Source organism: Oncorhynchus nerka, linkage group LG21, assembly GCF_034236695.1.
Source record: "Oncorhynchus nerka isolate Pitt River linkage group LG21, Oner_Uvic_2.0, whole genome shotgun sequence".
Classification (NCBI taxonomy): Eukaryota; Metazoa; Chordata; class Actinopteri; order Salmoniformes; family Salmonidae; genus Oncorhynchus; species Oncorhynchus nerka.
The window spans coordinates 24,607,317-24,846,810 of record NC_088416.1 but is presented as its reverse complement, the minus strand read 5'-3'; the positions used below and the strand labels follow the sequence as shown (position 1 = coordinate 24,846,810).

The following is a 239,494-nucleotide window of genomic DNA, read 5'->3' as shown; positions in this document are numbered from 1 at the left end:
TGTTAGTATGCACATTGGAACAAGCTGCTGCTGTGTGTGCATTTTAACGATACATACGATTTTGTGATCTTGCATGTGTGCACTGAACACTCCCTCGTTATCATACGCTGCTGGCACCTTCATCCTCTATCTCACCCCTCTCTCTCTCCCAGCCTGGGGTGTGTGTGTGTGTGTGTGTGTGTGTGTGTGTGTGTGTGTGTGTGTGTGTGTGTGTGTGTGCGTGCGTGCTCAGCATCAGCCCCCTTGATGCAGGAGATGCATCTCCTTTGAACAAGTGGCTCGACGGCTGCACGGGGTCCGTCTCTCTCAATACATCCATTTAAATTCCCCTCCACATAATGATGCAGTATTACATATATATATATATACCAATCTCTCATACAGTGTTACAGCACTAACCCAGTATTCCTTTTTCTGTGATGAACTGTGATGAACAGTATTCCATGAGATATAATCAGGTGCAGGTACCTAGTGCCCGTGTCTTATTTGAAGTCAACGGCAGTAGTAGTGGCTGTGGTGGATGGCCTGGCTGTGGTGGATGGCCTGGCTGTGGTGGATGGCCTGGCCGGTAGGAACCTATTAAGGGGACCTCACTCCCTGTCTCTACTGCTGCTGTTATGGTGCCGCCTGTTGTTAATGTGATGACGTGATGAGAGACATCTCTCTCTCTCTCTCCCTCCCTCCCTCCCTCTCTCGAACACACACACTCCCGCCTCAGTTGGATACACACTAACTGATTGTAGTTACAGCAGACGCTGTGAGACACACCCAGGGAGCCTGTAGCTCTCTCTAATTGTCTCTGTTCAGGCCGTTGTGTATTAACCGGCGCTCTGTCGGATCCGCACTACTGCAGCCATTCTCCACCCCCCTGCCGTCGGGGCAGCTGAGTGAATTTGATGGGCGGGACGGGGGAGAGAGGAGGATGATAGAGGAGAGGAAGGCGTTCACTGTGCTCTAGATAAATTAAAGAGGCGAAGTGTTGCCATCACCTGTGGGGACCAGCAGATTGGGCCTGTCCGTCTGTGTGAGTTGGGCTTCACTCGCTTTAAATCACTCCCATCTTATTATCATGTCCAGATCTGAGTCTGTCTGACACACCCGGGCCTGACTTAGACTGCTCTTCTGTTGACCTTCTACTGAGGCATGTCACTTTCTCTCTCTCTCTGTCTCTCTCTCTCTGTCTGTCTCTGTCTCTCTCTCTCTCTCTGTCTGTCTATCTCTCTCTCTCTCTCTCTCTCTGTCTCTCTCTCTCTCTGTCTCTCTGTCTCTCTCTCTTTCTCTCTCTCTCTGTCTCTATCATTTTCTTTCACATATCAGAGCTCAGAGGAGCCTCACCTCTCAGACTCACTGCTTATCTTAATGGAGAGAGAACAAGTTGAATCAGCTATTACCCATTCACATAATTAGAGAGCGTGTGTGTGTATGTGTGTGTGTGTTTGTGTGTGTGTGTGTGTGTGTGTGTGTGTGTGTGTGTGTGAGAGAGAGAGAGAGTGAGTGAGAGTATAAAAGAGATATTGCGTGTATGTAACTAATGAGTATCTTAATTTTATGTACATGTATGTATTTATAAGTGTGTGTGCGCGTGTGTGCGTGTGTGTGTACGTGTGTGTGTGTGTGTGTGTGTGCGTGCGTGCGTGCGTGCGTATGAGTGTGTGCATGTGTCTGTGTGTGTGTATGAATGTGTGTTTGCGCGCCTCAATCACAGTTAATGTCCTCTACAGAGCAATAGAGTGTTCTTGTTACCCAGTCAGTTGATGGCTCCCTGTGGATGTATAGTAATTATACAGCGGGGAAGGTACTTGTGGCAGTGGTATAACAGTGAGGCTACACACACACACACACACGCACGCACGCACGCACACACACACACGCGCACTCACTCACTCACTCACTCAAACACACACACAGACAAACACACTCACACATACATATTATCTGCCCAATAGATGTTGCCCATAGCTGTCAACTTCTGTCCCTGATTGGCTGTCTGTTGTGACCAGCGGTCAGTGACAGGGCCTGATTAGTACATTTGTTCTTACTTGATTCTGTTTCCCATCTTCTCTCCTCCTTCCTGGTGGTATTCTGTCTTGTGTAAACTGCTCCCTGAGGAGTGGACCTGTGAGTAATGGCAGCCAACAGCTGTGGGCCTGATTGGATTTCTGCAGCCTGCAGTCAAACGGATGTGCCAGATTTGCAGTGTGCTGTTTTCCTTTCCTTTTCACTGAACAGGGATTGTGCCCGTCATCTTTTTCCTCCTCTCTGGTTCAGTGGTTGTTACTCGCCCTGTGTTGCCATGGTGATGTTGAAACTCCCGGTGGAGCATTGACAGACCCACAGTAAATTAGCCTGTCCACTGGGACCCGCTGGGGTCAGACTGGGTCTGGCTTCCCGCTCCTCATCTCCCCCTCTCCATCTCCTCATCTCCATCTCCTCATCTCCATCTCCTCATCTCCCCCTCTCCATCTCCTCATCTCCTCAGTGGCATGTATTCATGAATGCCAAGGGAAGCCAGGCTTCCCCCCCAAAAATGTACTAACAAACAAAAGCATCAAATGAAAGCATAAAAGCATAAAATTAGTCTCTCTGTGTTTCATAATTTTCCTTCAATTCACAAGAGGCTGAATGTATCTCACCGGAGGAAGCATCCGAGTGAAAGAAACAGCGCCCCTCTGTCTCTGTATGTGTAGCCCATCTATCTGATGCTGTCTGGTAAAAAAAATAGAAAATTACCTTGTTGCCGCCCATAGCATTGAATGCAAGGGAAGCCAGCGCGCATTTGGCTTTAAAAAAACACAGATAGAGCAGTGAACTTTGCCAATCACAAAGCAAAATGTCATTGACAGAAAAAAAATTGAATTTTGCATCTTGTTGTTTTGTTGCCCTCTGGTGGCTCGCTGGCTAAAACTGGCCCTTTCCTACATGAGCTATGGGTGGAGATAGGGATCTGGACGTGGTTTTACTTCATTCTCCGTACTGGAAAATGATTATAACAGTAATTCATACATGGGCCTCTTGCCTGAGAGGATGGAAGTTCAATATGTATCTAGATGTAGTACGCTAATGTTAACTAGATAACTTTGCCCATGAAAGGAAGTTAGGCTAGCGAGCAAGCATTTTAGCCAGGTAGCCTAGGACAACAACAACTAAAAGCCTGTACTGTGTGACAGAGGCGTAGAACGTTTCGTCACCATGAAAGAGAGGAGGATGGCGTTGGCGTTTCTCTAAAAGCAGGGTGAGTCAAAATGTTTTTTCTACATATGCACACACACACACACACACACACACACACACACACACACACACACACACACACACACACACACACACACACACACACACACACACACACACACACACACACACACACACACAGCAATCAGTACCATGAACAGCCACATCATGTTTAGCTTACTTTGACTGGACTAAATTGGTTTTGGTATCTTTTAGTTGTCACTGTATTAAACTAAGCAGAGGCGATTAGATGATGTTGAAGTTGACATGGTGCTGGAATAATGGAGGCAGCTCATGTTTTCTACGTGACTTGCGGAAAACTCTCCGGTGTTATAAATCAATAGTTGTTTAGTAGTATGGTTATTTTACCTTCTCACTATCTCTCTCGCTCTCCTCAGTGGCCATACCATATGCTCATTATGAGCTCACTTGATGCGCCATCCCTGGTGCAGTGGTGCCTGGCGGTTCAGAGGGAAGGCTGGGGAGAGATGCCCCCTTAAGGTGTGTGCCGCTGGGGCAGGCAGCTGTGGTGTAAGAAGAGGCATGGTGGTGGTGGTGCAGGGGTTGGATGGGTGCCTCTGTATGAGTAGCACATCCCAGGGCTCTCTGAGCAACACTGAGGCTCTGCCAGATTTCGTATTACTGCATACAGCTCCAGAAAAAAATCCCTGTTGCCTGTCAGAAAAGATAGTTCATCCAATACATGAACAATTATGTTTGAGTATTGCTCTGTGTGATCTTACATTCCTTTCTTTCCAGTTCCCCATCTCCTCCTCTCCATCCCCCCTCTCAATCTCCCCCTCTCCATCTATCCCTCTCATCTCCCCCTCTCCATCTATCCCTCTCATCTCCCCCTCTCCATCTATCCCTCTCATCTCCCCTCTCCATCTATCCCTCTCATCTCCCCTCTCCATCTATCCCTCTCATCTCCCCCTCTCCATCTATCTCTCTCTATCTCCCACTCTCCATCTATCCCTCTCATCTCCCCCTCTCCATCTATCTCTCTCAATCTCCCCCTCTCCATCTATCCCTCTCATCTCCCCCTCTCCATCTATCTCTCTCTATCTCCCACTCTCCATCTCCCCCTCTCCATCTATCCCTCTCCATCCCCCTCTCCATCTATCCCTCTCCATCTCCCCTCTCCATCTATCCCCTCTCCATCTCCCCTCCTCATCTTCTCCTCTCTATCTCCCCCTCTCCATCTCTCCCTCCTCATTTCCCCATCTTCTCCTCTCCATCTCCCCCTCCTCATCTCCCCCTCTCCATCTCCCCCTTCTCACCTTATCCTCTCTATCTCCCTCTCTCCATCTTCCCCTCTCCCCCCCCCTCCCTCTCCCCCTCCTCCATCTCCCTTTCTGAATCTTCTCATCTCCATCTCCCCTCTCCATCTTCCCCTCTCCATATTCTCCTCTCCATCTCCCCCTCTCCATCTCCCCTTCTCATCTTTTCCTCTCTAGCTCCCCCTCTCCATCTCCCTTTCTGAATCTTCTCATCTCCATCTCCCCTCTCCATCTATCCCTCTCCATCTCCCCCTCTCCATCTTCCCCTTCTCATCTTTTCCTCTCTAGCTCCCCCTCTCCCCTCCCCTGTCCATCTTCTCCTCTCCAACTCCCCTCCTCCTCCCCATCTCCCCTCTCCATCTTCTCCTCTCCATCTCCCCCTCTCCATCTCCCACTCTCCATCTTCCCTCTCCATCTCCATCTTCTCCTCTCCATCTCCCCTTCTCCATCTCCCCCTCTCCATCTCCCTCTCTCCATCTTCCCCTCTCCATCTCCATCTTCTCCTCTCCATCTCCCCTTCTCCATCTCCCACTCTCCATCTTCCCCTCTCCATCTCCATCTTCTCTCCTCCCCATCTCCCCCTTCTCCATCCCCCTCTCCATCTCCCTCTCTCCATCTTCCCCTCTCCATCTTCCCCTCTCCATCTCCCCTCCCCTCTCCATCTCTCCATCTTCCCTCTCCATCTCCATCTATCCCCCTCCATCTCCCCCTCTCCGTCTCCCCCTTCTCATTTTCCCCTCTCCATCTCCCCTCTCCATCTTCCCCTCTCCCCCTCTCCATCTCCATCTATCCCTCTCCATCTATCCCCTCCATCTCCCCCTCTCCGTCTCCCCCTTCTCATATTCCCCTCTCCATATTCTCCTCTCCATCTCCCTCTCTCTATCTTCTCCTCTCCATCTATCCCCCTCCATCTCCCCTCTCCGTCAGTCTCCCCCTTCTCATTTCCCCCTCTCCATCTCCCCGTCTCCATCTTCTTCTCTCCATCTCCCCTTTCTCATATTTTCCTCTCTAGCTCCCCCTCTCCATCTCTCCATCTTCCCCTCTCCATCTCCCTCTCTCCATCTCCCCCTTCTCATCTTTTCCTCTCCAGCTCCCCTCTCCATCTCTCCATCTTCCCGCCTCCATCTCCCCCTCTCCGTCTCCCCCTCTCCATCTCCCCCTCTCCATCTTCCCCTCTCCATCTCTCCATCTTCTCCTCTCCATCTCCCCCTCTCCATATTCTCCTCTCCATCTCTCCTTCCTCATTTCCACCTCCTCATCCCCCCCTCTCCATCTCCACCTTCTCATCTTCTCCTCTCCATCTCCCTTCTCCATCTCCCCCTCCTCACCTTCTCCTCTCCATCTTCCCCTCTCCATCTCCCCCTCTCCATCTTCTCCTCTCCATCTCCCCCTTTTCATTTCCCCCTCTCCATCTTCCCCTCTCCCCTCTCCATCTTCTCCTCTCCATCTCTCCCTTCCATCTGTAGGCCAGCCCATTGTTCTGCAGAACACGATGCCTTCTGTTGTGAGACTAGCCAGGTCCCCTCCTCCTCCTCCCCCCTCCTCCCTATCTCCGCTTGTTAAATATCCTCAAATACAGGCTTCCTTCCTCCTCGACATCCATCTGCAATCCTCCCCCTTCTCTTCATTACTCTCTCTCTCTTTGTCTCTCGCTATTACTCTCTCTCACACTATCTCTCTCGCTCTCCTCAGTGGCCATACCATATGCTCATTATGAGCTCCCTGGATGCTCTATCCCTGGTGCAGTGGTGCCTGGCGGTTCAGAGGGAAGGCTGGGGAGAGATGCCCCCTTAAGGTGTGTGCCGCTGGGGCAGGCAGCTGTGGTGTAAGAAGAGGCATGGTGGTGGTGGTGCAGGGGTTGGATGGATGCCTCTGTATGAGTAGCACATCCCAGGGCTCTCTGAGCAACACTGAGGCTCTGCCAGATTTCGTATTACTGCATACAGCTCCAGAAAAAATCCCTGTTGCCTGTCAGAAAAGATAGTTCATCCAATACATGAACAATTATGTTTGAATATTGCTCTGTGTGATCTTACATTCCTTTCTTTTTGGGGGTGAAGGGAGGGTTCAGCGTTATATCGCTGAGCCTCAGGCATCTCTACTTGCCTACCACAGCTGAATCGTTGTTTGTTTTGCCAGTTGAATGCTCTTGAACGTACCATCTCTCTTCTGAGGAGAAGCAGGCGCCTCATTGGCTGAGTTCAGAGGTCAGTTCCTATGGTATCTATGCGACCAATCCACCGTCGCGCTCTCTCTAGGAGCGTTACATATGTGACTTTGCAGTAGACTCACATCAATCCATTACGTCTGACAAGCCGCGCTCAAGATGAAGTACTGTTCTGCAGCCAGAATCTCTGCATCCAGCCTCTCCATGATGCCTATTTTATGGGGCTTTTAAAGGGTGATGCCCCTGCGTGGTCATTGTTTGCAAGCTTATGTAGAAATATATTGGCTGTGACAAATAAAGAGGAATAACCTGTCTTCCTGTTTCTAGTATTGTCCTCCTCCTTCCCACTGAACTTTTAACAGGGCTGTATTCAAGACGGGCACTGACTGTGTGAACTGGTTACCAACCACATAGCAATGGAGCTGAATGACTAGTTAGTAGATCTCTAGTAGATAGCCATGTAAACTGAATGACTAGTTAGTAGTTCTCTAGTAGATAGCCATGTAACTGAATGACTAGTTTGTAGATAGCCGTGTCACTGAATGACTAGTTAGCAGATCTCTAGTAGATAGCCATGTAAACTGAATGACTAGTTAGTAGTTCTCTAGTAGATAGCCATGTCACTGAATGACTAGTTAGTAGATCTCTAGTAGATAGCCATGTAAACTGAATGACTAGTTAGTAGTTCTCTAGTAGATAGCCATGTCACTGAATGACTAGTTAGTAGATCTCTAGTAGATAGCCATGTAAACTGAATGACTAGTTAGTAGGTCTCTAGTAGATAGCCATGTCACTGAATGACTAGTTAGTAGATCTCTAGTAGATAGCCATGTAAACTGAATGACTAGTTAGTAGATCTCTAGTAGATAGCCATGTAAACTGAATGACTAGTTAGTAGATAGCCGTGTCACTTAATGACTAGTTAGTAGATCTCTAGTAGATAGCCATGTCACTGAATGACTAGTTAGTAGACCTCTAGTAGATAGCCATGTCACTGAATGACTAGTTAGTAGATGTCTAGTAGATAGCCGTGTCACTTAATGACTAGTTAGTAGATCTCTAGTAGATAGCCATGTCACTGAATGACTAGTTAGTAGATCTCTAGTAGATAGCCATGTCACTGAATGACTAGTTAGTAGATCTCTAGTAGATAGCCATGTCACTGAATGACTAGTTAGTAGATCTCTAGTAGATAGCCATGTCACTGAATGACTAGTTAGTAGATCTCTAGTAGATAGCCATGTCACTGAATGACTAGTTAGTAGATCTCTAGTAGATAGCCATGTCACTGAATGACTAGTTAGTAGATCTCTAGTAGATAGCCATGTCACTGAATGACTAGTTAGTAGATCTCTAGTAGATAGCCATGTCACTGAATGACTAGTTAGTAGATCTCTAGTAGATAGCCATGTCACTGAATGACTAGTTAGTAGATCTCTAGTAGATAGCCATGTCACTGAATGACTAGTTAGTAGATCTCTAGTAGATAGCCATGTCACTGAATGACTAGTTAGTAGATCTCTAGTAGATAGCCATGTCACTGAATGACTAGTTAGTAGATCTCTAGTAGATAGCCATGTCACTGAATGACTAGTTAGTAGATCTCTAGTAGATAGCCATGTCACTGAATGACTAGTTAGTAGATCTCTAGTAGATAGCCATGTCACTGAATGACTAGTTAGTAGATCTCTAGTAGATAACCATGTCACTGAATGACTAGTTAGTAGATCTCTAGTAGATAGCCATGTCACTGAATGACTAGTTAGTAGATCTCTAGTAGATAGCCGTGTCACTGAATGACTAGTTAGTAGATCTCTAGTAGATAGCCATGTCACTGAATGACTAGTTAGTAGATCTCCAGTAGATAGCCATGTCACTGAATGACTAGTTAGTAGATCTCTAGTATGGTTTGTGTTGAATGTCTTGTAGATCTTCATCTGGATTAGAAACCAAGCTATTTCATCCTTGACTATTTCACAAACTATAACAGTTACAGAGATGTGTTGTGTCTCTCCCAAAATAATAGATTCCTAAGCTCTAGTGGATGTGTGATGAGTGAGTGAACGACTGAGTGACAGTGATTATATTGATGTACTACTGTATATTCAGCTCATTTGGTTGTTCAGGGCCCTGGCTAATCAGCCTGTTAATGTGGCTGATGCTCAGGCACATCATTATGTTTCCCTAGGGGGCCCCGCCTGACCAGCCATTATAATGCATATGGGGCCCCTTAGTCAGGGCTAGGGCACAATAAGCCTCCATCTAATGAAGTGTACACCACAGATCTGGGGGGCTAAATGGACACATCCAGCAGTATGTACTGTAGTAACTATCTCCGCCAGAGTGCTCAATACTAATGTTATTACCCAAGAGGTCAGTCCATTTACCCTCACCCCAGTCTATCAGTACTCCCTAACACAGTGTTATGGAAGGGTACCAGTATTTAAAGAGAACCCTATAATCAGTGTGCTGTGGTACCGTGGTACCCATCGCTCTGAAGAGAGAGGGTGTGGTTACGGTTGTGTTGTGTTTAGGTTGATTACAGGAGAGGAGAGGTTGTACAGTATGTCTGCTTGTTGACATGTGTCACGTGGGTATGAAGAATTTTGGAGACAGATAAATAACACACGGGCACGATCATTAACACACAGACCCGTAATCATCTGCACAATCCACAAGGGCACGAAAGCCAAAACACACTGCACAGGTACTCACACGCACCAACGGACACTGGGACAATAATCGACAAGACCATGGTGAACAAAGGGCACATATATACATATATACAAATACAATCAGCGGGAATAAGGGCCAGGTGTGCACAATGAAAGTTGGGATCTGTGACAGAACCCCCCCCCCCCCCTCTCTCTTGTCTCTTCTATCCAAGTGGTTGTCTATACATGACAGCCTGTGTGGCCTCTGGTCCTCAGAATCCTACCTGTTGTGTCCAGCCTTGGCGGCCCCCTCCCTTCCTCCCTCTCTCTCTCTCCCTCCCGCCCTCCAAGCTCTGTGTGGTGATTACCAGTTCATTTGATGCCTCTAACCTTAGGAGCTCGACGCCGCTCTGCTCCCTTCATCGCTCCCTCAGCTCAGCTCCATCAAAAAGGATCCTGATGAGGCTTTAATGTGCATATGCTCCACTTCATTCAGCCCAACGAAGCCTCACTGCTTTTCACCGGTTTATTTTTCTTCTTCTGTGCCTTTAGTTTAATTTAACCCCACCCCCCCAAAAAAAATCCCTACCTGCTTTTGAATTCATTATTTTTGTACCTGCTTTGAGTTGAGAGATTCTAATTAGATCCTGCCAACTGTTGTATTTAAAAGTGTTTGGGTATCTGAACCTTTTGGGTAATGATGGATGGTGTATTATGCCATCTATTAGTGTAACAGTATAACTTTAGACCGTCCCCTTGCCCATACCCGGGCGCAAACCAGGGACCCTCTGCACACATCAACAACAGTCACCCACGAAGCATCGTTACCCATCGCTCCACAAAAGCCGCGGCCCTTGCAGAGCAAGGGGAACTACTACTTCAAGGTCTCAGAGCCTTGAAGTAGTAACGCTATTTAGTGCGCACCACCGCTAACTAAGCTAGCCGTTACACTAGCCTGCTGCTAGTGGAATATAAACAGTAATATCAAGCCACAACTAATTATAACAGCCTTTATAAATACACACACGTACATATTCCATTCATAATCCATTACACAGGTGGTACATAGAGAGTGGGACTGTGTCATAGATGTGCGTGTGTTTGTGTGGTTGCGTGTGTGTGTGTGTGTGTGTGTATGCGCACACACAGATTAACCTTGGGCATGTTTCTTCTTTTAGCCAACGCTGGGGCCTGCTATCCAAAACAAGGTAACTGAGTGGGCGAATGGCACCCCTGTTGTTCTCATGCTTAAAGCTCATTGATGTCCACTGTCAACCATTTCGTGTTTCACCGACCCCCCCCCCTCACCCCGGTGTTGTCTGTGTTGATTAGGGAGGTGATAAAGGACCACCCTGGCTGTCGGGGAGACATGCGTCCTCAGAGCCCTGCTCTCTCCATTACATCTGTCTGCTATCTCCTCTGGAAGGATGGGAGAGAGACCTGGATATTGAGGGAGGAGGAGGGGAGGAAGAGGAGGGGCGTGTTTATATGAATGGAGAAAGATTAGTTAGGAAGTGGGGGACTTGGAGGGGGTGGGGGGCGGCGGGTTTGAGGTTGGGGAGTTTCTTCTTTTTGCAGCTGCCTCCCCGATTTTGTAGAGGTCATTTTTCTCTCTCTGTGTCTTCAGAAAACAATGAAAGGCACTTCAGATGACAAATAGGAGCAGAGAAATGAAATATCCTACAGAGAAAATTCTGCTCCATTATTTTCTTTGATCTATTGCAGGAGCATTTTTCCCCCCCTCTAAAGTTGAGATCAATAATCCTGCAGGGAGGCGCTTTCTCTCTTCTGTTTGGTTTTGTTCCGTCTTGGTGGCAATGAGTCTAACATCCCATCCCTCTCTCTCTCTCTCTTTCTCTCTCGTTCCCTCTCTCTCTCTCTCTCTCTCTTTCTCCCCCCTCTCTCTCTCTCTCTCTCTCTCTCTCTCCTTTATCACTTTCCTCTCTTCCTCTGTGTTCATCTGTGTGTCTGACTGCCTCTGTCTATGTGTCTGGATGTTTGTGTGCATGTATCTGCCTGCCTATCCTGTGTGTGGCGATCCACTTTCCACCTGACCTGCTACCCCCTCCCTCCCTCCCTCCCTCCCTCACTCCCTCCCTCCCTCACTCCCTCCCTCCCTCACTCCCTCCTTCTGTCCATCTCAGATCCCTCAGAGCGTGGTGGCGGTCACATGATCTCGACGGATGACCTTGAGTACCCGCGGGAGTACCGGACGCTGGGGAACGGGACGCGGCGTTTCTCCAACGTGGGTCTGGTGCACACCTCGGAGCACCGCCACACGGTCATCGCAGCCCAGAGCCTGGAGGCCCTTACCAACCTGCACAAGGTGGACATGGAGCGCAAGAGGGACGCCTTCATGGACCACCTGAAGAACAAGTACCCGCCCCAGCTGCAGCACCCCGGGCATCAGCACCACAACCCCCCCTCGCCCTCACCCTCCCACGGCAGCATGAGGCAGCCTGACAGAGAGCGAGCCGCTCGCGAACAGGTAACACACACACACACACCTACCTTTATTTTCCACTGCATGGTTAGGGTGGAGCTGGTTACAGTGCAGTAGTTTCAGATTGGTCTCTGGGTCTGTAGGTCTGTGGGGGATAACTGGGGCTGCTCTGTGTGAAGGATGATCAGTGTTCTCAGTCGGATGGTCGAGAGAGAGAGGGGGGAGAAAGAGAGGGAGAGAGAGAGAGAGACACTGTTAGCAGTGTTTATCAGGCTGTCACAGCCCAGTGAGTATGTTTGTCTGGACTGACAGTTTAGTCACCCAGCCTGTAGACCTCCTCATATAGGGGCAGGGTGGCCTCACTGGGGCATGAAGTTGACACACAATACACTCTCGCCTATGCAGCACTCCATCTATCTCTCTCTCTCCATCTCTCCCCCTCTCTCCCTCTGGTGTTCCTTCCATCAAGTAACATAATACAGTATATTCATATTTTTCTATTTTACTCTCCCTTTTCTGCAAATCACCTATTTCATATACACTCTCTCTCTCCCTCTCTCTCTCTTTCTCACTCTGTCTCCCCCTCTCTCTCCTCTCTCTCTCTCTCTCTCTCTCTCTCTCTCTCTCTCTCTCTCTCTCTCTGTGTGTGTGTCAAGAGGCAAAGACAAAGTAATCACAAGAAATTTGGAAGAATGGGAGGGAGAGAGCGAGAAAACGGGAGGGTGGGTGAGAGAAAGGTGGAGTCCATAGTTGCCACAGAAACCTCTCCCTAATATGGAAAGCGGTGATATCACATTGCAAAGGTCAGGCTGGAGAGAGAGAGAGAGAGAGAGAGAGAGAGAGAGAGAGAGAGAGAGAGAGAGAGAGAGAGAGATAGACAGATAGAGAGAGAGAGAGAGAGAGAGAGAGAGAGAGAGAGATAGACAGAGAGAGAGAGAGAGAGAGAGAGACAGATAGAGAGAGAGAGAGAGAGAGAGAGAGAGAGAGAGAGAGAGAATTACAAATCCTAATTCGCCAGGATATCGTCATCAGGGCACGAGGGAGAGAGCAGCAAAGTCTTGAATTCCTTGTCATCTACTGGTTGTGCATGCAATCGTCTGGGTGAAACATGGACAGGGGGGAGGAGGGGGACAGAGAGAGAGAGAAAAAGAGGGGAGGGAAAGAGGCAGCAGCAGAGGAACCAGTCAACCAGCCTGCTAGTCAATTAGCCAGTGCCAGCAGGAGGGAGACAGCCACCCACCCATATGCGAAGGAGTTAATCGCCTGGTGTTGTAATGAATTAAATAAAAGAGTTTCCGCCGCATGTGCCGGAGAGAGGGAGGGGAGAAAGAGAGAGCCAGAGGGAGGGGAGGGGAGAAAGAGAGAGCCAGAGGGAGGGAGAGACTGACAAAGCGGTATGAGGATCCTCTGCACCTGACGGAGGGAAGGGACAGCCTGGTGTGACTGGAGAGGAGAGAGGACAAGAGAGGAGAACAGGTGCTCTGCAGGTGAGAGCAGGGGGAGGACGGGGGGTGTTTAGTGAGGGAGGAGTGCGTTTAGGTCTGGGGGGGGGGGTCTCGTATGTCAAGGCAGGGCTGATCTATGTTGTGGTTGTTGTGGGGACAGGCTCCATGCGTTTGGCAGCTGTAAGGCAGGCATTCTGGTAGAGTGTATGTACAGTATGTGTATGTGTACAGGTGTGTGGGTACATGTGAATAATAGTGAGAGATTGAGGAATAGAGCGAGAGAGACTGACTGAGTGAGAGAATGACGGAATGAGAGGGGCGGGGGGTGGAGGAGGGGTGTAGGAAGGAGAGGAAAGGGGAGAGCGCAGTCTGCTTTGCATGCAGGTCAGGCAGTGCGGCGCTCCTGCCTGTCTACGGCCCTCTCCCGCACGTGTGAGTGTGTGTGTGTGTGTGTGTGTGTATGTGTGTGTATGTGTATGTTTACGTTAGACAGTGAGGCAGGGATGCGGTGGGGGTTGCGGTGTATGTCAGTGTTTGTGTGTGTTTTGCTGTGGGGGTTGTGTCAGTATGTGTGTGTGTGTGTGTGTGTGTGTGTGTGTGTGTGTGTGTGTGTGTGTGTGTGTGTGTGTGTGTGTGTGTGTGTGTGTGTGTGTTTGTGTTTGTGTTTGTGTGTGTACGCCGTGGCAGGGGAGAGATAGGAGGGTAGAGGGAGGAGGGATACAGCATACATTTAACCCCTGGTCCTCACCTCTAATTCCGCATGGAGGTGCAGGCAGATATGTGACCTGAAACACATTGGGTAGTAAATATGTAACGCAGCAGGAGTATGTATTACCTGGGGGGTTAAAGATGTTTCAGCTTAGTACTAGGGATGCTGGTGGAGTCATACTGTATGTATTAGCTAGTATGGTAGACTGGTGTGTGGTGGCTATGATAAATCTGGGGCTGAGGAGGTGGATGCAGAGTGTTGACTCGCCTGGGTATGCTGAGAGGGGTTTGGCACAGAGTAGGATTTTTGAGGGGGGTTCATTTATTTTCAATTAGTATACTGTATGTAAAGGTTATGATTGGTCAGAAACTATACTTCAAGGTAAACAAAACGGCTTTGTATTACTGAACGCATAGTGTTGTCGTTAGAATCCTCTGACCTGTGCTATCTACCACATGGCAGCAGTATTTGCGACTCAAAGTCCAATCTGTAGGATGGCCAATCAAGGTGCAGTTCAAACAACAACAGGAGCTGAAGTGGTGGAGGAAGAGAGGCTGTTTACTCTGACCTTAGATCTGTAAACAAGACTCATTACACCACAGTCCACAGAACAGGCACATGCCCAATAAACATTCTCACATTACTAGTCTGCGAGGGAAAAAAACATAATTCACGAGTTATTCACTTGCAGAAATGTCTGTCTGTCTGTCTGTCTGTCTGTCTGTCTGTCTGTCTGTCTGTCTGTCTGTCTGTCTGTCTGTCTGTCTGTCTGTCTGTCTGTCTGTCTGTCTGTCTGTCTGTCTGTGTCTGTCTGCGTCTGTCTGTGTCTGTCTGTCTGTTCCCGGGTTGTCAGGGGCAACCCTAGAGCCCAGGCAGACTAGACTGAATGACTGACTGACACATGAGCAGGTAGAATCTAACCCAGCCCATCCCACAGGCAATAGAGCCTACCTCCTAGTACAGTCATGACCTACTTTCCACATGGACACACACACACATTTCCGTCCTGCTGACACACACAAAGGCACAAAGCTTTGGTTCACCTGACCGCCACCACAAAACCAGTAGAATGGAATAGAAGTGACTTATAGAACAGAGAAATGAGAGAGGCCAAGAGTGTGAACTGAATGTGTTCTCTAGTAGACTTTAGTGACATCACAACATTCTCCTATAGAGATAAGTGTTTTTACGTTAGTAACATTCAGCTCCCCAGTAAAGGAAGCTCAGGGTTTGGGCCGATTCCCATTTATTTTGCGTCAGTGTAAGCAAAACTCGGTCTCCAGTTCTGACACTGCTAGACATTACAATGAACTCAATCCCAACCTTTGATTTCAACTCATGCCCCATCCATCCTGTAATGTCGAGAAAAGGTGAACTGATCAGGGAGGCTCATCTGCATATATAATCAGCAGCCACCTATGTGGTTCAGGGAACCAGAGGAAGTTCCAGACTGTCGCTGTAGTTGTTTAGCCTGGTTCCAAGCATGTGTGTGTTGTATAGCTGATTCCTGTCACAAACAGGTCTGGTAACAGGCTAGTTGTTGTTGCCATGGCAAGGCGTATTGCCGCTGTCCTGTGGGCGTACACTGTCCCTCTCTCCGGGTTATACAGGGGAAACAGAGAACGGTATACAGTGGACAGAGCGCAGAGATCCAGGGTCAGTTTGAAGCTGTGGGTATAGGTGTTGCCATGGCAGGGAGTCATGGCGGTGCCACCCGGTGCCCTGTGGTTGTATATTGTCACTCTCTCCAGGTCATCACTTAGTCTGGACTGGATCATTAAAAATTCAGCTCCATTGATCAGCATGGGGTGTAGAGGTAGCTACTATTGTATCAGTGTGCCTGCCTGCCCTGTACACCAGGCTGCCTCCTTAGTCCATAGCCAGGCCCTGCAGGACTGTTTAACACGGTGTCAATGAGAGAGATAGAGGGAGGAACACCTTAGGCTTAGAGAGATTGGCATCAGGTAGGTCAGGGGGGGATTCCCACCAGCCATAACCAGCTCTCCAACTAGCTAGCTGACACGTTTTTCATAGTTAAATGAATGTCGCTCATCTATTATAAATGACTACGCTGGGTGAGAGACAGACGTGGGAGAGGATAAAGTAACAGTCAGTTGCAAATGAACTCTTTCTGGTGTCCATAATAAAAAATATGATGAGGCGATATCGAAAGGAAACATTGAGAAAGAAAAACTAGCCGACGATGATAAATGAAATAAAGAAAACCTAGGCTACCTGTCATTTTGTCCTATCCTCACGCCGGTGGATATATGGCAGCAGGGAAAACGGTCACTCCGGTAAATGAACTGGAAATTGCCTGCTGACAAGGATAAGGAACTATAATAAGAGTTTAGATTTGGAATCAAAATTCATAAACTGTCGCCATCTTTTTAATTTACATATAATTGTGAGGTGTTTCCAGGCCGTTGGAAGCCTGGCCTGCTTTATAGCACACGGTGGTTAATATATTTTAATGGAAAGAACTTCCTCGGGCCTAGACTAGCATGTGTCACAGTAGAGAGGGGCAAAGGGAGGGTGAGGAGGACAAAAAGAAAGAGGAGGGAGAGGCAGTGAGGTAGTGGGTTAGGTAGAGAATATCAGATGGATAGAGAGAGAGAGGCAGGTGCAGCGAGGGAGCAAAAAGGAAGAGAAAAGAAGAGAGAGAGGGGGCCTGTCTGCCGATTGATGATGGTGAAGTCTGGGAGACAGGCCAACATCTGAACGACTGACAGAGTGGCCTGTTTAATTCAATTTCACTTCTTTCACTTAATCCTGTCAAACGGCACAGCCTGTAGCTGGGTCCTACTTGGTTTGAGTTGCAACATTACATTCACAAACAGATCCCCCCCCCTTCTCTCCTGCCCACATCCACAACACCTAATGTTAATGACTTACTAAGAACATTGTAACCTTCTTGTTGTATTAACGATTCCCTTAATGGGCTGTCAATATGCCCTGTGTTGGCTCTGATGCAGGATAATGACATGATGCTTGGGATAGTGTGTGTGTGTGTGTGTGTGTGTGTCTGTGCTCTGTATGTGTTTGTGTGGGGGGAGTGGGCTAGTAGGGTGTGTGCAGCATATTTTGGTCTGGGAATGGTCCCACTTCTAAGAGCATTCGATGCTGGTGTGTCACTGTCAAGGGCTTTTGGGTTACCTATTTCAGCCACTCTCTCTACCTCTCCTCTTCCCTCCATCTCGTTATACATCACTCCCTCTGTCTCTTGTCCTCTCTCTCCCTCACCCATCATGCAATTTCCCAGAGCGTTGATTTCATTGTTGTCAGATACCTGAGAGTAAATGTCTAACACTTCTCTCCCCCCTTTTTCTCCCTCTTTCTATCACGCTCTCTTTTCTTTCCTTTCCTCTCTCCCCCAGCAACAACCCAACTACTGGAGCTTTAAGGTCAGTGCTGTAAGTGACAGTGTTTACTGTGTCAGTTTGGGTTTCTCCATCCACTGTGGTATGTTCTTTTGTGTGTGTGTGTGTGTGTTGTGTGTGTGGCACGGTGGCACATCTCCTATGGCACGGTGGCACATCTCTCTCTCTGCCTGGTTTCTGCAGCAGCCCTGTGCCCGTCGTACCGCTGGCACGCAGACTTTCAGTTGGCATCTCTCGAGTCTCAGGCGGCAGCAGCAGCTTAAAGCCTTCAAGCTCCGTTTACTCTGCAGGAAACGATTCTCCCAGGATTAATGCCACCTCAGTCAGTCAGCTAGCGCCTAGCGCTAATGGCTAACATCCATGTGACCTTGCTAGAGTATTACTCAGGCTAACTGAGACGTTAAGAAGAAATTACAGTGCCTTGTTGCATTGTGGAAATGTTACTTTGACATTTCTTAGACGTCCTTCTATATTACTGACAGGCTTTGAGGTTAGATATGCTGTATTTAGGAGAAATGTACAGTTATATGGCATGTATTATTTCTGTTCTGGCTTGCCTGCGGATACATCAGTGAGGGTATATCTGGCTTGCCTGCGGATACATCAGTGAGGGTATATCTGGCTTGCCTGCGGATACATCAGTGAGGGTATATCTGGCTTGCCTGCGGATACATCAGTGAGGGTATATCTGGCTTGCCTGCGGATACATCAGTGAGGGTATATCTGTCTTGCCTGCGGATACATCAGTGAGGGTATATCTGGCTTGCCTGCGGATACATCAGTGAGGGTATATCTGGCTTGCCTGCGGATACATCCGTGAGGGTATATCTGGCTTGCCTGCGGATACATCAATGAGGGTATATCTGTCTTGCGTGCGGATACATCCGTGAGGGTATATCTGACTTGCCTGCGGATACATCCGTGAGGGTATATCTGTCTTGCGTGCGACACTGAGGTAGATGGAGTTTATGTGTAAGTGTCATGCTGTGGATCTATGTGAGCTGGCATGGTTTACGGTGTGTTGAGGGTTATGTTTCATAGATGTTGTCTGGAGGCGGCTGAGGCACAGCATGGATCTACACAGAGAGGCTTTCAGGAAGTATTGTCATCTGTGTGGGTAGAGGCCTCGTCTGAGGTTTACGCTTCCCTGAAATATCATCCGGACAGGGTGGAAATGTTACCAGATATCAATATCCAGATCCCTGACCCATCTACCCCAGAGCTGTGTAATTATTACAATATCCAGATCATTGACCCATCTACCCCAGAGCTATGTAATTATTACAATATCCAGATCCCTGACCCATCTACCCCAGAGCTATGTAATTATTACAATATCCAGATCCCTGACCCCAGAGCTATGTAATTATTACAATATCTGACCCATCTACCCCAGAGCTATGTAATTATTACAATATCCAGATCCCTGACCCATCTACCCCAGAGCTATGTAATTATTACAATATCCAGATCCCTGACCCATCTACCCCAGAGCTATGTAATTATTACAATATCCAGATCCCTGACCCATCTACCCCAGAGCAATTATTACAATATCCAGATCCCTGACCCATCTACCCCAGAGCTATGTAATTATTACAATATCCAGATCCCTGACCCATCTACCCCAGAGCTATGTAATTATTACAATATCCAGATCCCTGACCCATCTACCCCAGAGCTATGTAATTATTACAATATCCAGATCCCTGACCCATCTACCCCAGAGCTATGTAATTATTACAATATCCAGATCCCTGACCCATCTACCCCAGAGCTATGTAATTATTACAATATCCAGATCATTGACCCATCTACCCCAGAGCTATGTAATTATTAGAGCAATATCCAGTAATTATTACAATATCCCTGACCCATCTACCCCAGAGCTATGTAATTATTACAATATCCAGATCCCTGACCCATCTACCCCAGAGCTATGTAATTATTACAATATCCAGATCCCTGACCCATCTACCCCAGAGCTATGTAATTATTACAATATCCAGATCCCTGACCCATCTACCCCAGAGCTATGTAATTATTACAATATCCAGATCCCCTGACCCATCTACCCCAGAGCTCCATGTACCCCAGAGCTATTATTACAATATCCAGATCCCTGACCCATCTATCCCCCCAGAGCTATGTAATTATTACAATATCCAGATCCCTGACCCATCTACCCCAGAGCTATGTAATTATTACAATATCCAGATCCCTGACCCATCTACCCCAGAGCTATGTAATTATTACAATATCCAGATCCCTGACCCATCTACCCCCCAGAGCTATGTAATTATTACAATATCCAGATCCCTGACCCATCTACCCCAGAGCTATGTAATTATTACAATATCCAGATCCCTGACCCATCTACCCCAGAGCTATGTAATTATTACAATATCCAGATCCCTGACCCATCTACCCCAGAGCTATGTAATTATTACAATATCCAGATCCCTGACCCATCTACCCCAGAGCTATGTAATTATTACAATATCCAGATCCCTGACCCATCTACCCCAGAGCTATGTAATTATTACAATATCCAGATACCCCAGAGCTATGTAATTGACCCAGATCTACCCCAGAGCTATGTAATTATTACAATATCCAGATCCCTGACCCATCTACCCCAGAGCTATGCAATATCCAGTGACCCAACCCCAGAGCTATTAACAATATCCAGATACCCCCTGACCCATCTACCCCAGAGCTATGTAATTATTACAATATCCAGATCCCTGACCCATCTACCCCAGAGCTATGTAATTATTACAATATCCAGATCCCTGACCCATCTACCCCAGAGCTATGTAATTATTACAATATCCAGATCCCTGACCCATCTACCCCAGAGCTATGTAATTATTACAATATCCAGATCCCTGACCCATCTACCCCAGAGCTATGTAATTATTACAATATCCAGATCCCTGACCCATCTACCCCAGAGCTATGTCATTATTATCCAGATCCCAATATCCAGATCAGAGCCTGACCCATCTACCCCAGAGCTATGTAATTATTACAATATCCAGATCCCTGACCCATCTACCCCAGAGCTATGTAATTATTACAATATCCAGATCCCTGACCCATCTACCCCAGAGCTATGTAATTATTACAATATCCAGATCCCTGACCCATCTACCCCAGAGCTATGTAATTATTACAATATCCAGATCCCTGACCCATCTACCCCAGAGCTATGTAATTATTACAATATCCAGATCCCTGACCCATCTACCCCAGAGCTATGTAATTATTACAATATCCAGATCCCTGACCCATCTACCCCAGAGCTATGTAATTATTACAATATCCAGATCCCTGACCCATCTACCCCAGAGCTATGTAATTATTACAATATCCAGATCCCTGACCCATCTACCCCAGAGCTATGTAATTATTACAATATCCAGATCCCTGACCCATCTACCCCAGAGCTATGTAATTATTACAATATCCAGATCCCTGACCCATCTACCCCAGAGCTATGTAATTATTTACAATGACCCATCTACCCCAGAGCCAGATCCAGATCCCTGACCCATCTACCCCAGAGCTATGTAATTATTACAATATCCAGATCCCTGACCCATCTACCCCAGAGCTATGTAATTATTACAATATCCAGATCCCTGACCCATCTACCCCAGAGCCAGATCCCAGATGACCCATCTACCCCAGAGCTATGTAATTATTACAATATCCAGATCCCTGACCCATCTACCCCAGAGACCCATCTACCCCAGAGCTATGTAATTATTACAATATCCAGATCCCTGACCCATCTACCCCAGAGCTATGTAATTATTACAATATCCAGATCCCTGACCCATCTACCCCAGAGCTATGTAATTATTACAATATCCAGATCCCTGACCCATCTACCCCAGAGCTATGTAATTATTACAATATCCAGATCCCTGACCCATCTACCCCAGAGCTATGTAATTATTACAATATCCAGATCCCTGACCCATCTACCCCAGAGCTATGTAATTATTACAATATCCAGATCCCTGACCCATCTACCCCAGAGCTATGTAATTATTACAATATCCAGATCCCTGACCCATCTACCCCAGAGCTATGTAATTATTACAATATCCAGATCCCTGACCCATCTACCCCAGAGCTATGTAATTATTACAATATCCAGATCCCTGACCCATCTACCCCAGAGCTATGTAATTATTACAATATCCAGATCCCTGACCCATCTACCCCAGAGCTATGTAATTATTACAATATCCAGATCCCTGACCCATCTACCCCAGAGCTATGTAATTATTACAATATCCAGATCCCTGACCCATCTACCCCAGAGCTATGTAATTATTACAATATCCAGATCCCTGACCCATCTACCCCAGAGCTATGTAATTACAATTCCAGATCCCTGACCCATCTACCCCACAATATCCAGATCCCTGACCCATCTACCCCAGAGCATTATTACAATATCCCTGACCCATCTACCCCAGAGCTATGTAATTATTACAATATCCAGATCCCTGACCCATCTACCCCAGAGCTATGTAATTATTACAATATCCAGATCCATCTGACCCATCTGACCCATCTACCAGAGCTATGTAATTATTACAATATCCAGATCCCTGACCCATCTACCCCAGAGCTATGTAATTATTACAATATCCAGATCCCTGACCCATCTACCCCAGAGCTATGTAATTATTACAATATCCAGATCCCTGACCCATCTACCCCAGAGCTATGTAATTATTACAATATCCAGATCCCTGACCCATCTACCCCAGAGCTATGTAATTATTACAATATCCAGATCCCTGACCCATCTACCCCAGAGCTATGTAATTATTACAATATCCAGATCCCTGACCCATCTACCCCAGAGCTATGTAATTATTACAATATCCAGATTATCTACCCCAATATCCAGATCCCTGACCCATCTACCCCAGAGCTATGTAATTATTACAATATCCAGATCCCTGACCCATCTACCCCAGAGCTATGTAATTATTACAATATCCAGATCCCTGACCCATCTACCCCAGAGCTATGTAATTATTACAATATCCAGATCCCTGACCCATCTACCCCAGAGCTATGTAATTATTACAATATCCAGATCCCTGACCCATCTACCCCAGAGCTATGTAATTATTATATACAATATCCAGATCCCTGACCCATCTACCCCAGAGCTATGTAATTATTACAATATCCCAGACCCATCTACCCCAGAGCTATGTAATTATTACAATATCCAGATCCCTGACCCATCTACCCCAGAGCTATGTAATTATTACAATATCCAGATCCCTGACCCATCTACCCCAGAGCTATGTAATTATTACAATATCCAGATCCCTGACCCATCTACCCCAGAGCTATGTAATTATTACAATATCCAGATCCCTGACCCATCTACCCCAGAGCTATGTAATTATTACAATATCCAGATCCCTGACCCATCTACCCCAGAGCTATGTAATTATTACAATATCCAGATCCCTGACCCATCTACCCCAGAGCTATGTAATTATTACCAGATCCCTGACCCATCTACCCCAGAGCTATGTAATTATTACAATATCCAGATCCCTGACCCATCTACCCCAGAGCTATGTAATTATTACAATATCCAGATCCCTGACCCATCTACCCCAGAGCTATGTAATTATTACAATATCCAGATCCCTGACCCATCTACCCCAGAGCTATGTAATTATTACAATATCCAGATCCCTGACCCATCTACCCCAGAGCTATGTAATTATTACAATATCCAGATCCCTGACCCATCTACCCCAGAGCTATGTAATTATTACAATATCCAGATCCCTGACCCATCTACCCCAGAGCTATGTAATTATTACAATATCCAGATCCCTGACCCATCTACCCCAGAGCTATGTAATTATTACAATATCCAGATGACCCATCTACCCCAGAGCCCAGATCTACCCCAGAGCAATATCCAGATCCCTGACCCATCTACCCCAGAATTAATTACAATATCCAGATCCCTGACCCATCTACCCCAGAGCTATGTAATTATTACAATATCCAGATCCCTGACCCATCTACCCCAGAGCTATGTAATTATTACAATATCCAGATCCCTGACCCATCTACCCCAGAGCTATGTAATTATTACAATATCCAGATCCCTGACCCATCTACCCCAGAGCTATGTAATTATTACAATATCCAGATCCCTGACCCATCTACCCCAGAGCTATGTAATTATTACAATATCCAGATCCCTGACCCATCTACCCCAGAGCTATGTAATTATTACAATATCCAGATCCCTGACCCATCTACCCCAGAGCTATGTAATTATTACAATCCCTGACCCATCTACCCCAGAGCTATGTAATTATTACAATATCCAGATCCCTGACCCATCTACCCCAGAGCTATGTAATTATTACAATATCCAGATGACCCATCTACCCCAGAGCTATGACCCATATCCAGATCCCTGACCCATCTACCCCAGAGCTATGTAATTATTACAATCCAGATCCCTGACCCAGATACCCCTGACCCATCTGACCCATCCCCAGAGCTATGTAATTATTACAATATCCAGATCCCTGACCCATCTACCCCAGAGCTATGTAATTATTACAATATCCAGATCCCTGACCCATCTACCCCAGAGCTATGTAATTATTACAATATCCAGATCCCTGACCCATCTACCCATCACCCCACAACTATGTAATTATTACAATATCCAGATCCCTGACCCATCTACCCCAGAGCTATGTAATTATTACAATATCCAGATCCCTGACCCATCTACCCCAGAGCTATGTAATTATTACAATATCCAGATCCCTGACCCATCTACCCCAGAGCTATGTAATTATTACAATATCCAGATCCCTGACCCATCTACCCCAGAGCTATGTAATTATTACAATATCCAGATCCCTGACCCATCTACCCCAGAGCTATGTAATTATTACAATATCCAGATCCCTGACCCATCTACCCCAGAGCTATGTAATTATTACAATATCCAGATCCCTGACCCATCTACCCCAGAGCTATGTAATTATTACAATATCCAGATCCCTGACCCATCTACCCCAGAGCTATGTAATTATTACAATATCCAGATCCCTGACCCATCTACCCCAGAGCTATGTAATTATTACAATATCCAGATCCCTGACCCATCTACCCCAGAGCTATGTAATTATTACAATATCCAGATCCCTGACCCATCTACCCCAGAGCTATGTAATTACAATTCCAGATCCCTGACCCATCATTACAATATCCAGATATCTACCCCAGCTATGTAATTATTCCAGATCCCTGACCCATCTACCCCAGAGCTGACCAGATCTGACCCATCTACCCCAGAGCTATGTAATTATTACAATATCCAGATCCCTGACCCATCTACCCCAGAGAGCTATGTAATTATTACAATATCCAGATCCCTGACCCATCTACCCCAGAGCTATGTAATTATTACAATATCCAGATCCCTGACCCATCTACCCCAGAGCTATGTAATTATTACAATATCCAGATCCCTGACCCATCTACCCCAGAGCTATGTAATTATTACAATATCCAGATCCCTGACCCATCTACCCCAGAGCTATGTAATTATTACAATATCCAGATCCCTGACCCATCTACCCCAGAGCTATGTAATTATTACAATATCCAGATCCCTGACCCATCTACCCCAGAGCTATGTAATTATTACAATATCCAGATCCCTGACCCATCTACCCCAGAGCTATGTAATTATTACAATATCCAGATCCCTGACCCATCTACCCCAGAGCTATGTAATTATTACAATATCCAGATCCCTGACCCATCTACCCCAGAGCTATGTAATTATTACAGATGACCCATCCATGATCCCTGACCCATCTACCCCAGAGCTATGTAATTATTACAATATCCAGATCCCTGACCCATCTATCCCTGACCCATCTACCCCAGAGCTATGTAATTATTACAATATCCAGATCCCTGACCCATCTACCCCAGAGCTATGTAATTATTACAATATCCAGATCCCTGACCCATCTACCCCAGAGCTATGTAATTATTACAATATCCAGATCCCTGACCCATCTACCCCAGAGCTATGTAATTATTACAATATCCAGATCCCTGACCCATCTACCCCAGAGCTATGTAATTATTACAATATCCAGATCCCTGACCCATCTACCCCAGAGCTATGTAATTATTACAATATCCAGATCCCTGACCCATCTACCCCAGAGCTATGTAATTATTACAATATCCAGATCCCTGACCCATCTACCCCAGAGCTATGTAATTATTACAATATCCAGATCCCTGACCCATCTACCCCAGAGCTATGTAATTATTACAATATCCAGATCCCTCCCTGACCCATCTATCCCCAGAGCTATGTAATTATTACAATATCCAGATCCCTGACCCATCTACCCCAGAGCTATGTAATTATTACAGATCCCTGACCCATCTACCCCAGAGCTATGTAATTATCCAGATCCTGACCCATCTACCCCAGAGCTATGTAATTATTACAATATCCAGATCCCTGACCCATCTACCCCAAAGCTATGTAATTATTACAATATCCAATATCCAGATCCAGATCCCTGACCCATCTACCCCAGAGCTATGTAATTATTACAATATCCAGATCCCTGACCCATCTACCCCAGAGCTATGTAATTATTACAATATCCAGATCCCTGACCCATCTACCCCAGAGCTATGTAATTATTACCCCAGAGCAATATCCAGATCCCTGACCCATCTACCCCAAAGCTATCCAGTACCCATTATTACAATATCCAGATCCCTGACCCATCTACCCCAGAGCTATGTAATTATTACAATATCCAATATCTCCAGATCCCTGACCCATCTACCCCAGAGCTATGTAATTATTACAATATCCAGATCCCTGACCCATCTACCCCAGAGCTATGTAATTATTACAATATCCAGATCCCTGACCCATCTACCCCAGAGCTATGTAATTATTACAATATCCAGATCCCTGACCCATCTACCCCAGAGCTATGTAATTATTACAATATCCAGATCCCTGACCCATCTACCCCAGAGCTATACCCCAGAGTAATTATTACAATATCCAGATACCCCAGAGCCTGACCCATCTACCCCAGAGCTATGTAATTATTACAATATCCAGATCCCTGACCCATCTACCCCAGAGCTATGTAATTATTACAATATCCAGATCCCTGACCCATCTACCCCAGAGCTATGTAATTATTACAATATCCAGATCCCTGACCCATCTACCCCAGAGCTATGTAATTATTACAATATCCAGGTCCCTGACCCATCTACCCCACAACTATGTAATTATTACAATATCCAGATCCCTGACCCATCTACCCCAGAGCTATGTAATTATTACAATATCCAGATCCCTGACCCATCTACCCCAGAGCTATGTAATTATTACAATATCCAGATCCCTGACCCATCTATCCCACAACTATGTCATTATTACAGTGTCCAAAAAGAGCTTAAAAAACCCCTCTCACGTCGAGACATTTTTCTTTGCGCTTCCAACAAACTCTAATCAGAGGCTGTCAGGCAAGCGGTTTTCTTGGAATGACTTCCTGCAGCTATTGGACAGTCATCCAATCGCTGTCACAATATTCGATTTTCTCTTCATTTTTCTACTTCCTTGACTTTGTGGAAATATTCTTTTCACACCCTTGATCAAGTGCTCGCCTAATAATGCTTGCCCACTTTTCCAGTGCTCTTCCACATAAATGACATCACAGTGTCTAAATATGTAGATTAATATAATTAAAAGCCTACTGATTGAGTCACATTCTCAACAGGCTGAATTAGACAGAATTAAAGTGAAAGAGGAGAACAGGTGATAAGATGAAGAGGTAGAAGAAGAGGTAGAATCCCGATGGAGATTATTCTGCTGTATGTATCAGACCTGGGTTCAAATACACTTTCAAAATAAACATTCAGATAACCTTTTTATTTTTAAACAAGCAGTTGAATATTGGAATGCATTTCGAAATACACTTGGAAAGTATCTGAAAATGCTCAAATACACTGACTCAAATTGTCACGCCTTGACCTTAGAGATCCTTTTTTATTCTCTATTTTGGTTAGGTCAGGGTGTGACTAGGGTGGGTAATCTAGTTTTTGTATTTCTATGTTGGCCTGGTTCCCAATCAGAGGCAGCTGTCTATCATTGTCTCTGATTGAGGATCATATTTAGGCAGCCTTTTTTCCACCTGTTGTGTGTGGGATCTTGAATTTGTATTGTAGCCCTACAAAGCTGAATGTTTCGTTTGTTACGTTCTTGTTTTATGCCGGTTATCATTAATAAAAAATGATTAACCTACCCCACGCTGCATCTTGGTCCGACCATCCTTCCAACAATGATCGTTACACAAATACACTCCCATGCATTTAACCCAGGTATTTGAACATATTATTTGAACTTAAGTAAAAGTACTTGTCTGAGCTGTGTATTTGAAAATACTCAAACACACCGGTACGGTTTTCTTCCTGGGAAGGAGAGGAGGACCAAAATGCAGCGTGGTTATGGTTGAACATCTTTAATAAAGATGATAACGTGAACAACATACATATACAAAATAAGAAACCGTGGAAAAACCGAAACAGTGTGACACACACAGAAAAAAAAGTATTTAAGAGGTTAAATAGCAAATACTCAAACACACATGTATTTGAACCCAGATCTGGTATGTATGTATTCTACTGGCCTGGCCAATTTTCTATTTTTCCTAGGTAAAGAAGACTACCAGCCATCTCAGGCGTCATCACCCCTCCCTAGAGTACACCATTTTCTTCACTCTCCTGCCTAGCGAGCAGATCGCATCAGCGAACAATCCAGTGCAATTTGGCAGAGCAATTTCTTCCATGCATTGATGACTCCCCGTATTATAAAGAGACTGAGCTCGGCCAAGGGGGGGGGGGGCTGAGAGATAGACGGTGCGAGTGAAAGCCAGAGATAGAGGGAAAGAGTAAGTGAGGAGTAAGAAGGAGGTAGATTGATTTATTATGGGGGGTAATTTCTGTTTCCAAATTTTGCGGAACGGCCGTAGGCTTGCTTGTTTTCTAGGCTCTTCTCTCCCTGTTTGGTGAAATAGCACAAAGTGTGGGGAGAGAGCGAGTGTGTGTGAGAGCAGGGCTGTACAAACATACATAGACTGCAACAGGAGGAGGAGTAGAGGGTTGCTCGGCTGCTTTGAGAGCTGTCCAGAAACAGAGGTGTTGACATAGAGAGACACAGACAGCCGGAATGAGAAGCTACTTCTGAGACAGATGAAAAACTGATGACGCTCTGAAGGGTGTGAGCGACAGAGCGGGAAAGGAACGGGAAAGATGGCACAGAGAGCGAGATTGTAGAGAGAGAGATGGGGAGGGAAAGGAGAAATACGTGCACTGATTATACAAAACATTAACAACGCCTGCTCTTTCCATGACAGACTGACCAGGTGAATCCAGGTGAAGGCTATGATCCCTTATTGATGTCACCTGTTAAATCCACTTCAATCAGTGTAGATGAAGGGGAGGAAACAGGTTAAAGAAGGGTTTTTAATAAGCCTTGAGACAATTGAGACATGGAGTGTGTATGTGTGCCACTCAGAGGGGGAATGTGCAAGACAAAAAATCTAAGTGCCTTTGAACAGGGTCTGGTAGAAGGTGCCAGGCGCACCGGTTTGTGTCAAGAACTGCACCGCTGCTGGGTTTTTCACGCTCAACAGTTTCCCGTGAGTATCAAGAATGGTCCACCACCCAAAGCACATACAGTCAACTTAACACACCTGCGGGAGCATTGAATTCAACATGGACCAGCATCCCTGTGGATCCCTTTTGACAGTCCATGCCCCGATGAATTGAGGCTGTTCTGAGGGCAACTCAATATTAGTAAGGAGTTCCTAATGTTTGGTACAATCAGTGTACGAACAAGGAAAGGTGGCTGAAAAGGCCAGAGAATGGAAGGGGGATAGAATAAGAAGAGAGAGAGGTGTGAGGAGTGTGATGTAAGTCAGTTAAAACCACTTGAGGTCGATGTCCGTGCCCACGCGGAAATCCAATTAGCATGATACAAAAACATTGCCATAAAAATCCATCAGTTTAAACTAGAGATATCTGTTTTTTTTTTGCATTGGATGTGTCTCAATCCACTGCATCCGCCTCTGTCGCACTTCTGCATCTGGGGTGAAGGAGCTAGAGCGGTGTTTGTCAGACCATGAGGCATCCCGAAAATCGGTCTTCTTACAAAATCATTCGTTTTGCTCTACAACCCCCGTAAGCGTATTGGGGTTCGTCTAAAGTCGGTTCAGCCCATCTGACAACTTCTGTCTAGCATCCGGACAGTAATGACCCCTCTGTGGAAAGGTGAGACACACAAACACGTACATGTTGGTTATTTTCCTCTAAGCCTCACAAGACTTGTCTGAAAGTCCCCTGGTACCAGTTTAAAAAAGGTATGGAAGTATACATGAAGAGAGATTAGTGCCAAAAATAAGGTGTTAAATACATGTAAAAAATAATCATCATGTTTCCTGGACTTTCTTATATCTCTTATATACTTCCTTTAGTTTTTTTGGGAGGGACTATATATTGTTCTATGTAGTGAATCTGTAATGTAATGTACAGTATGGGCTAATAGCAGTAATGCAATGTACAGCATGGGCTAATAGCAGTAATGAAATGTACAGCATGGGCTAATAGCAGTAATGAAATGTACAGCATGGGCTAATAGCAGTAATGAAATGTACAGTATGGGCTAATAGCAGTAATGTAATGTACAGTATGGGCTAATAGCAGTAATGCAATGTACATCATGGGCTAATAGCAGTAATGAAATGTACAGCATGGGCTAATAGCAGTAATGAAATGTACAGTATGGGCTAATAGCAGTAATGTAATGTACAGTATGGGCTAATAGCAGTAATGCAATGTACAGCATGGGCTAATAGCAGTAATGTAATGTACAGTATGGGCTAATAGCAGTAATGCAATGTACAGCATGGGCTAATAGCAGTAATTAAATGTACAGTATGGGCTAATAGAAGTAATGCAATGAACAGTATGGGCTAATAGCAGTAATGAAATGTACAGTATGGGCTAATAGCAGTAATGTAATGTACAGTATGGGCTAATAGCAGTAATGCAATGTACAGCATGGGCTAATAGCAGTAATGAAATGTACAGCATGGGCTAATAGCAGTAATGAAATGTACAGTATGGGCTAATAGCAGTAATGCAATGTACAGCATGGGCTAATAGCAGTAATGTAATGTACAGTATGGGCTAATAGCAGTAATGCAATGTACAGCATTGGCTAATAGCAGTAATGAAATGTACAGCATGGGCTAATAGCAGTAATGAAATGTACAGTATGGGCTAATAGCAGTAATGTAATGTACAGTATGGGCTAATAGCAGTAATGCAATGTACAGCATGGGCTAATAGCAGTAATGTAATGTACAGTATGGGCTAATAGCAGTAATGCAATGTACAGCATGGGCTAATAGCAGTAATTAAATGTACAGTATGGGCTAATAGAAGTAATGCAATGAACAGTATGGGCTAATAGCAGTAATGTAATGTACAGTATGAGCTAATAGCAGTAATGCAATGTACATCATGGGCTAATAGCAGTAATTAAATGTACAGTATGGGCTAATAGAAGTAATGCAATGAACAGTATGGGCTAATAGCAGTAATGAAATGTACAGTATGGGCTAATAGCAGTAATACAATGTACAGTATGGGCTAATAGCAGTAATACAATGTACAGTATGGGCTAATAGCAGTATTGAAATGTACAGTATGGGCTAATAGCAGTAATGAAATGTACAGCATGGGCTAATAGCAGTAATGCAATGTAAAATATGGGCTAATAGCAGTAATGAAATGTACAGTACGGGCTAATAGCAGTAATGAAATGTACAGTACGGGCTAATAGCAGTAATGAAATGTACAGTATGGGCTAATAGCAGTAATGAAATGTACAGTATGGGCTAATAGCAGTAATGTAATGTACAGTATGGGATAATAGCAGTAATGAAATGTACAGTATGGGCTAATAGCAGTAATGCAATGTACAGTATGGGCTAATAGCAGTAATGCAATGTACAGTATGGGTTAATAGCAGTAATGAAATGTACAGTATGGGCTAATAGCAGTAATTTAATGTACAGTATGGGCTAATAGCAGGAATGAAATGTACAGTATGGGCTAATAGCAGTAATGAAATGTACAGTATGGGCTAATAGTAGTAATGAAATGTACAGTATGGGCTAATAGCAGTAATGAAATGTACAGTATGGGCTAATAGCAGTAATGCAATGTACAGTATGGGCTAATAGCAGTAATGTAATGTACAGTATGGGCTAATAGCAGTAATGCAATGTACAGTATGGGCTAATAGCAGTAATGCAATGTACAGTATGGGCTAATAGCAGTAATGAAATGTACAGTATGGGCTAATAGCAGTAATGAAATGTACAGTATGGGCTAATAGCAGTAATGAAATGTACAGTATGGGCTAATAGCAGTAATGAAATGTACAGTATGGGCTAATAGCAGTAATGAAATGTACAGTATGGGCTAATAGCAGTAATGAAATGTACAGTATGGGCTAATAGCAGTAATGCAATGTACAGTATGGGCTAATAGCAGTAATGAAATGTACAGTATGGGCTAATAGCAGTAATGAAATGTACAGTATGGGCTAATAGCAGTAATGAAATGTACAGTATGGGCTAATAGCAGTAATGAAATGTACAGTATGGGCTAATAGCAGTAATGTAATGTACAGTATGGGATAATAGCAGTAATGAAATGTACAGTATGGGCTAATAGCAGTAATGCAATGTACAGTATGGGCTAATAGAGGTAATAAAATGTACAGTATGGGCTAATAGCAGTAATGAAATGTACAGTATGGGCTAATAGCAGTAATGAAATGTACAGTATGGGCTAATAGCAGTAATGTAATGTACAGTATGGGCTAATAGCAGTAATGCAATGTACAGCATGGGCTAATAGCAGTAATGTAATGTACAGTATGGGCTAATAGCAGTAATGCAATGTACAGTATGGGCTAATAGCAGTATGGGCTAATAGCAGTAATGAAATGTACAGTATGGGCTAATAGCAGTAATGCAATGTACAGTATGGGCTAATAGCAGTAATGCAATGTACAGTATGGGCTAATAGCAGTAATGCAATGTACAGTATGGGCTAATAGCAGTAATGAAATGTACAGTATGGGCTAATAGCAGTAATTTAATGTACAGTATGGGCTAATAGCAGTAATGAAATGTACAGTATGGGCTAATAGCAGTAATGAAATGTACAGTATGGGCTAATAGCAGTAATGAAATGTAAAGTATGGGCTAATAGCAGTAATGAAATGTACAGTATGGGCTAATAGCAGTAATGTAATGTACAGTATGGGATAATAGCAGTAATGAAATGTACAGTATGGGCTAATAGCAGTAATGCAATGTACAGTATGGGCTAATAGCAGTAATACAATGTACAGTATGGGCTAATAGCAGTAATGCAATGTACAGTATGGGCTAATAGCAGTAATGCAATGTACAGTATGGGCTAAAAGCAGTAATGCAATGAACAGTATGGGCTAATATCAGTAATGAAAAATGTAATACAATGTACAGTATGGGCTAATAGCAGTAATGCAATGTACAGTATGGGCTAATAGCAGTAATGTAATGTACAGTATGGGCTAATAGCAGTAATGCAATGTACAGTATGGGCTAATAGCAGTAATGCAATGTACAGTATGGGCTAATAGCAGTAATGCAATGTACAGTATGGGCTAATAGAAGTAATGCAATGTACAGTATGGGCTAATAGCAGTAATGCAATGTACAGTATGGGTTAATAGCAGTAATGAAATGTACAGTATGGGCTAATAGCAGTAATTTAATGTACAGTATGGGCTAATAGCAGTAATGAAATGTACAGTATGGGCTAATAGCAGTAATGAAATGTACAGTACGGGCTAATAGTAGTAATGAAATGTACAGTACGGGCTAATAGCAGTAATGAAATGTATAGTATGGGGTAATAGCAGTAATGAAATGTACAGTATGGGCTAATAGCAGTAATGAAATGTACAGTATGGGCTAATAGCAGTAATGAAATGTACAGTATGGGCTAATAGCAGTAATGAAATGTACAGTATGGGCTAATGCAATGTACAGTAATGGGCTAATAGCAGAAATGTACAGTATGGGCTAATAGCAGTAATGAAATGTACAGTATGGGCTAATAGCAGTAATGAAATGTACAGTATGGGCTAATAGCAGTAATGCAATGTACAGTATGGGCTAATAGCAGTAATGCAATGTACAGTATGGGCTAATAGCAGTAATGCAATGTACAGTATGGGCTAATAGCAGTAATGTAAATGTACAGTATGGGCTAATAGCAGTAATGCAATGTACAGTATGGGCTAATATCAGTAATGAAATGTACAGTATGGGCTAATATCAGTAATGAAATGTACAGTATGGGCTAATAGCAGTAATGAAATGTACAGTATGGGCTAATAGCAGTAATGAAATGTACAGTATGGGCAAATAGCAGTAATGAAATGTACAGTATGGGCTAATAGCAGTAATGCAATGTACAGGATGGGCTAATATCAGTAATGAAATGTACAGTATGGGCTAATAGCAGTAATGAAATGTACAGGATGGGCTAATAGCAGTAATGAAATGTACAGTATGGGCTAATAGCAGTAATGAAATGTACAGTATGGGCTAATAGCAGTAATGCAATGTACAGTATGGGCTAATAGCAGTAATGAAATGTACAGCAATGAACATATGGGATTATAGCAGTATTGAAATGTACAGTATGGGCAAATAGCAGTAATGAAATGTACAGTATGGGCTAATAGCAGTAATGCAATGTACAGCATGGGCTAATAGCAGTAATTAAATGTACAGTATGGGCTAATAGAAGTAATGCAATGAACAGTATGGGCTAATAGCAGTAATGCAATGTACAGTATGGGCTAATAGCAGTAATGAAATGTACAGTATGGGCTAATAGCAGTAATACAATGTACAGTATGGGCTAATAGCAGTAATGAAATGTACAGCATGGGCTAATAGCAGTAATGCAATGTACAGTATATGGGCTAATAGCAGTAATGCAATGTACAGTATGGGCTAATAGCAGTAATGAAATGTACAGTATGGGCTAATAGCAGTAATGAAATGTACAGTATGGGCTAATAGCAGTAATGAAATGTACAGTATGGGCTAATAGCAGTAATGAAATGTACAGTATGGGCTAATAGCAGTAATAAAATGTACAGTATGGGCTAATAGCAGTAATGAAATGTACAGCATGGGGTAATAGCAGTAATGAAATGTACAGTATGGGCTAATAGCAGTAATGCAATGTACAGTATGGGCTAATAGCAGTAATAAAATGTACAGTATGGGCTAATAGCAGTAATGAAATGTACAGCATGGGGTAATAGCAGTAATGAAATGTACAGTATGGGTTAATAGCAGTAATGCAATGTACAGTATGGGCTAATAGCAGTAATGCAATGTACAGTATGGGCTAATAGCAGTAATGCAATGTACAGTATGGGCTAATAGCAGTAATGCAATGTACAGTATGGGCTAATAGCAGTAATGCAATGTACAGTATGGGTTAATAGCAGTAATGAAATGTACAGTATGGGCTAATAGTAGCAATGCAATGTACAGTATGGGCTAATAGCAGTAATGAAATGTACAGTATGGGCTAATAGCAGTAATGAAATGTACAGTATGGGCTAATAGCAGTAATGAAATGTACAGTATGGGCTAATAGCAGTAATGAAATGTACAGTATGGGCTAATAGCAGTAATGAAATGTACAGTATGGGCTAATAGCAGTAATGAAATGTACAGTACGGGCTAATAGCAGTAATGAAATGTACAGTATGGGCTAATAGCAGTAATGCAATGTACAGTATGGGCTAATAGCAGTAATACAATGTACAGTATGGGCTAATAGCAGTAATGCAATGTACAGTATGGGCTAATAGCAGTAATGCAATGTACAGTATGGGCTAATAGCAGTAATGCAATGAACAGTATGGGCTAATATCAGTAATGAAATGTACAGTATGGGCTTACAATGTACAGTATCAGTAATGAAATGTACAGTATGGGCTAATAGCAGTAATGTAATGTACAGTATGGGCTAATAGCAGTAATGCAATGTACAGTATGGGCTAATAGCAGTAATGCAATGTACAGTATGGGCTAATAGCAGTAATGCAATGTACAGTATGGGCTAATAGAAGTAATGCAATGTACAGTATGGGCTAATAGCAGTAATGCAATGTACAGTATGGGTTAATAGCAGTAATGAAATGTACAGTATGGGCTAATAGCAGTAATTTAATGTACAGTATGGGCTAATAGCAGTAATGAAATGTACAGTATGGGCTAATAGCAGTAATGAAATGTACAAGTACGGGCTAATAGTAGTAATGAAATGTACAGTACGGGCTAATAGCAGTAATGAAATGTATAGTACGGGGTAATAGCAGTAATGAAATGTACAGTATGGGCTAATAGTACAGTATGGGTAATGTAATGTACAGTATGGGCTAATAGCAGTAATGAAATGTACAGTATGGGCTAATAGCAGTAATGAAATGTACAGTACGGGCTAATAGCAGTAATGAAATGTACAGTATGGGCTAATAGCAGTAATGAAATGTACAGTATGGGCTAATAGCAGTAATGAAATGTACAGTATGGGCTAATAGCAGTAATGCAATGTACAGTATGGGCTAATAGCAGTAATACAATGTACAGTATGGGCTAATAGCAGTAATGCAATGTACAGTATGGGCTAATAGCAGTAATGCAATGTACAGTATGGGCTAATAGCAGTAATGCAATGTACAGTATGGGCTAATATCAGTAATGAAATGTACAGTATGGGCTAATAGCAGTAATGAAATGTACAGTATGGGCTAATAGCAGTAATGCAAGTACAGTATGAAATGTAATGAAACAGTATGGGCTAATAGCAGTAATGAAATGTACAGTATGGGCTAATAGCAGTAATGAAATGTACAGTATGGGCTAATAGCAGTAATGCAATGTACAGTATGGGCTAATAGCAGTAATGAAATGTACAGTATGGGCTAATAGCAGTAATGCAATGTACAGTATGGGCTAATAGCAGTAATGAAATGTACAGTATGGGCTAATAGCAGTAATGAAATGTACAGTATGGGCTAATAGCAGTAATGCAATGTACAGTATGGGCTAATAGCAGTAATGAAATGTACAGTATGGGATTATAGCAGTATTGAAATGTACAGTATAGGCAAATAGCAGTAATGAAATGTACAGTATGGGCTAATAGCAGTAATGCAATGTACAGTATGGGCTAATAGCAGTAATGAAATGTACAGTATGGGCTAATAGCAGTAATGCAATGTACAGTATGGGCTAATAGAAGTAATGCAATGGACAGTATGGGCTAATAGCAGTAATGAAATGTACAGTATGGGCTAATAGCAGTAATACAATGTACAGTATGGGCTAATAGCAGTAATGAAATGTACAGCATGGGCTAATAGCAGTAATGCAATGTACAGTATGGGCTAATAGCAGTAATGCAATGTACAGTATGGGCTAATAGCAGTAATGAAATGTACAGTATGGGCTAATAGCAGTAATGAAATGTACAGTATGGGCTAATAGCAGTAATGAAATGTACAGTATGGGCTAATAGCAGTAATGCAATGTACAGTATGGGCTAATAGCAGTAATGAAATGTACAGTATGGGCTAATAGCAGTAATGAAATGTACAGTATGGGCTAATAGCAGTAATGAAATGTACAGTATGGGCTAATAGCAGTAATGCAATGTACAGTATGGGCTAATAGCAGTAATAAAATGTACAGTATGGGCTAATAGCAGTAATGAAATGTACAGCATGGGGTAATAGCAGTAATGAAATGTACAGTATGGGCTAATAGCAGTAATGCAATGTACAGTATGGGCTAATAGCAGTAATGCAATGTACAGTATGGGCTAATAGCAGTAATGCAATGTACAGTATGGGCTAATAGCAGTAATGAAATGTACAGTATGGGCTAATAGCAGTAATGAAATGTACAGTATGGGCTAATAGCAGTAATGAAATGTACAGTATGGGCTAATAGCAGTAATGAAATGTACAGTATGGGCTAATAGCAGTAATGAAATGTACAGTATGGGCTAATAGCAGTAATAATGAAATGGGCTAATAGCAGTAATGAAATGTACAGCTAATAGCAGTAATGAAATGTACAGTATGGGCTAATAGCAGTAATAATGTACAGTATGGGCTAATAGCAGTAATGAAATGTACAGTATGGGCTAATAGCAGTAATGAAATGTACAGTATGGGCTAATAGCAGTAATGAAATGTACAGTATGGGCTAATAGCAGTAATGAAATGTACAGTATGGGCTAATAGCAGTAATGCAATGTACAGTATGGGCTAATAGCAGTAATGAAATGTACAGTATGGGCTAATAGCAGTAATGAAATGTACAGTATGGGCTAATAGCAGTAATGAAATGTACAGTATGGGCTAATAGCAGTAATGAAATGTACAGTATGGGCTAATAGCAGTAATGAAATGTACAGTACGGGCTAATAGCAGTAATGAAATGTACAGTACGGGCTAATAGCAGTAATGAAATGTACAGTATGGGCTAATAGCAGTAATGCAATGTACAGTATGGGCTAATAGCAGTAATACAATGTACAGTATGGGCTAATAGCAGTAATGCAATGTACAGTATGGGCTAATTGCAGTAATGCAATGTACAGTATGGGCTAAAAGCAGTAATGCAATGAACAGTATGGGCTAATATCAGTAATGAAATGTACAGTATGGGCTAATATCAGTAATGAAATGTACAGTATGGGCTAATAGCAGTAATGTAATGTACAGTATGGGCTAATAGCAGTAATGCAATGTACAGTATGGGCTAATAGCAGTAATGCAATGTACAGTATGGGCTAATAGCAGTAATGCAATGTACAGTATGGGCTAATAGAAGTAATGCAATGTACAGTATGGGCTAATAGCAGTAATGCAATGTACAGTATGGGTTAATAGCAGTAATGAAATGTACAGTATGGGCTAATAGCAGTAATTTAATGTACAGTATGGGCTAATAGCAGTAATGAAATGTACAGTATGGGCTAATAGCAGTAATGAAATGTACAGTACGGGCTAATAGTAGTAATGAAATGTACAGTACGGGCTAATAGCAGTAATGAAATGTATAGTACGGGGTAATAGCAGTAATGAAATGTACAGTATGGGCTAATAGCAGTAATGTAATGTACAGTATGGGCTAATAGCAGTAATGAAATGTACAGTATGGGCTAATAGCAGTAATGAAATGTACAGTACGGGCTAATAGCAGTAATGAAATGTACAGTACGGGCTAATAGCAGTAATGAAATGTACAGTACGGGCTAATAGCAGTAATGAAATGTACAGTATGGGCTAATAGCAGTAATGCAATGTACAGTATGGGCTAATAGCAGTAATACAATGTACAGTATGGGCTAATAGCAGTAATGCAATGTACAGTATGGGCTAATTGCAGTAATGCAATGTACAGTATGGGCTAAAAGCAGTAATGCAATGAACAGTATGGGCTAATATCAGTAATGAAATGTACAGTATGGGCTAATATCAGTAATGAAATGTACAGTATGGGCTAATAGCAGTAATGAAATGTACAGTATGGGCTAATAGCAGTAATGAAATGTACAGTATGGGCAAATAGCAGTAATGAAATGTACAGTATGGGCTAATAGCAGTAATGCAATGTACAGGATGGGCTAATATCAGTAATGAAATGTACAGTACGGGCTAATAGCAGTAATGCAATGTACAGGATGGGCTAATAGCAGTAATGAAATGTACAGTATGGGCTAATAGCAGTAATGAAATGTACAGTACGGGCTAATAGCAGTAATGCAATGTACAGGATGGGCTAATAGCAGTAATGAAATGTACAGCATAGGATTATAGCAGTATTGAAATGTACAGTATAGGCAAATAGCAGTAATGAAATGTACAGCATGGGCTAATAGCAGTAATGCAATGTACAGCATGGGCTAATAGCAGTAATTAAATGTACAGTATGGGCTAATAGAAGTAATGCAATGAACAGTATGGGCTAATAGAAGTAATGCAATGGACAGTATGGGCTAATAGCAGTAATGAAATGTACAGTATGGGCTAATAGCAGTAATACAATGTACAGTATGGGCTAATAGCAGTAATGAAATGTACAGCATGGGCTAATAGCAGTAATGCAATGTACAGTATTGGCTAATAGCAGTAATGCAATGTACAGTATGGGCTAATAGCAGTAATAAAAAGTACAGTATGGGCTAATAGCAGTAATGAAAAGTACAGTACGGGCTAATAGCAGTAATGAAATGTACAGTATGGGCTAATAGCAGTAATGCAATGTACAGTATGGGCTAATAGCAGTAATGAAATGTACAGCATGGGGTAATAGCAGTAATGAAATGTACAGTATGGGTTAATAGCAGTAATGCAAGTACAGTATGGGCTAATAGCAGTAATGCAATGTACAGTATGGGCTAATAGCAGTAATGCAATGTACAGTATGGGCTAATAGAAGTAATGCAATGTACAGTATGGGCTAATAGCAGTAATACAATGTACAGTATGGGCTAATAGCAGTATTGAAATGTACAGTATGGGCTAATAGCAGTAATGAAATGTACAGCATGGGCTAATAGCAGTAATGCAATGTACAGTATGGGCTAATAGCAGTAATAAAAAGTACAGTATGGGCTAATAGCAGTAATGAAAAGTACAGTACGGGCTAATAGCAGTAATGAAATGTACAGTATGGGCTAATAGCAGTAATGCAATGTACAGTATGGGCTAATAGCAGTAATAAAATGTACAGTATGGGCTAATAGCAGTAATGAAATGTACAGCATGGGGTAATAGCAGTAATGAAATGTACAGTATGGGTTAATAGCAGTAATGCAATGTACAGTATGGGCTAATAGCAGTAATGCAATGTACAGTATGGGCTAATAGCAGTAATGCAATGTACAGTATGGGCTAATAGCAGTAATGCAATGTACAGTATGGGCTAATAGTAGTAATGTACATGCAATGTACAGTATGGGCTAATAGCAGTAATGAAATGTACAGTATGGGCTAATAGCAGTAATGAAATGTACAGTATGGGCTAATAGCAGTAATTTAATGTACAGTATGGGCTAATAGCAGTAATGAAATGTACAGTATGGGCTAATAGCAGTAATTTAATGTACAGTATGGGCTAATAGCAGTAATGAAATGTACAGTATGGGCTAATAGCAGTAATGAAATGTACAGTATGGGCTAATAGCAGTAATGAAATGTACAGTATGGGCTAATAGCAGTAATGAAATGTACAGTATGGGCTAATAGCAGTAATGAAATGTACAGTATGGGCTAATAGCAGTAATGAAATGGACAGTACGGGCTAATAGCAGTAATGAAATGTACAGTACGGGCTAATAGCAGTAATGAAATGTACAGTACGGGCTAATAGCAGTAATGAAATGTACAGTATGGGCTAATAGCAGTAATGAAATGTACAGTATGGGCTAATAGCAGTAATGAAATGTACAGTATGGGCTAATAGCAGTAATGAAATGTACAGTATGGGCTAATAGCAGTAATGAAATGTACAGTATGGGCTAATAGCAGTAATGAAATGTACAGTATGGGCTAATAGCAGTAATGAAATGTACAGTATGGGCTAATAGCAGTAATGAAATGTACAGTATGGGCTAATAGCAGTAATTTAATGTACAGTATGGGCTAATAGCAGTAATGAAATGTACAGTATGGGCTAATATCAGTAATGAAATGTACAGTATGGGCTAATAGCAGTAATGAAATGTACAGTATGGGCTAATAGCAGTAATTTAATGTACAGTATGGGCTAATAGCAGTAATGCAATGTACAGTATGGGCTAATATCAGTAATGAAATGTACAGTACGGGCTAATAGCAGTAATAAAAAGGTACAGGATGGGCTAATAGCAGTAATGAAATATACAGCATAGGCTAATAGCAGTAATGCAATGTACAGCATGGGCTAATAGCAGTAATGAAATGTACAGCATGGGCTAATAGCAGTAATGAAATGTACAGGATGGGCTAATAGCAGTAATGAAATGTAAAGCATGGGCTAATAGCAGTAATGAAATGTACAGCATAGGCTAATAGCAGTAATGCAATGTACAGGATGGGCTAATAGCAGTAATGAAATGTACAGCATAGGATTATAGCAGCATTGAAATGTACAGTATAGGCAAATAGCAGTAATGACATGTACAGTATGGGCTAATAGAAGTAATGCAATGAACAGTATGGGCTAATAGAAGTAATGCAATGGACAGTATGGGCTAATAGCAGTAATGAAATGTACAGTATGGGCTAATAGCAGTAATACAATGTACAGCATGGGCTAATAGCAGTAATACAATGTACAGTATGGGCTAATAGCAGTATTGAAATGTACAGTATGGGCTAATAGCAGTAATGAAATGTACAGCATGGGCTAATAGCAGTAATGCAATGTACAATATGGGCTAATAGCAGTAATGAAATGTACAGTATGAGCTAATAGCAGTAATGAAATGTACAGTATGGGCTAATAGCAGTAATGAAATGTACAGTATGGGCTAATAGCAGTAATGAAATGTACAGTATGGGCTAATAGCAGTAATGAAATGTACAGTATGGGCTAATAGCAGTAATGAAATGTACAGTATGGGCTAATAGCAGTAATGAAATGTACAGTATGGGCTAATAGCAGTAATGAAATGTACAGTATGGGCTAATAGCAGTAATGAAATGTACAGTATGGGCTAATAGCAGTAATTTAATGTACAGTATGGGCTAATAGCAGTAATGAAATGTACAGTATGGGCTAATAGCAGTAATGCAATGTACAGTATGGGCTAATAGCAGTGAAATGTAGGCACGGGCTAATGTACAGTATGGGCTAATAGCAGTAATGAAATGTACAGTATGGGTTAATAGCAGTAATGAAATGTACAGTATGGGCTAATAGTAGCAATGCAATGTACAGTATGGGCTAATAGCAGTAATGAAATGTACAGTATGGGCTAATAGCAGTAATGAAATGTACAGTATGGGCTAATAGCAGTAATGAAATGTACAGTATGGGCTAATAGCAGTAATGAAATGTACAGTATGGGCTAATAGCAGTAATTTAATGTACAGTATGGGCTAATAGCAGTAATGAAATGTACAGTATGGGCTAATAGCAGTAATGAAATGTACAGTATGGGCTAATAGCAGTAATGAAATGTACAGTATGGGCTAATAGCAGTAATGAAATGTACAGTATGGGCTAATAGCAGTAATGAAATGTACAGTATGGGCTAATAGCAGTAATGAAATGTACAGTATGGGCTAATAGCAGTAATGAAATGTACAGTATGGGCTAATAGCAGTAATGAAATGTACAGTACGGGCTAATAGCAGTAATGAAATGTACAGTATGGGCTAATAGCAGTAATGAAATGTACAGTATGGGCTAATAGCAGTAATGAAATGTACAGTATGGGCTAATAGCAGTAATGAAATGTACAGTATGGGCTAATAGCAGTAATGAAATGTACAGTATGGGCTAATAGCAGTAATGAAATGTACAGTATGGGCTAATAGCAGTAATGAAATGTACAGTATGGGCTAATAGCAGTAATGAAATGTACAGTATGGGCTAATAGCAGTAATTTAATGTACAGTATGGGCTAATAGCAGTAATGAAATGTACAGTATGGGCTAATATCAGTAATGAAATGTACAGTATGGGCTAATAGCAGTAATGAAATGTACAGTATGGGCTAATAGCAGTAATTTAATGTACAGTATGGGCTAATAGCAGTAATGCAATGTACAGTATGGGCTAATATCAGTAATGAAATGTACAGTACGGGCTAATAGCAGTAATAAAAAGGTACAGGATGGGCTAATAGCAGTAATGAAATGTACAGCATGGGCTAAGAGCAGTAATGAAATATACAGCATAGGCTAATAGCAGTAATGCAATGTACAGCATGGGCTAATAGCAGTAATGAAATGTACAGCATGGGCTAATAGCAGTAATGAAATGTACAGCATAGGCTAATAGCAGTAATGCAATGTACAGGATGGGCTAATAGCAGTAATGAAATGTACAGCATAGGATTATAGCAGCATTGAAATGTACAGTATAGGCAAATAGCAGTAATGAAATGTACAGTATGGGCTAATAGAAGTAATGCAATGAACAGTATGGGCTAATAGAAGTAATGCAATGGACAGTATGGGCTAATAGCAGTAATGAAATGTACAGTATGGGCTAATAGCAGTAATACAATGTACAGTATGGGCTAATAGCAGTAATACAATGTACAGTATGGGCTAATAGCAGTATTGAAATGTACAGTATGGGCTAATAGCAGTAATGAAATGTACAGCATGGGCTAATAGCAGTAATGCAATGTACAATATGGGCTAATAGCAGTAATGAAATGTACAGTATGGCTAATAGCAGTAATACAGTATAGGCAAATGTACAGTATGGGCTAATAGCAGTAATGAAATGTACAGTATGGGCTAATAGCAGTAATGAAATGTACAGTATGGGCTAATAGCAGTAATGAAATGTACAGTATGGGCTAATAGCAGTAATGAAATGTACAGTATGGGCTAATACAGTATGGGTAATGAAAGCAGTAATGAAATGTACAGTATGGGCTAATAGCAGTAATGAAATGTACAGTATGGGCTAATAGCAGTAATGAAATGTACAGTATGGGCTAATAGCAGTAATGAAATGTACAGTATGGGCTAATAGCAGTAATGAAATGTACAGTATGGGCTAATAGCAGTAATGAAATGTACAGTATGGGCTAATAGCAGTAATGCAATGTACAGTATGGGCTAATATCAGTAATGAAATGTACAGTACGGGCTAATAGCAGTAATAAAAAGGTACAGGATGGGCTAATAGCAGTAATGAAATGTACAGCATGGGCTAAGAGCAGTAATGAAATATACAGCATAGGCTAATAGCAGTAATGCAATGTACAGCATGGGCTAATAGCAGTAATGAAATGTACAGCATGGGCTAATAGCAGTAATGAAATGTACAGCATAGGCTAATAGCAGTAATGCAATGTACAGGATGGGCTAATAGCAGTAATGAAATGTACAGCATGGATTAATAGCAGCATTGAAATGTACAGTATAGGCAAATAGCAGTAATGAAATGTACAGTATGGGCTAATAGAAGTAATGCAATGAACAGTATGGGCTAATAGAAGTAATGCAATGGACAGTATGGGCTAATAGCAGTAATGAAATGTACAGTATGGGCTAATAGCAGTAATACAATGTACAGTATGGGCTAATAGCAGTAATACAATGTACAGTATGGGCTAATAATATTGAAATGTACAGTATGGGCTAATAGCAGTAATGAAATGTACAGCATGGGCTAATAGCAGTAATGCAATGTACAATATGGGCTAATAGCAGTAATGAAATGTACAGCATAGGATTATAGCAGCATTGAAATGTACAGTATAGGCAAATAGCAGTAATGAAATGTACAGTATGGGCTAATAGAAGTAATGCAATGAACAGTATGGGCTAATAGAAGTAATATGGGCTAATAGCAGGAAAGTATGGGCTAATAGCAGTAATGAAATGTACAGTATGGGCTAATAGCAGTAATGAAATGTACAGTATGGGCTAATAGCAGTAATGAAATGTACAGTATGGGCTAAGAGCAGTAATGAAATATACAGCATAGGCTAATAGCAGTAATGCAATGTACAGCATGGGCTAATAGCAGTAATGAAATGTACAGCATGGGCTAATAGCAGTAATGAAATGTACAGCATAGGCTAATAGCAGTAATGCAATGTACAGGATGGGCTAATAGCAGTAATGAAATGTACAGCATAGGATTATAGCAGCATTGAAATGTACAGTATAGGCAAATAGCAGTAATGAAATGTACAGTATGGGCTAATAGAAGTAATGCAATGAACAGTATGGGCTAATAGAAGTAATGCAATGGACAGTATGGGCTAATAGCAGTAATGAAATGTACAGTATGGGCTAATAGCAGTAATACAATGTACAGTATGGGCTAATAGCAGTAATACAATGTACAGTATGGGCTAATAGCAGTATTGAAATGTACAGTATGGGCTAATAGCAGTAATGAAATGTACAGCATGGGCTAATAGCAGTAATGCAATGTACAATATGGGCTAATAGCAGTAATGAAATGTACAGCATAGGATTATAGCAGCATTGAAATGTACAGTATAGGCAAATAGCAGTAATGAAATGTACAGTATGGGCTAATAGAAGTAATGCAATGAACAGTATGGGCTAATAGAAGTAATGCAATGGACAGTATGGGCTAATAGCAGTAATGAAATGTACAGTATGGGCTAATAGCAGTAATACAATGTACAGTATGGGCTAATAGCAGTAATACAATGTACAGTATGGGCTAATAGCAGTATTGAAATGTACAGTATGGGCTAATAGCAGTAATGAAATGTACAGCATGGGCTAATAGCAGTAATGCAATGTACAATATGGGCTAATAGCAGTAATGAAATGTACAGTATGGGCTAATAGCAGTAATGAAATGTACAGTACGGGCTAATAGCAGTAATGAAATGTACAGTATGGGCTAATAGCAGTAATGAAATGTACAGTATGGGCTAATAGCAGTAATGTAATGTACAGTATGGGCTAATAGCAGTAATGAAATGTACAGTATGGGCTAATAGCAGTAATGCAATGTACAGTATGGGCTAATAGCAGTAATGAAATGTACAGTATGGGCTAATAGCAGTAATGAAATGTACAGTATATGCTAATAGCAGTAATGCAATGTACAGCATGGGCTAATAGCAGTAATTAAATGTACAGTATGGGCTAATAGCAGTAATACAATGTACAGTATGGGCTAATAGCAGTATTGAAATGTACAGTATGGGCTAATAGCAGTAATGAAATGTACAGCATGGGCTAATAGCAGTAATGCAATGTACAGTATGGGCTAATAACAGTAATGAAATGTACAGTATGGGTTAATAGCAGTAATGAAATGTACAGTATGGGTTAATAGCAGTAATGAAATATACAGTACGGGCTAATAGCAGTAATGAAATGTACAGTACGGGCTAATAGCAGTAATGAAATGTACAGTACGGGCTAATAGCAGTAATGAAATGTACAGTATGGGCTAATAGCAGTAATGAAATGTACAGTATGGGCTAATAGCAGTAATGAAATGTACAGTATGGGCTAATAGCAGTAATGAAATGTACAGTATGGGCTAATAGCAGTAATGAAATGTACAGTATGGGCTAATAGAGGTAATAAAATGTACAGTATGGGCTAATAGCAGTAATGAAATGTACAGCATGGGGTAATAGCAGTAATGAAATGTACAGTATGGGCTAATAGCAGTAATTTAATGTACAGTATGGGCTAATAGCAGTAATGAAATGTACAGTATGGGCTAATAGCAGTAATGAAATGTACAGTACGGGCTAATAGTAGTAATGAAATGTACAGTACGGGCTAATAGCAGTAATGAAATGTATAGTATGGGGTAATAGCAGTAATGAAATGTACAGTATGGGCTAATAGCAGTAATGAAATGTACAGTATGGGCTAATAGCAGTAATGTAATGTACAGTATGGGCTAATAGCAGTAATGAAATGTACAGTATGGGCTAATAGCAGTAATGCAATGTACAGTATGGGCTAATAGCAGTAATGAAATGTACAGTATGGGCTAATAGCAGTAATGAAATGTACAGTATAGGCTAATAGCAGTAATGCAATGTACAGCATGGGCTAATAGCAGTAATTAAATGTACAGTATGGGCTAATAGCAGTAATACAATGTACAGTATGGGCTAATAGCAGTATTGAAATGTACAGTATGGGCTAATAGCAGTAATGAAATGTACAGCATGGGCTAATAGCAGTAATGCAATGTACAGTATGGGCTAATAGCAGTAATGAAATGTACAGTATGGGTTAATAGCAGTAATGAAATGTACAGTATGGGTTAATAGCAGTAATGAAATATACAGTACGGGCTAATAGCTTTAATGAAATGTACAGTACGGGCTAATAGCAGTAATGAAATGTACAGTACGGGCTAATAGCAGTAATGAAATGTACAGTATGGGCTAATAGCAGTAATGAAATGTACAGTATGGGCTAATAGCAGTAATGAAATGTACAGTATGGGCTAATAGCAGTAATGAAATGTACAGTATGGGCTAATAGCAGTAATGAAATGTACAGTATGGGCTAATAGCAGTAATGAAATGTACAGTATGGGCTAATAGCAGTAATGAAATGTACAGTACGGGCTAATAGCAGTAATGAAATGTACAGTATGGGCTAATAGCAGTAAAGAAATGTACAGTATGGGCTAATAGCAGTAATGAAATGTACAGTATGGGCTAATAGCAGTAATGAAATGTACAGTATGGGCTAATAGCAGTAATGAAATGTACAGTATGGGCTAATAGCAGTAATGAAATGTACAGTATGGGCTAATAGCAGTAATGAAATGTACAGTATGGGCTAATAGCAGTAATTTAATGTACAGTATGGGCTAATAGCAGTAATGAAATGTACAGTATGGGCTAATAGCAGTAATGAAATGTACAGTATGGGCTAATAGCAGTAATGAAATGTACAGTATGGGCTAATAGCAGTAATGAAATGTACAGTATGGGCTAATAGCAGTAATGAAATGTACAGTATGGGCTAATAGCAGTAATGAAATGTACAGTATGGGCTAATAGCAGTAATGAAATGTACAGGATGGGCTAATAGCAGTAATGAAATGTACAGTATGGGCTAATAGCAGTAATGAAATGTACAGCATAGGCTAATAGCAGTAATGCAATGTACAGTATGGGCTAATAGCAGTAATGAAATGTACAGTATGGGCTAATAGCAGTAATGAAATGTACAGTATGGGCTAATAGCAGTAATGCAATGTACAGTATGGGCTAATAGCAGTAATGAAATGTACAGTATGGGCTAATAGCAGTAATACAATGTACAGTATGGGCTAATAGCAGTAATGAAATGTACAGTATGGGCTAATAGCAGTAATGAAATGTACAGTATGGGCTAATAGCAGTAATGAAATGTACAGTATGGGCTAATAGCAGTAATGAAATGTACAGTATGGGCTAATAGCAGTAATGAAATGTACAGCATATTATAGCAGTAATGAAATGTACAGTATGGGCAAATAGCAGTAATGAAATGTACAGTATGGGCTAATAGAAGTAATGCAATGAACAGTATGGGCTAATAGAAGTAATGCAATGGACAGTATGGGCTAATAGCAGTAATGAAATGTACAGTATGGGCTAATAGCAGTAATACAATGTACAGTATGGGCTAATAGCAGTAATAAATGTACAGTATGGGCTAATAGCAGTATTGAAATGTACAGTATGGGCTAATAGCAGTAATGAAATGTACAGCATGGGCTAATAGCAGTGCAATGTACAGTATGGGCTAATAGCAGTAATGAAATGTACAGTATGGGGCAGTAATAATAGTATGGGTTAATAGCAAATGTACAGTACGGGCTAATAGCAGTAATGAAATGTACAGTATGGGCTAATAGCAGTAATGAAATGTACAGTACGGGCTAATAGCAGTAATGAAATGTACAGTATGGGCTAATAGCAGTAATGAAATGTACAGTATGGGCTAATAGCAGTAATGAAATGTACAGTATGGGCTAATAGCAGTAATGAAATGTACAGTATGGGTTAATAGCAGTAATGTAAGTATGGGTATAGCAGTATGAAATGTACAGTATGGGCTAATAGCAGTAATGAAATGTACAGCATGGGCTAATAGCAGTAATGAAATGTACAGTATGGGCTAATACAGTAATGAAATGTACAGTATGGGTTAATAGCAGTAATGAAATGTACAGTATGGGTTAATAGCAGTAATGAAATGTACAGTATGGGCTAATAGCAGTAATGAAATGTACAGTATGGGCTAATAGCAGTAATGAAATGTACAGCATGGGCTAATAGCAGTAATGAAATGTACAGTATGGGCTAATAGCAGTAATGAAATGTACAGTATGGGCTAATAGCAGTAATGAAATGTACAGTATGGGCTAATAGCAGTAATGAAATGTACAGTATGGGCTAATAGCAGTAATGAAATGTACAGTATGGGCTAATAGCAGTAATGAAATGTACAGTATGGGCTAATAGCAGTAATGAAATGTACAGTATGGGCTAATAGCAGTAATGAAATGTACAGTATGGGCTAATAGCAGTAATGAAATGTACAGTATGGGCTAATAGCAGTAATGAAATGTACAGTATGGGCTAATAGCAGTAATGAAATGTACAGTATGGGCTAATAGCAGTAATGAAATGTACAGTATGGGCTAATAGCAGTAATGAAATGTACAGTATGGGCTAATAGCAGTAATTTAATGTACAGTATGGGCTAATAGCAGTAATGAAATGTACAGTATGGGCTAATAGCAGTAATGAAATGTACAGTATGGGCTAATAGCAGTAATGAAATGTACAGTATGGGCTAATAGCAGTAATGAAATGTACAGTATGGGCTAATAGCAGTAATGAAATGTACAGTATGGGCTAATAGCAGTAATGAAATGTACAGTATGGGCTAATAGCAGTAATGAAATGTACAGTATGGGCTAATAGCAGTAATGAAATGTACAGTATGGGCTAATAGCAGTAATGAAATGTACAGTATGGGCTAATAGCAGTAATGAAATGTACAGTATGGGCTAATAGCAGTAATGAAATGTACAGTATGGGCTAATAGCAGTAATGAAATGTACAGTATGGGCTAATAGCAGTAATGAAATGTACAGTATGGGCTAATAGCAGTAATGAAATGTACAGTATGGGCTAATAGCAGTAATGAAATGTACAGTACGGGCTAATAGCAGTAATGAAATGTACAGTATGGGCTAATAGCAGTAATGAAATGTACAGTATGGGCTAATAGCAGTAATGAAATGTACAGTATGGGCTAATAGCAGTAATGAAATGTACAGTATGGGCTAATAGCAGTAATGAAATGTACAGTATGGGCTAATAGCAGTAATGAAATGTACAGTATGGGCTAATAGCAGTAATGAAATGTACAGTATGGGCTAATAGCAGTAATTTAATGTACAGTATGGGCTAATAGCAGTAATGAAATGTACAGTATGGGCTAATAGCAGTAATGAAATGTACAGTATGGGCTAATAGCAGTAATGAAATGTACAGTATGGGCTAATAGCAGTAATGAAATGTACAGTATGGGTTAATAGCAGTAATGAAATATACAGTACGGGCTAATAGCTTTAATGAAATGTACAGTACGGGCTAATAGCAGTAATGAAATGTACAGTACGGGCTAATAGCAGTAATGAAATGTACAGTATGGGCTAATAGTAGTAATGAAATGTACAGTACGGGCTAATAGCAGTAATGAAATGTATAGTATGGGCTAATAGCAGTAATGAAATGTACAGTATGGGCTAATAGCAGTAATGTAATGTACAGTATGGGCTAATAGCAGTAATTAAATGTACAGTATGGGCTAATAGCAGTAATTAAATGTACAGCATAGGCTAATAGCAGTAATGCAATGTACAGCATGGGCTAATAGCAGTAATGAAATGTACAGTATGGGCTAATAGCAGTAATGAAATGTACAGTATAGGCTAATAGCAGTAATGCAATGTACAGCATGGGCTAATAGCAGTAATTAAATGTACAGTATGGGCTAATAGCAGTAATACAATGTACAGTATGGGCTAATAGCAGTATTGAAATGTACAGTATGGGCTAATAGCAGTAATGAAATGTACAGCATGGGCTAATAGCAGTAATGCAATGTACAGTATGGGCTAATAGCAGTAATGAAATGTACAGTACGGGCTAATAGCAGTAATGAAATGTACAGCATGGGCTAATAGCAGTAATGCAATGTACAGTATGGGCTAATAGCAGTAATGAAATGTACAGTATGGGTTAATAGCAGTAATGAAATGTACAGTATGGGCTAATAGTAGTAATGCAATATAGAGTACGGGCTAATAGCAGTAATGAAATGTACAGTACGGGCTAATAGCAGTAATGAAATGTACAGTATGGGTTAATAGCAGTAATGAAATGTACAGTATGGGTTAATAGCAGTAATGAAATGTACAGTATGGGCTAATATTAGTAATGAAATGTACAGTATGGGCTAATAGTAGTAATGCAATATACAGTACGGGCTAATAGCAGTAATGAAATGTACAGTACGGGCTAATAGCAGTAATGAAATGTACAGTATGGGTTAATAGCAGTAATGAAATGTACAGTATGGGTTAATAGCAGTAATGAAATGTACGGTATGGGCTAATAGCAGTAATGAAATGTACAGTATGGGCTAATAGCAGTAAAGAAATGTACAGTATGGGCTAATAGCAGTAAAGAAATGTACAGTATGGGCTAATAGCAGTAAAGAAATGTACAGTATGGGCTAATAGCAGTAATGAAATGTACAGTATGGGCTAATAGCAGTAATTTAATGTACAGTATGGGCTAATAGCAGTAATGAAATGTACAGTATGGGCTTATAGCAGTAATGAAATGTACAGTATGGGCTAATAGTAGTAATGAAATGTACAGTATGGGCTAATAGCAGTAATGAAATGTACAGTATGGGCTAATAGCAGTAATGAAATGTACAGTATGGGCTAATAGCAGTAATGAAATGTACAGTATGGGCTAATAGCAGTAATGAAATGTACAGTATGGGCTAATAGCAGTAATGAAATGTACAGTAATGGCAGTAATTTAATGTACAGTATGGGCTAATAGCAGTAATGAAATGTACAGTATGGGCTAATAGCAGTAATGAAATGTACAGTATGGGCTAATAGCAGTAATGAAATGTACAGTATGGGCTAATAGCAGTAATTTAATGTACAGTATGGGCTAATAGCAGTAATGAAATGTACAGTATGGGCTAATAGCAGTAATGAAATGTACAGTATGGGCTAATAGCAGTAATTTAATGTACAGTATGGGCTAATAGCAGTAATGAAATGTACAGTATGGGCTAATAGCAGTAATGAAATGTACAGTATGGGCTAATAGCAGTAATGCAATGTACAGTATGGGCTAATAGAGGTAATAAAATGTACAGTATGGGCTAATAGCAGTAATGAAATGTACAGCATGGGGTAATAGCAGTAATGAAATGTACAGTATGGGCTAATAGCAGTAATTTAATGTACAGTATGGGCTAATAGCAGTAATGAAATGTACAGTACGGGCTAATAGCAGTAATGAAATGTACAGTACGGGCTAATAGTAGTAATGAAATGTACAGTACGGGCTAATAGCAGTAATGAAATGTATAGTATGGGGTAATAGCAGTAATGAAATGTACAGTATGGGCTAATAGCAGTAATGTAATGTACAGTATGGGCTAATAGCAGTAATTAAATGTACAGTATGGGCTAATAGCAGTAATTAAATGTACAGCATAGGCTAATAGCAGTAATGCAATGTACAGCATGGGCTAATAGCAGTAATGAAATGTACAGTATGGGCTAATAGCAGTAATGAAATGTACAGTATAGGCTAATAGCAGTAATGCAATGTACAGCATGGGCTAATAGCAGTAATTAAATGTACAGTATGGGCTAATAGCAGTAATACAATGTACAGTATGGGCTAATAGCAGTATTGAAATGTACAGTATGGGCTAATAGCAGTAATGAAATGTACAGCATGGGCTAATAGCAGTAATGCAATGTACAGTATGGGCTAATAGCAGTAATGAAATGTACAGTATGGGTTAATAGCAGTAATGAAATGTACAGTATGGGCTAATAGTAGTAATGCAATATACAGTACGGGCTAATAGCAGTAATGAAATGTACAGTACGGGCTAATAGCAGTAATGAAATGTACAGCATGGGCTAATAGCAGTAATGCAATGTACAGTATGGGCTAATAGCAGTAATGAAATGTACAGTATGGGTTAATAGCAGTAATGAAATGTACAGTATGGGCTAATAGTAGTAATGCAATATACAGTACGGGCTAATAGCAGTAATGAAATGTACAGTACGGGCTAATAGCAGTAATGAAATGTACAGTATGGGTTAATAGCAGTAATGAAATGTACAGTATGGGTTAATAGCAGTAATGAAATGTACAGTATGGGCTAATAGTAGTAATGAAATGTACAGTATGGGCTAATAGTAGTAATGCAATATACAGTACGGGCTAATAGCAGTAATGAAGTGTACAGTACGGGCTAATAGCAGTAATGAAATGTACAGTATGGGTTAATAGCAGTAATGAAATGTACAGTATGGGTTAATAGCAGTAATGAAATGTACAGTATGGGCTAATAGCAGTAATGAAATGTACAGTATGGGCTAATAGCAGTAAAGAAATGTACAGTATGGGCTAATAGCAGTAAAGAAATGTACAGTATGGGCTAATAGCAGTAAAGAAATGTACAGTATGGGCTAATAGCAGTAATGAAATGTACAGTATGGGCTAATAGCAGTAATTTAATGTACAGTATGGGCTAATAGCAGTAATGAAATGTACAGTATGGGCTAATAGCAGTAATGAAATGTACAGTATGGGCTAATAGTAGTAATGAAATGTACAGTATGGGCTAATAGCAGTAATGAAATGTACAGTATGGGCTAATAGCAGTAATGAAATGTACAGTATGGGCTAATAGCAGTAATGAAATGTACAGTATGGGCTAATAGCAGTAATGAAATGTACAGTATGGGCTAATGGCAGTAATTTAATGTACAGTATGGGCTAATAGCAGTAATGAAATGTACAGTATGGGCTAATAGCAGTAATGAAATGTACAGTATGGGCTAATAGCAGTAATCTAATGTACAGTATGGGCTAATAGCAGTAATGAAATGTACAGTATGGGCTAATAGCAGTAATGTAATGTACAGTATGGGCTAATAGCAGTAATGCAATGTACAGTATGGGCTAATAGCAGTAATGCAATGTACAGTATGGGCTAATAGCAGTAATGTAATGTACAGTATGGGCTAATAGCAGTAATGTAATGTACAGTATGGGCTAATAGTAGTAATGCAATGTACAGTATGGGCTAATAGCAGGAATACAATGTACAGTATGGGCTAATAGTAGCAATGCAATGTACAGTATTGGCTAATAACAGGAATACAATGTACAGCATGGGCTAATAGCAGTAATGCAATGTACAGTATGGGCTAATAGCAGTAATGAAATGTACAGTATGGGCTAATAGCAGTAATGAAATGTACAAGTATGGGCTAATAGCAGTAATTCCAAATAAACTTTTTCATCAAATAAAACGTATATTTTATTTTGATACATCAAATTAAATCTGTGACCTTCTTACAACAATTCCATTTGGCTTAGTAGAACCCCCCAGCCCATCTTAGACAAGGCTTAGACTCTTAGGGGTTAATAGATGTCTCTCTAGCAACTATCCCTGGTGAGACAGATTCTTCTCAGATCTGAGAATAGTGAGAATGTCTCTTTCTGACTAATAAACTCTCAGTGGAATGCCTTATCACTTATCGCCATGGTAATTAACAGCTCAAGAGAAACCAGAGACCATCACCCCCTGTCATGTGATCCTGGTGGACTGGACTCCAACAGCGTTTTTTTCTGTGTGGCCTTGCTCCCAACCGTTAACTTCAGCCTCTCAACCTATAACAAGCACTTAACCACAACCACGACACTGACCTTCAACCTGACCCACTCTGGGTATGCACAAGAGACAAAATAAACTCAACAAAAAAAGATATGTCCCTTTTTCAGGACCCTGTCTTTCATAGATAACTCATAAGAATTCAAATAACTTTACAGATCTTCATTGTAAAGGGTTTTAACACTGTTTCCCATGCTTGTTCAGTGAACCATAAACAATTAATGAACATGCACCTGTGGAACGGTCGTTAAGACACTAACAGCTTACAGACGGTAGGCAATTAAAAGGTCACAGTTATGAAAACTTAGGACACTAAAAGAGGCTTTTCTACTGACTCTGAAAAACACCAAAAGAAAGATGCACAGGGTCCCTGCTCACCTGTGTGAATGTGCCTTAGGCATGCTGCAAGGAGGCATGAGGACTGCAGATGTGGCCAGGGCAATAAATTGCATACTGTGAGACGCCTAAGACAGTGCTACAGGGAGACAGGAGGGACAGATGATCGTCCTCGCAGTGGCAGACCACGTGTAACAACACCTGCACAGGATCGGTACATCTGAACAGCACACCTGTGGGACAGGTACAGGATGGCAACAACAACTGCCCGAGTTACACCAGGAATTCACAATCCTTCCATCAGTGCTCAGACTGTCCACAATAGGCTGAGAGAGGCTGGACTGAGGGCTCGTAGGCCAGACATCACCGGCAACAGCGACGCCTATGGGCACAAACCCACCGTCGCTGGACCAGATTGGACTGGCAAAAAGTGCTCTTCACTGACGAGTCGTGGTTTTGTCTCACCAGGGGTGATGGTCGGATTCGCGTTTATCGTTGAAGGAATGATCGTTACACCGAGGCCTGTACTCTAGAGCGGGATTTGGAGGTGGAGGGTCCGTCATGGTCTGGGGCGGTGGGTCACAGCATTATTGGACTGAGCTTATTGTCATTGCAGGCAATCTCAACACTGTGCGTTACAGGGAAGACATCCTCCTCCCTCATGTGGTACCCTTCCTGCAGGCTCATCCTGACATGACCCTCCAGCATGACCCACCAGCCATTCTGCTTGTTCTGTGCGTGATTTCCTGCAAGACAGGAATGTCAGTGTTCTGCCATGGCCAGCGAAGAGCCCGGATCTCAATCCCATTGAGCACATCTGGGACCTGTTGGATCAGAGGGTGAGGGCTAGGGCCATTCCCCCCAGAAATATTATGACCTTCCTTCTGGAAGAGTAGGGTAACATCTCACAGCAAGAACTGGCAAATCTGGTGCTGTCCATGAGGAGGAGATGCACTGCAGTACTTAATGCAGCTGGTGGCCACACCAGATACTGACAGTTACTTTTGATTTGGACCCCCCTTTGTTCAGGGACACATTATTCCATTTCTGTTAGTGACATGTCTGTGGAACTTGTTCAGTTTATGTCTCAGTTGTTGAATCTTGTTATGTTCATACAAATATTTACACATGTTAAGTTTGCTGAAGATAAACACAGTTGACAGTGAGAGGACGTTTCTTTTTTTGCCGCGTTTAGAGAGAAACGGAGAGGGGAGGGAGAGCGAGAGAAAAGAGGGAGAGATTGGGTTTGTTGTTGGATATAAAGCAGTTCATAGTCCTAGGTATGTTGGAGCCCGCTGTGTCCTCCTTTCCATTCAGTTATATTTCCTGTGGGATCATCTTGTTTTCTTCCTCTGTGGTATTATAAGAGCGTGGGCTCCTCACAGTAACTGAGTGCTATTGAAAAAGCATGTATTGACACCATAGGATGATAGGGAGAGGTAGAGGAGAAGAAGAAAAGGTGCAGAGAAAAGTGGAAGAGGTGCAATCACAGTTTTCCTCTGAAGAGAGAGAGCGTGTCTAGCATTACAGATCTCCTAGCAGACGGTGAGTTTACCTGCCCATGATGATGCACAGGAGGAAATGGTTCTTGGAACACTCCCCGTCTTCTATCCCACTGGGCACCCACTGGTTGAATCAACGTTGATTCCACTCCATTTCAATGGAATTACATTGAACCAAAGTGGAAAAGACGTTGAATTGACGTTTGTGCCCAGTGGGACATCACTTTGATACCTTTACATAAAGTATCTACAGCAACAACACCAAGTCGATTTGGTTTCTTTCCTCCAACACATGGAGCGAACATATTTTGTTCCGCTGGGGAAAATCTACCTTTTTTTCTTAAGTGTTTAGTAGAATTTTGTTTAGTAGAATGACTATACAATGACTCACACCTGTTTTTCCAACAACAGTCAAAGTGAAAGCTTCTCATTCGGTGAGTTGCTGGAGTTTGTTGACAGATCTTCTCTCCTGTGTGTGTGAGAGAGACGGAGCTAGTTTCCCTCTCTCCACTTCCTCCTGAGCTCTGTTTGATATTTTGCACGGTCTCCCCAGTTCGGTGTGATTTGTTGAAAAGATCCTATGTAGGAACAAACACCAGGGAGTAGCGCTTTGAATATTGGTGTGATTAAAGATGTGACTCACTCCTCTATAGGATATGTGTCTTTTAGCTCTGCTATGGCTGAGGACAGCTGATGGCTGTGTTTTATCCATCTGCGCTCTGGCTTTGTTTAGCCCTGGAGCTCTGCTTGGCTCACTGGAGCTGGTGTTTGTGTCTGTTGTGTGTGCAGTGTGTTCTGTGTGTACAATATATGCACTGCTGTGTGGTACTATGGACTGGGTGCTCCCTGCTCAGTGTGGTCTTGCTTAGATAAATGACCCCATTAGAAAGCACAGTGGGGGCGATCCGTCAGAGCCACCCTCTCCCTGCGTGCCCAGACACTGTCTGCCTGCCCACCAAATCTAATCAAATCAAATATGATTTGTCGCGCACACATATTTAGCAGATGTTATCGCGGGTGTAGTGAAACGCTTATCTTCCTAGCTCCAACGGTGCAGTCATTTACAAGTGCCACCACTCTGTTGTGGGGCTGTGTGTGTGACTGCTCTGTGTAAATGTTTGTGGTTGCAGTATGAACAGTGCGTGTGTTTGTGTGAGTGCATGTGTGCGTCTGTGAGTTTGTATGTGTGTCACAGGAGGTTGGTGGCAGCTTAATTGGGGAGGACAGGCTCATGGTAAAGGCTGGAGCGGACTGGTTTCATGGTTTCCATGTGTTTGATGCCATTCCATTTGCCCCATTCCAGACATTATTATGAGCCGTCCTCCCCTCAACAGCCTCCTGTGGTGTGTGTGAATGCATGTTGTGTGTATTTGTGAATGACCTCAAAGCGAGCACTGCTGGGAGTCAATGAGCACAGCACTCTGTGAGGCTGCGTCTCGCCTTACTAAATACAATATTAATGAGAACCTCGTAGAAAAACATGCTGAAGTCTTATTGAACCAGGACGAGGGATGAAAACGACAGAAAGAGCAGAGGAGAAGTTGTGTTCTACTTGGTGCGGTGGGCTAGCGAGGGGCGCTGGCACTGTACTGTAATGTAATGTGGGCTCGATGTGTCTGGCTGGCTCTGCAATACTAACAGTCGTCAGCGAGCATTCTGGGAGCTCATTAACGGAGTCTGGGAGCTGGAGGAAACCCGGCGGTGGGGATAGGGGAGCCAGCTCACTGAACAGAACACAGCAGCCTACCAGAACACAGTCTAGTAGTAGCAGAGCAGCTGAGGGAGAAGAGATGCTGCCTGGGCCCAGGCCAGGTCTAGGCCAGTAGAATAAACCCAGAGTGACAGCCCTGATCTAGATCTACATGGCCTTGTCTAATCCAGACAGCCCTGGCCTGCACTCATTTAAGGTTGGCCAGAGGCCAGCAGGTCCCCAACCAATAGGGAGAGGATGCAGGTATAGGGGGAGAGGGAACTTTACAAAGGCGTTAAAGCATTAAAACAGGTCTCAGTGCCCACCAGGTTATTTTGTATCTTCCCCATTCCTACCTACTGGTCCTCAGTGGATCCCTAATTCTGAAGGTGTTGTGTTCTGGACTTCTGCCTTGCTGTATCCCTCTGCTGTCAGCACTGGTGAACCAACAGGCACCGTCACATGATTCCATCCCACCCTATCAGAAAGAGGAAAGATGGCACCAGTGTGAATGTTGGACCTGACATGCTGATACATTATGTTTATCTTAATTGTGTTTGATTGTCTTATAGTCTGTTTATTGTTTGTTACCTCTTTCACGTTTCTCTGTACTCCTCTCTGTCAAATCCATTCTTTCTACCTCTTTCTCGCTCTCCTCTCCCCAAACAAACTCCCTCTCACTTTCTCTCCTCCAGAGTCGTAGCCCGCGTCACTCCCAGTCCACCCAGTCTGGGCTAGCTGAGCAGGCTGCTAAACTGTCCTTTGCCTCGGCTGAGTCTCTGGCTGAGACCATGTCTGAGGCTGACATCCCCCTGGGGTTCAGCCGAACCAACCGCTTCCGCCAGAGTCTGCCCCTGTCCCGCTCAGCCAGCCAGAACAAGCTGCGCTCCCCAGGTGAGACCCAACACCCACACTGGAGCTGGACATGACCCAGACAGTGCAGAAACTATACATGACGTGTACATGATCACGTCTTAACCTTTACCAACTACTGCTACAGTAAGACAGTGCTCCCCAGGCGAGACCCACCACACACTGTACAGATAATATACATGACATCAGTGGAGGAAGGGGAGGACCATCCTCCTCAGTGAATTCCACAAAAATAAAAAAGAGTGAAACTTTAAAACAGTTCCTTTTTAGATAAACCTATAGTAAATATATTCACATGTCACCAAATAATTGATTAAAACACACTGTTTTGCAATGAAGGTCTACAGTAATCTCAACAGCACTCTGTTGGGTATCACCATGGTGTAGCCGGAGGACAGCAAGCTTCCGTCCTCCTCTGGGTACATTGACTTCCATACAAAACCTAGGAGGCTCATGGTTCTCACCCCCTTCTATTGACTTACACAGTAATTATGGCAACTTCCGGAGGACGTCCTACAACCTATCAGAGCTCTTGCAGCATGAACTGGCATCTTGTCCACCCAATCAAAGGATCAGAGAATTAATCTAGTACTGAAAGTATAAGCTACACCTAGCTAGCACTGCAGTGCATAACATGTGGTGAGTAATTGACTCAAAGAGAGAGAAAGAAAATAGTTGAACAGTTTTGAACAAATTCATTTCTAAAAAATATTAAGGAGATGCAAGAGAAAGAAAGAGAGATGTTGAATGTTTGCCTGCTCACAGACACCACAAGCAAAGGGAAAATATAAGAGGACAGTGCGTAGATGCAAGATGGATTTAACAAGCAAAGTGATCAAGCTGTTTATTTGTGGCTGCTATGAAAGTGAACTGTTTTTGTGTGTGATCAGGGGTGTATTCATTCCACCGATTCCGTTGAAAAAAAAATCTTAAAAGGAATCAATATCAAATCAAATTAAAGTTTATTTGTCACGTGCGCCGAATACAACAGGTGTAGACTTTACAGTGAAATGCTTACTTACAGGCTCTAACCAACAGTGCAAAAAAAGGTATTAGGTGAACAATAGGTAAGTAAAGAAATCAAAACAACAGTAAAAAGACAGTGAAAAATAACATTAGCGAGTCTATATACAGTAGCGAGGCTATAACAGTAGCGAGGCTACATACAGGCACCGGTTAGTCAGGCTGATTGAGGTAGCATGTATATGTAGATATGGTTAAAGTGACTATGCATATATGATAAACAGAGAGTAGCAGTAGTGTAAAAGAGGGGTTGGCGGGTCGTGGGTGGCGGGACACAATGCACCATTTCAGCCAATGTGCCGGGGCACTGGTTGGTCAGGCCAATTTAGGTAGTATGTGCATGAATGTATAGTTCTATGCAACTATGCAGTTATGATAAACAGAGGGGCACACAATGCAAATAGTCTGGGTAGCCATTTGATTACCTGTTCAGGAGTCTTATGGCTTGGGGGTAAAAACTGTTGAGAAGCATTTTTGTCCGAGACTTGGCACTCTGGTACCACTTGCCATGCGGTAGTAGAGAGAACAGTCTATGACTGGGGTGGCTGGGGTCTTTGACAATTTTTAGGGCCTTCCTCTGACACCACCTGGTGTAGAGATCCTGGATGGCAGACAGCTTAGCCCCAGTGATGTCCTGGGCTGTACGCACTACCCTCTGTAGTGCCTTGAGGTCAGAGGCCGAGCAATTGCCGTACTAGGCAGTGATGCAACCAGTCATACTCTCGATGTTGCAGCTGTAGAACCTTTTGAGGATCTGATGACCCATGCCAAATTTAGTCCCAGGATCCTTAGCTTAGTGATGAGCTTTGAAGGTACTATGGTGTTGAACGCTGAGCTGTGGTCAATGAATAGCATTTTCACATAGGTGTTCCTGTTGTCCAGGTGGGAAAGGGCAGTGTGGAGTGCAATATAGATTGCATCATCTGTGGATCTGTTTGGGCAGTATGTACATTTCAGTGGGTCTAGGATTTCTGGGATAATGGTGTTGATGTGAGCCATTACCAGCCTTTCAAAGCACTTCATGGCTACGGACGTGAGTGCTACGGGTCTGTAGTTATTTAGGCAGGTTGCCTTCGTGTTCTTGGGCACAGGGACTATGGTGGTCTGCTTGAAACATGTTGGTATTACAGACTCAAGCAGGGACATGTTGAAAATGTCAGTGAAGACACCTGCCAGTTGGTCAGCACATACTCGGAGCACACATCCTGGTATCCGTCTTTCCCCACAGCCTTGTGAATGTTGACTTGTTTAAAGGTCTTACACACGTCGAGCGTGATCACACAGTCATCTAGAACAGCTGATGCTCTCATGCATGCCTCAGTGTTGCTTGCCTCGAAGCGAGCATAGAAGTGACTTAGCTCGTCTGGTAAGCTCCTGTCACTGGGCAGCTCACGACTGTGCTTCCCTTTGTAGTCTGTAATAGTTTGCAAGCCCTGCCACATAAGACAAGCGTCGGAGCTGGTGTAGTATAATTCAATCTTAGCCCTGTATGGACGCTTTGCCTGTTTGATGGTTCTTCGGAGGGCATAGCAGGATTTCTTATAAGCATCCTGGTTAGAGTCCCGCACCTTGAAAGCTGCAGCTCTACCCTTTAGCTCAGTGCATATGTTGCCTGTAATCCATGGCTTCTGGTTGGGGTATGTACGCACAGTCACTATGGGGACGAGGTCCTCAATTCACTTATTGATAAAGCCAGTGACTGATTTGGTGTACTCCTCAATGCCATCGGAAGAATCCCGGAACATGTTTCAGTCAGTGATAGCAAAACAGTCCTGTAGTTTAGCATCTGCTTCATCTGATCACTTTTTTTATAGACCGAGTCACTGGTGCTTCCTGCTTTAATTTTTGCTTGTAAGCAGGAATCAGGAGAATGGAACTGTGGTCAGATTTACCAAATGGAGGAGAGCTTTGTCCGCGTCTCTGTGTGTGGAGTACAGGTGATCTAGAATTTGTTTTCCTCTGGTTGCACATTTAACATGTTGATGGAAATTAGGTAGAACTGATTGAAGTTTTCCTGCATTAAAGTCTTCGGCCACTAGGAGCGCCGCCTCTAGGTGAGTGGTTTCCTGTTTGCTTATTTCCTTATACACCTGAGCGAGTGCGGTCTTAGTGCCAGCATCTGTCTGTGGTGGTAAATGAACAGCCACAAAATGTATAGCTGAAAACTCTCTAGGCAAGTAGTGCGGTCTGCATTTTATCACAAGATACTCTACCTCAGGCGAGCAAAATCTAGAGGTGTCCTTAGATTTCGTGCACCAGCTGTTATTTATCAATATGCACAGACCGACCCCCCGTCTTACCGGAGTGTGCTGTTCTATCTTACCGGTGCACGCCGGTATCTTACTCGCCTTCTGTGGATCCTTACGAGGCATTCCGCTCTGTGTCCTCTGTACCTGCATCTCTTCCTCTTGCAAATAACTGGGATGTTGGCCTTGTCGGGTGCTTGGAGAATGTCCTGTGTGTCCTGCTTGTTGAAGAAAAAGTCTTTGTCTAATCCGAGGTGAGTGATCGCTGTCCTGATATCCCGAAGCTCTTTTTTTTGCCGTAAGATACTGTTGCAGAAACATTATGTACAAAATAAGTTACAAATAACGTGAGAAAAAAACACATAATAGCACAATTGGTTGGGCTGCTGCCATTTCTTCCGGCGCCATTTTAGAAGAAGGCACCGGAACGAAACGGGGATATGGAACGAAACGGGGATAAACATACCTGAATTTGTCCAATAGAAACTCATGATGGGTATAGGTCAAATTAAAGTATCATGTAGGAGCCTAAACCTATCGCTGTTACATTGAACTGGGTGATTGGAATATACAGTATATGACAGTCATCCAATATGCTGTAATAGAAATAAGGCCATGTCCATTAAAAAAAGAATCATCCTCCCTCCTCTTAAACGTCACCGACTGCCACTGCATGACATAAACATGACCATGTAACAGCCTTTACCAGCTACATAGCTGAGGCAACATTTTCCTCATCCCAAAGCTTTTGTGGACTTCAACTTACTCATCTAATCAGAATGGCTTCATGCCATTTTCATATTAACATTTACCTAGTTTATCTGCTATCTTATCAAACCTTATCCGCTTGCATAGTAAATCATTATTCCTAATTCCTTTTGCGTTTTGTGGTTATGCTTTATTTGAATCCACTATTCAAATTATTGCGAAATGATTGAATCGTGATTACATTTGCATATTTTGTAGCCATTTCAGAAGCGTAAATGATGCACTCCCGGCTGGGTGTTTTTATCAGGGACCAATCACACAGCTCCTGGGTTAGTCATGTAACCTACAGCCTGGTGTCTCTTCGCACCCTCAGATGAGTGTGATGATTCTCTGCCTGCCTGCCCTGTGGTGCGTTACTGCTTACACAACACTGGATCATCCACACCTCACTTTACATATCTGGGACACAACAACCATACACAGCCATACACTGCATTTCATTATTAGCACAGGGATCATATGTTCATAGACATTAAGTCATGATTCAAATCCTGACCTATTATTCATTTATTTCTGCTACAGAGTCATATTGAGTGAACTCGTCTTTGGGACAGCTTTACACTGTGGACTACAGTATTATAAGAGTGAACTCATCATTGGGACAGCTTTACAGTGTGGACTACAGTATTATAAGTGTGAACTCATCATTGGGACAGCTTTACAGTGTGGACTACAGTAAAATAAGTGTGAACTCATCGTTGGGACAGCTTTACAATGTGGACTACAGTATTATAAGAGTGAACTCATCGTTGGGACAGCTTTACAATGTGGACTACAGTATTATAAGAGTGAACTCATCGTTGGGACAGCTTTACAGTGTGGACTACAGTAAAATAAGTGTGAACTCATCGTTGGGACAGCTTTACAGTGTGGACTACAGTAAAATAAGTGTGAACTCATCGTTGGGACAGCTTTACAATGTGGACTACAGTATTATAAGAGTGAACTCATCGTTGGGACAGCTTTACAGTGTGGACTACAGTATTATAAGAGTGAACTCATCATTGGGACAGCTTTACAGTGTGGACTACAGTATTATAAGAGTGAACTCGTCGTTGGGACAGCTTTACACTGTGAACTACAGTATTATAAGAGTGAACTCATTGTTGGGACAGCTTTACAGTGTGGACTACAGTATAATACGTGTGAACTCATTGTTGGGACAGCTTTACACTGTGTACTACAGTATTATAAGAGTGAACTCATTGTTGGGACAGCTTTACCGTGTGGACTACAGTATTATAAGAGTGAATTCAGCATTGGGACAGCTTTACAGTGTGGACTACAGTATAATAAGTGTGAACTCATCATTGGGACAGCTTTACAGTGTGGACTACAGTAAAATAAGTGTGAACTCATCGTTGGGACAGCTTTACACTGTGTAATACAGTATTATAAGAGTGAACTCATCGTTGGGACAGCTTTACACTGTGTAATACAGTATTATAAGAGTGAACTCATTGTTGGGACAGCTTTACCGTGTGGACTACAGTATTATAAGAGTGAATTCAGCATTGGGACAGCTTTACAGTGTGGACTACAGTATAATAAGTGTGAACTCATCATTGGGACAGCTTTACAGTGTGGACTACAGGAAAATAAGTGTCAACTCATCGTTGGGACAGCTTTACACTGTGTACTACAGTATTATAAGAGTGAACTCATCGTTGGGACAGCTTTACACTGTGAACTACAGTATTAGAAGAGTGAACTCATTGTTGGGACAGCTTTACAATGTGGACTACAGTATAATAAGTGTGAACTCATCATTGGGACAGCTTTACAGTGTGGACTACAGTAAAATAAGTGTGAACTCGTCGTTGGGATAGCTTTACAATGTGTACTACAGTATTATAAGAGTGAACTCATTGTTGGGACAGCTTTACATTTACATTTACATTTAAGTCATTTAGCAGACGCTCTTATCCAGAGCGACTTACAAATTGGTGCATTCACCTTATGACATCCAGTGGAACAGCCACTTTACAATAGTGCATCTAAATCTTTTAAGGGGGGTGAGAAGGATTACTTTATCCTATCCGAGGTATTCCTTAAAGAGGTGGGGTTTCAGGTGTCTCCGGAAGGTGGTGATTGACTCCGCTGTCCTGGCGTCGTGAGGGAGTTTGTTCCACCATTGGGGGGCCAGAGCAGCGAACAGTTTTGACTGGGCTGAGCGGGAACTGTACTTCCTCAGTGGTAGGGAGGCGAGCAGGCCAGAGGTGGATGAACGCAGTGCCCTTGTTTGGGTGTAGGGCCTGATCAGAGCCTGGAGGTACTGAGGTGCCGTTCCCCTCACAGCTCCGTAGGCAAGCACCATGGTCTTGTAGCGGATGCGAGCTTCAACTGGAAGCCAGTGGAGAGAGCGGAGGAGCGGGGTGCGTGAGAGAACTTGGGAAGGTTGAACACCAGACGGGCTGCGGCGTTCTGGATGAGTTGTAGGGGTTTAATGGCACAGGCAGGGAGCCCAGCCAACAGCGAGTTACAGTAATCCAGACGGGAGATGACAAGTGCCTGGATTAGGACCTGCGCCGCTTCCTGTGTGAGGCAGGGTCGTACTCTGCGGATGTTGTAGAGCATGAACCTACAGGAACGGGCCACCGCCTTGATGTTAGTTGAGAACGACAGGGTGTTGTCCAGGATCACGCAAAGGTTCTTAGCGCTCTGGGAGGAGGACACAATGGAGTTGTCAACCGTGATGGCGAGATCATGGAACGGGCAGTCCTTCCCCGGGAGGAAGAGCAGCTCCCGTCTTGCCGAGGTTCAGCTTGAGGTGGTGATCCGTCATCCACACTGATATGTCTGCCAGACATGCAGAGATGCGATTCGCCACCTGGTCATCAGAAGGGGGAAAGGAGAAGATTAATTGTGTGTCGTCTGCATAGCAATGATAGGAGAGACCATGTGAGGTTATGACAGAGCCAAGTGACTTGGTGTATAGCGAGAATAGGAGAGGGCCTAGAACAGAGCCCTGGGGGACACCAGTGGTGAGAGCACATGGTGAGGAGACAGATTCTCGCCACGCCACCTGGTAGGAGCGACCTGTCAGGTAGGACGCAATCCAAGCGTGGGCCGCGCCGGGAGATGCCCAACTCGGAGAGGGTGGAGAGGAGGATCTGATGGTTCACAGTATCGAAGGCAGCCGATAGGTCTAGAAGGATGAGAGCAGAGGAGAGAGAGTTAGCTTTCGCAGTGCGGAGCGCCTCCGTGATACAGAGAAGAGCAGTCTCAGTTGAATGACTAGTCTTGAAACCTGACTGATTTGGATCAAGAAGGTCATTCTGAGAGAGATAGCGGGAGAGCTGGCCAAGGACGGCACGTTCAAGAGTTTTGGAGAGAAAAGAAAGAAGGGATACTGGTCTGTAGTTGTTGACATCGGAGGGATCGAGTGTAGGTTTTTTTCAGAAGGGGTGCAACTCTCGCTCTCTTGAAGACGGAAGGGACGTAGCCAGCGGTCAGGGATGAGTTGATGAGCGAGGTGAGGTAAGGGAGAAGGTCTCCGGAAATGGTCTGGAGAAGAGAGGAGGGGATAGGGTCAAGCGGGCAGGTTGTTGGGCGGCCGGCCGTCACAAGACGCGAGATTTCATCTGGAGAGAGAGGGAGAAAGAGGTCAGAGCACAGGGTAGGGCAGTGTGAGCAGAACCAGCGGTGTCGTTTGACTTAGCAAACGAGGATCGGATATCGTCGACCTTCTTTTCAAAATGGTTGACGAAGTCATCTGCAGAGAGGGAGGGGGGGGAGGAGGATTCAGGAGGGAGGAGAAGGTGGCAAAGAGCTTCCTAGGGTTAGAGGCAGATGCTTGGAATTTAGAGTGGTAGAAAGTGGCTTTAGCAGCAGAGACAGAAGAGGAAAATGTAGAGAGGAGGGAGTGAAAGGATGCCAGGTCCGCAGGGAGGCGAGTTTTCCTCCATTTCCGCTCGGCTGCCCGGAGCCCTGTTCTGTGAGCTCGCAATGAGTCGTCGAGCCACGGAGCGGGGAGGGGAGGACCGAGCCGGCCTGGAGGATAGGGGACATAGAGAGTCAAAGGATGCAGAAAGGGAGGAGAGGAGGGTTGAGGAGGCAGAATCAGGAGATAGGTTGGAGAAGGTTTGAGCAGAGGAAGAGATGATAGGATGGAAGAGGAGAGAGTAGCGGGGGAGAGAGAGCGAAGGTTGGGACGGCGCGATACCATCCAGTAGGGGCAGTGTGGGAAGTGTTGGATGAGAGCGAGAGGGAAAAGGATACAAGGTAGTGGTCGGAGACTTGGAGGGAGTTGCAATGAGGTTAGTGGAAGAACAGCATCTAGTAAAGATGAGGTCGAGCGTATTGCCTGCCTTGTGAGTAGGGGGAAGGTGAGAGGGTGAGGTCAAAAGAGGAGAGGAGTGGAAAGAAGGAGGCAGAGAGGAATGAGTCAAAGGTAGACGTGGGGAGGTTAAAGTCGCCCAGAACTGTGAGAGGTGAGCCGTCCTCAGGAAAGGAGCTTATCAAGGCATCAAGCTCATTGATGAACTCTCCGAGGGAACCTGGAGGGCGATAAATGATAAGGATGTTAAGCTTACATTTACATTTACATTTAAGTCATTTAGCAGACGCTCTTATCCAGAGCGACTTACAAATTGGTGCGTTCACCTTATGACATCCAGTGGAACAGCCACTTTACAATAGTGCATCTAAATCTTTTAAGGGGGGGGGGTGAGAAGGATTACTTTATCCTATCCTAAGTTGGTTGTAATATTTGTCATTCTGATGAACATGTAAAGTGTTGATTTTATTCTTTGCATTTTTCGAGACTGGCTTTGGCACAAGTCTTTGCTATACCCCAGATCTCAAATGACAGATGCAACCCCCCAAAAATAAAACAATTGAATAAGACTTGGAAAACTTACTGGTTGTGCTCGTTTGGTTGAAGGAATTACAGGACACTGATAGTAGAGACGAAATGGTAAACCCTGGCTTTGGAGTAACAATGGTGTCTACCACCAAATGGTGTCTACCACCAAAAACGTAGGCGAGTTTGATCATCAAATTTGCAAACAGCTTCACAAAAAACAACATTGGCTTCTGAAAGGGGAAACACAAGGTAATAGCAGTGATGGTCTGTGTGACCATAAAAACATACCTCAGACTAAAAGCACCAACACTGGGTCTGGTGGTTCCTACAGTAGAAATGAACCTCATTGGCCAACAGATTATTTTTGTTTGGAAATTAGGTTTGACGCCAAGGCTTTCTGAAGAACATTAGGCGACTTAACTCGTTAAAGTCAACGATAGCGCAAAAGGTCAGCCGAGCATTCAGACAATGAGTAGCCCTTAGGTGCCACTGGTCCTGGAGAGAGAATAACAAAGGCAGCACTGAAGATCTGGTGGCACCTTCCACTGAGGTCACAGGATGTCCATTCCCAGGACTTATCTAGTGTTACACCACTCTATTGTGACACAAAACACTCCTCTGGCCTCCCCTCTCAGTCAGGTTACCACCTCTCTTGGCCTAAGAGGTTTCCAACTCTTTACAGCAGTGCACACAGTCCTACTGCACCTTTCCCATTCTCTGTGTAGTTCATCTTTCACTGATTTCTGAGGGCAGCGGGAGAGAAGCCACAAACACCAGCGCAATGATCCCTTTGTTTAGAGGAAATAAGATGTACGCATGTGTAACAAGAATACTGCCAGTACTTTCAGTGAACTGTAATTACTATCCGCCCCAACCCTATTTGATATTATCTGATTTCCAAAGCATTTTACTGCTGGTGAAAATGATTTAATCCCTCCTCCATGCACCACGGACTCTCGTATGTTAGCCAAAACAACAAAAAGGAAATACTGTGTATAGCCACACAGGTTGAGAAACGCAATGGAATTAGCGGCAAAACATTAAAAACCAGCAATGTTAACCGAAAATACATTTGACAGGTCAAGCTCGGTCTATAGGTTCATTTTCATAATTTAGTGGAATTAAATTGGCACCGCATATAAAGTATAGTTAGAGAGGAATATTACCTAGCAGCTCCCCAGACAGCTGGTTGCCACTTGAAGCAAAATTCAGACCTTTGCATTTAGAAAAGGTGACCTTTGCATTTAGAGTGAAAAGAGAGTTGAGTCACTTAAACAGCATCGTATTTTCTGTTGGTCACATCAATTCTACTGTTTGGAACGAATTAACCGGGGTTAGTTAGTAGGCAAAAAAAATGTACATCCCTAATTCAAACAAGATAGGCCTAAATGAGTGGACTTTGTAGATGTATAGCCTAACTGGCAGGCCAGTTCTTTGTTTAGTAAACCTGTTCTCTCAGTCAGTTGATTATTTTTGAGTGTGCCTATTGTATGTAGGCATGTACACACTTTTTCAAAGCCCACCAGAACATGTTATGTAACTCATAAGCCCGACAAGGAGTTCTGGCTATCAGAGTTATCAAATCAATAAGTCGTCCACTGCAGCCCGCCCAGCGAGAGGACTAAAGAAAGATTATGAAGTCTGCTGCTGAACACTTGGCACAGTTAAAAAAATTAAAAATCCTACCCTTGTCCTTGAACGTCAACTCATCCTAATACTGAAGACGTGTGGAGAATTGAATGAGGAATGACGGCAGCTTTTCACATGCAATTAACTGAGGGTGTTCACTTCCACCTGCTAGCCCTTTGAAAAATTAAAGAACCTGGCCAAACAACCGAGCAGTGAAGTAGGAAATTCAATTTTTTTCATAACACGAGTCGAGCCAAAAAAGTATACATCAACGGAAACATTGTGTAATTCCAAAAATGCAATGTTAAGTGGATGTATACTGCTCATAATTTATGGCGTTTGACACGGTCCACTGCCGGGGGAAAAAATAAAAATCACACGAACAAGTGATTAATGCACAAAATGGGAGTCGTTCCTGAGAAACTAATACTTCTTAATGAAGCTTCAATCATCGTCTATTTGCCCTTAAAGAGCTTGCTAATATATAGCACTGCCCAATAGTGTCCATTTGTCAGTGGTCCAGTTATTATTCCAAAAACTACAGATGAAGTTTCAAGGGTACAAATCTGTAATATATAAAAAAAAAAATGTCTCTAGATCACAGATCACAGTTCGCTTGCTGTGAACATCTAGTACCCAAGGTCGCCAGTTTGATATTTCATAAGAGTACGCTGAAATAAGGGGTACTAGACTTACCAGGACACGGAAGAAGTAGAGGTACTCGGCAGCCCCAGAGTAGTTTCCACACTCGTACTGGAACTTGGCATATCTGTACAGAGTGTCCAGGTACTCCTGACGGAAGCTGGTAACTGTGACAGCATGGAATTCAAAGGAGGCGATAGACAGATGGGTAAGGGGAGAAAGAGAGAATGACCACTTGGGAGAGATGAGGATCCCGGTGCCACCACCCCGCTGACCAGAAGCTCTCGGGGTGTGCGAGAACACGTGGGCGGACGAAGAGAGAGCAGTAGGAGTAGCAGTGTTATCTGTGGTGATCCATGTTTCCGTCAGTGCCAAGAAGTCGAGGGACTGGAGGGAGGCATAGGCTGAGATGAACTCTGCCTTGTTGGCCGCAGATCGGCAGTTCCAGAGGCTACCGGAGACCTGGAACTCCACGTGGGTCGTGCGCGCTGGGACCACCAGATTAGGGTGGCGCTGGCCACGCGGTGTGGAGCGTTTGTATGGTCTGTGCAGAGAGGAGAGAACAAGGATAGACAGACACATAGTTGACAGGCTACAGAAGAGGCTACGCTAATGCAAAGGAGATTGGAATGACAAGTGGACTACACGTCTCGAATGTTCAGAAAGTTAAGCTTACGTAGCAAGAATCTTATTGACTAGAATGATTAAAATGATACAGTACTGCTGAAGTAGGCTAGCTGGCAGTGGCTGCGTTGTTGACTTTGTAGGCTAGCTGGCAGTGGCTGCGTTGTTGACACTACATTAATCAAGTCGTTCCGTTGAGTGTAATAGTGTCTACAGTGCTGCTATTCGGGGGCTAGCTGGCTAGCTAGCAGTGTTGATTACGTTACGTTGCGTTAAAAGAACGACAATAGCTGGCTAGCTAACCTAGAATATCGCTCTAGACTACACAATTATCTTTGATACAAAGACGGCTATGTAGCTAGCTATGTAGCTAGCTACGATCAAACAAATCAAACCGTTGTACTGTAATGAAATGAAATGAAAATGTGATACTACCTGTGGAGCTGAGTGCGGAAGTTCTGTGGACTACAGTAAAATAAGTGAACTCATCGTTGGGACAGCTTTACAGTGTGGACTACAGTCAAATAAGTGTGAACTCATCGTTGGGGACAGTTTTACAGTGTGGACTACAGTAAAATAATTGTGAACTCATCGTTGGGACAGCTTTACAGTGTGGATGGATCAGACTTATAAACATTGGTTATATAAACACAGAGCATGCGCAGACCAGCTGGCCGGTGTGTTTACAGACATATTCAATCAATCCCTATACCAGTCTGCTGTTCCCACATGCTTCAAGAGGGCCACTATTGTTCCTGTTCCCAAGAAAGCTAAAGTAACTGAGCTAAACGACTACCGCCCCGTAGCACTCACTTCCGTCATCATGAAGTGCTTTGAGAGACTAGTCAAGGACCATATCACCTCCACCCTACCTGACACCCTAGACCCACTCCAATTTGCTTACCGCCCAAATAGGTCCACAGACGATGCAATCTCAACCACACTGCACACTGCCCTAACCCATCTGGACAAGAGGAATACCTATGTGAGAATGCTGTTCATCGACTACAGCTCGGCATTCAACACCATAGTACCCTCCAAGCTCGTCATCAAGCTCGAGACCCTGGGTCTCGACCCCGCCCTGTGCAACTGGGTACTGGACTTCCTGACGGGCCGCCCCCAGGTGGTGAGGGTAGGCAACAACATCTCCACCCCGCTGATCCTCAACACTGGGGCCCCACAAGGGTGAGTTCTGAGCCCTCTCCTGTACTCCCTGTTCACCCACGACTGCGTGGCCACGCACGCCTCCAACTCAATCATCAAGTTTGCGGACGACACAACAGTGGTAGGCTTGATTACCAACAACGATGAGACGGCCTACAGGGAGGAGGTGAGGGCCCTCAGAGTGTGGTGTCAGGAAAATAACCTCACACTCAACGTCAACAAAACTAAGGAGATGATTGTGGACTTCGGGAAACAGCAGAGGGAACACCCCCCTATCCACATTGATGGAACAGTAGTGGAGAGGGTAGTAAGTTTTAAGTTCCTCGGCATACACATCACAGACAAACTGAATTGGTCCACTCACACAGACAGCATCGTGAAGAAGGCGCAGCAGCGCCTCTTCAACCTCAGGAGGCTGAAGAAATTCGGCTTGTCACCAAAAGCACTCACAAACTTCTACAGATGCACAATCGAGAGCATCCTGGCGGGCTGTATCACCGCCTGGTACGACAACTGCTCCGCCCACAACCGTAAGGCTCTCCAAAGGGTAGTGAGGTCTGCACAACGCATCACCGGGGGCAAACTACCTGCCCTCCAGGACACCTACACCACCCGATGTTACAGGAAGGCCATAAAGATCATCAAGGACAACAACCACCCGAGCCACTGCCTGTTCACCCCGCTATCATCCAGAAGGCGAGGTCAGTACAGGTGCATCAAAGCTGGGACCGAGAGACTGAAAAACAGCTTCTATCTCAAGGCCATCAGACTGTTAAACAGCCACCACTAACATTGAGTGGCTGCTGCCAACACACTGACACTGACTCAACTCCAGCCACTTTAATAATGGGAATTGATGGGAAATTATGTAAAATATATCACTAGTCACTTTAAACAATGCTACCTAATATAATGTTACATACCCTACATTATTCATCTCATATGCATACGTATATACTGTACTCTATATCATCGACTGCAGTCGACTGCATCGACTGCATCCCACTTTAACTATGCCACTTTGTTTACATACTCATCTCATATGTATATACTGTACTCGATACCATCTACTGTATCTTGCCTATGCTGCTCTGTACCATCACTCATTCATATATCTTTATGTACATATTCTTTATCCCCTTACACTGTGTATAAGACAGTAGTTTTGGATTTGTTAGTTAGATTACTTGTTGGTTATTACTGCATTGTCGGAACTAGAAGCACAAGCATTTCGCTACACTCGCATTAACATCTGCTAACCATGTGTATGTGACAAATAACATTTGATTGGATTTGATTTGATTTGGTGGGTGTAGGCGATGCTAAGCACGCAGGGAGAAACAGAGCGCTGTAAAAGCAGTGACAGTGACGGATGATGAGCCCTTTGGAAGAGGAGTTTAGGCAGTGCTTTAGGACAGTGGCACTCTCTCACTCCCACCTCCTCCTCCTCTATTTATCAACCAGACCTTCCCTTTATTTCTCTCTCCTTTTCCTTTGACTTTCATCACCCCTTCCTCTATTGTTCTATTATCTCCTGCGCCACCTTCATCCTTGACTTTAAATTCTCTCTCCGTGGCCACGTGTGGTCAACACATCTACAGTGTCGGCATAGGTTTAAATCCGGCCTACTTACTGCCCTTTTACCCAGCCTCTCTCTACCTTTCCCACTGTCATAATCTCTCTAGCTGTTAAAGGAAGTCAGAAAATATCTTAAAAATATACGATAAATTCTCTCCCCCTCTCTCTCTTCATCACTCTCCTTCTCCAGGCGTGCTGTTCCTGCAGTTTGGGGATGAGACTCGGCGGGTGCACATCACCCACGAGCTGAGCAGCCTGGACACGCTGCATGCCCTCATCGTGCACATGTTCCCCCAGAAGCTGACGGCAGGGATGCTCAAGTCCTCCAACACGGCCATCCTGATCAAGGACGAGGCGCGCAACGTCTTCTACGAGCTGGAGGACATCCGGGACATCCAGGACCGCAGCATCATCAAGATCTACCGCAAGGAGCCCATCTACGCCTCCTACCCCGCCACACACCTGGTCAACGGGGACCTGAGGGTGAGACAGGGAGGGGAGAGAAGGGTGAGGGAGGGGGTGGAGCTGGGCTGCACGTCTGATACTGGGATAGGTGGATGGAGGGCTCTGGATTCTACTATACTGATACTGTCACACTACTATTGGGCTTTGACCTTTGAAGGTGCAACAGCTCTTTTGTGTTTATGTTGCAACAGTACGTTTGACAGGATTGTGGAGGCGTATGGGTTATTTCTCCAGATACTCAAGCTGGGCAGTACTTTTATTTTCATGAGCACCATATGCTGCCTGGACACTAAATAACAATGTTTCCCAGGGAGATGAGCTTGTTTCACCCCCTGTGCATGTCTCTGTTTTGGTTTAGTTCAAGGAACCTTGAAGTTGTTGTGTTTTCAGTCCCTACCATCTGTAATAGTCACACTACATTGAGGATGAATCAGCCATTACCTATGCAAATAATTAGAGTGTGTGTGTATGTGTGGGTGGGTGGGTCTCTGTCTCTGTCTGTGCGGATGAGTGTGTTTTCGTGTGTGCGTGCAGGCATACTAAAATTGTGTATGGAGGAACACCAAAATATCCCAGATGAACTAGATTCCATTAAATCATAGAGAGTTCTTATTTCTAGGAGGGTAGATGATGCGGTAAAGCCAGAACATTCAACGGCCTGGCTGGTGCAATATTCAGGATTCTCTCTCTCTGTGTGTGTGTGTGTGCGTGCGTGCGTTGTGGTGGTTAATTTCTTTACTATCAAATGAGGAGAGAGAAACTTATCACACAAGTCAGAGTTATACTTCAACTAAATCTTTAACTTATTAATAAGGGAGCAGGTCAATACAACACACACATATAAAGTGAATCGATTGAGTGCTCTACGATAATGATGACTGGTCATGGCTGGTCGACGATTCATGCTCAGATGATTCGTTGAGAGCCCCAAGACAAAAGGTATTTTATAGCCAAGATACACCCCTTTCGACCTACATGACGAGCAGATGCAGAGAATGGGTCACAAAGTTAAGATTTGTATGAAAGATATCTATAATACATAGCAGACAGTATCTGCTGTGTCAACAGTTTTCATTGTATAGACCAGTGTCTGGCCCTCCGACTCCAAACTGGAACCATCTCTCTCTGGTATGGTATAGAACAGAAACGTTAACTCATGCTCTGGAATGTTCTTTAGGTTTTATCACCCAAAGACATCGTAAATCTCCTCTGTCAGTGTTATCTCCCAGAGGCCCATCCTCAGTAGAACACACACACAATAGTTATAAGAATACTCTATTCTGTTGCATAAAACAACCAGTTGATGCAATAAAAGTATTATAACACAATCTTGCAATTTTCAGGAAAGAAGGGTAATTACTGTAGGTTGAGGAAAGACATAAACATGAGAGATAATTACTGTAGGTTGAGGAAAGACATAAACAGGAGAGATAATTACTGTAGGTTGAGGAAAGACATAAACATGAGAGAGAGGTAATTACTGTAGGTTGAGGAAAGACATAAACAGGAGAGATAATTACTGTAGGTTGAGGAAAGACATAAACATGAGAGATAGGTAATTACTGTAGGTTGAAGAAAGACATAAACATGAGAGAGAGGTAATTACTGTAGGTTGAGGAAAGACATAAACATGAGAGATAATTACTGTAGGTTGAGGAAAGACATAAACAGGAGAGATAATTACTGTAGGTTGAGGAAAGACATAAACATGAGAGAGAGGTAATTACTGTAGGTTGAGGAAAGACATAAACAGGAGAGATAATTACTGTAGGTTGAGGAAAGACATAAACATGAGAGATAGGTAATTACTGTAGGTTGAAGAAAGACATAAACATGAGAGAGAGGTAATTACTGTAGGTTGAGGAAAGACATAAACAGGAGAGATAATTACTGTAGGTTGAGGAAAGACATAAACATGAGAGAGAGGTAATTACTGTAGGTTGAGGAAAGACATAAACATGAGAGAGAGATAATTACTGTAGGTTGAGGAAAGACATAAACAGGAGAGATAATTACTGTAGGTTGAGGAAAGACAAACAGGAGAGAGAGGTAATTACTGTAGGTTGAGGAAAGACAAACATGAGAGAGAGGTAATTACTGTAGGTTGAGGAAAGACAAACAGGAGAGGTAATTACTGTAGATTGAGGAAAGACATAAACAGGAGAGAGAGGTAATTACTGTAGGTTGAGGAAAGACATAAACAGGAGAGGTAATTACTGTAGGTTGAGGAAAGACATAAACAGGAGAGGTAATTACTGTAGGTTGAGGAAAGACATAAACAGGAGAGATAATTATTGTAGGTTGAGGAAAGACATAAACATGAGAGATAGGTAATTACTGTAGGTTGAGGAAAGACATAAACAGGAGAGATAATTACTGTAGGTTGAGGAAAGACATAAACATGAGAGATAGGTAATTACTGTAGGTTGAGGAAAGACATAAACAGGAGAGATAATTACTGTAGGTTGAGGAAAGACATAAACATGAGAGAGAGGTAATTACTGTAGGTTGAGGAAAGACATAAACAGGAGAGATAATTACTGTAGGTTGAGGAAAGACATAAACATGAGAGATAGGTAATTACTGTAGGTTGAAGAAAGACATAAACATGAGAGAGAGGTAATTACTGTAGGTTGAGGAAAGACATAAACATGAGAGATAATTACTGTAGGTTGAGGAAAGACATAAACAGGATAGATAATTACTGTAGGTTGAGGAAAGACATAAACATGAGAGAGAGGTAATTACTGTAGGTTGAGGAAAGACATAAACAGGAGAGATAATTACTGTAGGTTGAGGAAAGACATAAACATGAGAGATAGGTAATTACTGTAGGTTGAAGAAAGACATAAACATGAGAGAGAGGTAATTACTGTAGGTTGAGGAAAGACATAAACAGGAGAGATAATTACTGTAGGTTGAGGAAAGACATAAACATGAGAGAGAGGTAATTACTGTAGGTTGAGGAAAGACATAAACATGAGAGAGATAATTACTGTAGGTTGAGGAAAGACATAAACAGGAGAGATAATTACTGTAGGTTGAGGAAAGACAAACAGGAGAGAGAGGTAATTACTGTAGATTGAGGAAAGACATAAATAGGAGAGAGAGGTCATTACTGTAGGTTGAGGAAAGACAAACAGGAGAGAGAGGTAATTACTGTAGGTTGAGGAAAGACAAACAGGAGAGGTAATTACTGTAGATTGAGGAAAGACATAAACAGGAGAGAGAGGTAATTACTGTAGGTTGAGGAAAGACATAAACAGGAGAGATAATTACTGTAGGTTGAGGAAAGGCATAAACATGAGAGATAGGTAATTACTGTAGGTTGAGGAAAGACAAACATGAGAGAGAGGTAATTACTGTAGGTTGAGGAAAGACAAACAGGAGAGGTAATTACTGTAGATTGAGGAAAGACATAAACAGGAGAGAGAGGTAATTACTGTAGGTTGAGGAAAGACATAAACAGGAGAGGTAATTACTGTAGGTTGAGGAAAGACATAAACAGGAGAGATAATTACTGTAGGTTGAGGAAAGACATAAACATGAGAGATAGGTAATTACTGTAGGTTGAGGAAAGACATAAACAGGAGAGATAATTACTGTCGGTTGAGGAAAGACATAAACAGGAGAGATAATTACTGTAGGTTGAGGAAAGACATAAACAGGAGAGAGAGGTAATTACTGTAGATTGAGGAAAGACCAACGGGAGAGACAGGTAATTACTGTAGATTGAGGAAAGACCAACGGGAGAGACAGGTAATTACTGTAGATTGAGGAAAGACCAACGGGAGAGACAGGTAATTACTGTAGATTGAGGAAAGACCAACGGGAGAGACAGGTAATTACTATAGATTGAGGAAAGACCAACAGGAGAGACAGGTAATTACTGTAGATTAAGGAAAGGCAAACAGGAGAGTGAGATAATTACTGTAGGTTGAGGAAAAACATTAACATGAGAGAAAGAGGAATTGAAAAAGTGGGAGATGCAGTAAAAAAAAACGAGGCAGAATTTAAAAGTTTTTGACCACCCAGGCAAGCGGTGGAGGAGAGAAGAAAGAACCGGTGGTGGATGAGGAAATTCCTCACATTCATTCTAATGAACCAGGAGTGGTTTCGTCTCCTGCTTTCTCTCGCTTCTCTTCAATAGAGAGGAAATGGATATGTGCAGATATGAATACCAGCTTTTTGTAATCCGGTGGGTTTAGTTGGGCTGGTTAAATGCAGCTCGGTGGTTCTCCTGGATGAGTGGAAGGAGAAGAAAGAAACAGTAAGGCTGGACTGGGCCCCTCTTTTAAAGCTCTTTCATTTTCAGCCTTAGTTATTACACTGTAAGGTGACAGTCAATACATGTAGGTAATCCCATATCCCATAAGCCTCACTGTACTCTTGGATAGATCCATTACTCTAGACTTGAATCACATGTGTTGATTGTGTGCTGGTATTTGATGTTGGCTTGTATAAAGATGCTATGATTGCGTTGATGAGCCCAGGCTGCCACAGACTGTCCAATGTCAGTGTGATTTCCAATCCTCTGATTGTCAGTCTGGCACAGAGGGGGAGCACAGCGTTTTCATCCACTGGTATCCATGGTAACCTACCCTCCACCCCCGCCCCTGATGTCGTTTCAGAGGGATCTGGTGTACACATCCCGAGAGTCCTCCCCCACCCGCCGCCTCAACACCCTGCCATCCTCCTCCGCCTCGCCCCCCTCCGGCTCCCCAGCCCGCTCCCGTCTGTCCTACAGTGGGGGTCGGCCTCCCTCCTTTGCCGGGCCGGGCAGTCACCCCCAGCTCCAACAACACTCCCAGCACCAGCAGCACCCCCAGCAGCACCAGCCCCAGCACTCCCACCACGGGGGCCACAACACCGGCCTGTCCTCCTCCCCTAGCGCCATCCTGGAGCGCCGTGACGTCAAGCCCGACGAGGAGGTTTCTGGGAAGAACCTTATGCTGGTAAAGGAGGGGCTGTACGCCGACCCCTACAGCCTGGTACACGAGGGCCGCCTCAGCATCGCCTCCACACAGTCGCTGGCCGCCATTGGAGACCCCTTTGGCTTCCCCGTGTCCGGTGGGCTGTACCGCCGCGGCTCTGTGCGCTCCCTCAGCACCTACTCTGCTGCCGCCCTGCAGGGGGAGCTGGAGGACGCCCTGTACAAGCCTGGAGGTCCCCTCTACTCCGACTCCTACTCCTCAGCCACACTGGGTATGGGCTTCCGCATGCCCCCCTCCTCCCCACAGAAGATCCCTGATATGCAGCTGAGGGACAGGGGGGACTCGTACTCTAGCTCCCCCAGCCGAGCCTCCCCGGTCAGGCAGAACTTCCGCAAGGACTCAGCCTCCTCTTCCGTGTTTGTGGAGAGCCCCAAGTCCAGGCCCAGCTCCAGCTCTGACCCTCTGGCCCTGCAGGCCGGGCCGGGAGGGGACGGGAGCAGGTTTGCGCCCGGATACAGCTCCCCACTCCATGGAGAGACTTCTGAGTCCAGGTGAGTGTGTGAGTGTGTGAGTGTGTGTGTGTGTGTGTGGTTTGAGATTTCATGCTTCCTCTATACAGTATGTGTTTCGCTAGGTGTTTTCTAGTGTGTACTGGTACATTTTGACATTACTGTGGGATGTGTGGGTGCACGAGCTTCCATGTTGGTGTGTGTGTGTGTGAGTGAACCTAACTGACCAGCGTGTGTTAACCTGCTGGCTTTCTCCAGGGACCGTGCGGACCGTCTGGACCGTATGGAGGCCATGGAGAAACAGATAGCCAGTCTGACAGGCCTGGTTCAGAGTGTACTGACCAAAGCACCCGACAGTGACACCACGTAAGACCCCCTTAAGAGCCCAAACACACAGAGCCAATCATAGATGTATATGCTACTACAGCAGTAGACCATGACAGGACGAGCACAGAAATACATGACTGGTCTCAGGATGCTATATCGTTGTTTAATAGACCAGAATACGTTCAAGTACATTATTACAGTATAGTAGCACTGTACATGATTATAGTACAGGTGTTGGCATTAGCACTGTAATTGGCTGGTAATAGTCACCTTGCCCTGTGGCCAGTATAAAGCACTCTGTAGTGTAAGTACATCATGCGTAAGTATAGTACAGGTGTACCTAGGATAGGAATACCTAGGATAGGATAAAGTAATCCCTCTCACCCCCCCTCCCCCTGAAAAGATTTAGATGCACTACTGTTCCACTGGAGGTCATAAGGTGAATGCACCAATTTGTAAGTCGCTCTGGATAAGAGCGTCTGCTAAATGACTTAAATGTAAAAATTAGCACTGTAATTGCCTTGCCCTGTGGCCCTCCTCAGATGCGGCCTACTGCGTCTCTGCATGATGGCGGGCTGCCCTCCGGACCAGGGCTCGGAGTTCTCACGGCCCTTCCCTTTCTCTTCCAGCGAGAAGACCGAATCCAACAGCGACGGCTCCGCCACTGGAAGTGAGTACCACGCCTAAAGTTGTAGCTCAAACTAGATTGAGGTGAATTGAGTTTTAGTTTGATCTTGTAGTCAGACTGCGTACCGTCCTGTTAACCATTTACAATAGTTCAAGTTGAGCTTAGTTTTCAGATCAGTTTTCAGACCACTAGGCCTAGTGGTTAGAGAGTTGGACTAGTAACCGAAAGGTTGCAAGTTCAAATCCCCGAGCTGACAAGGTACAAATCTGTCGTTCTGCCCCTGAACAGGCAGTTAACCCACTGTTCCTAGGCCGTCATTGAAAATAAGAATTTGTTCTTAACTGACTTGCCTAGTTAAATAAAAGGTAAAATAAAAAATCAATTTACCATTGGGCCAGGCATAGACCTGTTATTTTAACAGATAAGATGGCTCCTGGTCTTTAAACCTCAACAGACATTGAATGACATCTCCCTCAACTCGCAACCTAGACACAAACCCTTCCCTCTGTCCCTGCTTCCTCTAATATCTCTCTCTTACTCTCACATTTCCTTCCCTTTCTTCTTCTGTTGTATTTCTCTTTTCTCTCACTCCCTCTCTCTCTCCAGATCTCTTTCTTCCCCTGTTCCTCATGCCTCCGTTTAGCATGATGAGTCTGCATAGACTTGCTGTTCAATGGCCAGACCTTCAAAGGGCCAGCGAAAGGACACGACTGCCTTTGATGCCTCTCCTTGACATGAAATAACACCAGAAAAAATAAAGCTGTTGAATTAGCCATTTTTCTCTCAGCAATAGTCGATAGAGGAAGTGTCCAGGGGTCCACATTTGCCCTTGGCAATGTAAACCTTGAAGATTACTCCCAGTTTTCCTCCACTCTCTCTTCTCTCTCTTTATCTTTGGTTAATGGCTCACTGCTTCTGTGTTACAGCTGGGCGGCTGAAGCGGAAAGGTAGTTTGACTCTTCTCCTCTTCTCTTCTATCTCTCCTCTCATCTCTCTGCCCCTGGTTGGGTGTCTGGTGTTGTCACAGGTCCAGTATTGGTGGTGATGTGTCTCTTTTCTTATGTTCCCTTTGGTTGGTTACCTAGAGGTCAGGTCTGTCTATACTCCTCTCTACCCCCCCGTCTCTGGTCCTGTCTTGTTGGTCCCTTACTCATTCTGGGTCTGTCTGGATGTTCATACATCTGAGATTCAGAAGGATATTCTCCTCGCACCATCAACAGGCTCTCTCTGTTTCGTTTTCAGTCTACCTCTGTCCAGGAACTGAGCTGGGATCCTTTACCTGTGCGCCCAAGACTGCGTGTGGAACTGTGTGTGTGTGTGCGTGTGTGTGTGTGTGTATGTATCTTCTGTTGTGTGTCAGATGTCTTTATACATACAGCATTGTAAATAACCCAGTTTCCTCTAACTTCCTCATAACCTGTGTTCTGTCCTGTGATTGTCAGCTCTGACGCCGTCGGCCCCGCTGGCTCTGATGCCCCCCCCTCCCACCGGAGACAGCCAGGTCACCACCGTCACCCGGCTGCAGATGCAGCTTCACCTCCACGACCTGCAGCAGAACGCCACCGACCTGCGCAAACAACTCTCCCAGCTCCGCAAGATGCAGGTGAAAACGCCTGGGCCTACTCTCAATGCATCGATTAGTACGGCTGTTTACACCAACACACTCACATGCAAACATACACACACTCACATGCAAACATACAAACACTCACATGCAAACATACACACACTCACATGCAAACATACACACACTCACATGCAAACATACAAACACTCACATGCAAACATACACACACTCACATGCAAACATACAAACACTCACATGCAAACATACAACACTCACATGCAAACATACACACACTCACATGCAAACATATACACACTCACATGCAAACACTCACATGCAAACATACACACACTCACATGCAAACATACAAACACTCACATGCAAACATACACACACTCACATGCAAACATATACACACTCACATGCAAACATATACTCACACTCACATGCAAACATACACACACTCACATGCAAACATACACACACTCACATGCAAACATATACACACTCACATGCAAACATACACACACTCACATGCAAACATATACACACTCACATGCAAACATATACACACTCACATGCAAACATACACACACTCACATGCAAACATACACACACTCACATGCAAACATACACACACTCACATGCAAACATATACACACTCACATGCAAACATCACATACACACTCACATGCATACATACATACACACACTCACATGCATACATACATACACACACTCACATGCATACATACACACACACACTCACATGCATACATACACACACACACACGCACTCACATGCATACATACACACACTCACATGCATACATACACACACTCACATGCATACATACATACACACACATACATACATACATACACACACACACACACACACACACACACACAATAATGAACCAGATGTCTTCTTCTACAACACATTTAGGTCATAGTATGCTTTGAGGATGTTTGCGATGCGAGACATTGGAGGATTAAAGTTGCCGTATGTGTTGGTACTAAGAGTTAAGACCCGAGCCTAGTGGATATCCCTGTGAAGATGGACGCAGCATCAGATAATGGAAAGAAATGAAACCATTCAACGTCTCCGCTGTGACTCCCTGCGGTACCATGGTTACAGGCTGAGGAGAGAAGAGAATCGTCCTGTCGGTGTCTTAACCCTCTGGAGGGGGGGGTGGAAGTGGTTGCTCTAACACATCAGATCAGTGGAGAAAAGAAATGAAGTGTGGAGGATATGGCGTATGTGATTTAGGGACAGCGCAGGGCCGTTCAACAGTCTGCCCTGTCTGTCTCTTCCTTTAGAGAGAGTTTATGAAACATAACAGTGGACACAGTCAGTGGTCCAGTCCACTTCATGCATCGTTAAGCTCTCCCTTAGGGCCCAGCTCAATGGCTCATGAATCCTGGGTTTTGTAGTTTTATAGCCTGTGATTTCCTCAACATACAACTGGTGCGCACAGAGAGGCACAGCAGCAGTACCTGCACCAACTCTCTTCTGATGAGGAACTGGGTTTAAGTGGTGGGATTTATTGTTGGAGAAAGAATACACTGAGTGTACAAAACATTATGCATACCTGCTCTTTCCACAACATAGACTGACAAGGTGAATCCAGGTGAAAGCTATGATCCCTTATTGATGTCACCTGTTAGATCCACTTCAATCAGTGTAGATGAAGGGGAGGAGACAAGTTAAATAAAGATTTTTAAGCCTTGAGACGATTGAGACATGGCTTGTGTGTCTGTGCCATTCAGAGGCTGAATGGGCAAGACAAAATAAGTGCCTATGAACGGGGTATGGTAGTACTGTAGGTGCCAGGTTCAAGAACTGCAACGCTGATGGGTTTTTCACGCTCAACAGTTTCCCATGTGTATCAACAACCACCCGAAGGATGTCCAGACAACTTGATACAACTGTGGGAACTATTGAAGTCAACGGGGCAGCATCCCTGTGGAACGCTCTCGACACCTTGTAGAGTCCGTGCCCCGATGAATTGAGGCTGTTCTGAGGATAAAAGACACGGGTGGAGAGGAGTAAAGTGGTAAATGGAAGCCAAATGCAGCACAATGGGACTAGAGAGTAGTAATAATGTCAGTCATTTACCTGTGTGGGAGCCCAAGCCTGACTCCTAACCTCTGACCCGCCCCGTTGCCCATGGAGACGGCCCCAGGCCTGAATAATACATGATGCTCATGAATTATGTAGAGCGAGAGAGAGAAGGGAGAGGAAGGGTGAACGTGGTAGAGGTAGCGTAATGCAGAGAAAGGAACAGAAAGAGAGTAGAAATGTTTTCATTGTGACTGCTGTGGCTGGATGAGAATAAATGGGGTTTTAATGCATTTCTTCTATTGGGGCAAATCAGAAGTAATGCTGCAGAGCACATTGTTTATACTGTTGTTCAGTTTGATTCCCTGGAACATAAAAGCAATCCATGATTAACTTCCCTTGCTAAGCAGGTGCTTTCATCTCAGTAGTGGTTGTTTTGCATTATGACAGGTTCCATTCATAGTTCTGGATGTGTCTTGAATTTTACAGTAGGATTTAGAGGTCCCTACTAGTGCAATTCGCGAACTGGAAACCTGCTGTTTTCTGCCTTATTTTTCCCTGATTGAGACACACGTGCACACACACACACACACACACACACACACACACACAGCACACAGCACCGTGATGGGTTCCATCATCAGCTAATCACATTCTGTTAGCAGGGGAGACAGGTTGGCTCAGACAGGAGCGCTGGCGCATCAGAACGCCCGCAGAGCTCTCAAGGACAGAGCAATCTGTTGTTAATAACACAAACACACACACTCTTTCTCTCTCTCACACACACGGAGAGAGAGATACACACATTGTGGAGGTACAAACTCATGGACAAGGCAGTGCATCCTCATTATTAGACAGACAAGGCCAAAATAGAACACACCATTATGCAGTCAAGGGCAGGGCAGTACTGTTCAGACAGACACACACCAGTGTCTCCCAGGTATTCATTTAGAAGCAGCTCTGGTCAACTGTTGCCGCCACACCAAGGAATTAAAAAATAATAATTGGCCTATATATTTTCTAATAATATAATATTTTAGAACTAGAAAATAAAAGCTAAAGCAATGAAGCAAATCAAACAATGAATTTATGAGAAGTTTTTGCATGTCTGCATTACCGACCGGACACGCAGGACACATGCTCAGGGGCCCTGATTGGGGTCCCATTGATTTTGTTTTAATGTTTGAGCATGAGAACACAGGATTAGCCATGGCAAAGCGGAGAATTGCAGGGAATTAGCTTTCACTGCAAAATGTTCTGTCAGCTCCGTTGAAAAATGTATCCAATTTGGTCCAGAAAAAAACGTTTTCATTGCTAATAGCACAACTGCCTGATAATATGGTATGCTAATAGCAGGATGTTGTCACTGTGATTCCTTTGCTATCTTGACCTCTACAAGCTCCTTACTGCTCTGGGCAGGACCACCTTAGGTGTGTGATACCAAATTTGGAGGAAGGCCTATTGTATTGCAGCAGATGTGTACCATTAATCATCTGCAGAATTCTCTACTGTTTGACCTCAGACACCTGTAACCTCTATTACCTACACAATTTGGATACACTGATTTCTGCTACAAGGGCTATCATTCAGAACACTATTAGTTACACAATATAATCTTGTTTAACCATTCAGTATTGTGTGTGTGTGTGTGTGTGTGCGTGCGTGTGCGTGTGCAGCTCCAGAACCAGGACAGTGTGAAGACGCTGCTGAAAAGAACGGAGAAGGAGCTGAAAGTGCGTGTGAGTGACGCTCTGAGGAAGCAGGAGGACCCTCTGCAGCGACAGCGCCTCCTGGTGGAAGAGGAGAGACTCAAATACCTCAACGAGGAGGAGTTTATCATCCAGCAGCTCCAGTCAGTACTCACCTGGTCACGGAATCATTCCTTCCTTAAGATCCGTTTGTTGAATGACTGGTTAACTGACTGACTGACTGACTGACTGACTGACTGACTGACTGACTGACTGATTCATATGGTTGTACTAAGGCAGTAATACAGGCCGTCCTACTGTTAACACAAACAATCCCCATGCGTTACCCAGACACTGCCAGGTTTAGCAAAGAGTGTGTAACTTTATATGAGTGGACATTGTTGAATGAATCATTTGCCTCGTTAGATCATCGCTGTTAATCTAGGCTTGTTATTAACCGTTGCTAACAGCCATTTTATTTCATACCAATTTGATTGGCCATATGGCTTCAGGCTGATTTACTTGACATCATTAAGTTGGATTTTCATTAGTGGTTTTGCTTCGTCAGCCTGTGTGTGTGTGTGTGTGTGTGCGTGTGTGTGTGTGTGTGTGCCAGCGTTCGTGTGTGTGTCCAGACTGTGTGTATGTCTCTCCATCAGTCTTGTGGTTCTCTCGCTTCGACACACACACCACAGTTGTGTGGCCATTCTCAGTAGAACATTGCAGTCCTCATAACACAAACATGTTCATGTTAACTGTGAAGGCCTTGTGTTGACACGTCTCTCCTGTGTTGTCTCTCCAGTGACCTGGAGAAGTCCGTGGAGGATATCCAGAAGGGTTCGTCTGTCAATCACAAACTGGTGACGGTTCAGGAGCTGGAGGAGAAGGCCTCACTTCTGAGGAAACTAGGAGAGACACTCACAGAGCTCAAGAGTAAGTTACTCCCTGATACACTGATCACTCACCGACACACTGACATGGTCTCATACACTGCTCACTCACAGACACACTGACATGGTCTCATACACTGCTCACTCACAGACACACTGACATGGTCTCATACACTGATCACTCACAGACACACTCACCTGGTCTGATACACTCATCACACTGTAGACACTGTGACAATCACAGACACACATCAGTCTCAAACATCCAGACATCACAATCACCACTCTCAGAATCAGACTCCCGTTGCAACTCATGAGATGTTAATATGTAGTGTCCCCTCTCTCTCCCTGTCCCCCTCCAGACCAGTTCCCCAGTCTGCAGAGTAAGATGCGGGTGGTGTTGAGGGTGGAGGTGGAAGCCGTCAAGTTCCTGAAGGAGGAGCCACACAGACTGGACGCCCTGCTGAAACGCTGCAAGAGCGTCACTGACACACTGACCACTATGCGCAGGTACGACCCAACACACTGACCGCCATGCGCAGGTACGACCCAACACACTGACCGCCATGCGCAGGTACGACCCAACACACCAACCTCTCTACGCAGGTACGACCCAACACACTGACCGCCATGCGCAGGTACGACCCAACACACTGACCGCCATGCGCAGGTACGACCCAACACACTGACCGACCCAACACTCTATGCGCAGGTACGACCCAACACACTGACCGCCATGCGCAGGTACGACCCAACACACTGACCGCCATGCGCAGGTACGACCCAACACACTGACCGCCATGCGCAGGTACGACCCAACACACTGACCGCCATGCGCAGGTATGACCCAACACAGGTGCGACCCAACACACTGACCAGTGACCACACTGACCGCCATGCGCAGGTACAACCCAACACACTGACCGCCATGCGCAGGACCCAACACACTGACCCAACACACTGACCGCCATGCGCAGGTACGACCCAACACACTGACCAGTGACCACCTTTCGCAGGTACGACCCAACACACTGACCGCCATGCGCAGGTACGACCCAACACACTGACCGCCATGCGCAGGTACGACCCAACACACTGACCGTTTATGCGCAGGTACGACCCAACACACTGACCGCCATGCGCAGGTACGACCCAACACACTGACCGCCATGCGCAGGTACGACCCACACACACAGGTACGACCCAACACACTGACCAGTGACCACCCAACACACTGACCGCATGCGGTACGACCCAACACACTGACCGCCATGCGCAGGTACGACCCAACACACTGACCGCCATGCGCAGGCACGACCCAACACACTGACCGCCATGCGCAGGACCCAACACACGACCCAACACACTGACCGCCATGCGCAGGTACGACCCAACACACTGACACTGACACTGACCGTTTATGCGCAGGTACGACCCAACACACTGACCGCCATGCGCAGGTACGACCCAACACACTGACCGCCATGCGCAGGTATGACCCAACACACTGACCGTTTATGCGCAGGTACGACCCAACACACTGACCGCCATGCGCAGGTACGACCCAACACACTGACCGCCATGCGCAGGTATGACCCAACACACTGACCGCCATGCGCAGGTACGACCCAACACACTGACCGCCATGCGCAGGTACGACCCAACACACTGACCGCCATGCGCAGGTACGACCCAACACACTGACCAGTGACCACCTTTCGCAGGTACGACCCAACACACTGACCGCCATGCGCAGGTACGACCCAACACACTGACCGCCATGCGCAGGTACGACCCAACACACTGACCGCCATGCGCAGGTACGACCCAACACACTGACCGCCATGCGCAGGTACGACCCAACACACTGACATGCGCTACGACCCAACACACTGACCGCCATCGCAGGTACGACCCAACACACTGACCGCCATGCGCAGTATGACCCAACACACTGACCGCCACGACCCAACACACTGACCGCCATGCGCAGGTGCGCAGTAATGACCCAACACACTGGTATGACCCAACACATGACCCAACACACTGACCGCCATGCGCAGGTGACCGCCGCACCCAACACACTGACCCAACACACTGACCGCCATGCGCAGTATGACCCAACACATGACCCAACACACTGACCAGTGACCACCTTTCGCAGGTAGGCTACAGCCCACCACACACTGACCATCATTGAAACATCGACACCGATCCAACGTCACAGGTACCTGAACGATGTGTAACTCAAGAGTCTGCATTGTCTAGCCACAGCCCATCAGCACTGAACACATACTGGCCGATATACAGACGTTACTGGCATCGCCTGACACTGGCTGTGTTTGTGTGGTCAGGCAAGTGAAAGAGGGTGTATGGAAGAAGCAGGAGGACTTCCCCAAGCACAGCAGTGAGGACTTCCGTAAGAGTTCTGACTTTGACAAGCCCACCAGCCCCCCTCTCAACCTCAGTGACCTGAGGGGCGGCAGCAGCCTGTCTAACTGGAGCCCCCACTCCAGCCACAGTCACGGTCATGGACACAGCCACCCCTCCTCTGGCCCTCACAGGGACACTCATCCCCCTGTGCCTCACAAGGGCCGGGCCCTGGAAGAGCTGGCCAACCGCGCTGCCGCTGATAAGGCTGTGTCTGTGGAGGTTCGACTGGTAAGGAACCCTTCTGTTACTCCATTCTAGTGTTTAGTCTGTAGTTGTCCTGGTCTAGCATTGGTATGATGATACAGTATGTATAGGTTTTGGAGGAGAGTGTGCGTAGGCATGAGTGAGTCTACAAGTGTGGATGTCTGCACATGTGTGAGTGAGTGTCAGTGCATTCTGCTAAGGGGAGGACGGCTCATAATAAGAGCTGGAACGGAGCGAATGCAATGGTATCAAACACACAGAGACACATGTTTGATGTGTTTGATACCATTCCACTGATTCCACTCCAGTCATTACCACAAGACCGTCCTCCCCAATTAAGGTGCCACCAACCTGGCACCTTAATTGGGGCGGCAGGGTAGCCTAGTGGTTAGAGCATTGGACTAGTAATCGGAAGGTTACAAGTTCAAATCCCCGAGCTGACAAGGTACAAATCTGTCGTTCTGCCCCTGAACAGGCAGTTAACCCACTGTTCCTAGGCCGTCATTGAAAATAAGAATTTGTTCTTAACTGACTTGCCTAGTAAAATAAAGGTAATTTTTTTTTTTTTTTTTAAAAGACCTCCTGTGGTGAGTGTTGGTGTCTGTGTGTGTGCGTCTGTGTGTGTGCGTCTGTGTGTCTGTGTCTGTGTGTGTGCGTCTGTGTGTCTGTGTGCGTGCATGTGTCTGTGTGCGTGCGTGTGTCTGTGTGTGAATACAATAACCCTCCCTGTGCTATATCTCTCTATGGTTCCCCAGGCAGCAGAGCGGGACTGGGAGGAGAAGCGGGCCAGTCTGACCCAGTACAGTGCTCAAGACATCAACCGTCTGCTGGAGGAGACCCAGGCTGAGCTGATGAAGGCCATCCCAGACCTGGACTTTGCCGCCAAGCAGATCAACAAGCCCTCCTCCAACACACCCTCCCAGTCTCAGATCACCCAGAGTGGGGGAGGGACCCCAGATCACCGCCCTACCAAGCCCCAGCACGCCACACACAAGCTCTCGGGGAAGGAACCTGGCTCCAGACGTGGTTCTGGTAAGGATACATCAGACCTCTCCTTACCCAACAGAGGTAACAGTAGACCAGTTTTGATGTACTGATGGGCAGCAGTGTTTTGTCACATACTCAGCTCCTGAATGTGTCAGTGTCGGCTGTGGTGCCCGTATGAATGTACTGTGTCTGGTTCTCTAACGGGTGCCCATGGTACTGCCCTGCCTGCCACAGATGCAGAGCAGTTGACAGTGACTCGCTATCGTACAGAGAAGCCCTCGAAGTCGCCCCCTCCCCCACCACCTCGACGCAGCTTCCCATCATCCCCGGCTGGACTGATCACCCGCAGCGGAGAGACCCTTATCCCCGGCAAGAGCATGAAGGTGACAGAGCATGAGGCATGGATGTATATTCACACACAGACACACACATCCTGCCTAGTTTCTGATCTCCACTATGTATGTGTGTAAAAGTCGGAGGCGGAGGAGGCAGAAGCACAGAAGCCCCATGTGAAGCTGCGACGGACGGTGTCTGAAAACCCGCGTCCTGCGTCCACCCCTCCCACCATCGCCTCTGGAGACAAGGAGGAGGGAGAGGAGGACATGATCGCTGCTGAACTGGAGGTACTGGTATACCAGCTTGGGAAATAGTGGATTAATAGTGTTTGCAGAGTTGATATAGTATTCATAGAAGTGGTCCCTGAAGGGTTTTAGGTAAGGGGAATGGGAAATGTTACTGAAAAACGACACTTCCTCCGCTTCCCTAATTTTGCCGAGAGCGTGTAGCTACACACACACACACACACTCACACTGTTGTAGGCCTCATTAGCTGGCTGCTTGGTGTGTTAGAGAGCATGGTCAGGTCAAAGCAGCAGGTGCCATATGTTCTCCACACCCCTGGCCTCCTCACTGAGACAGAGAGTCCATTCACTGTGGGTCCAGATTACTGCTGATCACACAGCTTAGTCACACACACACTGCGTGTCACCCAGAGCTCACAGACCAACCCAGCCTGGCCACGTGGACCCAAATGAAGCGTTGAGTTGTGTGATTGTCTTTCGTATGCCCTGCTGGCCACATAGTGAAACAATAAATTGGACTGATTATATATATTTTTTACTGTAATTTTTGATAGACCAGTTATGATAATTGATCTTGATATTATGGATAACTTATCCTAATTTAACCATTATTTACATTACTTCAACTGTCCCCTCCCCTTCCTCCTACCCTTCCCCCTGTCAGCTGTTTCAGAGAGCCCCCCTCAGGCTCAGCCACCCCCCTCCCCTGTCCCTGCCCATTTCCCCCCGCAGCAGGACCAGCGTGCCCCCCTCCAGCCTCGACCTATGGCCCCCAGGGGCCCTGTGCACCAAGGTAACACCCTCCCTGACCTCGCGAGGGCTTGTGTGGACTGCTGCTTCCTGAGCCTGCCCTCACCTTCCTCCTCGCCCTCCTTCCTCCTCGAACTAACACTTCCACCCCTCTACCCCCTCCCTCAAATACACACACCCATGTTCCATCCCTGATCTCTACACCCTTCCCAGAGTACACAGTCCCACCCTCACCTTTTATCTCTATCTGCAGAGTGCTCTCCACAGGGTCTCCTGTCAAACACAGCAGCTGGTCACCAGCACACAGAATGTACACTGACACTATTCTGCTTGGTGCTGTAGGGAAAATAAAGGAGTTTGTACTATTGTTTTAAATGCAGCCCTTTGGTCCAGCACTCCCCCTTGTTCTACACTACCAGCACACACCCCAAAACACACTGTCTTCAGACACACACCCTATACCAACACACACTCACTCCCTGATAGAGTGATCACTCTTCCTTACACACAAACACTCCAGTGACTAGTCTCTCTCTGTGTTGGTTGCAGTGCTCTGAAGTGCGTGTGCGTGTGTGTGTGTGTGTACAGTTGTGAAACTCTAAACTGTCTACCAGCTGTCTAGAGCATCGTTGGACTGCTCTGGCCTACAGTGGAAGCAGGGCAGCTCAGAATGCATACTGGCATCACACTCACAGGTTAGTGCCCTAATGAGAAGTATTTTAGAACCAGTCAATTACCATTACACTGTTTAGAAAACAATCCTATTTTATCTTATTGAATGTATGCTGGAATATTAATTCTATTCACCCATTCTGTTTAACAGGCACAGAGCACGGCCCTTCCTGGTCCGTCCTTCTCTCCTGTCCCCCGGATCGTGCCGACAGAGTGCGTGTCAGTTTCACCCTCTCCCTCAGAAGGCTTTGTCAGAGACTTGACACAGGACCATCAGATGTCCCCAACAGTGAACCAGTCCCAGAGCCAGACTGCTCCTCCCCAGACATCCCCCAAGATCCAGGAGGTCTCTAAGGGGAAGGATCCCGTCAGCCAGCCCCAGAGGAAGCTCTCTCGGCGGGGGGAGCTGAGAATCCTGGAGTCCTTTGAGAAGGAGGAAGAGAGGGAGGAGAGAGAAGAGCTGTCCTTGGTGCTGACTGAGCTGGGGGTGATGGTGATGTCACCCTCGGAGGCTCAGAAGCTCAGCAGGACCTGGGGAGAGGCTCTACAGACACTCACCATCCCACCTCAGCCTTCAGAGGGAAGCACTGAAACCCGTCTGTGTGGGGCTCCACTACTGGTATTCTTCAGGAGATTGTGACGGTCAGAGAGGCCTACAGGAAGCTGCAGTTACTGCTGGGCAGGGAGGAGGACACAGGGTCATCCAATGTGGTCCCCAAGCCTAGAGCAGGATCTTCTCACAGCAGCCTGAGCAGCAGCCCCAGTACCCTGGGCTCCAGGATAACTCTCTCCCCTGAGCAGCAGGACTCTCTGAGAGAGGTTCTGAGGAGAGGGGTGGAGACAGGGGCCAGGAACCTGACACTCCCTCACAGCACTGGAATAAAGAGCATTCTTGCCACCCTTCCGGAGCCCAGTCAGGACTCTGCAGAAGCAGCAGTGAAACCCAATGGGTCTGCAGGTTGTGAGGAGAGCCAGGCCAGGGAAGAACAGGGACCGAACCCCTGGAAGCAGGGAGAGGACATTAGGAGCAGCACCTACAGGAGGCTGGACAGCCTGGATGAAACCATCCGCGAGCTGGAGAACACCCTGCTGGAGCTCAGTGGCCACCCCACCACAGTGCACCTCTCCCCCGCCACTGACACTGCCTTGTCAGAGGCTCCAGACCCAGCCCAGATGCCTGGCACCAGCACCCCAGAGACCAAGAAGCCCCTAGTCCCACCCAAGCCCAAACCCTCCTACACTCCTGCCACGATGACCAAGGTCTATAACGTGCACCCCTGCATAGACTCTGCTCTTTAGAGGGCATGCACTCACTTCTCTCTATCCTCTTCTGTCTTTTTGGCTTTAAGTGTTGGGGTTGCTGTTTCTGCTGAAGCTGAGGCTTTATCTTGTCTTCCTCCTACTGACTTCAGAGGGAATGTGACAGCACATAAATGACCAACCTCACATGGAGTTATACCTCACACCTCCGTTGAACCTCTCAACCTGACAATTCCCACATACAAGTAATCTGTCGTCTGCTCCCTGTGAAAACGGGTCGATTTTGGCAGAGTCCAAAGGCTTTAAATCTGAAATCTGTTCAACTCGAAGGGGCCTGCGGCAGATGCTCTCCTTCTCTGTACTGTGATTAGTTATGTGGTGCTACTGTCGACTTGGAGACGGGTTGCTCATTGTCTTTTTCATTGATCTTCTGTTTCTACTCTGTAAACCAGGGCAAGTCCAATCTCTGCTGCAATAAACTGTCGTTTCTCTTTTTCTCCCCTCTTTATTCCCCCCCCCCCCCCCCCTCTTCACGTCTTTGTCTTCTCTTTGTCCTTTGCTGCTTCTCTCGTCTCTGTAATCAATTACCAGTTACCTGCATCATCAACTATTATGGCTTTACCTTGAACTTTCTTTCGGCTTATCGACAAACGAAATGTCGAGGCTTGTTTACAAATTGGCCTGAAACTGAATACAGACACACACTGTTGTTTTCATTATCCCATAGTAAATCATTAGCATAGGGCAGACCAGACCTCGGAGGGCTCATTGCATGCTGGGAGTCGGAGTTTGTCATTTCACCTTTAGGGTCAACGCTCCTTGTAAAGCTCCCAAAATGAAGTACATGGTTGAGTAATGCTGATAGATAGACTCAGAGACAGAGAGGTGGACTGTAGCATGGACCACCATGTTGTCTCAGTGTGTACATGGACTTTCATTCAGCCAAGCTACAGTGGAGTGCCAAGCTACAGTGGGGCTTGACTGTCAGGGACTGTTTCTCCTCTCGGCCGTTCAGCTGGAGAAACAGGTCCCGTGGGCTTGACGTGGGGTTTCCTGTGGAGTTGCAGCGTTTTCACGCCTTGTTGCATCACTCTCAGTACTGTAACCACCACTGCCTATAACTGGGTCTCATTAGGCCAATCAGATCCTTCACCCAGGTTCCCTGCTCTACCCCTGAATGATTCATATTAGCATACCATACTGGGTGCTCAGTCTCCTGTAATCAAATGCACTGCCTTTCCTCTTAGCCAATGTGCGTGTGTGGAGGGGGTTGGGGAGTATATAGGATGTGCGCGTGTTGGAGCGAGTGAGTGCGCATTTGCTTTTTGCATATTAGAGGCAGAGAAAATGGTTGAGCCGACGACATCGTATGATGGAGCCCCTGGTGCAGCCACGCTACACACACACCACTTTGAATTTCCCATTTCCATATTCACCTGTTTGTCAGATCTTCTGCAGCCAGTGTGTAATGATGTAGTGAAAGTCAGTGGGGAGGATAGCAGGGAGGTGTTTCAGCGAGGGCTAGAGTGAGGACCCTGATCTTAGGGCTTTCAGCAGCCGGCGGGGGTACTGGGTGAGAGCTTCTATTGAGTCGGTTTATGTCTGATTAAAAGGACTGAAAGGTAAATCTGTTCGTGCTCTGTGACACTTAATACTCACATCTCTCCCCTCTTCTCCTCTCCTTGTCTCCTTCTCCAGGGAGGCAACAGCTCTTCAGCTGTGGGTAAAGGCCACTCCTCGGCTGCCTCCAGACTGAAGCACCTGCAGCAGAGCGGCACAGAGAAGACCAAAACTGGCAAGAGGGAAGACTTCCTCAAGGGCCAGCAGCAGGTACTGTATTCTAGTGAGACTGATCATCTACTACTGACTGCCCCTACCTAACTGACCCCACACCTCCATCTTCTGCACAAGGTAGCCTATTCCACTGTTGTATTAGTGTACCTCCATATCTTGGTGTGACTTCTTAATCCATGGATCGTCAATGGTTTAGCCAGAGCCAATAGTACTACTAGGGTCTTGTTTGATAAAGGGGATATAGATAGTGTATGGAATAGATAGTGTAGTGCACCAGGGCACCTGAAGGTTTTGAAGGATGTTGGGTTATAAATTGGGAGATGCAAGGGGACCCAGGGGAGACGGGGAAATGGAACTGTTCAGCCGTGTCAGAACAAAGTCGAGCTGAGAGAGAACTTTCTTCTCCAGTGCAGGCAGGAGTCATGTCAATGAAATAAGCTTTAATGTCAATGTTATTTGAAAAATACCGGAGCACTGAAGTGCACCTAAACCCCCTCTCCACGCTAAAAATACTTTGATTGGGAATTCAGAGAGGGAGTCATTCATGTGGAGAGAGAGAGAGAGAGTGTGTGTGTGTGTGTGTGTGATAGAGAATTTATACACACGTACACAGTGTGTTATGAGACTGGGCTGACTAGTAGCTGTATAGGTAAACATGGGAGAAATCTCTAATTCCCTTGTCTCCCAATGTAGGCTGAGGCTAATCAGTAACCAGTTGTGTCAGTGCAATCACTGATTATTCAATATGAAGAGCACAGTGCTTCCCCCCCAGTGTGCTCCCTTCAGCTCTCGCTTGCTTTCTCTCTCTTCCTCTGTTTTATTCACTCACTCCTTCCTTACTGACCAATTTTTTTCATCCCTTTTTATTCCCTGTTCTCTCAATTTTGCTATCTCTCTTTCCCCACCTCTGTCTTCCTCTCTCTCCCCCTGTGTATCTCTCTTTCCCCACCTCTGTCTTCCTCTCTCTCCCCCTGTGTGTCTCTCTTTCCCCACCTCTGTCTTCCTCTCTCTCCCCCTGTGTCTCTCTTTCTTCCCCACCTCTGTCTTCCTCTGTCTCCTCCCCCTGTGTGTCTCTCTTTCCTCACCTCTGTCTTCTCTCTCTCTCCCCCTGTGTGTCTCTCTTTCCCCACCTCTGTCTTCCTCTCTCTCCCCCTGTGTGTCTCTCTTTCCCCACCTCTGTCTTCCTCTCTCTCCCCCTGTGTGTCTCTCTTTCCCCACCTCTGTCTTCCTCTCTCTCCCCCTGTGTATCTCTCTTTCCCCACCTCTGTCTTCCTCTCTCTCCCCCTGTGTGTCTCTCTCTTTCCCCACCTCTGTCTTCCCCACCTCTGTCTCTCTCCCCCTGTGTGTCTCTCTTTCCCCACCTCTGTCTTCCTCTCTCTCCCCCTGTGTGTCTCTCTTTCCCCACCTCTGTCTTCCTCTCTCCCCTGTGTGTCTCTCTCTTTCCCCACCTCCCCCTGTCTTTTCTGTCTTCTCTCTCCCCCTGTGTGTCTCTCTTTCCCCACCTCTGTCTGTCTTCCTCTCTCTCCCCCTGTGTGTCTCTCTTTCCCCACCTCTGTCTCTCTTTCCCCACCTTTATCTTCCTCTCTCTCCCCCTGTGTGTCTCTCTTTCCCCACCTTTACCTCTGTCTTCTTTCTCTCTCTCCCCCCCTGTGTGTCTCTCTTTCCCCACCTCTGTCTTTCCTCTCCCCCTGTGTGTCTCTCTCCCCTGTGTGTCTCTCTTTCCCCACCTCTGTCTTCTGTCTCTCTCTCTCCCCCTGTGTGTCTCTCTTTCCCCACCTCTGTCTTCATCTCTCTCTCCCCCTGTGTGTCTCTCTTTCCCCACCTCTGTCTTCCTCTCTCTCCCCCTGTGTGTCTCTCTTTCCCCACCTCTGTCTTCCTCTCTCTCCCCCTGTGTGTCTCTCTTTCCCCACCTCTGTCTTCCTCTCTCTCCCCCTGTGTGTCTCTCTTTCCCCACCTCTGTCTTCCTCTCTCTCCCCCTGTGTGTCTCTCTCTTTCCCCACCTCTGTCTTCTGTCTCTCTCTCCCCCTGTGTGTCTCTCTTTCTGTCTCTCTTTCCCCACCTCTGTCTTCCTCTCTCTCCCCCTGTGTGTCTCTCTTTCCCCACCTTTATCTTTCTCTCTCTCCCCCTGTGTGTCTCTCTTTCCCCACCTCTGTCTTCCTCTCTCTCCCCCTGTGTGTCTCTCTTTCCCCACCTCTGTCTTTCTCTCTATCCCCCTGTGTCTCTTGTTCCCTCCCTCTGCTTCCCTGTTTCTGGAAAGCTGTATCTTTCTCTCTCTCCCCCTGGGGTGGACCTCTGTCTTTCTCTCTATCCCCCTGTGTCTCTTGTTCCCTCCCTCTGCTTCCTTCTAGCCCACTGAGAGGAAAATGAATCCCATTATTTCAGTATGAGGACACAGGATCTCAGCGTGCTCCCTTTGTCCACAGACTGTTGCAAACAATTACATTGAAAACAGGCTGTGTGAAAACACTATCCCCTCGCCCAAAGAAGGAAAGATGTTCAAAACAATCTCTCTCAGAGTCGGCACCAAGAAATAAGTTAAGATAGCACCAACAACAACAGTAACAAAGACATTACTAAACCCATTTCAGAGCATTTTGAATCAACATATGACTTCAGTCGAGGAAGTCAATCTCCCTACTACTCAATGACTGACAGCAGGCTGTTTGTATTGGCATAACATGCAATGGATGTCTGTCTTCTCTCATTACCCCACCTCAACACTGTCAGATGCCCATCCACCCACCATTTTAATTGACCCATAGAGCTTTAAGTTGCCCCCCCCCTACTTAGTTAGTTAGTTTCCCCACTCCTATAGAGTTGTAAGTTAGTAGCCCCACTCCCATAGAGTTGTAAGTTAGTTTCCCCACTCCCATAGAGTTGTAAGTTAGTAGCCCCACTCCCATAGAGTTGTAAGTTAGTAGCCCCACTCCCATAGAGTTGTAAGTTAGTAGCCCCACTCCCATAGAGTTGTAAGTTAGTTTCCCCACTCCCATAGAGTTGTAAGTTAGTAGCCCCACTCCCATAGAGTTGTAAGTTAGTAGCCCCCCACCCATAGAGTTGTAAGTTAGTTTCCCCACTCCCATAGAGTTGTAAGTTAGTAGCCCCACTCCCATAGAGTTGTAAGTTAGTAGCCCCACTCCCATAGAGTTGTAAGTTAGTTTCCCCACTCCTATAGAGTTGTAAGTTAGTTTCCCCACTCCCATAGAGTTGTAAGTTAGTTTCCCCACTCCTATAGAGTTGTAAGTTAGTTTCCCCACTCCCATAGAGTTGTAAGTTAGTAGCCCCACTCCTATAGAGTTGTAAGTTAGTTTCCCCACTCCCATAGAGTTGTAAGTTAGTTTCCCCACTCCTATAGAGTTGTAAGTTAGTTTCCCCACTCCCATAGAGTTGTAAGTTAGTTTCCCCACTCCGATATAGTTGTAAGTTAGTTTCCCCACTCCGATATAGTTGTAAGTTAGTTTCCCCACTCCTATAGAGATGTAAGTTAGTAACCCCACTCCCATAGAGTTGTAAGTTAGTTTCCCCCTCCCATAGAGTTGTAAGTTAGTTCCCCCTCCCATAGAGTTGTAAGTTAGTATCCCCACTCCCATAGAGTTGTAAGTTAGTTTCCCCCTCCCATAGAGTTGTAAGTTAGTTTCCCCCTCCCATAGAGTTGTAAGTTAGTTTCCCCACTCCCATAGAGTTGTAAGTTAGTTTCCCCACTCCCGTAGAGTTGTAAGTTAGTAGCCCCACTCCTATAGAGTTGTAAGTTAGTTTCCCCACTCCCATAGAGTTGTAAGTTAGTTTCCCCACTCCGATATAGTTGTAAGTTAGTTTCCCCACTCCGATATAGTTGTAAGTTAGTTTCCCCACTCCTATAGAGATGTAAGTTAGTTTCCCCACTCCCATAGAGATGTAAGTTAGTAACCCCACTCCCATAGAGTTGTAAGTTAGTTTCCCCCTCCCATAGAGTTGTAAGTTAGTTTCCCCCTCCCATAGAGTTGTAAGTTAGTTTCCCCACTCCCATAGAGTTGTAAGTTAGTTTCCCCACTCCCATAGAGTTGTAAGTTAGTTTCCCCACTCCGATATAGTTGTAAGTTAGTTTCCCCACTCCTATAGAGATGTAAGTTAGTAACCCCACTCCCATAGAGTTGTAAGTTAGTTTCCCCCTCCCATAGAGTTGTAAGTTAGTTTCCCCCTCCCATAGAGTTGTAAGTTAGTTTCCCCACTCCCATAGAGTTGTAAGTTAGTAGCCCCACTCCGATATAGTTGTAAGTTAGTTTCCCCACTCCTATAGAGTTGTAAGTTAGTAACCCCACTCCGATAGAGTTGTAAGTTAGTTTCCCCACTCCTATAGAGATGTAAGTTAGTAACCCCACTCCTATAGAGTTGTAAGTTAGTTTCCCCACTCCTATAGAGTTGTAAGTTAGTTTCCCCACTCCTATAGAGTTGTAAGTTAGTTTCCCCACTCCTATAGAGTTGTAAGTTAGTAACCCCACTCCCATAGAGTTGTAAGTTAGTTTCCCCACTCCCATAGAGTTGTAAGTTAGTTTCCCCACTCCTATAGAGTTGTAAGTTAGTTTCCCCACTCCTATAGAGATGTTAGTTAGTTTCCCCACTCCTATAGAGTTGTAAGTTAGTAACCCCACTCCTATAGAGTTGTAAGTTAGTTTCCCCACTCCCATAGAGTTGTAAGTTAGTTTCCCCCTCCCATAGAGTTGTAAGTTAGTTTCCCCACTCCCATAGAGTTGTAAGTTAGTTTCCCCACTCCTATAGAGTTGTAAGTTAGTAACCCCACTTCTATAGAGTTGTAAGTTAGTTGTCCCCCTCCCATAGAGTTGTAAGTTAGTAGCCCCACTCCTATAGAGTTGTAAGTTAGTTTCCCCACTCCTATAGAGTTGTAAGTTAGTTTCCCCACTCCCATAGAGTTGTACGTTAGTTTCCCCCTCCCATAGAGTTGTAAGTTAGTAGCCCCACTCCTATAGAGATGTAAGTTAGTTGTCCCCCTCCCATAGAGTTGTAAGTTAGTAACCCCACTCCCTACTGATGCTGTTGTTTTGACTGACACCCACCCAGACATGCCCACCATGGGTGTCCGCTCTACTGGAGCCACAGCTGAAGGTAAAGAGATCTCTTCTCCCCTCCCCAGAGATGACCCCTCACCCCAAACTCCTACACTGACCTTCTCTCTCTCTCTGGTCATCACTCTTTCCTTTCATCTTCCTATCTTTTCTCTGTTTGTCTCTTTTCTGCTTATGTCCTCGGTGGTGTTATGAATTGACGTTATCGGTGGTTATCGGAAAGTTTTCATATTTGTGTTTATCTGTCTGTACTGTGTGTTATCTGTATGTCTGTGTGTTATCTGTATGTCTGTGTGTTATCTGTATGTCTGTGTGTTATCTGTATGTCTGTGTGTTATCTGTATGTCTGTGTGTTATCTGTATGTCTGTGTGTTATCTGTATGTCTGTGTGTTATCTGTATGTCTGTGTGTTATCTGTCTGTACTGTGTGTTATCTGTATGTCTGTGTGTTATGTCTGTACTGTGTGTTATCTGTCTGTCTCTGTGTGTGGGAGACTGAACGGTGCATTGTGAGATGATACTCAGTGCCGTTGTGCCTGCGCTTGTTGTTAGGCACTGCTACAGTACCAGGAGACGTCAGAGCGTTCCAGGCGCGAGAGGATTTTTTTTAAATCACTGAGCTGTTATAAGAACAGACAGTTCAAAGCCACCATTTCGCTCCGTCGGCCTTTGGCGCAGATCAAGGAAGACATGACAATGTGAATCATTTTCATACCACAATCCTCGATTTCCATTTCCCATTTCGCTTCTTATTACTTCTGGCTGGGAAGCAGGCTAGTCAAGCAGGGGGCGGTAAAGGCCAGTCCCACGACACAGTCTTTTGGCAGGCAGCTCTGAGCTTCCGGAGATGAGAGGAGGCTATCTTACTGCACTAACAGAGCGGAATAAATGTTGCGGTGGCCAGGCTTGAGAGAGATTGTGTCCTCAGGCAGAAGGAACAGGTCCTCTCCCTCGGGGCAGACAGCAGCGCCAGAGTTACTGCAGCACCAGCCAACACAGCAGGTTAAAGCCTCACAGGCCACACAACACGGACCTGCTGTCCAACCAACCACACAGACCGAATCCCCTCTGTCTCCACACTAACACCCTCCAACCACTCAACATGCAGGGCAGAGTAGAAACCTCTCAGAAATAGCGGGTTGCCTTTATTCGGGAACATTGTAGAAGAGAACTTTTGACATATCTATGTACGAGAGTTATTCAAGAGCAAATTATTTGCTATCCTGGATTTAATCAAAGTCACCTCTAAATAAACGATGACCTTCGGTATAAAACCTGGTATGCAGAGTTATTGCTCTCTCCCAGTGTCTGTCTGACTGATGATACAGAGTTGGGATAGTCACATCAGACTCTTCCTCTTCCTCTCATCCCCCAGCCACAAGCACAGATGTCTAGACAGGTGTCATCAGCCAGTGGCACCGATGTAGGACTGATCACAGAGTAGGGGAGCCTGACACACTCGTGCTCTGGCATAGCTCTGTTAGCGTTTGGCACTGCCTGTCTTGTGCCCATGCCCTGGCACTGCCACTCGCCTCCAGCCATCCTCTATGAGAGAGACTGAATGCTGGCAGACGGCATTTACAGAGAATACACCCCCTGTACTGTATAATGTGTACAGCCCGACCAAAATGTCTCACTGCCAACACAGCGCCATCTACTGGTGTACTCCAGCATCACACAAAGGGGAATATGCGTGATGCTGTTCATTTAATGTGTTTTGCATTTTTAATGACTCGGATGTCCATTAAAAAAACAATTCTGTTACATTTTCACTTCAGACTGTTGGTATCATAATACAAAAAAAAGATGTAATGTCCCATTCTGTGTATTTGGCACTCTTGGCTAGCATCAACATCAGCTGATACTAACCTGAATTTCCTGTGTTTGTCTCTTGTTCTCATCTCACCCCTCCTCCCTCACACCCCACCTCTCACCCCTCCTCCCTCACCCCACCCTGCCTGTGCCTCTCTACACCACCTGTTCCTGGGGCGCCACCACCACCTCACCCACCACCCTGTCACCTGTGTGATCCTCCTGGGCCATCCTGTACCACCCGGCCCACCCCTCCACCTGCGCCTCTGTGACCTCTGACCCTGCACAGTGAGTGAGGGACCAGCCTGTGCCCCGTGCCTGTCCTCTCCAGACTCCTCCTCAGCACCAACCACCTGACTACAGAGCTGCATCTGACCCCCCATCCCCTGCTACTCCTAGTCCATGCCCTTAAGCTCCCCTCCCCTCTGTTGGCTTATCATGGGTATTAGCCGTCTCTGACTCCTGTACCCTCTCATGTCCTACATTGACCCCACAATGCACAAGATATCTACCACTCTCCCCTTGGTGTGTTTGTGTGTGTGTTCTGTATGTTTGTGTGTGTGCATGTCTGTGTGAATGGAAGGGTGCTGTCAGGGACCACTACCAACTAAAGGACTGTTTCTCTTTTTCCCCCTGAAACCTTTACAATTTTCCCCAATTCTCCATGTTCCTCCTCCTGTTCCTGGTCTGTCCCTGGGTCTGACCCGTAGGCCCATGGGAACAGCAGCAGCAGTATTGAGCCCCTCCTGTCAGGCACCAAAGCTGCCAGTTTCTCCGGCCGCCTGTCCTCCTCCAGTTCGGCCTCGACTGTGTTCGCCCCGGGTCTGAGGAAGTATCCCCAGGAGGGGGCGCTGTCTTCCCTGACAGCCTCCTCCAGCCAGGCCAAAGCCCTGCTGGCCAGCCTGTCAGCCTCCAGCCTGTCAGCCTCCAGCCTGAGCGCCGAGGCCCTGCTCCTCTCCTCCACCTTCCGCCAGCACCGCCTCCTCCGCGAGCAGCAGCGCGCCTCCTCCCTGCCCCTGCCCAACGGCCGCTCCTCCAACACCACCACCACCTCAACCACCCCCTCCTCTTCCTCCACCTCCCCCACCTCCACCACCTCCTCCTCACCCTCCTCCCCGACCGCCCTGACCTCCCTCAACCTCTCCTCCGTGGGGCTCAAGCCCAGCGGCCGCAGCCTGCAGCACTCCGGCTCCAACAGCTACAAGGATCGTGGCAGCAAGACCCTGCTCAAGCCTGTCTCCCCTAGCAACTCACAGTGAAGTACAAGAGGATGGATGGGAGGAGGAGGAAGAGGAGGAGCACAATCAAAGCACCATCACATGCCAAAACTTAAGAGGAAAACAAGCACACTAGCCCTGCCCTCAATGCCAAGAGTTATATGCAGCAACACATATCAGTGGGGAGTTCCCCAGAGTTGACTTTCTGAGTGTCACTTTGCTGCCCTTGGTCTCAGTCCAGCAGCCAGAATCTTCACATATCTATAATTATACAGTACAAGAGTTGATGGTGGTTCCTCTCTGGCTCTCCCACTCAGTAGTACTGACTGTTCCCAAGACCCCCAGAGAACAAGCTCAAAGATGGGCCTCGGCCTCCTTTCCCTCCCACTGCCTAGTCTGGTCTGGTCCGGTCTGATCTGGTCTGTTCCGGTCTGATCTGGTCTGGGTGGACAGAAAAACATTGCCAGTACTTTATGAACTCTCAGTTTGTCATCACACCATTTGCCAAATCTTACTGGATGGAACCTAAGTGGAGTAAATGTGATATCTAGACTGTGACTTATATTATACAGAGTAGAGTTGCAATAATCAACGAGTACAGTATAGTAGTTGTGTGTGTTCAGAGCTATAGCAGTCGTATTCCATCACCTGGCACAATGTGAAACTGTAGAGAAAAACAAAGCTAAACCAAGGTGGTGGTTTCCATTCTGAGACCGTTTTCTGTTTGTTCGTTTCTTTATTTCAGACTTATTGCATCGCCTCTGTAGAAGTCGAAACTGGTGCTATAGTTCTCCCTGTTTTGTAAAGAGTTTACATGAATGAAACGGCTCCCATTCAACGTGACTGTACATTCCACTGTGTATCTAATACTACATCCCTGGAGTGGCTTAAGACTGCTTCTCTCCGGCATCTGATACTGTTCTTACCCTCGTTCTCTATGGCCCCACTATTAACACAGCAGTTTGGCAATGGAAGAAAAGGCCAGGGAGCTGCTTTTGTTGAGGTCCTCTGGTTTGAGAGTCTGCGCACAATTGTATCGCCCACAATAGCACGTTATAGGAACAGTAATGTGATGTTACAGTAGATAAGTTATTTAACGACTGAGCTGGTACATGAAGAAGGGGAAAAAAAAGAAAAAACACAATTATATTTAAACAGTGAAATTGATCGTTAAGGACTGTAGAATGTGTAGACATGAATGTTGTATGACAATCAGGACGTATCCACAGTGGATGGGTTTTGCCTTGGACTGGCGTTCCCTGCTGCAGTGATTACACTCTTAACTCAACACACACTCACGTGACCAGGCACCGGCATACAGCAGTTAGATGCACGCACGGTCTCCGACACGCCGGTGAGACGGAGATCCACCAAACTGCTTATGAAAAGCACAGTCTCCAGTTGTTTTGAGTCAGAACTGTTGACTAGATTGCCCATTTCTTTATTTCATGACTGTGGAAGCACTGGTCATGAATTAACCCACACACCGGTTTGATAATGCAGTCCTTGAGGTAGTAAACGATTTGAATGGTTAAAAGGAACAGAATGTTCGAGAGAGAGAAACAAGGGCCACTGTTGAAAGGACCAGAGTTGTGGACCAGCTGATTATTGTTTAGCTGATTACTTACAAGACATGTTGCACAATGACTTTCATTTTGGCCTGTGTGTATTTTCAATATTTGCTCTAGATAAAACACGCAATGAGTTTATCTGGACCTCCCCCGACACAGAATCGGGCTTAGCCCACAGCTGTTGGTAAGGTTGCCACTGGAATTGGCTGCTTTTGTTCTGTGATATATGTTATGGAGAATAATTTGGTTCATGTACGACGGCACCTTAAACCGGAGTGCTTACGCAGATCACTCCATTCCTCACATCTGACTTAAGAGCTTGGAAGTGTTCTAAGGATAGAAACACACTTTCATCAAAGACGTGTCGATGGTTTCCCTGCTGTTAATCTTACGCCAGCAAACACTCTGAAGCTTTCTTTCTTCTGTGATGCGTCACCAAGGCGACCTCGGGGGTTATGGCCGTGTGTAGCCCTAGTTCATTCTTCAATTGTTCGGTAGACAAGTTCGTGAAATCAATTTTTTTGTGGCATTGAGATGAAAACAATTGCTTGTGAATGAGGCCGGTGTCAAGTGCAGAGAGCTTGAGGTGGGGAGATTGGTTGTGGTTTTCATGTTTGAAGGCTAGTGTAATAACAAAGTGCTTTAACTCTTCTCTACTGAGTTCATTTGGTGTAAAAGGGTTAGACAGGTTTATCTGGATGTCACTGTTTGACACCCGATTGAGTTTAAGAAGGCTATTATTTTTTGCAACTCTCTTTCTGTGCTGTCCTTTGGGGGAGGGAGATGAAATGTCTATGAATTAAACCCTTCTAGGAAGAGGTTCCCTCTGGACCGGATGTCTGACTGCCATGGTGCTGTTCTAATTGCACAAAATTATCGATGTCGCAATTTCCCCATGAGAGCACAGAGTGGACCTATCTGCTGGAACCCTCTGGAACGTTGGTTTCATTGGAGACCCACCAAAGATACTGTTCACCAGTTGCTCCGACAACACATTGCTGTAAAGATCCGAACAAAGGGGTACATATTGGTGTGCGCGCGCGCGCGAACACACACACACACACACACACACACACACACACACACACACACACACACACACACACACACACACACACACACACACACACACACAGCATAGTGTGTCAGAATGTGGCCGTGGCATTGCAATAAGCACACCCTCTGTTCTGTCAGCGAGAAAACGGCAAGCTCACGGCACAGCGAGTTAATTAAGCCTCACACTGGCTGCACTGTAGCAATGCAGGCCTCTAGCCCTAGGTTCTATAAAGTGAAGCCAAATGAAAGATATGTACTTACTCGTTCAGCTCCACACTCAAATCCATAACTCCCAGCACTGCTTTTGCGTCTGGCAGGGTGATTGGGAGGAAGGGAGGGAGGTATTCACACTTCGCTGCTTTTACACAGGAAAGTCCAAGATGAGAACACCAAGACTGCGGGACAGTGCTTTTTTGAGTCACCATAGCACTAGTGTTATTGGACAGTAGATTTCAATATAGCTGAGTCTTGGAGGGGTTTATTGGTAGTGGGGATGAGGAAGGGAGGGTGGAGAGTGTGGAGACACTCGTAGTGAAAGCCCCTGGCAATCAGAGAGAGAGTTCATTGCAAACTTGAGATGAAAATGAAAAATAATCATAAGTATATGAATATATCTTTGTGAAGATGTTTGTGTATGATATTAAAATAATTGTGAAGAAAGTGTGACACATAGGTCTGGATTAAATTATTATAATGTACAATTTAAATCATCCTCTTTTGGGGATTTATATGAGTAGGCATTTTGTACAGACTTTCCTTTTCAATTCTTCGAGAGAGATAATGTATTTCACATTAGCAAATTATTTATTCATAAGCAGAACATTTGTATATTGATTTGAAAATATTTATCTGTATAGAAGACAGGACAGGTATGTAATATACAGTGGAGCTCATTTTTAATTCTGGGATCTTTTTATTAGCACTATTTTTAACAGTTGTGTGAGTTTCCTCTTTTGTTGGCCTGCTGGCCCATACTACTGGTATGTTTAGGGAGAGGTTGCCCCTGAGCTGGTCCAGTACAACGTCTGCTCCCAGGCCTCCACTAGCTAACATTCATTTTGAGGTAAGGGGAGCTGTTCCTAGACCTTTTCTTAGAGGCGTGCCTTTTCTTTGAAACTTCTGTTGGTTTACTTAGTCCTCTTCTAGTCTCTGTCCTAGTCTTTGTATTACATAGCGCTCCTTATGCCTGGCTGATTCCAGTGATGTTAGAGAGAAGTCTGGTGGGAGTCAGCGAGAGAGAGATGAGAGACAACACTGTGAAGTGGGCGTTTATATGATGATGCAACATGACCTTGGTGCTCTGATTGGTTGTATTGATCTACCGTGAAAGGACTGTTCACAAGAGAGGGGTTGTCTGTTCCTCCTGAAGGCATCCCACTAAAATGAATAGCCTATACTAGAAACTCCTCTACTGGTGGTACGATAGGATGGTAATTACATCTGTATGGCCCAAAGTTATTAACGGAGAAGGATCTCAGCATTGAACAAGTCATTTAGGATTCAATGACAAACCAAGAGCCCGTAACGCGGATAGATATGGAGCGTTAAGCTTTTTCTTCTTCATCATCATAATCTTTGTCTATTGAGACGTGTTTGGTTCTGTTTTTAATAAATGAAAGAGACATATGTGCATTATTTGACCTGCTGTCTGTGGTGTGTGCAGTACTGTATGAGGTTCTGACATGAATGTGTGGATGTTCCAAAATCTTGGCGTCAAGAAGATAACAAGACAAAACGATATGTAAATAGACGGAGTAATTCCTAGAAAGTGCAACAAAATATTATATCCAAAATAATGATTTATTAATTCAAAGATGGACACAAAGGTATATTATAAAACAATGCATGAAATATTGTCAAGCAAACGCACGGTGCAGTTGTTGTCTACATGTTTTCTTAAAAAACAGAGCGAGATGGAAGCGGTACACCTCTTTTTCTAAGGTTTACAACGGTAGAGAGCCAGACCTTTTTTTTAAACTTTGGATCTTTCTGTGACACAGGCGATGTTCAGTCTTACTGTGTTCAGTGATGCAACAGTGAATATGGCTAAGAGTGAGGAGTGTTCCCAACCATCCAGAACGATCCGGAACGCTTCAACGCACCTTCACCAGAAAACACCACCAATTTTGATCTCCCACTTGTAGAGTAGTGTGACATAACGAACAATACAAAAAAAAATGGATCTATATAAATATAAATACCTACTGATACTGGACATTCTCATTTATCAGTGTGGATGCCATGATATTCTGTGAGAAATGTGTTTTTTTTTTGTTTCCTTTCTGTGAGAAGACCGGCAGTTGAACCTGCTTCCTTTTGTACATACTTGCTGTGGTTGTGTGTCTAATAAAGTGCAGCTCTCTTGTACAGTCGGAGTCCGGGTTTCGCTTTATCGTAGACAGTAAGTTGATCTTCTCTCCCTTTTGGGATCAATAACATATCATGTCAGTAGGTGGATGGGTCATTGTAGTATTGTTAACTGGGTATGGAAGGCTCTCCGTTCATCTTCCCTGGGGCTAGGAGGATGTCTCATGTACAGACATAACGTGAACACTCTGATGTGATTACAGGGCACATAGACTTTCTAATGGCTTGGCAGGTCACGGACCCACTCTAGGGTAAGCAAGTACTTGAGTCATGAATTTGGAGTGATACAGCAATGTGAAACTTGTTTTTTTAATTAAAAAAGAAAATGTGCTCATTAAAAGATGAACGGAAACAAAAAAATCAAAGTTATTTTAAAAAGCTAAATGGATAAAAACGCATCAATGTATTTCTATGTTACACATTTGCTCATGACGTATAGCTTAAACTCTGTTCTATTTACAGAGTTAATTCATACTGTTGTTTAAACGTGTATTGATAGGTAAAAGGCCATATAATCTTCTGTACTAATGTAGGTGTATTGTGTATGTACAGTACAGTACAGGTATGTATTTGTGTTCTGTGTATGCATACACTTTGACATGGAGTGTGTACAGCCATCTCAGTGGAGCTGGGGTTGTTGTTCAGGTGTCTTGACGCTGTGCTGGTCTCCGTCCATCTGTTGCTCTGAACGGTGAGTTCCTCAGGTCTGGGACAAAGCACATAGACACAACCACTGGGACTTAGCAAGGGATATCGATCTCCGAATGTACCGGGGGAAAAGTGTGGTAACGCTTTATGATTTACATCCATATGAAGCATTCATTTATTTATTATAGTGCCTTGTAGCCCACTTATAATGTGTTTATGGCATTGACTCGACGCGTTCTTAACTCTGTTTTATAGATCAAACTGCAATGTAAGACTATAGTGCATAATGTATTCTATCCGTAGTGGTTTGTCATACCTGTGATGATGTCCTCCAGGGCCCCATCCTTCACCTGAGGCTTCACCTGCCTCTTCTTCAGCTCCGCTATCAGGTCCATCTTGGGCATCATGGGAGACTGGCAGGGGTCAAAGGGTAAAGCTGACACACTGGCATATGTAGTATGGACCACACTAGAATGACTAGTCACTGGTCGGTCGGTCATAAGGGAAGCTACAAAACGACAGTACTCCACCTCCTTTTATAACTGGCTGCATGGAATGTAGAGACTGTGGTGGATTGAGTTGGTATGGGTCTATAGTCTGTTGTCCTACCTTGTGTCCTGCAGCCTCTTTCTTTCTAGGGGAGGGAGACTCTGCTTGGTTCTCACTGCTCTGGGCCTCCAGTCTCTTCTTCTGTTCATTATCCTTCTCTGCTTGCTGTGTGGGACACACACACAAAAGCAGGTCATTAGAGGTTCGACGCAGCCGTTTAATCTCAATATCAAATCATTTCTGAGCAACAATTCGGCACCTTACTGTGATTATTTTACCATTTGAATTGAAAACAAAACAAATTACTTCTTAGCTCAATGCTATTTCTCAAGCAAGAATTTTGCTAGGACTGTCTAGACGTGGTCTGAAAGAGGGCCCTAATTGGAGGAGCCTAATAGGAGGAATGTGTAACATGAAAACTATCTGTTATTGGCAGAGAGGAGGGCAAACGTTCTTTGTTATTGGTCTATTAACTTACCAGGTGGTCCAAAAACCCCACCCCACCCAGCCAAACAGCTCTTACACTAAAAGTGCATTGATATAATTTTCACAATATTATTCATACCTCATAGTGTGGAAAATATATATAAAACAGGGAAATCACATTTGACTGCACTGCCCCTTTAACAAACATGCATATCAATACAAAATGCAGGCGCGATAGACACAAGTTAAACGTAATGAGCTATTTCATTCATCCTTTCCCATTACGGGGGCACCACCTCACCTTATAGGCCTTCATGAAGCGGACAAACGGAGGGAAAAACATGGAGGGTTGTGTGGTCTTGGGGTTCTCTCCAAAATACTCCACCACCGAGCCATACGCCTCCTAGCGGAGGAGGTGCGAGAGGAAGAGGAGGAGAGATGATGCTCACACTAAAATATGCATTGAACATCTTCTGTGGAATTATGTGTGTTGGAGGTGTCTATTAAGTTCAAATGTTATGTGATCCCAACCTGAGCGGTCTTGCTGTCTTTGAGTAATGAGTCCAGTAATTCACTGTTTGTCTTGACAAAGTCCTTCAGCACGGTGTTGTCTTCCTGCACCAGGAACTCCTTCTTGGTCACTTCCATTCCCCTCTCCAGAGAGCGAATACCCTGAAGAATACTGTCCAGAGACACTGAAACACAGGAGAGAAACAGGGCGTCAGTTATTCTCACTATGAAGGGCTGCATTGTTTCCAAGCTGCGTGTGCGTGTGTGTGTGTGTGTGTGTGTGTGTGTGTGTGTGTGTGTGTGTGTGTGTGTGTGTGTGTGTGTGTGCGCGTGCAACCGTTGATTGCATTCCCGCACCTAGGCCAGCCTTGTCCACAAATTGCAGCTCAGTGTGGAAGTTGTTGAGTTCAGGGTATTTCTCCTGGACGATGCTGGAGATGAAGTGTAGCAGGGTCTGGGAGCGGTCTGTAGACTTGGTGTCCAGCAGCTGACAGGACAGAGACAAAGAGAGGCACAGATGGAGTCATCTCCCAAAGATGGACTGGCCTGCCTATCAAGACACCACAGCGCCCTCAACAGCCCAAAACCTTGCTTTAGCTAATAGCGACTTATTTATCGCTATAGAGTTTAAGCCATACTATTTCAGCCAGTTAATCTCTACCTTAGTGATGGTTCTCACAATTTTGCCTCAAGAGCAGAGGGGTACTCACCAGGTCCAGACTCTGCAGGCGGAACCCATAGGCTGCACCCCTCTTACTGCTGTTCATGTAGTTCCCAAAGGCTAGGATGATCTGGAGAGGAGGAGCCAGATGCAGAATGTGTTACATAGACAGTGCAGGCCTGTTTAAAGAGGCTCTCTGATTGGAGGTTAGCAGTGACGGACAGGGATGCCCTCCACTCACCTCTAACATCTTCTTCAGCTTGGCCGAGGACTTAATGGACATGGATGCTGCGATCATGGAGTCCAGTTGCTGTTGGTGAGATTATGAATGACAATTGTACCAGATTCTGAAGAAAGTCATTGTCGTACAGATGCAATTTCATTGTCTGTCCTGAGCAACCGACTCACCGGCTGCAGACGTTTGACGCTCTCGGGGAAGTTGCCCATGAAGGTGAGGGTGCTGATTCGCTGGGCCAGACGGGGGATCTTCCCAAAGCGCATCATGAAGCGGTCCTCCTCTGCCAGATCATCCAGCGGACGGCCCTCCTTCTCGTAGTTCTGGAGGAGCTTCAGCTCGTAGTCTGACGGGACAAACCTCTCCAGCAGCTCCAGGAAGTCCAGCCCCAACGCCTGCTGGTCATACCTGGAGAGGAGGAGGGAGGGAGGGAGGGAGGTAAGATGGTAAGGAAGGGACAAAAGAAGAGTGTGGGATGAGGAGAAAGAGAATGAAGGGATTAACGAGAACAAAAAAGGCATAAAGAAATTAAATGAGTGAGAGAAATATGTTTACTAAGGAAAGGAACAGAATAGGAGCAGATATAGTTCCATACGTCTCGATAGCTGTGCAGATGTCTGCGGGGCTCCTGCCTCCCTTGCGTAGCGTGATGGCCAGGTTCTTGGCCTTGTTGCCCTCGATCAGGTTGACCTTGCTGGGGGCCTTCTGGGCCACCTTGACCTTAAGAGTGGACAGAGCTGCAGGAGGACCCTGGGCCTTGGTCTTAAACTGCTCCTCAAACGCCTCCATATTCAGCTCCTGACACAACACGCATAGAGATGGTTAGAGAGGGAGGAAGGGGGAGGGGAGGGAGAGGAGGAAGAGATATAAAGAGAGAGAGAGAGATGAGTAAAAATAGGAAGAGGGGAGGAAAGTGGGGGTCAGAGGGAAGGTGAGAGAAGGGAGAATGGAAGAGTAGAGTTCAGTCAGCACTAGTATCTGTGTGAAGGTTTGGTCTTACCCCTAAGACCTGCTCGTCGTCCAACTCGTGGAAGACCGTGCCAGTCACCTGGTTGGGCTTCAGTGCCTGCCAGTTGAGCAAAGGCATCCGGAACTTAGTCTGGATGGGTTTCCTGCTTTTACCTCCTGAGAGAAAGAGAGCGAGAGTAGGAGAGAGGATCAATCACAGTTGTCAATCGCCAGTGCACTCATTTCACCCTTCAGCAAATTGGACGTATACAAATTCATCAGATTGACTGACAATCTGATTAGCATAGAGCTCTCTCCTATTTGACCTCTCACACCCTAATCTCTTTAATCTCTCCTCTACTTTCATGATCTCCCCTCTCATCTTCTAATCTCTGCTGTAGACCGCTACTGGAGCGGAATAGGTGGAATGGTATCAAATACATCAAGCACATGGTTTCCACATGTTTGATGCCATTCCATTCGCTCCGTTCCAGCCATTATCATGAGCCGTCCTCCCCTCAGCAGCCGCCACTGATATACACATGTAACTGCTTCCACACAGGTGTGGTTCCTGAGTGAATTAAGCAATTAACTTCATATTATGCTTAGGGTCATGTATAGAAATGATGGGCAGGCGATTATTTTGGCTCCCATTGCTATGCCCCCATACAATGACAATGCCCCTATCCACAGGGCACGAATGGTCACTGAATGGTTTGATGAACAATGCAAATCATATGCCATGGCGTTTCAGTCACCACATCTCAACCCAATTGAACACTTATGGGAGATTGTGTAGTGGCTCCTATGACAGCATTTTCCACCATCATCAACAAAATACAAAATTATGGAATTTCAGGTGGAAGAATGGTGTCGCATCCCTCAAATAGAGTTCCAGACACTTGTAAAATCTATACCAAGGTGCATTGAAGCTAGTTATGGCTCTATTAAGACACTTTATGTTGGTGTTTCCTTTATTTTGGCAGTTACATATACATCTCCAATGGAAACAGTTAAGAGTCCCCTTACCGGCTTGGCTGTCTCCAGAAGGTGGGGCTCCGGGTGGAGGCGGAGGTCCTGCACCGGGTGGAGGAGGAGGTGGGGGCGGACCTCCCCCGGGAGGAGGGGGAGGTGGGCCACCGGAGCCATGCGGGGGAGGAGGAGGATGAGGAGGGGGAGGTGGGCCACCGGAGCCAGGCAGGGGAGGAGGAGGAGGAGGAGGTGGAGGGGGTGGGGGAGCAGGTCCACCAGGCCCAGGAGGCGGGGGGGGAGGAGGAGGGGGGACAGCAGAGATGGCTGAGGAGGGAGTGGCATCGGGGATGTCTGGGCCAGGGGCAGTGGGTCCCGTGGAGCTGAGCCGGGGCTCAGAGGCTGGGGCGGGTGCGTACTCGATGATGGTGACAGGCACCACCTGGAGGTCTAGGGCCCCAGAGGGGGTGCGTCCCAGGCGGATCAGCCCTCGCTCCTGCAGCTCCTGCACCTTGAGTTCTAGCTCAGAGGAGGGCTGGCTTAGACGTTCTCTGTCCCGCTCCCTCTCCTGGCTCATCTCCCTTTCCCTCTCTCTTTGCTGCAGAGAACTGACCTGGGAACAGGAGTCCCGCAGGCTCTCCTGTCAGTCGCACACACAAAGGCAAGGAAAAGTTATCATCACACAATCACACACCTTTCTGTCTGATACACTATATTGTAAACAGTCCACAGTTCATTGTACAGTGCAGACCTTGAGCAGCTCTGCCTCCTTGGTGACTTGGAGGAGCTGTTTCTCCAGTTCAGCCATCCTCTCTGCAGACTGGCTCTCAATCTCCTCTAGCCTGGCACTCAGCTACAAAAACACAACACGACACGACACAACATGCCAACACAACATTCGGAGGTCACAGACAGAGTCATAGAGTAATTGCTGGCCTTTTTTAGACGTGTGATTTGAATGAACGAGACTGTGTGTGTACAGTATGTATCACTGACCTGTGAGTTGTGCTCCTGCAGTTCGTCCACATGCTCCAGTACGCCACCCCTGTTCTCTGCATCCTCCAGCAGAGCCCCCACATCAAACACGTTGTCCAGGTAGGCCTGAATCTGAACCTGCAGCTTCTCACTCTCCGTCAGCTTCAGAGACTGACACACACACACACACACACGACCATCGTTATCATGACGGTTTCATTTCAGTTTGAAGGAGTTGGTTTTGCGGTTGTGACGGTTCCATTTCCAACAATGAGACGAGAAGGATGAATGGAGCGTTTACCTCTAGGTACTGGTCCAGTCCGTGGTGAGTGAACTCATATTGCAGGTGCACACGGAAGTTCATATTCTCCACCGAATGCACCACAATGTTAATGAACTGCATGCAGGCCACCTGGCGAGAGGGATCATCATATTTGATCTTTGACCTTTCAGAACTACATTGTGAGTCAAACGCAAACACATCAGCCAGGAGACTTAAAGCCGTTGTGTGTCTACCTACCATGAAGTCAATGTTGCTGTCATCGTTGCTAAAGTACTCCATCAGTTTCTCAAAGCGGTTCTTCTCTCCGCTCACCTGAGTGAAAGGGCATGGGGAAGACGTTCCTTGTTTCAGTAACACAGTCAGGCACTTCAACAGATGTACACAGGAGTGTGTACGTTTTGGTACCGTGTGTGTTTGTATTCATAGAAAGCTGATCAAATTTGTCCACTTCTGCTTTGAACACATCCAACATTAAATCTATTATTAGTCGCGATGGTCACCAATGTGGAAAGTCTATATCGACATCAGTGGAATTCTTTCAGACTACATTTCAGTCATTTAAAGGGGCCCTTCAGTTTGGTGAGGACTGGTTGCACACTCCCAACATGATGTCTTCGTGTGAGTGTGTGTTTTAGAGTTCTAAGTGTGCTTGGTGAGACTGAGACAGGGTTGTGGCGTGTATCAGTCGTGAGATTACTTAGAAGAGAAAAATCTTGGTCCTGAGAAGACACAAATGAGTAGGCTAAGGTGAGATGATACAGTACATATTGGTAAAGTAAAGTCTGCTATAGTGTGGCTAAGTTTCCCTTCACCTCCTTGAGGTTGTCGAAGGCGGCGAGAATGATGTCATGACCGCCCCTCACAAGACACACAGCAGCCAACAGCTCCAACACCAGGGCTTTGGTTCTGTAGAGACCAAGAATATAATACCACATCACACACACATCACACACACATGCACAAGCATGCACACACACTTCACACATCATCACACACACAGGTGTTCATACCTGGGGTTCTTGTTGTTGAGACTGAGAGTGATCTCGTTGACACAGCGTGGGTGAGTCATAACTTGGTTGAAGCCCGACTGAAAAAGTGATAATCAACGTTGGAATTTCACAATTTCACACTCCATGTCACAGTCATGCCCACACACCACACACACACACCTGGTAGTTCATGATGGCACGCAGACACATGATGCACACATGGACGTCGTCCCTCTGACTGGCCGAGAGTCGAGAGTTCTTCTGAGTTTTCCTACTCTGGGCCAGAGAGGTTATTCTGCTTAGGAGATGTTGAGAGGATGGAGGAGATGGTGGTCACTGGTCAGAAGGTTCCACTTTTCAGTAGAATATTTTTGGTGAGATTTATCCTGTGGTCTGTAAGGCTTGCTGGGTTGAGACTCGGGTCTCATAACGGCTGATAGTTCTTACCGTACGGTCAGGGCGCGGGCTGCTCTGGTCATGCCATGTGTAGGGGAGCTTCCTGCACTCTTATTCAGGTCCTCCATGGACCTCTCCACTGGCTTCCCTCTCTCTGACAGTGTTCCCCCATTCTCAGCACCCTCCAGGTCAAACCTATAGACACATTCCCAAATACACAAACATATAGTCACGTATACATAATCAAACATTACATCTACAGTACCAGTCAAATGTTTGGATACACCTACTCATTCAATGGGTTTTCTTTCAACTATTTTCTCCATTGCAGAATAATGGTGAAGACATCATAACTAGGAAATAACACATATGGAAACATGTAGTAACCAAACAAGTGTTGAACGCCCTTTGCCTTGATGACAACTTTCACACTCTTGGCATTCTCTCAACCAGCTTCATGAGGTAGTCACCTGGAATGCATTTCAATTAACAGGTGTGCCTTGTTAAAAGTCCATTTGTGGATTTTCTTTCCTTCTTAATGCATTTGAGCCAATCAGTTGTGTTGTGACAAGGTAGGGGTGGTATACTGAAGATAGCCCTATTTGGTAAAAGACCAAGTCCATATGGCAAGAACAGCTCCAGCATTACTTTAAGACGTGAAGGTCAGTCAATGCAGAACATTTCAACAACTTTGAAAGTATCTTCAAGTGCAGTCTCAAAAACCATCATGTGCTATGATGAAATTGTCTATCATGAGGACCGCCGCAGGAAAGGAAGACCCAGAGTTACCTCTGCTGCAGAGGATACGTTCATTAGAGTTATCTGCACCTCAGATTGCAGCCCAAATAAATGCTTCACAGAGTTCAAGTAACAGACACATCTCAACATCAACTGTTCAGAGGAGACTGAGTGAATCAGGCCTTCATGGTCGAATTGCTGCAAAGAAACCACTACTAAAGGACACCAATAAGAAGAAGAGAGTTGATTGGCCCAAGAAACATGAGCAATGGACATTAGACCGGTGGAAATCTGTCCTTTGGTCTGATGAGTCCAAATATGAGATTATTGTGAGACACAGAGTAGGTTAAAGGATGATCTCTGCATGTGTGGTTCCTATCGTGAAGCATGGAGGAGGTGTGATGGTGTGGGGGTGCTTTGCTGGTGACACTGTCTGTGATGTATTTAGAATTCAAGGCACATTTGACTAGCATGGCTACCACAGCATTCTGAAGCAATATGCCATCCCATCTGGTTTGCGCTTAGTGGGACTATCATTTGTTTTTCAACAAGACAATGATCCAACACACCTCCAGGCTGTGTAAGGGCTAATTGACCAAAAAGGAGAGTGATGGTGCTGCATCAGATGACCTGGCATCCACAATCACCCGACCTCAACCCAATTGAGATGGTTTTGGATGAGTAGGACCGTAGAGTGAAGGAAAAGCAGCCAACAAGTGCTCAGCATACGTATGTGGGAACTCCTTCAAGACTGTTGGAAAAGCATTCCTGGTGAAGATGGTTGAGAGAATGCCCAGAGTCTGCAAAGCTGTCATCAAGTTAAAGGGTGGTTACTTTGAATAATATAAAATATATTTTGATTGGTTTAACACTTTTTTGGTTACTACATGATTCCAGAAGTGTTATTTCATAGTTGTGATGTCTTCACTATTATTCTACAATGTAGAAAATTGTAAAAAAATAAATAAAAACCCTTGAATGAGTAGGTGTGTCCAAGCTTTTGACTGGAACTGTATGTCTCATTGATATTGTACGGGATTCTGTTAAGACAGAAGGGGAGGCTGCAAGGGATACTCACAAAGCGTCACACTGGGCGTAGGACAGGTAATCCACCAATACATCCAAACCCTGGTTCTCCTCATTCAGAAACTCCTGGGCCCAGCTATATAGAGAGAAAGAGAATTAGAACACGATACTACTTTAAGGACACTTGAGTCAGTCATACTGACTGATGGGATAACTGTGGGACCAGTCCTGGTCAAACCGAACATAGCAGGCGTAAAAGAAACACCTGAAACTAGATTCCCTACATACTGGTCTTGATGAGAAGAAGAAGAAAAAAACTGTCAGGGGAAGTTCTCATCTGCACTGTTCAACCAATCCAGTAAATGTGGAGGAGGAGTTAAGATGGAGTGTCTCCTTATTAAAGTCCAAAAGCAGAAGTTGCATCACAGGCTCTCTTTCCATTTCCCCTGAAAACCAGAACATCTGGTTGTTAGGGGACTTGGTAGAGGCTAATCCTGGTCCAGTCACTCACCCAATATGATTAGTGCGGAGGGAGATCTCCAGCTCTCTCAATACCTGGGTGGACTCCTGGACCCGCCTCTTGAACTAAAATAGGCCAAAACCATACAGAGAAGCTCTATGAATGAAGGAGATGCACAAAGACTAGAAGCTCTAGAAATGTGAGAGGGGGGGACTGTACACCCACCCTGCGGGTCACTCCTCCTTGGTCCTGATAGAAGCTCTTGATCTTGGTCAGATAGGTAGAGGGAGGGTTCTTCACTTGGAACCGCTCCTGACCACACAGAATGGAGGGAGGAAGGAGAAGGGGATGAGAGGAGGAGGGTGAGTAAAGAAGACAAATGAGACAGTCAAACACAACGAGCACCGCAAACCACTCTGTTACCATGCCAACCTGCTGATGGGAAACATGCTTACCACAGGAACCCATCAGAGGTGTAGTGTTTTGCTAGAAGACTATATGACCTTTTTGCACTCTAACCCACATTACATATTGGCAACCGGACACCAGCAATACACATGTATTTTTCTTCACGGTTATGTCCGTATGCTGTGTTTTTACAACACTTAATCTCAGATACAATCAGGGGTTACTCTTTATTTTAACGGTCTGTAATAAACCATTTATAAGGCATTTACAAAAATATTGCACACCATTTATGGTTAGGGTTAGGTATTGGTTAGTGCTCGCTTTAGATTTGGGACTGCAAACATACTTTACTTATGATTAGTAAATGGCTTATAAATGTGGGAGTAATGATTAATAAATCGTTTATTACGGACCACTGAAATAAGGCGTTACCCAATCATGTAGAACTGTGTATGTACTAGTGCATGAACCAATCACCCCATGTAAGGCTCCCAACAAGACGTCATGTTCTTACCTGATCACAGATCAGCTCCCACTTCTTGTCATTGTCATACTGACTCAACAGCTTCAGCTTGTCTGGAGGCAAGTTCATATAGCTCTGAGAATAGAATAAGGTGCACTTCAAAAACCTACATCAATAATGACATGACTGTTACTGTGACTACAACTGGGGCCTTTGGGGATCTTGCATTTAAATGAACTCAGAGCGGTCTACAACGGCATGTTACTCAATAGACTTCAATTAAGCAGTGCCTGCATAATAATATCCTCTTCAATAATATTGTCTTGAAAAAATATTTCATTTCTTTCTTCACTACCAACCAGCCAACGCTCTTGTGCACATTGTCATAACGCTTCCTGTTCATGCCATGCTGTTCAAATGTGATCAGAAACCACAGATGTCCCCACCAGAGGTATTAGTGAACGCTATCATCATCCTACACCACGGAGGTGACTCACTGTTTACATGTATTGCTAGTAACTAATGGAAACCATCTGTGAGCATGTATCACATCTAGTCATGAGCATTTTCAAACACATACAGATAATGCTCCTCCATTCATCATGGAACGTAGCGGGCCTATACAGTAGCCGTTTAGCCATGACCTGTTTGAGTGAGTTGCAGGTGGATTTAACCTGATTGATTCAACAGTTACTCGTCTCTATGACAAGTGAGCCACCTGGCCCTTTCTACAAGAAAATATGGTGTGTTTATATCACGAGAAGTTGATTTAACTCTGTCATGCCTTTTGATTAACATGGGAAAATACAATCGATTTTTTTTAAGCATCATTCTCATGTGACACGTCACACACAATAACCCCGTAGATGTTGCCGGCCAAACTAACCGCTAATGAACGTTGTTTATTTAAGGCATCTAAGACGAGCGATGTTTTAGTCGAGGCAGTCTTGGTCCTACTAAGAAAGGGTGTGGACTGTGGTTAGATGTGCAGAATTGAATCTTCTCAAGCAACAGTTTGTGGCTTCCTCTTAACACGTTAACAAACCCCTGTGGTTTGACATGTTAGTGTGGGCATTGCTGGGGACATAGCTATAGGGTTTGGGTGGGGTACAGTATGGGAGGGACCGATGGTGGATTTTGAAAGACAAAGACTAGCAACAGAAAACCAAATGTAGACAATGTGTATGTGAATATGCGCTGTACATACACATGAGGTTACTCATACACACACATACCCACTCAGAAAGACATATACTCTTATGTGCGCATGGTTTGTACACATGTACGCATGCGCACACACACATCTATATTTTTGAGTATGTGTCGTTCCATTTGAGGCCGGTTGGATGTACTGCCAAATTCTGTAAAAAGACGTTGGAGGCAGCTTATGGTAGAGAAATGAACGTTCAATTCTCTGGCAACAGCTCTGTTGGACATTCCTGCAGGCAGCATGCAAATTGTACCCTCCCTCAAAACTTGTGGCATTGTTGTGTGACAAAACGGCACATTTTAGTTTGGCCTTTTGTTGTCCCCAACACAAGGTGCACCTGTGTAATGACCACTCTGTTTAATCAGCTTCTTGATATGCTACATCTGTCAGGTGGATGGATTATCTTGGCAAAGGAGAAATGTTCACTAACTGCTTGCAATCCAACTTCTTACAACTTTTGTTAAATCCAGCAACATAAAGGGGATCTCTATTGCTGACAGAGATATTATCATCAGTCAACATGCAGATGACACCACCCTTTTTTGAAAGATGCTGACCAGATTCCTAGAGCATTCGATGTGATAAATATTTTTACAAAAGCATCCGGTCTTTGCCTAAACCTTAATAAGTGTGAATTGTTTGCTGTTAAAGACAGTGTGATACCTTCTATATGCAATATTCCAGTCAAGGAAGAAGTAACATACCTTGAGATTACCGCTGTCTAAGGATCAACAGGAAAGATGCTTATTTAATTTCATATTATGGAAAAAACTTAAAGAAGTTGAACCATTGGTTGCAGAGGGATGTATTCTTGAAAGGTTGAGTATTGCTTTCTAAAGCAGAAGGTATCTCCAGACTTACTTATGCAGCCCAGTCCCTACATCTTGACAACAAAATAGGTAAAGTGGTTGACCAGACAGATGCTTTTCAACTTCGTCTGGAAAAATCATACACATTATATTAGGAAATCTGTCGTTATGAACTCATGAATATGGTGGTGTCAATTTTTTTTGATGTTCCTACTTTGAATAATACTGATAAATTGGGCTAAACATTTCTTAAAGAATTCTTAAGGAACTTCATCCCTCATTATATCTTCTCTTCTTTGGTGGCTTCAATTTTATGTTATTTTGTAACTATAACATTGATAAGATTCCTACAAAATTAATATTCTTAGCATGGTTTATATATAAACATGATTTTTCCCTGCATAGGTATTTCATTTGGAACAATAAGGATATTTTGTATAGAAACAAGTATTTATTTTTTAAGAACTGGTTTAATGATCATATCCTGCTGGTGAGTCAACTTTTTTTAATGCAGAAGGATCGTTACTCAATTAAGAGGAATTTCTATCTCGTTACAATATCCCTGTTACACATAGAGAGTTCGCCATAGTCTTTGATGCTATTCCATCTGCAACTCTCATGTTATTTTGAGGTGGAACCAGACGTCACCTTCTTGACCTTCCCTCGCTTAGTACAGTTGACTCTCCAATAGGAGAAATATGTTTCTCTCCTTGCTCCCTCAGAACAACAGATCTATACGTGCCTTATTTCAAAGGGATATTGTATCTATTCCTTATGTTATCAGCTGTTAGAGAAGCTTACCAATCACCGTACCTGTACACAGCCAATCTGTAAATAGCACACCCAACTACCTCATCCCCATAGTATTACTTACCCTCTTGCTCTTTTGCACCCCAGTATCTCTACTTGCATATCATCATCATCATCATCATCATATGCACATCTATCACGCCAGTGTTAATGCTAAATTGTAATTGTAATTATTTCACCTCTATGGCCTATTTATTGCCCTACCTCCCTACTCTTCTACATTTGCACACACTGTACATATATATTTCTATTGTGTTATTGACTGTACGTTTGTTTATGTGTAACTCTGATAAAGCAAAGCAGTGCGACACAAAGAACAACACAGAGTTACACATGGAATATACAAACGTACAGTCAATAACACAATAGAAAAAGTCTATATACAGTGTGTGCAAATGGCGTGAGGAGGTAAGGCAATAAATAGGCCATAGTAGCGAAGTAATTACAATTTAGCAAATTAACACTGGAGTGATAGATGTGCAGATGATGATGTGCAAGTCGAGATACTGGTGTGCAAAAGAGCAAAAAAGTTAATAAAAACAAGTATCAGTCATAATACCCATAAAACCTATCAGTCAAACAAGGAAATGGTTCCAATTGTTTTTCTACCATACATTTTTCCCATAAGGGATTTTAGAAGCACTTAAAATAAGGGCTGTGTTTTGTGTAGGCTTACCCTGCCTTGACATTTTGATAAGCATGTAAATCTCTCTAGGACAAGGTGACTTTAATCAATAAATTTGCCTGCATTTATCCCCCCCCCCCCCAATGATTTATTTGTTAATGCTAATTAGCTGCTAATTTGGCTATCCTACAGATATACAAATGCCATGATGATCTGGACAAGACCACAAATTGAGGAAATGATAAGAATCTCTGGATTAACTATCTAACGTTAGCTACAATTTAATATTAATAAATTGGCTACATTTCTTTAAATTGATAATTACGTGAATGGTTTTGTGCAAGTTTTAAATTGACACCATACCTGTTAGCAAAGGTGTCAGCTAGAGATGACGTGCAGGAGCTTGCAGGGATTTGCAGTCTTGCATGATGTCTACTTTGATGCTAATTAGCATTTTCTAATCTGACCATAAATAGAGCCGAATATATTGATAAAAGTCACCTTGTCCGAGAGAGATATTTACATGGATATCAAAACGTCACGCCAGGGTAAGCCTACACAAAACACAGCCCTTATTTTAAAATGTTTCTAAAATTCCCTATGAGAAAAATGAATTATGGAAAAAAGATTGGAACCATTTTGCTGTTTGACCGCTAGGTTTTATGGGTATTATGACACTTCCGCTGTGGGGATCTATTTAGAACACGAGGGGAAGTCCTGTTCTCAGTTTCAACAGGTTGTTCCATTCTTACTGTCACCCTGAGCCCGGACATTACTCTCAAAAATGAAAAATGCTTACTTTTTTACCTAATATCTCCTCTCACACATTGCCACGTACCTAAACACATCTGCTTGTGTGAGTGCTATAAGTGCCGTATAAGGTCCGTTTGAAATCTAGACTAGAGAAGGTAGCATTTTCCTTTAATGCATGTAGACTGTCTGCAGTGTGATAACTGTTAGCTAATATGTGTGTGGTACTGACACACACTGTCCTTTCTACCGGCCTGCTCTTTCAGAGCATGACCTGACTTCCTCTTTCTTTCAGACATAAAAGTAAAAGAAGGTGAAGGGGTATGCATGGAAAGATAGTTTTACTGCCATGATGTCACATGTCTTTCGTGTGTCTCCGTATCTAGTGCCTAATATGTTTAGCATCACATTTATCAGAGGTTTATCTAAATGCGTGATTTCAAACTGCTTGCGCTACTCATGATTGACTGTTTCTACAGATAAGGCCTTGTTCCCCTGAGATGTCCTGCTTCTTCTGTAAAAAACAACCATGCTTCTAGTGTTGGATTGATAGCGTTATGTTGTTCTCCATATGTGTTAACTGATGGGAAATGGCATGTTGAAATATTTGAGAAACATTTGCCTTCCTGTCTTAGTCTTGTGGTCTCTCTCGTGCAAAATCTATTGCTCAATCCAGCACTGTGCCTTTATGGTGTCTCCGGTTCATCTAAGAGGGAGGGCGGCAGTCGAAGGTCTATGAGATCATTTGAACACAGGCTGAGCAGAGAGGCCGATTTCAAAATATCTAAAAGAGGATGTGAGCTTTTGGATGGGATTGAGGCCAACAAAATGTCAGCTCTCTTTACTAACATGACTGGCTGCAGTGAGAGAGACGGCATTGTTTTCTAACAGGAACCAGAATTACCTTGACAGAATAATTCAAATGTGAAGCTGAATGTATTTTCTCTCAGACATCTGGCACCGGTGCATATTTAAGTGAGTGATTTCACCTGTTCCATTTGACATCGGTGCAGTACATACAGTAGGTGTGTGATGCGTCTAAAGTCCTGTGTGATGTGTCTGCGTTTCTGCGTGTTGGTATGCATGATGTTTCCCCCCTCCTGTCCTGCCACTCACCAGAACCACACTGAAGCGCTCCTCCAGCTCGTCCTCTGGGGGCACGGGCAGCTTGGGGGGAGCAGACTGCTTCTTCTGCAGGGTCGGGGTGGGGTCACTCAGGCCCGTTCCTGACCCCACAGAGTGCTTGGCCTCCCTGCCATCGGCCTGCTCTATTCCCCCCGCCGCATTCCCCATCACCAACCTGAACAGGTAATCCAGGGGAAAGGTTAAAAAAACACTCTTTTTAACTGGATGTGCTATTAGACCTGACTCGAAAACAGACTCCAACTCCGATGTCTGCAAACCTGTCCACACTGAGAAAAAGTAGCTAGTTAGTTCCAATGTAGGGCAGTCCAATGAAGTTCCAAAAAAAGAAAAGAGAAGGTGAATAAAAACAGGTCTTGGAGTCCTTGGCCCTTCAATGTCTCTGGGAGATTAGGCAGGTGGATGGAACAGCCACTGGCCTACTGCAATTGTCTTGGTCCTGAGGTGAGGATCTTTGATGGAGCAACATCTTTCCTCCCAATCCCGTATCTCTTCCACTGTCCTCACTCTCTGCTGGATAACAGGTGTTACTAGGAGAAGGGGAAAAAAATCGGACCAACTTGAAACCTGAAAAGTGGCGCCTTGTAGAAGCGAGATGTTGTTTTTAACTAATTAACTGTTCATAGTTCCTACAACGAGCTCAGCACAGGCAGGCAGGGCACGGGTGTTACAGGAAGGAGAGGGGAGTTTGACGCAGTCGCTGCAGCAGAGGCAGAAACCGCATAACCAGAAAAAGCAGAAGAATAACTTCCTGCTGTGTGTGAGAGAAGCAAAACTACAAGGGGGTGGAGTAAGGTGGGGAGAGGAGACTGAGGGAGAAGCAGAGAGGGTGTGGTTGGAGAAGATGGACAAGAGAGTAAAGTGGAGGGGTGGAGAGAGGAGACTGAGGGAGAAGCAGAGAGGGTGTGGTTGGAGAAGATGGACAAGAGAGTAAAGTGGAGGGGTGGAGAGAGGAGACTGAGGGAGAAGCAGAGAGGGTGTGGTTGGAGAAGATGGACAAGAGAGTAAAGTGGAGGGGTGGAGAGAGGAGACTGAGGGAGAAGCAGAGAGGGTGTGGTTGGAGAAGATGGACAAGAGAGTAAAGTGGAGGGGTGGAGAGAGGAGACTGAGGGAGAAGCAGAGAGGGTGTGGTTGGAGAAGATGGACAAGAGAGTAAAGTGGAGGGGTGGAGAGAGGAGACTGAGGGAGAAGCAGAGGGGGTGTGGTTGGAGAAGATGGACAAGAGAGTAAAGTGGAGGGGTGGAGAGAGGAGACTGAGGGAGAAGCAGAGAGGGTGTGGTTGGAGAAGATGGACAAGAGAGTAAAGTGGAGGGGTGGAGAGAGGAGACTGAGGGAGAAGCAGAGAGGGTGTGGTTGGAGAAGATGGACAAGAGAGTAAAGTGGAGGGGGTGGAAAAAATAAGGAATAACGGAAGACTAAGTAGGGGTATTGGGCCCATAGTCATATGAGCTAGGAAGTAACTACACGTATCTGGCCTTGTGGATGGTCGGTGCATGCCAAATGGTACAGGGTGGATTAAGTAAAGTTTTTTATCCTTACATCCTTGACTTTCCATTGTTAGGAAACCACTGCCAGAACATAGGTTGTGGAAATGTGAGTGCAGTTGCGTTTTACCCAGTGTACCCTCAAATATCATTCCAAGACCACTACCCTGTGTCAGCTATTCACATTGCTACCCCTAGTGAAGTCAAGGCGAAATTGCCCATGTTGTTACCATGTGGTGGTGGATCAATTTCTGACAATCAGAACATCAACAGGGTCTTAGTAGACACTTTCTACCAGATTGATTAATGTCACTGACTGGCCACTCACCAGTGTTGCAGAGCAAAATCAGTTACTGGTAAAAAAAAAAAAAAACAGCAGCAGGCCTACTTCCAGATATAAGGAGCCTATGACTGCGTTCAGATAAGGAAGCCCAATTCTGATCTTTTGGACAATTATATCAGACCTTCATCACATCAGATTTTTTTCAGAGCTGATCTGATTGGCACAATTAGTGAAAGCAATATCATAATCGGGCTGTGTAAACGCAGCCATATGCCGCATTCAAAAAACTGGGAAATCGGAAATCTCTGACTTCCGACTTGACTACGTTCAAAACAACTGGGAACATTGAGAAAAAAACCGGGCTCCGAGTGGGAAAAAAACGATTTGAACGGTCATCCAATACGGAATTCCAACTTGGGAACTTCGGGCTTCTTTCTATATATCCGACTTTCCGTCCTGAAGATCACTGACGTCATGATTTGACCGAGTTCCCCGTTGTTTTGAACGCAGCAATAGATCGCTACGGCCTATAAACATGCTCAATTTATTGCACTTATTTGAGGTCGTATGTTATACTGTGTGAACCAGCAGAGGGCGTAGTTCCCTTTCTCTAAATAGCTTTTCCACCACATGACACTCTCGAACAGCTGCTGATTCCAAGATGACGGATCCTACAGCATCGCCGGAGGATCACTGGAACAAAGTAAGCTTGCTAGTTTAGACAAATATATGAGATGTGAGGACAAATAAGCGGTGTACGACACTGCCATATATTCGTAGCATGAATAGTGTTTGTAATTTGGAATTAATTTGCTACAATTGGCCTGTGCTAGCTAACAGGTAGCTAGCTAGGTACTAGCGCTTTTGTTTATGACTTTTCAAGCTTCTTCCCACTTTCGTTACGGTTCTGTAACGGTCAACTGCTGGCCAATTTGTAGCCTAGTCATGGTGGACCAGGCGGGTGATTAGCAAATTCACCGTCTGGGTGGACAGTGTTTAATTCTGCAAATGGTACACATCATATATCCACAGGTAAATTTAATAAGTCAACTTTACAAAACGCTACTGGTGTGTTCAGATTGCGCCCACGTCACGATGTCGCGCAATGCATGTTTGCCGAGGTTGTGTACATGTTTCTGCCCAAAAATACTTGCCATATTTCAGCCTTGTCTGCACTGACCGCATAGGAACGTGGGTCCTACTAGTAGTTAGCTGCCACCTAACAGTGGTGTAAAAATAGTAGTTTTGGGGTGTATCTGTACTTTACTTAATTTTTTGGATAACTTTTACTTCACTACATTCCTAAAGGAAATAATGCACTTTTTACTCCATACATTTTCCCTGACACCCAAAAGTACAAGTAACAGTTTGAATGTTTAGCAGAACAGAAAAAATGTCAAATTAACACACTTATCAAGAGAACATCCATGTTTATCTCTACTGCCTCTGATCTGGCGGACTCATTAAACACACATGCCTAATTTGTAAAGATATGAGTGTTTGCGTTTGGCCCTGGTTATCAGTAAAGGAAATGGTGCGGTCTAGTTTGCTTCAAAGGAATTTCAAATTATTTATACTTTAACTTTTGATACTTAAGTATATTCAAAGCCAAATACTTGTACACATGAATCAAATCAGTGGTGTATTCATCCCGCTGATTCTGTTTCTTAAACAGAAGCAAACGAAACTGGAAGGAACCTATCTGTATTTGACCAATATAAACACGTTTTATTTGCATTACATAACTGTTTGGACATGATTACACCCCAGGACTACTGTCAGTGGAGTTTGTTTATGCTAATTGCTGTGTTTGTCTGGTGATTCGATTAAAGTGAAAGTTGATTGAATCAGTTTTGGAACCGGTGCCCTGTGCAAAGTCCACGGCGAAGTCGAGAATCCTCTACTTTTCAGCGGACTTCTGCCGCGTTCACATGCTAGTCGAAACTAGGAAACTTGTTGAACGCGGCACGTTTATAACTAAGACCAGTTAGCAAGTCTGACATTTTCGAGTTACCTCATTCAGATTTAGCACGTGAATGTGGCAGAAGTCGTCTGAAAAGTAGAGAAGGATTCCGTTTCCACATACAAAAGTGATTGCTTTTGATAACATTTTATCTGCCTTCCCAATGAAAACTATTTTGAAAATTCAAACATATTTGAACCTATTTTATAGAAAAGAGATGTGTGTTTCTGAATGACGCACCTTGTTGCCCAAGCAAGCACAGATGACCGTTCCATTTGAGAAGGGAGCTCCTCCCTCACTGCTTTTACCCGTTCACGTCATCGGTGCCCCGTGGCTCAGCATAATTGAATCTGCCCATTGAATGAGACGGGAAAGAGCCTGTTGTTCTCACCTCCTTATCCACTGTTTTATTCTCTCATGTCAACACCTGCCATGGCCGAACAGAACGACGGGGCTTTCAGTGACAATGGATTTGACCCCAGTGAGTAGTATCCTTAGTCCTAATTGTTGTTTTACCAAAATATACAATCTATAGCTAGTAGGCTACCAGTCCTGTGGATAACTGATTAGTAATTTAATGATGTCTGAGCTATTCATGTTCTCCATTAAGGTTTCTTTGCTGAGAATGCAAGGAAGGGTACTGTGGTCTCCAGGGCTAACAGCATTGGGTCCACAAGTGCCTCATCAGTACCAAATACAGGTACTGTGTTTTGTCATTTATGTTTAGACAACATATGTTAGGGAGTATTTTTAATCTGCAACATGGTGTGTGTACTATATGACTAAACGTTTTGTGTATGTGAGGCAATGCTGTATATTTATTTTGTATCCTGATTCAGAAACGACCATTTTATTCGTTGTCTTACTCCCTACCCCACTCTCACTTCCACTCTATTCTTTCTTGGGGTTTTTTCTCTATTGCATTTCCACGTGACCTAGTTCGGTTGGGCGTTGTCCTGCGCTCTCATTGTCCAGTGCTTTATTCTAGCTTGATGTCGGCCTTGAGCCCTAGGGAGGTAGACTGAAACACCTGCTCTTCCTCTCCTCACTGTAGATGATGAAGACAGTGACTACAGGCATGAGACCACATACAAGGAGTCCTACAAAGACCGGAGGAGACAGGCACACACACAGGCCGAGCAGAAACGACGGGATGCTATCAAGGTTTGGCCTCCGATGGGGAGCGGAACAACAGGAGTGTAGATCATGGGGAGGAGGGTAGTTGTGAAAAGGTTGAAAAATACAAAAGATTGGGGAGGGGGGTTGGACAGAGGGAGTTGGTGATTGATCTCTTCCAAAAAATTAAGATGTTTCTTAGGTGGCCAAATGTAATATTTTTGTCATTTCTAAAATCTGTTTGTCATGCGTGTTTGACTCCACAGAAAGGTTATGATGATCTCCAGTCCATAGTGCCCACCTGCCAGCAGCAGTCTGAGTTTGCCGTGGGGATACAGAAGATCAGCAAGGCCACAGTGCTGCAGAAAAGTAATGTAGACCATTGTACCTCTCAACCAGAAATGTACATTTTTAGGACTGCAAATTGGCATTCTGACCGGTCTTTTTTTTTTTTTACTGTATAATGTCAACATACTATAAATATTTATAAAGGATCCCACCCTAAGCTGGAATTTTCCTCCCTGATAGAAATGTTTTGTCCAGAAATCCCTGACTCGTTGTTTCTGTTTCCTGCTGCAGCTATCGACTACATCCAGTTTCTGCACAAAGAGAAGAAGAAGCAGGAGGAGGACATGTCTATGCTGAGGAAGGAAGTGATGGCACTGAAGATCATGAAAACGTTAGTCGCAGGGAAAAACAAATCTGTTACTACAGTGTGATACTGTAAAGTGTCAAATCAGAGAGGGGAGAGCTGGGGGTGAAACCATTAAAGATATTAGCTGTGTTAGATCAAATATGTATAATTTAGGTTAAGAGAACCTTCAAGGATATGTTTCATTTATCTAATAACTCATGCACGTGTGTCCATGGTAGATTGCATAGGCTGTATCAGGTCAGCCCTGGTAGACGGGCCTTATCAGAGAGGGAAATGCCTCAGTCCACACTCTGCTCTGACAGAGAGAAGTCCAGGAAAGCAGTCAACGGGGTTGGTTTTACCCAAACAACAATTGGGACGTGACCCTCTGCATATACTGTGGAGGGAGGCCACTCCTACAGGAACATCTGACTGGATTGAGCTGCCATCTAATCATTTATTTTCCTGAAGAGGCACCGAAGCCTCATTTATAAGTTTTGAATTGTTCAGTCATTTATGCTTGCTATTTGACAGCCTCGGTTCTACGCTGACCTTTTTTACAAGGAGCACGTGTGCTCCTAAGTTGAGAAATGTAAGCGCAAACAAAGAAATTTAGGAGCACAATTAAAAATGAGGTTTTAAAGGTAGAATCCAGCATTTTCTAGGTGCACCGGTGCTCCTAAATTAGAATTCCAGGTCGCACAGCAAAAACATTTAGGTGAGTAAAATGGTTGCGCTGTAGAGCCTTAAACATGTACTACCAATACGACGCTATCATAGTTGTATAAATATGATGATATTAACACTTGTCAGTAGCTAGGTTTCCATCCATTTCATGCGAATAAACTACACATTTTCCCACCAGGGATGTTTTTCTGTCAAATGAACTTGTTGCGGATAAAAGGCTGTGCGTGATGATGTAGTGCACATAAATCCCTTTTGAGGTAAAATTCAGATGAGCTGAATTAAAAATGACAAGTTAAATGGGTTTACATCGCATTTTCAACTCTACTGATGGGGTTTCTCAAAACAAATGGTTGTCTAGTGGGTTTCTGTACAGCACTTTGAGATATCAGCTGATGTACGAAGGGCTATATAAATAAATTTGATTTGATTTGATTTGATTCCCACTCTGGTATTGGCTCTAGCCAACAGCTCGCAGATACAGGGAGGGTTTGTCAAACGGCAGCTCGATATTGATTGGAAAGGAGCATCAAGCGCATCAACTTGCACTTTCACCACCCTGTGAAGTTCATAACGTATTTAATCTGTAGCCTAATAAACGGCATGCTTTCCCAGTGCGTTATAGTGGGACGACCACACGTCATCGCGTGACTCCAAGTTTACTTCGATATGATGGTTATTATATGAATATTTGCTCATTAAAAGCTTTTCCACTGACATTTCCCGCATAATACATTTTAGACACAAAAAGATCCCACCTTTTCTAGCGTATTTGGTTTCGTCTGCATTTTGGAAAGTTTACCGACACTTTCTGTTTCAATCAAGCCTGTCGTGATTTATTTATTTTTCCTCAACATGTACATTACGCGCATTAAAAGGTTGGATGGAAACCTGGTTAGAAATGGTCAGATGTAGTGGAACAGGTTACTTGAACAATAAGGCCTGAGGAGGTGTGGCACAGTGCCTGGATACAGCCCTTAGTGGTATACAGTGTCTTCAGGAAGTATTTGTACCCCTTGACTTATTCCACATTTTGTTGTGTTACAACCTGAATTCAAATTGGATTAATTATACAGTACCAGTTAAGTTTGGACACACCTACTCATTCAAGGATTTTTCTTTTTACTATTTTCTACATTGTAGAATAATAGTGAAGACATCAAAACTATGAGATGACACTTGTGGAATCATGTAGTAACCAAAAAAGTGTTAAACAAATCTAAATATATTTGAGATTCTTCAAAGTAGCCATATGCTGAGCACTTGGCTGCTTTTGCTTATCTCTGCGGTCCAACTCATCCCAAACCATCTCAATTGGGTTGAGGTCGGGTGATTGTGGAGGCCAGGTCATCTGATGCAGCACTCCATCACTCCTTCTTGGTCAAATAGCCCTTCCACAGCCTGGAGGTGTGTTGTGTCATTGTCCTGTTGAAAAACAAATGATAGTCCCACTCAGCGCAAACCAGATGGGATGGTGTATCGCTGTGGTAGCCATGCTTGTTAAGTGTGCCTTGAATTCTAAATAAATCAGTGTCACCAGCACACCTCCTCCATGCGTCATGGTGGGAACCACACACGTGGAGGTCAACCATTCACCTACTCTGTGTCTCACAAACCAAAAATCTCCTTAAATTTGGACTCATCAGACCAAAGGACAGATTTCCACCGGTCTAATGTCCATTGCTTGTGTTTCTTGGCCCATTCAAGTCTCTTCTTATTATTGGTGTCCTTTAGCAGTGGTTTCTTTGCAGCAATTCCACCACTAAGGCCTGATTCACACAGTCTCCTCTGAACAGTTGATGTATCTGTTACTTGAACTCTGAATCATTTATTGGCTAATCTTTTACCAGATAGGGCTGTCTTCTGTATACCACCCCTACCTTGTCACAACACAACTGATAGGCTCAAATGCATTAACAAGGAAAGAAATTCCACAAATGAACTTTTAGCAAGGCATACGTGTTTAATTGAAATTCATTCCAGGTGACTACCTCGTGAAGTTGGTTGAGAGAATGCCAAGCATGTGCAAAGCTGTCAAGGCAAAGGGTGGCTACTTTGAAGAATCTCAAATATAAAATATATTTTGATTTGTTTAACACTTTTTTTGGTTACTACATGATTCTATGTGTTATTTCATAGTTTTGATGTCTTCACTATTATTCTACAATGTAGAAAATAATACAAAATAAAAACACTGGAAGGTGTAGGTGTGTCAACTTTTGACAAGTACAGTGTGTGGATTTTCTTCACCCATCTACACACTATAATAAAGTGAAAACATTTTTGTAGAAAGTTTAGCAAATTTATTGAAAATGAAATACAGACATCTAATTTATATAAGTATTCACACCCCTAAGACAATACATTGGAATCACCTCTGGCAGCTATTACAGCTGTGAGTCTTTCTGGGTAAGTCTCTAAAGAGCTTTGCACACCTGGATTGTACAATATTTGCACTGTCTAATTGGTTGTTAATCATTTTTACTCCTGAACTTATTTCATGTTGCCATAACAAAGGGTTGAATACTTAATGACTCAAGACATTTCAGCTTTTAATTTTTAATTAGTTTGTAAAAAAAATATATATATACATATATCATCTCAATTTAATCAATTTTAAATTCAGGCCGTAATACAACAAATTTGAAGTCAAGGTGCATCATAACTTTCTGAAAGCACTGTATTGGCTGCATGCCATAAACCACCCACGCCTTATTGTTATTATAAACCGTTTAACAACATGAATATAGCAAAAAATATGTATTGTGTCAAACCCATGGTATATTGTCTGATATACACACGGCTGGAATTCTGTTTCAGCCAATTAGCATCCAGTACCCAAACTACCCGGTTTATAACGTTTAACCTGTGTGTTGTAGGAACTATGAGCACATAGTGAAGGCCCACCAGAACAACCCTCAGCAGGGGGAGGAGCAGGTGTCAGACCAGGTCAAGTTCAGCGTGTTTCAGAGCATCATGGACTCCCTGTTCCAGTCCTTCAGCAGGTCTGTGTCTGTGGCCAGCTTCCAGGAGCTGTCCGCCTGCGTCTTCAGCTGGATCGAGGAGCACTGCAAGCCTCAGGTAGGACACTCAATATGCACTAAATGTACTGTACTGCTGGGGGAATCTCGCTGCTGGTGGATGGATGGCACACCAAATCATGTATGGTTTTAAGGTAATGGTCTTTATATGTGATAGTCATGGCATTTTGGTGTATTTTCTGCTCAAGGATGGTATTTTGGACTTCCGTCTGACCCCAACAGGTCAAAACTATCACCGCTGTAGGCTTTAATTGACATGCTAGCCACCCTGTCTCGCTCTGAGGATTGATGACTATGTTGAGTTGACAGCTGTGGAAGGTAATCCATGTTTGTCCTCTTTTCCTTCCCAGACATTGCGTGAGTTTGTGGTGGGAGTTCTCCGGCAGCTCAACAGCCAGCCGTATTAATGCAGTTCAGGTGTAAACTCAGGACAGGAATCTCCCCTCGAGGATGGAGCCGGGGCCTACCCTGGGTTCTCAGGGTCTGGTAGAGACCTCACATATCAGTCTATCGTGTTCCCTCCTGGCCTGCAGTATTTAAATCGTTAACGCTTACTCAATTCACCACCAGTCTGCAGCAGGGTTGGGTGTTTCCTGTCTAGTCAGGTTTCGTTGCAGAACAGAGTTGTGTTAAACAAGGCAAATGGCCGCTTGCTTGTAAACGTTCCCTAATGTTTACATTCACCACAAATCAGGGGTTGGAACCACATTTTATTTTTTTAATTGTTCCATTCCAAACCTCTCTTTTTTTTGTTCCAGTGTTCAAACCAGCATAAAGTTCTAAACCGGTTCGAATCAAATCCAAAACAGTCATGAGTTAAAATATTCAATTCAAACCAGTTGTGATGGTATTTGAGAGTTGTTAAATGTTCATCATTGATTGTGATGTTATGATTGCTGTTGTGTCCATGTTGTGACGGAATCAAGCATATTTGTAAGTGTTACTGCAGCTTTTCACCTTTTCGTCATCTTTATTGGCAAAAAGGCACGGTAGAATAGTGATTCATGAATAGTTCTGTATTAAACATGGTTTTTAAACTATCTCTGAACCAAAAAACTCTGGCCAGGATTCAATCAGATTAGCGGTAAACGCATAGCTAATCATTGCTTTTGTTTAGGTGGTGTTGGAGGTGTAACTGCGTTTAAAACAAATGTATTTAACCTTTATTAAACTAGGCAAGTCAGTTAACAGCTAATTATTATTTACAATGACGGCATTAGAGTTGTCAAATCCACAAGAAGCTCCTGGTGTTAACTATAGCTGGCATTGCCATTGGATGCACCAAGTCGCATTAGTAGAAAGCCCTTGCAGTAGTGTTACAAATTATAACAGTGAAATGTGTGATAAATCCCGACTTTGTTTAATGATTGTCATTTCTATATAGTCTACACATTCTTGTTCTGAACTTCTAAGGTGGGTGGGATATAAGGACGGGTGTGGTTTCATGACAATGACTTACCAATTTGACAGCTTCAACAGTTACACCACCTAAACAAAAGCAATGTGTTTGATGCAGGTTGCTGCAGATCTGATTGAATCCTGTCCTTAAACAGTCAAGAATGTTCAAATGTAATGTGAAGAATTTGGTGATTTATTTTGACAATGTGCTCAGGAGAACTTGTACCAAATGTTTCAGGACCTTCTGGTAAACCTAACAGATGTGAATGTTTCATCTGTGTAATCACCAGACTTTAAAAGGGATCATTTTATACGACAAGTATTTGTGCTGGTATAAATAAATCAGGTCTAATGTTACATGTTTTCTGCTGATTTGGACAAGAATTTGATGGAAGTATTTCGTATGAATGATTTTTAATTGCAAAATAAACTTTAAAGTATACCCCTGTACAAGGTATTTTATTCCAAAACATTACAAATAGTAACTAGTTATTCCTGGAATGAGTTTTGATGGCATAATACTCCCTCAGAATTGACATTCAAGTCAAATTAAACAAAGATCCTCCAACATTCTGTCAGGTACTTGGCATAGTCACTTTACAGTCCTCATCAGTCTCCACACCAACTTCTTCCTAAACAGAGAACACAAAAAAAGATGCTGACATCTCAGGTTGACAAATAAGAGTAAACATGATAGGCATTTGTCTCCCTCTATCATGGTGATGAACAATATCTCGTTTCCCAAATAAAGACAGTATTACTGTAGATCTGTATGTTTTGCAGAGCATCTTACCAGAAATTGCTTCTTGGTCTTGGGGTATCCCTCCAAAATGGAACCCATCATATCAGCTGCCTGAGAGGAGCAGAGACAGATTCAGACTATTTGTTCTGGTTTGTCCTGCTCTGACACGAATACTCGTACGGCTTTGATCAAGTAAGGGCTCTATTCAATCCAAATTGCGGAAGTACAGCGCGTAAGGCAATGTTCCCGCGTTTAGCGGAGACTACATTCACGGTAAAAGATGCATGTCTGCTTGATCGGAAACAACCTTCATTTTATCACGCAATCCGTAACATGTCAGCAATACAGCTAAAATAAATAAATCACCAGTCTCTTCCTCGTCTTCCACTCTTTCACGTAGAGATGTCTCTCCTTGTAAACCTGAAGGAAAGACGCATGAGCACAGTATATAGGGGGGGGGGGAAGTGTTTGTATTTGAACCCATGTCTGATTGTGACCCATACCATCTCCTTCTGCTCTGGTGTGACATGATTGGTCGTTGACTTGATCTTCTCCAGCTGCTCCCTGTAACCAGAACACCCTTCTTTTAGCTCCTGGATCTCTGATATCATTTCCTCTGTGGTCATGGAGCTGTTGAGCTCCTTCAGCTCTGCAATCAGAGATAAGAGTATGTCGGGTAGTCCAGTGTGTGGGAAGAGTGCTGATAGGGCCAAAGAGGGGAGCCCTACCTGCGTCCAGCTGTCTGCAGCCCTGAGAGATAGCCTGCACCTGTGTGCTGAGGTCAGAGATGCGACTGTCGATGGCCTTCAGATCTGCCTCACTCACCTCTGCAAACTGGGCCTGTAGGTAGTCAAGGACATTCTGATAGTTATATTTACCGGTTAGTTTTTTTATTACTATGTGGTAAATTTTCACAACCCAGGGCCTACCGCACCAGCATATGGTCTCACAAGGGGTCTGAGGATCTCATCTCGGTACCTAATGGCAGTCAGGCTACCTCTGGCGAGCACATGGAGGGCTGTGTGGCCCCCCAAAGAAATGCCACCCCACACCATGACTGATCCACCGCAAAACCGGTCATGCTGGAGGATGTGGCAGGCAGCAGAACGTTCTCCTCCACAGCGTCTCCAGACTCTGTCATGTCTGTCACGTGCTCAGTGTGAACCTGCTTTCATCTGTGAAGAGCACAGGGCGCCAGTGGCGAATTTGCCAATCTTGGTGTTCTCTGGCAAATGCCAAACGTCCTGCACGGTGTTGGGCTGTAAGCACAACCCCCACCTGTGGACGTCGGGCCCTCATGGAGTCTGTTTCTGACCGTTTGAGCAGACACATGCACATTTGTGGCCTGCTGGAGGTAATTTTGCAGGGCTCTGGCAGTGCTCCTCCTTGCACAAAGGCGGAGGTAGCGGTCCTGCTGCTGGGTTGTTGCCCTCCTCCACGTCTCCTGATGTACTGGCCTGTCTCTTGGTAGCGCCTCCATGCTCTGGACACTACGCTGACAGACACAGCAAACCTTCTTGCCACAGCTCGCATTGATGAGCCATCCTGGATGAGCTGCACTACCTGAGCCACTTGTGTGGGTTGTAAACTCCGTCTCATGCTACCACTAGAGTGAAAGTACCGCCAGCAAAACATCGGCCAGGAAGCATAGAAACTGAGAAGTGGTCTGTGGTCACCACCTGCAGAACCACTCCTTTATTAGCGGTGTCTTGCTAATTGCCTATAATTTCCACCTGTTTTCTATTCCATTTGCACAACAGCATGTGAAATTTATTGTCCAATCAGTGTTGCTTCCTAAGTGGACAGTTTGATTTCACAGAAGTGTGATTGACTTGGAGTTACATTGTGTTGTTTAAGTGTTCCCTTTATTTTTTTGAGCAGTGTATATACATTTACATAGACACTTATCCAAAGTGACAAAAGTCCACACATTTTGGTATGTGTCCCCAGTGGGAATCGGATCTACAACTCTGTTAGTGCCACACTCTTATGAGCTGAGCCATGTACAGGACCACTACAATACATAAGTACAATACTGTAAAATACTTGATTATCCTTATTACCATACAGGTGGAAGATGTATGCTGCCATCCCCATGAGAGTACCACCCTCCTTCAGGCCATGGATGAGGCATGCAATGATTTAAATCCAGACCTACAGTACCAGTCAAAAGTTTGGACACACCTACTCATTCAAGGGTTTTTCTGAATTTTTACTATTTTCTACATTGTAGAATAATAGTGAAGACATCAAAACTATGAAATACCCCATATGGAATCTAATAACCAAAAAAAGTGTTAAACAAATAAATATATTTTATGAGATTCTTCAAAGTAGCCACCCTTTGCCTTGACAGCTTTGCATTCTTGGCATTCTCTCAACCAGCTTCATGAGGTAGTCACATGGAATGCATTTCAATTAACAGGTGTGCCTTTAAATTAATTTGTGGAATTTCTTTCCTTGTTAATGCGTTTGAGCCAATCAGTTGTGTTGTGACAAGGTAGGGGTGGTATACAGAAGATAGCCCTATTTGGTAAAATACCAAGTCCATATTATGGCAAGGACAGCTAAAATAAACAAAGAAAAATGACAGTCCATCATTACGGAACATTTCAAGAACTTTGAAAGTTGGTGCAGTCACAAAAACCACAAAGCGCTATGATGAAACTGGCTCTCATGAGGACCGCCACAGGAAAGGAAGACCCAGAGTTACCTCTGCTGCAGAGGATAAATTCATTAGTTAACTGCACCTCAGATTGCAGCCCAAATAAATGAGTTACAGAGGCCAAGTAACAGACACATCTCAACATCAAATCAAATTGTATTTGTCACATACACATGGTTAGCAGATGTTAATGCGAGTGTAGCGAAATGCTTGTGCTTGTAGTTCCGACAATGCAGTAGTAACCAACGAGTAATCTAACCTAATAATTCCACAACTGCTACCTTATACATACAAGTGTAAAGGGATAAAGAATATGTACATAAAGATATGAATGAGTGATGGTACAGAACGGCATAGGCAAGATGCAGTAGATGGTATCGAGTACAGTATATACATATGAGATGAGTAATGTAGGGTATGTAAACATATTAAGTGGCATTGTTTAAAGTGGCTAGTGCTACATTTTTTTACATCAATTTCCATTATTAAAGTGGCTGGAGTTGAGTCAGTATGTTGGCAGCAGCCACTCAATGTTAGTGGTGGCTGTTTAACAGTCTGATGGCCTTGAGATAGAAGCTGTTTTTCAGTCTCTCGGTCCCTGCTTTGATGCACCTGTACTGACCTCGCCTTCTGGATGATAGCGGGGTGAACAGGCAGTGGCTCGGGTGGTTGTTATCCTTGATGATCTTTATGGCCTTCCTGTGACATCGGGTAGTGTAGGTGTCCTGGAGGGCAGGTAGTTTTCCCCCGGTGATGCGTTGTGCAGACCTCACTACCCTCTGGAGAGGCTTGCGGTTGTGGGCGGAGCAGTTGCCGTACCAGGCGGTGATAGAGCCCGACAGGATGCTCTCGATTGTGCATCTGTAAAAGTTTGTGATTGCTTTTGTTGACAAGCTGAATTTATTCAGCCTCCTGAGGTTGAAGAGGCACTGTTGCGCCTTCTTCACAAAACTGTCTGTGTGGGTGGACCAATTCAGTTGAGGAACTTAAAACTTACTACCCTCTCCACTACTGCCCTGTCGATGTGGATAGGGGGGTGCTCCCTCTGCTGTTTCCTAAAGTCCACGATCATCTCCTTTGTTTTGTTGACGTTGAGTGCAAGGTTATTTTCCTGACACCACACTCCGAGGGCCCTCACCTCCTCCCTGTAGGCCGTCTCGTCGTTGTTGGTAATCAAGCCTACCACTGTAGTGTCGTCCGCAAACTTGATGATTGAGTTGGAAGCGTGCATGGCCACGCAGTCGTGGGTGAACAGGGAGTATAGGAGAGGGCTCAGAACGCACCCTTGTGGAGCCCCAGTGTTGAGGATCAGCGGGGTGGAGATGTTGTTACCTACTCTCACCACCTGGCGGTGGCCCGTCAGGAAGTCCAGTACCCAGTTGCACAGGGCGGGGTCGAGACTCAGGGTCTCGAGCTTGATGACGAGTTTGGAGGATACTATGGTGTTAAATGCTGAGCTGTAGTCGATGAACAGCATTCTCTAGTAGGTATTCCTCTTGTCCAGATGGGTTAGGGCAGTGTGGTTGCAATTGCGTCGTCTGTGGACCTATTGGGGCGGTAAGCAAATTGGAGTGGGTCTAGGGTGTCAGGTAGGGTGGAGGTGATATGGTCCTTGACTTGTCTCTCAAAGCACTTCATGATGACGGAAGTGAGTGCTACGGGGCAGTGGTCGTTTAGCTCAGTTACCTTAGCTTTCTTGGGAACAATGGTGGCCCTCTTGAAGCATGAGGGGACAGCAGACTGGGATAAGGATTGATTGAATATGTCCGTAAACACACCAGCCAGCTGGTCTGCGCAAGCTCTGAGGACGCGGCTGGGGATGCCGCCTGGGCCTGCAGCCTTGCGAGGGTTAACACGTTTAAATGTTTTACTCACGCCGGCTGCAGTGAAGGAGAGTCCGCAGGTTTTGGTAGAGGGCCGTGTCAGTGGCACTGTATTGTCCTCAAAGCGAGCAAAGAAGTTATTTAGTCTGTCTGGGAGCAAGACATCCTGGTCCGCAACGGGGCTGGATTTCTTTTTGTAATCTGTGATTGACTGTAGACCCTGCCACATACCTCTTGTGTCTGAGCCGTTGAATTGCGACTCTACTTTGTCTCTATACTGATGCTTAGCTTGTTTGATTGCCTTGCGGAGGGAATAGCTACACTGTTTGTATTCGGTCATGTTTCTGGTCACCTTGCCTTGGTTAAAAGCAGTGGTTCGCACTTTCAGTTTTGAGCGAATGCTGCCATCAATCCAGTTTCTGGTTTGGGAATGTTTTAATAGTTGCTGTGGGTACGACATCGCCAATGCACTTTCTAATGAACTACCTCACCGAATCAGCATATTCGTCAATGTTGTTGTTGGACGCAATGCGAAACATATTCCTATCCACGTGATCGAAGCAGTCTTGAAGCGTGGAGTCAGATTGGTCGGACCAGCGTTGAACAGACCTGAGCGTGGGAGCTTCCTGTTTTAGTTTCTGTCTATAGGCTGGAAGCAACAAAATGGAGTCGTGGTCAGCTTTTCCGAAAGGAGGGCGGGGGAGGGCCTTATATGCATCGCGGAAGTTAGAATAACAATGATCCAGGGTTTTACCAGCCCTGGTTGCACAATCGATATGCTGATAGAATTTAGGGAGTCTTGTTTTCAGATTAGCCTTGTTAAAATCCCCAGCTAAAATTAATGCAGCCTCAGGATATGTGGTTACCAGTTTGCATAGAGTCAAATAAAGTTTGTTCTGGGCCATCGATGTGTCTGCTTGGGGGGAATATATACGGATGTGATTATAATCGAAGAGAATTCTCTTGGTAGATAATGCGGTCGACATTTGATTGTGAGGAATTCTAGGTCAGGTGAACAGAAGGACTTGAGTTCCTGTATGTTGTTATGATCACACCACGTCTCGTTAATCATAAGGCATACACCCCCGCCCCTCTTCTTACCAGAAAGATGCTTGTTTCTGTCGGCGTGATGCGTGAAGAAACCAGCTGGCTGCACCGACTCCGATAGCGTCTCTCGAGTGAGCCATGTTTCCACAAAGCAAAGAACGTCTCTGATGTCTCTCTGGAATGCTACCCTTGCTCGGATTTCATCAACCTTGTTGTCAAGAGACTGAACATTGGCAAGTAGTATACCAGAAGACCGCTTCGTTTGCCCCTTTTACGGCTACGTTGTTTAGCCTCGCCGGCTAGGATCCGATCCATTGTCCTGGGTGGTGGGCAAAACACAGGATCCGTTTCGTCAAAGTCGTATTCCTGGTCATAATGATGGGGAGTTGATGTTGCTCTTATATTCAGTAGTTCCTCCCGACTGTATGTAATGAAACCTAAGATTACCTGGGGTACCACTGTAAGAAATAACAGTTTCCTAGGAACGCGAAGCGAGGTGGCCATCTCTGTCGGCCGGAGGAGACTGCGTGAATCAGGCCTTCATGGTCGAAATGCTGCAAAGAAACCCCTACTAAAGGACACCAATAAGAATACATGCTTGGGCCAAGAAACACGAGAAATGGACGTTAGACTGGTGGAGACCGGTGAGATCTTTGGTTCCAACCGCTGTGTCTTTGGGAGACGCAGAGTAGGTGAGTGGATGATCTCCGCATGTGTGGTTCCCACCATGAAGCAGGTGTGATGGTGCTTTGCTGGTGACACTGTCTGTGATTTATTTAGAATTCAGGGCACACTTGACCAGCATGGCTACCACAGCATTCTACAGCGGTACGCCATCCCATCTGGTTTGCGCTTAGTGGGACTATAATTTGTTTTTCAACAGGACAATGACCCAACACACCTCCAGGCTGTGTAAAGACTATTTGACCAAGGAGAGTGATGGAGTGCTGTATCAGATGACCTGGCCTCCACAATCACCCAACCACAACCCAATTGAGATGGTTTGGGATGAGTTGGACCACAGAGTGAAGAAAAAGCAGCCAACAAGTGCTCAGCATGTGGGAACTCCTTCAAGACTCTTGGAAAAGCATTCCTCATGAAGCTGGTTGAGAGATTGCCAAGAGTGTGTTGAGCTGTCGTCAAATTGTAGCAACATTGAAGAATCTCAAATATAAAATATGTTGATTGGTTTAACACTTTTTTGGATGCTACATGATTCCATGTGTTGTTTTATAGTTTGTAGAACATACTAGAAATAAAGAAATACCCTTGAGTAGGTGTCCAAACTTTTGACTGGTACTGTATGTCAGGCTTGGATAGAAAATTATGAACATTTGATGTTCAGTCAATTTTTATGGGTAGTGCAAGTGTATTGCCTAATGTGATAACAGTACTGTAATTTACAGTAATGTAAATTCAAAGGGCAATTTTGAAATATCTTACATTTTCTGCCATTGGAGTACATTAAAATAACTAAATTGAGGAAATATCATCTTGTGTTTTGGTTATCAGACCAATTACTAATTTCACAGTAAACTTGGATCAATGGTTGTGTGGTAAAAGAGGTCTCCAAACAAAATGAATGAAGGTTATTGAATGGAAGACTGGCTGCTTACAAGTGTTAAGTTTAGATTTTTTTTACAAATTCCCCACATACTTGTGAAATTAGCAGCAAAGAAAAAAACGAATAACCAAAACAGAAAAGATTCAGATCAGCAGTGGATACATATTTCCATCAACATATACAGTACGCATTGACGTGCTGCTCTGATACTCAGCCTTGATCACCTGATCAGCAAAGTAGATCTTTTGCTTCCCATAGGTTTTCCCTTTGATCTTCCCTTCCAGTGCCAACTGTTCCATGGCTTTAACCACAGCCTACCAGGATAGGAATGAATAATCAAATATACATTTTAGTTTATGTATGCTGAAAATCATGTCACTGGCTCAGAACAGTTTAGCCTTTCTCACCCAGGCCGTGCTGCTTCTGTAAATTGTTAAAGACATCTTGGGCACTGTAAGGACGGTTCTTCTCGTTTAGGTAAGCAAATATGACTGTTAAACCTGACAATAAAAACACAAAACAGTGACCTGTATAACTTCTAGCTGGTGTATGGATTTATCAGTGCAGGTGAGTGTCAGTGTGCTAGCTTGCTGTACTGCTTCTAACTTGGCTAAAGTTCGCTACATCGATTAGGAAAATGTCTGTCATGTTTGGCAACATACTAGACGCAATGAATGTAGCAACCTGGTAAAATAAAAGATTACAACTCATACCTCCGTTGTCTTTTTTGCTCATTTTTTTTATTCCGTGAGCTATAAACTATCGCTAACTAATTTATGCTTATTGACAGATCTCGAGTTTCGCGCGCTGTGATGCATTGTGGGTGTCCAGGCTTTACCTACGTCATATCGAAACATAAGCTTGTTTTCGTCACCCTCCGCCTCTGTGCAAGACGGCCTGGGACAGCTTGGGTATGGACTCTTGAGCAGTGCATGAAATAAGCGCCAGCAACCAGCCAAATGTCGGTAAAAAGAAAAAAGTCCCAAGTGATTAATTTTTTTTTTTTTTATCTGCCTGCAAGGATGTCAAATTTTCAAAATTGTGATTTTGGATCTGTGGAATATTGCATTGTTTAGAAATAAGAAAATAAACATTTAATACAGACTTCATATTTAATAAGATTTGCACATCAAAACCAATGTCAGAGAAAAAACAAAACAATGTACTGAACACATTACTAAGAATGAAGAATTGCCTGGCAGTCTTCATGAAGCGACACTGCAACAACCCCTATTTAAACTAAAGTGGTCCAAAATAAGTCATGTACATTCACTCTTTTTAATTAAAATCCCAAACCTTTTCAGATCAGACCAATTCTGTTTTCTGGGCCATGTCCATGAACAGGGGGATCCAGAAGTTCTATTGTATGAAATCTCCCACAGTCATGATTTTCTATACAACACAAATCGCATTATTGGGCAATATATAAACCAGCATAGTCTCTTTCTGATTGTTTGATCCAGCTACGTCAGCAAAACCCATCTCTGAGTCATTTGAGTTTCAATGACCAAGAAGAATCACTCCTATTTAGATGGTGTCCATGAAAAGACAAAAGCAGCAGGATCTTGTTTGCCCATCGCAGGTTAATCATGCTGACCTGCACACACACACACACACACAAAGAAAGACTAGGCTAACATTTACTGCACCCTAGTTTAAAAGACAAGCATTTTACATATTCTCCTTTACATATTCACACTTTTAAAAAAGGCTAATCAGGTTGAGTTTTGTATACCAGCATTTTGTTCACCCATCAATGTAAACACGTTTTCCTGATGATTTTCTTAAGACGTTTAACAAAATGTGGTTCATGCATGAGTTTAGAGGTTAAACTAAAGGCTTATATTCTGTACTTCTTACATATGAATGTCTATTCTATAGATTATCCTCGGAGAAGGATCGGCAAAAATGAGTGAAGATGGTGACAGGGATTGGGAATGCCCGGGAGAAGGGATACAAGGAACAGGTTAACTTGATAAAAGTGACGTATTGTGATGATAAAACACATTTAACTAAAATGCCAATCCCCTTTTTTTAAAACAATGATTTCAGACTCAAAACAAATCCATGTCTCAAATCAAGAATGATCCCAAAAAAATATCACTACTAATATTGACTTAGTTTCTAATAGAGAATCTTAAAATGAAAGCAGTCGTTTTTACTAAAAGAGAGTACCAGTCAGATATTGCTAAAACTATTCAAAACAAGGTCATTGCTGTAGTAAAACATCACTAATCAATAGGAATGTCAAAGTTGGTCCCATATTAAATAGCCCTGTGTGTCTAGCATTTTAGGAAGTTTGTATACTAACCTAGTGGTCCACTTAAAACATTTTTTTTTTTTTAAACGTAATACTCACTAGGGCATACTGGATGACAGTACAGAGAAGTGGTTCCGTAATGCTGTTTCAAAAACAGATGGAGGTTTTATACTTTGAGTTTCCTATTGCTCAGCCTGCAAAAGAAGACTTTCTGAATGATGGTGGCTTACACATACAAGCTACAGACTAAAGGAAGAACATGAAAAGTGAGATAGAAAAATAAAGAAATCAGAAGTACTTCACAGTGATATCAACTGAGGCCAATCAGGAGCCTGGCTGCTGGATCCTACGATTAAAATGACTCACACATACACGCAGTCAAAACAAGACAACAATCACTCAATCACACACAAAGACTTAGTTTGATTGTTATGCACAGATAGAGGAGCCTCACTGGGGTTTCCCCAGTAGGTTGGAGAGGAAGCTGGACCCCTGTCCCCCACCCTGCCCTCCTCCCCGTCCTCCTGCACCCCCAAAGGAATCCATCTGGTTCAGCTCCGACTGGTCCAGCATCTCAAAGTCCTCTCCGTCCAAGTCCGTGTCCATCTCCGAGCTAGACTGCTTGCGGTAGCCCCTATGGGTCCCTGCTCTGGTGGGCCCCACCCTTTCTCTGCGGGCGGCAGGGGGACGAGGCTGCATGGCCCCAGCCAGTGCCGCCTGAATCATGTTGCTAGCGAGGATTCCAGCCAGGTCACCTCCGAGGAAGTCAGAAGCGGGGGGGAGGCCGCCAAAGGAGAGCTCCTCGTCCAGGTCGTCCTGGTCAGAGTCCAGGTGGGATTCCACATCCAGCAGCTCGGCCGTGGTTCGGGGGCCAGTCCGCCCAGGCCGAAGACCCAGGCTGGGCAGCCCGATGCATGAGTCGTCGTCTTCGTCCATCAGGGTGGCGTCTGGGTTGATTGAGGGGAAGTCATTGAGGTCTCGTGCAAACGACTCCTCATTGTCGCTGTGTCTATCAAAATCTGAGGATGAACGGAGAGGAAGGGGCTCAAGATGTTGGAATGTCATTTAAAACACAGACAATCACCTGAGTAGGCAGTCATGCCACAGTACAGAAAACACAGTGCAGTGCCTTATGACATGTCATCCTATCATACAGGCTCTAATGTTAGCTGCAATTCAGATAAACATTTGAATCAGGGACCGATGTGTAACATACGACTGCTTCGCGTGCTGTGCCCAGCTTCGTGCGCTGACCTGCGAAAGGACAACAGTCTGTTCGTGATCTTGCACATCTGCGCAGCACATTCAGCATTCAAAAGCTAAAATGTCTTGTGTGATATTAGGCTTCATTAGTTGAGTGACAACCTATGTAATTTGTTATGTTATTATTATCTATGCACTGTTGAAAATTGTGTTTTATGTGCACTGTCAAATTGTTTTACCGGAATAAAACTCACTAAACTTCCAAATGGTCAAAACCATTTAATTTGGAGATGGGGGTGAAATCCAAAAGCTGTGTTCATTGGCTATGTCATAGCCAATTTGTAAACGATAAATATGGACACATTCCTAAACCAAACATTTAATCTGCAAAAATGACAAGTTAATTAGTGGGTGACAGTGATTTCAGAAGCTAAGTGGGAGATAAAACTATATCCCCCCCCCCCCTAATCTGATAGTGAGGTAGTTGATGACTAGTATCTCTTATGGCTCAGATCAGGTGCCTACATAGTACACCATAGACATACAGTGCATTCGGAAAGTATTCAGACCCCTTGACTTTTTCCACATTGTTACTTAACAGCCTTAATTACAGCCTTATTCTAAAATGTATTAAATAAATAGTTTTCCTCAACCAGTGTTGAATGTTTATCCTTTTAAGCTTGGAAAAGAGACCCTTAAATCCAGACTTGGACCACATACCCGCTCCACTGACGACCAGGCTAGTGATTGCTTTGCAATTCTTGAAGTTAGCCACTGATTCCTTCCAAACCACTCATTGTTGAATTTGCGATTTGTTGTGTAAAGTTTATGTCAAACAGCCGAGGAGCACCGATACGTTTTATCTATAATTTCTCTTCATATGACAAGGATTGAAAAGGATTTGCCAGTAGATGGTCGACTTGACTCATGCTGATGACTGCTAGCTTGCTAGCTAAGTTTTTGAAAGTATGATGTCGACATGATCAGTCCAATCAAAGCTACTGTAGATATAACGTGATTTTATCTGTGCCAATGACCTTGAGCCTTCTTGGATGGGCATTTCTAAAGTAACTCTGTGGCAGCACCCAAGGGTCTTGAATGTTCGAGCTTTACTCGTAGATTTTGCAGTGACATAGTGTCCCTATGAGTGATAGAACACTGAGCCAATCACATTACCAACCCCTACACTCCGTATTTTCCGCTGGCTGCCCCACCACCACAGAAAGCACTGAGCTAGCCTAAAACACCTGCATTTTGGAGCTGCCTTACTCAAGAAGCCAAAAAGATACCATGTTTGTATGCGGCTTTATTAACTCAACAATTGCAAACTGATATGTGACACATATTAATGCCAAAATAACATGCAAAACAGGGACACAAAAAAAGCTGGTGGGGCTCATGATTTGGAAAGACACACGCCTATCTATACAAGGTCTCACAGTTGACAGTGCATATCAGAGCAAAAACCAAGCCACGTGGTCAAAGGAACTGTCCGTAGAGCTCCAAGACAGGATTGTGTTGAGGCATAGAGCTGGGGACCAAACTATTTCTGCAGCATTGAAGGTCCCCAAGAATAGTGGCCTCTATCGTTCTTAAATGGCAGAAGTTTGGAACCATCAAGACACTTCCTAGAGCTGGCCGCCCTGTCAAACTGAGCAATCGAGGGAGAAGGGCCTTGGTCAGGGAGGTGACCAATCAGGCCTTTATGGAAGCCACTCCTTAGTAAAAGACACATGACAGCCCGCTTGGAGTTTGCCATCCCTACGGTGAAGCATGGTGGTGGCAGCATCATGCTGTGGGGATGTTCTTCAGCAGCAGGGACTGGGAGACTAGTCAGGATTGAGGGAAAGATGAAAGGAGCAAAGTACAGAGAGAACCTTGATAAAAACCTGCACCAGAGCACTCAGAACCTCAGATTGGGGGGCGAATGTTCACCTTCGAACAGGACAACGACCCTAAGCAACAAGACAACGCAGGAGTGGCTTCGGGACAAGTCTCTGAATGTCCTTGAGTGCTCCAGCCAGAGCCCGGACTTGAACCCGATCAAAGAAAATCTCTAGAGTAACCTGAAAATAGCTGTACAGCGACGCTCCACATCCAACCTGACAGTGCTTGAGAGGATTTGCAGAGAAGAATGGGAGAAACTCCCCACATACAGGTGTGCTAATGTTGTAGCATCATACCCAGGAAGACTTGAGGCTGTAATAACTGCCAAAGTAACTTCAACAAAGTACTGAGTAAAGGGTCTGAATACTTATGTAACTGTGCTAAGTTTATTTTTCATAAATTTGTATAAAAAAAGAAGCTAAAACCTGTTTTTGCTTTGTCATTATGAGGTATTGTGTATAGATTGAGGGGGGAAAACGATTTAATACATTTTAGAATAAGGCAGTAACATAACAAAATCAAGGGGTCTGAATACTTTCCGAATGCACTGTACACACACACCATCTCAGACAGATCCAGCCCAGAGAGGCCCAGCTCATGATCTCCATCAGCAGCTGATATTACATTAAAATGGAAAATGTATGTGTTTGCATCAATCTAATCAAAAACGAAGTGTCAAACTAAAAACGTATCATTCCTGTATGGTAGACCATGTATCTAGATACGTATCCAATCGTCTTGAAATGGAAAGATGCACATCCCTATTAGCTACATTAGATCTGGCTCTAATTCTTGTGACTCCAGAGCATGTGTGCCTGGAGGTGCAGACTCAGCAGGTGGGTGCATACTGTACCTTCTGAGCCCTCTGTGAGAGGAGTCTGGCCACGGGACAGGTTAAAGGTCCCATTGTCTGTGTACGAGACCTCAGCGTCAGAGTGCTCAGAGTCGGTCATCGCAAGTTCTTTGGCCACTATAGCATCGTCAAACTGAAAGAGAGGAAAGACATTGAACTGTGTTAGTCATTCATAATATACTAGGTTTCCTCTTGAATGTAGTCCATATGTCACAGATGATGTGACCTTATATGACATGAGAGGGCCTGCTATTTTTTTGTTTTATCTCTAAAGGGTCAGGTTATTGTAAATCTGAGACCAGCTGCAGGCTTAAGCTACATATGCCACTCCTGGCCATCTTACTGAGTAATAACCAACACAGGAAACAAGTAGGCCCATTTCAATAACCATAACAGTCAGATAGATGACAACGTGACTATGCTTTTGGACTGCACGTGAAATACATCAGGTGAATTACCGTCGGGCAGAATGCAGCAAGCTCCTCCTCACTGTCATCACCAGATGCTGCACCCCGAATTGGCTGGCGGAGGACTGCAGAGCAAACACACAAACGCAGACCACAAGTTACAATGACTGAGCTACTCCCTTGATTCAGTCAAGGTAGAAGGAGATACACTGGTTTAGGTTTGTCAATGCAAACTGTAGCAATGCCAATGCAACTATCAGACACAAACGAACAGGTAACACACACGCTGTACTCACACTGGTTGTCGATGGGCTTTGACATCATATACCCGCGAACGCTGAAGTCCAGCCACTGCAGGGCTGGCTCCAGCTTCACGCACACACGCTGCCACACTTGGTGGTACGCTGCCAGGGGGCACAGCAGAACAACCAGCACTGGGACAAGAGCGAATGGCTTAATGTTAGTGGAAACATCACTGGGCATAAACAAACAATAAAAAGCCATGGCCGCATTTATCTGTGCTATTAGGCTCTGGCTCACCCAATCCCCAGCCTCCGAGCTGCTCTCCTCAACCCAGACACACCCATGGGCTTGAGCCCAACTAATCTCGCCATTCAACAGAGAACGAAACAAAAGGTGGGAGCTCTAGTAGCCACGAGATTGTTAAGTATGTCAGAGGGTCCTGGCAAGGCCTCCCTGATCTTGGCTCTCCAGTAGATCGGTCGCTCTACATTGGTTAGAGGTGGGGATTAACATCTCAGCCTGACCTCCCTGCATCTCCCTCCCTCCCTGCCTGCCTTCCCGCCTCCCCTTGAGTCCCTCCATTCCTGCTTCCCCCTCTTCCTGATTCCCTTCCTGCCTGCCTCAGCCCAGTCAGGTAGTAATCACCTCACAGACAGAACCCTGGTGCCGGGGACACAGATCTGGTTTCACCAGCCATGCATTTTTAACAAGGGCAGCCAGCTTTCCACCATTAGGGAGCTCTGAATGGGGATCGTGTTTGGGAAACAGAAGGGTGGGGTAGGCGGGTCGTCTCTCACTGTACTCACCCGCAGCGTAAGAGAGCACCAGTCCAGGAATGTACCGTCCAACCATGACCAGACAGGACAAGAGGGCACAGGTCAGGAGGCAGAACTAGAGACAACAAACAGGGTTCAACTGGTCAAGTTACTGATTAGTTGTATATTCACAGTAGGCTGAGAGTAGACAAGATATTGTATTAGGGTTTATATAGGAGACCCTTCATACTAGTACAAGGGGAGTGCCAAGGCCTCACCTTGCCAGGGTTCTGGCGTTTGAACTGCACCCGGCTGGATGTGAAGGCCAGCCCAGAGACCCAGACCTCAGCAATGTGGTGACACAGCTCTGGAACACTGAGCAACCCTGGCTGCACCAGGCCCCAGCTGCAAGATAGGAGTACAACAACAGTGACATCATCTCTCTGTGACCACTGCCCAACCCGAGTGTGACGATAGGATAAAAATGATGTTTTTAAGACATAGGCCTACCTTTCATTTTCAGACTCATCAGGTTTTTTAACTGTGGGAAGAGACAGCAAATGCACTTAACACCCGCATTTAGCAACAATCCACATCACTACATGCACTACACTTGGACACTCTACACCACATGAGTTTAAATGAGGACTGGCATGACAAAGGATATCATTCATTATACAGTGTCTAATGAATAGTACAGACCAGGGCCAGTAGGGTATTCACACCAAGGGTAGTATGACACTGGGGAATAAGGGACAGGATCTAAGAACCAAGTCAGGTGTAATTAACACAGTTGGGCAGAGGTACTCAGCAGGGACAGACCAAGACACAGTGGGGCATGTGGCGTTGGGTGCAGAATAAAGCAGACTACACAGAAATAATGTACTATATCCTTCTCACCTCTGATCTCAGGCCAGATCTTGTTCCTCCAGCTGTCAACGCAGATGAATACAAGCAGGCCAGAGGACAGCAGGAAGAGCAGGCGCAGCGAGGTCAGGGCAAAGAACCTGGAACAGAACACAAAGGTCAGCTTCACAACAGCTGACGTTTCCTTTTGTTTGAGATGTCACAAACATACCCTGTGGACACCTGTGCAAGTGGCAGTTATGTAGACTCAGATGTTTGTGTGTGGTGTCTTAGTTACTGACTGAATGTAACGGAAAAGACTGTCACCACAAATGTTGTGGTGATAGTTTGTGTGTACATGTGACTTTGAACTCAACTTTGAATACAGGCGTTTCCTGTGTTTGTCATCTCCTGAGTAAAATGTTGTCAGACTCTGACAGCAGGCAATCTAGCCATTAGTTTAAATGAGGACAACAAAGGTTGAGAACTGCATTCACTTCGAGCTCACCAAGAGGCAAACATACTCTTTCACATTGCCAGGCCAGCATTGTAAATAAGATTTTGTAATATCTACATGCAGACCACCATAGTCTCTGTGCCCAAGAATACCAAGGTAACCTATCTAAATGTCTATCGCCCCATAGCGCTCACAATCTGTAGCCATGAAATGATTTTAAAAGGCTGGCCATGGCTCACAACACCATCATCCCAGACACCCTTGACCCACTCCAATTCGCACATCACCCAAACAGATCCACAGACTACACAATCTCTATGGCACTCCACACTGCCCTTTCCCACTTGGACAAAAGGAACACCTATGTGAGCATGCTACTCATTGACTATAGCTCCGTGTTCAACGCCAGTGCCCAACGTCAATGCCAGTGACCTCCAAGCGCATCACTAAGTCTGGACCCTGGGACAAAACACCTCCCTCCTGAAGGGACGCCCCCAGGTGGTAGGCAACAACACATCCGCCACTCAACACGGGGGCCCCTCAGGGGTGCGTGCTTAGTCACGCCCTGTTCACCCATTACTGTGTGGCCACACACGACTCCAACACCATCATTACATTTGCTGACGACACGACGGTGGTAGGCCTGTTCACCGACGACGATGAGACCGCCTATAGGGAGCAGGTCAGTGAACTGGCAGTGTGGTGTCAGGACAACAACCTCTCAACGTCAGCAAGTCAAAAGCAGCTGATCGTGGACAACAAGAAACGGAGGACCGAGTACGCCCCCATTCACATCGAAGGTGCTGTAGTGTACCGGGTCGAGAGCTTCAAGTTCCTCAGTGTCCACATCACAAAGGATCTATCATGGTCCAAACAGACCAACACAGTCGCGAAGAGGGCACAACAATGCCCCTTCCCCCTCGGGAGGCTGAAGAGATTTGGCATGGGTCCTCAGATCCTCAAAATGTTCTACAGTTGCACCATTGAAAGCATCTTGACTGGCTGCATCACCGGTTGGTATGGCAATTGCTTGGCATCCGACTGCAAGGTGCTACAGAGTGTAGTGCATACGGCCCAGTACATCACTGGGGCCGAGCTCCCTACCATCCAGGACCTCTATACCAGGCGGTGTCAGAGGAAGGCCTTAAAAATTGTCAAAGACTCCAGCCACCCAAGTGATAGACTGCTATCGCATGGCAAGCGGTACAGATGCACCAAGTCTGGAACCAACAGGACCCTGAACAGCTTCTAGCCCCAAGCCATAAGACTGCTAAACGGTTAACCAAACAGCTATCTGGACTATCTGCACGGACCTTTTTTGCACTAACTTTTTGACTCAACACATACGCTGCTGCTACTGTTTACTATCTGACACTTTATTCCTAATTACATGTACATATCTACCTCAATTACCTTATACCCCTGCACATTGACTCTGCACTGGTACCCCTTGTGCCAAGTTATCGTTACTCATTGCGTATCTATTATTAATTTTACGTGTTGTACTTTTCTATTATCTTGTCTCTGCATTGTTGGGAAGGGCCCATAAGTAAGCATTTCACTGTTAGTCCACACATGTTGTTTACAAAGCATGTAACAAATAAAATGATATTTGTCCTTAATTGAGCTGCCTGGTATTGGTTTCAAAAGCAGTGTTGGAATTCAGGATTATGTAATCTATCTATGCAAGCAACTGGCCTAAAAATGGATAGCTAGATGGCAGCTATTACACGTGGCTCCATTACCACTTGGTTTAACACATCTAAAAGACAGTTAGTGGCCACAATAACAGCTGAGTGTAATGTTGCTGATAGTTCTCTCATATTTAATGATGTAGGCTATTGGCTGATAATGCATGGCATACAGCTTCTTATTAGTAGTACTGGGATAGAGAACACATTCAGAAGGAAACAAAATCCTGGCCTCCATTTCTTAGGGAACTCTGTTTAAAGTCAAAAGTACACACATACCCATTAGTAATCATGTCTATTGATTGTGTAAAAACTAAAACACACACAACATCATTTTCCAATTCCTATACCACACCAGTACTGGTACTGTTAGCATGGGCTTACTTCCTGTACGCTTCTCCCCCAAAATACATGTGACTTGTGTCGTTTCATGCATTACGATGTATCACTCTGGGCAATAATATAGACTATTAGTTCACCACACTAAGCAGGCTGACTTATTGATATCGATTGATTGGGGACATGGTGACTGTTTGCAATGGCACATGTAGGATATTGACTCTGTAATACAAAGTGCATCGACTCTGTAGGGGGACATTGCCTTATAGGAATTTTACTATTGTCACATCACTAATTCCTTTCACAGATTCTGTTTTACACTCCTTGTAGACATTTAACATATAGGCTTAACTAGAGTAGTTGCAGATTCAACATACTAGGCCTATTTCCATTGAAAGATAATGTCAACCCCCAGAGTAGATGGTGTTTCTAATGCTGCCTACAGAAGCACAGTGGTGCTTTGGTGGTCTATTAATAGCAGCTCTGGTGAGCCATCTGTCTTATCTTAAATTGATGGGAGACGTTTTCGTTGTGCAAAAGCTTCTGATGGTACAGTAGATATGATTACTGTACTTGGATATGATTTATGTAAGTCAGGAATTATACAAATTTGCTTGTCATCACTGCTATACCATTTATAATTTCTCAAAAACTTACCAGAACACAACGTTGACCACTGTGTACAGTAGCACACTCTGAAACGGCCTTTCCCACACCAGAACGGACTGTAGGTAGGTCAACATCGGCTCGTAAGGTCCGAGTCTCTGCTGAAGCGAGGCTTTAACAACGCGGACCTGGCCATCTCTTTCGCTGGAGCATGGTCGACTTCTCAGGCCAAGAGTCGACCCCTGTTTTCCTGAACACTCTCCCATGGCATTTTCCAGTCCTTCCGTGTGCGCCATCTCTCGCGTCAAATGTTGATTAATAAATAACCCTGTAAAATAAACACCTCGGTATAAATATGGAGCCAACTAAAGAAAGAGTCGTGTCCCAGATCGTGTCTTCCACGTCAGAACAACCGAACCCGCTTTTAGCCGACTTGTTACCTGGTCATTCTCAAACAAACTACAGTAACTGTCAAAAGTCCCTGCCCGAACGAGGTTGTCAGTTAACAAAAATACGTATCTAGTCAAATTTACCACGCAGTGTCGTTTCACCTAGCTAAGTATTTTTGTTAGCTAACTAGCCAAAAAGCTAGCTGTATTTGGCTAGCTAGCTATGTATGCTAACTGAATACTAATCATAGTGCACTGTAGCTAACGTTAGCTAGCAAAGAAACTGCACGATGCTATCGATATCTTTACCAACTATGACAAGAACATATATCAATTATTTGTAAAATAGCACACAAAAAAACGGACACTTACTTCGACATTATTGCAGAAATGTATCAAGTGGTATTGTCAATATGGCGTTGCCCTAAGCCTAGCTAATTGAAACGCTTTTTTTTTTTGACAAAACAAAATCGTAGTCAACTGGCTCACCAATCAGAAGCAACAGCACTACTTAGTCGTTTATTGTGGATTTAGCTGTGGACAGACAGGTTGCGGACCAAAGTATGTGAAAGACATTTCAATAACCTATATTGAGGAAATCTATACTCAGTCAATTGTGTAAAATATCCTGTATTTACACTTTACTATCACCATCAAACATCACACTATACAGCAGTTGCAGTGAAACCATGTTCTATAATTACAGCTAGATCTTCATGTATGAATGAGTTATAACTGAAGTTGCTTTTTAAATACATTGGAAAATAGCTCAAATAATTTCGATACAATTTAGAAGATGTATAGACAACCCAAATGGAGCGGTTTGTATTCTGCAACAAATCAGATGCCACGTAAATAAAGAAACTGGATTAGTAACGTTATAAGGATAATGTCAGTGCAGTTTTATTTTTTGTAAGGGAAGCAAACAGAACGAAGATGGGAGGGACCTACCTGAATTTGTCCAATAAACTATCATTTCGTTAGGCAACTGTTTGGACTAATGATTACACCCTTGGTCCCCTGTTTAAAGTGCATAATTCCCCCAAATGTGGGGTACTTGCACATTGTAAATACGTATTCTTTAATGAGGTTTAGCGGAGGTGGGCATCCAATAAATGCATTACCGCCACCTACTAGAATGGAGTATAAAAATAAACAAACAAATACCGTTACCATCTAACCAAACACTCAAAAAAATCCACCACCTACTCCACTATTTAAATATATCTAGTCCTACCTGAGGCCAACAACCTGAAAGGACTGGACACCACTTAACACACCACTCTTCTGACGTCAAGTCTGGCACACCCAAATACCTCTCTGCCGGTGACACCACAACCTCACTTTTCTGCGATTTACGTTCCATCCCTCCAGTACAGTTGATAACCATTGCAATAAAAGCTAAAAAAGAATATCTTACTGAAGCATATATCACGTATTGGTCTATCCCTCTGTACTGGTACAGATCTACTAGTAACACTACTCCTCTCAGGATCCATCCCCTTTGACCCCATCTTCCTCTACTTTCTTCACTGCCTCAGCATATGCGTCCTGCACAATGTATGCGTAACATTGATATTTCACTCTGGTCACACATAATGAAATGGCCACATTTAAATACGATTTTAGAGATATTTAATTATATCCAGACAATTTCGAAAAAGTCAATTCTTTCTTTTGTTGTAGTAAAGTATAATGTACTTCTATTCACAGCAATTCTGCCAAACTATTTTACTCAACTCCTACTATTTGATGAATTGCAGCCCTAACATGTGAGCATGCAGGATTTGATAGAAGTTGGTAGGGCTCTTTTTTTTCTTTTTTTAGTAGTACAGGATTAGATAGGATGGTTTAGTTTCTCTTAATGTTTGGTTCTTTATTCATTATTCTGTAAACTGTGATTGACTACACAATCCAGTACAGTAGGTGGCGGCATGCCCCTATGAACTGTGCTTGCGGGAACGCCGTAATATTGTAGAAGAAGAAGAATGTGAGCATGCGCATTGTCGCAAATGCCGTTTGGCGTTGTGACTCCATTTATGCGGTATTTCCAAGCGGGAAGCAGCAGCCAGGTCAGCAAGATTAATACAGTGGTCGGTTAGACAGCAGTCTCTCCGATTATAGACTTCGCTGGTAGGGGATCTACTAAAAAAGGAATATGCCCCGAGAAATCATAACACTTCAACTTGGCCAATGTGGAAACCAAAGTACGGTGAAGTCTTTCCCCTGCTACAAATGATTAGCTAGCTAACGTTAGTACATATACCTAACGTTAACAACTGTAGGCATAGCAATGCTATAGCCAACAGCTAGGCTAGTAGTAAAATAACAACTACTGGACATGCACGTATCATGCATGGGTTTGGTGTTGTAATGAAATGCATCTTATTTCCACTCCATTGCAGTTGGTTTTGAGTTTTGGAAACAACTCTGTGCAGAGCATGGCATCAGTCCGGAGGGGATTGTGGAGGAGTTCGCCACAGAGGGCACTGACAGGAAGGATGTCTTCTTCTATCAGGTACAGAACATCATTAGCTAGCTAGATAAGTGGGTCAGGTTCCTATCCCGGATATGGAGCCATGGGGAGAGAGTGCGTGTAGGTATCGCATCCGTATTGGAGAAGTTTCAAGGTCCCCTCAAACCGTCTTCTCCAATGTGTTTTGAGAAGGAAACGAGGAGCAAGAATGTGAGGAGTCAAGAAAATATTAATTGAGAAAGGGCGATAGACTAGAGGGAATCCTTGCCTCTCTGTCTATTGGTCCTGATGTGGGATTGGCAGGTTGCTAGATTTGGCTTCAAACTAAAGTACAGTACATGACAGTTATCCACTGACTACACAGACAGGGAAAGTTAAATATAGGTAAAAAAATAAGAAAATAATTTAAAAAAAGACAGATCTTCCAAAGGTGGTGGAGTGGCATTCTTTACCAACGAACACCTTCAGTGCTCGGCTGTCTCCACCAAGTCTGTCCCCAAACAATTGGATTTGCTGGTTTTTAGCATTGAACTTTGAAATAACTCTTTGTTGACTGTTCCTGGGTGTTATGGGCCACCATCAACACCAGCCTGTACCCTACCTGCTCTCTCATGACCCCTTACACTAAGTCTGAATTTGTCCTGCTAGGTGACCTAAACTGGGACATGCTTAAACCACTTGACCAAGTCCTAAAGCAATGTGACACCCTAATCTTTCTCAGATTATTACCAATCTCACAAGGTATGACTCCAAACACCCAGAAAAGGCTACTCTCCTTGATGTTATCTTCACAAATCATCCCAATAGGTATCACACTGGTGTTTTCTGTAATGACCTTAGTGATCACTGTTTTACAGCCTGTGTTTGTAATGGCTGCTCAGTGAAACAACCTGACGCTTGCTAACAAACTTTAATGAGCAAGCCTTCCTTCATGACCTGGTCTCTGTAAATTGGTGTAGAATCCGCTTGATCCCCTCTGTCGAAGATGCTTGGACCTTCTTTTTTGATATTTTCAGTGGTATTGTTAACAAATGCTCACCCATAAAGAAAATGAGAATTAAAAACCGGTTCAGCCCCTGGTTTGACTGTGATCTTGTAGACTTACTCCACCTCAAGAATTCCATTTGGTGAAAGGCTCGGCATGCTCGGACTGACGGGCTCTCGTCCAGGCAAATGAGAAATATGTGCACTCAGGCTATCTAGAAAACGGTTAAAGACCAGGAGAATAAACCCTCCTCCTCACAGCTGCCCATGTCCCTTAATGTTGATGTGGTTGTTACTGACAAGGAGCACATGGCTAAGCTCTTTAATCACTTCCTTAAGTCAGGATTCCTATTTGACTCAGCCATGCCTCCTTGCCCGTCCAACATTTCCTCATCTCCCACTCCTTCTAATGCTACTAGCCCCGATGCTCCGCCCTCATTTTCCCCTGCTGGTGGTCACTGAGGCTGAGTTGCTAAAGGAGCTCCTAAAACTTGACCCCCAAAAAACATCTGGGTCAGATGGTTTAGACCCTTTCATCTTTAAGGTTGCTGTCCCTATCGTTGCCTCCAACCCTTTTAACATGTCTCTCCTCTCTGAGGATGTTCCCATTGCTTGGAAGGCAGCCACGGCGTGTCCTTTATTTAAAGGGGGAGATCAAGCTGATCCTAAATGTTATAGGCCTATTTCTATTTTGCCCTGTTTATCAAAAGTATTGGAAAAACTTGTCAATAATCAACTGACTGGCTTTCTTGATGTCTATGGTATTCTCTCTGGTATGCAATCTGGTTTCCGCTCAGGTTGTGGATGTGTCACTGCAACCTTAAAGGTCCTCAATGATGTCACCATTGCCCTTGATTCTAAGCAATGTTGTGCTGCTATTTTTATTGACTTGGCCAAAGCTTTTGATACGGTAGACCATTCCATTCTTGTGGGCCGGCCATGGAGTATTGGTATCTCCGAGGGGGTCTTTGGTCTGGTTTGCTAACTACCTCTCTCAAAGAGTGCAGTGTATAAAGTCAGAACATCTGCTGTCTCAGCCACTGCCTGTCACCATGGCAGTGCCCCAAGGCTCGATCGTAGGCCACACGCTCTTTTCAATGTACATCAACAACATAGTTCAGGCAGTAGGAAGTTCTCTCATCCATTTATATGCAGATGATACAGTCTTATACTCAGCTGGCCCTTCCCTGGATTTTGTGTTAAACGCTCTACAACAAAGCTTTCTCTGCTCTTAACCTTATGAACACCTCCAAAACAAAGGTCATGTGGACAGAAGAATGCCCCACTCCCCACAGGTGTGATTACTTCCTCTGGGGGTTTAGAGCTTGAGGTAGTCACCTCATACAATTACTTGGGAGTAAGGCTAGACGGTACACTGCCCTTCTCTCAGCACATATCAAAGCTGCAGGCTAAGGTTAAATCTAGACTTGGTTTCCTCTATCGTAATCGCTCCTCTTTCACCCCAGGTGCCAAACTAACCCTGATTCAGATGACCATCTTACCCATGCTAGATTACAGAGACGTAATTTATAGATCGTCAAATAAGGGTGCTCTCGAGCGGCTAGATGTTCTTTACCATTCGGCCATCAGATTTGCCACCAATGCTCCTTATAGGACACATCACTGCACTCTACACTCCTCTGTAAACTGGTCATCTCTGTATACCCATCGCAAGACCCACTGGTTGATGCTTATTTATAAAACTCTCTTAGGCCTCACTCCCTCCTATCTGAGATATCTACTGCATCTGTCATCCTCCACATACAACACCCGTTCTGCCAGTCACATTCTGTTAAAGGTCACCCAAAGCACACACATCCCTGGGTCGCTCGTCTTTTCAGTTCGCTGCAGCTAGCTTCTGGAACGAGTTGCAACTGTCCAGTTTGAGTGTTTGTTGCATCTCTTCATTCTAAGACTCAATAATTGACACTTCCTGACTGTTGTGGCTGCTTCGCATGATGTATTATTGTCTCTACCTTTTTGCACTTTGCTGTTGTCTGTGCCCAATAATGTCTGTATCATGTTTTGTGCTGCTACCATGTTTGGCTGCTGCCATGTTGTGTTGCTACCATGTTGTTATGTTGTGTTACTACCATGCTGTGTTGTCATGTGTTGCTGCCATGCTGTGCCATGCTTTGTTGTCTTAGGTCTTTCTTTATGTGGTGTGTCTCTTGTCGTGATGTGTGTTTTGTCCTATATTTTTATTTGAGATATTTTTTAAATCCCAGTCCCTGTCCCCGCAGGATGCCTTTTGGTAGGTCATCATTGTAAATAACAACTTGTTCTTAACTGACTTGCCTAGTTAGAAATAAAAACTAATGATGCGGTGCAGCAGCTGCTGTATTGACACGAAATGGACAGCGTGCATCACGGACTGTACCATTATTCCCCACTAGATGGAGCAGTCTAATAATTTATGGCAGTCAGCGTTCACCATGTTACTGCGATCAAATATTATTGGTCACATACGTTTAGCGGATGTTATTGCAGTTGTAGACATGTTTGTGTTCCTAGCTCCAACACAAATCTAAAAGTGAAAGAATGGAATTGAGAATTATATAAATATTAGATTGAGCAATGTCGGAGTGGCATTGACTGAAATACAGTAGAATAGAATACAGTATATACATATGAGATGAGTAAACGTTATTAAAGTGGCAAGTGATTCCAAGTCTGTATATAGGGCAGCGGCCTCCAAGGTGCAGGGTTGCGTAACCAGGTGGAAGCCGGCTAGTGATGGCTATTTAACAGTCTGATGGCCTTAAGATCGAAGCTGTTTGTCAGTCTCTCGGTCCCAGGTTTGATACACCTGTACTGACCTCGCCTTCTGGATGATGGCGGGGTGAACAGGCCGTGGCTCGGGTTGTTTGATGTCCTTGATGCTCTTTTTGGCCTTCCTGTGACATCGGGTGCCGTAGGTAGTCACCAAACTACTATTATTATTGTGTATGCTTTGCTTTCTGTGCATCAAGTAGGAGTAAGCCTTACCTCTCTCTCTATATGGTCCACAGGCAGACGATGAACATTACATCCCCCGTGCTGTTTTGTTGGATCTGGAGCCCAGGGTGATCCACTCTATCCTCAACTCCCCCTACGCCAACCTGTACAACCCAGAGAACATCTACCTGTCGGAGCACGGAGGAGGTGCAGGGAACAACTGGGCCAGCGGCTTCTCGCAGGTGACTATGTGGACCATGTTGTTGGTTGTAGCTGGGCCAGAGGCTAAATGGTCCATGTAGAGAACAAAAGCTTTAGCATTGAGGCGAATAATGCATATCTAGTAGAAGTTTGGCTATGTTGTTGTTATAATTCTTTAGTAACTACATTCACCCATATAACTATCTGGAATAATGCATGTCTTGTCGTTTGCAGGGTGAGAAAATCCACGAGGAGATCTTCGATATCATCGACAGAGAGGCGGACGGCAGCGACAGCTTGGAGGCAAGCCCACTCTTTCTCAGTCTCTGATTGGTCCACAGAGCATATGGGGTGAAAGCTAAGGAGTCAGCAGGCCTGAGTTTGGAAGCATTCCAAAAATTCTCCCATCTTATATACACACTGCACTGACTGCATATCCTGCCTCACGTGAGGAGAACATTGGCGGGAGAAACTGAAAATGGGAGGGGACTATCCAGAGTGAAACACTTCCTGATTGTCTCCATATGTAACTGACTGACGTGTGAAAGGAATATATGTTTTTCGGTTCTTTTTTTCCCTCTTTCCCTTCCGTTGTGCTGTGGTGGAAAGCAGGCTTTCTTTGGCGACTTATAATGGGTAACCTTAATAGAAAGTACACATAAAATGGGAGCCCACACATGTCATCTTAAAACTAGTAAATGCTGTTATTTCAAGCCTTTTGCAAAACAAAAAAAAAGTTCCTCAACTGCCAACTGTAAGGTTGCCTCCCTTAAAACAACATGACTTTCCCCATAGAAGTCTGTGTAATTTCTGTTGCCTCTACTCTTTATGACCCCACATTATTATTTAGAGTGTGTGGACATGCATTTGAGAGGGTGTGTGTGAGAGAGTGTGTGGCATGCCGTGTTGGGTGGTAATAGCTGGACTGGAGTAGAAGGCAGGTATTACATGGCTGTCTAGGCGAAGGAGAGGTTGGGGTTGGCCTGCCCTCCCACCTCCAGGCTGGGTGGAGAGTGGGAGGCATAAACACAGGTCGTATATACTGGCACAGTACAATAAATACTACTACTTAACCCGATGGATGTAATCTAAAATGTAGATTTCTGCCTAAATAGACATATTCAAAAGTAATAATATATCATGAGAGGGCCAGAAACGACTAGTAATGCTGCATTTTCCAAGAAAGATTAAAATCTCACTTTTCTGGTATAAATAGTTATACATTTCTCAGGTGTAGTCACTTTATACATGTTAAAAATATGATGAAAATATTAAATATACACTTGAGTATACTAAATATTAGGAACACCTTCCTAATATTGAGTTGCCCTCAGAACAGCCTCGATTCGTTGGGGCATGGACTCGAGGTGTCGGAAGCTTTCCACAGACCATTCTTGATCTACACGGGAAACTGTTGAGCGTGAAAAACCCAGCAGTGTTCTTGACACAAACCGGTGTGCCTGGCACCTACTACCATACCCCATTCAAAGGCACTTACATTTTTTGTCTTGCAAATTCACCCTCTGAATGGCACACATACAATCCATGTCTCAAGGCTTAAAAATCCTTCTTTAACCAGTCTCCTCCCCTTCATCTACACTGATTGAAGTGGATTTAACAGGTGGCATCAATAAGGGATCATAGCTTTCACCTGGATTCACCTGGTCAGTCTATGTCATGGAAAGAGCAGGTGTTCCTAATGTTTTGGACACTCAGTGTATGTGATGTAGTTCCTTTTCAACAAAAGTTGATGAATAGGGCTTGAAATGACTGATGTGCTTTCTAAATATAGTAACAATCAAATTATAAAATGACTAACTATAGGATTTTACTTTCCTTATAACTGTAAAATAGATATGATAATATTTAGTAACGGTACAAAATTGACCTGGTTAAATAAAAAATAGGAATTTCATAGAACTAGACAAATAATATTCTGCCCTGCGTCCTCTGAGCAACGCACAGACGCCACTCAAATGCCCGCCGACTACGTCACACCATCTTTATGCAGTGAGCACAAACTGATTTAGTCCAGCTGTGACCAAGAGAAAGTGGTTTGTTTCTACCAAGAGAAAGTGGTTTGTTTCTACCAAGAGAAAGTGGTTTGTTTCTACCAAGAGAAAGTGGTTTGTTTCTACCAAGAGAAAGTGGTTTGTGTCTACCAAGAGAAAGTGGTTTGTTTCTACCAAGAGAAAGGGGTTTGTTCCTAACAAGAGAAAGTGGTTTGTTTCTAACAAGAGAACGTGGTTTCAATTCTACGAAATGCTTTTGTATTGTATTTTCGTGTTGGGAGTTTTAAATCCCTGTGTGAATATCACATCGAGATGAGACACGCATCAATAGAATCGTAGGGGTGTCACCTGTCGGGAAATATGCGAGTGGTAGTGACGCACTGAGCCAGAGGAAATTGCTCGTTTGTCTGGATGGGCCCAAAAATTGGAGACGTTTTAATCTTTTCACCCAGAGCAGTGGAATTAAGGAATTAAGATGGTTCTGTTTCTCTGTTGCAGGGTTTTGTCCTTTGTCACTCCATCGCTGGGGGAACCGGGTCCGGACTGGGATCCTACCTGCTGGAGAGGCTCAATGACAGGTCTAAACACACAACACACACACACAGGAAGGCTGAATTTCCACTCTTTCTGTTTGACTGCTGTAAAGTTAGTAGACTTTTATAATTGATGAATTAGAAACTCTCTCCTAATTGTAACCATAATGGTCCCAGCCTCCATTGGCGAGGTAATATTCTCTCCCTGGGGGCACCTAGTTTTCCACTGTTGGATGTTTTCCTGTGACCTGGTGTGTGCTACTTTTCTATTTTCTTCCTGTGTGTGTTGGCCAGGTACCCTAAGAAGCTGGTGCAGACCTACTCTGTGTTTCCTAACCAGGATGAGATGAGCGACGTGGTGGTGCAGCCCTACAACTCACTGCTCACACTCAAGAGGCTCACCCAGAACGCAGACTGTGTGGTGAGCAAGAAATACACACACACACTCACCCTCTCTCATCTGTGCTTCTTGCCTTCGTCTGGCTAGCGTTGTGTGGGGAATAGACAAAAGGTCTATGGAATCAAATCCATTCTCTGATGTTGCATGTCATTTTTTCGAGAACGTCCCCTTGTGCCCCTTGTTAAAATGTGATTTAAAAAAATAAATAAATAATGAAGACAAGACGTGCCAGTTCTACGCTGTCTTGTTGTTGAAAGTTACAAACATCCTGTCCAAACTGGTACTGTCTCATTATCCCCCAAAACACCACAGGATGGGGACGGACAAGCCTCATCGCTCGCCTGTCTCTCTCTCCTCAGGCAAGCTCCATGGCCAAGTCTTAGAGAGAGGGAGGAAGTTGAACTCGGAGCCACAGGGCCTGTATATCATGAATAATTCTTTTAGGACCATCGCTGCCAGCCTGGCAACACGCTGTAACAGAAAGGGATTCTTCCCTGGCTGCTGGTGTGTATGACTGGTAATGAGGCGGTGTTGGTGGACATTTACATCTCTGGATGATTACATCTTTGCTGCCTGGGTTTGATGATTCTATTAGTTCCCGAGATGCTCTGACGGCCTAATGTTTCTCCTCTCCAATATCTACTTCCTCCTGCAGGAGTTTACGCAAGGGCCTCTACACAGGCTTATTGGGTTAGCCCCACAGCTAATAGAATCTATGTGGAGAAGAATTGGTTCCCCTGTTAGTGACGCACAGTGTGTGCCTCAATGCTTCAGTCTTCACACAGCAGCACACTGTTATACTCTGCTTTACCCATCAAGACTGACTGGAGGATTGGATCACAGCCCACCGTTAACTAGTCTCTACCACACAGCATCTCTCTCTTGCCTCTGTTTCCCCTAATTCTAAAGTCAAACCTCCCCATTGCTGTCTTTCTGTGGAAATGTCAATCTTCTGACCTCATGTCTACACATCCCTCTCATTCTGTTTCTCTTTTTGACTTGTGTGTGTCAGGTGGTACTGGACAACACTGCTCTGAACCGCATCGCCACCGACAGGCTGCACATCCAGAACCCCTCCTTCTCCCAGATCAACCAGCTGGTGAGTGATTGACACCTGCCACTCAGGTGCAAGCTCCACCTCCTTCCCTAATGGTGTTCTCAATATCCAGGTTCTAGATCACCAGACCCCCGAGAGGAGAAAGTGTTTCTGTACAGAGGCGTTTTGATAGCCTGGTCCCAGATCTGTTTGTGCTGTCTTGCCAAGTCGGTAATACGACACAAACTGAACTGTGACCAGGCTACTGTTAATAGCCTACTGGCTGTGACCCAGATATGATTAGGCGAATACAGAGAGCGTGTATGCGTGAGGTAAACCTCACACTGTTTGTTCAAACCTCAGGACATTCTGACTAACTAGTTAGACTAGTTACTCCTCACACTTTAGCTGTCAAACTGGATCTCACACTCCCTAGCAATTATTGTTGAATGAACACCCAGTGATTGTTAAAAAATCAAAATTGTGGTCAAATATGTCTATATCCCTAGGGCTGTGGCGGTCATGGGATTTGGATGACTAGTTGGCCACACAAATGAACTCAGACACCGTAATAACTGGTCAAATGTTATATTATTATAATTTATATATTTGTTTTAAATTCACCTTTCCTCTGCTCCTGACTGCATGTGCTGCCATAGAAATAGAATAAATAGAACGGGCGTCCCCATTCAAGTCAATGGTGGCATAATGGGTGGACTGGTGGCTATTGCGAGTGTACCCGTAGGAACAAAGGAGGAAGTAAAAGAAGGAATTAAAAGCAGGAAATGTACCTGTCAAAATGTGCTCTGATTTGTTGATTCAACTCAACTGACATTACAAAAACTACATTCCATTGCATGAGCCACATCAGTTAAAATCATTTGAATGAACATTCTACATTACCATGGAAGGTATTGCATCACAATACCAGGCAGCCGTTGTGAGTGTACCCATGAGTTTACCAGTCAAATTGCCAGGGTTAGAGGTGCCAAGTCTGTTCTATTCATTATATTTCTATGTGTGCCGCTGCAGGGAGGGGGACACTGTCTAGGCAACTCCTTGCTTGTTTCAGCAAGGAACAGCAGTTTCATTACGTTGTTAAGAGTCCATGTTACTATAGAAACGGACTCGGGCCTCACGAATTCCGTCTTCAGTCAGCTGTTCATTCCACCCCCAAATAATATTTAAACGGTTATGCCGGTTATTTATTTTCATGACAGTCTTCATCCATAACCGTTGTTCATACAGTAATTGTGGCAGCCCTATATACCCCTCTCTAGGCTAACCTTCTAACCATACCATCTCGTATAGCATGTCTTCTTTTTAAACATTAAATACTGTAAAAACACCAGCAAATCAGCCCCAAGTGATTTTAATTTTGGAAATCTGTTCCAAAGTATTCTCACGCATAATAGAGACCATACTGTGTATGTGATCGTATATACAAATGTAAGCAAGGTTTGAAATATTTGACCTATTTGGGCTTCTTGCAGTCAATTTGCAGTCTACAAATGATTTGTAAATATTTTCCGGCTCCCTGACCATCCACTCATGAAAAAATTGTCCCGCGGCTGAATCTAAGTGATGATCCCTGTCATATAGGCTTCATTTCTTATGACCACTGTACACTCCTGGTGATTGCCTGGCAGAAATTGACAAGATTACGGAAATAAAAACAGCCACAAGTAATAATGTCAACTAAAGTTTTTTTTTTCTCTCCACAGGTTTCCACCATCATGTCAGCCAGCACAACCACCCTGCGTTACCCTGGATACATGAACAACGACCTGATTGGTCTGATCGCCTCTCTCATCCCCACGCCCCGCCTTCACTTCCTCATGACTGGCTACACACCGCTCACCACTGACCAATCGGTAAGTAGTTCTCAGTGACACCGCGTAGTACGTCTTGGTGCTTTCAAGACACCTGGGAACTCTGAAAAAACCATGACGTCCGTGATCTTCAGGTCTGAAAGTTGGACCTCTATAAAGATGCCAGAGTTTCTGACTTCGGAATTGCGATTGGATGACCGTTCCAAAAAATAAAACCCAGTCGGCGCTCGTTTTTTCCAAAACACTGAAGTCTTCATCAAACTTATTTTTATTTTTATTCTTCTGCATGCTACTCTTACACCATTTAGGCTAGAAACGCCATTCAAACTTTACAATGTGAAGACTGGTCTGGAATGGTGTGCTTGCATCCAACTTTTTTAAACGATTTATACTTTTGAAACTACATTTTTTTCATTCACTTTAATGGGACTTTTTTTCAAGATTCTAGAGCTCCTTATTGTAACGTCACTTCCAACATTCACTGTAACACAAAGCAACTTTTGACACAAATCTGCTATTTTGACCACTTTGCCAACAACTTAGACAAAAAGAGCATAGTCTAGAAAGGTCTCGAATTTGTGATTTTGTTTTACCAACCTCTTTCACCGCTTAAGCTATTAACTCCAAACCAACGCTGAGATGTTTAGACTGACCCTACTTAGATTGCTTGTCAAAAGATTTTTGATACTATATATACTTTTTAAACTATAACCATTTTAAAATGTGCATAAATGAACATGGGTTTGAACGAGAGCCATAAGAATTCAGTGGTCCTGCTGCTTGGCCAATTAATCGACAAGACCAACTTACAGATTTATCAACTATAGCTATACACATTTGCATAAAATAACTATCCAACTGGCTTCATCAATAAGTGCATCGATGATGTCGTCCCCATTGATTACAGGCAACATCCGCACTGCGCTAAAGGGTAGAGCTGCAGCTTTCAAGGAGTGGGGCTCTAACCCGGAAGCTTATGAGATGCTATGCCCTCCGACAAACCATCAAACAGGCAAAGCGTCAATACAGGACTAAGATAAAATCGTACCACACCGGCTCCGACGCTTGTCGGATGTGGCAGGGCTTGCAACTATTACAGACTACAAAGGGAATCACAGCCGAGAGCTGCCCAGTGACATGAGCCTACCAGACGAGCTAAACTACTTCTATGCTCGCTTCGAGGCAAGTAAATACTGAAACACGCATGAGAGCATCAGCTGTTCCGGATGACTGTGTGATCACGCTCTCCGCAGCCGATGTGAGGTAAGACCGTTTAAACAGGTCAACATTGAGGACCTGTACTCCGAGCATACGCTGACCAACTGGCAAGTGTCTTCACTGACATGTTCAACCTGTCCGAGTCTGTAATACCAACATGTTTCAAGCAGACCACCATAGGGGCCCCTCAGGTGTGTGTGCTCAGTCCCCTCCTGTAATCCCTGTTCACTCATGACTGCACGACCAGGCACGACTCCAACACCATCATTAGGTTTGCCGATGACACAGACTATTTGCATTGCCCCCCCTCTTTTACGTTGCTGCTACTCTGTTATTATCTAAGCATAGTCCCTTTAATAACTCTACCTACATGTACATATTACCTCAATTACCTCGACTAACCACACTATGACCGAGCCCCCTCTGTATATAGCCTCGCTATTGTTATTTTTCTGCTGCTCTTTAATTATTTGTTTTATTTCTTATCTTTTTTGGGGTCCTTTTCCTAAAACTGCATTGTTGGCTAAGGGCTTGTAAGTAAGCATTTCACTGAAAGGTCTACTACACCTGTTGTATTCGGCGCATGTGACAAATGCAATTGGATGTGATTTGAACAGTAACTATTGAACCATTCAAGCTAGAGACACCAAACCGACTTTGACATGTTAAGGGTATCCTAACCTTTCATTTAGCTACTTGTTCAACTATAACCAGTCCTCAACATTACTACTGCGGACACCAGCACTGTTATAACGTATTTCAAAACCATACATACTCTAAAACAAGCTAGGAAGCGCACCACATTTTCTTCAAGAAATGCACTTTTCCGACTTCACTGTCAGCCTGAAGAGTTGGTTTATTAGAACTACAGCTAGCTATTAGTAGGTCTAGATACAAACCTGTTCTACGTAGTTCAACTACCATCGAAATATGTTTAAAGAGCTGTCGTCACTAGATGCACCATCTTATTTCTCTCCCCTAGAACTTTCTACATTTACATTACATTTAAGTCATTTAGCAGACGCTCTTATTCTAATCATTACAAAACTCCCTAAATTTTATCAGCATATCGATTGCGCAACCAGGGGTGGAAAAACCTTGGATCATTGTTACTCTAACTTCCGCGACGCATATAAGGCCCCGCCCCGCCCCCCTTTCGGAAAAGCTGACCACGACTCCATTTTGTTGATCCCTGCCTACAGACAGAAACTAAAACAAGAGGCTCCCACGCTGAGGTCTGTCCAACGCTGGTCCGACCAAGCTGACTCTACACTCCAAGACTGCTTCCATCACGTGGACTGGGATATGTTTCGTATTGCGTCAGATAACAATATTGACGAATACGCTGATTCGGTATGCGAGTTCATTAGAACGTGCGTTGAAGATGTCGTTCCCATAGCAACGATTAAAACATTCCCTAACCAGAAACCGTGGATTGATGGCAGCATTCGCGTGAAACTGAAAGCGCGAACCACTGCTTTTAATCAGGGCAAGGTGACTGGTAACATGACCGAATACAAACAGTGCATCTATTCCCTACGCAAGGCTATCAAACAAGCTACGCGTCAGTACAGAGACAAAGTAGAATCTCAATTCAACGGCTCAGACACAAGAGGCATGTGGCAGGGTCTACAGTCAATCACGGACTACAAGAAGAAATCCAGCCCAGTCACGGACCAGGATGTCTTGCTCCCAGGCAGACTAAATAACTTTTTTGCCCGCTTTGAGGACAATACAGTGCCACTGACACGGCCTGCAACGAAAACATGCGGACTCTCCTTCACTGCAGCCGAGGTGTGTAAGACATTTAAACGTGTTAACCCTCGCAAGGCTGCAGGCCCAGACGGCATCCCCAGCCGCGCCCTCAGAGCATGCGCAGACCAGCTGGCCGGTGTGTTTACGGACATATTCAATCAATCCCTATACCAGTCTGCTGTTCCCACATGCTTCAAGAGGGCCACCATTGTTCCTGTTCCCAAGAAAGCTAAGGTAACTGAGCTAAACGACTACCGCCCCGTAGCACTCACTTCCGTCATCATGAAGTGCTTTGAGAGACTAGTCAAGGACCATATCACCTCCACCCTACCTGACACCCTAGACCCACTCCAATTTGCTTACCGCCCAAATAGGTCCACAGACGATGCAATCTCAACCACACTGCACACTGCCCTAACCCATCTGGACAAGAGGAATACCTATGTGAGAATGCTGTTCATCGACTACAGCTCGGCATTCAACACCATAGTACCCTCCAAGCTCGTCATCAAGCTCGAGACCCTGGGTCTCGACCCCTCCCTGTGCAACTGGGTACTGGACTTCCTCACGGGCCGCCCCCAGGTGGTGAGGGTAGGCAACAACATCTCCTCCCCGCTGATCCTCAACACTGGGGCCCCACAAGGGTGCGTTCTGAGCCCTCTCCTATACTCCCTGTTCACCCACGACTGCGTGGCCACGCACGCCTCCAACTCAATCATCAAGTTTGCGGACGACACAACAGTGGTAGGCTTGATTACCAACAACGACGAGACTGCCTACAGGGAGGAGGTGAGGGCCCTCGGAGTGTGGTGTCAGGAAAATAACCTCACACTCAACGTCAACAAAACTAAGGAGATGATTGTGGAAGGAAACAGCAGAGGGAACACCCCCCTATCCACATCGATGGAACAGTAGTGGAGAGGGTAGCAAGTTTTAAGTTCCTCGGCATACACATCACAGACAAACTGAATTGGTCCACTCACACAGACAGCATCGTGAAGAAGGCGCAGCAGCGCCTCTTCAACCTCAGGAGGCTGAAGAAATTTGGCTTGTCACCAAAAGCACTCACAAACTTCTAGATGCACAATCGAGAGCATCCTGGCGGGCTGTATCGCCGCCTGGTACGGCAACTGTTCCGCCCTCAACCGTAAGGCTCTCCATAGGGTAGTGAGGTCTACACAACGCATCACCGGGGGCAAACTACCTGCCCTCCAGGACACCTACACCACCCGATGTTACAGGAAGGCCATAAAGATCATCAAGGACATCATCCACCCGAGCCACTGCCTGTTCACCCCACTATCATCTAGAAGGCGAGGTCAGTACAGGTGCATCAAAGCTGGGACCGAGAGACTGAAAAACAGCTTCTATCTCAAGGCCATCAGACTGTTAAACAGCCACCACTAACATTGAGTGGCTGCTGCCAACACACTGACACTGACTCAACTCCAGCCACTTTAATAATGGGAATTGATGGGAAATGATGTAAATATATCACTAGCCACTTTAAACAATGCTACCTTATATAATGTCACTTACCCTACATTATTCATCTCATATGCATACGTATATACTGTACTCTATATCATCAACTGCATCCTTATGTAATACATGTATCACTAGCCACTTTAACTATGCCACTTTGTTTACATACTCATCTCATATGTATATACTGAACTCGATACCATCTACTGTATCTTGCCTATGCTGCTCTGTACCATCACTCATTCATATATCCTTATGTACATATTCTTTATCCCCTTACACTGTGTATAAGACAGTAGTTTTGGAATTGTTAGTTAGATTACTTGTTGGTTATTACTGCATTGTCGGAACTAGAAGCACAAGCATTTCGCTACACTCGCACTAACATCTGCTAACCATGTGTATGTGACAAATAAAATTTGATTTGATTTGATCATTCAACTAAAATCCAACTTAATTTACACTGAATGTTTTACAAAAGTAAATTGTACATGTATTTATCTGAAACCCAGTTGCTTTCCTAAGAGTCTTGTCTGTCTTTTTAGTTTTCACAACCAACAACTGTAGTTTAGACATTTTTGTGATCGAACTGCCCCACAATCCAAAGTAACAGACTACCATGTCAACTCCATCCAAGTGATCAGAACAATTATTTTATTGCGTTTAACTTTGACTATATGTAACTTATTTTCTTTAAATAGTAAAGTAAACCTTTTTTAAACTACTACCCCTACCACAAAAATACTTTTTAAAGACTTAAAGCAAGTCCCACCAATCTGTACTAGTTTAGTTTAATCTCTGTTCTTGAAAACGCAGTTCTTGACTGAGTTATCCAACTATCATCTTCTTTTAAAAACATTTTAGTGAACAAAGCATTCCTGTCACTTATGAATATGCGTGCTTATACATGCCCTCTCCTTTGTTTCTCTCCCAGGTGGCCAGTGTGAGGAAGACCACCGTGCTGGATGTGATGCGGAGGCTGCTGCAGCCCAAGAATGTCATGGTGTCCACGGGCAGGGACAGACAGACCAACCACTGCTACATTGCCATCCTCAACATCATCCAGGGAGAGGTGGACCCCACCCAGGTGTGTGCGTGTGTATATTTAGCATGAGAATGTGTGCTAGCTCAGTGTTTTTTTTTTATATATAAAAAAAAATGATGTTTTAAAATAAAATAAAAACCGTTGTCTTTAACTACGGATGACATTTAAAGAAAGTTTAGTATTAGTTCTTGAGCTGCTGACTCTGCTTATTTTGGATGTTATAAAGGAGATGGCTGAAGACCCAGTGGATATTGTAATGTCCTTGTGGTGCTGTGTGTTAAACATATTGGTCCAAAAGTTTTTGCAATATCAATACTTTCCATAAGTTGATACAATTCCTGTTTGTGTGAGTGCAGGTCCACAAGAGCCTGCAGAGGATCCGAGAGCGTAAGCTGGCCAGTTTCATCCCCTGGGGTCCAGCCAGCATCCAGGTGGCTTTGTCCAGGAAGTCCCCGTACCTACCTTCCGCCCACCGCGTCAGCGGCCTGATGATGGCCAATCACACCAGCATCTCCTGTGTAAGCTCTGACCCGCATTCTCATTACAGGTTCTAAAGGTTGGCTACTTGGAGTAGGGTGGCTACTTGGAGTAGGGTGGCTACTTGGAGTAGGGTGGCTACTTGGAGTAGGGTGTCTACTTGGAGTAGGGTGGCTACTTGGAGTAGGGTGCCTTGTGCAAAAATATTTTAAAAGGTGACAAAACTATAATCCTTAGCTAACATTTCAATGGCAAAACACTTCATGGGTTGGTGATAAGAGTATTTTTGGTATCCTCCTAACACACAGTCAGCGACTGAGGGAGTGGGCAGAAAGTGACTAATATGAGGTATATGTAATGTAATTATGTAATGTATTCACTGCTACAAGTTCACTGGATGCCCTTTCTCTTCTCTTCCTCCGTTGCAGCTGTTCGAGCGGACTTGCAAGCAGTACGACAAACTGCGAAAGCGCGAGGCCTTCCTGGAGCAGTTCCGCAAGGAGGACATCTTCAAGGAAAACTTTGACGAGCTGGACAACTCCCGCGAGGTGGTGCAGCAGCTCATCGACGAGTACAGTGCTGCCACGCGGCCCGACTACATCTCCTGGGGAACTCAGGAGCAGTGAGGACAGATGGGATATACACCCCTGTCACATGACATGGGTCTGGTTCCCCTCTACAGCCCAACCAGGGAAAGATGGGGCTGAGCTAGTTGCCTCATGTGCCACCTGCCCCATCCCTATGGAGAAAAGTGTTCAAGTTCATCCCTGCTGCTTTTCTTCCCTCTATTCTGTCCTTAAGCTCTGTTTGGGAGTTAAAACAACGCTTCAATCTGTGTGCCTGTATCCAATCCCCACTGATGGTTATGAATAGTAGTGAATGACTAGTCTTTCTCTCTCTCTCATGCAGGATTCCAAAACGACCCCTGCCACGAGACACTTCATGGATAGGAGATCTGAAAGGATCAAATGGGTATCAGCTCCATCTTGTTCTCTTGACAGGTGGAATGTATAATATTGTGCCCGGTGGTTAAGGGTTGATTTGGAATTCTACATCCGAACTCGTAGCCTTGTTTGGCACTATTTTTATACTGTGTAGTACTACTCTGCTTTTGTGCTGTTCCTTTTGCAGTCACACAGACTAACATACCAGCCGGAGAAACACTTGAGTGTCCTTGAAGGGGGAATGGAATAAAATGCCTGGTGTGACTATTGTCTTTGTACATTTCTGAAAGGTTTATGATACCAGAGCCCGTGATGATCAAGCTCTGACAGGGTAGTCAAGTCAATAGGCCTCGGATCAGTTGCTACTGTCCCGTATGTACTTCCCAACACACACTTAAACCAAAACGTCTGTTTCCAAAGTATGGCAATGGTCATTGTTATTGCAGAGGACAGCCTACTTCTCTGCTCTGGTGCCGGAGTGTAAATCCATACTTTCTCTTACTCTACGTGCATCAAGAAGCTTGTCAAATCGCATCTACAGTTTTCCTTTTTTTTGTAGCCATCCAGATGTATATACTTTTCATGTTGAGCTTTGTGTTGTGAAATTGTTAAAAAATCATTCTATGAGAATATTCTTCATTGCCATTGGTGGACTTAAGTGTGAGCTGTATGCTGCTGTTCATATAAATAATTGTAAAACTATTAGGATAAAGTGGTACTTGTTCATTACTGCATCATGAAGTACAATCACTGACATGCAGTCCTTAGCAGTTAGTCTTTGTATTCTGAAAATGCCCAAAGCTTTTCAAAGGTCCACAAAAGAATGCTAGATAAAGCTTTACAACTCACCTGGAGTGTCTGTGTGCTAATACAACCCCCCCATCAAATTCTACTACGCTACTTCAGGCCTCATTACCTGAAAGAAATGCAGGCTCGCTCAGCAATGCCTGCTCGGTCAAGCAGGTCAAGTCCATTGTGTCAACCTAAGACGCTGACTGTTCAGAAGGAGAGATTTTAGAAATCTGTCTGGTTGCTGGCACCAAAATCCATCCCCTCTGCCAGGCAGCTCAGGTTGAGAACTTAACTACGGACTGTAACTAGGGCATCAATGAGTGGCTTTGTTTTTTTCAGTGATACTGAGCCTTAACACAATAACAAAACAGTATGGTACAATGGTGCTGCTTTTTAATTAATTACATAGTCTTTATAGTTTACTTATTGCACATCCAAGTTAGTTAAAAAAACAAAAACAATAGTGCAATTAACTAGACACATATTACACACAGAAGGTACCATGTGGTGTACAAACGAGCTTTAAACAAAGCCAGCTTCAGGTTAGACTGTCTTCCTTTTCATAGTTACACGGAGGGAGGGATCTCCGAGACCGTGAGCGTAGCTGCCTGCAGCTGCAGTATAAAAAGCGAGGGCCTGACTGGACAGTGACTGCCTGCATATCGTATGGGCAGGAGGCAGGGCTGGCTGTGCCATGGTGGGTCCTTCCTCCTGAGGTTAGGGAAAATAAAATCCCACCACAGCCTGGGTTCCTAATCGACTACTGTATTACAACATGACTAAAACTTCTATTGGTCTAAATGACGTTGGGGTGTAACTTTCTAACGTCTGGATATATTCTCTGAAAAAAAGCTTACAGCAGAACTTCTCTTTGGTCCATGCTCAAACACCACTTTTTAGTTACTTTAAATGAACAAAGTCTACCAGCCAAGAAGTGAACACAGATAGGAAATGTGCTGTGGTTTTGTGGCAAAAAAAAGTAGCTTAGGACTTTATATTCAATCTGTGTTGCTGTTTGCGCGATAGAAAAGTCATTTCCAATTGAGTAGACTCATGCAGCGTTTACTGTGAATGCAGTCTCTGCCAATGCGGGAACATTGCCTTTAAACTTCAATCACGCTGAACATCCACGATACGGATTGAATAGAGCCCTTAAGCTATTATAGGATCACATGGCTGATCAGTACAGTGACCTAATGGATCTAGATGAGACGTTAATGGGATCATTTCAAAGCCATACTTTTTTTTTTTTAAACAACACAAACAGCTAGGTTCTTATTTAAGACATATGAAATAAAAAGACAACACCAAACAGTACATAAATAATACTAAGAACACATCAATAGTCAGGACAGCATTGGTTCTGTGTGTCGGCACAGCAGAGAAAAGACAGGGGTCTGCATTGTGGTTGTGATGGTCCATGTTACTGGCTGGGGGTTAGGTGAGTACCTCAATTCTTCAGAGTGCGGACAGCTAGCTAATTTCCATCCACACCGAATATGTTCCCCACTGAAACAGAGACTGGGAAATAACAGTTCCACCCTTAAATTGGAGGTTTAGGCCTAGATATAAGATCAATATTGGATCACTTAACTATTAAAAATGAACAGACCAGACATTTAAAAGGCTCCTATCAAGTGTTAGCCATAGTTTCATGTTGGGGTGATAGCTCGGGCAAACAGCAAGTTGACAAAGGGGGAGAAATCAGTGTTTGGTAGAAACAACAGACCAGTCATATCCCAAGATCCTTTAGTTTCTGTTACACAGCATTAGGCTGGATCCTTTATAACATCTTGTCCAATCAAATTGTGCCATCCAGTAGTCTCTCCCACCCAGCTGACAGTACCAGCAGGAGCAGTTCTGTCCATGACAGCCAGAGTGACTTACTGAGCTCCATCATCTGGTTCAAGTTCACACAGCTTGCTACATCGACAGTTCTAGGTAACGGAAGCCTGGCTGGGGTCTTTAATGAAAACAGACCCTTTCAGAGTGTGTGTGTGAGAGAGAGAGGAGGTGAAAGTGTGGGTCAGTCACCCTTTCTATTGCATGAGGGATATTCTAGGAAAGGCAGAGCACCACATGTAGAACAACATAGCAGAGGCACGTTCACAGTTTGTCCTCTGCTCTGCTCCGTGTCTCTAGGTGAGCGGTGTAACTGGTTGGGGAACTGTAGATGAACTCGTGTCTAGGCAACAGTGTGTCTCCCTGAAGTATGGCCCTGTGAGTTCTAGGAGATAAGGAGCCACAGCTTCGGGTCCCATGCCTCACGTTGTCGGGGTGCTGGTTCTCCCATGTGAGCACAGAGGTTGAGTGGCAGGAAGGGGGGAGGTGGCGACACCTCATCAGCACCCACATTGGTTTCTGTGGGTTTCTAGCCTCACTTACAAAACAGGCTCCTCCCCTTCTCACTCCTTCAGTTGGAAAGCCCAGCGAGGTTTATTGTCACGGATGAGGAGTAAAAACAGCCCTCTCTTTGTTTTGGCTGTGGTGCTGTTCCCAGTGGAGGAGGTGGAGGAAGCAGGCGCAGGGTCCGCTAGGCTGGGGCTCCGAGGAGGCTGTGTGTGAGCTGAGGACAGGGGGAAGGGGCACCCATCACACGGGGTGCGAGGGCAGCTCCAGCAGGGTGGGGGTGGGTGTTGGGGGGAGGTGGTGGAAGCCCACCTCGATGGCAGTACCCTCTGTGATTCTTACCACGTCGTCGCCCCTCCCACGCTGGTGACGGATGGCACTGAAATAGGCATTCATCAGCTGCATGATCTCAGTCAGCTGTGAGAGAGAGAGAGAGAGAGAGAACAGAGGGAGGGGGGAAGAAAGAGAGGACAGAGAAAGGTGGAGAGAGACAGAATTAGTGAGAGAACAGAACGAGGGAGAGAAAACGGAGAGAGAGAGAGAACAGAGAGTCAGCCTGGTGACAGTGTGAGGAGTGGCTTTCTCAATGTCTGTGTCTGGCACCAACACAGGAGGGAGGGGAGAGATGATGTCATCCAGCTGCTGCTGGAACAGACACAATCCTCCAGGGATGGTCAGAGCGTGATGTGCCTTGGCACATTCTGCAGCAGCACCAGCACTCACACCACTGGACTGAACCCTAACAACAACAAAGGCAGATGGGTATTGCATTTCAACATATCATACATTTACATTTACATTTAAGTCATTTAGCAGACGCTCTTATCCAGAGCGACTTACAAATTGGTGCGTTCACCTTAAGACATCCAGTGGAACAGCCACTTTACAATAGTGCATCTAAATCTTTTAAGGGGGGTGAGAAGGATTACTTTATCCTATCCTAGGTATTCCTGAAAGAGGTGGGGTTTCAGGTGTCTCCGGAAGGTGGTGATTGACTCCGCTGTCCTGGCGTCGTGAGGGAGTTTGTTCCACCATTGGGGGGCCAGAGCAGCGAACAGTTTTGACTGGGCTGCACGGGAACTGTACTTCCTCAGTGGTAGGGAGGCGAGCAGGCCAGAGGTGGATGAACGCAGTGCCCTTGTTTGGGTGTAGGGCCTGATCAGAGCCTGGAGGTACTGAGGTGCCGTTCCCCTCACAGCTCCGTAGGCAAGCACCATGGTCTTGTAGCGGATGCGAGCTTCAACTGGAAGCCAGTGGAGAGAGCGGAGGAGCGGGGTGACGTGAGAGAACTTGGGAAGGTTGAACACCAGACGGGCTGCGGCGTTCTGATATCTGATATCATGTCTGTGTTTCAGCTGGGTTTTATATCTGTCCTTAAGGTCACAGCAAAATATTGCATTTGCTCATGATCGTATGTTGTTGTGTTGGCCACCAAGTCCTAACCCCAATTTATCCAACTACCATCAATCCACATCTGGCCTTCCCCCTAACACTATGTGACCTCTGGCCATAACCTTTGCCCTAACTTCAACACGACCCCAGTCCAGTTGCCGGCACCAATTTGAACCCTTACTTCAGCTGCTAACCTTGCCTTAACCGTTGACTCCTAGCTTAACCATATCCCCCTTCAAACCAGCTCCTGTTGAACTCTCTGCCCAATCCACTTAAATCCTCTACGTTTATGACTGAGCAATGTGAGCACCATAGTTCAGAAAAGTATCACCCTCCTTTAGCTGGCCTCCAATTTGCCTGTTCTGCTGCACCAATAAATAAATAAAAGCCACTCTTGTGCCCCGTGAGAGAGAGATCACAGAGAGGGCTTTGTTCCGCGTGGGAAGATGCAAAGCAAATCTGCAGGATGAACGGACAATTTGTTCTCACAAAGAAAAAAATAATTAGCGGTTTGGGGAAATATCCAGGTTTCTGGGAAATGTTATGGGCTCATTTTTTTTGTCTAACCACTGCAAAGAAAAAAAAGACTCACCCCCGGTTAGTATTTAATAAACAGGAAGTAAGACTCTTGGTGGTTGATTCTGGTGGCAGAGAGAGAGGCAGGCTGTGTACTCTCGTATAAATCGCGATGAATTACTGTTTTTGCACGTGGGTCAGGGCGCTGTGGGTGGAATAACATCATGAGCAGGCAGCGTGGCTGTTTCAATGACTGTGCACAACATGTCACTGTGATCAGGAATAGAGGCCATTCACCAGGCACAGTGAAGCACCTCACTGCTGTGTGCAGCCCGAATGAGGTGAACAACTGGAGTCAATCAAAGACTGTCTCAGGCTTAATTCCACCCACAGACTCCGCTACGTGTCTGTGAGTGACAGATGTATCATTAGTACACACAATGCCTCCTGCTATGAGCTTTTGTTCCCCCACCTTGGTAGTTTCGAACAGCAGGTCTCGGTCGCCGGCGGTGATCTTGAAGGTGTTGCTGTCGGAGACGCCGTAGGAGCAGATCTGTCCGTAGGGGAAGGACTCCAGAGCCTCTGCCTCGCCCTGCCTGTACAGAGACACACACGTCGCTGCCACACCCAGCCACAGCTTCTGAGAGAAACTACCTGTCGAACTCTGGAGAGCGAGAGAGAGAGAGAGAGAGGGAGAGAGACAAAGAGAGGGAGAGAGAAAGAGAGAGCGAGGAGGAGGGAGAGAGACAAAGAGAGAGGGAGAGTGAGAGAGAAAGAGAGAGCGAGGAGGAGGGAGAGAGAGAGGGCGGAAGAGGTCAGTACTAAAATCTCTCTTTACATTCAACTCACTTATCTGTGCAGACGGGGAAAGGAGATGTACTCACAATATAGAAGTCCACCTCATAGAGTGTGCAGCCAAAGCCAGACCACTGGCGTGCGATGGTGAGGTAGGCAGTCATACTGTCCCTCCTGCTGTACCCGGCCAGGCCCTTCCAGCACTCCACAATGGTGCTCATGATGGCCGCAGCCTCCTCCTTCAGACGGCTGCGTAGCCGCAGGTCCTGCTCCACCTTCTGCTTGTGGGCTGCAGTGGCAGTATGGTTCCACAACGTCCCTCCCAGGAGACCCCGGGGAAGCGCTGGGGGCAGCCCTGGCCCGGGGTCTGGGTGGCGGGGAGGAGGGCAGGGGGGGCACAGGGGGGCATGAGGAGCCGGGCCTCCACCATGTGGCCGGGGAAGAGCTCGTCCAGAGGGGGGCAGGGGGAGTGGGTGCTGAAGTCCCCGATCACAGACTGAAGCCGCAGGGCAGCCAGGGTCTGGAGGTCCTCCTCACAGGCTGGGAGCTGACCTCGCACCACCATCTCATGGCACTGCAGGGAGAGAGAGAGGGGGAGGGAAGAAGAGAGACGTAGAGGAGGATAAAGAAAGAGAGCATGAGTGAGATTGAAGAAAATGAAGATGGAACAAAAGAGAGAGGGGGGGGGTTAAAGGAGAGAGAAAAATAGAAAGGGGTAAAGAGATGGGGACAGCGGTAAAAGCTCTCCCTCCATCCATCATAGTTGTACTCCACCCTGTTTTACTCAGGCCCATAACTCTTTAATAACGGTCTTCAGGAAGAATGTACTAATGGACTCAGCCCTGCCTGGGCTCTCAGCAGTGCAGCCAATGGCCTTACTCATGTTTTTAAAGCATTGTGTTTAATTACTATTGTGGATTGTAAGACTCTAACGACTGTTAAGTGAAACGTAATAAAGCTGTGAAATACAAGGAATGAGTCACTGGCCAAAACTATTAAAATGTCTAGTTATCATTCTTGGAACAGCCACTAATGTCTAATTTAACATTGACAATAACACAGGAAATAGAGGCGCCAATCTCTCTCTCTCTCTCTCTGTGTGAGGTTTGTTACCTGTTCAAAGAGGAAGAGGTACTCGATGCTGTCGACAGATATGGCGTCAGCATCCAGAAGGCAGTAGAGTTTGAAGCAGAGCCTCCACTGGGAGTCTGAGTCTGGCTCTTTGGCAGACAGGCTGAGAGAGAGGAGAGAGAGAGCGAGAGAGAGCGAGAGAGAGCGAGGAGAGAGAGAGGAGAGAGGGGAGAGAGAGGACAGAGAGAGAGAGAGGAGAGATAGGGAGAGGAGAGAGAGAGAGAGGGAGGAAGAGAGGGAGAGGGAGAGAGAGAAGAGGGGGGATAAGAGAGCGAGAGAGGAGGAGGGAGAGGGGAGAGAGAGAGGAGAGAGGGGGTGAGAGAGAGAGGGAGGAAGAGAGGGATAGGGAGAGAAAGAGAGGAGAGAGAGGAGAGGGAGGAAAGAGGGGGAAGAGAGAGGACAGAGGGGAGAGAGGACAGAGGGGAGAGAGAGGACAGAGAGGGAGAGAGAGGACAGAGAGAGAGAGAGAGAGAGAGAGAGAGAGAGAGAGAGAGAGAGAGAGAGAGGGAGAGAGAGAGAGAGAGAGAGGGAGAGGGGAGAGAGAGGACAGAGAGGGAGAGAGAGAGAGAGGGGAGAGAGAGAGAGAGAGAGAGAGAGGGAGGGAGGGAGAGGGAGAGGGGAGAGAGAGGACAGAGGGAGAGAGAGAGAACAGAGAGGGAGAGAGAGAGGACAGAGAGGGAGAGAGAGGACAGAGAGGGAGAGAGAGGACAGAGAGGGAGAGAGAGAGAGGGGAGAGAGAGGACAGAGAGGGAGAGAGAGAGAGAGGGGAGAGAGAGGACAGAGAGAGAGGACAGAGAGAGAGAGAGAGACAGAGAGGGAGAGAGAGAGAGAGAGAGAGAGAGAGGGAGAGGGGAGAGAGAGGACAGAGAGGGAGAGAGAGAGAGGGGAGAGAGAGAGAGGAGAGAGATAGAGGGAGGGAGGGAGAGGGGAGAGAGAGGACAGAGAGGGAGAGAGAGAGAGAGGACAGAGAGAGAGAGGGGAGAGAGAGGACAGAGAGGGAGAGAGAGAGAGAGAGGGGAGAGAGAGGACAGAGAGGGAGAGAGGGAGAGGGGAGAGAGAGGACAGAGAGAGAGAGAGAGAGAGAGAGGGGAGAGAGAGGACAGAGGGAGAGAGAGAGAGAGGACAGAGAGAGAGAGAGAGAGAGAGAGAGAGAGAGAGAGAGAGAGAGGAGGAAGAGAGGGGAGAGAGGGAGGGAGGAAGAGGGGAGAGAGAGGACAGAGAGAGAGAGAGAGGACAGAGAGGGAGAGAGGACAGAGAGAGAGAGAGGACAGAGAGGGAGAGAGAGAGAGAGAGAGAGAGAGAGAGAGAGAGGGAGAGAGAGGAGGAAGAACACAAGGGGTTAGCAGAGTTGACGGGTGGGAAAAAACACGTGTGAGAATTTATACACACGTACACACAGACGAGCATGCATGCACACACATAAGCGCACACACACACATGCATGAGAACTCCTCAACTGGCGGGCCAGGTCAATATCCCACCACCCCATCCCTTCCTGTCTGTGACATCACCGTGTGCTGCAGCGGATGATGACTAACAGCGACTAGTTACATTTGGTATGTTTACCCTGTCACTCTAGCTCTGTAGACACACGCGCACCTCTTAGAACAACGCCGAGCCCTTCTATTCCAGCTGAATTCACTCCTTATCTGCGACACAGAGTCCTTACACAAGCACATGACATCGGTGTCACATTGAGAGTACAGTTGGTGCCCTGACTGCAGAGAGACAGACATGGTGACACAAGCCCACTACTTTCCCAGCATGGTGTCGGTTTGTGATTGACAAAATGAGACGGCAAGGCCAGCAGTTATCAGGGACTTGGTTCATTTACAGCATGCGAGCTGGACCACAGGAGAAGAACAACACAAACGACACTAACTACAGAAACTAGGAGGACAGAAAGGTTCAGAACTTTTGTGAAACATTACAGAACAGTTGAGAAATATATGGTAATTAGAAATCAAAACGGGATGATTTTCAGAGATAGGTGGGTAGCTGATAGGTGGGTAGCTGATGGGTGGGTAGCTGATGGGTGGGTAGCTGATGGGGTGGATAGCTGATGGGTGGGTAGCTGATAGGTGGGTAGCTGATAGGTGGGTAGCTGATGGGTGGGTAGCTGATGGGTGGGTAGCTGATAGGTGGGTAGCTGAAGGGTGAAAAAAATTTAACATTTAAAAAGTAATATATACTGTGTCCGTAAAATGCATACAGAACGTATAAGCTGGAAGTAGAAGCCTAAGTGTTGTTGTCCATTAGTTTACTCCAATTAGGGGAGGGGTGGTAGGGTTAGGAGAGGGGTGGTAGGGTTAGGGGAGGGGTGGTAGGTTTAGGAGAGGGGTGGTAGGGTTAGGGGAGGGGTGGTAGGGTTAGGGAGGGGGTAGGGTTAGGGGAGGGGTGGTAGGGTTAGGGAGGGGTGGTAGGGTAGGGTTAGGGGAGGGGTGGTAGGGTTAGGAGAGGGGTGGTAGGGTTAGGGAGGGGTGGTAGGGTTAGGGGAGGGGTGGTAGGGTTAGGGGGGGTGGTAGGGTTAGGAGAGGGGTGGTAGGGTTAGGGGAGGGGTGGTAGGGTTAGGGGAGGGGTGGTAGGGTTAAGAGAGGGGTGGTAGGGTTAGGGAGGGGTGGTAGGGTTAGGGAGGGGTGGTAGGGTTAGGAGAGGGGTGGTAGGGTTAGGGAGGGGTGGTAGGGTTAGGGAGGGTGGTAGGGTTAGGAGAGGGGTGGTAGGGTTAGGAGAGGGTGGTAGGGTTAGGGAGGGGTTAGGGAGGGTTAGGGGGAGGGGTGGTAGGGTTAGGGGAGGGGTGGTAGGGTAGGGGGAGGGGTGGTAGGGGGTAGGGGTTAGGGAGGGGTGGTAGGGTTAGGAGAGGGGTGGTAGGGTTAGGGGGGAGGGGTGGTAGGGTTAGGGGAGAGGGGTGGTAGGGTTAGGGGAGGGGTGGTAGGGTTAGGGAGGGGTGGTAGGGTTAGGAGAGGGGTGGTAGGGTTAGGGGAGGGGTGGTAGGGTTAGGGAGGGGTGGTAGGGTTAGGAGAGGGGTGGTAGGGTTAGGGGAGGGGTGGTAGGGTTAGGGGGGGGTGGTAGGGTTAGGGGAGGGGTGGTAGGGTTAGGAGTGGGGTGGTAGGGTTAGGGGGAGGGGTGGTAGGGTAGGGTTAGGGAGGGGTGGTAGGGTTAGGAGAGGGGTGGTAGGGTTAGGAGAGGGGGGTAGGGTTAGGGAGGGGTGGTAGGGTTAGGGAGGGGTGGTAGGGTTAGGGTGGGGTGGTAGGGTTAGGGAGGGGTGGTAGGGTTAGGGGAGGGGTGGTAGGGTTAGGGGAGGGTGGTAGGGTTAGGGGAGGGGTGGTAGGGTTAGGAGAGGGGTGGTAGGGTTAGGGGAGGGGTGGTAGGGTAGGGTTAGGGGAGGTGGTAGGGTTAGGAGAGGGGTTAGGGTTAGGGGAGGGGTGGTAGGGTTAGGGGAGGGGTGGTAGGGTTAGGGAGGGGTGGTAGGGTTAGGGGAGGGTGGTAGGGTTAGGGAGGGGTGGTAGGGTTAGGGAGGGTGGTAGGGTTAGGAGTGGGGTGGTAGGGTTAGGGGAGGGGTGGTAGGGTTAGGGGAGGGGTGGTAGGGTTAGGGGAGGTGGTGGTAGGGTTAGGGGGTGGTAGGGTTAGGGGAGGGGTGGTAGGGTTAGGGGAGGGGTGGTAGGGTTAGGGGAAAATAATGATACAAATATATATGGGGGATAGAAATGATGCAGACAATTACATTGATAGAAGCCACAATCTATCTGCAATATTTGCTGATCCACCCGCTAAAAAATAAATAAAATAAAAACGACACTATCTATCTCTCAAAGACTTCAGATTCCTCTGTCTGGTGTTCTATGGAACATAGCTTGGATTCTTGGCACATACATATAACAGATGAGTTCTCATTCAATTCCGGAGTAGGCTAACTTTTCGACCCTCGTAATGATGTCTGTCTGTGTCTGTGCGATATTTACTTTTCAAACCTGGTGAGGATGTCAGCGATGATGGTGCTGCCCCCTACAGCTCTCTCCCAGTGGGCGTTCTGCTCAAACAGGGAAAAAGTGTTTCTGCTCTCCTTCAGACCCAGCTTCTCCAACATCCTCCTTACCACCTAGCAGAGGAGAGAGAGAGTCGTAAGGAGTACACTGACAAGCAGTTCCCAACTTGCTGGGTCTGGTAGGGACCTCGCTTTACAGTGCAAGTCTCCACAAAGGTCAACTCGAGAGGAAAGGATTGGAGAGGGTGTTCGTAGATCTTGGTAGTGACATAGAGAGACAGAGATGATAGAGAGAGACAGAGATGATAGAGAGCCCCCCCCCCTCACCTCGTTGGCGGTGGTGTGTGAGCTGATGTGGAGTTGACAGGAGCCTGGTCCCGGGTAGTGAACTGTACACAGCATCTCCTGTCTCCCCATCAGCACCTGGATCTCCTCCCAGGAGGGAACACATTCCCGACACCGTGTCTTCTCCAGAGCCTCCCCGATGAACGACGCATAGTTATCCATCTCAGACTCCGGAAATTGGCTCTGGATCCTGGACCACGGGAGGGGAGAGAGGAGACACGGGAGTGAGCCGGGTGAGTGTGTGTGTGTATGACTAAAGGAAGCTCCACTGCATTTCAAAAGGGCAAACTGAAGAACGTCAGTGATTCTAATATTAACCGTGATAACCGTTCTGTTATTTTAACTGGATTTGCGTCATCCTTTCGGTTCCACACAAGCCATCTTTATTTTCTTTCGCGTTGGCAATACTGAGAAGTCAATGAGGCGAGGAACGACCAGTGTTCTCACTTTGGCTCTCAGAGACTTAAAAGGCTCTCCTCCCTTCAAAGAGAATGTAAAAAGGGAAAGAAAACATGTTTGACTTTCAGCAGAGCTCTTTACAGGAAAAGGTGTTTCCGCTCACGTGAACCAGAGTGACCTACCACTTCCTCCCAGCGGAGTGGCCAGGGAAAGCGGGGGGGGGGGGGGGCACCCTCAATGGGCACCCTCAATGGGCCAAAAACTCCAAAACACGCAAGAATGTCAGAGGTGTGAAAGGTGACCTGACAGAGCCATGAGCTCACCTCAGCTCAAACAAGGAAGGGTAGAAGTTGTGGAAGGAAGCAATTATACTACAGTGTCCATCCCAAAATATATACAGCACAGAGAACAGAGGAGAGCTGGAGAGAGAAAGGGGGCGAATGAGAGAAGACTCAGACACTCCAGACAGCCAAATGGAGAGATAGAGAGAGAGAGAGAATGAGAAAGAGACAGACAGACAGACATAGAGACAGACAGAGAGACAGACAGAGGAGGCCCTCTCCGTCTCATTACGGGGCACAGGGTGGGTTTTGTCTTGCTGCTCAAACATAATTAGGAATGCTCCACTGAGAGAGGCTGTGCTGTGTGATCCCTTTCCGTCTGCCCCCCTCCCCACCCCGCCTGGCCCAACCTTCTCTCCTCCACGCACGCAAGGCTCATGTCGACCCTTCTCCGACTGGGGGCATTCCCTGGGGGGTTCTCAGTGAACCATGAGGGTAGAGGGGGAGGGGGGCTCAGTCTCTGGGCCCTCTGCCCAGTGTGCAGCTCCAGTTCTGTCCAGCTGTGGGGTCAGCCTCAACACTCTCTCACAGAGGTCTCAGGGAAAGACTGACCCTCTCTCTTTATAGCAGCGCTGCTGCATAACCTGCCACCTTGCATTTAGGCTGACCCCGGAAGCTAATAGCTAGCTATACTGTGAAAAGTTCAGAAAGTATTCAGACCCCTTGACTTTTTCCACATTTTGTTAAGTTACAGCCTTCTTATAAAATGTATTAAATAGTATTTTTTTCCTCGTCAATCTACACACAATACCACAAAATGACAAAGCAAAAACAGGTTTTTAGAAATGTTTGCATATTTATTAAAAATAAAAAATTGAAATATTACATTTACATAAGTATTCAGTCCCTTTATCAGTACTTTGTTGAAGCACCTTTGGCAGTGATTACGGCCTCGAGTCTTCTTGTGTATGACGCTACAAGCTTGGCACACCTGTATTTGGGGAGTTTCTCATTCTTCTCTGCAGATCCTCTCAAGCTTTGTCAGGCCGTCTCTTCAGAGATGTTCGATTGGGTTCAAGTCCGGGCTCTGGCTGGGCCACTCAAGGACATTCAGAGACTTGTCCCGAAGCCACTCCTGCATTGTCTTGGTTGTGTGTTTAGGGTCGTTGTCCTGTTGGAAGGTGAACCTTCACCCCAGTCTGAGGTCCTCGAGCAGGTTTTCATCAAGGATCTCTGTACTTTTCTCCATTCCTTTTTTCCGCGATCCCTGACTAGTCTCCCAGTCCCTGCCACTGAAAAACAGCCCCACCGCATGATGCTGCCACCACCACCATGCTTCACCGTAGGGATGGTGGCAGGTTTCCTCCAGACGTGACACTTAGCATTAGCAAGGCCAAAGAGTTCAATCTTCGTTTCATCAGACCAGAGAAACTTGTTTCTCATGATCTGAGAGTCTTAATGTGCCTTTTGGCAAACTCCTAGCGGGCTGTCATGTGCCTTTTACTGAGGAGTGGCTTCCATCTGGCAACTCTACCATAAAAGCCTAATTGCTGGAGTTCTGCAGAGATGTATCCTGCCTGTTTGGCCCTGTCCCGGGGTATCATCGGATGGGGCCACAGTGTCTCCTGACCCCTCCTGTCTCAGCCTCCAGTATTTAATGTGTCGGAGGGCTAAGGTCAGTCTGTTATATCTGGAGTATTTATCCTGTATTATCCGGTGTCCTGTGTGAATTTAAGGTTCTAATTCTCTCTTTCTTTCTTTCTCTCTCTCGGAGGACCTGAGCCCTAGGACCATGCCACAGGACTACCTGCCATGATGACTCCTTGCTGTCCCCAGTCTACCTGGCCGTGCTGCTGCTCCAGTTTCAACTGTTCTGCCTGCGGCTATGGAACCCTGACCTGTTCACCGGACATGCTGTTGAGATGCTCTCAATGATCGGCTATGAAAAGCCAACTGACATTTACTCCTGAGGTGCTGTATAACCACTGTGATTATTATTATTTGACCCTGCTGGTCATTTATGAGCATTAGAACATCTTGGCCATGTTCTGTTATAATCTCCACCCGGCACAGCCATAAGAGGACTGGCCACCCCTCATAGCCTGGGTCCTCTCTAGGTTTCCTCCTAGGTTCTGGCCTTTCTAGGGAGTTTTTCCTAGCCACCATGCTTCTACACCTGCATTGCTTGCTGTTTGGGGTTTTAGGCTGGGTTTCTGTACAGAACTTTATATATCAGCTGATGTAAGAAGGGCTATATAAATACATTTGATTTGATGGTTGTCCTTCTGGAAGGTTCTCCCATCTCCACAGAGGAACTCTAGAGCTCTGTAAGAGTGACCATCGGGTTCTTGGTCACCTCCCAGACCAAGGCCCTTCTCCCCCAATTGCTCAGTTTGGCCGGGTACCCAGCTATAGGAAGAGTCTTGGTGGTTCCAAACTTCTTCCACTTAAGAATGATGGAGGTCACTGTGTTCTTTGGGACCTTCAATGTTGCTGAAATGTTTTGGTACCCCAGATCTGTGCCTCGACACAATCCAATCTTGGAGCTCAATCAAGTTGTAGAAACATCTCAAGGATGATCAATGGAAACAGGATGCACCTCAGCTCAAATTTCGACTCTCATAGCAAAGGGACTGAATACTTATGTAAATTAAGCTGTTTCTGTTTTTAATACATTTGCAAAAATGTCTAAAAACCTGTTTTCGCTTTGTCATTACGGGGTATTGTGTGTCTATTGCTGAGGATTTTCTCAAGGGGTCTGAATACTTTCCGAAGGCTCTGTACATACAACCCCTAGCGCGAGAGACAGTGTGTTCTAGCTCTGAGTGGTGGATGCCTCAGTGTGCTGTATATTGCAACTGTTCCATTAGCTTTGGCCTGATACTGAGTCGCAGTGTAAACATGGACATCATATATAGTGCTTTATGACTTGCAGTCCAACAGAGGCTTCAGGCCAAAGATTAACACTGTTAATATAGCTTAGCATGTGGCTAATTCAGAGCTGCAAATCCACTCCTAAAACACTGGATATGTCTGGTGGTCGTGCAGTAACAATGTGAGGGCATTTCACACTACTATATCTAACTGGTGGTTAGCAGGCTTGGCGCCTGTCTCCTGTCTGCTCCCACGGTGGGTTCCCATGCTACTGGCACCCTTCTGGCCCACAGCCTGACCCCCATTTCTCCCTCGTACCGCAGCCCTATTCCCCCCCCCACCTCTCAAATAATTTCTGACAGAGACACCTGTCAACACCAAACGCTTTCCATTGTCGGTGAAACCAGCTGACGCCTTAAAGTTTTCCGCAGGCTACGACAGAGTTAGGTGGATGGGTAAGAATTACACCTCCTGTCGAGGGTGTTGTGTTATATGTTGTGTGTGTCACCTCTTGAGGTGGAAGCGCAGGTATTTAAGCACGGCGGGGCCGGGCAGGAAGGTGCAGCTCATGCAGGTGAGGAGCTGCCAGTAGCGGAGGTGTGCGGCGGTGTGGGGCTGCGGCGTGCAGCTGGTCTGCTTCACCAGCTGGCAGTAGACCTCATCCCGGAGTGGCCGCAGGTCCAGACAGGTCTGCAGCACGCCCTGGATCAGAGGCACCGGGTCCCGCGCAGACTCCAGCTGCTGCAGACAGTTGAAGAGCTTCACCGCTTCCTCCCGCACCGTGGCGTAGCCCTTACCGCTGTGGTCTGTGGGGGGAGTCAGTACCAGACGCATAGTATTAGGAATTAGACCAGACTAGACCAGTCAGCATGGTTGAGAATAAGATGATCCTGTCTTGTCTCTGTGAGGTCTCTCGGTGGAATGACTAGGCTTTAGTGGCCGTCTCTCATCATGCCTTATCTAAGATGTCTCACTCATTGGCCTCGACTTGGCACGCAGGCGGTTAGGCATTACAGGTGACTAACTCAATGGTAAGTCCATATGTGAGTCTGTTACAGTGTATCATTACTGGGCATGTCAACGAGCACGTGACAGAATTACTCATATGTGAGTGGGTGTGTGTGTGTGTGTGTGTAAGTAACTGCTCGTGTTTTACTGTAGAGTTTACAGGCATGGCACTGACCGCAGGGACTGGTGGTAGCATGGTAGTAGTACTTACAGGTGTGTTCCAGGCTGCCGTAAGGGAAGGGCAACAGGGGGGCATACAGGGGGCTCTGGGTGTGCTTCAGGATGGGGTTGTGCTGGTACATATTATCTACCACCTCAGGGTTAAACTTGTTCTCCTGGAGAAGAAAGACAGAGAGACAGACAGACAGTTAAAGAGAGAGAGAGAGAGAGAGAGAGAGAGAGAGTGACAGATGAGCTTCCTTGACCTTCCAGCTGACCTGGGAGCAGCACCAAGCAGGGCTGCTATGAGAGAGAGTGTGTTGGGTAACAGGGGTGACTAGGGTCAGTGGGAGTCAGGCCGTGGAGCAGGAGGACAGCTATGCCCGCTTTTTAAACACCTGGGGACCCAACAAAACCCACCGCCAGCACTGACACTATTTACATGTCTATGTGGTATCTCGCTACAGATGCTACTCTGAGCTATTGACAGAAACACATTTTACATAACGTGTTAATCATTTAGCAGACGCCCTTATCCAGAGCGAGTTACAGGAGCAATTAGGGTTCAGTGCTTCACCTAGTCAGCTTGAGGATTCAAACCAGCGACCTTTCGACCAGCAACTGGCCCAACCTCTTAACCGCTAGGCTTCTTGACGCCCTACACAGACGGCATCGACTACTGCAATCCCTGCCTGCACCTGTTGACCATTAGTAATGGTGCCACTGCTCTCCCTCCTTCCCCCAATTCACCCTCCTTTGTGGGGCAAAGTTGACACATTCCTCTGAAATGTTTTGGTCAATCTGAACTGGGAGCATGTGGAACACTGGCAGACGACACATACAGAACACATTACCATAGGCGAACATACAGTAGCTGTACAGTGCTCAACACTGGGGGACACATTGCGGTCTGTGTAGAGGTCGCGAAAGGACACAACGGGATTCATTTATAATCTACAGGATTCCGACAGAACATCCATCCTCATTATGTCCTAAAAATGGACATGTTTCTCTCTCTCTCTCTCTCTCCCTCTCCCTCTCCCCCTCTCCCTCTCCCTCTCCCTCTCCTGTAGTGTCAGTTGCGTTCAGTAGTGTTCTCCCTCCTTCAGTGGGATTCGGCTAGGCTTTGTGTTAAGTGTGAAAAAGAGTGTTGGAAGGAGTGGAGGGGGATTGGAAAGGGGGAGGAAGAGAAGACAGGGGCAACTCTTTAAAAAGCGGACCCCGTCTCTTCCTTCTCCCGCTGAAGTCAAGTGATCGATGGGCACATTTACAAGTACACACACAACAACACACAAACTCAGAATAGCAAACAAGCAGAGACTAAACACCACTGGGTGAATTCCAAAGTGATGGCAGAGCGTGGTCTGGCTTTTTCTCTTAGACTTTGTCTTCGTGATGAATGAAATCATACTTTCAAAATAGAAGAACCCGCTGTGCCTCATTCAACTTAAGTGAGGCATGTTTCTGTGGGCAAACACACGTACACTCCCCAGGGCCGGGTCCTAATATGACGCTTTGCCTTGCACACCCTCTTCATCCACCCTTTTGCCTCTAAAAATGACACGTTCCTTAAAATAGGGCAGAACATCCCGGTGGAACTTTTACGGGGTGCCTCCTCTCCTCTCACAGCTTGGCGGTAATAAGATCATTCCCTGAAGGCAGCAGCAACGACAGTTGGAGGACACTTTGCCTGGTCGCGCGGTTGCCGCGGTGACAGAGCGGAGGTATAATGTCCGTTGTGTTGCTGCGCTCCGTGTTTGGTGACCCGTGTCATCGGCAGCTTGGCAGTGGTCTGGGGCGGGCAGTGAGATGCTGTGAAGCAGTGTGTGTGTGTGTGTGTGTGTGCGTGTGCGTGTACGCATGTGTGTGTCTCACCTCAATGTCTCTGATCAGGAGCTGAGTGGGCGTCTCCACGGGGGCTTTTGTGTCGATGACCTTCTGGACAGCGCAGGCCCAGTGCACAGCCTCGTTGAAGTGCTTGGTGTACAGCCTGTAGCAGTGCTTACGCCCATACACTGTGATGCTCCAGTACCCTGAAACACACACACACACACACACACACACACACAGAAATGAGTCATCAGTGTATCGTGCAATGAAAGCATGAGTAAACAGAAACAGAACTTTCAAAGAACAATATAGATATAGAGAGCAGAATCCAAGGCCTATACTTATGTAGTAACTTTGGTTTCAGAGAATAAGGAAGCCTGCTCCACTCTCCCTCTCATGTGGTCTGAACATGGGACACTCCACATATCTGGTGTGACTCCTGCTTCCTCACTTCCTCTCTGGGTTTCACAGAGGTCAGCGGTTACCCGAGAGGGGCTCCCAACTTTATTAGCCACTAAGCCCAACCGAAACACAACGACTACAACCAAGTCAGGACAGAGGTGTGTCCTCTGCTGGCACAACACCTGGCCTAACGTCCTGTAAGAACTGAGAAATCCCTCTCTCCTCCATTTGCACAGGAAGTAGTAACTGTACTGGACACGCTACAGGCAGTGTGGACCCCCGGGCCAATCATACCCTGAGTTTGTTACCATGTGATCTCCTGCTAGCTGCGTGACTTGGCATACTGATTTTTCTTTGTTTAGATTGGTCAAGTTCAAAAGCCAAGTGAGGCTAAAGTGTGTGTGTGTGCGTGCGTGTGTGCATGAACCCATTCACTGCTATTTCACAAGTGAGAGATAGAGAAGTGGAAGAAACAAAAAAAGACTGAACATTTCAATGTATAAAGGGGCAACACAATGCCAGAGAACGCAGGAAAGTCCCAGAGCAGATTTAGGGGAATGTTTGGGTTAGGTATTATTTCTCCTGGAGGTTTTAAGTGGTTGTCTAAAGTCAGCAGGCGATGGTACAATCCCCTCCATACAGACACAGAGGGCCTTGTGTGTGTGTGTGTGTGTGTGTGTGTGTGTGTGTGTGTGTCGTGGGCGAGTAATAGAGGAACTCCTAGTCCGAGTCACACACACCACCACCCCCTCTCTCTCCTCACACAACAATAGCATTTCACCTGTATTTCCTTTCCGATTCCTGTCATTCAGGGTGTTAAATGGTAAAGGGTCATTCTGGTGCTGATGACTCAGAAGGTTCCAGACAAACCCAAGTTGTGGAGAAAAAAGTGGACTGGGTTTTCCAGACTTCCTCTGGGTGTACTGGGCTTACAGGAACTGAGAGGAGACCGGAAATCCTCACATTACGACCGCTTTGAGATCTTTACCAATATTTGATCATTGAACCAATACGGAACTTACTATGTGGGGCTTAGTTATCCAAACAGGGAATTTGGGATGGCGTGTATATATATATATATATATATATATATATATATATATAAATAAGAGAGAGAGACAGTGGGAGACAGAGAGAGAGTGTGTGTGTGTCTATACATGCCAGCACTCACCCGTCTCCTTGAAGGTCTGTTTGTCTGGCCAGATGACAGAGCAGAGGTTGGTGAGCACCAGTGTTCCCAGTCTGCGGGCTCCTCTCTCTGAGCTGCTGTAGTAGTCTAAGGAGTCCTGGCTCAGTACAAACCAGTAGCATCGCTGCTTGATCCAGCTTCCACGCACCTCCCGGAACAGCCAGCCTACAACACACGCACAATGAATGTGTGTGATTTCACCTTTATTTAACCAGGTAGCCCAGCTGAGAAGACGTTCTCATTTACAACTGCGACCTGGCCAAGATAAAGCATAGCAGTGCATGTTATCAAAAAGGCAGCCTCATCCAAAAATATCTGCACATGATAGTGTATGTGTGTGTGTTTTTGCGCATGTGTGCATCTGTGTGTGTGCGTGCGTCTTATTTGGTTGAATGGAAGGGTTAATTGGTTTGGGCTGAACATAAAATCACTAAGAGGTTGAACCCATCAGACATAAAATATGTCTGCAACGTGCAGAACAGGTTAAAAATAACGGCAGCTAATGGTATAGTCAGACATTAAGGCCTGTGTGCCTGCCACCAGGATAATTACAGCTGTAAAGAAAACACACAAAGAAGAAAACGGGAGGTTAGAGAACAGTTGCTGGTGGTGGAGTAGCAGGAAGAGAACTGGTGGACTGATCTGTCATTAACGCCCAGAGAGGGAGTGAGGGAGGGAGGGAGGGAGGGAGGTACATTCTCCTGGCTCCATTCACCATTCCACCCCCGTCACATAACCATGGCCCTCAGAACTGGGTGGTGTTCAGTAGGCACAGAACAAGACAAAATGTTTTGAAACTGACCTGAATTTGTCCAATAAAAATGTTCATTTTCCATTTCATAACTGTTTGTGTTTGGTCTCTACTGAACAGGATCCTGGGCTGCAGTGTCCAGCTTTACATGAAGGGGATGTACACTACATGGCCAAAAGTATGTGGACACCTTCTCGTCGAACATCTTGTACCAAAACCATGGGCATTCATATGGAGTTGCTCCCCCCTTTGCTGCTATAACAGCCTACACTCTCCTGGGAAGACTTTCCACTAGATGTTGCAACATTGCTACTGGGAATTGCTTCCATTCAGCCACAAAAGCATTAGTGAGGTCAGGTACTGATGTTGGGCAATTAGGCCTGGCTCACAGCCGGTGTTCCAATTCATCCCAAAGGTCAGGGCTCTGTACCACTTTGCGACTGAGCCGTTGTTGCACCTAGACGTTTCCACTTCACAATAACAGCACTTATAGTTGACCGGGGCAACTCTAGCAGGGCAGAAATTTGATGACCTGACTTGTTGGAAAAGTGGCATCCTATGACGGTTCCATGTTGAAAGTCACTGAGCTCTTCAGTGAGGCCATTCTACTGCCAATGGTTGTCTATGGAGATTGCATGGCTGTGTGCTCAATTTGATACACCTGTCAGCAACGGGTGTGGCTCAAATAGCCGAATACACTAATGTGAAGGGGTGTCCACATACTTTTGTATATATAGTGTACTACCCGTGTCCAGAGGGGAAAGTGGTTGTAGTGTTACCAAACACCAGGCATGCAGCACCCCATAGAGTGTCCCCCAAACGGCACACTGTCCCCTGTGTAGTACACTACCTTTGACCAGGGACCATTGGGCTCCGGTCAAAAGTAGTGCACTATATAGCGAATAGGGTGCCATTTGGGACACAACATGTGTGTGCAAACTGTTCCCTCTAAATATTTAATCTCATAGAGCTGAGGGTAAATAAACCGGGGTTGGCCAAGCTCTGGCCAGGGGATGCCCGGAGAGAGAGAGGAAGAGGGTGCAAGGGATGGATAGGGGTGGCGGTGAGAGGGAGGGGTAAAACGAGAGAGAGCAGTCAGAGTTCAAAGTGAGGGCTGATGGATAGGCTGGCAGCGGGCCCTGGCTGGTCACCTGGCCCAAAGCTGGAGCAGGGCGCTATGGTGAGGGCAGGGTTATGTGGCTGTGCCATCTGTTGAGTGTGCGTGTGTTTATGGGAACAGCAGCGCCATGTTCATTGGGCTAACTTCTTAGAACAGCTCTGACGACCGAGCAGCTTCCTCTGTGGTTAGCAAGCTGCATGCCACCTGTCAGCTCTCCCTCGCTTTCCCTACAGCTCTTTTCTCTTCGCTCAGGCTCTCCCGCTTTCATCGCCCCCCCGCACCCTTATTTCCTGCTGTAAAGTGCTTTTCCCTACATGCAGAGCCCCCATTGCTACCATCCCCCATGTTACAACCCATAGACCTGGAGGGGGGAAGTCGAAGTGGGAGTCTACACACGTCTCATTATGTTTCCCCTTCCCTAGTGGCAGCCTGGAACACACTATAAACCCACCCAATACAGTCCCCAGGTACTTCATGTGGAGTAAAGGAGCAGGAGCATAAAAATCAACAGGAGCATAAAAACCAACATGAAATGGGTAAATAAAAAACTATGAGGTAAGACAGGACGGGATTGGGTGGGGTGGATGATTGGGTAGGGGGTAGGGGGTAAAGGGGTGTGGGTGGACTGGTTAGCGGAGACCTGGGAGGCATGTCCTCTGTCAGTCAAACAGGATGTCCTGCAGCTGCTCTTTTTGAGACAGTGAGAGAGACGGCCGACTTCGGAGGGAGAGAAGAAGGAGAGAGAGAGAGAGAGAGAGAGAGAGAGAGCGAAGAGAGAGAGAGAGCGGAAGAGAGAGAGAGAGAAAAGTAGAGAAAGAGAAGGAAAGGCAGTGAGGGGGAGAGAGAAAGAGACATTGAGAGAGAAAGGGTGAAACAAGAGTCCCAGTCAGGACCCCCTGCCTACCCTTCCCCTCCCCCCGCGGTCCTCCATCTGGATCCCATCTCCCTGGCCTGCTAATGCGTCCCCCGGGCCACGGCTCGCCCTTAATTTGTTTCATTTGTGACCCCAGACCCCTAATGCTGGCCCTGCCCCCTGAAACACAAATTGAGCAAACACTGGAGTCTGTCTCCCTCTGGTTCTGCTCTGTCCTTCTATCTCTATGTGTACATTCTGTTTGTTCTGGAGATTTGGGGGAGATTAAAAAGCATCTGATAACAAACCGTCATCCATAATGGCGCAGAGCGTTAATGAGCTTCAACACTAGGATTATGGGCTGAACTGAATTAGACAGAGATCCAAACAGAAAGGGAAACGATTGCAATTGAGTCGACTGAATCCCTTTCCAAATGACTGGAGTACTGGCCACTCTTAAGTGATATGTAGCTAAAATTGTTCAGTTTTACCGCGCATGAACAAACAGAGGAATGTAATTTATGCTCGTTACTGCATTCTGTCTAGGAGTTTCTCACTCCTTCGCTACGTCAATCTCTCTCTCTATATCTCTTTTCCTCTCTGTTTGTCTCGGCACGGTTGATGGCCTATTTTAGACAGCGAGGCGACCCTTGGCCCCAGTTGCCTGAGGATGTCCCGTTGAACACCACGCCAAACAGCTAGGGACACCCTAGCTCCAGGACATTTGAAAAAATATATCCCTGCACACAACAAGGGCATGAACAGAGCAAGGCCTTCACATGTCCTGGAGCGTCAGTGGTGCTGGAGATGGTGGTGGTTGGTGGGGAAGACGGTCCGACTGAAGAGAAGAAATGCCAAGGCACACAGCCACCCCAGGGGCCCAGGGGAAGTATCCGTCCTCCGATTGGGAAGGAATGCACCCCCTAACCCCATCGCCTGCCCCTCTGCCCGGTCTCAGACATCGAAACAGAGGGAGGAGGGGTGCAGCCAGCCAGTCGGCCAGGGGTGCTGCATGGTAACTGCTGTCCGAATTAGCCGATCAGGCTGCCGCCATCCCAAAGAGGACGTAACTTATCCAAGCGCTGGCATTTTACTGCAACCGTTTGGGTAGCAGGAAAAGCACACATGAATAGCCTGTGAGATCACTCCTCAAAAAGCGTCAGGCTCGCAAGGCTCTTAATGCCGCTGATGGCCATCATTACATGATTACTGGGGGCAGGGTGTGTGTGTGTGTGTGTGTGTGTGTGTGTGTGTGTGTGTGTGTGTGTGTGTGTGTGTGTGTGTGTGTGTGTGAGGGCTTAGCCGTGGACCGTGAAGTGTACAGTACAGTAGTACAGTATGGCCTACTTATTCAGTGATAACACCGCAAACATGCACGGAGCTCAAGCTCGGCTAACGCTCTCGGACGAGTGAACGTCATCATCACACAGACTGTTATTACTGTACATGCAAATCACTAGAGCTGAGACACAACAGCCACACAGAGAGAAAGCAGAGAGAGAGAGAATAGAGGGATGGTGTAGGGGCTCACCTTTGACCAGCAGCTCGGGGTCTTCTTCAAGGCCCATCTTGCTCTTCTCTATGATCAGACTCTTCATCTCATCAGGAACCTCTGACAGACTGTGTCTGGGTGAGACAGAGAGAGGTGGTAAATAACAGCATCATACACTCCCACAGTCAAGCCCCCCCCCCCCCACACCCTATTGGCTCTGAGTCGAGGGGAGGAGGGTAACCCCACACAACCTCTGCCCACCCTAAGCCTCTCTGACACCCTAAGTGAGAGCAGAGAGGGGGACAAGTTGAAGTGCTGTGAATATCGTTCCCTCCACCCCTCCCCTCCCCAGCTGCATGCATTCCACGCCACTGTGGACAGCTCGTCTCTCTTTAATCGGTTTGGCTGGCGGGCACAGCGGAGTGGAGGGAAGCGGAGGACTGAAAATAAAACGTGACAGAGCGACGCCGGACTGACTCAAAGCCAGCCAGCCAGGCAGGCAGTCGCAGGCCAGAGAGAGAGAGAGGACTGACTCAAAGCCAGCCAGGCAGGCAGTCGCAGGCCAGAGAGAGAGAACTGACTCAAAGCCAGCCAGCCAGGCAGGCAGTCGCAGGCCAGAGAGAGAGAGAGGACTGACTCAAAGCCAGCCAGCCAGGCAGTCGCAGGCCAGAGAGAGAGAGAGGACTGACTCAAAGCAGGCCAGCCAGGCAGTCGCAGGCCAGAGAGAGAGAGAGAGGACTGACTCAAAGCCAGCCAGCCAGGCAGTCGCAGGCCAGAGAGAGAGAGAGGACTGACTCAAAGCCAGCCAGCCAGGCAGTCGCAGGCCAGAGAGAGAGAGAGGGCTGACTTAAAGCCAGCCAGCCAGGCAGTCGCAGGCCAGAGAGAGAGAGGACTGACTCAAAGCCAGCAAGCCAGCCAGGCAGTCGCAGGCCAGAGAGAGAGAGGACTGACTCAAAGCCAGCCAGCCAGGCAGTCGCAGGCCAGAGAGAGAGAGAGGACTGACTCAAAGCCAGCCAGCCAGGCAGTCGCAGGCCAGAGAGAGAGAGAGAGGGCTGACTCAAAGCCAGCCAGCCAGGCAGTCGCAGGCCAGAGAGAGAGAGAGGACTGACTCAAAGCCAGCCAGCCAGGCAGTCGCAGGCCAGAGAGAGAGAGGACTGACTCAAAGCCAGCCAGCCAGGCAGTCGCAGGCCAGAGAGAGAGAGAGGACTGACTCAAAGCCAGCCAGCCAGGCAGTCGCAGGCCAGAGAGAGAGAGAGGACTGACTCAAAGCCAGCCAGCCAGGCAGTCGCAGGCCAGAGAGAGAGAGAGGACTGACTCAAAGCCAGCCAGCCAGGCAGTCGCAGGCCAGAGAGAGAGAGAGAACTGACTCAAAGCCAGCCAGCCAGCCAGGCAGTCGCAGGCCAGAGAGAGAGAGAGAGAACTGACTCAAAGCCAGCCAGCCAGGCAGGCAGTTGCAGGCCAGAGAGAGAGAGAACTGACTCAAAGCCAGCCAGCCAGCCAGGCAGTCGCAGGCCAGAGAGAGAGAGAGAACTGACTCAAAGCCAGCCAGCCAGGCAGGCAGTCGCAGGCCAGAGAGAGAGAGAGAACTGACTCAAAGCCAGCCAGCCAGGCAGTCGCAGGCCAGAGAGAGAGTTCAAAGGGTTACACTGTTGTCAGCTAATCGAAACCCATAACAAACATCAAAAGCATCTGGGAATTATGGGGAAATTGTTGTGAAATGCTCTCTCTCCTCTCTCTCTCCTCTCTCTCTCTCTCTCTCTTTCTCAACGGCCACGGTCAAAGAAGCCTTGAAAAAGAAAAGCCACCAGTCATGGTGGTAGCGAGGACTTTGGACTGCAAAGTGACATTCGTTTCAGACATTTGGCCAGGCAATGTTGTGGACGACTGAGAGCTCAAGCTTGTTATCACTGGCCAAGGCCCATTTCCAGACCATTAAAGTTGTTTATAAGGTTTATCTATGCTCATTATATTTATCTAATTTCGAGTTTATTTTCTCTATTTCCTGCGTCAAACTAGCGTGTGAGGTATGAAGGGACAAACCCTCCTTCCTTCCCCTGAAAACACCAGGCAGGAAATGAGTTTTGGCAGGCGGCCCTCCATCCCTCCACCATGTACAGTCTTAGATAGCGTTTCTCTGGGCTGTGATTATTGATCAGATGACTGCGGAAGGTTATTCCGTACGGAAGTCAGACCTAATCGATGAGTCTGAATATACCCTATCCTGCTCAACTTAGCTGACTGTTCATCTACAATACATGACACCTGCTCAAAGTATCTCACTATCCCAACATCCACTAGTTGACCCTTGTGTCAATACGTTTGCCTGTTTCAGACCGTACAGTAGTTGGAAAATAAGTGTGTGTATCAGTCTCTACTTTAGGCTGATGCTCATACACACAGGGAAACACTATACCGCATTGGCCCTCACAGAGTGTACGACTGATTCGCCCGGGGAAACGTCCGAGAGACACCAGAGGTCGAGAAAAAGAGGGTCAGAGCCCTGTCCTACTACAGCCAGTCTACCTCTGCAGCGAAGCCCAACAGCGACGGCAGCATTCAAACAGTAGCGTCATCTGGGACCTTTCCAGTGTATCGTCGCATGTCCCTCTTCTCCTAAATACAGGAAAATACATCTGGAAATCGGAGGAAGGCTCTTTTTTTGGAGTCTGCGAATAACCCCTTGCTGCAGAAACAGATGCAGACAGACCTTCAAACAGTCATTTAAATGGAGAACTCAATGCACCGATGGAGATTTGGATCTATAGAAAATTCCAGCGCAGGCAGCTAGGGGAAAGCGTGTTGGTATTGTGGAGGACTTGATATCAAAGCCTAGGATCATTTTTGTGCTATTGTCTGCATGTACAAACTCTGGAGAGCACCAGTACAAACCTGTCCTGGACTGGTACCTCTATAGTTTGGGCCTTGCTCAAGGGTACAAAAGCAATGTTAGCCATGTTCCTCGCAGAACTCCAACCAGATATCTTGTTTGCCCTAAAAATGTTAATCGTTATCAATTCCCCATTACATATGTCACCAATAGTAAATGAACCGTTAATCCCCGTCATTTGGTTACATTCATTTATGTTAATGCATTGTATTACTAATTAGGCCTACAGTCATTTACCGTTCTCATTCTTGGTGTGTAAATGCTGTTGAGAAACACGTTTTGGTTCTATTTCATAGCCATCATTTACGAGTTGCCCCTTTTTTCATTGTCTTTTGTTTGGAGTGCTCCATGTGAGCGATCAGCATGGGTCTTGTTAATGTTGAGGGAGCTCGCACGTCTGAGCACGCAGAGAATTAGCCTCCCTGGCCTGCTGCGCACAAGTGCCCATTTGGGGATGTATGATTTCTGCCTGTCTTAGTCATCACCTTCACCACCAATAAGCTCATCTTCTCAGTAATCTTTTCTTCGCCTCACACAGTAAGTCAACGAAGTCCGTTGTTTTAACACCCATTGCAAATGACAGCCTAATAGTTCCTCACAAAAATCTCCCCCTCGATAATCACCAAGCCTCGGTGTGAAAGAGCAAAATACATCTGATGATCCCATATTTCCCTTGCACAAAAACGTGTGTCTGTCCCGAGCTCACTGGTGCCTAGACTCTCAGTTCCGAATAGGCTAGTAGATACAATGTTGCAAGTTAGGGCCCAGATCCAGTTGATTGATTTGATACAATGTTGCACTTCACAAGCGACTGCGCAAGTCAAGACCGATGTAAAGGGAGGCAGACAGGCTGAGTAGGGAAATTAAAGTTATTGAAAGAACCAGAATTTTCAGCAGTATATTTTCTACTGTTTTTATGTATTTTTACTTTGTTGGCAATGTAAGTAAGTTATAGGCCAACAGCCGCATTAGCCATCTCGGAGTTCCATGCGCTCATTTAGGCTATTTAGCCGCCAATGATCAGCGTGTATCAATGTGTCATATGGCAGAAGCTGGTCCTCTAGCAATAGTTGAATCTTACATTTTATGTCTTACATTTGAATTAAGATGTTTATGATTATCCACGGGGCAACGATTTTGAGAATCGAAAACATTATTGATATGAAACTGTGCCATCAAAATACACATTTCATGAAAATCATGTGAAAATCATAACTGACCAGCAGATTGGTAGAAATAAATGAAAGGCTTATGCTTCCCCAAACTTTAAACTCACGCACCGCCTATAAAGTCTTTAGAAAACAATTGCCTCCACCTTTCTATGGTCTGATTTTCAAGCAATGAAAGACATGCCTCATAATATGAAGTAAAACACGCAGGTTTCAAACAATGAAGTATGTTTTCAAAATGCATACTGCCTCCAGCTCACATTGTAAAGTGGTGGGTGACTCGCTGATAGCCTTCCTACCGTTGTTTTTTTCTCCCGGTTCATTTCGCCAGCCAAAATTGTAATTATCTGCTTAAAAAGAAATGTCATACAGCCAAAAGCCGGCAATTGCCGGCTAACGGAAACCCAGGTATGCACATGACAACCCTGAGGAGCAAAATACTGTTGGGGAGGATAACCCTAACCACATGTGAAAAATGACACGTTTCAGAACTAGCAGGAGACAGGATTCAAAAGAGATCATTTGAAAGATTTGAGTGGAGGGAAATGAGGGAAAAGTTTGTTATTTATTTATTTTATTTCACCTTTATTTAACCAGGTAGGCTAGTTGAGAACAAGTTCTCATTTGGAGGGAAACAGGATAAAGTAAGGAGAGGGAGGGCCGGGCTAAAACCCTCCAGTTGACCTTTTACTCTGTCTCTGTTCAAACAAGCCTGACCTTCAGCTTCAATGGGCCCTCAGCGAATCAGAGGGCCCATCTGGGTCCACAGGACTTCAGCTAACGTCTAACACACAATCTGCCTTTGTGACTTACTGTAGACACAGGCATCACCAAAAGTCATATCAAAGACAAAAACCATATGGGAAGACACAGGGGCTTGTTCTAACTTTGGAGCCCATATGCTATAGGTTTGGGAGGTAGGCTACTTTGTGTCAAGGAAAAAGAAGTCGGGTGGGTGAGTGTGAATCTATGACACTTTGGTAAGCTGATCCAGAGCGGGCTGTCCAACACACTTCTGTTAGAAGTTCAAACAAGAGGATGAAGCACTAAGCATGTCGAGAACCAGACCAGCAGAGAAACTGTTCAGACGACAGAGAGACAACGGGCCTAGGCTTTGCATCATGCTACTTTTAATAATTATTCCTTAAGAGTCTATTGACGCACCCATGCATCAATCTAAATAACATACTACAGCTGTCAGTTGAAGCTAGAGATACCACATTCGCCTATGTCGCCCTTCTGCGTCGGTGGTGAAAAGTAGCAGAGCTACAGCGGTGTTTGTCAGACCAGGAGACATCCCGAAAATCGGTCTTGTCACAAAAACGTCTGTAGCGTCCAACTAACTAATATAGCCACTATATGGAAAGACGAGTCTCTCACTAGCACAATGTTTTAGCTCGACGACCCCCACAAATGTCACGGGACTTGTCTGAAGGTAACCTGTTACAGTTTTTTTTTTATGAATGGAAGTATGGAGGTAGTTTTGTGCCATCAAAAAAAAGGGGTTAAATGTAAACGTTAAATGTAAAAAAATATATATATACAGTAGCAGTCTAAAGTTTGGACACCTACTCATTCAAGGGTTTTTCTTTATTTTGACATTGTAACATAATAGTGAAGACATCAACACTATGAAACAACACATATAGAGTCATGTAGTAACCAAAAAAGTGTTAAACAAATCAAAATATATTTGAGATTCTTCAAAGTAGCCACCCTTGACCTTAATGACAGCGTTGCAAAATCTTGGCATTCTCTCAACCAGCTTCATGAGGTAGTCACCTGGAATGCATTTCAATTAACAGGTGTGCCTTGTTAAAAATGTATTTGTGGAATTTCTTTCCTTCTTAATGCGTTTGAGACAATCAGTTGTGTTGTGACAAGATAGGGGTGGTATACAGAAGATAGCCCTATTTGGTAAAAGACCAAATCTATATTATGGCAAGAACAGTTCAAATAAGCAAGGAGAAATGACAGTCCATCATTACTTTAAGACATGAAGGTCAGTCAATCTGGAAAAAATGTATGTACTTTGAACGATTCTTCAGTTGCAGTCGCAAAAACCATTAAGCACTATTATGAAACTGGATCTCATGAGGACTGCAAAAGGACCCAGAGTTACCTCTGCTGCAGAGGATAAGTTAATTAGAGTTACCAGCCTCAGAAATTGCAGCCCAAATAAATGCCTCACCGAGTTCAAGTAACAGACACATCTTAACATTGACTGTTCAGAGGAGACTGCGTGAATCAGGTCTTCATGGTTGAATTGCAACAAAGAAACCACTACTAAAGGACACCAATAGGAAGAGAGACATGCTTGGGCCAAGAAACACGGGCAATGGACATTAGACCGGTGGAAATCTGTCCTTTGGACTGATGAGTCCAAATTTGTGCTTTTTGGTTCCAAGCGGTGTCTTTTTGAGACGCAGATTAGGTGAACGGGTGATCGTCACATGTGTGGTTCCCACCGTGAAGCATGGAGGAGGTGTGATGGTGTGGGGGTGCTTTGTTGGTGACATTGTCTGTGATTTATTTAAAATTCAAGGCACACTTAACCAGCATGGCTACCACAGCATTCTGCAGCAATATGCCATCACATCTGGTTTGCTCTTAGTGGGACTATCATTTGTTTTTCAACAGGACAATGACCCAACACACCTCCAGGCTGTGTAAGGGCTATTTGACCAATAAGGAAAGTGATGGAGTGCTGCATCAGATGACCTGGCCTCCACAATCACCCGACCTCAACCCAATTGAGATGGTTTGGGATGAGTTGGACCGCAGAGTGAAGGAAAAGCAGCCAACAAGTGCTCAGCATATGTGGGAACTCCTACTGTTGGAAAAGCATTCTAGGTTAAACTGGTTGAGAAAATGCCAAGAGTGTGCAAAGCTGTCATCAAGGAAAAGGGTGGCTACTTTGAAGAATCTCAAATATAAAATATATTTTGATTTGTTTAACACTTTTTTGGTTACTACATGATTCCATATGTGTTATTTCATAGTTTTGATGTCTTCACTATTCTACAATGTAGAAAATAATAAAAAAATAATAAAAACCATTGAATGAGTAGGTGTGCCCAAACATTTGAGTGGTACTGTATATCTTTTATCTCTTAGATCTCAAAACCTTGACTGTCTGTTTTGCCATTTATGAATGTGTTATTCAATGCACTTCTTTAGCGGTAGCCAAATTCCAAAATATTTTAAATTTTTTTACTATACAGTATCTACAGGGCTCCTTAAATTCTAAATCAAATAGCTAAATGATCCATGGTATGACCATCTTAAAACAATTCCATATGTTAGCTTAGTAGAACCCCCTCCTCCCAGAGGCTTAGACTTTAGAGGTTTTAACAGGCAAATCTGCGCCCAGCTGCCCACACAGGCCCAAAGTAATGCTTAAATTCTGCTAATTGAGTAAAGAGGGGCTTGTGAATGAGTGGTGTAAACAAACTATCCCAAAACAAGCTTCCATAGCCGGATGGATGGGGGTGACGGGGTGACGGGGGGGTTGGTGGACCAGGTTGGTTGCTGGTTTCATTTCATGGGAGAGAGCCCTGGTGGTGTGTGGGTGCTAGTTGGGTGGGTGGAGGGTAGAGGGGGTTGGGGGTGTAGCTGTAGTGCAACTGGGGACACATGTTGGCACTCTGACAGATGAGGCAGAGTGCCACAGCTGTCCAGTAGCCCCCCTCCTCCTTCGCCCCCCGCCCCCGTATTCCCAGAAGCCCCGGCTGAGGCCATGACGGAGGGGCCTTGAGTGCTGACTTCCTGTGGGGGCCAGGAAACAATTTTACACGGGGATTAGACGGCTAGGAGGGAGAGCAGACCAACAGAACCCCCCCCCAACATTAAACTACACCCCCCTGGAGAGACCATGACACTCCCATATTAACCTGCTGTTTCAGGTTTTTGTTTAATATTCAAACGTTTCAATTGATCTGTTGATGTGAATATGCAATCTATGGTCTGACGTGTAAGTCACCACTCCAGCGTTGTCCTGAGGAGGTTTTTGTGTTTGAGATGTCAGGAATTTGGTGAGAGAAGGAACAATACCCCTGTGGTGCTTTGTTTACGGAAGTGTAAGGGAACACATGGAAAAGTCCTGCAGCTCAGATGGCATATATATCTCTCTCCCTCTCTCTTTCTTTTACTCCCCCTCTCCACCCGGTCTTTCCCTTGTAGGCCTAACACCAGCACGCTAAGCAAAACCATCTGTTTGCCCCACATAAACGGGAAGCTAGCTAACAAAGAAAGAGAGAGAGGCGGAAGTAGAAAGAGTAGGAGAGAGGGAGTGCCAGAGAGAGAGAGGGGGACTGAGGGAGATGGAAATTAATCATTCTCTTTTGGGTGAATACAAATATACACATGCCCCCATATACTGTACGTCTGATAGACAATTTAACTGTACACAATTATTATCAAATCAAAAATAAAACACAATTGTATTTGTCACATGCGCCGAATACAACAGGTGTAAACCTTACAGTGAAACGCTTACTTACAAGCCCTTAACCAACAATTCAGTTAAAGAAATAGAGTTAAGAAAAATATTTACTAAGTAAAACAACAACAAAAAAGTAACAATAGAACAACAATACAGAGGCTGTATACAGGGGGTACCAGTACCGAGTCAATGTATACAGGGGGTACCAGTACCGAGTCAATGTATACAGGGGTACCAGTACCGAGTCAATGTATACAGGGGGTACCAGTACCGAGTCAATGTATACAGGGGGTACCAGTACCGAGTCAATGTATACAGGGGTACCAGTACCAAGTCAATGTATACAGGGGTACCAGTACCAAGTCAATGTATACAGGGGTACCAGTACCGAGTCAATGTATACAGGGGGTACCAGTACCGAGTCAATGTATACAGGGGTACCAGTACCAAGTCAATGTATACAGGGGTACCAGTACCGAGTCAATGTATACAGGGGGTACCAGTACCGAGTCAATGTATACAGGGGTACCAGTACCGAGTCAATGTATACAGGGGGTACCAGTACCGAGTCAATGTATACAGGGGTACCAGTACCGAGTCAATGTATACAGGGGGTACCAGTACCGAGTCAATGTATACAGGGGGTACCAGTACCGAGTCAATGTATACAGGGGGTACCAGTACCGAGTCAATGTATACAGGGGGTACCAGTACCGAGTCAATGTATACAGGGGTACCAGTACCGAGTCAATGTATACAGGGGGTACCAGTACCGAGTCAATGTATACAGGGGTACCAGTACCGAGTCAATGTATACAGGGGGTACCAGTACCGAGTCAATGTATACAGGGGTACCAGTACCGAGTCAATGTATACAGGGGGTACCAGTACCGAGTCAATGTATACAGGGGGTACCAGTACCGAGTCAATGTATACAGGGGTACCAGTACCAAGTCAATGTATACAGGGGTACCAGTACCGAGTCAATGTATACAGGGGGTACCAGTACCGAGTCAATGTTAGTTAGGGTCATTCATACATGTAGGTACGGGGAAAGTGACTATGCATTGACAATAAACAGCGAGTAACAGCACTATACAAATAAAGGGGAGGCGGTCATGCGTGCGTGCGTTTGCGTTTGTGTGTATGTGTGTCTGGTGTTTGTCTCGTGTGGCTGAGGAAGAGAAGGCTGACTGCTCAATATTCTATTTTATCGGTGATTATCACCACCACTGGGCTCTCTCTCTCTCTCGCCTCCTCTCTGTGTGGCCTAGTTTCAATCTCACGCTCACTTTCACAATTCCTCAACAGGGAAGGAAATAAAGCATCTGATCAGATCCAGCTGACAAGGCATCCTCATTTCTGACCAGAGTGGACAACATACATCTCTGTTATGCTTCATATTGATGGAAGACCCATGAACATACATAGAAGTGCAGAGAGGCCATATGAATAAAAAAAAAGGTATATCGTTATGTTGAGATCGTTACTTATCTGATGATTACGACATGAGTTGTTTTTCCAGAGATCAGAAGATCATTCTCTCATGATCATGGCATAACAAAGAAAATGTTGAGATCGCGAGATAAACTCTATAAATAGGAGTGGACGTATTCATGATATATTGACAGTATGGCGGAGGAGGCAGAGCCCACGGTGGATCAGCGCATATGTTTTGATTGATTGTTACACTAAAGTATGGTACATTTCATGCTGTCATTCTTTCATTTTTGTTTGGAGCTCATTATCAGCTTATAAATTAGAATGGTAAATGTCCTTTAACTTGAGCTAAGAGCTCACGGGGCATCTAAGCCCTCACGGGGCATTTAAGCCCTGAACAATGCCTGACAGGCAAACCTGTCTCCCGGGCTGTGTGCTACCCCCAAGACCATAGCCAATTGCATGTGAGAAACAACGCAGCTAAGTTGGCTAGTCTTATGAGCGAGCGAGCTAGTTAGTCTTGTTAGCTAGCTAACTTGTTATCTATGCTGGTTGTTAGCTAGCATAACTGACATGTATAATTGTAAGGGACACTTCATGCTTTATGGATGATATTTACATTTACAGAGTGGGTGAGCTCCATTCTTGACAGGCTGATCAAATTCAATAGCAGCCTCAGAGGCTGGGCTCCCGAGTGGCACAGCGGTCTAAGGCACTACATCTCAGTGCTTGAGGTGTTACTACAGACACCCTGGTTCGAATCAAGGCTGTATCACAACTGGCCGTGATTGGGAGTCCCATAGGGCGACGCACAATTAGCATTGTCTGTATTTGGCCGGTGGAGGCCGTCATTGTAAATAAAATAACAATTTAACCGACTTGCCTAGTTAAATAAAGGTAACAACAACAACAAAAAGAGGCTGTCTTCAAGGAGCCTTACATATGAAACATCTTACAAAGCAGCATTTTGATTTATCATCCTCTGAGGCTGCTATTGAATCTGATCAGCCTGACAGGAATAGAGCTCAACGCTTGGATCAGATATGCATCTACCAAACAGCCTACAACAGCCTACAAGGCACCAACCTTATTTCTAAGCCTCTGAGGCAGAAATTGAATCTGATCAGCCAGTCAGATTAGTTAGTCCAGCTAACAAGACTGCCTAGCTAACTAGCTAGCTAACAAGACAAGACAAATTAGCGGTGTTCTTCCATGCATGAGATTGGCTGTGGTCTTGGGGGTGGCACGCAGCCTGGGAGACAGTGCAGCCTGTCAGGCATCAACGAGCACATTGCGATCAACGCAGTCACAGGGCTCCTTGATGAGGTGGTTGTCGTGAACAAATGAATGAGTGGTACTTTTGATTATCTCGTGATCTCGACAAAACTTTTGTTATGTCGGGATTAGGAGATAAATAAGTTGTGATCTCGACATGACGAGGGAATCATTTTTGTTCATTCATATGTCCTCTCTGGACTAAATATATGAGGGATTGGGCTTTCAGAGTCTGAGTTGAGTCTACCGGTCAGTCAGACGCGCGCTGGCCAGAGTAGCCGAGCTGATGAGTAATTGATTTTGGTCGAGATCAAATTAAAGCAACGAGACTTTAATTAAAGTTGCAAAAACACATTGTCCTTGCTCTGGGGCTTGGAGGACCGTGGTCAGAGCCAGACTGCTGTTATGTTCAGACAGACATGCTCCGCTCCTGAATACAAAACATGAACATGGCTTGCATCCCAAATGGCACTCTATTCCTTATGTAGTGCACTGCTTTTGACCATGGCCCATAGGACTTTGTTCAAAAAGTAGTGCACTATATAGGGAATTACGTGCCATTTGGGATATAGCCATGGTTGCCCGATCAAAGCCCTCTCATGCAGGGTTATGTTACATCAGTCGCTGAGTAACCAGCCCAGGAAATGACATGGGAGTTGAGATTTGTGATCCGAGGGGTCAAACGTCCAGATACGGAATACTGGGGTTGTAAAACAGCTTCATCGCACAACACACACGGCTATGATGAGCTCAACCAGGAGGTCAACGTCCAGCTTTAAACCGTGGCTCATATACAGAAGTGAAAGCTATGCAAGTTACCCAGACTTTATTAGACATCTGAACAAACACACGAGCAACTGTCATATAACACAGAGGCTTCTTAGACAAACACCGGTCTCTGGGGAAACCTTCAAATACAACACATACTGTAGGTAGGTAATCACAGACCACCGTCTCTTTGTGGAATCTGTGGAGGGAGGGAAGAGGTCCATCTTGCTCTCAAGTCCCCATCCTATCCTCCTCCCATCCCCCTCTCCGTCTCCAGTGTTCCTGGCTGGGCCTCTGTCTGAGCTGAGACGGAGGGGGCTGGTGGGAAAATGGGAATGTGGTGATTAAGAGTGGGCCTATATGACCTCCCAGCTCAGTTTACTCAAGACCACTGCCAAGGAATTCTGGACTAGGCAGAGGGGAGTGCATAAAGGTGTTTTGGGGGGAAACCAGAGAGAGAGGACAGGAAGTGCGTGTGTGTGTGTGTTTGTGAGGGCATGTGTGTGTGTGTGTGTGTGGGCATGTGTGTGTGCGTGTGTGTGTGTGGGCATGTGTGTGTGTGTGTGTGTGGGCATGTGTGTGTGTGTGTGGGCATGTGTGTGTGTGTGTGTGTGTGTGCGTGTGTGTGGGCATGTGTGTGTGTGGGCATGTGTGTGTGTGGGCATGTTTGTGCGTGTGTGTGTGCGTGTGTGTGTGTGTGAGAGAGAGAGGGAGGGCACGCATGCGTGTACGTGACAATGTGCGTGTGAAGGAAGGGAATGTCTTGAAAGGAGGAAAACAATGCATTTCAGGAGATTGAATAGAGTGTAAGCTACATTAACAAAGCCTTGATATCTTGGCACTTGAAGCTGCGCTGCCGGTCAACTTAATAAACCTGTCATGGTTAGATTAGTATAGAGAGTTGACATAAGAGCTCCTAGTTCTGTCCGAGTACTGACACACACAGGCAATCACCACACAGATCACATTCAAGGACTTCTTGGAACACACAGATACACACTTCCAAAGACAGTTGTAAACATAGTCTCTTTCAGTCTCTTCCAGCCATCATTGTCTGGCATCCCACACCAAGAGGCATGCTCTTGACAGAGAGAGTGTGTTTCATAGAAGTGAGAAGAAAGAGAGGGACAGAGAGAAAGAAACCGAGAGAGAGGGGGGGAAAAAAGCTAGCGAGAGCTTCCCTCAGTGGTCCCACTGTGTTCTGCCTCCTGTGTGTCTCCTAGCCTCCCACTCCTCTGTCTGTCCCTGGCCTGCCAACAAGGGGCTCAGTTGAGGCGGGAGAGGGAAGGAGTTGGGAGAAAATAGAGATGATGTGAGACAGATATGGATGCATGGGAGCGAGAGGCTCCTGTCCTGTTTGAGGGGCAGGCAGTAGGCCATGAAGGCATTTCATAAAGGCACCAGCCAGACTGTATGGGTTGGGGTTGTATGACAGGCCTCTGTTAGACATCATGGCCCTGACTGCTGCTGACACTGAGCTTGGCACCACATGCTGGGATGAGGGAGCGACTACAGTCTGTCTAAAGTATGTCTACTGACTGTCTACTGTCGGTCTACTGTCGGTCTACTGACTGTCTACTGTCAGTCTACTGACTGTCTACTGTCGGTCTACTGACTGTCGGTCTACTGACTGTCGGTCTACTGACTGTCTACTGACTGTCGGTCTACTGACTGTCTACTGACTGTCGGTCTACTGACTGTCTACTGTCGGTCTACTGACTGTCTACTGTCGGTCTACTGTAAGTCTACTGTAAGTCTACTGTAGGTCTACTGTAGGTCTACTGTCTGTCTACTGACTGTCGGTTTGCTGACTGTCTACTGTCGGTCTACTGACTGTCTACTGACTGTCGGTCTACTGACTGTCTACTGTCGGTCTACTGTCGGTCTACTGACTGTCTACTGACTGTCTACTGTCAGTCTACTGTCGGTCTACTGACTGTCTACTGACTGTCTGTCTACTGTCTGTCTACTGTCTGTCTACTGTCTGTCTACTGTAGGTCTACTGTAGGTCTACTGTCTGTCTACTGTCTGTCTACTGTCTGTCTACTGTCGGTCTACTGTCGGTCTACCTCCGGTCTACTGTCGGTCTACTGTGTACCAGACAGGCACCATGGGTGAGCTGCCACTCTGGGTTAGGAGGTCAACGCAATGGGACACTAACACACAACACCTAACCTAAAATGAACATATGTTGCCCATTTGGGCATATGCCAGCCCTCCCATCCGATCCCACACCTGTCTCCTCTCTCTCTCTCTCTCTGCAGTATCACACCTCAATCAACCTAGCTAACCAGAGGCTTTTGTTCACCTCACACTAGACAATGTGGACGTGAGTACACATGTAACTACGCCCACTGAGCTGCTCGGGAGAAGCTCTCTCTAGCCGCAGAACAGAACGTGCTCACAGTGAAGCCTGCAGGGCTCATAATGAGCAATAACGGCTACATGACATGACTAATCATGTTCAAATGAAGGTGCTATAAAGGTTAGTGCACACAGACGGAGGTGTGGGATGACCTGCTAGAACCTATACTCTCCTATTCCGGGTTGGACAGAAATCTATGAAGCTCACTTTCAGAATGGCACAAACTCGCAACATCCCTTCAATATCGCAGTGCTTTTCAATACAGACCTACTCTGCTTAGCCTGCATTCACTTGTGACTGAATTTCACACCTTGGATTTTATATCCTGACTCTAAATGGGCCCCTAAAAAACGAATTAAACTGGTCTAATCTGTGTGAATATACCTGAGACTATACGTCACAGTGTCTCCTCCCTGCTTTGTGATGGGCCATTAGATAGGTGTGGCCAGTGGCCATGTAATGGTCGTGTAGCACAGCACCTAATTCTTAGTGTGATGATTATAGTCAGTCAGTTATTTGACACACTCCCTCTAGCGCCAGCAGTAAATCACCTGTGTGACAGCTCTGAGGCCTCCCGCTCTTCTCTGCTCTGTGGAGGTGGCAGCACACACACACACGCTTGTGCCAGCCTCGCCCCTCCAGGGTGTGTTCCTGAAGCGAGATTGAGTCACCTCGCTCACCCTGTCCTCCCTCCCTCCCTCCCTCGCTCCCTCAGAAGGCTGCATGTCCCGTCTGACTTGAGGCTTCAGAGAGCCTCAACTCACCGCTCCCTCACCGCCCCCACCCTCAGCCCTCCTCCCTTTCCAGTTTGAGTTGTCCTCTGGTAGCGAGTTGTGACATTATCAGGCATGTATACTGTTCATCAGCTGCGTTATATAATTCTAGGGATTTTCACTCCACGTTATCTGTGCTCTGAGAGGACTGAGACTGAGATTGCCTGGGAGTGAGGTGGGAGAGGGGAGGGGGTAGATACGGATATGATGCCTGACTGATAGTGTGATGCAGGCCTGAGATCACTCATCTCCCCCACCACCATCCCACACTCACGTCACGTCTTGGCTCCCGAGTGGTGCAGCGGTCTAAGGCACTGCATCACAGTGCTAGAGGCATCACTACAAACCCTGGTTTGTATCATAACCAGCCGTGACTGGGAGTCCATGAGGCGGAGCACAATTGGCCCAGCGTCGTCTGGGTTAGGGTTTGGCCGTCATTGTCATTGGCAAGCTGACTTGCCTTGTTAAATAAAGGTTAAATAAATACAAAGTAAAATAAAGACTGCCATGACCACTGCTGGAGGTCAAGTGGTGTGTGTGTGTATCTGTCTTATCTTGAACCCGGGTGTGAGAGTCCCCCTGTCTCATGCTGACAGATGGCCTGCGAATCTGGTAGTGGTATTGGCGCGTCCTACAGATGTAGGATATTAATTTGATCACCCTGTTGCAGGAGAACTTGTAGTGTATTTGAGGTTTAAAAGGCTTCTGAAGTTAGTAACTTCCACTTGATTTTCCCTCATGAAAAATGCATCAACCCCTACAAAAATGACCATTATTTATAATCCACATAATAATTCACATTTCTTGTTGCTGCAGGATAATTTGTCTGTTGTAGAAAATTGGCTCAAAGTAAGATCCTATGTGTACTTCTGTGTGTGTGTGTTCGTGTGTGGTCAGGCATACTATGAGTCTCACAAACTTTTACAGATGCACAATCGAGAGCATCCTGTCGGGCTCTATCACCGCCTGGTACGGCAACTACTCCGCCCACAACCGTAAGCCTCTCCAGAGGGTAGTGAGGTCCGCACAACGCATCACTGAGGGCAAACTGCCTGCCCTCCAGGACACCTACACCACCTGATGTCACAGGAAGGTCAAAAATATCATCAAGGACAACAACCACCCGAGCCACTGCCGGTTCACCCCGCTATCATCCAGAAGACGAGGTCAGTACAGGTGCATCAAAGCTGGGACTGAGAGACTGAAAAACAGATTCTATCTCAAGGCCACGTTAAACATTCATCACTAACATTGAGTGGCTGCTGCCAACACACGGACTCAACTCCAGCCACTTTAATAATGGAAAAATTGATGTAATAAATGTATCACTAGTCATTTTAATCAATACCACTTTATATAATGTTTACATACCCTACATTAATCATCTCATATGTACATACTGTACTCTATACCATCTACTGCATCTTGCCTATGCTGTTCGGCCATCGCTCATCCATATATTTATATGTACATATTCTTATTCATTCCTTTACACTTGTGTGTATAAGGTAGTTGTGAAATTGTTAGATTACTTGTTAGATATGACTGCACGGTCGGAACTAGAAGCACAAGCATTTCGCAACACTCGCATGAACATCTGCTAACCATGTGTATGTGACCAATAACATTTGATTTGATTTGAGAAACCCCATGAACCAAGCTCTGGAGAGGGAAGTAAACGATAAAGAGATTGGGTACTAATGATGTCCGTGCTTGGTGACACATCATTTACACAGAATCACACACGAACATCAAGAGCCATAGAGGAACTTCTGGTGTAAACGTTCTGTAAAACTGGAACACTGACTTCCTGAAAGCAGCACAACGTGTGTTCACTCAGGCGTACACAAACAAACACACAAACAAACACACACACACAACTTACCCGTTTGTCCCATTGGCCGTGCGAGTCGGCTGAGAGAGAGTCACCTCAAGTGGACCCTGTGAAGAAAAGCAAAAAAAAAACACTTAACCCAGCTAGCACATTTGGTTCCTTGAATGTTGTGGACATGTACGTTTTTGGTTTCCCATTGGAATGAAGCCATACATTTCCTGACCGGTAAAACGTTCTGAGAACAGAAATGAACATTTCGCCTGTTCTGGGAACATTCATATTTAGGTTGAAGGGAGGTTCTGAGAAAGTTTTACTATGGTTCCCTGAGAGGTTTTATTAATGTTCTGAGAACGGAAATGATAGGTTATTTGAAGGTAATAAAAGTAAGGTTCTGAGAACATGTTTCAGTAAGACGTTTAATAACATTGTTAGCTTAGTTGAACTGTTTTGAACTCCAAGCACAGATCAAAATTAATTTGCTTAGGCATTAATCATGTAAACACGTGTATGTTTTGTATTTATCGTGGCACATCAGTGAGATTTGAATTTATGACCTTTTGTTCTTAATCCATGGAATTAGTCCACTGGGCCCCCAGGATGGAGCTAGCATGCCATGCTTTTTCAACTCATACAAAGCTGTTAAGTTTAGTCTATTCAAACAGACTCCATTTCAAAGGAAACAAGCGCTCATTAACATCAGGTGTGGCCAATTAGTGGGTGCAACCAACACAGCTGAACACGCTTAACAAGACAGAGGATAGAGATAGTTTTGTTGATGCTCAGAACATAATAATTGATTTCAATAACATTCTTAGAAAGTTCTCTGAACGTTACTAAAGTTTTCTTGTGGTTTTTTATGGATCTTATTTTCATGTTCTCTGATCTATTTGAGAACATGGCTTTAAATAGAACCATGATTTCGCAGGTAGGAAACGTTATGCTGAAACTACTGAAAATCCCAGGGAAGAATGTTGTTTCTTTTAACATATTCAGAACAATGTAAGCATATGACTTTAAATGGAACCACGATGGAAACCTATAGGAAACATGCTGATGTACTGAAATTCTCACAGAAGAACGTTGTTTCTTAATGTTCTCTGAACTATTTGAGAATATTCCCAATTGTTAAACCAGTTGGAGAACGTTCCTAGAATACTACCAAAATGTAATATTTGAACTTTTAGGAAACGTGCTGTTCAAGTAGTGTAAATGAGCTTAGAATGTTTCAAAGCCAAGCAACTATCCTGCACCATTCCCAGGAGGTTTTGGGAAGGTAGTATGTAAAATAACCAAAGGACCAACACCTTCTCACCAAGATCTAAGAAACATATGGTTCTCATAACGTTATGTGCTAGCTGGGAAGAGTCTGCATTCTGATTACAACATACATGAGTAATGAGGGGTGATCTGAGAGAGCTATGGGCCAATCAGTTCAAGGTAGATAACCCTGTGGTGATTTGATGTAGGCTAGTTAATGTGCTATGACAGTTAGCATGGTAGGTTCCCGGGCAGTCTAGATGGGGTGATTTCCCCCCCTGAAGGTTTGCCCCCCAGCCAACCCTGTGTGTTACAGTATAGCATTCTGCCTTTCCTGGCAGCCACACCAGGCACATAGCTGCTCTGTTCTTGTAATGGTTGGCTTTCACATCCAAGGGTGAGATGGTTGGGAGAAATATGCCATTCAAAACAGGCTCATTTAACATAAGAACCAGGAACAGAGGATTATTTAGCTCAACACACACCCCCACGCCCTTTTATTCACATCCAGTCGTTTCTGTGAAAAAGGCAACTAACATCAAATATTTGTGGTCGGTCGCACTCCTATCTCACATAGCTGTCAGTGTCTATAAACACACACACATGACAAAATGATATATTCACGTCCCATAAGACTAATGTTGGTACAGTGTCAAAATAAACAAACAGAAATCAATCCCTTTTTTTTCTTAGCAGACACTTCTAGCCAGAGCACTTGTACCTTTAGGTCACTAGACCAACCAAGGCTGTAACACCGTATAGCCTACCCTCACATACTGCTGGCACTCCTCCCTCAGAGAGAGAATGACAGACAGACAGACAGAGAGTGAGAGAGAGAGAGAGAGAGGCCAGACCAGGGAGACAAACAGACTAGGCCCATAAATGAGGGTGTAGAGAGAGACTCCCGTTTCTACTTTAACTGCACTGATGACTAAGCAGAGGGCTTTTTTTCATTTCCTGGAAAATCACAATGAGGGGCCAACATCATTTCAGTGTACAGTACTTTTCCTCTTAAACAGCCATCTATCCCCACCCCTCTCTCTGCCGCACACTGAGAGATCTGTCAACTGAATACACGGAGCCCCTGCTAGCATTCAAGTTAAATCAATTTTCACGGTGGAACAGTGAACTTTTTATTCCGGGACGCCCTGTGAAGTAGCCAGTGGCTGAAAAGGAGATTTCCTTTTACTGCCTATGGGCCCTTAGGAATCCTAGCCTGGCCTTGGAAAACCTCATCAGAGCTAGCCTGTGATCCAGTTGGCCCGTGTCCGTGGTGCGCTGTGTGTTTCTGTGGCCTGTGTTGTTGTCTCTGAGGAAACACAGCCTTAAGGGAGGCCCTGCGGCGGCCCAGCCCGGGGTTCTGGCCTACCTGAAACACTATCCAGGTCAGCTCTGGGCCCCTGGCTGTTCAAACACCACATTTTACTGCTGGGTCTGCTAAGTTTAGGACTCTGCCTACGCAAAGTGCTTCAGAAAGTTGTAAAAAAAAAAATGGGAAAAGAAAAATTCAACTACTAATTTACAGTACGCGCTTTGTATGAGGGTAGACACCGGGCGGAGGGCCCGAGGTCAAATGAAAGGATAAGAAGAAGGTGTGAGTAATGTGACTGAGTTCAAGTTTAACCCAGGGACAGGTATTGTAAACGTCAGACGAGCCCGATAGGAATGACTGAATGGTGTCGTAAAGCAATTTGTGAATGAGGCTCGAGCGGGCTGTGGCCCTCCCCTGCTCCTGGCTCTGCTTGGCCCTCGTCGACCCTCAACCGTCTGGCCAAGTCCCGTTCTCTAGACATTCGGCTCACACAAGACACAGCCTGAGCTTGCCATGTCTGACTGAGAGAAAACTGGTGATGGAAATTATTGATGCCACTGTTTGCCATATGGCAATTCTGCTTATAAATCCAATAAATAAATCCTCCCCGGTCTTATTGTGAGTAGGTACTCTCTACGAAAAGAACACTGTCACTGAACATTATCTCCCCCGTCTGTTAATCTAGGCCCGAGATTCCCAAACTTTTTCACTCACACTTATTTCCTGCTATTCTACATATTTTGTCATGGGCAGAGAAAATGTTGCCATTTTAAAGCTCATTTTCTTGTAATTCTATACATTACAAGAAAGTCTATGGGCTCGTTGATCTGGACAAGTGATAAATATCTCTCTAATGACAAGAGGAAACCTGATGATGTACTACCCAATTTTGTGCATTCCACTATCACAACTTTCAATAGTAAGTTGAAAGCCCCTGCGATCCCCCCCCCCCCCTCCACCACTGATCCAAGCTACCTCTTTAAATGCATAGTCCCAAAGATGATAGAAGGAGAGAATGGCGTGCTATTCAGAAGTCAGGAGGAGTCGATCTCGCTGGAGAGAGTAGACCGAGTGGAAGAGAGGGCAGGCAGGGGATGAATCATCCGGACTGGAGCGGGGGCCCGGGAAGGAGGGAGGGAGAGATGTCGTGATGTATTCGTTCCGCGGCTCACTTCCGCTCTCCTCTGGCCCCCCTCCACCACCACCCTCTCCTCCATCCTCCTCCCCCTGCCTGGCCCTGCAACTCTCCTGGGAGGCTGAGTAACCAGGATGAAATGCTCAGGCTCTGCCAACGCCAGCCTGAGGACCAGATGTGTGGCCTGAAGGTGGTGAGGCCGCGACGCAACGGAAACAAAATATAAACCAGTGTACCGTAACACCTCTGAAGACTCTTTTCTAATAAAGAGGGGAGGGCAGAAGCATCGCCGTTAGCCGGTTAACGGGACCCACTTTCGGGCATGCCACGACTGGACCTGTTTCTTCCTGGTAATGCTGGCAGCTGTTGTAGACGGGCACATTGCCGGGTGGCAAACATAGCTGGGCCTAACTTCACATTGCATCTAGCAGAATGCTGAGATTTAAGTGGAAACATGGAAGGGAGAGAGAATGACGGATGTCCTCTCCTAAAATTAGTGCCCTGGCTATCTCAACACTGAAGGCATTCAGCTCAGCCTGCCTGACTGTTTGGGCAGCTGTTGGGAGAGCAATTTCTTTGAATCCGGATTGTAAACATGCAGGGGAAACTGCCTCGTGCCTCCAACTACAGCTGGAGCACAGGCCGGCCACAGAGCGTCACTCCAGGGTTTTAGTATTACGGCTGTTACTCTTCACAACCCTTCTTGGCACCGCAGAGGAAAAGGTCGACGTAGAAGTTGGTGGTGGTGGTGAAGATGTTGGATGGATGTATCTGGAGCGGAGGAGAGACTCCTCACTCCTCCACCAGGCCTGTGGGTAGCTGTGGTCATCCCTGGCAGCAGCAGGGGCCATTTAGCTAACAAGCTTTTACAGAGAAAACGTTCCAACACACACACACAGAGGGAGGGCTGGGAGGTCTGACCTACTGCCTCAAAGTGTGGCTTGTCCAACGCTGAACGTAACTGAGGCCACTGTGTAAACAGAGGAACTTCCCTGTGGGGCTTTCCCAGGACCAGGACTCATCTACGACACCCACCTTCCGACCCCACCCCCAAAATCACCACTGACACCATGGAGAGCCAAATATTACAGTTCACAAATCCTTTGATTTTCCTTGGGATGGACGGCCTTCGGAGTCTGTGCTGTAATGGTGCATTCTTAGTCTGGGTCAGCTGAGGTCTAATGGTTGGCTCAGCAGGTAGTATTGACTGGTCGTATCTATATCCAGCACACATCAGTGAGAGGGGTCAGGCCGGGAGGAAACAGGATTAGCAGTAGGCGGGAAATCAATCATCAATATTTTCTCGGGAGTTGTGTCCGGTTATAGTTAAGAAGATGATACAATCTCAAGTGGGAGGTGAGGCCTACTGTTTGTAGAAAAGGGTATGAACACACAATAACCTAAGTCACTGGAGCAAACCAAAGCCAGTGGTTTGAACAGTAGGCCAGACCCCCACCACCACTCATTCACATAGCCTATGCTCACTGTAGTCCACATGATACAACATGGACGGCCACACAATGAATGTGAAATCAGATCAATATTGATTTGAACAGTTCTTTAGCGGTTACTCTCTTTGTGCTCTTTTGGGAAAGGAAGTGTGCAGCACACTATTGGGTAAATCCATATTAATTCATTTCAAAAGCTAACAAACAGGGTTGTCAAACCCTCAGAATTTCTTGCGCAAAAATGTTTTGAAATAGAAATGGATATTTCACAAAAAAAATCTTTACACGTCAATTATCTAAAAAAACGCGGAAAATCCGATTTTGTTCATTCGTTTGTAGCTTAGACCCTACTCCAGATCCTCTGAGGTGTTTGTGTTGTGTCACCGTCGGTTGAGACACAACATGCTGTTGAATACAGGGTGGTTCAATAGATTTCCTATGGAGGACTGACAGTAGCCTAAAATGTAAAACAATATATTCCCATTCAAGTCATCATTCTCTGATATGTGGACCTCCAACCATCTTTATGGTATTATCTGAAAGTCTAAATATCTATTTAATTGTCATTTTAGTACATTTATCAGCCAAAACATGACACCCACCTGTATTCAAGAGCATGTTGTGTCTCAACCAATGGCGGGCACAACACCAAAACCTTAGATTATGTAAAATAGGGTCTAAACTACAACATAGGTGAATATGTCATTTAAAAAAAAATGAAATTATAAAACAGTTTGACCACCCTGTTTGTAAGCTTTTAAATGATATCTCAACCATTGATCTTTGCCAGTGCTGAAGACATGTCTCATGGTATGCAGGGGTATGCAAAATAAGTCAACTTTGAGCACCTTTATCTCTTGAAGGTTTTGGCATTCAGGTCCAAAAAGTCCCTTTCTGACCACTTCTACAACGGGATAATATGTATGGAAGGTTGCGTTGAAATCAACACGGGTTTTTTGTCAAAAAGTGATTGAACTCAAATGGATTTACCCCACTGTAAGTCACAATGAGGTAATGACAGAGAGAAGACATGATTGCGAGGCTAAAAGGGGTGGTGACAGTTTTTGGCCTGGATATGCATGGCTAGGTTAGGGTTATGCTATATGGTGGGAGGTTGAGCACAGGAGGTTGGTGTCCCCTTAATTGGGGAGGACAGGCTTGTGGAAATGGCTGGAGCGGAATAGGTGGAATGGTATCAAACACATGGGTTCCGTGTGATGAATGCCATTCCATTAGCTCCCTTCCAGCCATTATTATGAGCCGTCCTCCCCTCAGCAGCCTCCACTGCTGTGGACAGGGTCTTACTTTAAGCCCATCAAGCTGCATTAACTGAGACATACTACAATAGCCCTGCATTGATTGAGGAAATGGACCATGGATGGATTTTAAAAAGTTTTTTTTAGCTATCACTGCCAGACAGATGGTGCATAATGATCAAGACATGGGATGTTTGCCAAGAACAACTCTCCAGTACGGACACCTCTCTGGATCCCCCTGAGGACCAGATGTTCCTCTTATCTCCGGACCAGACCCGTCTGTTAGTGCCGTTGGACTGATGGGAAGAGACCTGCCGATCCATGGCAACTCAAGCCCATTTCCATTAAAAGAAAAGTATCTCCCTCCAGTTTCTAAAACGTACGTGTGTAACAGCTGGCAGACAGGACGGACGGCAGGAATGGATATAGACTATCACTCATAACATCATCAGGAGGGGAACAGGAGGGGAGAGTGGACTATTCGGCTGGATGTGTGCTTCATGTTCTTGTTGTGGAAGAAGACCTGCTGCCCAAGTCAAGCTAAGCACTGCAAGCAATAAAGAAAATATGACTGAAAGCTTAACATAAAGAAATATTGAATTGGGCCTACAACTAGAGGGCTTGCTCAGCTGCCGTCAGTCATACTGACTTTGACGATGAATTCTCGGCAAAGCTCCTTTTTAAATGGAATGTCAGGAGGGCGCAGTACATTGTGTCCTAGAGTGACGTAAAGGGGTTACCTCAATACAGGGCAACAATGACCCCACACAAAGCTGAACTCTCTGTGCCCGATTATGTGACTGACGTTACAGAGAAGACAAGGCCACAGTCTTGTTTGCCATACAGTGGACAGAGGCCACAGGATCGATGCCATTTAAACACAGGGCTTTATTGGTTGCATCACACTGTGTGAGATTTCTCAATGTTGCCCAGGCCTCAAAGAACAGTCCAGACACAGGGATCAACACACATTCTGTCTGTCTGTGTGCCCTGGAACTGTATTTTATCGTCGTGGAGGGAGCAGGTCACATGAATGACCTGACACGACCCCTGTATCCTGGAAAAGGAATCAGTCAGGTCAGCATGATGGTAGTGGTACCACTTCAAAACTGTAAATATGGGCTCTGTGACAAAGCTGATCTAACACAACCTCTAGTCTAGGCCTATCTTTGTGCACATAGACCTGCTCCTTCCTGCTTATGTCTGCCTGTTACCATGTGTATCAATCTGGAATAGGATTCTAAAGTGGAATATGGTTCTTTTTTGTTGTTGTTGCATGGATAGACATTTCCCTGGCCCAACTTCGTTTTCCTGCTGCTGAATCCATAGCCAGCAGTGAGTGTATTCATGAGCTGGTGTTCAGGGCAAAATCAGGAAGGTGGGTAAACTTGGGTGACAAGGAGTCATGTAGCCAGCTATACCTCTCTGTGGTGAGGAATGACGTTGGTTCATCAATTTATAGCTGCCACTTACTTGTGTGTTTCCCTTCAAAGCAAGCTGCACCATGAGTTGTGCTGGCTACGTAGCCTATTCGTAGTTATAACTATGTTATAACATGTACATGTGTCATAGCAAGCGATCAGACTCCAATACAATTTCTACTTTGTGTACTTTCAAACGTGTTCCATACAGGTTAAATGCTTGATTACTTTTTCTAAACATGTAGCGTCAGCTTTTATGTCTCCCTATGTAGCAAAATCCCAACTGACTAACATATTGGCTGTTCTTTAGTAGTCAGGACGATGAGAATAATACATAGGCTGCGTATGTCAAGTCTTAACGACGCCGCATAACTGCATCATAGGGGCGGAGGGGACAGACAAATCATATTAACATGGTAATACTAATAATGCATGCAGATAAGGTTCCTTACACGTCCGTTGCAAGTCAGATCCTCCTTGTTGCGCAACTCAAACGATTCTTCCTCCTCTTTCTCCCCATAGTCCCGTCCGAGCAAATTGAAACCCTGCCTGCAGCACAGAAACCAACAAAATCCTTGCACAGGCATTCAAATCGGGTAAAGTCAGGTGTTTTCGACTACTCTTGTCGTAAAGTCAACATTCAATGTCTGGTCTCTGGGGGTTACGCGTGTACCTCTCACAGTACGTAACTAAATCCAGAGTCGCGTGAGGATAACATCCAAGTTGAAATAATTCTCTCCATAGACTTCCAGAGGGAATGTGACAAACAGACACATACGCCAAGAGGACAGTCCAACACTAGCCTATAGAAGGAACATAGAAGCTATCGAAGAGTTCAACCTGGTGAAAATGTGTCTGAAAGTTGTGTCAAATCTGTCCTTCCAAAAGGTGATGCCTTGTCCCGAGACCTTGCTCGTATCTGAAGTCGTTGCACAAGTTATCACACGCTAACTGAAATACCAATATGTCTACTTTCACGCCTAAATGCCACTACTGGCTGACAAAACCGTGAATATTGTAAATAAGAGCCGTCTAAAGAAATCAATAAGAAGAGCGAAATTCGTGTGGCCTGCTGCTATTCACATACTACAGTGTAGTAGCTAAATTTAAGGTTAGGCAGGCGATTATGACTGACTTGACTTGAGTTTGAACAAAAGCGTGCCAGAGATCAGCCAGCCTTGAAAGGGCGGGTCGAGCCGTCCCCTCTTGTCGAATGCGAAATATAACTGGCTGGACTATAACACGCCCAGAAAAGGCACGCCCATCTTACACGCCTCCTCTTCCCACAGACTATTGCGTCACATGCCTCTTTGATGACCTACCACTTTAGCATCCTTGCCCGTCATTCTTGAGAAGATATGGTTTCTTACCACGTCTACTTCATGTTTGTGTGAAGGCTACTGTAAATACCGTGTTGGTAGGCCCAAGCCAGTACTTTTGTAATTGTGTATTTTCTGGCAGTTTTTCCTGGTTTATTTAGCCTGTGTGTGTTGTGCGTGCGAGTCTGTGAGTGTGTGCCCGTTAATACAGGCATTTGCCCTCGGAAACACAAGAAATGCCTCAATAGAAAGCAGATGGACTCTCCCTTTATTCTCTATTCCAGTAAACTCCCTTCAATGACTTGACAAGGCAGTTATGGTGATCACTGATCACTAATAGACAGAGCTCTTCTTCCCAAATGTTGTTAACAGATATGCCTGTCTGTGACTTTGTTCGGGTTTGCACAACAAGAAAGAATTTTTCTCTACATGTGATATCAGATTGAACTCATGAGTGTATTACTTTGTGGTTGGAACTTCTTAAGACTTGATCAGATCATATCTATATGTGTTTTTAGCCAATATAAATTTGTCAAATTATACTTGTTGTTTTGTTCCAGAGAATGAATATTGATCAGTAATTACCAGACAATATAGCTTTGACACTAGACTAATATACTAGACTAGTGTATGAAATTTGCTTAGAGAGCAATTCAGGAGAACTAGAAAACAACCAACACCTCAAAACTTCTATCCACATTCCCCTGACTTACATAGGCCTACAACCTCTTAAAATGGTCCACTCGCACACTGTCATGAAGACGGCGCGACATTGCCTCTTCCCCCTCAGGATTTGAGAGCATCTTGAATGGCTGCATAATTACTTGGTATGGCAACTGCACCGCCCTTGATCACATGGTGCTACAGAGGGTGGTGTGGAGAGCCGAGTACATCACTCCCTGCCATCCAGGACCTCTATACCAGGCGGTGTGAAAGGAAGGAAAATTGTTAAAGACCCCAGCCACCCAAGCCATAGACTGTTCTCTCTGCTTCCACGCGGCAAGCGGTTCCGGAGAAACATATTTTGACAGCAACAGGCTCCTGAACAGCTTCTATCCCCAAGCTATAAGACTGCAAAATAGCTAACAAAATGGCTACACAGACCTTCTGCATTGACCCTTTCATTTTTATTTTTGCACAGACTCTATGCACACTCACACACACACACACACACACACACACACACACACACACACACACACACACACACACACACACACACTCACACTCACATGCAATCATTAAATACGCTGCTGCTGCTAATCTGTTTATCATATATCCTGATGCCTAGTCACCTTACCCCGATAAATATCTACCTCTACCACTCCAGTATCCATGCACACTGTAAATATGGTATTGGCACTGACCCTGGAACTGACCCTGTATATAGCTACTGACCCTGGAACTGTCCCTGCATATAGCTACTGACCCTGGAACTGTCCCTCCATATAGCTACTGACCCTGGAACTGACCCAGTATATAACTACTGACCCTGGAACTGACCCTGTATATATCTACTGACCCTGGAACTGACCCAGTATATTACTACTGAACCTGGAACTGACCCTGTATATAGCTACTGACCCTGGAACTGACCATGTATATAGCTACTGACCCTGGAACTGACCCTGTATATAGCTACTGACCCTGGAACTGACCCTGTATATAGCTACTGACCCTGGAACTGACCATGTATATAGCTACTGACCCTGGAACTGACCCTGTATATAGCTACTGACCCTGGAACTGACCCTGTATATAGCTACTGACCCTGGAACTGACCCTGTATATAGCTTACTTACTTTTTGTGTTCTTCTTATTTCTATTTCTCATGTATTTTTGTCCTACTTTACTTCAATTGATAGTACTACGGATATTGATTACTGGGTTGTTGGGAAAGAGGTTGTAAGAAAGGCATTTCAATCTATTTGTGACAATTAAACTCTTTCTACACTACAACACTCCACCTCTGTCCAACCCAAACTCTAACTCTTATACTGTCCTTCTGACGCCCTCAAACACACACACACACACACACACACAGTCCCCAACCCCCCCTCCCCCCACCTTCCCCTCTTCCACTTTGCTGAGCACTCTGTAAAGGTGCCGTGGTAGAAGGCAGAGTGACTGGTACTAAATCCAGACACGTGATATCTCTCTAAACCCCTCGGCGCTCACTCTCATTTCTCCCTTAATATCCCTTCATTTCCCCTGCGCTGCTTGGAGTAAACTCCCCCGTGCATTCATGCTCAGCCGGCCTTAACTCATTCTTGACTGAAGGGACATTCAGTAGGGATCGCTGTGTGCTGCAGACTACTAGTCTGTCTGAGGATCATGTACACACACACACACACACACACACACACACACACACACACACACACACACACACACACACACACACACACACACACACACACACACACACACACACACACACACACTGTCTCCCCCCATGCTCTGTGAACCCCCCACCTCTTCTGTACCCCATAGCACTGTGAGGGATCAACTCTCATTACTGTGTGCAGCACAGCAGCTCAATAGAAGCCTATGGATGTCCCTGTTCTGCCGAGTGGCAGCGCCATGCTGTCATGTACCATAAGCTCTCTCTCTCTCTCTCTCTCTCTCTCTCTCTCTCTCTCTCTCTCTCTCTCTCTCTCTCTCTCTCTCTCTCTCTCTCTCTCTCTCTCATCCTCCTCCATCTCCCAGAACAATACCCCAGAGGCCCAGCACCCACAGACCTGCAGTAACATATGTTTTATTTTTAGAGCTCACTCAGCCCACGCCAATGGAAAGAAAAGAAAGGCCTCTCCCTCCATATGGTTTCTGAGAGTTGAAGTGTCACAGAAAGTGAATGGCTGTTATTACAGTTTTTCTCAATTGCTAAAACACAATTTCTGAAACCTTGCTCCATTTCCTGAAAACATTAAACACAAAACCTCATATTCAAGCACTATTTACATAACCTCTGACTCCTCTTGCAAAATGAAACATTCGCCTCAAAATAGTTTTACCTGTGTTCAAAATCAAACACTTCTCTCAAATCATAAACAAAGTGATCAAAATGATATACACTCTCAAGCAGTCAGTAAACAATACACCGAAAAATAGAAAACACATTGTTCAAAACATACAATCCTCAGGGAGAAGTACATTTTTAATCTAAAAACATATTCATATTTTTCCTTCATTGTCTTTTGATGAACGAAAACATGTTCTATCATAGTAGTTCAAAATTGATCAGAAATTACTGCTCTGCTTTGCACTTTGCAATTCAGTTTTCTGTTCTTCCTCCTCCTTGTACCCCTATTTTTACAGTACTGTACCCTGCATCTCACAAACTTGTCCTTTGTCTCTGTGATGCTGTAATTCTTGTTCTTTGTTGATATGAACCTGCAACCAGTCAAAATCTATTGAGCAGTCAGTACTGTTAATAAATGGAAAGCACAATGTTAAGGGCCATACAATTCATCCATTGTACAGTATACAGCCTACAATGCACTGTACTACAGTATCCATTCTCAGACTTTCTCCTTCCCACCTTCAACAACCTGTTTGCTCTCTGAACTGGCTTATTGGTTGTGTCACATCATTTGAAACAGGTTAAATCAATTTTGAGTGGTTGTGTTCAATCAATGACATATGTTCTCTATTTGTATTTGATTGTTGCCACTTGTGTTTACCAGTATGGATGACATGTGCATTAGAGTGCAGAATGTGTTTTGAGAATGAGAATGTGTTTAGAGTTTTGCTGAAAAAAGTGAGATCTGCAAATTGTGTTTTACCATGTGAAATGGTTTAAGGTTTTGACAACAGACTGCAAAATTAGCTAGATGAGTCCAGTCAACTGAGAACTTTGTTCAGCCAATGGATTTGAGTGTTTTAGCAATTGAGAAAAACTGTATGATTACCATCATAGATCAAGAGAATTCATAGTCAAAGTGCGTCAGATTAGTTTTTCTTTGTTTGCTGAAGGAAGGAGCATCCAAAATATTAAATATTCCTCTTTCTCTCTTTGCATCACTGTGTGCCAACACAAAGCGATTGATCCCATTCATTTACAGTCTCTTTCTTTCTTTCTTTCTTTCTTTCTTTCTTTCTTTCTTTCTTTCTTTCTTTCTTTCTTTCTTTCTTTCTCTCCCTGCTCTCCTCCTTCAGGCCGCCTCTCTCCTGCCTCTCAGTTTCCCTCAGTTGAGATATGATGCTCCATTAACACATGCACTCACACACTCACTCAGGCAGGCTAACCTAATACAGTGTTTCAGGCTGACGCACCGGATCAGGAGTAGTGGGGCTGGTGAATGTGATAGTGGGCCCCCCAGTGCAAACACAGGCCAGCCTTGCTCCTCTCCTCTCTAGCCTGGGGAGTGGGGAACCATGTCTTTGACCCCACTCTCTGAGGGTGTCTCAGGGGGATTGGGATATGAATTTTCACACACTTGTACATGTGTGAAACAGGACAAATATAACCACCCTCTATCTGACCTTTTTGATGTGTGTCCCTGTAGTGAGAGATCAGAGAGAGAGAGGGAGGGGGGGCTCTGTGTTGATGGGGTGGGGGTGCTGCTTGGTTGGTATGTATGAGATTGGGATAGACTCTGCTATCCCTGGAAAAAGACCATAGGGTGTATAGGAGAGATTGCTCTAGAATAGGTAGTCAATCTTGGGGAGGAGGTCCACACAGGCAGACAGACAGGGTAGGGGTCGTCTTGTAAAGATATCTCTTACTCTTGTTTCCACTCAATCTCCCAACCCACTCACTAACTCTCTCTCTTCTGGTGGGGTATTCATCAAATATTTCCCCCAAGCCTTTCTGCTGGCTGATCCCACCCACTTCCTGTCTTCCTACCTCTCCGCTCCTCTCTTCTCCTCTCCACGGCCGCCCCAGCCCGTTTGTTGACATTGGTGGTTTGGTGTTTCCAAGGGAGACGTTTTGTAGAATAGACCCAAGTCACACATGTCAGGATGATGGGAGACAGTGCAGAGCAGGCCCTGTTGTTCACAGTCTCTCTGTGCACCACGAGTTACATGTAGGATTACTGCACACGTCTTATGGGGTGTACTTGACTGATTATGAACATCGACGTTTCCGTGAAGCTTTAAAAGTCAGTGTAAATTAGTGGACCCTACGGTCTTGTCAGGGATTGGAGCAGTTGATAGGTTAGGATTGGAGCAGTTGATAGGTTGGGATTGGAGCAGTTGATAGTTTGGGATTGGAGCAGTTTATAGGTTGGGATTGGATCAGTTGATAGGTTGGGATTGGAGAGGGGTATTATTTATTGGTGCAAAATTGTGGTATTTACTTACAGGTACAGAAGTTGAATAAAGTTGGATCCATCTAGATTTTCAACAACAAACAATAAATGGTCAATAACTGAAACTACGACTGGTCGACGCTGTGAAAGGAGGGAGGGCGTCTCCTTTGGAAGGAGATCTGTCTTTGAAGAGTTAGCTACAACCATCATCTTACAGATGCAGTCCCAGTGTTCAAAGGTCAGGGGTCATGTCATTCCTCTGAAATAGGGAAAAAAAAAAATATCTACTTTACCCTATTGACCTCTCAACCCAGTCTTCTACAGGATTTCCTGAGTCCCCACTGGGTCAAGCGTTGAACCCCATCTCGTCTCTCCACCCCTCACCCTACTGCTGTTAGGTATGGTGGAGGTTTACTCTATGAGGCTACAGTTAGTTGGCGAATAGAGGGGTTTTGCGCTATTGGCCCATTATGTACTGGATAGTGGATTGTGGAGCCCTTTAACTACAGTAACTGACCGGAAGTTTCCTCTGAGGAATATTCTGCTGTATATATATTTATATATATATATATATTTGTTTTAATTTATTTAACCTTTATTTAACTAGGCAAGTCAGTTAAGAACAAATTCTTATTTACAATGACGGCCTACACCGGCCAAACCCGGAAGACACTAGGCCAATTGTGCGTCGCCCTATGGGACACCCAATCACGGCCGGTTGATATACAGCCTGGATTTGAACCAGGGTGTCTGTAGTGACGCCTCAAGCACTGAGATGCAGTGCCTTAGACCGCTGCACCACCCAATACTATGTGACAGAAAGGCCATGTAATGGAAAAAAAGAGAATTAAAGGAGTGACGATGTAGACTGTGAGTATAATCAGCTCTTGTCTTGTGTATGTTGTGTGTATATGTGCATGTGTAACGCATGCGTGTGCGTGAGTGTGTGTACAGCAGGTCTCCCTGGCCAGCCTGAGGGGTCAGGTTAACTAGCAGTGGAGGATCATGGGGCTTTGAACTGTCGCCGCGGGCACATCTGTTCCCAGAGAGAGAGGGAGCCTGTGGCGGAGCAGAGGGACTGGTGTCAGGGCCAGGGCAGGACGAGAAGGGGAAACATTCCCCGTTTAAACTTCTGACCCCCTCGCCCAAGTTAACCCACAACCCCTCTCTGGCTCCAGTACAGTATTAATAGCCCTAGCACTACCATCCTGTTACGCTGAGCACACCTGCCTGTCACACTAGTACACCCCTCAATCTGGACTGGAAGATACTTTGTGTTATACTGTGTTACTGGCACACAGCTAGTGTTGTGTTGAGAGATGGGAGTTTACTGCGTGAGGAAGGTTTTGTTTTAAAGAGCCTCTTCTGTTTAAGCAGGCCACTGTGGTGTATGCCCATGGGAGGTCAGGAGTTGAACTGACTGGCTGTGTGCGTATTGACTGAGCATACACAAACTAACCAAGCATTTTGCTACCTCACCATCTGGACAATAAAACAAGGGACAGTTTAGAACATACAATAGAAATCTCTGGCCCCACCCTCTGCCCCTTCAGTCAGAGTAGGGAACATGTAAAACTTTTCCCTGGGTTCTGTTGAACTCTTTTAGGAGTCTGGAGATATTGATGCGTCTCCTTTAAAACAATATTCTCCGGAAACATAAAAAAGCTAATCTGAGTTTACAAAACATGTTATCTTTCTCTGAGCTGAGTTACAGTAGGCATATACAGTGCTGTAAGTATTTCGGATTACGTATAAGGTTATACCAAGGACACCGAAGACGTGCGTGCCCTCAGTAGAATTACATAACAGGACTTTACACCAGTACTCCCCGTTACTCATAGATAGATGAATATTCCATAGGCACTAATTCCTCAACTGACCAAAAAAATGTAAAACAAGACAAGAAACAAGAGCTTAAGCTCCCTTATCATCGACTTTAATCTTTAAACCAAAAAACAGACAGGAAAGAACTTCACAGCCTTGAGACAAAATGAGGGAGAAAAAAACAGGGAGATGGGAGATAGGGAAGGAGGGATAACGGGATAGGACAGATGCTGGGCTTGCGATGAAGAGGTAGAAGACAAAACAAGGAAAAAGCCAAGCAAACAGTGAGGAGAGACAGAGGCCAGACGCCCTCATATTGCCTGGTATTTTCACATTAAAGGGAACAGGCAGGGGAGATAAGGCTTGATGGAATGCACACTGCGCAGTTCAATACAGTTACACTCCGTCTATTCTGTCCTCGGGCAAGGCTCACTGCTCAAAAGCCCAAACAGCATTTTGAATCGTTTTCTGGAGTTAGTGTGCGTGCATTGCCACTCTTCCGTGCATGGTGGAGATTGGAGAGGTAGAAGGAGGCAGTGAAACTGAGGTTTGTTGAGAATCAAGGGAGGGTAAAAGGCTCAGTGTTTGGGAGAGAGGAGAGAGGGTAACTTATTGAGAGTTAAGGGACTGGGCAGATGGCCAGGGTCCTTGAGCTATTCTTAGCTCTTTCAACTGTGTGCTCAGTACTCAGAATACAGAAAGGGTGGTACTTTGCCAAACTAAAACTCTGGACCGACCACTGTGTGTGTGTGTGTGTGTGTGTGTGTGTGTACTGTAAGTGTGTGTGTGTGTGTGTGTGTGTGTGTGTGTGTGTGTGTGTGTGTGTGTGTGTGTGTGTGTGTGTGTGTGTGTGTGTGTGTGTGTGAGCATGTATATGTGTGTGTGTGTACTGTAAGTGTGTGCGTGACTGTGTGTGTGTGTATGTGTCTGTGTCTGCATGTATACATGGTGGGGGAATGTGTTGACTGGTAGTCACAACAGGGCGTTGCTGAAAGATGGTCATGTCAGAAACATTGGCAGATTCAGTGGAAACCCTTTGCCCTGCGCGACTAATAAGATGCCTGTGTATCTGTAGTTGGTTTTGCCCTAGTTTCCTATGTTTAGATATCAGCCTTGAGAAATGCTGTTAGCAATACAAGCAGTATAATTATTGAATATGGGAAAGAACCTTCACAGAGGACCTTTGCAAATCTCTGCTCCTTTGATTTGGCTCTGCCTGTGGGAGTGTTTAGCTCAATGTAAGGCAGTAAGGTTGAAAAGCATGTCGGCATGTCTTCCATGTATATACTGCAAGTTTGTGTGTGTGTGTGTGTGTTGTCTCAGGTTCTTCTGAGGCCCAGATCCAGACTGTTGCTAGGCGCCGTGACCTCCAAAAGCAACAGTTTCCTGGGCGGAGGGTGAACCCTGCTATGTGCGTGGCGGTATTTCATTACTGCACCCTCCTCCAAACACACCACTGCCATCTCCTTCAGAACCGCTCATGGGTTAATTCTGTAAATGCTAGGAGCAACATCCATCTCTTAACGTCCCCACCAATCAATGCTGATGGCCTTATATATATATACATATATATTTCTCTCTCTCTCTCATATCATATCATATCATATCATATCATGCAGGAACACAGACTGCAGTGTCAGACATTTAACACAGGCCCAGTATGGGTTTGACCGCCACACAACTGGTGCAACACAAGCCTGCTTGGATTAAAGAAACATCACATGATTACTTTCCATTTAAAATCCTATTCTGCCACTAGTCTGCCTGCCCTGCTAGGCCTGATAGAGGAAAAGCAGCCAATCCAGAGAACCCCCCCCCCCCCACACACACATCACACACACACACACAACTGTGTGCTCTGGGCTGAGTGGGGGCCATCTGCAGCGCTAAGAGGACAGACCGTACTGCCAGAGGTACTTTACTGGAGCTCAGTTCTCTGCTTCAAGGAAAAGGAATCAGCACTGTCCCAGGGTGAATGAGAAAAGGCCTGTAGGACTGTCTGGCCAACTCTGTGTGTGTGTGTGTGTGTGTGTGTGTGTGTGTGTGTGTGTGTGTGTGTGTGTGTGTGTGTGTGTGTGTGTGTGTGTGTGTGTGTGTGTGTGTGTGTGTGTGTGTGTGTGTGTGTGTGTGTGTGTGTGTGTGTGTGTGTGTGTGTGTGTGTTGGTGAACCCATGGATCACCTCAAGCCTGAGTCTCATTACAGTTTTTTACAATCACTTTGGCACTTATTTCAGAACTTTGATGTCATTTTTCAAAACTCTAGACACAAAACTCACAACCGATTACCTCTAACATGCTTTTCCAATTGCTTTGATACAATACACATAAAGCTAAGATCATTTGTTCATTGAACTAAAATCACCTGTTCAAAATGACACAACTTAACATCAAAGTATTACCATTTCAAAATGCAATTCACACTGTTGCATAACTCTTAATGCATAGTTTTATGGAAACTGACAAACAATATTCCATGTTTAGATCATGAAAGTTTCAGGATAACGAGATCCATTGACACCAATTACCGTGGAACATGAACCAATTGGACTACATTATCTATGGATGTAATATTTCATCATCATTCTTTATCAGACACTGTTTCTATGGTCCCATGCACTTTTCCAGGCCATGTTTTCAGATTTGACATTACTGTACACTCACCGGCCACTTTATTAGGTACACCTGTCTAGTACTGGGTAGGACCCCCTTTTGCTTCCACAACAGCCTGAATTATTCACGGTGTTGTATGTTAAAAGATACCCTTCTGCACACCACTGTTTTGACCAACTGTTATTTGAGTATTTGTGGCCTTTCTGTTAGCTTGAATGGTTCTGGACATTCTCCTCTGAACTCTCTCATTTAACAAGGTGTTTTGCCCACAGAACTGCCGCTCACTGAATGTGTTTTGTTTATCGCGCCATTCTCTGTAAACTCTAGAGACTGTAGTGTGTAAAAATCCCAGGAGGGCAGCTGTTTCTGAGATGCTGGAATCACCATGTGTGGCACCAACAATCATACCACGGTCAAAGTTGCTTAGATTACGCATCTTACCCGTTCTAATGTTTGGTCGAACAACAACTAAAGCTCTCTACTCTATATACTCTATATATTGAGTTGCCGGCAGCCACACGTTTTGCTGTTTCGAAGGAGCAGGCTATTTGCGTTAACACGTAGGTGTACCTAATACAGTGGCCGATGAGTGTATGTATGCAGGCCCTTGAAATTGCTTTTCCAACACTGTCAACTCATTAGTGATGATTGATTTCACATTATGGTACGTATATAGAGTCGTAATCAAGTACAACAACATAGCAATAACATGGTGATCCAGGTCACAATAGAGGTCAAGCAGTGGGAGGAGGAAGACGAGGAAGACGAGGAAGACGGGGGGGTCAAAGGAATGGCAGGGGACAAGCACCCCTTCTGAGAGGTGGTCGTGGGCCTCGTTTGAGAGGTGTGGGGGAACGTGGTAGAGGACAAGGTCACGGACCAAGACAGCGGCAGCAACAGCAAGGAGTCTCCAATGAAATCCGAGCAATAGTTTTAGACCATGTCTTAAATCATGGCACGACAATGACTGAGGCAGCTACAATGATTCAACCAAACCTCAGAAGATCAACCGTGGCCTCAATCATCAGAACTTTCCGCAATGAGAACCGGTAAGTCTTCAGCATGCACTAAACATTAGGCTACTCTCAACTGTCAAATGACTGTATACTGTATATGTGTATTTCGGAAGATGGTGTGGTGGGATGCAGACCTCGTATTGGATCAGAAAATGCAGCTCTCCTTGTAACCTTCCTTGATGAGCTAAATCAGGTATGTAGAGCTGATGGCATGACTTATGTCATTGTGTGGGATAATGTCAGGTTCCACCATGCTCAAATGGTGCAAGCATGGTTTCCACAATTTACCACCCTGTGCTTACCCCATACTCTCCTTTCCTTAACCTGAAATGTTCTCCACATGGAGGTGGAAGATATATGATAGGCGCCCTCACGAACAAGCCACCCTTCTCCAGGCCATGAATGACACAGGCAATGACAACACGGCAGACCAGTGTCAGGCCTGGATTCGCCATGCCTGAAGATTCTTCCCAAGATGTTTGTGAAAACATCCATTGTGATGTGGATGAGAACCTGTGGCTAAGTCCACAAGACAGGGTTGATGGAAATATAGAAGTACAGTAATCAATCCTTTGTTTTGCTTTTTACAGTAAGCCAGGTGAGGAACACTGCAGTTCACATTTTACTGTAGTTTTGTCTTTTTTGTAGCTAATTATTTTTGCTTGACTCAAAGAAACCTGTTGTGATTTTATTGTATTTCATTAATACATTTCAGATTTTGTTCAATGATTCCACTGTATCTGTAGTACTCTCTCTACTAGTCATTTTACAGTGATGTATTTATGTGTAGTACCATAATGAAACATGTATCACATATTTTGTACTACAATATTTAATGATCGTACGACCAACTACACAGTAAAACCATCGGTATCTTGTGTGTGGGTGATCTAAATGAATATTCCTATGGTATTTCATGATAAATAAGTTATTTGAACCAATGATTCTGCAAGTGCAAGGTTTCTTTAAAGATATGAAGAGGCACAATGTGACGCTTTGAACATTGGACAGCCTGTGTTACAAGTGATGACCGTTCTGAGTTCTGTGTCTAGAGTTTTGAAAAATGACCACAAGGTTCTGAAATTAGTGCCAAAGTGATTGTAAAAAACTCCAGTAACATTGAGGATGAACACACAGTGTTAGTGAGACCAAACCAAGTGAATCACAGGGTTTCCCACCTCATTGTGTCGATTATCACAAGGTGTCCTTTGTGGACAAGCTCCAGTGGAAACAGCCTCGTACTTTACTCATTGTTTGTGTTGTGCTAAGTTGAATTCCCATCACTCAAACAAGTCCTTTCTCACATTCGGTCACCTGATCCCATCTGTTTTCCTTGACCCTCTCCTTCCAGCTGCAATTGTCAAGTGCTACAGTTAGCAATCAACATCAAACAAAAAAGAGAAGACAGGGCAACAAAAAGAGAAGACAGGGCAACAAAAAGAGAAGACAGGGCAACAACAAGAGAAGACAGGGCAACAAAAAGAGAATACAGGGCAACAACAAGAGAAGACAGGGCAACAACAAGAGAAGACAGTGCAACAAAAAGAGAAGACAGGGCAACAAAAAGAGAAGACGGCAACAAAAAGAGAAGACAGGGCAACAAAAAGAGAAGACAGGGCAACAAAAAGAGAAGACTGGGCAACAAAAAGAGAAAACAGGGCAACAAAAAGAGAAGACAGTGGGCAAACAAACTGGCAGACAGACTAAACACGTATGGCTTGTCTGGCGTGTGGGGAAATATAGGACCAGGCAGGGGGAAGTGTGCATGAGGCTCCCTCTGTGTGTGTGTGTGTGTGTGTGTGTGTGTGTGTGTGTGTGTGTGTGTGTGTGTGTGTGTGTGTGTGTGTGTGTGTGTGTGTGTGTGTGTGTGTGTGCGTGTGCGTGTGTGTGTGTGTCTGTCCGTCTGTATGTGGGATTGGCAGCAAACAGTGGGAACAAAAGAGCCTCAGCTCTTGCTCCAGTAGGCCACAGCTGTTGGTATTTAAACTCAATGCAGGTGCTGCAGTCTTTGTGAAGCTAACAGTGCGTCTCCATCGTCTCCTTGTGTTTGAGTGTTTGTTGGAGATGTGTGTGTGAACGGTTAATATTGAGCTAAAGAAATAAATGGAATATGCAGAAGACATTCAGCTTTGCAAAAACATTTGGAAATGAATAGAGCGAGTGTGTGTAAATGTGTGTGTGTGTGTGCGCACGTGCGAATGTGTAAGAGAAAGATGATGAAGTGGTCTTTCATTAGCAGCGTGTTGGTGGAGGCCCAGTGACACCCAGACAGTGTTCACACTCCCCAGTCACGTGACCTGAGTGAACCTCACCATGCTGCTGTCATGGCACTTCAACATAGTAAAGTGGAATGTGATGATAGAGCATTGAATACTGGCCAAGACTTATTATAACCCTACCTCTACTGCTCTGGCTGAAAAGACTAAAAAGGATTAGTTCCTCTCAGTGCCATCGGGGAAACTTTACTTAGGGGGAAGTTATTTCACGTAAGAGGAACTTCACAAAGCATTTTCAGGAAGTTGCTGGAGATGCACTTGTGAGATATCTGTTGCACTATACACACAATTGTAAATTAAACAATTACCTTTTTTTTAGGATGGCTGGAAAATCACTCTTTTTAGCATGTTTGCTTACTTATTTTGTTTGTCTATGTCCAAGTCCTGAGTGTTGGAGCGGGCTCTGCTCGCTGTAGCAGCTGTCCAGGAGGCACCAGTTGAGCTAACAGTGTGGCTGGACCAGGAGGGGGGCTGACACCAGGTGGGATCCCAGTCTGGATGTCCCCTGCTGGGCATGCTCTGAGCTGGGACTGAGTCATCCTGGTTGAGGTCACACAGGTGGATGGACAACAGGCCACCAGTGTGTGGGGTCCTCGTGGCTCCCATGGGTGGGGGCCGGAGAAATGCCTGTCGACAAAAAGCTCCCAGCTATCATGTGTAGTACACTTCAACATCACAAAGAGAGACATTCTGTTCTCGCTGATGGAAACACACTTGCTCACACACACACACACACACACACACACACACACACACACACACACACACACATACACACACACACACACACACACACACACACACACACACACACACACACACACACACACACACACAAACGTCCTCTTCAATTTACTGTAACTTCATTGTTTGCTTGTCACACATTATACACATACACAGTAAATGAAGAACGTGCTCATCATACCACGTTTTTCCTTCCATCCATCTTCATGACATCTAGCACTCATCCATGATCAGCGAAACTATCTCTGGGGAACATGTGGGTGGGCGTCAGGACTTGTCTGCATCCCTGGTTGTGTATTGTGTATGTTTTTGTGTGTGTATTTGGTATTTTTGGTATTTTATTAGGATCCCCATTAGCTGTTGCGATAGCAGCAGCTACTATTCCTGGGGTCCACCCGAGGCCTACATTTATGATTTACATAATACAGAACATTAATATTCGAGGCCTGCATTTATGATTTACATAATACAGAACATTAATAATCAAACATTTATGATTTACATAATACAGAACATTAATAATCAAACATTTATGATTTACATTTAGATATATGACATTTGCATTCAGCAGCATCTACCGTAGGCTATCAGTTACACATACATATCAGTACAGTACATATCAGTACAGTACACATCAGTACAGTACATATCAGTACATATCAGTACAGCACATATCAGTACAGCACATATCAGTACAGTACATATCAGTACAACACATATCAGCACAGTACATATCAGTACAGCACATATCAGTACAGTACATATCAGTACAGCACATATCATTGCAGCACATATCAGTACAACACATATCAGCACAGTACATATCAGTACAGCACATATCATTGCAGCACATATCAGTACAGTACATATCAGTACAGTACATATCAGTACAGTGCATTTCAGTACAGCACATATCAGTATAGTACATATCAGTACAGCACATATCAGTACAACACATATCAGTACATATCAGTACAGTACATATCAGTACAGTACATATCAGTACAGCACATATCAGTACAGTACATATCAGTACAACACATATCAGTACAACACATATCAGTACAGTACATATCAGTACAGTACATATCAGTACAACACATATCAGTACAACACATATCAGTACAACACATATCAGTACATATCAGTACAGTACATATCAGTACAACACATATCAGTACAACACATATCAGTACAACACATATCAGTACATATCAGTACAGTACATATCAGTACAGTACATAT

At 44.9% G+C, this 239,494-nt stretch overlaps 9 protein-coding genes across 13 annotated transcripts; 4 read left to right on the top strand and 5 right to left on the bottom strand.

Annotated features, from left to right (window-relative positions):
* Positions 1-10,494: 10,494 nt before the first annotated feature.
* Positions 10,495-103,621, top strand: LOC115103501 (SRC kinase signaling inhibitor 1-like). The gene is given in 24 exon segments (XM_065006730.1): positions 10,495-10,540; positions 11,477-11,820; positions 17,307-17,333; positions 59,520-59,718; positions 74,369-74,661; positions 79,275-80,128; positions 80,345-80,452; positions 80,956-81,083; positions 81,968-81,988; positions 82,484-82,644; positions 86,350-86,525; positions 87,164-87,294; positions 87,614-87,761; positions 89,606-89,912; positions 90,644-90,920; positions 91,110-91,258; positions 91,349-91,498; positions 92,121-92,291; positions 92,460-92,516; positions 92,809-92,901; positions 93,030-93,507; positions 93,510-94,138; positions 95,837-95,968; positions 103,094-103,621. Coding segments are annotated over 24 exon segments (5,082 nt in total). The 3' UTR covers positions 103,097-103,621.
* On the top strand, positions 103,300-109,015 carry LOC135563646 (uncharacterized). The gene is made up of 2 exons (XM_065006729.1): positions 103,300-103,329; positions 103,515-109,015. Exons 1-2 carry the CDS (start codon positions 103,300-103,302, stop codon positions 104,061-104,063), a joined length of 579 nt encoding a protein of 192 aa, XP_064862801.1. The 3' UTR covers positions 104,064-109,015.
* A 293-nt stretch (positions 109,016-109,308) lies between these two features.
* Positions 109,309-125,731, bottom strand: LOC115104154 (formin-like protein 1). The gene is made up of 25 exons (XM_065006462.1): positions 125,020-125,731; positions 119,751-119,834; positions 119,054-119,140; positions 118,880-118,953; positions 118,421-118,504; positions 116,656-116,799; positions 116,389-116,503; positions 116,230-116,306; positions 116,032-116,125; positions 115,457-115,531; positions 115,238-115,348; positions 114,958-115,107; positions 114,713-114,814; positions 114,022-114,601; positions 113,045-113,169; positions 112,640-112,842; positions 112,218-112,452; positions 112,051-112,119; positions 111,859-111,939; positions 111,506-111,635; positions 111,170-111,333; positions 110,940-111,041; positions 110,273-110,377; positions 109,980-110,076; positions 109,309-109,721 (listed from the first exon to the last, which is right to left on the bottom strand). Exons 1-25 carry the CDS (start codon positions 125,194-125,196, stop codon positions 109,657-109,659), a joined length of 3,330 nt encoding a protein of 1,109 aa, XP_064862534.1. The 5' UTR covers positions 125,197-125,731; the 3' UTR covers positions 109,309-109,656.
* Positions 125,732-127,410: 1,679 nt separating this feature from the next.
* Positions 127,411-136,091, top strand: LOC115104152 (max-like protein X). The gene is made up of 8 exons (XM_029625396.2): positions 127,411-127,516; positions 129,221-129,257; positions 129,387-129,476; positions 129,831-129,940; positions 130,159-130,261; positions 130,472-130,571; positions 134,090-134,291; positions 134,602-136,091. Exons 1-8 carry the CDS (start codon positions 127,475-127,477, stop codon positions 134,656-134,658), a joined length of 741 nt encoding a protein of 246 aa, XP_029481256.1. The 5' UTR covers positions 127,411-127,474; the 3' UTR covers positions 134,659-136,091.
* On the bottom strand, positions 136,047-144,500 carry LOC115104153 (homologous-pairing protein 2 homolog). Of its 2 annotated transcripts, XM_029625397.2 has the most exons (8): positions 144,204-144,500; positions 143,898-143,990; positions 143,715-143,804; positions 137,120-137,231; positions 136,895-137,040; positions 136,758-136,811; positions 136,443-136,502; positions 136,047-136,281 (listed from the first exon to the last, which is right to left on the bottom strand). In XM_029625397.2, exons 2-8 carry the CDS (start codon positions 143,931-143,933, stop codon positions 136,225-136,227), a joined length of 555 nt encoding a protein of 184 aa, XP_029481257.2. In that variant the 5' UTR covers positions 143,934-143,990; positions 144,204-144,500; the 3' UTR covers positions 136,047-136,224. The 2 variants fall into 2 exon arrangements, with proteins under 2 accessions (XP_029481257.2, XP_029481258.2); XM_029625398.2 differs by lacking the exon at positions 143,898-143,990 and having other exon boundaries at positions 144,204-144,410.
* An 83-nt stretch (positions 144,501-144,583) lies between these two features.
* On the bottom strand, positions 144,584-161,961 carry LOC115104150 (reticulophagy regulator 3-like). 2 transcript variants are annotated; one of them, XM_029625393.2, is made up of 10 exons: positions 161,875-161,961; positions 155,089-155,365; positions 151,999-152,105; positions 151,609-151,639; positions 151,377-151,503; positions 151,150-151,234; positions 150,397-150,534; positions 150,152-150,225; positions 149,694-149,826; positions 144,584-146,769 (listed from the first exon to the last, which is right to left on the bottom strand). In XM_029625393.2, exons 2-10 carry the CDS (start codon positions 155,331-155,333, stop codon positions 146,201-146,203), a joined length of 1,509 nt encoding a protein of 502 aa, XP_029481253.2. In that variant the 5' UTR covers positions 155,334-155,365; positions 161,875-161,961; the 3' UTR covers positions 144,584-146,200. The 2 variants fall into 2 exon arrangements, with proteins under 2 accessions (XP_029481253.2, XP_029481252.2); XM_029625392.2 differs by lacking the exon at positions 161,875-161,961 and adding an exon at positions 155,799-155,903.
* On the top strand, positions 157,484-175,463 carry LOC115104151 (tubulin gamma-1 chain). Its single transcript, XM_029625395.2, has 11 exons — positions 157,484-157,633; positions 157,832-157,944; positions 161,898-162,065; positions 162,259-162,327; positions 164,535-164,614; positions 164,864-164,990; positions 165,982-166,068; positions 167,730-167,879; positions 173,230-173,382; positions 173,697-173,858; positions 174,246-175,463. The coding sequence occupies exons 1-11, from the start codon at positions 157,585-157,587 to the stop codon at positions 174,441-174,443; spliced, it is 1,356 nt and encodes a 451-aa protein (XP_029481255.1). The 5' UTR covers positions 157,484-157,584; the 3' UTR covers positions 174,444-175,463.
* A 466-nt stretch (positions 175,464-175,929) lies between these two features.
* Positions 175,930-180,919, bottom strand: LOC115103500 (unconventional myosin-X-like). Its single transcript, XM_065006461.1, has 3 exons — positions 180,695-180,919; positions 180,283-180,474; positions 175,930-178,319 (listed from the first exon to the last, which is right to left on the bottom strand). Exons 1-3 carry the CDS (start codon positions 180,824-180,826, stop codon positions 178,146-178,148), a joined length of 498 nt encoding a protein of 165 aa, XP_064862533.1. The 5' UTR covers positions 180,827-180,919; the 3' UTR covers positions 175,930-178,145.
* LOC135559523 (pleckstrin homology domain-containing family H member 3-like) lies at positions 180,847-224,346 on the bottom strand. 3 transcript variants are annotated; one of them, XM_065006458.1, is made up of 11 exons: positions 223,658-224,345; positions 215,428-215,483; positions 198,461-198,555; positions 194,188-194,370; positions 192,660-192,817; positions 190,837-190,960; positions 190,126-190,423; positions 186,046-186,253; positions 185,696-185,832; positions 181,719-181,839; positions 180,847-181,179 (listed from the first exon to the last, which is right to left on the bottom strand). In XM_065006458.1, exons 1-11 carry the CDS (start codon positions 223,790-223,792, stop codon positions 180,847-180,849), a joined length of 1,848 nt encoding a protein of 615 aa, XP_064862530.1. In that variant the 5' UTR covers positions 223,793-224,345. The 3 variants fall into 3 exon arrangements, with proteins under 3 accessions (XP_064862530.1, XP_064862531.1, XP_064862532.1); XM_065006459.1 differs by having other exon boundaries at positions 185,705-185,832; XM_065006460.1 differs by lacking the exons at positions 180,847-181,179; positions 181,719-181,839 and adding an exon at positions 183,322-183,885 and having other exon boundaries at positions 223,658-224,346.
* Between the last annotated feature and the right edge of the window lie 15,148 nt (positions 224,347-239,494).

Excerpts from the sequence above, each read along its gene's own strand:
- LOC115104152 (XM_029625396.2), top strand. The coding sequence starts at position 127,475 with ATGACGGATCCTACAGCATCGCCGGAGGATCACTGGAACAAA. Across the intron at positions 130,262-130,471 it reads GGCCACAGTGCTGCAGAAAA|CTATCGACTACATCCAGTTT; the intron begins GTAATGTAGACC and ends TTCCTGCTGCAG. Across the intron at positions 130,572-134,089 it reads GCACTGAAGATCATGAAAAC|GAACTATGAGCACATAGTGA; the intron begins GTTAGTCGCAGG and ends TGTGTGTTGTAG.
- LOC115104150 (XM_029625393.2), bottom strand. The coding sequence starts at position 155,333 with ATGGCGCACACGGAAGGACTGGAAAATGCCATGGGAGAGTGTTCAGGA. Across the intron at positions 151,235-151,376 it reads AACGCCAGAACCCTGGCAAG|TTCTGCCTCCTGACCTGTGC; the intron begins GTGAGGCCTTGG and ends TGTTGTCTCTAG. Across the intron at positions 150,535-151,149 it reads GGTGCTCTCTTACGCTGCGG|TGCTGGTTGTTCTGCTGTGC; the intron begins GTGAGTACAGTG and ends CTCTTGTCCCAG.
- LOC115104151 (XM_029625395.2), top strand. The coding sequence starts at position 157,585 with ATGCCCCGAGAAATCATAACACTTCAACTTGGCCAATGTGGAAACCAA. Across the intron at positions 162,066-162,258 it reads GGGCCAGCGGCTTCTCGCAG|GGTGAGAAAATCCACGAGGA; the intron begins GTGACTATGTGG and ends TGTCGTTTGCAG. Across the intron at positions 173,383-173,696 it reads GAGAGGTGGACCCCACCCAG|GTCCACAAGAGCCTGCAGAG; the intron begins GTGTGTGCGTGT and ends GTGTGAGTGCAG.
- LOC115104153 (XM_029625397.2), bottom strand. The coding sequence starts at position 143,933 with ATGTCTTTAACAATTTACAGAAGCAGCACGGCCTGG. Across the intron at positions 137,041-137,119 it reads CTGCAGACAGCTGGACGCAG|AGCTGAAGGAGCTCAACAGC; the intron begins GTAGGGCTCCCC and ends CTCTGATTGCAG. Across the intron at positions 136,503-136,757 it reads GGAAGACGAGGAAGAGACTG|GCAGCTGATATGATGGGTTC; the intron begins GTGATTTATTTA and ends TGCTCCTCTCAG.
- LOC135563646 (XM_065006729.1), top strand. The coding sequence starts at position 103,300 with ATGCACAAGATATCTACCACTCTCCCCTTG. Across the intron at positions 103,330-103,514 it reads TATCTACCACTCTCCCCTTG|GCCCATGGGAACAGCAGCAG; the intron begins GTGTGTTTGTGT and ends TCTGACCCGTAG.
- LOC135559523 (XM_065006458.1), bottom strand. The coding sequence starts at position 223,792 with ATGCCTGTGCAAGGATTTTGTTGGTTTCTGTGCTGCAGGCAGGGTTTC. Across the intron at positions 215,484-223,657 it reads ATCTGACTTGCAACGGACGT|GGTCCACTTGAGGTGACTCT; the intron begins GTAAGGAACCTT and ends TTTTCTTCACAG. Across the intron at positions 194,371-198,460 it reads CCCCGAGCTGCTGGTCAAAG|GCTGGCTGTTCCGGGAGGTG; the intron begins GTGAGCCCCTAC and ends CGTGTGTTGTAG.
- LOC115104154 (XM_065006462.1), bottom strand. The coding sequence starts at position 125,196 with ATGGGGAATGCGGCGGGGGGAATAGAGCAGGCCGATGGCAGGGAGGCC. Across the intron at positions 116,504-116,655 it reads GCCCGCGCCCTGACCGTACG|AATAACCTCTCTGGCCCAGA; the intron begins GTAAGAACTATC and ends TCTCCTAAGCAG. Across the intron at positions 110,077-110,272 it reads AAGAGGCTGCAGGACACAAG|TCTCCCATGATGCCCAAGAT; the intron begins GTAGGACAACAG and ends GACCCCTGCCAG.
- LOC115103500 (XM_065006461.1), bottom strand. The coding sequence starts at position 180,826 with ATGAGCACCATTGTGGAGTGCTGGAAGGGCCTGGCCGGGTACAGCAGG. Across the intron at positions 180,475-180,694 it reads ATGAGGTGGACTTCTATATT|AGTTCGACAGGTAGTTTCTC; the intron begins GTGAGTACATCT and ends CTCGCTCTCCAG. Across the intron at positions 178,320-180,282 it reads TGCTGTTCGAAACTACCAAG|CTGACTGAGATCATGCAGCT; the intron begins GTGGGGGAACAA and ends TCTCTCTCACAG.